The sequence below is a fragment of the Furipterus horrens genome, unplaced genomic scaffold, assembly GCF_987537825.1.
Source record: "Furipterus horrens unplaced genomic scaffold, mFurHor1.1.pri manual_scaffold_2, whole genome shotgun sequence".
In the NCBI taxonomy this organism is placed as follows: domain Eukaryota; kingdom Metazoa; phylum Chordata; class Mammalia; order Chiroptera; family Furipteridae; genus Furipterus; species Furipterus horrens.
The window spans coordinates 139080940-139328824 of NW_028327172.1; the positions used below are offsets into that span (position 1 = coordinate 139080940).

The following is a 247885-nucleotide window of genomic DNA, read 5'->3' on the forward strand; positions in this document are numbered from 1 at the left end:
ATGTGCGTGCGCGGGGAACAGGTCCAGCGTTCCACAGCGTAGCGCGGCTGAGACCGGCCAGGTTTTGGAAAACATTCCCAGCCCGTCCAGCAAGTCGAGGAAAAGTAGGTGGCCTGGGCGCCAAAGGTTGTTGCCAATGCAATTCGCAACTTTTGAAATCAATCCTTTTTTGCATCAGGCAATGGATGCCACCGCTCCTCGGCTATGCAACCCCCCACCCTTCCCCCGAGACCAATCATTGCTGCGCTTGGGCCTGCACAGCGCCCCCGCCCCCTTCCCGGGCCGCACGCAGCCACCTAGCTGCTCCAGCCGCGGCCCACCACCTCTTAAAGGGAGGTAGACGACCCTTAAAGGACCCTTGGCGCGGCGCACGGAGGAGCGCGACGGCCCTTTCCCGGCAGGGGCCCGCGAAGCTGGGCCGAGCCCCCGCGGCGCCCAGCGTGGCCCGGGATCTCCCGCCTTCCGCGCCGCCGGGAGCGGCATTTTTATTCAGGCGACGCTTAAGGGAGCCCGGCGTGCCCGGTGCATTGTGGGAGCGGCGGCGGCCCGTTTTCGGGAGGAGGCGGAGGGCGCAAAGCGAACCGGTAAGCGCCCGGCTCGGGGAGGGGGGGTGCGACACCAGGCTTAAAGGGGAATATTCGTCCGCAGGCCCCGGGCGGCCGTGCGGATCCCCCTCCGGGTCGCCCGGCTGCCGGGAGTCGTGCACGGCCGGCGCGCGCTAGAGCTGCCTGCAGAGGGGCCGAGCCAGGGCTTGGTGGGGCCGCTTTAAAAAAGAAGCACCGCCCGCGCCGCCGCCGCCGCCGCCGCGCGGGGCCGGGGAAGGAGGGAGGGAGAGAGGGCGGGGGAGGAGTGGAGGGGGAGGGCGGCGGCGGCGACGCAGGGGTTAATTTTTTCGCCTGCCGACATTTTTGTGCTGCGGCGGCGGCGGCCAGCGCGCCCGTGCGGCGGGAGAATCCAGGCCGGTCCCCTTGGCCCGGCGCCTTCCCGGCCCCACCCCCTCCAGCCCCGTGCGTCCTCCGGCCCACGGCCGACGACTGAGTCTGGGCGCCACGGCCGGGCCGACCAGTGGGCCGGGGTCCTGCGGCGCTCGCCCCGCTGCGGCCTCTGGGCCGCGCGCGGTTTCCCCTGTCACCGCTGCTTGAGAGGACGAGCGGGCGGGCATGGCCCCGCCAGCGGCGCCGCGCTGCCTCTCCCGGCCGCGGCCAGCTCGCCTTGCTGCACAAAGAGCCCAGGCCCGATTAGCTTTTAAAGGAGGCAGCCAAAGCTTTAAGGTGTCCCGGAGTTCCGTGCCCCGTACTCTGGCGGCTTCGACGTGTGCTTCATGGCGAGCGCCTCGTCGCTGCGCCCACGTCGCGGTCTCCCCTCCATTGTTGATGTCCTGGGCTGAGGGACTTTGGGTAGGTGGTTATCGAGCCCGAGCTGTACCCTCTCTACCGCCACTTACCCCCTGTCGTTTAGCCTGCTTGCCATCTATTTGAAAGAAATTTAAACGTGGCTGTGAAGGAAAGGGTTACTTGTTATCTCTAAATATTCATGTCTTTGTTTTAAAGGTGTAAACTGGCGGCTTTTGGGTTGGAGTTGACCGCCTGTTATTATGCACATATGCACATTCCTCCCCCCTTCCCCCCATTAATTGCTCTTTTTCCCAAGCAGCCCCCCTTTCTCATCTCCAAAATGTAAGAATTTCACTCTTTAATATTAGAATGTGAATGTTTGATTCGTGTACCCCGTACCACTTGGAATTCTAAAACTGTTGAGTGCCTTCTGGGTTTGAGGTGTTTGAAACTTTTTTCCCTTAAAAATCTGTGACGATATAAATGATGTTTAAAAGGTTAGTCCCCAAAATTCCAAATCTTTCCCCCGCCTTTTTTATTTTTTTAAAAATAGGAATTGGAGTAGGAAGACAACTGGATGCCTAGTGAGGTTTCTTTGGGGGATGTTTTTTCCCCCCCGGTTGGGAGTGAGGCTGAGTTAAATGCGACGCATATTGAGAGGAAAGGACTTTGGTTTTTCTTCCAAACTCTTCCAAGTCGACGACGTGCTATAGGACTTTCCTAACTCTCAAATGGCTTCAAAAATTCCCATCTCGGTCGCTTGCTTTGCTTTCCTGCCGCCCTCCTTTTGGACAGGTGGTTTTCTTGGAATGCTGCACAGTTGTATCTTTCCAACCGAAAACATTGTCACCCCAAACATGTTTTTGTAAAGACGGTTTGTATTACTGCCCAGACTCGGGCTTTGTGAGGTTTATTTTAAATCAGTGATGTTCTTTACAGGGATTGAAAACTGTGATTGGGAATTGTGTTCTTGATCATACATTTTATAAGGAAACCGACCCTAAAGCTTGGGGTGTCTGAAGGTTTGTAAACCCTGGGAGCACATAGTTTTTTGGTTTAGCGCCAAAGGTTTCAAACTTGTGAGCGCTTTGTTCCATTGGTACCAAGTTCATAGTGCTAGTGATTTAGTACAGCTTAATTTATCATTTTACCTCTGTGGTGAAACAGTAATGAGCAGTAGCGTATTTTGCCAGTGATGTGTGCGTACTCGTTGTTGAGCAGATGTTTGCTTTCTAGGAATAGCACTGCATTAAAACAAAGAACTTTACACCGCTCTCGTGAAGAAAGCGGACCTTGCTGTGTTAAACAGCCATTCCAGTTTTTAAGTCGTGTAACTTCAGTGAGGCTACCTATTAGTCTTGGATTGTGTTGTGTACTTCTGGCTCAGTAAAAGCATTTTTCTGAAACTGAACTTAACATCATGAAGAATTTAATCATTTTCATCAACATCCTTTTCCTGCAGAGGATCTAGTAGGTGTTTTATTTTTCCTCTGAGATAGCAAAGATATCAGAAAAGTTTTCCAGAAAAGTCACTTTAGCAGAATGTCTAATTTCTAAACCTCAGTGCTCCTGAGTTGACAGATGAAGTGACTAGAAATTTTCTTATAATGCTTCCCACTAGAAGAACCTTTGTGACTTTTCAAGATGCCACTGTGTCATGTAAGCCAGCTGGCCCATAGTTCCTTCTTCAGAGGCTGTCTTGCTGCCCCTTGGAGCCACAGTTATAACAACACAAACATCAGATCTTATGTAGAGGATGCCTGTGATGGTATGGTCTCTTTAAAATGACTTATTTGGCTTACGCATCACTGTAACCGAGCTGTTAGGGCCCCGAATCATCATTTCCCATGATTTCAGTCCTCTTCACATTTACTTTTCACTTTCATGTATTCACTTGCTTCTTGGTAGGTACTAGTGAGAAATCTATTTTTTTTTTTTTTTTTTTAAGATTTTACAGAAGGAGAGAAATACTGATTGGTTGCCCCTCACATGTCCCCAACCAGAGACCTGGCCTGCAACCCAGGCCTATGCCCTGACCAGGAATCGAACTGGCGACCTTTCAGTTTGTGGGACAGTGCTCAACCCAGTAAGCCACACCAGTCAGGGCACTAGTGAGATATCTGTTGATGGTGTTTGTGTTTTGGTGGTACTCAGGTTGATCTGTAAAGAAACCAGCAGACTAGGAGAGGAAGGAGAGGAGCCCAGCTGTGAGGTGTGTACGCCCAAGAACCATGTCTACGCGGGAGTCCTTTAACCCGGAAAGTTATGAATTGGACAAGAGCTTCCGGCTAACCAGATTCACTGAACTGAAGGGTACTGGCTGCAAAGTACCCCAAGATGTCCTGCAGAAATTGCTTGAATCCTTACAAGAAAACCACTTCCAAGAAGATGAACAATTTCTGGGAGCAGTTATGCCAAGGCTTGGTATGTGAACCATTGTTTCTCTTCTATTTTCCTGAGTAAAGCATCTTGGCTGCAATGGAGTCCGAGAGTCAAAAATCAGGCTTCTCCTCTCCCGTGTTGCCTTAAAAATTTTTTTTTTTGTAAGGAAGATTCAAAGGACAAAGCATGCTAACTTATATTATTATAATTTGTTTGGCCGAGAAATAACTTGAGAAGCACCAAGAAGTGTGCTCTGTTTATAAACTGTTAAGTACACTATTGAGACAATTATATTATGGTAAAACCATATTTTATCAATTTTTCTGGTTAGCTGAAAAATAAGGAAAAACTCCTTTATGTTTTTCTCTTAAACTTTTCCTTAAAATGCTTGCATTCCTTTCATTGCCTTAGAAAAGGTAGTACTTAAGCATTATTGTGCAGTACATTGAGAGCAGTCACTAGACTGGGGGGAAGGGAGGTTCCTGGGTGTTTCTCCTCAACATGCATTGTTTGAAAAGTTCCTTTGGAGAGGAGGGAGAAGAGTAGCCCAGACACAGAAGGGGAGAAGACTGGACTGAATCTATAGTTGACCCCAGATGTCATCTGGAATTGAGAGACATGTTTTTCCTTTACTGAATTCTTGATGTCATCAGTGGTTTGCCTTTTTCCAAACATAGAGCTCAGAAAGAAATTCTAAGCTATTGGGATCTTGTTTGTTAGCTTTTATTGTGTGGTTTATCAGTACATGATGCAAGACTGTGATCACTTTGTGATTTGATTGTTCAGTAAATATTCTAGGAATTTGGATGTCGTGTCGTTACCGTGTGTGACTTGATCAGTTTTCTTTCATAAGGTTTTTATTTCATTTTTCGCTCATTATTTTATTGTGAATACAACCTTGGTTTTGAACCCAAGGTACAGTACTCTCCTTTCTTCCCTGATATACAAAGCAGAGTTGCTTTGATTGGGAGAGAGGAAAGCTCACAGCCCATACTCTAGGGGCCTCAGGACACCTGGGAGCTCAATTTGAAATATCCTCATCTAGCTGATATTTGAGGGTGCAGAAATACCACATGAATGAGTTAGATTGGATATCAGCTTGTCAAGAAATAAAAAGTATGGATGATTCCTGACTTATGGCCATTCAATTAATGATTTTTTGACTTTATGATGGTACAAAAGCCATACACATTCAGTAGAAACTGTACTTGGAATTTTGAATTCCATTTTTTCCCCAAGATAGCGATATGCAGTATAATGCTCTCTTGTGATGCTGGGCAGTAAAGCTGCAGTCCCAGTCAGCCAGGAGATCACACAGGGATACAACTGATACTTCATAGTGTATTCATTGTGTTAGATGATTTTCCCAATTATAGCTAATGTAAGTGTTCTGAACACATTTAAAGTAGGTTAGGCTAAGTATGATGTTCAGTAGGTTAGATGTATTAAATGCATTTTTAACTTAATAGGATATTTTCAACCTCCGACAGGTTTATTGGGGTATAGCCCCTTCATACATTGAGAAGCATCTTTATACTGAAAAAACTCTTTGACAGCTTTGTCAAGAAAAATAACCTACTGAATGGAGCAAAAACAATGCAATAAAAACCTTATGAATAAAGTAATAATTTCTCTTTAGAGCGTCCCCTGGTGACCTTTTTGAGCACTTGGGCATGCCGTGCACTATTAAGCACTTTGATAATGGGTAGGATCGTTTGCTCCTTCTAGCAGCACCATGATGCTTGGCCAGTCAAGACCTGGAATCCCTGTCTTCCAATTCCTCTGCCCTTTGTCATCTGGTTTCTAAATCCAAGCATATTCAAAGTGGGGAGAGGAGCTGCATCACCTATAATCCTTAGCAGTGGCAAAAGGGGACAGATGTCAACAGCAAGCAAGGAAAAGCAGCTATAAGAACACAAAGGCAATGGATTCTGGTCACAAGGGTTTTTGAGAAGTAAATGAAAGCTGTTGCCCTTTGCAGAAAAAGACACATCCACAAAATGTGCCTTCATGGCATTCACTAGGGGTAGCTGTGTTCCCCAGGTTATAAGCACATACATGCTGAAGGAAGCATGGTATTAATAATGTGTACAGAAGTAGCATGTCTTGATGATCTAAGTGCTTTGGAATCAGATCTGGAGTCATATCCTGACAGTCGCTTACTAGTCACTAATGTTATTTTGTGCATGTTCTTAACCCTCCTGAGCCTCAGTTTCCGATTTATACAGTGGGATAATACTGTTTGTAAATTGCTGTACCAGAAATTATCATGTATGTAAATGCACCGTGTATATGTATGCACATACATAATTTCTGGTACAGCGATACTTAATGTGTGTATGTATATTTGTAAATTTATACACACACATGTGCGTATCTTTTTTTTCTAAAAGAGTAACATATTTCCTGGATTCTAAGATACTGTTAAATAAAGGATGAACCTTAATAGTTGTTAAATATGCACATATTAGATGTATTTTAACCAAAAAGATGTTAAAGTAAGTTTATCTAAGAACCTGGTATATCTCTTCCTTGGTACTTAAGAACCATCAAGTGTTCATAGTTCCTGGGAGTGGTGCTAGTGTGATGATTTGGGTTTTCTTGATGGATGGTTTCAGTCTTGCTGACAACATTCTGGAATTCCCCATTGCCCACTGATTATTGAACATACGCTGCTCAGATTGGTATTTGAGGCTTCCTCCACTCTGGCATCTCTCTTCGTCCCCACTTGCCCTTTACGTAGATTATCCCCCTCTCTTTCACCTTGATAACCTAGTTTCTTCTGGCCCATGGTTCATCTCAGGCTCACACTCTCTTCGTTCCTTGGAATCTGATAGATGATTTGTAGACCAATCACTATGGACCACTGCAGTCCAAAAGAAATATGTAAGCCGCATGTGTAATTTTAAATTTTAGAGTAGTCACATTAAAAAAAAAAGAATTAGGTGAAGTTAATTCTAATATGTTTCATTTAACCATATAAAATATTATTTCAGCAATTCATATAAAACATGAGATTTGGATTTTTTGGTACTAAGTATGTAAAATCTGGTATTTTACACTTACTGTGCATCTCTATTGGGAATAAACACATTTTACATGCCGCACATGTAGCTAGTGGCTTGTGAAAGAGGAAATGGGAATAATGTGAGCTTCTTATTAGCCCTAGGAACATGCTCAAGAGTCATCAGTTAAAATGCTCTGATGGCAGGTATAAATAGAAATTAAATGCTTTGCAAATATATGTAATTCAAATTTAAGATTACTCAAATTAGAAACACTTAAAGCTAACATCCGGTGATTTTTTTTTTTTATGAATTAAGCAGAAATTTTATTTCCAAGCTCTTCAAAGTATCCTTTTAAAAGTGTCTCAAATTAAATCAAAGGCACATCATCAAAGTAAAACAACATTAAGAATTCATTTAGGTTGTAAGATTTTCACATTACTTTGTTTTTAATCACTTGCAATGTTTTGTAAGTCACATTTAAAATTTTTTTTAAAGATATGAAATAGTGTAGTATTTTCTTTTAAGTACAAGATCATATGTGTTTTATACACAGAATGGGGAACTCTAATACACGACACATTAATCTTCCTTAACAGGTTTGCTAAGAAACAGCTTCCATATTTAGTGTTAAAAATAAAACAATCTTCTCACTTATAAAAATCAAGACATCATCTGATTAATAAAGCCTATTCTTCTCACAATTTTACACTGGCTTACCTTCATTTAGAAATTGTAAATTCATGAGAAAAGGAAAAATTTTGTTATGGCATAAAAATCTTAGGATCAACAAATTACAAAGATTGAATTTTTTAATAAACAAAAATGATTTTCTTTCCAAAATGTAAACATCCAGTAAGTAAAACATACATCGTAGTCCAGGTATAGAAACACTAGTAATTCCCTTGTGAAAGAGGTTCATTTTTGTATATTTGGTGGTAAGGTTTTTGTTCTGCCTTAAGTATAAAACACTTCACCAAACAAACTGGGCCATTATTATTTAAAAGTCTACTCCTTCACCCAGTTTCCTTATTTGAGTTGAAACTCATCATGATATTTCTGTAGAATTTTGGCTATACAACCAGGCCACCAGAAAGGTCTGAAATACCTAAAAGTTATTTGGTTAGAGAAAAATTCTTTCTTGAGACTTGGAGGCAGTCATTCATCACTCTGTGCCTGAAGGCATTCCTTGGCCAACTTCTTTCCTACAGTGTTCAGAGTAAGGTGCAGGATCTGGGCTCCCAGAAGGGGTTGCTTCCGGCTGGAACACTGACCAGCAGGGCATCCTTGCAGGCATTCTGCATGCAGTACTGTTGAAGCTCCGCAGCCGCCTGGGAGACCTTGATCCTCTACACCACGGCCTCTAGCTTAAGCTGCTCCACCAGGCGCTGCAGGGCGTTCGCACTGGCCCTGGAAGACATGAGGGCGGCGCTGCGCTCCAAACCAGTGATTTTTATTTTTTAGTGTGTCTTTCTGTAGTCCTTTAGTTTATATGAAAACAAACAAACAAAAATAATTTTCACTCATTTCCAAAGCAAATAGTCATACACTCAGAATAACCAGTTAGAATGATCGATTTAGGGAGCATCAATATGAGTTAAATGTGGTTCTTGTTCTTTTTTCACTTAAATGGTAATGAACAATTGTTAAGTGAAATTTCTCAGTCTATACATATAGACAGTTTAAATGAATCATCATGCACATACTCAGCTAAGACGTGAAAAAAACTGATCGCTGGTGAAGTGGGTTCCATTGTCACAGATTTGTGAGACTTGCCATTCTGAAACTAAACTCCTTTCCTTAACTGGATCTTCCACCAAGAGTTGCCATCTGGTGTAGTAAAAAGAAATCAGCCTGTCCTCACAGAGTCCATGACTTTATTATTAAACTTGATCTTATTTTTGCATTAGTAATAATGGACCAAGACCTAGGAAAATAAGGTGCCCCTGTGCCCCGGCCTCTATTAGGTATGTCACTGTCATGAGGCTGAAATAGTTGTGCCTCAGCATTTTACTTAAGCACAATATGAGAAGTACACGAGTCCTTGTTTCATTGTTTCATGTGATTCAGTTGATTTATTCTTGTTTACTTTGAAATTCTAAATTGAGAGGGTGTCATCCCCTTGCTTCTTCTTGTACTTCATCCTGACTTTTTCTCTGCCTTTGGCTGATGGACTTGCCGAGCTGATGTCAGAGAGCAGGTGACATCCTTCTGAGACAGAGACAGGAAAGTACTCTATTCAGCTTACATTGTGGGGAGGCCAGTCTGAATTTGTAAAATGCCTGCATGGCAGCTGATTTTTAAAGAATAACTTACATGGGTTGGTCTTGATGGTTTCTAAACTAATTTCAGGAAAAGATAATTATGTCTAATTAGCCTATCAGTTTTCTATACAGTGGTACCTCGGTATTCATTAATTTGTCCTGGAACTGGTAACGAGTGTCGAAACCGATGCGTACTGAATGATGAAGCATTTTTCATTTTTCTCTTTTGGGGCGGCGTTGTGACTGGTACAAGTTCTAGCAAGTGCAATGCATCCTGAGCAAGCGACAAGTGCTCAAACATTTTTTTCTCATCAAAATGCAACAAGTACAGGGTTTGACAGGTTCTGAAGCCGGTGAATATTGAGGTACAACTATTTTTCTAAATGTTTAGCAACAATTTTTATAAATTGAAATCTTTCCAACAGGCTTATTTAGCACATTTTTGCCCTTCATATTATACATTAGTAAAAGTGACATGTTTTCGCAAGGGGAATAACATGGAATTTTCAAGTTTCCTCTTTAAAAAGTGCTTTTAGATACCACAGTGTTTATGTACTTGCTTGGCTAGAAATGATGAATTCCTGTTCTGGCTTTGTCCTCTTCTTTTTTCCTAATTTGTTATTTTCATTTTTGACTAAAATGTGGAAGTAATAATAACATTTTATGTGTGTAAATATTTTACAAATTTTCTATAGGGAAACAGAATAATGCCTAAAAATAAACTCAAATAAACTATAGATAAAACAACACAAGTTCTGTTTATGCTATTCTCATCTTTAAAGAAACTATATGGTGCCAGTGATATAACACAGTAATATGAAGGAAAGTGTCTATTCAAGGCATCATTAAGGGCTAAAATTATACCATACTGAGCTTTGGTCTTCGTGACGAACAAATTTTACTCTTATTTTCTATCTTCAGCTAGTTATGTTTCGCATTTGTTTCAGTTATGCTTCTTGATAGGAAACACATTGTTGTACTGGTAGCACGCAGTTTGTCATGCAAAACACTGCTATGCAGAACACCAATGGCATAAGATGAAATGGCATTTCCTGTTGATTCGTGGATGATGATGACTTCCATCTTTGCAGGTATTGGGATGGATACTTGTGTCATTCCTTTGAGGCATGGCGGTCTTTCCTTGGTGCAAACCACAGATTACATTTATCCTATCGTTGATGACCCTTACATGATGGTAAGTTAGACCTAATATGTTTTATATCTGAAACTGCCATTTTATTTGGTTTTGGGTTGTGGCTGCAGTTTTGTATACGTGTGTATTTTCTTGTTTTTGTTATATCCAAATCATCTCACCACTAACCTGACTCCTGCAGTTGTAGTCATTTGATCTATTTCCTGCTCACACTTGGTACTGCACATGAGCAATTAGGTGCAGGAACACCTGCTGTTTACTAACAATGCTGACTGGCATATTTGTAGTTATTTTCTTTCTTTGATATTTGTAAACTCCTCCTGTGTTTTTCAGGCCAGAGCTACTACCATATCATGTAAGAAGTCTGATCCTAGATGTTTCATCTCAGAATAGAGCTCATCACAATTTACTTCTTGACCTTTTATTCTGATTCTGGCCACTCTCCTCACCTCCACTGTGTTGTAGAGTCACTGTGTAGAAGATATATCCGAACTGCTGGATTAAAGTTCCTAGCTACTGGTCATGCCTGGCTTTGGGTCTAGTTCCCAAATGTGCATTACATGGTTGCAGCCAGCAACCCTTTGATCTGCTCAGCTTTAACCTTCCATCATACCCACTGACAGGAACCAATGAAGAGATTGGGAACATTCTCTTGTTAGGAAATACAAGAGGTCCTGCCTGTATGCCAAGGGCACTGGGATCAAGCTGCACACATAGGGCCTTGGGCCATGAGGCAGCTAAACGGAAATGAGGGTGGGGTGCTCACCTCTAGGTGCCAGTGACAGCACAAAGGTTAATAGAAACGTGTTTTCTCCTCTGGAGCAGTATTCCTGAGAGACTGAGGTATGCCACACCCCAGGTGTCCCACCTGACCAGGTGGCAAAGGTAGTGAGAGCCGGAATTCATCCTTTTTCTAGCATCTCTTAAAAGCATCTGAGAGAACCCAGAACAGAAGGGACAGTAAATGGCTGCAGCCTTAACCAGCACTTGGCACCCAAGTAGCAAACCACTTGTTGCCTCGTTACTGTTGAAACTCAGTCACAGAGGCTCGCTGCCAATCTGCCAGGAAATAATTTAAAAAACTAAATTAAAAAAGCCACTACTGAAAATTTTAATATTTGGGAGTTTTATTATATTTATGTCAAAAAAATTTTGTCATTTCCTCCTTTATTCAGATAATGGTAACTTAAATTTTAAAAATTTCTAGTGGCAGTAAAAAATGTTTGTTATAACATTTCTATTGAATCCTACTTTAAAGTTCCTTAACAAAATCTGATAGATTACTGGGAAATGCTTTTCTTTTCCTTTAGAAATCACTCTTGACTTCAAGCTTAGATGTGTTTAATTTCTTCAATTATTTTGTTTCTCAATCCAGGTTATTTTTTTTGTTTATCTTCTATAGCCTTGAAAAGAAGCTACGAATATTTCTCCATCCAAGTGTACAAAAACTATCTTCTATAACCAGTAAAGTCCACCTTATTTATAGACTCTGTTGAGGATAAGTGACTGTTTCCAAGTTTGCTTTAGGACACTTGTTTTCACTCCACAGCTTTTCCTCCAGACCATCACTCCAACCTTGCTCCCTCTTAACATCTACCCACTCCTTGTTCTCCACCTAAATAGACTACAGGCTTTTCCCAATATTTAGAATTAGAAAGTACATAGAAATTGTTTGGTCTGTCTGAGAAAGAAAAGCTAGGAACAGTAGTGACTTGGGAAGAGTGAATGGCCTAGTGTGATTCTATGATTAAGGAAAGGTAACCAGTCTGCAAATCACAGAAACAGTACCCCATCCCAGCAGCTGCCATCCCTGGAAAGTCCTGGGGCTCTCTTTGTTTCTACACATGGGAAGTGCCCCTCTTGTCCTTTCTCATGTCTCTGTTCTCTTCCAGGGCAGGATAGCATGTGCCAATGTCCTCAGTGACCTCTATGCAATGGGGGTCACAGAATGTGACAATATGCTGATGCTCCTTGGAATCAGTAATAAAATGACCGACAGGGTAAGTAGGAGATGGGCCAGCTGCTTACTCTGTGTTGTCTTGGCCACTTCACTGGACTGGTCAGCCTTCTGTTCCCATCTGTAAAATGAGATGCCCCGGCAATGTGACTTCCATATATCATCATATTCTCCACTTTTTGGCAGCTATCAGTGAATTTAAATAGTCTGGCCTATTCACATTTTCTTTACCGCTGCCTGCTTCCCTTTCTTCTGGGTAGACTGAAGCCAAGACATTTATGTTCGTTTTAAAGTCTAGGTCACAGTAATAGCACTTCTACAGCAGGCCTGTGGACTGGACCAGCCTTATAGATCCACAGCACGTAGCCCCCCCTAACCCGCCAGGGAACAGGCACCCTGCCCTTTGTTTCCTGGTTGGTCACTGATATGGACAGTAATGGGGCTGGGTGTCATGTATGTTCCTGTGCTTACCTGGCAATGTCTGTAACCTTGCTATCCGTGTTCCCCAACCCAAAGATGATCTCCCATTTAGATTATTTTTGAAAGGTACTGGTGTTTGTCCCCCAAAAGAAGTTTCCCCTGCCTCATAGAAATGAGCATTTTCAGTAGGCGGTTTTCTGCCTGCACAAGTGTGCACTTGGACCATCGCTTGTGCACAGCCATCTGGGGAGGGCGGTGGGTACATGTTAAACGAGTCTGGAGTTCTTAAGGACCACTTAAAGAGCTGGCTCAGATTTCGGGGAGCCCTGTGTGCCCAGACACATTGCGGTTTTTACTTCTCTGTGGTCTGGGCTTCATTCACATTGTAACCTAGATTTATCTTCCAGCTTTTGATAAAATGGCTACAATAAAAACTATTCCGTCTTTCTTTCTTACTACTCCCTGTGTAGTCTGTAAACTTTCAGGTCTTCTTTAGGACTTTATGATCCTCTTTATAACTACAAGTGTAGACTCTTTTCTTGGTTTTGAACTGAATTATGTGACTTTTAATTTGTGTCCTTTTAAACCCTAGGAAAGGGATAAAGTGATGCCCCTAATTATACAGGGTTTTAAAGATGCAGCAGAGGAGGCAGGAACATCTGTAACGGGCGGCCAAACAGTGTTAAACCCCTGGATTGTTTTGGGAGGAGTGGCTACAACTGTCTGCCAGCCCAATGAATTTATCATGTAAGTTGGTTTTGTTTCATGTCACCTGGCCTGGTTCTCTTTCTTTTCTTTTCTTCGGTAGATTCATTGAGGTAGAATTTGCACACTATAAAATTCATCCATTTAAAGTATATAGTTCAATGGCCTTTGATAATCAAAGAGTTTTGCAACCATCCCCAGAGTCAGTTTTAGAACATTTTCATCACCCCAACAAAGAACCCTGTCCCCCTTAACTGTCACTCCCCATCCTGGCTTCCTTTTATAATATTAGCTTAATAGTTTTAAGGTTTATCTATTTTGTAAGATCTATCAGTACTTTGTTCCTGTTTCTTTAATTTTTAATATCTTTTATTGAAGTATAATTCATATAACAAAATTTTACATAATATAAAATCCAACATTTTAAAGATTTTGTTTGTTTATTTTTAGAGAGGGGAGGAGAGAGAGAAAGAGAAGGAGAGAAACATCAATGTGTGGTTGCCTCTCGTGCACCCTTAACTGGGGACCTGGCCTGCAACCCAGCCAGGCATGTGCCCTGACTGGGAATAGAACCGGTAACCCTTTGGTTCACAGGCTGGCACTCAATCCACTGGGCCATACCAGCCAGGGCAAAATCCAACATTTTAAAGTATACAATTCATTTTTTTTTTTCTTCACAAGGTTGTGCAACCGTCTCCATTATCCAATTCCATAATATTCCGATCATCCCTCTCAAAAGAAGCCCTGTATCCATAAATAGTCATTCCCAATTCCCTCCTCCCTCTGTCCTCTGGAAAACACTGGTTTACTTTCTGTCTCTGGATTTGCCTGTTCTAGACACTTCATCCAGATGGAATCATACAGTATGTGATGTTTTGTGTCTGACTTCTTTTACTTAGTATAATGCTTTCAAGGTTCATCTATGTTGTAGCATGTATCAGTGCTTCATTCCTTTTTATGGTTGAATAATGTTCCATTGTATGGACATACCACAGTTTAGTCACTGGTGATAGATCTCTGTGTTATTTTTACCTATTATGAATGATGCTGCTGTGGACATACTTATACAAGTTTCTGTATGGACATAACATTTTGATTCTCTTGGGTATATATATCTGAGAACTGCTGGGTTATGTGGCAGCTGTGTAACTTGAGCAACCATCACACTGGTTCCCAGCAGCAATATAGGAGGACTCCAGTGTCTCCACATCCTCTCCATTAATTGTTACTGTTTTTATTTTACTTCATTTTATTTTTTTGATAATAGCCATTCTAGTGGGTTGAGGTGATATCTAACTGTGGTTTGATTTGCATTTCCCTGATAGCTAATGATATTGAGCATCATTTAATGTGTTGGGGTTTTTTTTTTTTTTTTAGCCCTTTCTAGATCTTTGGAGAAGTTTCTCAGTTGGCACAAGTTGTCACTTACCTTGTTTCACCTCTTATTAAGAAAAGCCACCCTGTTCTATTTTCTGAAGGAAGTACAAATTCCATTTGTTTCTCTGGTTTTGTGAATAGATACTGATAGACACTGTTCACATGCCTCAGAATTCAGAAGGAATAAAAGGCTCCACAGTGCAGCCTCTCACTCATCCTGCATCACCAGCTTCCCTTCCTGTAGGCAGCCACTTCTCCAGCCTTCAGTGACTGAGTGCCAAGTAGGAAACTTATTGGTCTCTTGGTCAGTCTGAGTTTGAATCTTGGACGCTAAAATTATCAAAACATTAGATCCACAACTTGAGCCAAATCCCACAGCCTGAGAATCAATTTTTGTTTCAGAAGTCTTGTTGCCTCAGATGCATGGTGGGACTTTATTGAAAATTACACACGAGCATGGCCAAATCAAGGCCTGATCAGACCTTCACCTTTGAAGGCTAAGTGATTTGCTGCTTTGTACATTTTATTGGGCCGGATTTAGTAGATAATCATTAGATTTTTGTATTCTCTTTCAGTGTTTTTGTTCCAGTAGTAGTAGCCTCAGTAGCAAGTTGCAAGGATCTAAGGCATGGTGATAGTGGCTTAAATGTAAATGTTTGCTAAGGCAATGTTTTTACCAGCCTTTACTTTCTCTTATTAAACTGATGATGAGTTTACCTTCTGGGTTAATTTTACCCATACCTTTGTTCTTTTTTTCAGGCCAGATAATGCGGTGCCTGGGGACGTGCTCGTTCTGACCAAGCCCCTGGGGACGCAAGTGGCAGTGGCAGTGCACCAGTGGCTGGATATTGTGAGTGACCCTTCCTGCAGTGGGGGAGCTGAACAAAAGTTTTCAGGATTGTGGGATTTGGAGAAAAGGGTACTCATTTACACTCAAGTAATCTCTTCAGTCTGCTAGCACAGGGAGTATGCTTTTACTAAAAGATATATCTGCTCCTGAAGTAAGTGCTAGTTCTTGTCCACCCAGGAAACGCTTCCCCCTTAGACATGTTTTAACATGTGTCAGGTCTAGATCTTCTAAATGTCATCAGGTTGTCTTCTAAAAATGAGCTCCTTTAGTTTCACTACCAGGGAGTTTAGTATCAGTCATGCCCTTATAGAAATACTAGGAATTGTCCATATTTTTTTATTAAATCAGAGTTTCATGTACTGAATGCTTAAAGGAGGTAAGCCCTAGCTTGGAGCTTCAAAGGAGCTCTATAAAGAGAATTTGCAAGGCAGTGAGTTTGGTTTATTTGGTATTGAGATAGCTTTATCTTTCATATCTTAAACATCACTAAAAAGTAACATAGATGGCAGATGATGTGTTGTAGAATTGTATACCTGAAAACTGTATAATTTCGTTAACCAGTGTCACCCCAATAAATTTAACAAAAAGGAGAAAAATAATATGGAAGAGACTGTGTGGAAAGTTTGGTGCTTGTGATATAAATGAGACTGTGGTATTGACAATTTAAATTACTTTAATCAAGAGGTTTTTGGTTGTTTTTGTTTAGCTCTTTTCTCTTTTCAAACTAATTAGTAACTCAGAACATTCTGATGAATAATTATCTTGTAGAGAGAGCATCTGGAATAGATAGATATTTATCCTGAGTCACTTCCACTGAGCTATAATCATGCTTCATTTAAGAACTTTCCTGTTGTCATTACAACTCAAAAATTAATATGCTTTGTGGTATATCTCACATATTTTGATGCTTTTAATTTCTACAACTGTCATCTGAAACTACCAGTCTTGATAAACAGTTGAAAAAGAAGAATAATTTTATGTTATTCATAACCAAGTATGTTCAGTTGATATAGCAGAGAAGAGAAAATCTCTAAGGCTGCCACAGTCTAGTTAATTCTTTCCTTCTCATCCAGTGATGATAGGGAGATTTCCCATCAAGTATGATCATGTGTAAATCTGACTGAAAGGTTATTACTGGGCGGCAAACCACAGAGTTGCTTTGTAATACAACTACTCATATCTGAATAATTTAGCAAGGAAGTTGCAAGCAGGTAAGACAAAGGAGCATTAAAGATGAGGGGTTTGGGGTCCTTCTCTCCTCCCACCTCACCCCCAATTTGCCGCTTCCTTTGCTTTTATAGCAGTTTTCTTTTTAATGCTCAGAATTGGAAAAAGAAAGTTTGAAAGACTATGTAAAGTACAATACCCTTTTCATAAAAGTCAAAAGCAACCAAAGGGCATGTTGTTTAGGCATCTATATGTATGAAAACACTGTTTTTTGAAAGGCAGGGGAATAATGACAAGCAATAAAATTCAGCATAGTTGTTACCTCTGGGGGAGAGATGGGAAACAATGGGATAAGGGAGGAACACACAGATAGACTTAAGTTATTGCACTGAGTAGTAGATTATTGGGTATCATTAAAAAAATAAATGCATGAATGTAATGGACCACGATGACAGTATGTCAAGAACCCATAATCATGATGCTAACTTCTTTGAAGATCTACTGAAGAAAAAGGGAAACACCTTTTTCTCCTTAACTTTTGTGATATTCTTTGTGGTCACCACAGCTATCCTCAGTGCACATACAATTGACATTGCTTTCACATTGATTTGTCCATAAGATGCCTTGATCCAGAATTCAGGGAAGGTCAGTAACAGTATAACTATATGAAAAATAAATCCATCAGCTTAATAGAGAAGATGGGGAGGTGAACCAAAGGATGTTTAAAACTATTCATATGTGATTCACACGCTTACCACAGAAGAGAAGCTTTCCCAGGGTTAGCATACCTTTTATTGCCTGGGCACTGCAGCCATGTGCCCTGCTGCCTTTATATCCAGTGAATTGCAGTATTTGACTATAGAAGTGTGGCTTGAGAACACAAAAAATACCACTATGGTATTTCTGACAGGCACCTAAAATAATAGTTACAGGGGGAAAAAAGAAAACTTAATTTTGCGTACAAAATTGGAAAAATAAAATTCCCTATAGGATGACTAAAGAAAAACAGGCTTTTTCTTTAGTGGTTAGATATAAGGATTAATCACATTTTTTCCTTTTCTCCCTCACCTTATGTTCCTATATTAGCCTGAAAAATGGAATAAAATTAAGCTAGTGGTCACCCAAGAAGATGTGGAATTGGCATACCAGGAGGCGATGATGAATATGGCAAGGCTCAACAGAACAGGTATTGGGGCAGGATGCTGTCTGTGGCAGGGTCAGCCAGTTTTCAGAACAGGGTCAAGATGGGAAATATTTTAGGCTTTTCCTGCCGTATACAGTCTCAATTGCGCTGATTTTTTTTTTCCTTCACACAACTCTAAACGTGTAAAAGAAAACCATTCTTAGCTGGAGGAATAGGCTGTGGGCCAGATTTGGCCAGTGACTGCAGACTCTTCTCTGTTGGTCCCTGGTTTTAGACAGATTTGGGGTTTGAGAAGAGAATATGCGTGTATTTCTTATGTATTTCTTTTCAGCCAAAGGGGGAAAACAGGATCCTAGTCACAGGATTATTAAAAAGAAAAAATGTCATTAAAGTATCAAAAAGAATGACTAGCATGTGGTATACAGAGTTGACTCATTTGGTTTGTTTAATTAGCACCTACAGCGTGTCCTTCACACTTCCAAGTGCTGGGGACACTGCAGTGAACAAAACAAAAAGTCCCTGCCCTCTTAGAGCTCACATTCCAAATGCTGGCTTGCTTCCAAATTATCTGCACAGAGCAATCCACACAGATGCTTCTGTAGGAATAAAATATGTGCAGGATTTAAGGAATGCAGTGCAACACCCATGTGCCCACCATCTCATAGGAGAAACACAGTGGCCTTGGAAGCCAGAGGTGCCCCCCCCACACCCTGGTCCTAGTTTCCTGCTTAGGGTTAACCTTTGTTCTGAATCTAATATTTATTCTTATGCTTTTAAATTTTTTATCACATAGACTTGTATTCTTAAGAAATAAATTAGTTTTGTGTTTCTTTAAATGAGTCATACCTGTATGTTTTTCTTGTTGTTTTATTCACTGTTTAATGTTTTTGAGCATCATCCATGGTGTATCTGTATTTGATTCATTTTCTCCACTGTATAATTTTCTACTCCGTGACTTACTTATCTGGCCTTCTACTGTTGGGCATTTGGGCTGTTGCTGAGCACGTCCTTGGTCAAGGCTTCTAGTACACATGTTTAAGAGGTCTCTACTGCCTCAGCACTTTCCTAATTTTTTATTTAAAAAAAAATTTTTTTTTTAATCCTTATATGAGGACATTCTTACTGATTTTTAAAGAGCGGGAATGGGAGGGAGAGAAACATCGATTGGTTGCCTTTTGTATGTTCCCGGACTGGGGACCAAACTCGCAGCCTAGGCATGTGCCCTGACTGGAAATCGAACCTGCAACTTTTTGGTTTACAGAACAATGTTCCAACCAACTGAGCCACACTGGCTGGGGTGCCTCATCTTTTCTAGATGGTGCTGATTGTTTTCCAGAGTGGTTGTACAAATTTATAATGGTACACTACATTTTAAAAATTATTTAATATCGTTTCTCTTCCTGTTTATTTTTTTTTCTACTGTAAAAAAATCATTCATTATGGACAAGCTTTTATTAATATTTTTATGTATTCTTCCAGGATTTTTTTCTGTTTGGTTGGTTAGTGATTTACTCTTGTTTTATTGTTGATGTTTCAACTTGTGTATACATTTTACATGTATTTGCAGTCTTCTTTTATTCACTTAACATTACTAAATTCTTTTTTCCATATTATATAATTCTAGTACACATAATTTTTAATGGTTAGATGTTCAGCCAGAGATATACTATAATTTACTTTTCACTTTTGAAGAGTTGATTTTGAGATAAAATTTTTCCATATTTTTTCCTACATTCTAGGAATAGTTTTTAGGCTATATTCCAAAATTGAATAGTAATTATTTCTGTGTCGTCCCAATGTCTCATCACTTAGAACCAATGCTTTTTATTTGTGTTTCTGTTCCTGTGCTACTTAAACTGTTTAAGGAGTCCTTTTTTTTTTTTTTTTTTTTTTTTTAATCCTTCAAATTAAGTAGTTAATGGGAAAGTGATTGGTAATGGATTTATTTTTATCTATGTGATAATTACTTTGCTTATATTGAACATTTATGATTCCCCATCCTTATTTTTTTATACATTGTTGGTAGGGATGCAGTATGACAGAATGCTTGTGGAGGAATATTGTCATATCTAACAAAGATTCTGCATACATTTATTTGACCTAGCAGTCCCACTTCTGTGAATCTGCCCCAAAGGTACAGTGGCTAGAGTGTGAAATGATGTGTACAAAAGCCATTCATTGAAGCAGTATTTATAATTGCAAAAGAAGGAAACAATTTAAATGTCCATCCACAGGTTACTGAATTATCTTGTCTGTATGCATACATACAGCTATAAAAAGGGATGAGAGATCTTTATTACTAGGGAGCTATCTCTAGGATATGATTAAATGAAAAAAGTATCAGAATCATGTATACATTATGCTACATTTTGTGTATTCATATGAATATGAAGTAATGTGTATTTTATATTTTCAAAAAGAAGCAATGGCAGATCATTAATAAAAATTGTTATGTATAAGAGGTACTAGGGAGAAAGCAGACTGTTTCTGAATGGGCATTGTTTTATAAATTTGACTTTGGAATGTTTTACGTCATTTGCTATAGTTTAAAAAAGTTAAATAAAGAGCACATCTTACAAATTCAGACCACATTTTTAAAATTATATTTTATTGTTTATGCTATTACAGTTGTCCCAATTTTTCCCCCTTTGCAACCCCCCCTTGTCCCCCAGCCACCCACATACTGTTCATGTCCATGGGTCATACATATATGTTCTTTGGCTACTCTGTACCCTGTGCTGTTTTTTACATCCCCATGACTACTCTGTAACTATTGCACCAATTTGTATTTCTTAATCCCTTTACCTTTTTCACTCAGCCCCTGGACCCTCCCCACCATCTGGCAACGATCAAAACATTCTCTGCATCTATGATTCTGTTTGTGCTTGTTTGTTTATTTTGTTTTTTAGATTCAGTTGTTGATAGATATGTATTTATTACTATTTTATTGTTTATATTGTCATCTTAAAGAAGACCTTTTACATAAAAACCACACTTTCTTAAAAAGATGCCTAATGTACATTAACTTAATAGCAAAACCACATGGGGAAGAATTACATGACAGAAGCTAAGTAAAAAATCTAATCTTGAATTTGAAATTATCAGTATAAACGTAGCAATGTTTTCCATCAAAAATGCTTATTTCTAAGCCTTTCAAAAAGGTCTAGAAGCAATGATAATCCATTACTAATGAATTCCTAGCGCCAAGATTCTGATATGAAAATTACCATTTTTCGCTAAACAAAATGCCAGTACACCTTGAGGAAATGGCTGAGTCCAACTCTAGGACAGAAAATGCAAAACATGAGCCTGGGCTGTTCTGTGCTTCGAAGGTAGTAGAGCTATCAAGCAACTGATGGGATAATGTCACTTCACTTAACTTGAAAAGGCTCCCACAAGACAAATGAAAGGGGACAAGATAGTATTAAAAAGAAGAGTGACCACAGTTAGTTAAAGTATATCAAGCATCTAAAAATCAATGACATCATAATAATTAAAACATTTTTGGTCACCTTTGGAAGTTGCTGGGGCACTAACTTGTTCTGAAAATAAGAGAATCAACCACATATTTTACTGTTCTTGTACAGATTGTATTTTGCAGGGAAACCAAATACATTTTTTAGAATATTCTTTATAGAAGAGTCACATTTAATAAGTGCAGGAAGAATGAATGACAGATTTGCTTATTTTTGCTACCCACTTGATTTAGTAAACCTCAGTAATAAACATGAGTGGCTGTTAAAATTGCAGTCATCAAGATAGTGTGATATAGTGAAAGAATAAAAAGTAAATTGATGGAACAGGCTAGAGAGTCCAGAAGGAAGACCCACATAAATACAGTCAACTGATGCTTGGCAAAAGAGCAAAGATAATTCAGTGGAGAAAGGCTCATCTTTTCAACAAATGGTGTTGAAACAACTGGACATCCAAAGGAAAAAAATGATTGATAGACACAGGCCTATAGGTTTCATAAAAAGTAACTAAAAATGGACTATAGACCTTAATGTAAAATGTAAAACTGCTGAACTCCTAGAAGATAATACTGAAGAAGATGTAGGTGTTCAGTGGTGTCTTAGATACAACACCATATGAGAAAAAAATTGAAAAGTTGGATTTCATTAATCCAAAAAACCTGCTCTATGAAAGACACCAAGAGGATGAGGGGACAAGCCACAGACTGAAAGAATATCTTTGTAAAACACAATTCTGATAAAGGACTGGTATTCTTAGTATACAAAGAACTCTTAAAAACTCAACATTAAGAAAATAACCCAATTTTAAAATGTGCAGAGTTCAGCCAAAATGGAGACGCAGGTAGACACCCTGCATCTTCCTCCACAACTAAGAAGGAACTTACAACTATCTCAAAACTAAAAAAATAAATAAAATAAAAACCCAACAATAACCAGCAGTACCAGAAAATCAAGCTGCATGGAAGTCCAACAGATGAAGAAATGAAGAAGAAATACTCATCCAGATAGGTGGGAGGGGTGGAGCTGGGGCAGGGCAGCGCAGTGCAGTGGCTGTGGTCAGTGGCAGAATGCCCAGTTATACATTTTTAAAGTAGGGAGGGACACCTGGGGAGTGCTCCTAGCTCCAGACCAGACCACACAGCTCATGATTTCAGTACTGGGGAAAATAGAGCCACATTGCTTCTGGCTGTCAAAACCAGTGAGGGTTGGGGTGGAGGAAGAAGCAGGTGATCTCTCAGCAGAGTCTGTTTATTGAGAGGGCCCCCAAGGTCCTAAAACATCTGCAGACCTGGGAAGTGGGAGAAGTGCCTAGAAAAGGGACAGGGACTGAGCAAGCAGCATTGTTTCCTCTCAGACCCCTCCCTCACATACAGTGCCACAACGTGGTGAAACAGGTGGCCTAGTATCGACGAATACCTAAGATTCTGCCCCTTACAATATAGCAGGTGTGACAGCTCTACCTAAGACACAAAGGCAAACACAGAATTCTGTCAAGATGAGGAGACAGAATTATAGCCCAAAAGAGCAAGCAGATCAAGGTTCCAGTGGGAGAAGTAAGCAACAAGGAGATAGGTGACCTAACAGACGAGATAGCCAACTAACAGATAGAGTTCAAAACACTAGTGATAACGATGCTCACAGACTTGATAGACAAGATTAAGTACGACAAATATACAAGGGAAGAAGTGAAGGCTATGCTAATTGAAATAAAGGAAAACCCACACGAAACCAGTGGTGAAGGGAAGGAAACCAGGGTTCAAGTCAATGATTTGGAACGTAAGGGAGAAATAAACAGTCAACCAGTAAAGAAATTAACCTTCATGTCTAGCAAGATTGCCTTAAATTTAGGTCAGTCTTTGAAAGTCCTATTTTTTTATTTTAAGATGGCTTAGGCAGGTTTAACTTTAATTGTGATTATAGTTCTTCTATACAGATTTTTTAGTTTATTGGGAAGCTATTGTTAATTGAAGCAGCTAATAGTTCTAAGGGGTTGAAATTGAAAGAAACCAACTTCCAAAATTTCATTGTGAGTGTTGATTTTTTTAAATTACATTTTCATTATTTCGATATACCATCTCTCACAATTAGGAATTTTGAAATCAAAGCATGTTAAGAGTTTGACTTAAGGAAAGGTAGTTTTCTTTTTTCCTCAAAGTTTCCAGTTATTACACCAGATAATAAATTCCTTTTCTGGTCTCTCTTAGCTGCAGGACTCATGCACACGTTCAATGCCCACGCTGCCACTGACATCACGGGCTTTGGGATTCTGGGCCATGCGCAAAACCTGGCCAAGCAACAGAGGAACGAGGTGTCCTTTGTGATTCACAATCTCCCTGTCCTGGCCAAGATGGCTGCTGTGAGCAAGGCCTGTGGAAACATGTTTGGCCTCATGCATGGGACCTGCCCGGAGACATCAGGTACAAGGATCCTGGGCCCAAATCAGAGGATTAAACTAGTGAGGCTAATGGAAAGTTCCATGAGAAGGAAGAAGCCAAATACATGAGCATGACCCCATTTGTGTGAGGTCAGTGCTTATAACCTTGGCCTTTTTAGCAATACATGTTCCCAGCCCTTTTGTGCTGTAGGTTACCTGTCTCCTGCCATCCTGTGTGTGGTGGAGCAGTGTTAGTTAAGTTCAGTATTTTCTGTTTGGTGGTAGAATGGGAGGAAGGAAGATAATGGGAAAAAAATAAGTTACTACTCAATTTTCATTGGAAACCTACCATTTTAAGTTATATTTTATTGATTATGCTTTTGCAGTTGTCCCAATTTTTCCTCTTTTGCCCCCCTCCAAACAGCCCCCTCCCCAGTCCCTCAGACAATCTCTACACCATTGTCCATGTCCATGGGGCATGCATATGTATTCTTTGGCTACTGTATTTCCTATGCTCTACTTTACATCCCCATGGTTGTCCTGTAACTACCTATTTGTACTTCTTAATCCCTTCACCTTTTTCATCCATACCCCAACCTCCCTCCCATCTGGCAGCCATCAAAATGCTCTCTGATCTATCGTTCTGTTTCTGTTCTGTTTGCTCATTTTTCAGTTGTTGATAGATATGTGTTTGTTGCCATTTTATTGTTCATAGTTTTGATCTTTCCTTAAATAAGTTCCTATAACGTTTCATATAATAATGATTAGGTGATGATGAACTCCTTTAGTTCTTTTCTTGTCTGGGAAGCTCTTTATCTGTCCTTCAATTCTAAATGATAGCTTTGCTGGATAGAGCAATCTTGGCTTTAGGTCCCCACTTTTCATGACTTTGAATATTTCTTGCCAATCCCTTCTAGCCTGCAAAATTTCTTTTGAGAAATCAGCTGACAGTCTTATGAGAATTCCCCCATAGGTAGCTAGCTGCTTTTCTCTTACTGTTTTTCTGATTCTTTGTCTTAACCTTTGGCATTTTCTTTTCCATATTTTTTAGGATTTTATTTATTTATTTTTAGGGAGTGGGGAAGGGAGAGAAAAAGAGGAGAGAAACACCAACATGTGAGAGATTGGTTGCCTCTTGTACGTCCCCAACTGGGGACCTGGCTCACAACCCAGGCATGTACCCTGACTGAGAATCAAACCAGCAACCCTTTGGTTTGCAAGCCGGTGGTCAATCCACTGAGCCACACCAGCCAGGGCCCTTTGGCATTTTAATTATGATGTGTCTTGGAGTGGTCCTCTTTGTGTCCATCTGTTTGGGACTCTGTGCTTCCTGGATTTGCCTATCTATTTCCTTCACCAAGTTAGGAAAGTTTTCTTTCATTATTTTTTCAAATAGATGTACAAATTCTTGCTCTCTTCTCCTTCCAGCACCCCTGTGATGCAAATATTGGTATGCTTGAAGTTGTCCCAGAGGCTCCTTGCACTATCCTCATTATTTTTCCTTCTTGCTGTTCTGATTGGGTGTTTTTTGCTTCCTTGTAATTCAAATTGCTGATTCGATTCTCAGCTTTATCTACTTTACTGTTGATTATTTAGTTCATTCTTTATTAAATTTTTCTTTATTTAGTGTATCTTTCATTTCTGGCTAGGTATTTTTTACTGTTTTCAAGCCTTTTTGTGCTCTCGAAGTTCTCCCTTATGTTCACTGAGCATCCTTATAACCAGTGTTTTGAACTCTATGTAGTAGTTTGCTTGTCTCAATTTTGTTTAGCTCCTTTTCTGGAGTTTTGTCTGTTCCTTTATTTGGGCCATGTTTCTTTGTCTCCTCATGTTGGCATCCTCCATGTGTTTGTTTCTATGCATTAGATAGAGCTGCTACGTCTCCCAGGCTTGGTAGAGCGACCTAATGTAGGAGGTGTCCTGTAGGGTCCAGTGACACAGCCTCCTCTATTACCCAAGCTGGGTACTTGAGGTGCACCTTTCATGTGGGCTGAATACACCCTTCTGTTGTCGTTGAATCTTATTCTCTCTCTTTTTTTTTTTCTTTTTTTTAAAGTATATTTTATTGATTATATTGTTACAATAGTTCCAATTTTTTCCCCTTTGCTCCCCTCCGCCCAGCACTCCCCTTCCCCAACAATCCCCTCCCCAAGTCCATGCCCATGGGTCGTACATACAAGCTCTCCTGCCTCACCCTTTCATATATCCTTCTTCTTTTTTGTTTAAATAATTAATTAGTTAAATGTTTTAACAATAAAAAATAACAATCCCTCCCTCTCAGACTTAAGACCCTTTACAATCTTATAAAGGACAATGGATGAAGGTCTCGAGCTCCTCTAGCTGCTTCAAGCTGGACATGGTCGTCGTCCTACCTACCCTTGGGTCAAGAAATCCCAAATAAGAGTGGGGGTGTGGAGGGGAGGGTGGCCTTCCCACAAGGGGAAGGATTGTGCAGACTCCAGGTTGGTTGGCTGTCTCTGGACAACGGCATGCTTGGTTTAACAGGCTGGCATCCTTGTTGTATTCTGGGGGCAACAGGGTTAAAGGACATCATTCAATCCGTAACCACTAGATGACAAAAGACAGGTATTAATTTTTCAATGTCCCACATTAGGGAAAAGAAGGACTTCTTTGGAGGAAGGTATGCCAGGTACATCTCACCTATCCAAAACCCTTTTGCCCATTATACTTAGTTTGGACTGAGGGAAATATTTTAGGTTTCCCCCCTCTCAGGCCTCTGGGCTCTTTCTGTCCAAGCCATTAGGATAGAAAAGAGAAACCAATTTTAAAGTGAAGCCCACAAACCACCCCGTTCTTCACCAACCCAGCCACTTAGTTCAGCCAAACCATTGAGTCTCAGGAGGCAGCAATGCAGACAGGATTAAGTGAGGCCTATACGTACAGACAATCACTCAGGTAATGAGATCGTAGGCTTATGCCCTTTGAAAACAGAAAACACATGTTAATTTATGTAACATAACCCACATACAAGTCTCTAAATCTGTAGGACTGTCTTATCGGAAAGACATCCAGTTGCAAGGCATTTGACATTCTTCTTGCCTGTAAATTAAACATCTTTGATAATGCCACAGACATAGTTTAACTTTCAAATGAAAAGAAACTTTAAAGACGGTTAGCTGCACTACTTTATAGTCTACCACTGGGCATTGTGATCTTCCTTGGATCTTGATTTTTCTCCCTAAGATTACCCTCCTTGTCATTAAAGGGACTGCATTAAGTTCATTTTTAATTTATCCTGTTCATTTGCATAAACACAACAAGAGCAGCAAACAATCACTTATGATCTTTAGTTCTGCTTTGCTGGAACTTACGCAAGGAACATTTAGTGTGACCTTCAGTCTGCCCTTCAGGGCACAGAAGCTGAGCCACATACCTGGCATTCAGCCTTGCTTGTAAACACCTGTCTTTTCCAGGTCCTCCTGGTTTTCCATTGTGCCTTAAGGTCCCTTCTAGCCATCTTTCAGGAAAACAACCTTCATTCCTTCCCTGGAAAGATTGCTATGGACCACTCATCCATCCAAGGTACCAGGCCTTTTATCTCGTGGACTTTTATTACCTTTGAAAGTCAGTCCCAGTTGCTCAGGGCTTTTTGGTAACAACCAAAGCCCAAGCATGTCTCCTTTAGGCATGACATTCCAGTCAAAGTCTTAGTTAAAAAAAAAAAAAAAAAACCTCTATTAACAACTGGTCTTATTAGTTTTATGCAAAGAAACTTAGGTCATTACTTACTTCTTTAGAATGCCAAATTCTGGAGGGATCAGATAGGGAGAAAAATATACAGTGTGAAGGAAAATCCTTCTCTTTCTAATATTCACTGAACTTGCATTTCTATTCTTTATATTTTTATTTTTTCCCCCCACTAAAAATTTTTGTTTGTTTTTCCATTACAGTTGTCTCACTTTTTTCCCCCTCTTGCTTCCCTGCCCCCTGCCCCCTGCCCCCCTTCTTCCACATTCAGTCTCCACCCAGTTGTCCATGTCCATGGGTCATTTATACATGTTCTTTGACTAGACCCTTCCCCTTCTTACCCCTTCTCTCCCTCCAATCTCCCCCTTTGTTACTGTTAGTTTATTCCTCGTTTACATACCTCTGGTTCAATTTTGCTCATTTGTTTGTGTTGTTCATTAGTTTCCTGTAACAGGTGATAGCATAAGGTAATTTTCTTTTGTTGCCTGGCTTATTTCGCTAAGCATAATTCTCTCTAGTTCCAATCATGTTGTTGCAAATGGTAGAAGTTCCTTCTTTCTTTCAGTACTTATTCATTGTCATTTTCCCCCTTTGTACTCGTGTTCCTCTCTGTCTCTCTCTGTTTCTTCATCTTCTTAAAGCAGACCCTTTAGCATCTCTTGCAATGCTGGTTTGGTGGAGATGTATTCTTTTAGCCTTCTTTTGTCTTGGAAACTCCTTATTTCACCTTCCATTTTGAATGAGAGCCTTGCTGGGTAGAGTATTCTTGGTTGTGGTCCTTTGTTTTTCATTACTTGGGATATATTTTGCCATTCCCTTCTGGCTTGTAGTGTTTCTGCTGAGAAATCTGATGATAGCCTTATTGGAGCTCCCTTGTATGTTATTAGTTGTTTCTCTCTTGCTGCTTTTAGGATTCTCTCTTTGTCTTTGAATGTTGGCATTTTCATTATGATGTGTCTTGAAGTGGGCCTGTTGGGGTTCATCTTCATTGGGACCCTCTGTGCTTCCTGGACTTGCATGATTCTTTCTCTCTTCATGTTAGGGAAGTTTTCTGTCATTAGTTTTTCAAAGAGGTTTTCTATTCCTTGCTCTTCTTCTTCTCCTTTGGAATTCCTATGATACGGATATTATTATGTTTCATGTTGTCCTGCAGCTGTCTTAGAACCTCTTCAGTCTTGTTCAGTCTTTTTTTGTTTCGTTGCACTGTCTGTGAGTTTTTGTCTACATTGTCCTCCAGCTTGCTGATCCGATCTTCTGCTTCCTCTAGCCTGTTTTTAATTCCTTCTACTGTGTTCTTCAATTCAGAGATCGTATTCTCCATTTCCTTCTGGCTCTTACTGATAGCTTCCATGTCCTTTTTGATGCTGGTATAATTCTCAGTAAGTACCTTATAGTTCTTCTGGAGTTCACTGTAGTTTTTCTGGAGTTCTTTGTAGTTTCCACTGAGCTCATTGAGCTTCTCCATAATCCATGCTTTCAATTCCATATCTGATAGTTTGCTCCCCTCTATTTCATTTAGCACTCTTTCTGGGGACTCTACCTTTCCTTTCTATGGGGGGTTGTTTCTCTGTCTCCCCATTTTTGTGACTCCTATTGTTTGTTGGTGCTTCTTAGAATGATCTGCACTTCCTGGATCTGCCCCTGGTGGGGTCAGATCCTGTACCAGTCTGGGCCTAGGCAGCCTGTTGGAGACTTCCAGGAATCTACTGCCTTTGTCTGGCTTCTTTAGTTGTTAATCTATTCAATCTGTGATTAGCTGTCAGGCTTAAGGACGTTGGATGTGGCAGCTTAATTCCTGTAGGCAGGGCTTTTGCTTCTGCTCAGACTGACACCACTTGGCCGGGAATGGTCTGCCTGCAGTGTGGGGATGAGTCAGCCCTGGGACCCGGCCGGCCGCTTCCCCAGCTCTCCCCTCAAAGCCACCACACCAAACTCTCCCCAAGCATTTCCTGCCCTCTCTGTCTTCCCTCTGCTTGTGCCCAGGGTAAGTGGGGGCAGAATATTTTCATATGTGATCCGCTTAAGAGCTCTTTTTCTCCAGCTGTTTCTCTCCGACTAGCAAGAAACCCTGTGGCTTTTCGCTTTTCTCAGCTGGATACTATTTTACTTTCCACTCTGTTGCTGTAGGCTGGGAAGCTCAGCTGGGGGTTTAGACCCTGCCATTCTCAGGGGGAATCCCTGGCTGCTGAACTGTTTCTCAGTCCCTTCAGCTGCCACCCGTGTGAGCCCAGCCAGCCCTTTCGGGTCTCCGCCCTGCCTACCGGTCACGTTGTGATGTAGCGGCCTTTTTTGTCTCTCCGTGGTTATAAGACTTCTCTCCAGCTGGTGTTCGGTTGGTTATTCCAGATGATTTCTCCAAAATTACATTGTAAATCCAGACTAGTTCTGGGAGGAAGTTAGTGTAGCTTCCACTTACTCCTCCGCCATCTTGTTTCTCTCTTGTTGTCGTTGAATCTTGATTGCTGTTGGCATATCTGAGGTCAACCACCACCTATGTTTTGTCCAGGGTCACACAGCCTGAGTTACAAAGCAATTTGCAGAGGGCTGCTACTTGTGCTGGGCTTGGAGGTGCCCAGGTGAGGCCAAGCTGTGAACCAAGGCCAGCTGCTGCTAGTGCCAAGTGTTGGTCCACTTAGCAAGAGGTACAGGGCTCACTGAAGCCAGATGCTGCTTGTTTGAGATAATGTAGGAAAATCTGAAACATGGGCCAAGACAAGCCATTCATATGGAAAAGTGACTGGAAATAGCTTAGGTGGGCTCACCATGGTGGAGCAAACAGTGTGAGCCAGCTTGATGGAGTCTCAGAAAAGGCACCCACCTGAGGGATTTGTTGGGGGAAGGACTCAGAAAAGGAACAGTGGCCTTTGCCAGCACTTCTGTCTGGGAGAAAGTTGTCCTCCAGCTCTCACCCTGATGCTGGACAATTCAGTTCCTCTCCATGTTTCTCTGATGCCTTTCAATCTGTTGCCCCCGCACTGGAGCTTACAGGAAATGAGTCTTGAGTAAGTCTGTGCACAGGCCCTTTTAAGACGAACTGCCAGGGAGTTCAGCAACTTGTCTTCCACAGTTTCGGTCCCCACTGGTTTTTACAGCCAGAAGTTATAGCGACTTCTCTTCTGGCACTGGAACCCTGGGCTGGGGTCCTTGAGCTCCTGAGATAACCCTCCCGATTGTATCCACCACACATGGATGTGGGACCAGCCTGTACCGCATTTCTACCCCTCCTACCAATCTGGAGTAGTATTTTCTTTAATTCCATAGTTGTAGGACTTCTTTTCAGCTTGATTTCTTGTGGTTCTGGTAGGTGGTGGTTCTATAGTTAGTTATAATTTTGATGTGGTTGTGCGAGGAGGTGAGCTGTGTTTACCTATGCTGCCATCTTGACTGGAATCTGGTAACCTAGCATTTAAAATGACTAATAACTATAGGTTACATTGATCAGGTTGGTTTTTTTTCCCTTAAAAAAAAAAAAGGGTCTAAAATTGCTGTTTTATGGATGAAATAGTATAGTATGTTTCCATAGTGCCATTGTTTCTTTTGACCTATTTTTTTCTTTCCCTTTGACCCTTGTATTTCATCCTTAAGTTCCCTCCTTTTTTTCAGTCTCTAATTTTCCTACCCTGGCAAAGGAGTTGAATCATCTAGGGATTTAAGAAATATGCATGCCTAGACCAAATCCCCAGGAAACCCAATTAAGTCAGGCTGGTGTGGGCCTAGTCATTAATAATTATACCAGCTCCCAGAAGGTTCTAGGGTGCAGCTAGAGCTATGACCACAAAGCAAGCCCTGCCCACATGTCAGCCCTGTAGAAGGGCTATGGTTCTCTAGTAAGTCTCTCAGGTTTAATAGAGGACCCTGTCTTTAAGAAAGAATGAAAACGTGTTTCCTATTCCTGTAAGCGGCCTAAGGTGACCTCTGAAAACAGTTCACTGTTCACTTGACCCATAAAACCCCACAAAATCATGCAAACCAAGAGGTTCAAATCTTTGTGTTCACTTTAAAAGCACTCATGAAACTGTCCATGGGTATGCATGTGCTCATCAAGGGTATGAAAAGCCAACAAGTATCTTTAGGATGTCACTTTTCAGAAGCAATGTGTGTCATTCCATCATTAACAGTGGTGGAGTTGGCATGTGTGCCCAGGCCAAACAGTGGGGCTGGATACAGGGCCCATGGCCCATAAAGAGGGCTGAATTTTGCTACACATGCTTAAAAATGCAGAGAGTAGCACTGGGCTTAAGGGTTTAGATGTAGATTCTTTGATCATTGAGCACATTTAGGTAAACAGAGCTCTCAAGATGTAGCTAGAATTTATAGAGCTCATGGGCATATTAACCCACACATGAGCCCTCCCTGCCACATTAACAAGACACTGAAAACGAGCAGATTGTTCCTAAATCAAAAGAGATGGTTGCATAGAAGAAAAATATATCCTAGGAAGAAAATGAAGAATCAAAAACTTCTGGATCAGGATTAAATTGAGCATAAGATAAATGCTAATAAAAATTAAAATGCTTTTAGTTGTATACTTGAAACCTGTATGGTTTTGTGAACCAATGTCATTCCAATAAAATTTTTTTTAGTAAAAAAAAAAACAGCGAAATCCATTTTGTAGAAATAAGCTCCAGGGGGACAACTGGACTGTTGGTTTGGTGTGTCTGGCCTCACAGTGCCTGCCACAAGGTGGGGCACTTGGGTAAATGTTGAATGAATGAATGAGTGTTGCTGACAAATTTAATTTGTTTCCTTTATTCAAAAATGAAAAGTTTTTACCTTTTTTGTAAAGTATAGTATACGTTTTTCCTGATTGTGTTACTTCTATTTGCAAATAAAATTTTCTGCCCTGGCTACTGAAATAGCAATGAAAATTTTACATGTTCTGTACTTTTTTGAAGATAATGATAAAGCAAATGAGAAAACCTAGATACTTTGAGTACAGTCTTTTCATGATCTTAATATTTTAATTGAAAAAGGAAACCTTTTTTGTAAAAGGAATCCATGTAGAGAATTAAATTAAAAAGGGAAACTTCTCTTTTGTTTCTAAACATTTATTTCACTGTAGCATGGAAAAACTATTTACCACATATATTTCCAGGAAACTGCTTACTTACAGTTTAATCTGTGGAATAAGTAAAGGCAAACGAAGCAGGCTTCCTAGTTGAATGGAAAGGGCAGCTTGAAGATAAAAGTTCTTGGTTGAGCATAGATCTGTGCAGGAGTGTTTTAGAAAAATAGCAATAAACTGCTCACACAGCATCACAACTAATGACAATCTTTTTTCTTTGCCAGGAGGCCTTCTAATCTGTTTACCACGTGAGCAAGCAGCTCGGTTCTGTGCAGAGATAAAGTCCCCCAAATACGGTGAAGGTCACCAAGCATGGATTATTGGGATCGTAGAGAAGGGCAACCGTACAGCCAGAATCATAGACAAACCCCGGATCATCGAAGTTGCGCCACAGGTGGCCACTCAAAATGTGAATCCCACACCTGGTGCCACCTCTTAATCTAGACCAAAATAGCTATTTGGTTTTGTTTTAAAATAGATCTATTTCCTTTACCATCATTTCAATTAAAGACTATAAACAACAAAAATCTCATTGTGTCTACACATTGGTGACCTGAGGTCGATTTGTGAATGGATGCAATTAATAAAATAAAGTCCATTGCCTTTTTTTTCCTGTTACATTAACTGAAGATGCACCTAATCTTGAGGCAGCTTCTGAGTTGAGAATTATATTGTTATCCAATACTGTTGATTCATTTTGAATCTTTAGACACTTATCTCTTGCCGCATAGGCTCTTTTTAAAGGTGCTTTCACACAGCACAGATATTACCAGTTGTAGTGTCAAATTGCAGTTTGTGTCTCTCACTTCATGTATATTTATCATCAGTCTGATATTTTCTAAGTGTCTCGAATGATATTCTGGACAGAGGGAATTGGTAAGTGGCAAATGGTATCGCATTAGGAAGAGGGTTGCATGATTCCTTTGAGTCTTTGATTTGTAAAGCCTAATTTTCTAATTCAGGAGCATCTCTGACCCAGGATGTTTTCCAATAGTGCATTCAGTTAAACAAGGCAAATGCTTAACTCTGCATGGAAAGCATTTGGAAGATAAAAAAGAAATTTTCTTTCTTTTTTTTTTTTTTGTAGCCGTCCTAATATTTACAGTAATATCATTAACTGTTTATCAATAGCAAAAACAGGATACTTTTTGCAATGTAATTAGATGTTCTATAGTGCAACAAGGAATTGCCTTCTAAAAGGGGGTTCATGTATAATACTCATTTACAGTTCAATATATAATTAAATAATTTTTAAATAGCATCAATAATAAAGACTGTTCTGTGGATGGTAGTGCTTAATACATTTTATATTTTGTATAGTGATTTCAGGCCTTTGTTTTCTTAAAATCAACAGTTATTTTACCTAATTCTGAGCATTATTTTGTCCTTTGTGCCAGAACATTTTTGTGCACGCTTTTTGTGATATGTTAAAAACCTGCATTGCCAACATTGCAGCTTGAACTCAAACTTGTTATTCAAATAAATATTTAATTTTTTTTTTATTGCTCTTGTATAATCAGATGCCCCTTTTAGTATTATTTTAGAAGCATTGGGAGGGTTTTGGCTAAAGTACAATTTATTGGGGAAAACTAGATTTTAGTTTTATAAAACTTGTAAGTCTTTCATGGGACCTATATTTTCTTGAATTAAATTTTGTAGTTCTAGAAAAAATAGGCAATCTAAAAAGGTGTTTATCTGTGTTTCTTAGAAGCAGAGGCCTCCTTATATTGTAACCTACTAAGTGATTTGGAGGGATTCCTGTCATTAAGCACAAGTGCACTGACACCTCAAGTGTCCGCATAAGAGAAAAAGCACATCACTGCAAGTTTCCAAATGCTTCCTGCTTACAGGCAACAAAGCCATGTGCACCAGTCAACTTCTTGCCAAAGGAAACCGTCACTGGGGAGAGAAAGCGCCTGGAAGAGGCTTTACCGTGGACACTCCCCTCCCCCCTTCAGGAGCCCAGGGGCAGCCTATCTGGCCTGTGTCACTGGCGCTCAAGCTGTAAGGATTGTGTGCTGCACCTGAGAGGCTGCAACAGAGCTGAAATTAATTGGACATTCTATAGGGATTTATACAGATGTTGGTCCTCAAAAGTTACAAACCATTGATCTGCAAAATAAAATTGTCGAAACCTCAGAGATGAACATACTGTTGAACTTTCTTTTTAATAATACACTAGTGATGACAATCTGAACAACTTTCAGTGTAGATCATGTCTTCAATTTCCTTGGTGGCAGGCCTACTGAGAGCAAGTGAGATAAATGGATTATGCTCTTGAGGAAATCATCTTTGTGAAGATTTATATTTATAAAGAGAAAATGCTGGGTACTTAAGAGGTCTGTGTCCTTTATCTGACCCCAGGAGGAAGAGCTGCTTTAAGGGGTGTTTCTTAGCTATCCAGGTTCAGCTCGCTGGCCTTAGAATATCCTGAGGATTCTTTCTTGTCAAAGGCAAAGCCTTAAGCCCCACTTCAATCCCACAGAATCAGAATAGTGTGGGGAGCAGTGTGTGTTGTAGGATTAGGGAATCTTGAACAAGCACCCTAAGTGGCTATGTGCACTAACGTTAGAGCCACCGAACTACAGGAATGGTGCGGAACAGGGCTGGGAGAGGCAGAGGGAAGGAAAGTGAACTTGCTCTTACAATGCACTTTTCCAGGAATTTTTAATTTTCATCTTGACCATTCTCTTTAATGACATCTAGGCACAGCAAAACAAAAAAGCCTTGAAAGTAACTTGAAGAACCAGGTGATTGTCATTGAGTATGTGTTTTTGGCAAAATCTAATGTAGATTATTTTAAAATTAAGTGAGCTGTTAATAGACAATTATTTGGCTTTGTGGAAGCAGTTTAAAACTACATTGAGGTATGCTTATCTTGGTATAGTGATTTATTTTCCTTAACTCTGATAGTTGCATCCAAAAGGACAGTTTGTTAGAATGCACAGAATTAGTTAATACAGCCTGAGGAGTCTGGGCCCTGGTGAGGTCAGTTCCTTCAGGCAACAGGAATTATTTGTCAAGGAACATCAAAGTTAAGCTTGTTATTTGCATAGGCTGTGTTGTAGCATATATTGTGATTCAGTCCAAAGAAGGAAACTGAAATATTGTGCAAGCAATATGTACTTTTTATTTTGGCTCAGTATTTTAAAATAACAGTATATTGCAGGCACCAAGTTCTGCATGCCTTAGGATGAATAAATGTATCTTAAATTGTTCTGATTTTAGATGTATGAGCCAGCAGTTTTCAGTCTGAATTTAGCACTGCTTTTAAAAGTTATATTTGAATTCAAAGTTTAAACTGTTAGTCATTAAAAAGAGACCAGAATAACTATTCTCTATTTTTAGAATAAAGCAAGCATAGATGTTGATGCTTCAGTTACTTAACTATCATATGTGTGTATATGTGTACATAGGTCTCCTTGAGTTCATTTCCACTCCCAGCCCACCCTTTTTTTCTAGATTAGGTAATGGCTGCATAGACAACATAATTTACTTTTCCTATTAAAAATGCACATATGAACCATGTCAGGCTCCACAAGGAAAACCAACAAGTTCAAAGTCTTTTTTTTTATGGCAGTTTTTTACTTTAATATAATTAATTAATTATGTATAGTTTGACCACACAAATGCATAATAAAATCACTTTATATTAATGATACTATTTTTATTAAAGGCAATGGGACAGTGTAAGTCTACCTCAATGTTTTTGAATTTTTTAACATTGTTATTGGTATACAGCCTAGTGCTTAGACAATAGTAAACATAGTGTTCCCCTTGAAGTCCAATTCTTAAAGAGCAGAGTATGCAATATCATCTTGCCTCTGGTCAAATCTGTGTGTCTTAAGTGCAAATAGGAGTAGGTGGATTGAATAGGCCTTCATCAACCAGAACAATCAGTAATACTGTTCATAGATGTCTAGATGTGTTCAAGAATTGTTCCACTCAAAGTTTGCTGCCAATGCCTATTTTGGGTTAGTCAGTAAACACTAGGTAAATAGGTCTTGGACCTGGTCTCTGTAGGGCTTCATATATTTTATAGTTCTATCCAACTCAATACACAGGTGATAGTTTTAGTGTTTTCTGATTGTTTGTCCTTGTCCTGTTGCCTTTGGAGGGAGTTTTATGCTTAGGACTGCATATAATGAAGCCCATCGGGGTTCATGAAGGGAAATAGAAAGCCAACTCTGCTAGTGATTAGACTGCAGAAAAGCCAATGTATTTTCTACTTTCTACATTTCAAGAACATAGCATACACACATAGAGGTTAATGGAGACATGCAGTGTTATGTTGCTGTTGTCAATTACCATGTCCTACATTTGCCTAGTTCTTAAAGCAGAGTTGTATAAAATTGGTGTCCAGAACATAATCCTGCTTTGGTTCATTTTGAAAAATTAAGAAAATTATAGTAGTTGGATGCTCATGTTTTTATTTTTTTAAATAAAAAGCTAGAATCTATTTCTAGTTCATTAAGAAATAATACAAAGGAAGTAGAAAGACATACCTATAAATAATTTCTCAAATATTAGAATGTAACAGTTAAACTGGACAATCTTAGAAGATAAAATTAAGCAGTCATCATCCATGTTACACTAGTCAAATTGGTCTAGGTTAGGTTTTGGGGTGCTTAGAGTCTGGATGCATTTATTTCTTTTCTCCAACTTTTTATTTTGAAGACAGACAAGTTGAAAAAAAGGTAGAATGGACATGCCCAGAAATATCAAGTTGTTATACCACACTTGCTTTCTCTCCATATTTATCTGTCTGTCTACCTACCTATCTATCCACACACCAACGTTCTTTTTTGTTTATGCAGAGCCACTCCTAAGTAAACTGCAGACGTGACACTATCAAGTGGCAGGTGGTGGACATCTACTCTGTACTTTTCTCAAAAAATCAGATTGCCTTGCATCTAGCCATAGTGTTTTCATGGCAATGTTTACAGTTTCAGGAAAAGGATAAAAGAGAATTTGCAGAGTATAAAATAATTGACGTGAGCAAAACTAAGAGAAATACCAAATGAAAAATGGGGCTTTTTTAAAAGTTGGCATTTATTCTATATACTGTTATGGAACTTGTTTCTTTTTGCTTAATATATCCTGGACATAATTTCCCATCACATTTTATGATAGAGATTCATTTTAACCCCAATGTAGTATTCTATTATATGGCTGTAGTCATTGAAATTTAGATAGATATTGAAGATATTTCCAATAGTCTCCAGTTCACTCCCTGTGGTTTGTTGAGCACTAATCCTTGAAATGTTGAAAACCTGAATGTTATACTTTCACACTCTAGCTATAAAATTTGAGGGTTTTTAAAAATAGCTACTTACAAAGCCCTCCAAGGCAGTCTGCTAGAGTCCATTTCTGTTCTAGGAAACCAGTGCAGTCTCAAACACAGTACTTTTTGAATCTATGAATTGCTTATGTGACCTTGGCAAGTGGGCCCAGCAGGGAAGAAGAGCGCTCCACCACTTGCTGCCAAGCCCTGTTCACACAGCAACCCTGGACCTGAAGGTGGATTGTGGTGTAATCTGCTTTTCCTGTAATGCAAGGATCCACTTGCTGATTGTGAGCAATATAGCAGAGAAACATCCAATCCCCAAATGCTTGAAGCATGAAACAGCTGGGGAATTCTGGTCATGACATATTAAAGATCTTTCCCTCTCCTGATGTATAGTATTTCTCTCTGACCTACCAGCTTCCAGAGTCTCATTCTTATACCCTTTAACTAGATTCCCAATTCTCACAGGCCAAGCACTTATACAAGTCTCCTGAATTCTGTCTGGGACCACCATTACTGTTGCATTGCTTTCACTGGTGTCCTCAAGGGTCACCGATTTAGGGTGGCAACATCAGAAAACTAACATGAGGACCCCCGAATCACTGCGTAAAGGAGTGTCATCCAACTAACATTAACTGCCATGATTGAGAAGTAAACTTTTATTTTGTTGCACTATTAAGAATTCAGAGTTTACTTGTTGCTGCAGTGTAGCTTAAACTATCCTTATACAGAAATCAATGGGCAATCCCCAGAAATACCAGTACCTATGTTTATAAAGACTTGTTCAACCTCACTAGATAGGCAAATTAAAACACCAATATGGAGTATTTTTCTTTTAACCTACTTAATTGTCAATGCTAATGATTACTGTCAAATGGTTGAAAAACAATAAAATTTTAAAAAATTGTAATTCTAGAGAGTAGAATGATAGTTGCCATGGGCTGGGAGAAATGGGAAGAGATGTTGGTCAAAGGTTATAAACTTTCATGTAAAAGATGAGTAAATTCTGAAGATCTAATGTAAAGCATGGTGACTATAGTTAATAATAACATACCAAAAATTTGCTAAGAGAGTAGATCTTAAGATTTCTCACCATACACACAGATAACCATGAGAGATGGTGATGTATTAGTTAACATGATTGTGATGATCATTTTACGATGTATACGTATATCAAATGATTCCCTTGTGCACTTTAAATATATATAATTCTGTCAATTCCACTTCAGTAAAGCTGGGGAGAAAAATAAACTAATCTGTAACTCTACATCCCAGGAAATGGTGTTTTTGGAGAATATTTATTAATGATAAATGGTTATGCTATAATACAAGGTGAAAAGGTACCAATTTTGTAAAATATGTGTGTGTGTATCTGTGTGTGTGTGTGTGTGTGTGTGTGTGTATTCCAAATATGTATGAATGAAGAAAAATAGATGAAAATTTAACAGTGGTGTTTTCCTGGGAAGCAGGAGCATGAGTGAATTTGTATTATATTCGGTCACAAAACACCAAATTATTTAAATTTATTTATTTGTTATATATTTAGATATATATTAATATGATCGATGGCAAAATAAAACATACATGAAGGGTGATAGAAGCACACACTTTTCCTGGGAGATGGATAGGTCCATATCTTCCTTCATTCTCAGGCAGTTTAGCTTTGGAACAGAAACCCCTCTTTCCCCAGAAGAGTCCCTAGTTCCACCTCTCTCCCTTATCCTCTGGCTACAGACACTGCCTGTGGAGAAATTCCTTGTACAGATTGTTAAGGCTCTGCCAGGTACTTACTGCCTTTCTCTCCAGCTAGATGTGAACCCTCTGCTACCACAATCGGTTGCCTGCACCCCCTTCTATTTTTCCTTGTACTTTATACACAGCCCTGCACAAATTAGATCCTCACAAAGCATCGAAGGCTTGTCGGTTAACTCTTCGTCGTGCTAGATAATTACTTGAGTCCTCTTGATGTTTCTCAATCCAGACAGTTCCATAAGTGATAATTTTATCCTTCTGTCCTCTCTCAGATTCATACATATCTATCTTTCAGTTTCTAGTTCAGGCTGAAAGATTAAAGATCTCTTTGTACCATACATCATCTCAATTCTTCACACTTGTTTTAATTATGGCTGACATCAGATATGGAGTTGGAGAAAATAAGCTTACATCTCTTTGTTTGGAAATGATTTATAGATAGTTTGTCTTATAGCTACAACATACAGCTTAATTATATCTATGTCCTTATATCCTGTTTTTCTTAAATTATTTTCATTCAAGACCATGATCTTTATGGGACAGATTCTGAAATTCTAATTCAGATCTAAACAAATGGCAGTGAGTGGGGCAGGCTGTGTGTGTGTGTGTGTGTGTGTGTGTGTGAGAGAGAGAGAGAGAGAGAGAGAGAGAGTCTGAGAGAGAGAGATTTTTCCTTGTTTCCTTTACCACGAAATACCAGAGATGGGTGGTTCTCAGCAGGAAGGGAGTGGGTTAGTGATATGCCAAAGTCACCTGGAGAGACTTTTCATTGGGGTTAGGTCTCACCCAGGTAATCCAGGATGAGTTTATCTAGAGATCCTTAAATTAAACATATCTACCAAGGCCCTTTTCCCAAACAAGGTCACATTCACCCTTTCCAGGGGTTAGGAAGTGGACGTATCTTGATCTTCAGGGGGGAAGATCAGGAATTCTGTTTTGAGATGTCTGTTAGAAATCCTAGTGATATTGTATAGTAGACAGCTGGATGCACACAGTCAGGAGTTTACTGGATAGAACAGAGCAGATATAGATTTGGGGATCATCAGTTTACAGAAGGAACTTACAGTCATGAGACTGGAGAAGATTACTGAGGAAAGTAGTGGTTACAGAAAGAGATGTCAATGGACTAAATTAGGAGCCCAGTGACTGAGGAAGGACTTGTTACAGAAACGGGGGTGTCCAAAACACAAACCCCAGAGTTTGCGGCTGGGGGATGGGAAAAAGGAAGCAGCTTTTGAGATGTCTTTGCATGCCTGGGGCTAGTTGCTAGTGTCTTTGTTATGCAAAATGGCTTTAATACTTCCAAGGCCCAAGAAGATAGGAGAAGCCTTGAACTGTGGGATGGTATGGAAGGAGTCTACAGGGCCAGCATAGGGTTCTGTGAATGGTCAGAACTGGTTGCAACACCCACTGTGTCACAGGACGCAGTCAGGGATATATAAGCAGCTGCGGACATTTTAGTGGGGTCTCTCGCTCTCTCGCTCGCTCTCGCGCTCTCCCTCGCTTGCTTGCGCCCCACTCCATGTGGCTTCGTGAAGGGGCCTTCTCCATGCGGATTAAAGAAGCTGAGTTCTCCATGCAGTTTTGAGAGGGCTCTCCAGGCCGCTTCAAGAGGCTCTCGCCATGCAGTTTTGAGAAGGAGAGGAGATCATGCGGTTTACAGGAAGAAGGCAGTTTGCAAGGAGGCTGAGAATCCAGGCGGTCCTGCATTGAGAGCTGGAGGGCACCACAGCACAGAAAGGACCTCCCCAATCAGATTTGAGGGATTGGCAGCTACTGGTAAAGCTGAACTGTGCCTAGGAAGTAGGGAAACGATGTTTCTGACTTTTCTAAGGCTGGCCAGGTCTGGGAGGGGGAGGCAGAACTATGTGTTTGTGGGTATTTTAAAGAACATATGACTCAACAGCAGAAATCTGCAAATAATCTAAATCTATTTAACTGTTAAATAAACAGTTCTTTTTCTTTTCACTAAACTCTAGTACTGAGAGTTGTAATTCTGGCGGCGGGCAATCGGGCCCCTAACTAAACGGCCTGTGGGTTCTGTTTCAATCGGAGCAGCCCAGAGGTTCTGTTACTGACTGTCCAATGAGGCTGAGAAGAAGTAGGGAGTGGTCGCTTCAGTGTTTCACTGGGTCCAGTAAGTTTTAAAATGAGAATCGGCCATTGAGTGCTCAACATGGTGATCATCAGTGAACTTGATGACAGCAATTTCAGTGAAATGATGGGGGTAAAATATTGACTCACAAAGAATACAAGAAGAAGAATGGGGATAGTAAATTTATACAATTTTATTGAAGTTTTGCTGCAAAAGGAAGGAGAAATGTGTGAGTGATAACTAGAAGACGTGGGATCAATAGGGGACTTTTATAAGATAGGAGAAATAACAGCATGCTTGTATGTTGATGGAGTGCGGAGAATAACCAACAAACAAGGAAGAAAATCCTCACTGGAACAAGTTTCTAGAACAGTCCAGGCAGGGGGATGGGAGTTAATACAGAAGGGGAGGGTTGGCTTTCCTAGCAGTACTGAACAGTCCTAGAGTTGAGAGAAAGCCGAGAGTGGGCAGAAAGATGGCAAGAGTACTTGCTTCCTTTTGGTGCATGAATGAATGAAGTGAACTCTAAAACCTGCTACCAAATTATCTGGCCTGCAGTCATATCTCTTCTCCTCAGGTGGGAATGAATGGCATTTGGGGAGAGGTGGGGAGGGGAGAGAGTGGGGAATGGCATTTTTAAATCTGGAATTGATTACAACTTCTCATTCATATGATGCCGTTTTCTTAAGTGTGAACAACATTTGAACAATTTCATCCTAGGTTTTCCTTAGGTCATAGTCCTTCTTAGCTGCTCAAATACGGCTATTATTTAAACAGTCTTTTTCTTTATCTTCTTATACATTTGGGAAAAACTATTTCTTAAATGACTTTGAAAATTGTGTTTGAACATTTGTCTTCAAGGTTGCTTTCAATATTTAAGTAAACTAAGCACAGTACTTGAAGGGAGGAGGTAAATTTAAAATAATACTCAAAATTACAACTTTAATAAGAAATGAATAAATACCAAACTCTGAGGAGAAAGAAATTATTCTTGTGATAATGTTCCATTAATGTTCAGTTTCAATAGCTTTAAAAATATTTTTATTTTAACACAATTACTAAATATGCTTATTGAGGAATTTCCAAATAATCCAAATTGCTATTTTAAAAACAGAACTAGCAAAATCCATCAAATTACCTCTTTACCTTAAGGAGAAATTACCATTTTAATTCCCCATGGAATCTTAAATGAAAAATCTTAGACCCAATATTTCTCTAATTTAAAAAAGGCAGATAACAGGTCCCTGGCTGGTATGGCTCAGTGGATTGAGCGTCAGCCTGCCAGCCGAATGTCGCTGGTTCGATTCTCAGTCAGGGCACATGACTAGGTTGCATGTCAGGTCCCCATTTCGGGGCATGAGTGAAGAGGCAACCACACAGTGATGTTTCCCTCTCTTTCTCCTTTCCCCTCTCTCTAAAAATAAATAAATAAACAAATAAATGAATAAATTATTTAAAAAAATAAAAAAGGCAAATAACAATTGGAAGTATTCAAGGATTTCCTTCATCTCTTTTAATAATCATAAACTTAAACACATCCTTTGTATAAATGCCTTATGGTAGGGCGGGCAGGGATTTTTCACACACTTTTAAAATGAAGGTGTTTTAAGGAAGCAGTAAAATTACAAGTGTGGATAGCTTCATCTCGCCTGTATTTCTCATTGGTCCAGAAGGCCAAAATTTTCAGGGCCTGTGAGAGTAAAATCCAGGTCTTTAAATAATTCAGGTAGGCGTGAACTGATTTTATGTTTTTAGCTTTATTTTTCTCCTCCTAGCAGTCCCCACTTTTCATCAGGTGAGGGCAGTAAGGAGACACCTATTTGTTCCCAGTACTTTCAGAGTTTTTCTCAGAAGCAGAAAGATACAGATTCTATTTCTTGTACCTGCCAAAGGCCAGATACTTCATTTTAAACTATGATAAACCTAAGTGTTTTTTCTTATCCAGTTGGCAAGTTAAGGGTCAAGCTGAGCCATAGGAAGATCAGTCTGGAGATATGAAGTTAAGAACTAATGAGAGAAGGCACAAGGTATTTCTGTTAGCCTAAAGGAATCTGGGAGTCTGGGTAACGAGGAATCATGGGAAAAAGAATAAAGAACCCAGAGGTGAAGGCCAAAGGGCAGGCCTTGCTCGATGCTCTCTCCTTCCTGCCTTGGAGAAAGTAGGCAGTAGTTAATAATCCAGAGTCCTGGACTGCTTCTCTCCTTGACTATAGCAGTTTCATCACATTGTTTAAGGTCATTATTTAAGAAATGATTACATGTTTATGGGGAGGGACATTCTGGATGTAACTCTTTAAGCTTAAAAAAAAAAAGATAAAAATGAGAGAAAAAAGAAATAATGAGAAACTGACTCCATCATCTGTAGATACTGGAAGAAAACAGATCTTACAGAAAGAATTTCTAGTTCTTACTGCTACTATGGAAAACAGTATGAAGTTTCCTCAAAAAATTAAAAATAGAACTGCCATATGAATCCCACTTTTGGGTATTTATCCAAAGAAATTGAAATCAAGATCTTAAAGAGATATCTGCACTCCAGTGTTCATTACAACATTACTACAGTAGCCAAGACATGGAAATAACCTAAATGTGTATGGGCAGATGGATGGGTAAAGAAAATGTGGTATACGTGCACAGTGGAATATTATTCAGCTTTAATAAAGAGGGAAATCCTGTCATTTTGACAACAGGGATGGACCTTGAGGGCGTTAATGCTAACTGAGAAAAGCTAGTCACAAAAGGATAAATACTACACAATAACACTTACATGTGGAATCTAAGAGTCAAACTCATTGAAGCAGATAGTGGCACGGTGTTTGCCAGGAGCTGTGGGGAGCGGGTAATGAAGGTGTTTGTTCAAGGGTACAAAGCTTCAGTTATGCGAGATAAATAGTTGGAGATGTACAATACAGCCTAGTGCTTATAGCTAACAGTACTATCGAAAACTTGCTAAGAAAGTAGATTTTGTGTTCTTACCATAAACACAAAAAAATAACGATAAAGTAGGGCACTGGTGTATGCGTACTTATCCCCAAATCATGGAATTAAAGAAAATATATATAGTTCTACAGGAAGTTTAAAATCATACTAGACTGTGTCGACCAGACATTTCACTGAGTCATTTATTTCATACGCTTTAAAAAAAAATTTATTCATTTATTTTTAGAGAGGGGAAGGAGGAGGAGGAAAAGAGAAACATCAATCAGCTGCCTTTCAAAAGACCTCAGACTGGGGACCTGGCCCACAACCCAGGCATGCGCCCCAACTCGAAATCGAACCAGCACACCTTGGTTTGCAGGCTAGAGCCCAATTCACGAAGCCACACCAGACGGGACCATACGCTTCTTTTTCAAGGACCAGCCAAACTGCCCCTAATATTTCGGACTGGACTCCTTAAGTTAAATGCCCCTTTTAATGAGCCTGTGTTACTTGTAGAGCTGAACACTTAACTTTTTATTCCTTCAGCAGTTTAGTGGAAGGAACGGTCATGTGTAATAAAATATCCGCAACTATGCAGTTAAGACTGTGGGTCACGTTCTAGTTCAATCTCTTATTGGTCGACCTTAACCCAGTCGCTGAGCCCTTCAAGGCTGGAAAGGAAGGCGCCACCGCAGGCGCGCAGGCGCGCAGACTCCGGGCGGAGGGGCATCTCCGCGCAGCGCTCTTGGCCACGCCCGCTCACCGCCCGAGGCGGGGCCCCCGGCCGAAGTCAAGTGCAGTGGACGCTCAGCTGCCCGGTCTCTCGGTGGTCACCATGGATGGGTCGCGCGCTTCCTCTCGCCTGCGCGTGGTGCTGGGCCACCTCGGCCGCCCCTCGGCCGGGGCCGTCGTATCCTTTGGGCTGCGCGGGGCTCGGGCTAGAAGGGTGGTGGCCTCCAGGGCGATAGCACAGCCGCCGCGCCGGTTCTTCCCCTTCCTCCGCCCCCAGGTCCCAGCTTTTTTGGCCGCCCGGCGCGAGGGGTCTGGGGAGGAGGGCGCATCCCCAGGCAGCGGTGCTGGCCGCCGGGGGCGATGTGGCGTCACTCCACCATCCGGCTCTCTTCGGCCCAGGTTTCCCTGCTGTCACCAAGGGGGCCTGTTCTGAGGCCTGGCTATTTCCTGAACTGGGCCGCGCGTGACCTCCGCGGCTGCCCAGAGACCTAGAAACGTCACCCGCTGCGAAGGAGCCAAGGCGGACGGGCGGGCAGCAGGGCCTCAGGGGGGATTGCTGCCCGTGCTCTGAGGATCCCCGGGTTGCGGCCCGTAGGAGTTTACACTGTCTCCCAAAAGGACTTGGTGTCCCGGGTCCACCTCCCCGATTCGGCATCAGAAGTTAATCCGGAGGGAATGGGTGCGTTGTGGTGTTGGGTCCAGAAAGTGTCACTAGAGCATATGACACGTCAATCAAATTGCGGTATAGAATTATTTTTGCTGCCCAGATTAAGTGTTCTCTTTCAGGGCGCACTTTTGAAAGCTCCCTACAAAATTGTGCTTGGAATTACAGCTTATACGACCTCATGAGCCTCTGTCTGCCTGTATATAGGATCTTAACATCTCCTAAGATGATTGATTATATAGCTGTTTCTTTTATTTTCACTGTCGCTCCCCCAGCTGAGTTCCAAGAAGCACTGTATCAGAACCACTGTACATTTAAAATCCAGCCCATAGACTGATGAAGGAAATCCAGGGGCTTACATAATTTCATTCTAGAGGGGAGAAAACAGGCTAGAAGAGGTTAAAACTCTGGACCAAGGTCATTTAATGAAAGCAGTGGTTGCCCAAGTGTGGTCCCTGGACCATAAACACCACGTGGAAGCTTGTTAGAAATGCAGATTTTTTAAGCTCATCTCAGACCTAGAGAATCAAAATACACAGGGATGGGTCCACTTGCTGTTTCTGACACACGCTCAATGGAGAGAACCACCACTATATTGGGACTATAGATATAACTGGAACTAGCACTAAGGTTCCTCATGCAGTCTGTTAACTGCTTTTAAAATTGCGTATTCTTTTTTTTTTTAAGATTTTATTTATTTATTTTTAGAGTTAGGAAAAGAGGGAGAAAGAGAGGGAGAGAAACATCAGCATGACGGCTTGCCTCTCACACACCCCCAGCTGGGGAGCTGGCCCACACCCCCAGCATGTGCCCTGACTGGAAATCGAACTGGCAACCTTTTGGTTTGCAAGCGGATGCCCAATCCACTGAGTCACACTAGCCAGGGGTAAAATTTGGTATTCTGATCCTGCCGGTTCTTGTTATAATAGTGTCAAGGTCAGAGTTTAGTGTTTTCACCTGTATTTCTTTTTCTTTTTTTGCACTGGAATGCTGATGTTTGAACTGTCCTGGCAACCACATTTTTTCTGAGAATAGTTGACAAAGGTCATTAACTTCTCTGCCAAGTGGAAAACAGACAGTAGTTAGTAATTCTGACTCCTGGCCTGCCTTTCTTTTGGACTATAACACTGTTCCCAGTTATATAAAGATACTGTTTAAAAATAACATGTTTATGAGTAGCGACATTCTGAAAATACTTCTAAACTAAAGATATGATGAAAAAATGAAAAGGAAGAAAAGAAAAATAGATCTGAAATCAATAATCTGTGGTTACTGGACAAAAAGAAAATCAGAAAGAACTAGTTCTTTAAGACATTTAAACTTATATTCAACTGTGTGGATCATACATTTCTTGGTGTCATTGTTTATTTTATAGGTTTTTTTTAAAATGACCAGCCAAACTGTTTATAATACTTTGGACTAGACTCCAACTAAATTAAATACCTCTTTTGAATAGCACATGTTTCTCCTTACTTCTAGAAGTGAACCTTTCAATTTTAATCTGTTCAGCAGTTTAGTGGAGGAATAGTCATGTGGAATAAAATAGGTGGAAGCTATGAAGTAAAAAGTGTGGGTCAAGTCTTGGTTCAGTCATCTTCTGTTGGGTGACTTTGGACCAGTTACTGAACCCTCCAAGCCTGGGTTTCCTGCTCTGAGTGGCAGGACCCATAAAACAAAGCCCTTGTACTTCCAGCCACCTTCTCAGGTCACTGTGGAAATGAAATGAAGTGATTTAAGCAACAATGTATAACTGTCATAGGTTATGTGTGTAACCAGCTGGCTTGATACCCATTTAGGACCAGTCTTCCCTTATAAGAGCCAATCAGACTGTTGTTTCCAGAAAAGGTTGATTTCTAAATTATTTGCCTTAATTTACACCCTAGATAGCTCACCCCACTTCAGGGGCTCTTTCTCCTGCCACTTTCCATCCTCAACAATTCCAGTAAGTAATTCTAATTTTAATTTTTAACCATACGATGTATATAAAGCGTTTTCTAGTGGTAACTAGGATATAAAACACAATATATCGTGTTGCTGGGTAAGAATTTATTAGGCAAAGCTTCCATTTCCAGGACTTGTTCTAATTAGAACAATTGTGGAAAATTTTGAAGATCCTGACTTTAATTTTCTGTTTGTATTTTAAAATTCAGAAAGGAGAAAAAGTATCAGAAAGGGTGCAATCTGGTTTTTAAAATTCAGGCACAGTATATCTCATTTAAATTCACCTGTCATATGGGATATATCAGTGAGCATCTTTGGTTTATCTTAAATTACCTTTGAAGAGGAAGGCATTTGATCTCCATGGAATATTCACACACAGCCATGATTCCAAGTAGAGGAATGCCCTGGATGATTGGAGTTTATGTGTCTGCTGTATACTTATTTGGAATTTGTTACTTTGATTTCTTTGGAGAATGCATAAACTAGACAATTAAAAATATAAAGTCTACTGAATTTGTTGCTGACCTGCAAAACCATATCGATTCATTGCAAAGCAAAATTTAAAATCAGAGAAATAGGAGGACTCCTTTAAAATCATACATAATTTCATTACATAAAAGCAATCACTGTTAAAAATGTTTTGCATTTCTTTGCATTTTTTTTTACAAATAGTGTTTTATAAATTATAATATTTTATTATAATAAGCACTGTCCTTGCTATTGTATGCTATTCATTTTTAATGTCTGAGTGGTATTCAATTGAGTGGAGATGATATAGTTAATTATTCTTCGAAATCTTGGTGACAGTAGTTAATGCTTTGGGTTTAAAGCTTTAACATTTTTTTTAGATTGTTTTCTTAAAGTTTTCAAAATAGAAATGCTGGGTAGAGGAGTATTACCATTTCATGAGTTCTTGATACATGTTGTTAGGATGTGATTTTTAAATTGGACTTATGTGAGATTTATTTTCTCCTTTAGGTATACCCTGGATAATAATGTTCTAAGCCTAGACCAGAGAAAATTTTACGAAGAAAATGGGTTTCTTGTCATTAAAAATTTGGTATCTGATGCTGATATTGAATGCTTCAGGTATAGTAAATATTTGTTATTTTACAGAAATGCACGTTTATGTATGTAATAGGAATATAGTAATATTAGCTTGTGCACATTCAGACATTGTTTAGTGATTTGGTTCCTTAGGAAGTAGTCAGGAACGTGGGTGCTGGAGCCAAACTGACTGGCTTTACTCTAGCCCCACCACTTAACGTTGTGTGTCCTGACACAATTTACTTAACTTTCCATGTTTCTGTTCCCACATCTGTAAAATGGGGTAATAATAGTACTTATGTCCTAGCGTGGTTGTTAGGGCTAAATAAGGTATACATATTGAGAGAAGAGTTTGAACAAGGCCTGGCTCATGGTAAGTGCCACAGAAGTGTTTGCTGTTATTCTTCGGATATAGCCAAATCACATATATTTCCCCAAATGATCTGCTAAGTTAAGGAATATTTGAATTCTGGGAGTGAATTCCAGCCTCATAGTTAGAAGGCAGGGACTGCTGAGTTGGCTCCTTTCTCCTTCTTTCCATCAGAATTATTCAACCTGGGGCTGGAGGCCAACTTAGTGCAGAGATCCCCCTCCCCCAAATATGTAAATCTTTCCCAGAACAGGGCCAGCCAGGTGCTTGGAGCCAAAAGTAATGACATCATTTGCCAATTTAATTTTCTAGGAATGAGTTTGAAAGAATCTGCAGACGGGAGGTAAAACCACTTGGATTAACGGTAATGAGAGATGTGACCCTTGCAAAATCAGAATATGCTCTAAGTGAAGAAGTGGTTACCAAAGTCCAAGATTTCCAAGAGGATAAGGAACTCTTCAGATACTGCGCTCTCCCCGAGGTTCAAGACCTTCTTGCATTTTTTTCTCCTTTAAGCTAATAGCCCATTTGCATCCTTACCTCTAAAATCTGTTCCTTTTATTTTACCTGGCATGTTTCTGCTGTGGAGCTAGAGCCGTGGTTCTCAATGGGAGATGGTTTTTGCAGGGTCTCAAGATATGCTTGGTTGTCATTCGTGGACAAGGAGGGACACTGTACTACTGGCTTCTAAGGTGTAGAAGCCAGGGATGTTGCTAATGGGTCCTGGGGATCCTGTAATGCACAGAATAGCCCCCTCCCCAAAACAGTTTATTCAGCCCCAAATGTCAGTGGGGCCCAGGTTGAGAAACCCCACTCTAGAGTTTGCTGATTTTCTTTGGTTGAGAAGGGCAGGAATTCTGTATTAGAGAGAGAGTCTTATACATAGTACAGGTATATCAAAGGGGTGAAATTGCTGAGGCTCTTCATGGTAAATCCATTTATATTTTCTTTTTGTTTTATGAATCTGGTCAGCAGAGTTGTGAGTTTTTAAATTTAAACTAGTTTTTAAAAAATTATTATTCTTTAAGAGCAATTCATACTTTTGAAAATATTCAAGTAGTCCAGAGGGGAATAAAATGAAAAATAAGGCCTGCCACGAATAGCCCTTCTCACTGCTCAGCTTTCCTATGTATTCACCTAGAATTACTCTGTATATATGCAAGCATATTTGTATACTGCCACCTTGTAACATGGGAACATACTGGTTGTCACCTTGTTTTTTCCATTTCTGGTAGATCTTAAACATCTTTTCATTAGTATCTATGGAACTACTCATACTTTTAAAATCACTGCACAGGATTCCATTGCACACATGTATTGTACCACAGTTCATGCACCATTCACTTAGAATGGTTTTAAAGGGGACATTACATATAGTACTTAGTGGAAATTATAACCCCAAGTACTGTTAGAGAATTTGACTCATGAAGAAAGACTGTACAGGTGTGTGATGCCCAGTCCCTTGCCTTGGTGACCTGAGGGGAAGTGGCCCTTCTGGACCATCTGTTCACCCCAACCTCAAGTTGTGTTATAGACATGGAAGCTGTGCAGGTGGGTCAAGAATGAAAAGCTCAAGATTAGAGACAACTTGTGGTAAATGAAGCATTATCAGGATTTTCAGATTTTCTTTATCTCTAAAGTATAAACCTTGTATCTGGTAGTTCATGCAATTATTTTTAGGAGGTATGCAATATTTTAATAGCTATCTATTTTAATGTGTATTGAAAAATGACCAGCATATCTAACCCATGATTTCAAGAATATTATTGATCAGAATAAGACTAAGTAAAAGGAGTTAAAGAAATTATTAGCTAACTATACTGGGAAATTCTACGAAGTCTGGCAGAAATAGTGAAGATGGCTCTTAAATGACTGAGGTTTAGAAAATACTGACCTAAGTAAAAAACAAACAAACAAAATGTCAGCCTTTATAAAAAACATGTATCAGGACTGACTCCTAGGATTTTTGTAACATTTCAAGTGTTTCATACACGTATTACCAAAACTGCTAATACACAAGAGATCAAATAGAAAGCATTAAAAGGCGCTTCATTTTTTTGGAGTCAAGCAGAATTGGAGTTTGAATATCAACTTTCTCATGTAACTGGCTCCACTAACTTGGGCAACTTATTAGCCTCAGTCTTATTTGTGTGGGCTGTTCATTTTAAACGATTATTAATTAATGGGGACATTAATTTTCAGGGTAGTGAGGCTTAACTGGGCCGATATATGAAGCCCCTGGGAGGTAGTAGGCATTCAGTGTTGAGTCTTTTCTGCCTTTCATCCACCCAAGGAGGGACAGGTGCTGGGGGCAGCCCCCTGGCTGCCGGAGCCCATGATTCATTCAGCCCTCCCTGTCTTGTGCTCTTCATCGCAGCCCACTCTTCATAGCACACATCAAAATCATGATTGCCCACATCATTATTTGTTTTAACATCTTTCTTCCCACCAGACTATAATATAAACTACATGGGCTGCTGTTCTTCTTTCCTCTGGGATCCTCATGACAGCCATAGCTGTGCTGGGTCCTTTCATAGTCCCTTCCTATTAACAGTTTCCATGAAGGAAGAGGAAATTGGTTTCTCGTTGGGCAACTATCATCAGCTTTGATCGAAGGAAGGGTATACCTATCCTGCCCAGCTGATATCTCATAGAAACTTCTATCTCTCTTGTATAGGAAGTGGTTAGGTTCCCAACAGCTTCCAAAAAGCCTGTCAAATGAGAGTGCTATAAATTTCCAATGATTTCCAAGTGCTTTTTCATGCTTTGTTTGCAATGTTGTGAAATACCAATTGGTTTTTTTAAACCATTGTCACCTTGGTTCTCAAACCATTGTCACCTTGATTCTCATAAAGACAGTCATACTTTGTGCCGCTTGCCTGTGCATCTGATTTCTCACAAGCTTTTTCTCTCCTTTCCCTCAGATTCTGAAATATGTGGAGTGCTTCACTGGACCCAATATTATGGCCATGCATACAATGCTGATAAACAAACCTCCAGATTCTGGTAAAGGGCTCTTATTTGTTAAGGAGAAGGAAAAACAATATTTAATTAAAATATATAAGGTTGATGTTCTAACTATAGCCATGTATATAAGTGCTAAACTTTGCATAAATGAGTATGTGTATCATTAAAAAAGAGACAACAGGCCCAAAATGGAGTTACCTGTGCGAAGCCCGTATCAGCAAACTGAGCTTTAATGCCTGACCTGGTTGCAGTTTTCATTTCCCCTGAAATAAAATCTTAACCAGTCAGTCTGGAATTTCCTGGTCAGGACTAGTGAGGTAATCTGCCTGAGAGACCCCTGCCAGCCCCCAGAGGAAGGTGACCTTGCCTGAAACAGCCTACGATTTGCTGGTAGCTTCCTTGTCCCTCCACCTTCTGCCTACCAAACCCTTCCATTCTATACAGCTCCTCAAAACACCTTTCTGTCTGCTAGATGTGATGCTGCCTGATTCATAAATCATACAATAAAGCCAATTAGATCTTTAAATTTACTCATTTGAATTTTGTTTTTTATAATACTTTAATTCAAAATAGCTTATTACATCATAACAACATTGAAGTATAATAGTGATTTCAGATATATATTTTTAATTATTTATTTATTTGTTTGTTTATTTATTTTATTTTTAGAGAAAGGGGAAAGGAGAAAGAGAGGGAGAGAAACATCACTGTGTGGTTGCCTCTCACTCACACCCCCATCTGGGGACCTGACGTGCAACCTAGTCATGTGCCCTGACTGGGAATCTGGGAATCGAACTGATTTCAGATATTAACTGTAAGGTTATTGCTGGATTTTCAGATGACTAGATTTTTTAAAATGCAGGTTAATAAACAACTGTTTATATAACAAAAGCTCCTGTTATTCAACACCTCTGTGCATTGTTGACCAGTCTCACCAGTGATAGCGTGGATTCTGCCTTCCTGATCTGAAGGCATTATTATTACAAAGAAAATTAACACTACTTTTATAAATCATATACTACAGTTGTCTGTAAAATTTATTGTGTTTGCTGAAATATAAAACCTCACTTCCCGAGAAACTGATTTGAAAGCTAGAACCCAGTAATCTGCATTTTCTTAACCATCCCTAGAGATTTTCATGCAGGTGGCTGTTGGGTCACACTGAAAAATTCTGCTATACCAACAGTAGTAAATTGGCCATTAGAGATCCTTTCACCTTTTCTACTTTTTCATCCTTCCAATGGTCAGGAAAGGTTTAGGTGATAGGCCTGTAGCTTAACATCACCAAGTCTCTCCCTCTCTGGATGTCTTGCTTGGAGAGATCAGGTGGCCTGGGGAATCTAATTCAGAGAATAAAACGAGAGAAAAATGTAAATGTGGGTCATGGTATCTCTGATTCTACACAGTGATTCTACATTAAATGCTTCTATTTAGTTTGGTGGGGAAACCTCTTAGAGGCCTTTTTATTAAGTAGTTAAATTCTTTACACTAGTAACTTAGCAGACTATCAGGGGACCTCAAAGTTGACCATTCTCTTCAGTGTAATTAATCAAACTTTTTTGGGGGGTGGGGGGAATGTTAGACTCTATGCCTGTAACAGAGTTAGAAAGGAATAAAGTACAATAGAGATAATGGCATATGTATGACTTGCTAGAAAATAGTGTGTGTAAGTATTTCGCTACCAGAAACCCAGAAAAAAGCATAGAATCTGGAATCCCCATGTTGATTTGATATTCTAGTTTGGTGCTAATCTCTCGAAGCTGATTTTCTAGAATATTGTTTCATTTGTTTGTTTTTTTGTAGGGATAAGACATTTTTCTGTTTTTTCAGGCAAAAGAGAAGAATTCTTACACTTGAGTGTCTTCTAACAGTAGGTTCCATTTCAGGCAAGAAGACATCCCGCCATCCCCTGCACCAGGATCTGCACTACTTCCCCTTCAGGCCCAGCAGTAAGATTGTGTGTGCTTGGACAGCCATGGAGCACATTGACCGGAACAATGGCTGCCTGGTGGTGCTTCCAGGCACGCACAAAAGCACCCTGAAGCCGCACGATTATCCCCAGTGGGAGGTAGGTCTGCATAGCAGCTGAGTCTTGATCGGAATCTTTTATTGCTTTGATTTCCCATCAGTATGCATAAGGAGCTTTACTGACAATATGGCATTCCCTTTTGTATCAAAACATTGGTCTAGGATTTGGAATTAGGATCAGGTAAAATTCAAGGATGTCAGATAAAATACTCATTTTTACACTTTCAACAAGGGCTCGAAAGCCAGTCAACATGGGGAACTTTGGTAGGTGCTGTAAGATCCAAGATTATAGAACCTCATACAAAGGTAAGACATAAACACTGCAAAACTAGATGCATATGACAAGTACCAAATAAGCTTTACACATGATTGATGGCTCTCAGGGTAAAAAAGTGGGAGAGATCATCTCCTTCCAACCAGAGAGACCAGCAGAGCCTTTGGGGAGGACGGAGCAGTATCCCATTGCGTAGCTATTCTATAGTTTATTGACTCAACTGTTGATGTTGGAGGACTGTTAAATGCTTTTGCACTCCTGAGTGATGAGATTAAACTAGTTCTTCAAGAATGATAATCTTGGGGTGTGTCACAGGAGGCATTGGAAGTGTGGGAATCCAGGGGCAGGGACACTAGTGTTTTAGGTATAAGGCAATAACGTTTTGAAACCCTACAATGATGGTTAGAATGGAAAAGGCACCTGTTTTTAAGGCAGAAAGAATGAATGTGGTTCTGTAGGAAGTAAAGAGAATATGGCTTTAAGGACTTCTATCTCAGAATTCATGTGCTGATTAGTGCTAAGTAAAAAATTTGAGTCTTGACTCTGATATAAATCTGAAATTGTGAGATTTGTCAATTAATATGAGGTTTAGGAAAGGTTTGGTGGAAGCAAACAGGAGTGTTTTGGAGAGCCACAGGGTCGTGCTGAGGCTGTGGAAGGCAGGCTAGGTCTGGATGTTTTTGCTCAGTGGGAAGAGTTGGGGTGGGGCACCTGGCGTGGGCAGTTGAACCCTGACTGTGTCTGGTCTCTTCCATCCTCTGCTCAGATTTAAATCTGAGTGGCTGCAATGGGAAGTCAGATTGGCTTAGCTTGGGTTACATATCCACCCTGGCCAGGAGAGACATGCACTGGATCGAAGTCCTAACACAGTCCCATAGGGAAGCAGTCATTCCTCAAAACGAATTTGGGATAGTCTTAGAAAGGGGAATGGGATGCTGCCCTGCCTCTGCCCTAGAACAAACCCCTCCCCCAAATAAAAGTTTGTAAACTTTAAATCACTTCTCACTGTAGCTTTTAATAAAAACATAACCATTACCTAAAGCAATAACTAACTTTGGAAAGTTATAAACAAACACAATGTTTTAATTTACTGTTCTTTTTTTACTCTGGACGTGACATGAGTAGTTTCTGAGCTCAGAAAAATTAAGCATTTTCTCTCCCCTAGTTTGGGAGAATAGCTTCTCAGAGATATTCCTGAGTAATAGAAGACATATGCAAAGTTCCAGGTGAGGAGAGTATCATGCTGGGAAAGAATGACACGGATTTGGGCTGGAAAGGAGTTTGTATTAACCAAAAAATGCAAATCTGATCTAGATCTTCATTTATTATTCAGTTTTCATTTGGTCCAAAAAAACCTATGATTTTAATATCAACATGTGGCTTTTTAAAATCAGACATCTGAGAAGCTTTTGCATATTTACATTTTTTAAAGAATCAAATTTATTTCTCTCCTCTTGCAAGAACTTGGAGGACCTTTGCTTTTCCAGATAAGCCATAAAGTTTGTAATTACAGGTTTCCTCAAATACAGACATGGCTTCTCTTTTGTGTCCTAGGGGGGAGTTAACATAATGTTCCATGGGATCCAGGACTATGACAAAAACAGCGCCCGGGTTCACCTTGTGATGGAGAAGGGAGACACCGTTTTCTTTCATCCTTTGCTCATCCATGGCTCTGGTCAGAACAGAACTCAAGGATTCCGGAAGGTATGCATTAATAGCCCACACTTTCCAAAGGTGAATGGTTAAACACAAAAAAATGACAAGATACACTGAAATTTAAAAATTTGTGACTTTAGCCTTTAGTCCAGTTTATTTAATGGGAAACATATTTGCCTACCTCATGGGTTTTCTTTTGCTCATATCAGTAAGAAGCCAGGTGACATCGGGATCCCAACCCTATTGATATCGAATCATGATCATTCTTGACGTGCTTCAGAGCATTTTACGTAGTAGCAGACAACCTGTGCTTCAGAGGCAAAAACCATGGTTAACATACTAAAACAATAAAATTTTGAATGCATATAGCTCATAGGAACCATATAAGAGGACAGTTTATAATATCACTATTAAGAAATATAATATTGATCTGAAAGAAATGTTCTGATTTGGCTGCCCAGAAATCAGATATAGCAGACAGCCATCTTTTTCATCCCTCAGTCTTCGAGTATTTTAAACATAACAATTTCATTGCTTACATTAAAAGTTGACAAATTTCTGATAAATTCCCAGATTTCTTGTTTCTTTAAAATTCAGCATGTCTTGGCAGAACTGTGGACTTAAATTTTCCTCGTGATAACATGACTGTCTATACTAAATATTGGGGACTTCTTCAGGGCTGAGTGAGGCTGTTCATTTGGTACAGCCACCCCTCCTGTCTCCCTGTGAGGCAAGGTTTCGTTGCCAGATTGTATCTTTCACTCACTCATATTTCCACCAGGCTCAGCAGGGCCAGGATGAGGGTGAGGTGAGAAGGCACTCTCTTCAGGGGCAAAATTTAAGGGATGAGGGGGTTGACTGAAAAACTCAAAATCCACTTAAATAATCTTTTTATTTTTTTTTTTAAGATTTTATTTATTTTCAGAGAGAGGGGGGAAGCAGGGGAAGAAAGAGAGGGAGAGAAATATCAATGTGTGAGAGAAACATCAGTTGGTTGTCTCTCACATGCTCCCCAGCCAGGGCCTGGCCTGCAACCCAGGCATGTGCCCTGACTGGGAATCAAACTGGAGACCTTTCAGTTCACAGGCTGGTGCTTAATCCACCAAGCCACATCAGCCAGGGCTTAAATAATATTCTTTACAATATTTTAAAAAATCAAAATTACTGCAAAAAAAATAATCCATGATGAGCACAATAACATTTTAAATAAAGACAAGATCAAGCTCTTCACTAGCACAATCCTCAGCATTGTGCAAAGGGGAGCATAGGCATCACTATAAAAATAAGGAGAAGTTACCCCTGGCAATGGGCAAGGACACACCTGATTGGTGGTGGTGCTCTTATATCAGTCAGGGGCAAAGCAGTTGTATAGTCCTTAGTTCATCCTAGCTTGTTGCCTGTGTTGGTGGCCAGAGCTGTTTCATGCCAGGGGCACATAAAAAACAAAACAAAACAAAAAAACAGAGAAGTTTAATATACTGACTTCCCAGTTTTTCAATATTTTTGAACCACTATGATGTTTGGAAAAACATTAATCATTAAAAAATATAAATGCATATACAAAGGATTCACATTTCCCCTTTTGCCTCTGGCTCCACGTGGCTCAGCCTGGCACTGGGGCTCACATGGAAAAGGGAGTTTGTGACTCCACCACCTAGAAACGAGGTGGTTTGGGCAAAATGAGCAGTCTTTCTGATAGGTGTGATCATCTTAAGATAACTAACTTGTGACTGGGAAGGTGGTTTTAAATACTGCCTTGCGGCAGATTTGTTTATAACTTTTTCAAGAGTGGGAAGAGTCAGGTAACTTCTGCCTTGCCTTCATAAGGAAACAAGATGGGTATCTTATGGGAACGCTATCAGACTTTAAATGTCCTTTTGATTCAAGAGGGGCTTGTGTGTGTGTGTGTGTGTGTATGTGTATTATTTTCTTTTGAAAGTTTTTTTTTCTTCCCCATAATCTCTTGCCATTGAAATAACAAACTTGATTGAGTAACTTCTGTGACTAAGGAGATGATGAAAAACCCTGGAATACATTCCTTTTTAGCACTTGGGGATCTCCACTCCTTAGAAAAATCAAATGTTAAAAAGTATTAAAGACCTCTTACTTATGTAATTATGTTCTCTGCCCCATATATGCCTTTTTAAAATAAATATCACAGCTAGTTAAAAACCTTGTGTAATTTCACAAATAGCCTTTAGCTGGGAGTGGGGGTAGGGGTAGGGGAAGCCACTGAGCTGCAAAGAGACCGATTTAAGACTCAGTGGAACAGCTTTCAATCTAGATATCAAATGCTGAGTGACATAACTGACTTTCTAAATGAAATCTTGCTTGGTTGGTAGCATTAATGAGATTTCCCCCCTAATATTAATCGGTTCACTTTGTCCAGGCAATTTCTTGCCACTTTGCTGGTGCTGACTGCCACTACATTGATGTGAAGGGCACCAGTCAAGAAAACATTGAGAAGGAAGTTACGTTGCTCGCAAAAAAATTGTATGGACTTGAAGATATCTCCATGAAGGTACGTGCATGAAATGCCAAGGTACAGATCATGGTCTTTTTCTTTTCTTCAGATGCTTAATAATTCTCATATATGATTTAATTTGAAAGTCTAAAGTTGCTTGTGTTGAGAGCTCAGTGCAGAAACGTGGCTAACCCACTAGGAGTGACCATGGATTTCAATTTCTACTTGCTTCACTAGTGTGGGGGAGCTGAGACTGTGCTGGCTTCCTTACGTCTTTGGACTGTCCTGGGGGGTACAGGCTACCCTGTTCTAGGATGGACAGGTAGGAAAGTACGTAGAAAACAGATTTAGAGGACAGGATATGAAGGACAAAAGACTACCTTCTGAACACACATGCAGAAAATTAAAGGTTTGGACTATCAATCATACTCCTCCTTTATTTGTACAGTATAGAATATTTATACATTAGAAATCCAATAAGACTCCCAAGAAGCACTTCTCAGGCAAGTTTTGGTCATTTTGCACTGGAAGTTTAATGAAAGGCACAGCGTGCATATAGGGGAGGTTAAAGATCACTGATGTTCATCCCTAAGAGGTGTGAAACAATATGCTTTTCTAATTCATACACATCACTTGTAAACTTTTTGTTTTTAGTTAGTGGGCATTCAATGCTGGTGAGGATCAATAAAAAAAATTATCAGTCAAATAAATAAATAAAAATAAATAAACATATTTGCTTTGTAGACTATGCACATTTTAGCCCCAGAACAAGGAGCTGATCTATTTTTAAAATTTATATTAGATAATCATAGATGCATGCCTTTCCTATGGGGGTGCACAAACCCCACACAGACTGAATGCAGTGCTAACTGTGGACCTTTTGGTGCTGAGAAGAGCGTTGTACACCAATGACAGGCTACTGGTGCTGGGAATCCATTTCCGAATACCTTCCCAGCTCAAGAATCTTACTTCACCCTTTACCCCCTTCTGCACTTAGAAGCTGTGAATGTTCCCCGTATCTGAAAATGCTCTGATTTCACATTTGCAGATCCTAGGAAGTATTGTCCTCTCCCTTTGTCCAGTACTTAAATGCCTTATAAAGGCAATATAGATTGGCAATTGGGGCTTCCATCCAACACCCTGACAGAAAAAATATATACATTAAGTTTGAGGTTTGTCAGTATTGTACTAAGTGAATTACCTCCTGTATTTATTTTCATTATTCTTTAAGTTATAGTTTATCAGCTTTACTTAGAATAACAATACAAACTTCTGTTCTATAGTTCTTTGTAAAGTACACACAAAAGCACTTTCACATCCCTGTTCTTTTCTTCACCAGAATCCAATGGAGCAATCATTATAGCTACATGCTTCTTTTTTTCAGTCTTCACCTGAGGATATGTTTATTGATTTTAGAGAGAGAAGGGAGGGAGAGAAACATCAATGTGAGAGAGAAACATCGATTGATTGCCTCCTGTCCACTCCCTGACTGGTGTACAGGATGACGCTCCAACCAATTGAGCCACTCGGCCAGGGTAGTAGCTCCATGCTGTCAATGAGGAAATAGAATCCAAACGGTTGGCCTGTTACGTGACAGAGCTAGACTTGAGTCAGGTCGAATTCCAAAATTGTTCTTCCCACCGTATCTTGCTGGTTGCTCAAAAATAAATAAGAAACAAGAAATAAATTAGAAAGGCTGAATTATTTTATTAAGAACAAAGGAAAAAAACAAATAAACTCTTAGTCCATAGCATCATTTTCAAGATTATGATCTGATCTGGAGCAGATCACTCAAAATAGTTCAGGTAAAGAACCGAAAGGAAGGCAGGAAGATGGATAGTAAACGGTGCTGTGACCAAGCATGACTCGCAGCCAGGAGGGCACCTGGAGTCAACAGAAGCACCAAATAAAGCAGGCTGACAGCTTGGGGACTCCCTGTCTTAAATTGTTTAACATGGTATTAGATGTTGGTGAGTAAATTAATCAGGGTCTCAGAATATGGTTTATATTCTAACTGATATAACTACTGTGGAGGCTTTCCCCCTCTATTAAACCACTTGTAGATGCTAGAAATTTACTTTCTTTTGTGGTGAAGAGACAAATTGAAGTGTTCCATAAGCTCATTTCGTTTGGCTTTATTTCCAGGATGTTTGGAGATTTCGAGCACGGCTTGTGAAAGGAGAAAGACTCAACCTTTGAAATGGCTCTTTGCTATAACTCTTAAAGAATACCAAAATCAAACAAGGTGTCTAAGGACAATATTTTCATAATGAGGTGACATAATCTTTTGTATCGCTTGTTAACAAAATCAGAATGCGTGTATCAGGTACTCAATCGCATGAGGGTAATTGTGCAGTGGAGTGGTGTTGGTTTGATGAATGTGAAAACAATAAAAGTGAAATATTACTGTCCTAAGGAAAATAAAGTTAGGGCTACAACCAAATAAAGGTGATTGCTGTATAATTTAACTGTGTTAGATCCATTTCTTTAATTCAGTTAGCTCTTTATCCAAGCAGAAATGAATGCTTTGAAACTCAGGGTGTGTTGAGTTTTGTATCCCTCACACTGAAAACACACCACCTACTTATTTCATGTCATGAGAGACTTCTTTTCAAATACAGAATAAGGTATCACAGAGGCACATTTGCTGGAGGGCATAAGAAACACATCATGGAGTAAAAACAAGGGTGAATACTCATGTCCTGACACAGGATTTTTTCTTTGACTTCTCACGACAGCCCTCACTATAGAAATAGACTGAACTGTCCAAGTCTTCCTAAGGAATCAAGACAGGGTAATATCAGTTATTTCTTATTGGGAAGGGCAGCTGAAAACCTTCAGTATTTATGAATGAAACCTAACTTCTTTCAAGGTACAGGGACATTTTTGATACTTCATATTTGGATTTTGAGTGAGCAAGAACTGGAGGAATTTATTGTAACAGAGCATCGTTTTTCTATACCAGCTGAGGGCAGCAAGGAGACACAGTCTTTGTTTTGTTCTGTTTTTTCATTCTAGTTTATTAAGAAAGACATAGAGTCCCTTTCTTGTCATGCTGCTAAGCACAGGTATTTCTAAGTCTAGTCTCACTGACTTTTTGTTGGTTTCCCCTACAAGGAAGCTCAGTTCCAGCTGGAAACCAGGGAGGACAAGATTATCACTGACAGGGTCTGAGGAAATTGAATTATAAGATAATGGAAAATAAAATGTATACAAGGAATGCCAGTGTGAACAGTATGTATAGAGCACCTTTCAGCATTCCATGGGCTTCTTGACCACGATCCAGAAAGAATTGATCTTTTAAGAACGCTGCGAATCATCTGACCTTGGACTTGAAACCCTAGACTGTCTCCTGGGGCTCATCTGTCGCCAGAGAAACAAAATGAAGGGAGGGACTTTTACTCTACTACTTGGGGCAGCAACAAGAGCAAAACACTCGGTCCCCACCATCCGGCCTCCTCCTGTGGGGTGTGCGGGCCAGCATGGCGGCCTGGGCCCCTCTGCAGGAGCCTGAGTTCTGACCAACACCCACTAGCTTCCTCTGCAGCCTCCTGCCTTTTGACCCAGGAGACCAAACCGCTGCCCATTTCCTGAGCTGCCCCAGGCCTTGGGAGGGGCACCTTGGCGCCCAGGGTTGCTGGTGCACCATAGTCTTGACCTCCCTGTCAGGGACCTGAAGAACGAGCATCCTGGTCAGGGCGGCCCAGAACCCCTCTCCCGAGGATGACACTTTGAGGGTGAGAGTCACTGCTCTAGGAATGATGGCAGCCACTTTAGGAACTAAAGTCTTGACCCAGGTGCTGACTTGGACACAAGTCACGGAACCCAGGTTCCAGGGCAAACCCCAGTCTCACCAGACCCTGGTCTGAAGACGAATCTCCAAGATGCAGCTTGTACTGCTCTCAGAGCCTGGCATACAGCCGGACAGAGAGAGACTGGACTTCTGAACTCTGCTATTGCCATCAGATGGGGGGACTTGAATGTTCTCCCTCTAGGGATGGATGGAGGTGCTTTAGGTTTACATTAGAGGGTCCAGAGATGTGGGTCTCAGATCAGACTACACATTCCAATCCCCTGGTGCTTTAAAAAGACCAATGCCTGGGCCTCAACCCCTAAAGTTCTGTGTGTGTGTGTAATTTGAAAACTTCATGTCTTTTTATCATCAAGTGCTGATTAAAAAGTCCCTGGATCATTTAATTATTTTCCTGCTTTAATGAGGCATAACAGACAAATAGAAATTGCATATATTTAAGGTGTATAACATGGCCCTTCCATTTCTGTACTCAGGGGTGTCGTGATGTCCCCCCAGACCGGCTGGGATTGCCCCAGAGTCACATCAGGTTGCTTATCCTTGTAGCATGCCTTACTATGTCCCAAGCACTGTTGTAAGCACTTAACTTGTACTGATGCTTTCAATCTCAAAACACCTTTACAGGGTAAATACAGTCATTATCCCAATTTTATAAATGAGACAACTCAGGCACAAAGAGGTTCAATAACTTGCCTAAGGTCACACAGATATCAAGTGATGAAGCCAGGATTTGAACCCCAGCAGTAGGGCTCCTTACCACTTTGTCATTGGAATAAGCATTACAAGATCACATATAACATCGTTTATATCTTTTTTTAGATAATGACTTTTTTGTATAATGTGTAGCAACTTTAAATTTTTTCAAAAATTTAGCTCTACTAAAATTCAACTTATATTTTCTGAAATGTAACAGTGGCAGACAGTAAGAGTAATCTCTAATAGAGACATTGATAGTGTTTATGGAAGCCAGTGCTATAAAGGCATTTTACTACATGTACAGAAACTGTCTAGCAATCTGTCGATAAACAGTTGTCAGCAAATGGACAGGTTACAGAATCATAGAATTCACAGAACATAGCAATTGAAGAGGGTCCTATGGATCATGTAGTCCAATCCTCTGATTTCATTCATTCATTCATTCATTCATTGCATTATCAACACTCTTTGAGCACTTTGCACATGCCAGGCATATGCTGGATGTGAAGCACATAAAGATGCCTAGAGCATTGTTTCTGACTGCAGGGAGCCCAGCCCAGGGCTCTGAGAGCCCTGAGCTCAAAGAAACCTCTGGGCTGAAACATGCACCAGCTACTCACTGATTTCTAATCAGGAAATGAGAAAAAAAACCCACGCCAACAATACTTTACCTTAAAGATGTCTATGATCTTTTCATTCCTATTAAGAGAATGTATTATATGTATTACTATATTTAAAAATAAATTTTGAAAAGTTCTCGCAAATTACCCGTTAGTAAGAACACAATGTAGTTCATTGGGCTAAGCAAAGGGTTTTAAAAAGTTTTTTGTTTTCTTTTGTGTGGGGGGGGGAGTCCTAATGAAAATGGTAGATAGTATGACAGAAACAAGTCATTAAGTGAACAGTTGGTGTAAGTTGGGCATGCCTGTTTGAGTTGAGCGCACCTAGGCACTGGCTAGGACTTTGAGTGTAGGAACCCGCTTGAGCATAATGGGGCCTTTATGACAAGGATACTGGCCAGTCCATGAGACCTAAGAGAGCTGGACTGCGGGCGGGCTGGCCCAGGACACAGGGCTTCAGGGGAGCCAGGACGTCTCTGCTCCAGCTCTGAATCCTGCTCCTATCTTTGCAGCCACTTCATTCTCTTGCCCCACAGAGGAGCTTCTCCTGGCTCCCAAATAACAATTGAAATTGCCTTCTGCCAACAGTTCTGAATGTATATCTCCCTTTCCCACAGAGAAGTCAGAGTGTTGAAACCCCTTAGTTTAAATTCTAGATCCCTAGGGAAGGTTTCACTGGCTCATTTTATTTTTTTTGCATGTGCTTTTGGTGTATTTTATTTTATTTTATTGCTGTCCTATTACGGTTATCGCAATTTTTCCCCCATTGCTCTCCCCAGCCCTGCCCACCACCACTTCCACAGTCAATTCCTACCCTGTTGTCCATGTCCATGGGTCATTTATACTTGTTCCTTGACTAGACCCTTCCCCTTCTTTCCCCCCCTCATCACCCTCCCCTCTAGTAACTGTCAGTCTGTTCCTGTTTCCATGCCTATGGTTCTATTTTGCTTATTTGTTTTGTTCATTAGGTTCCTCTGACAGGTGAGATCATATGGTATTTGTCTTTCACAGACTGGCCTATTTCACTTAGCATAATGCTCTCCAGTTCCATCCATGCTGTTGCGAAAGGTAGGAGTTCCTTCTTTCTTTCTGTGCATAGTGTTCCACTGTGTAAATGTGCTACAGTTTTTTGATCCACTCATTTACTGATGGGCACTTAGGCTGTTTTCAGCACTTGGCTATTGCAAGTGCATAGGTTCTTTTGAATTGGTGCTTCAGCATTCTTTGGGTATAATCCCAACAGTGGAATTGCCAGATCAAAAGGCAATTCCACTTTTAGTTTTTTGAGGAGATTCCATACTGTTTTCCACAGTGGCTGCACCAGTCTGCATTCCCATCAACAGTGCATTAGGGTTCCCTTTTCTCCTCATCCTCGCCAGCACTTGTTTGTTGGTTTGTTATGATGGCCATTGTGACAAGTATGAGGTGGTATCTCATTGTGGTTTTAATTTGCATCTCCTTGATTGCTAGTAATATTGAGCATCCTTTCATATGCCTATGGGCCCTCTGTATGTCCTCCTTGGAGAAGTGTTTGTTCAGGTCCTTTGCCCATTTTTTAATTGGATTGTTTGTCTTCCTGGTGTTGATTCATATGAGTTCTTTATATATTTTGGAGATCAAATACTTGTCCTAGGTATCACTGGCAGATATGTTTTCCCACGCAGTCGATTCACTTTTTATACCCTAGAGGATATATTGGCAAAAATATTACTGCGTAGGATATCTGAAATTTTATTGCCTATGTTTTCCACTAGGACTTTTATGGTGTAACAGCTTATATTTAAGTCTTTTATCCATCTTGATTTTATTCTGGTGTGTGGTGTAAGTTGGTGATCTACTTTCATTTTTTTTTGCATGTCCCTGTCCAGTTCTTCTGATGCCATTTGTTGAAGAGGCTATTTTTACTCCATTTTATGCTTCTGCCCCCTTTGTCAAATATTAATTGACCATAGAGACCTGGGTTTATTTCTGGGCTCTCTATTCTGTTTAATTGATCTATGTGTCTGGTTTTATGCCAGTACCAGACTTTTTTTTTTATTACAGTGGCCTTGTAATATAGTTTGATAATAGGTATTGTGATCCTTTCTGATTTGTTCTTATCTCTCAAGATTGATGAGGCTATTTGGGGTCGTTTTTGGTTCCATATAAAATTTTGAAATATTTATTCTAAATCTGTGAAATATGTCATTGGTGTTTTAATAGGAATTGCATTGAATCTATAGATTGCTTTGAGTAGTGTGGACATCTTAATGATGTTAATTCTTCCAATCCATGAGTACAGTATATACTTCCATTTATTTGAACCTTCCTTAATTTCTTTCTTAAGTGTTCTGTAGTTTTCCAAGTACAGGTCTTTATGTCCTTAGTTACATTTATTCCTAGGTACTTTGTTTTTCCTGTCACGATAGTAAATGGGATTTTCCCCTAGTTTCTGTTTCTGATATTTCATCATTGGTGTACAAAAATGCCTTTGATTTCTGAATATTGACTTTGTATCCCACTATTTTGCCACATTCACTTATTAGGTTGAGTAGTTTTTTGATGGAACCTATAGGGCTTTCTATGTACACTCTCATATCATCTGCAAATAATGACAGTTTTACTTCCTCGTTTCCAATTTGGATGCCTTTTATTTCTTTTTCTTCTCTGATCACTGTGGCTATAACTTCCAATACTACGTTGAATAAAAGTGGTGAAAGCAGACACCCTTGCCTTGTTCCTAATCTTAGAGGAAAAGATTTTAGTTTCGGCCCATTGAATATGATGTTGGCTATAAGTTTGTTATATATGACCTTGATTATGTTGAGGTATGTTCCCTCTACTCCCACTTTGCTGAGCGTTTTTATCATAAATTGGTGTTGTACTTTATCAAATGCTTTTTCAGTACCTATTGATATGATCATGTGGTTTTTGTCTTTCATTTTGTTCATATGGCATATTACAGTTATTGATTTGTGAATATTATACCATCCTTGCATCCCTGGGATGAATCCCACTTGATCATGATATATGATCTATTTAATGTATTGCTGGATTTGGTTTGCCAATATTTGGTTGAGGATTTTAGCATCTATGTTCATCAGCGATATTGGCCTGTAGTTTTCTCTCTTTGTTGTGTCTTTACCTGGTTTTGGAGTTAGGATAACATTGGCCTCATAAAAAGAGTTTGGGAGTCTTCCCTCTTCTTGAATTTTGTGGGACAGTTTGAGAAGGATAGGAGTAACTCTCCCCTAAATGTTTGGTAAAATTTGCCTGTGAAGCCATCCCGTCCTGGGCTTTTGTGTGCCAGGAGTATTTGATTAGTGCTTCAAATTCACTAGTTGTTACCCGTCTATTCGGGCTTTCTGCTTCTTCTTAAAAAACTCTGGGACATCTCCAAAAGTGCCAGCATCTGAATCATGGGGATGCCAGAAGGAGAAGAGGAAGAGCAAGAAATTGAAAATGTATTTGAAAAAATAATGAAAGAAACTTCCCTAATTTGGCAAAGGAAATAGACGTTCATGTCCAGGAAGCACAGAGAGTCCAAAAGAAGTTGGACCCAAAGAGGACCACATCAAAACATATCATAATTAAAATGCCAAAGGTTAAAGATAAAGAGAGAATCTTAAACACGGCAAGAGAAAAGCCATTAGTTACATACACAGGAGTTCTCATAAGACCATCAGCTGATTTCTCAAAAGAAAATTTGCAGACAAGAAGAGACTGGCAAGAACTATTCAATATGATGAAAAGCAAGGACCTACAACCTAGATTACTCTATCTAACAAAGCTAGCACTTAGAATGGAAGGGCAGATGAAGTGCTTCCCAGACAAGATAAAGCTAAAGGAGTTCATCATCACCAAGCCCTTATTACATGAAATGTTAAAGGGACTCATTTAAGAAAAAGAAGATCAAAACTATGAACACTGAAATGACAACAAAACTCACAACTATCAACAACTGAATCTAAAAAACAAAAACAAACTAAGCAAAGAACTAGAACAGGAACAGAATAATGGATATGGAGCTCATTTGGAAGGTTATCAGATGAAGGGGGAAGAGGGAGAATGGGAGAAATGGTAGAGGGATTAAGAAGCATAATAGGAAGGTATGAAATAGACAGGGGGATGTTAAGCCTAGTATAGGAAATGGAGAAGCCCAAGAATTTATATGCACAACCCATGGACATGAACTAAGAGGGGGTTTGCTGGAGGCAAGAGGGTTCCAGGTGGAGGGGGGCAATGAGGGTAAAATTGGAATAATTATAATATCATAGCATAATCAAATAATAAAATATGCTTTTAAAAGAGATTTTATTTATTTATTTTTAGAGAGGGGGGAAGGGAGGGAGAAAGAGAGGGAAAGGAACATCAATGTGCAGTTCCCTCTTGCATGCCCCCAACTAAAGACCTGACCGGCAACCCAGGCATGTGTTCTGACTGGGAATTGATCTGGTGACCCTTTGATTCACAGGCTGATGCTCAATCCACTGAGACACACCATCCATGGCTAAAATATACTTTTAGAAAAAGCTATGCTAGAGATAAAATAATGCAAAGCATGAAGAAGACTGTGGTGAAATTCATGTCAGCAAAATCTAGTATTTGGTTTTTTTTATAATATGTGGTTTTTTAATTATTTATTTTTTTGTTTTATATATTTTTTTATTTTTAGAGAGAGGGGCAGGGAGAAAGAGAGGGAGAGAAACATCACTGTGTGGTTGCCTCTCACTCGTGCCCCCCACTGGGGACCTGACGTGCAACCTAATCATGTGCCCTGACTGGGAATCGAACCAGCGACACTTTGCTCGCAGGCTGACGCTCAATCCACTGAGCCACCGCAGCCAGGGCTAGCAGAATCTAGTGTTTACCACTGTTTCCTCTTACTAGATCTGTCCCTTGTGATGTCAGATGGTATCCCATTCTGGCTGTAGGCAGCCTGCTGGAGACTGACTACAAGTGATTCATAGTCTGTGGCTGTCTCCTTCATTTGTTAATCTAATCATTCAGTCACATTGTGGTGAAGGGGTTTCTTCTGTCTGTTCATGGTTATAAGGCTTCTGTCCAGTTATTGTTCAGTTGGTTATTCTGAATGATTTCTTTACCATTTAGTTGCAATTTCAGATTGGTCCTGGGAGGAGGTTAGTGTAGCCTACACTTACTCCTCCACCATCTTGGATTCTGGTCTCACTGGCCCATTTTAGATTAGTCACCCTGCCCTGATCTGATGATGATGATGATGATGATGATGATGATTAAAGCTCAAAGTATTTACACATTTTCTCTTTATTTTTTTATATTTTACTTTATTAACATATTAAAACAGAAAAAAATAATATCTCAATGGATAAAAAAAGAAATTCATCTCATAAAACTGAATATTCATTCTAAAAAAAAAATCTTAACAATGTAAGCCAAAATGAAATTTATTTGATTTTTTAAAATTTTCTTTTTTTATATTACCATTTAGTGCCCCCACAATCATGACACTATCGTCCATGTCCATGAGTTCTTTTTCCTTTTTACTCAATTCCTCAACCCCTCCCATTCCCACTTTTTAAATTTATTGACATTTTTTTGAGAGAGAGAGAGAAAGGGGGAGGGGAAGAGAGAGAGAGAGAGAGGGAGAGAGAGAGAGAGAGAGAGATAGATATTTTTAAATTACACTTATTTATGCATTCATTGGTTGACTCCTGTATGTGCCCTGACCAGGGATTGAACCTGCAACCTTGGTGTATTGAGATGACACTCTAACCAATCAGGACTGATCTGATTTTTTTTTTTTAACATTAGAAATTTTTTTCTTTAAATAATGTTAGCAGTAGCAACTAGTCCCAATCAAGTGTGCATGTCAGGGTGTAGAGGATAAAGGTCAGGGGACAAAAAGTGTGTGTTAGGTCAGGCAAGGCAGGAAAGAGAGCTGATCAAATAAAGTACAGGACAGACTTCACATTAGGCAACACAACTCTATTAAAAATATACTGATCCAATCAGCAATTCCACTTCTGGGTAGTTACCTAAAAGAATTGAAAACAGAATCTCAAAGAGATTTCTGTACACTATGTTCATAGCAGCCTTACTTATAGTAGCTGAAAGGTGAAAGCAACTCTGAGTTCATCAAGGAATAAATAGGTAAACAAAATGTGGTCTAAACATACAATGGAATATTATTTAGCCTCAAAAAGGAAGATAATGGCAACTCCTGCAATAGCATGGATAAACTGTGAGGATATTATGCTAATACGACAGCCATAAAATACAAATATTGTATGATTCCACCTATATGAGGTCCCCAAAGTAGTCATATTTATAGGGACAGAAAGCAGAATGGTGGTTGCTAAGGGCTGCAGGGAGCAGAGGATGGGGAATCAATGTTTCATGGGTACAGCATTTGGAAAGATGAAGGGTTCTGGAGATGGATTATGGATAATGGTTGCACAATGTGAAAGTATTAATGCCACCGCACTATACTTAAAAGTGGTTAAGATGGTAACTTTTATGTTATGTGTTTTTTACCAAAATTAGAAGAAACAAAACTTTTTAATATCTTTGATAAAGGAAACATCCATATTTTATAAGATGTTAAGAAATACAACTCAACTTTGGCAATCTGATGGAAAAGGCTACTTTTCACTTCGAAAGAACTAGGAAGGAACACCCAGGAGAAGTATACCCCACCTTTGGCGGGGCCCCTGCATTAACTCCACAGCTGGTCAAGTCAGTCCCAAACAGAGACTTAGGTCAGTCCTTCCCGTACACAGTTCAGCACTGACTCCAGAGGCTTTGTGACTCGGCCCTGGGGAAACAGTCTTCTCCTCATCAGATATCTTGAACATCTCCTCTTGGTCCTAAACCTGCCTTTCCTGGTTGGTGGGCATTTCCAAGACCAATGACAGAGCCAGCTCTTCTCAGGGACTCCCTTAAGAACACCCCTCAGGTTGGCAGGAGGTGAAACCCCAGCTCCATTAGTTGCTCATTGTGCAAGTCACTTAACATCTATAGACCTCAGTTTCTTCATTTATAAGATGGAGTTTCATGGGGTGGCCTTAAAGATTAAATAAGAGTTTTGGATTTATTCCTTTTCTGTTCTTATCATTCATTGAGGAACCTATTCAGACTTCACTTGGTAAAGAAGATCTTAAAAATGAGGCCTATGTTACCAATAAAAACAAGGAAAACCACTGCCAGACCACTAAAAACTATGTCTAGGATATTGCTAGAACCTTGCAAGGCAGAGGGATGCCTCAGACCAGCTTCAGTTAGGATGCCCCATGGGCCTATAATTTCATGTTGGTACCTCATTGCTCTGATGGAATCAGGCATCTTCCTCCAAAGCAAAAATGACAAAAGCAAAAACACACATGTTTCTTCCATTATCCAGGGATCTGAAGGCCCTCAGATGTTCTCATTTGCTTCTCATAATTAAAATAATAATAAACCAACAACAGGGATATATATTAGGTGATGTCTGCTCCTTATTAAGACACTTGTCTCATTAACTTAAGGTTACTTGAAAGGGATGCAGAAAAACTTGGGCACAGTAAATGGGAATAAAAATAACTAGAGGGTTGGAAACCAGGACTTAATAGATGGCAAAGACAGATTTAGGAAAAAATCTTAGGATGACCAAAATTTTGAGTAATCTGAAAAAATTTATGTGTTCCTTTCATACTTTTCATCCAGGCCTCAGAATTTCACTCGTCTCTCAGGCTCCCCCACTCACACAAACTCTCCTACATCCCTACACAGAAGATTTCACCCACACAAGCCCGCAGTCACCACTGGGTAACACCTGTCCTGTTCACACAGACGCTCTTTCATAAATTCCCTCAATAGAGAACCCCAGACACCAGTCAATGCCTGTGCATGTACACATGCACTCACAACATACGCCAGCTTTCTAGGTTTCATTCCCTCAGACTCTCCTGCTCACTGTTCCTGCATCTCTGCCTTTCATTCAAGTTCTCCACATAAATTTCCTTCAACAAGTACAATATTCACTGAGTGACCACGGTCAGGCAAGGTCATGATCCCTGGGAACAACAGAACTGAATAAGAAGTGGTCTTTGCTCTCAAGGAGCTAGCTCAGAGTCTATTTGAGAAAGGGGTGTGGAAGGAGGGAAATCATGTAGAAATTTAAATGCATAGGGTGAGGAAAGTCCTAATATTGAAGTAAAGCACAAGGAAAATGAAAGTAAAGGAGAGAGAAGGGGAAGGAGGGAACACAGGGAAGAGAAGGTCTCTCTTACCAGGAGAGATAGGAAACAGGTGTTGAAGAGAAGGAAGTGCCTGAGAATAATCTTGACGAATTAGAAAGACATTGCCAGGTGGGCAAGAAGGACAAGGTTATTCACCAGAGAGAGAATGTGAAGAAAGTGAGAATCTGCTTGGCATGACTGGGTGTGACATGCCAGAACACAGGGGGGAAGACAGAGGGACATGGGGTTGGAGAGGCAAAGAGGGACAGATAATGAAAGCCTTTTTATACCATACAAAGTAATTTGGAGTTTATTCAATATTCAGGGGTAAGTCACTCAGGATGCTTTTGGTGGCAAGTAACAAAAAAAAATTGATTCTGGAGATTTAACTAATAAACAAAATGGATTAACTCATATAACTGGAAACCCACAAGAGAGGCACACTGAGCTCAATGTCATCAAAGACCTAGTTTATTTTCATGTGTTTCCTATTCCATCCTCATCATGTTGCTTTCTCTCCTCCTGATCACAAAATGGATGCAGTGGCCTCAGGCATTGTATCCTCACACAGCAACAACCAGGAGCAGAGAATAATTACAGTAGTCCCTCTCGATATCACGGTTCACTTATTGCGGCCTCACTGTACTGCAGGATTTTAAAAAATATTATATTTAATTATTTACCGCAGATTTTTCTCTATATCGTGGGATTTTGTGGTACTGTATACGTATGTTGTTAAAGTTACGTAGGTTTAAGAGTGTAGAATAAATGTAAGGTTCCTATTTCATGGGGTGGGGGGGTCTAGATGTACTTCTTTTTATGTATCTCTTTTTGAGACTCAGAATCCTTTCCTTGTGTCTCTTTTTAAAAACTAAGGTTCTTTTCTCAAAATTTCCGTCACTCCAGCAGGCTTCTTCTCACCCCTAAAGTTGATAAAACAGCTTTCAGCAAGGGGATTTACAGTGATGCCTTGTTACTTATCCTTAATTTGTTCTGTAACTCATGATGAGTGCCATACCAACGAGTACCGAACAAGTGACAAGTGATGAAGCAAGCATTTTCTCTTGTGGGGAGGCATTGTGACTCATACAAGTTCTAGCAAGTGCCATGAATCCTGAGCAAGTGCTGAGTGCTGAAACTTTTTTTCTCGTCAAAATGCGATGAGTTAGGGTTTGGGGAGTTCTGAAGTCGACGAGTACTGAGGTATGACTGTACTTGATTGGTTGACTAAGTAAGACCATGCACATGGAATCCAGGGCTCTCTGAAGCCCACAGCTGACAGAGAACTGCAAAAATCTTGTCTCTGTTGGCAAAAAAGAGGTGGCAGCTGCCGTCACTGTGCTGTGTATCCCTGGAGGGTATTAGCTGCTGGTGTGGTATGATCAGATCTGCATTGTAGAAAGATGAATCAGTTTGCAGGATAGATTAGAGAGAGAAGAATGAGACTAGTGGCTGGAAAACCAGAGTCAGAATGTTTGAAATATTGGCCTATATAAGAGTAAATGCATTCGGGGGAAAGGGAGAAAAGCGGATGGCATTTAAGATATGAAAGTGATTGCCCTCACTGGTGTAGCTCACTGGGTTGGGTATGTCCTGTAAACCAAATGGTCACCGGTTCAATTCTCCGTCGGGGCACATGCCTGGGCTGTGGCCCCAGGTCCTTGGTTGGGGGCATATGAGAGGCAATCAGATGATGTTTCTCTGGCACATCGATGTTTCTCTCTTCTCTTTCTCCCTCCCTTTCCCTCTCTCTAAAAATAAATAAATAAATAAAAATTTTTTAAGTGATGGAAATTAGATACAATGATGAAGGAGGAGGAGGAGCCCAGGTGACTGCCAGTCTCTCATTTCCCTCTGCCAAATTTGCCTGAGAGACCTCAGCAGAGCCACTTTTGGATTCTAAAAAGAAGGACTTGCCAAACCCTTAGATATTCCACTGTGAATGAGGGCCCATGTGTATGTGCTTCCCCAATTTACCTCCTCCTTTTTAAAAAAGATTTTATTTATTTATTTTTAGAGAATGGGGAAGGGAAGGAGAAAGAGAGGGAGGGAAACATCTCTCTGTGTGAGAGAAACATCCATTGGTTACTTTCAATAGGAGCTCCGACCAGGGACCAAATCCACAACCAGGCATATCCCTTGACCGGGAATTGAACTTATGACTCTTCACTTGGTGGTACGACACCCAACAAGTGAGCCATATCGGTCAGGGCTCATCTTCTTTCGAATGTTCTAACCCACCAACAGCTCCTTCTCAATCTTTTTTGCTGGTTCCTCTTCATGACCCTTATCTCTAAATCTGTCTGCCTCAGATCTTCTCTCTTCTCTTTCTACCTTGAGATCAGAGAACTCCAGCAGGGGTTGCCTGAGGTCCTTCTCAGTGTGTGGGCTGCAGAAAGTTTTAAAGGGATCAAGACCTAGCTCCTCAACTCCCACATGTCATCTTTCCAAGCTGTTTTGCTCAAGAATGTGCCTGGATGGAGGTGTGGGTTCTCCTCTCCTCTTTCCACTTTTTCCAAAAGGCCAGCACTTCCTTTTCACAACCTTTTTGAACCTTTTTGTGATTCATTGATCCAGGGAGAAAAAAACTCCAGGCCTGTGTGCTTCCAAGGAAAGTCTCATGAGAATAAAGAAAAGAGAATACTAGAGAGAAAAGCTGTAGGCAAGGAGGTTGATTTCATAACATAGACAAATTCATTTTTTTTAAAAAGTAAATACATAAAAATTTATTCTGGGCAAGAATTTCCACCAAAGGCAAAAGTAAAAATGTAGAAAGATATTCTCTGAACAGCATTTTTAATAGCATAATATTGGGATTAATAAACATCATTTAAGAAATCAGTGTTTAGACAAGTCAATCAGCTATAGAAACTAATTTTCATTATGATGACTGTGGTAAATGATAAAATATTATTATATTTTTATTCTGAGACAAACTCATTTTATTTTAGAATCAGAATCATATTTATTTTACAATTGGAATCTGAAAAATAAAGTCAGACTTTCGATGACAAAGCCTGGTGGACTGGTTTGACAGTAGGATGGGACAATACGATTTGCCTGGCAATCTGGTTAGATGGCAGGCTTTCTCCTAAAGCAATGAGCAAACTAGGCAGCTCCAGTGTTTGATGCAAACACATGGAAGGCATGTTTATGATGAATTTTTTTATTAAAATATTTTATTAACAAATGTTCACTAACAAATAATTCTAGAAGTCTTGATAAAATTCTTCTTACTCTACTTTCCAGAGCTGGGGAAGCAAATAACTTTAATGACAGGTAACAAATCCTTTTCCAATTCTGGTGGTTTTCAATTCTTAGCTTTCATCAAAATTCAAAGATCTAACTGACTGTTTGCTGATAGGTCCTTACAAACAATATCTGATGATAAATTATTATAGGATTTTTGTCATATAACTCAAAAAACTTTCAAAGAATTGTTTAACACTGCTATAATAAATCTTTTTGCTTCATTTATTTATGAGAAAAAGCTTCATCAGCTCTTCTATTAATAAAAATAAAAAATAAGAAGAATATTGTTGCAATAATATTGTAGCAATAATAATAGTTATTCACATATATAAACTAATTTCCAAAAAAATGCTCATATTATGAAGAGATGTTTAATGACTATTTAACATCTATAATGATTTGTTGTTTATAATTTTATAAATAATTATATTGTTTTCCCAGTTATGCACTGATATTAATTGTAGTGACAACTCAATGCAGAAGAAAAAAATTTAACACTGAAGATTACAGTTTCAGAAAAAAATATAAACTGTCAGAAAGAGTATGACAGGGTGATAAATGAGAGACTTACAAACTTAAAGATATATTGCATTAGAAAAGTATCTTGTAAGGAAGTGGAATGGAAAGGCCCTAGAACTTTGAACTTGCTATTTCATTCCAGTTGACTAGAAATAAAATTAAATGAGAGAGAAAAAGAAGAGTCTGTTTGTATATTTTTCAAAAAATGAATAAAGGTAGCTATAAAATCACTACTATCTTTGGATTCCATGAAGACACTTAAAAGAGCAATGTAACAACTTAAAAATGTTAGTACCTAAAACATGCCTAAAATTATTTGCAATTATTTAAACTTATAACAAACCGAGATTATCAACTTAAACTATGTGAAGACAATCATAGTTTTTTAAATTCTTTTACAAGCTAATTTACATTTATGGAACATTGCACTCAGCAACTGAAGAATCTTTTTTTTTTTTACAAGTAAACCAAAACTTTTATCAAGATAAAGCACATGCTTGCTGATCATAAAACAAGTCTCAATAAATTTCAAAGGACTGAGATCATAGTAGGTATATTCTCTTTCTAAAAAATTTTTATTATGTTTTATTGATTATGCTATTATGGTTGTACCAATTTTTCCCTCTTTCCCCCTCCACCCAGGACCCCCACTCCCTCAGGCAATCCCCACACCATTTTTCATGTCCATGGGTCATGCCTATAAGTTCTTTGGCTACTCCATTTCCTATACTATACTTTACATTCCCATGGCTATTCTGTAACTACCTATTTGTACTTTTAATCACCTCACTTCTTCACCCATTTCTCTACACCCCCTTCCCATCTGTCAGCCATCAAAATGCTCTCCGTATCCATGATTCTGTCTCTGTTCTTCTTGTTTGCTTAGTTTGTTTCTTAGATTTAACTGTTGGTAGATTTGTATTTATTACCATTTTATTGTTCATAGTTTTGATCTTCTTTTCTTAAATAAGTCCCTTTAACCTTTGGTATTTTAATTATGATGGGTCTTGGAGTGGGCCTCTTTGCATCCATCTTGTTTGGGACTTTCTGTGCTTCCTGGACTTGGATGTCTAGTTCCTTCACCAAATTAGGGAAGTTTTCTTTCGTTATTTTTTAAAATAGATCTCTAATTTCTTGTTATTTTGCTTCTCCTTCTGGCACCCCTATGATTCTCGAAGTTGTCCCAGACGCTGCTTATACCATCCTCATATTTTTGGATTCTTTTTTCTTTTTGTTGTTCTGATGATGATGATAATGATGATGATGGTGATGATTTGATTCCTTATGTTCCAAATCATTGCTCTGATTCTCAACTTCATCTACTCTACTGTTGTTTCCCTGTAAATTGTTCTTTATTTCAGTGAGTGTATCCTTCATTTCTGACTGGATCTTCTTTATGCTGTTGAGGTCCTAAGTTCCTTGAGCATCCTTATAACCAGTGTTTTGAACTCTGCATATGATAGATTGCTTATCTCCATTTGGTTTAGTTCTTTTTCTGAAGTTTTGATGTGTTCTTTAATTTCGGCCACATTTCTTTGTCTCCTCATTTTAGCAGCCCCCCTGTGTTTGTTTCTATGTATTAGGTAAAGCTGCTTTGACTCTGTGTCTTGATAGTGTGGACTAATGTAGTAGTGTCTGTAGGGTCCAGTGGCACAGCCTCCCCTATCACCCAAGCTGGGTACTCGAGGTATGCCCTTCGTGTGGGCTGAGTACAACTTCCTCTTGTAGTTGAGACTTGGTTAATGGGAGGGATTTACCCAGGCCAGTAAGCTTCAACAACTGGCTGTGACCACTGACCACCAACCTCCGCCCTCCATGGAGGATCACCTGTTCAGGGGCAGGGTGGTGATGCTCCAATGTGTTCTGTAGCTGTCTGTTGGATGTCCAGGCCCTGGGGGTTCTTGGGTTGCATAGGCCAAGGTGAGCCCCCACTTGTGTTTTGCCTGGGAAACCCTGCCTGAGCTATAGAGTAACCTGAGATGGCTTCTACTTGTGCTGGGCTTGGAGATTCCCAGGTAAAGCCAAGCTGTGTCTAGGCTGGTTGTTGTTACTGCCCAGCTCTGCCTTGATGCCAGACACTTCCATTCCCCCCCTGAATGCCACTGGTGCCTTTTAAGCCACTATCCCTGTGCTCAAGCTCAGAGGGAGCGAGTCTGAGTAAGTTTGTGTGTGGGTTCTTTAAGAGGAACTGGTTGGACCACCAGCAGTTTTTTCCACCAACTCAATTCCTGCTGGTTTTTGCAGCCAGAAGTTGTGGGAACTTATCTTCTTGGCACTGGAACTCTGGGCTGTAGTGCCTATTGTGGTGCTGGGACTCCTCGCTCCTGAGATATCCCTCCTAAATTTTTATCTACCACATGTGGATCTGGGACCAACTCATTCCATGTCTCCATGTCTCCTACCAGTGTGGATGGATGTGGTTTCTTTAATTCCATAGTTGTCAGACATCTATTCAACTTGATTTTTGATGGTTATGAGTGATGGTTTTTTTTTTAGTTGTAATTTTAATGTGGTTGTACAAGGAGGCCAGCTGTGTTTACCTTTGCTGCCATCTTGACCAGAAGTTGAAATATAAAATAATTCAATTCCATTTAAAAACCTCAAAATACTTAGGGATAAACTTAATGAAAGCTGTGTAGAGTTTCTACACTAAACATTATAAACAACTGCAGAGAGAAATCAAAGACAAAATAAACAAAAATCCCATCTCATTGTTTGGAAGACCTCATGCTGTTAAGATTAAAATTCTCCCCAAACTGTTTCTAAAATATGCATGAAAATGTACAATAACTTAGTATAACAGAGGAAGAACAAAGTTGGAGGTCTTATACTACACGATTTTAAGACATTATAAAAAGGAACATTAATCAAGGCATGTGGTACTGACATAAGGGGAAGAGAAACAAATCAATGGAACAGAATAATCTCACAGATATATGGTCAACTGACAAAGGCACCAAAGCAATCCTATGGGGAAAGAAAAATTTTATCATCAAATGGTGCTGGAACAATTGGATATGTAAGGGAAAAAAATGAATGTTGACACCTATCTCATACTGTACAAAAACGTTAATTCAAGATGGATTATAGATTTAAACATAAAGCTTGTGTAAGAAAATAGAGAAGATCTTTGCAACCTTGGAGTAGGTAGAGTTCTTAGAACATAGCATAAACCATTAAAAAGAAATACTAATTGTACTTTAAAATAAAAAACTGCTGCTCATCAAACAACAGTTGTGAAAGTGAGCAGGTATGCCACAGGTCTTGAGAAATATTTATTGACAAAGTATTTTAAAAATATGCTTAAACTTTTTATATCTGAAAAAATACAAAAACATTGAAAATCTATAATAGGAAGACAAACCAATAAAAATGGGCAAAGGGGGGAAATTGGGACAACTCTAATAGATTAACAATAAAATATATTTATAAGGATTTTATTTATTTTCAGAGAGAGGGGAAGGAAAGGAGAAAGAGAGGAAGCAAAACATGTGCCCTGACTGGGAATCAAACTGGCAATCCTTTGGCTTGTGGGCCAGTGCTCATTGCACTGAGCCACATCAGCCAGAGTGATAAATATCCTTTCTGATATAGATTTTCTTGCTACTAAATGACTAATTCAGATATTCCCAAAACAGTCTATGGGATGTTAGTAGGTGTGCCATGAATAAAGATGGTATAGTCAATTACATTAGGGCAATGCTAAACAAAAACAGATTTTCCAGCTGTAGAACTTGTCAAACCCTTTAAAATGTTCCTGTGCATTGTGAACTTGGTGAAGAGGAGGAGAATATTCTGTAGTATTTTTTAAATATATTTGGCCCTGGAACTATTTAATCTTGGAGCATCTATTGTGTCCAAACTTTGGGGAATCTACACCCCCATATATTCCTCAGTGCTGGGGGGTAACTGGGATGTCATGTAGGATGATGCTCTAGCAAGGTGCATTTCAGCATCTAGTGGGAGGAAGAGGGTCAAGGGCCATTCCTGCCACTTTCCAGTCCCATTGGTTCCCCAGGTCTGTTGTGTAGGGCTAAGTCTAGCAGAATCCCCCCCGACAGGCTTGCCTTCAAATGTATCTCCATGAGGATGGCAAGATGGGGCCTGTGTAACTTTTTTAATTTAAATTTTTTGGCATGACTCAGCTCCTGCCCCGGCTTCCTGAGGTGACTCAGTTCCTTTCCTCCTTGGGCCTGCCTCAAGCAGTGCCTAGACACAGCCCTCTGACTGGCTCAGTACTGTCTCAGCTGCCTAGAACTATGGTGGACTCAGAATACAAGCCACACATTCACCGGATTTCTGGATGGCCAGGGACTTCAGCCTGCAGGACCCACACTTCTTACCCCACAGACCTCATTTATGTGTCCTTCCATGGGCCCTTTCCTTTTTGTTTGCTTTGATAGCCCATCCTGAAACCAGAAAGCAGCTCTGTTTCATCGAGAGAGAGAGAGAGAGAGAGAGAGAGAGAGAGAGAGAGAGAGAGAGAGAGAGAGAGAGAGAGAGAGAGAGAGAGAGAAGGAAAGAGGGAGCGAGAGAGAGAGAGAGCCCTTTGTTCAGAGAAATGGTCAACTCTCCAGGCACCAGCAGCTCAGGCCCAGGTTATCAATAATACCTGTCCCTGCGAAGATGTGCCAGACCCTGCTCTCCAGGCACTCCCCAGCTAGGAAAGGGGCCTGATACGAACGTGGAACACAGAGCAAGCATCTGTTAGTCTCTGAAAAGGGCACCAAATGCACTGGAATGATCACAGGTCAGGAAGAATGCAGAGCAGAGAATGACAGCTGGTGTTGTCATGGCTATGGAGAAATAAGCTGGATCTAGGAGGACTGGTAAAGTTTTTGTTTATTTAGATGGCACTTTCTGCTTTTTCCCTCTGGATTATAAAATAATTGCATGATCACTGCACAAAACTGAAAAAATACAAAAACCCTCAAGAAAACTAAAGGTAGAAAATAAAGATTACTACTATTTTAATATTTTCTTAATGCATATATATGTATTTTTAATAAAAATTGGCTGAGTCTGTGAATATGTATGTGCATATATGTACATTTGTATATATTTACTTGCATATGTACTTGTACATAATCAGTATATACATACTCTTAGTAGTGATTCCCAACCTTAGTTGTTTATCCCAATCACCTCAAATGTTTGTAATAAAAAAATACTGATGCCCGGACTGAGACAAATTGAATAAGAACATTAGAGGTTGGGGTGATGGATACAAGGGGAGGGGGACAAAAAAACCCCTGGAATTATCTTCTGGAGGGCATGCCCCTTGTAGTATAGGATTCCCCCAATAGGTGAGCGTTCTAGGAGCCCATCTGTATTAGTGTATCAGCTGGTGTTGTTGTGAGAGGCTGAGCTTGGCTTTAGTGAATCTTTTTGAAGACTCTTTCAGCGCACCTGTCCACTTCATGGTGGGTGATTTCCAAGTGCATCTGCCCACACCACACTAAGTATGCAGCAAAATTTGACCAAAAAAGCAGAATGACCTCTGTGCCCCACCCTCCCTATTCACCTGATCTCACCCTGAGTGACTTTTTCTTGTTTCCCCAGATGAAAAGAGTTCTCAAAGGGAGATGTTTTACCAATGTGGAAGAAGTGAAACAAAAAATGGGAGAGGCACTAAAAAGCATCAAAATCGATGAGTTCAAAACTGTTTTGAGCAGTGAAAAAGTCTTGATAGGTATGTTGTATCAAATGGAGAGTGCTTGAAAGTTTAAACATGTAAGAATAAATACAAAAAAATTTAATAAATAAATTTTGTTTTGGGGGGGTACCCCCTCATATGTCAACTAGCTTGATTGTGTTGATTATTTCACAGTGTGTATGTATATCAAAGCATCAAATTTTACACCTTAGATATATACAATTTCTATTTGTCCATTTTCCTCAATAAAGCTGAAAAAATTAAGTGACTCAGGGACTTTTTTTTCTCTGAATAATGAACATCCATTTATTTGCTGACACCATTACAAAAACCGATTACATTAGCAACAAAAAGCATTTTCTTGAGTTGAAGTCAGAGGCACTTACTCCCCAAAATGTTTAAAACAGTGTATAATATTAGTATTAAAATGTTAAATTTTACATTGTCTTTATGACCTTTGATCTTCTGAACAATTTCATTGAGCAAAATAAGATAGAAGATTATATGTTTATTTTATCTTCAGGAATCTAAAACTCTAATTATTCAAAGAGTTTTTATTATAAAACTAAACTCTGAAGGTGTCTACAGAGTTGGCGTTTTTAATCTTTAAATCAGTAGTCTAACAAGGATTAGAAAAGACAAAACTCTGTTCACTGTTTCTGACAAAGTAGAAAGAGTGAAAACATAAATAAGGCTTTAATTTGGCAAAATATAATACCTCAATAAAAATGAAAAAATTAAGTGACTTGGGGGCTTTTTAATCAGCACTTGATGATAAAGACATGAAGTTTTTAAATTACACACACACACACACAGAACTTTAGGGGTTGAGGCCCAGGCATTGGTCTTTTTAAAGCACCAGGGAGATTGGAATGTGTAGTTGGGTCTGAGACCCACATCTCTAGACCCTCTAGGGTAAAGCTCAAGCACTTCCATCCATCCCTAGAGGGAGAACATTCAAGTCCCGCCATCTGATGGCAATAGCAGAGTTCAGAAGTCCAGTCTCTCTCTGTCCGGCTGTATGCCAGGCTCTGAGAGCAGTACAAGCTGCATCTTGGAGGTTGGTCTTCAGACCAGGGTCTGGTGAGACTGAGGTTTGCCCTGGAACCTGGGTCCCATGACTTGTGTCCAAGTCAGCACCTGGGTCAAGTCTTTAGTTCCTAAAGTGGCTGCCATCATTTCTAGAGCAGTGACTCTCACCCTCAAAGTGTCATCCTCGGGAGAGGGGTTCTGGACCGCCCTGACCAGGATGCTCGTTCTTCAGGTCCCTGACAGGGAGGTCAAGACTATGGTGCACCAGCAAGCCTGGGTGCCAAGGTGCCCCTCCCAAGGCCTGGGGCAGCTCAGGAAATGGGCAGCGGTTTGGTCTCCTGGGTCAAAAGGCAGGAGGCTGCAGAGGAAGCTAGTGGGTGTTGGTCAGAACTCAGGCTCCTGCAGAGGGGCCCAGGCCGCCATGCTGGCCCGCACACCCCACAGGAGGAGGCCGGATGGTGGGGACCGAGTGTTTTGCTCTTGTTGCTGCCCCAAGTAGTAGAGTAAAAGTCCCTCCCTTCATTTTGTTTCTCTGGCGACAGATGAGCCCCAGGAGACTCAGTCTAGGGTCTTAGGCTCAAGGTCTGAGGAATCACAGCATTCTTAAAGATCAGATCTTCTGGTTCTGTGGACACGAAGCCCATGGAATGCTGGGTCAAGAAAGACATGCCCAAGGCCCCCCTCAGTGACCTGAACCACATTTCCACCTTTCCTTCTTCTTCCCTACCTGTCCTCCCCTTCTTTTAAGACCTGCCAAAGTCATTCATTTTGAGAAGAATGAAGATCTAGCCGTTCAAGGTGATATTCTTCCCCCAAAATGGGACCGACTTACCCTTCCTTATATCCCTTTACTTACCTTACTACAAAGTGATTCTTCAGCAAACCAGAAGAACTTGTTCCAGTGCGATACTTTTCTGGTAGAGCATTCGGCTACCTACATATTTTTAGAGCTTTTTGTCGACAACTGTCATGATATCATCATATTCCCAGTTCTTTCAAAATATTTCCAATGTGTGCCCTGCTGCTTAATTTAAATTGTTTCCAATTTTTCACTTTTATTGCAAATCTACTTCAAACCTCCTTGTACGAGTCTTTGTACATGAAGCTAATAAGGATGAGATTTTTGGTGGCGGTTGGAGGCAGTACTTCTGTATGGGAAACAGAACAGAGGTGGCAAAAAGAGGTGAGAAAATATAAGGCAAATTCAGGATTCCAGTAAATAATAAGACACCTTTGTGTGATATTGGAAACATTTCATTGGCACAGGACAAATACTGACTAATCAGAATAAAGACTATCTGTGGAAGCAGAGCAGGGTTCTGGAGGTGCCTGCTGGGCCCAGAACCACCGCTTTCGGTAATGGATTATGGAAAGTGGGAGTTCTAGGGGAAAGCGTGGGGCACCTGGGGCGATAGAGAGCATTAGGAAGATGGCTCTGGAAAACAGCTCTTTACCAACTGGTGAGGATGTATTTTGATATTTTAGTAGCTTGCACAACCATAACAGTGCTTGCATGCTGAATATCAGCCCGGATGTTGGTGACCTCATGGCAGCGCTCCCATGGAGCTATAGTCTGTCCTGTGCCTTTTTCAAAGCTTTTCTCACCTAACACATCATACATCCTAGCAGTGATGGCAGAGGACAAATGTTTCTTGACTTCCTTGTATGAGATATGGGAAAAGCGAGACACAGAGAAGGGTTTATAACTTTCTCAATAGACTCAAGGAAGTTGTTGGTCATGCTGGGAGTAGAATATGAGGCTAGCAATGCTGATTCACTCTGAATGGAGACATCTCCTGTCAGATTTAAATTCATCGGGAGACTTCTAGCCAATTTTCATAGGGACTGATAATATTTTCATGGTACACAAGGAAAAGCTATAAAGAAGCTCCATGACGCTCTGGCTAGGTCTTAGAGAAAGGACTGTTTTTCATAGGAAAATAAGAAACCAGAAAGGTTTTAGAAATGTTGTCATGACTCACCAAGCCCTCATGTTCCACACCCACCTGTGTCAACATAGTCAGCACTAGAGGGATTTCCGATGAGTTAAAACCTTTTTTGCAGACTGTCACCCTCGTGTCCAACAAATAAGCATTCATATTCACATCTAAGGTATTTCCTTCACATCGCTGCTGAGGCTTGAGGAGGGGGCAAGAAAGGTGTTCGTTTATATTCTTCACATGGGCTCCTGAGGAAGCTGAGTTCTGGAGACTCCCTGGTTACAAGTGTCATGAGTCTCATTTTTGCTACAGTCCTTAACTCACTCTGTCGAATGGGCGGGGGTGGGAGGAGAGACTCAGGAACATAATCAGTCCATTGAAAATGAAGTGAAATAAAAGAACATGATATATTCTTAATATTAGGTACAGTCAATGGGCTTTTATGTATTTATTTTGAGATAAAGCTTATGAGATAAGGCTATGGCATCTAGTGATCTCATTTGCATGGAGACACTCTTACCACTTACCTGCATTCCCACTTACCTGAGTTGCACCCACAGTCCCTGATGGATCAGGTGATATGTTGAGTCAATGTCTTTGTAATAGTTAAAATTGCACTGTTAATTGCACTGACAAAGTAAAACTGACAAGGAGGACTTCATTCTACACTATTTTAATAAAGCAGAGAGACTAAACTCGACTCCACAAAGGACGGGAGAGGTTTTAGGAGCTGAGTGTGGGAACTAGTAGGCCACCTGTGTTTGCTAATTGGCCTTCACAGTTGCAGTAAGAAGCCCACCAAGGTCTGGCATGTACCCTCCTACAGTGACTGAAAGGTGGGGGTGTTATCACCTTCAATGTTTTCATTTCAAAAAGATGGTTCTCAGGTCCTCAAGAAAGAAATGTTCTGGGTTGTAAAACTAGCAAGACACTAAGAGAAGCTTTGGATACATTGCAAAGGGGCAGAGTAAGAATTTATAATTGCAAGTTTTCTAAAGTCAATGCTCTAAGAAAAGAAGGGTAAAGGGCTTATAGTTAGGAAGAAACCTGTCTAAAGTTTAGCCGAGGTGAAGGGAATGTTAAGGCTGTCTTGCTCACTCTTTAAGGCAATTCACAAATGAACTACAAAATTCATTCCAGCTGCTTGAGTAGAACCCTTAACCCAGTGATATATAAACTTGGACATCTCAGGTCCCCGTACAGGTACCTTCTTATGAATAGTCTCTTGACTATTATATAAATGCTTCCTTTTAATGCACTCAACCAAGAGTAGTTCCATTGATTAAATCAATAAACATTTATGAAGCATCTGTTCTGTGCCAGATACCATTTTAAGTATGAACAAGGTGGAAACTCCTCCTAAAAGAGACCTCACAGCCCTGAAGGATATAGATGAGTAAATGAACATTTAAAATGTAATGTGAGAGTTCCTCAAAAAAGTCAAACCACAAGACCCAACAGTTCTACTCTTAGATATCTACTCTACAGAAATGAGAATATATGTCTACACAAAAGCTTATACAAGAATATTCATAACAGCATTATTTGTAATAACCAAAAGGAAAAACAGCCCACATGTTCATTAATGGATGAATGGATAAATATGGTCTATTTTTATAATAGAATATTATCCAGCAATAAGAAAGCATGAAGTACTGATACATGATACAACCGGGACGAACCCTGAACATAATGTTTGAAGTGAAAGAAGCCAGCCTCAACAGTTCTCATATTGTACGATTTAATTTAGATGGAGTGTCTAGAATAGGCAAATTCATAGAGACAGAAAGCAGACCACTAGTTGTCTAGGGTTTTTGAGTTTGAGGAACATGGGAAGTGACTGCTGATGGGTATGAGTTTCTTTTGGTGGTGATGGTTTAGTACATTCACAAAATGATGGTTACGAGAAAATGGAAAGAGCACTAGGTTTGACCTCAGAAGACCTGGTTTGAATCCTACAAGCATGTGTGCTTGATTGTTTCAATGACATGCTCTTTGAGCTTCCTCTTCTTCCTGTTTTCTCCACCTCACCAAATGATCTCACCCAGTTACCGAACTAGAAACTCAGGAGCCAACTGAAATGCACGCCTCCCACCCCTCACCGACCCTAACTAATCAGCCAGCAAGTCCAATTGATTCCGTTTCTTCAATATTTTTAAATGCTGTGTCCTCTCTATTCCTGCTCCTCTGCCTTTTGCCAACATCATCTCTCATCTGAACTATTGCAACAGCCTTCCCTCAGTCTCACCGCTTGAGTCTAACCTCTCTCACCCTCATATGACTGGGAGGGTGATGTTTGTAAAAAAAGAAATCTCACATCACTTTCTGGCTCAAAAGTATTCAATAGTTCATTACTGTGTCATGACAGCAAACACACATACAATGCTCTGTGCCTAACAAGCACCGTTTGAGGGACTTTGGATGCATTAACTTTAATCCTCGTATCAATCCAAGTGCTAGAGGAAGGAATTGGGCACAGAGGTAAAAATTACTCACCCAAGGCCAAGCAGCTGCTTAAATCTAGAGCTGGGATTGAACATGAGGAGCCTGGCCCAGAGTCTGTGTTTATAGTCATCATACTACATACACTGCCTCACAAAGCTGGAAGCCAAACTTTTCTGTGACCAAGGCCCTGTCTGCCTCCAGCTTCTCCACCTCTCTTGTGCTCTGGTATTATAGAGCTGTGTGCACTTCCTCAAAAGGGCCTCCCTCCTCTGGGCCTTTGGATAATGCCTTCCATTCTAACTGGGCTCTGGAAACCCTTGTCCTTCAAGACTTGTCTTTGGTGATGTTGGATAGGTTTACCCCAAGCTGGTTGGCCACTGATAAGCACAGGTGCCTGGCTTAAAACAGGTGTTCAGTTAATACATGTGATTGAAATAAGTGGAATTGAAAAAGACAGCAAGAGGAATTAGGGTAGCAAGATGTCACAGGTGTTTCACATACCCACTTTCTCACCCAGGAATTCCATTAAAATCACCCTGTCCCGTGGCCCTCCCCTCTCCCAGGTGACATTAGTTAAGCTGATAGATAAATCCTTGTTGTGTCCTCATGTATGTTGCTCCTCCTGGATCGATCATGCAGAGCCCACCCCTGTTAAGCGGGGTCAGCCAGTATGGAAGGGGTGCCCTGCGTGTGTGCCCAGCCACCAGGAGCCTGGACAGGTGTCAGTGGCTCTTTCTTCCACTGGAAACCAACTTATTTATTTTGTTGACTGTGCCTCAGTTATGTTCCTGCCATTAACATCCCTTTCCTGGCAGTGGTCTAAGTACACGGGGCTGTTACTATGCAAGCCTCACGAAAGGGGAGCTCTGGGTGGGGGTTCAGGCTGTGCTCTAGGTTTGGTGATGATCACCATGAGGGAAATTTGGAACAATGCCTGAAGTCAACTCTCCAGCTGGTAACAAAGAATTGAAGATGATTCACAATAGATGATGGTATCAAGACCTCTGCAAAGACACTGCACTCTGATGACCCCATAGAGCTCTGATGCCATTGGCATCCCCATTTGGGGCACACATGGGGTGTGCCTCTGTCTCTGTTTAGAGAAGTGTGCCCACCTGGGAGCTCTGCCCACACTGCACACTCTCCCCTCCACAGATAAATGCCTCTCTTCCTCAGCGTCTTGAAGGGGCTCTGGGACTACAGGCTGAGGGGTGCATGCTTTTCTTGACAGTGAGTGTCAGCTGGGGACAAAGTGTCAAGACAAGGGGTACTCTGGCTACCATCGGAATGTCTCACGTGCCTGTGCAAGCATCATCCTGACAGGGGTCTTCCCTCCTTCTGGTCCCTCCTTGCTTGACTTCTGAGTCGAAGTCCCCCTTGAGCCCCTCTTCCTCCCTTTTGCAGGCTGCAGCCACCAGGATGAGAGTCCCCACCTCCTTTGCAGCAGATGCCAGGAGCTCTTTGAAACTTGCCCTTGGTCTCTGGAATCCTGACTCTGAGGCTGGGCATTCCAACAGCAACTCCTTGGGTGCGGATCTTGGAAAGGTCACTTCAAAACAGTCTCAGTCCAGGCCCCAAGGACAGACTGCTTCTATGAGGTTTGCAAGGTGCCAAAAACATCTCCGGGCGCTCCGGCAGGAGCAGCCAATGGAAGCCACGGCCGGGACCCCTCCCATTCCCCCCTCAGTGACATCCCAGCCTCCTGAATCTCTCCTCCCTCTCTCCTGGCCTGTATGACACAAAAGTGAAGACCCAGAGGCCTCAGCATCTGCAGATCTCTCTCTGTCTGCCCCGTGGTTCCCAGACGGACCCTCATCCTCTCTAAAGATGGCCTGGAAACAGCTGCTGCTGATCTCCTGTTTCTCGGCTGCTGTGCTCCTATGCAGTGAGTATGGGGAGGCTCCAGGATGGACAGGTGTTAGATGAGGCTGCTCAGGTAGCTGGCCCAGAGACAAAGAGGGGTGCTTATTTATAAGGCAGCTGTGCGTGTGCGTGTGTGTGTGTGTGTGTGTGTGTGTGTGTGTAACATAATACAACACAGAGAAAACAGCTTGCCTGCTTGTTTCCTGGGGAGACCAGTTCTGGGCTGATATGTATAGGACCCAGGACGCCACCCTGAGGCCTGGCAAGTCACAGAACCTGGGGAGGACGGTCCTGGCCTGGCTGGGGTGAGGGTCCCTTGGGTGTGTTGCAGTCCTCACTCTGTGCTCTGGTCCACAGTGCTGCAGGAGGGGACAGGTGCGTCAGTGGGCACCAGGCAGGTGGCCAGACAAGAGGCCCTGGAAGGTCAGTGCAGGGGCCACCCAGTGGTGCAGGGCGGGCCGGCCAGCTCCTGTGGGAGCCCTGGTGGGCCGGTGTTGGTGATGACTGGCCTCTTTTGGGCTTTAGGTGTGGAACAGAAGATTTTCATACAGGAATCAGATGCCTCGAATTTCCTCAAGAAGCGTGGCAAGCGGTCCTCCAAATCCCGAGATGAGGTCAATGGTAAGGACACTGGCAACCTGCCTTCTGCCGGTCCCTCTGGTTCCTTCTCTCTCCCAGTCATCTGGACTGTGGGGACCACCACAAGGGATTGAAGGCTCAACCTAGGTCCTCGGACATCAAAGTGACTGTAGTTTTTTTTTTTTAAGTGTTATTTATTTACTTTTAGAGAAAGAAGAAGGGAGAGAGAAAAACAGGGAGAGAAACATTGGTATGCAAAAGAAACATGGTTAGGTTGCCTCTCACGTGCCCCCAACTGGGGACCTGGCCTGCAATCCAGTCCAACTGGCGACTTTTCGGTTCATGAGGTGGCGCTCAATCCACTGAGCCACAACAGCCAGGGCTGACTGTAGCTCTTAATTAGAAATTCACACCTTTTTTTTTGACTGATTATGCTGTCAGGGTAAGGAACAAAAAGGGACAGTGCCATATGCACTTCACAGTGATGAGATACATCCTGGTTTCAGGAAGTTAAAAACATAAAAGGGAAAATCTATATTCTAGTAACACAGTATCTCAGTGTGTGATTTTTGGAGTGTTGCAAAGTGAGCCCTTATATGCAAGAGTGATAGCATCGCGAGCAGGGAGAGGGCACAATGGGACTCGGAGCCGGGATTGTGGGCTTGGTGTCAGCTTTGCTGCTAAGTGGCCTTTGGCCACTTCCTCTCCCTGGGCCCAAGTGTCCTTATTTGCAAATGCCTGGAAGTGCAATGTTCAGCCAGCAGTGTTTTGTTCTGTTCTTTCTTTAAGTTTTTTGTTTTTTCAATGCATTTGGGAGGCCTTTGAGCTGGGAGGCCTGTCTCCTCTTCAACCTGAAGGATTCCTGGTGTCACCTGCCTAGAAGTGACCCTCATTTCCATGACCTGCCGACCCTCGAAGGCATTTGAGTTTTCTGCCCTTGAACTAGATTCTTCCAAGGTCCCCGAGCAGTGGCTGTCTCCGAGTGTATGGCTTGATTCATTACTTGTGTGTGTGTCTGAATAAACTCTTTGTGTCACTCAGCACACTCAGCAAGGTAACTTGCTCCGTAAAAATAACAAGATTATTTTTAAATGATGGGGAAGAAGAGAGTGGAAAAGACTGGGAGATAAAATTCCTTTAAAAAATGGATAAATATTAACTACACTGGGAAAATTTCCAGACCTCACACTATTTGGCGTTTAAAAGTTAGCAAATGTCAAGAAACACCAAAAACTGATGGGAGTTGGGTAGTTCCTGATAGAAATCTGAGAAGCAACTTTTTGGCAGACTTCCAGTGGGGAACAGTCATAAATTTTAGAGGCAAATAGTTTCCATCCTCAGAAGCTGGGCAGAACGACGAGACTCATGACTAAGCCAGAGGTTCCTCACCTTACATAGAACCTCAGTTAGTCAGTCATGGGGGGCCCTGGACAGCCTGGAGAATGCCTAGGATGCACCAGAGAAAATCTTTGGTCACCTGGTCAATTTCTATGGATAAGCTGGGGATCAATGCCTAATTATGTCTCAGGTTGACTAAAAGGCAAGTGATAAAGTTGAATTTGAAATCAGGATACAGGCATCTGATGTCTCTCAGCTTATGGGGAAAGATGCGGGTCAGTTTAGGGTGAAAGGAGGAATTAACCCAATGAAGTGCATGTTTTTGAGAAGAAATTTACATAATGCATATTGTAAGAAGAGCATCTGGTCCCAAGGATTAAATCGTTTTTATTCATTACTAAGTCAAAGGTTCAATATGTGTCATCTCCAAAAAGGTAATTTGGAAAGATTGTTGCTTTTCTGCAGTAATTCTTTAGAAATCGGCAGTGACTTAGAGTCTAAACCCACTGTCCCACCCTCTGTCCCCCCTGCAGCTTTCTGGTACTTGGGGCATCCTCGGGGCTTGTGGTGGGTTTTAAGGGGGATTCTGCCATGCACAGCATGTTCTATCCAGCAGCGGAGTGTGAGTGCCTGGAGTGCTGTTCCCAGGCCCAGCTCTGCCTTGACCAGCTGCGTGACCTTGATTAAATCACTGATCTCTCTGAGTCTGAATCCTCTCCTAAGGAATGTGTGGATGTGGGACAAGAGGTGAGGCAGTGGAAAGGGCTGGGGTACCAATCCCTTCTGCTACAATAAAGGTTACTGCAACTATGCAAGTAAAGGCACAAGTTTGGGAAACACACGTCATTTACATAAGGAACCTGCCCTGAGACCAATTCAAATAATCTGATTTTTCATCTGAGTTAAGTGTTTAACTTAAATATAAAGCTAATGCAAATAACTAGTAATTAATCAATTTACTTATTCTTGTAAGCTCCTTACTTTCCAGAAAAATTTGAGATGGTTAACAGTATGATTGTTTCGCAAAGAAATACTACTTGTTTCTCCCAGCACCCTTATTCTGTGGCATGGGGCAGAAAAACCAATGGCTTTCCTCAGTTTTCAGCTTCCATCATGAGCCTCCCACTTCCTCTTGCATATCCAAGCTGGTGGTGGCAACAGCACCTCAGTCTCCCCCTTTGGATGGGATGGGCATCATATCATGGGAGGGTTGAGGCATACTGAGGGGCCGGTTCCTCCAGCACCAGACGTGGCCTTCCTGCTGCCATGGATTTTTCCAGCGGAAGCCTAGGCAAAAGAAAATAATCTTGAAATATCTGAGTGTGCTTTAAGTGATTTCCACTGAACAACTGCAGACCTCACACCAAACAAGTCAAGGTGAAGATTTGAGGGCAGAAATGTATGAACTTGGAAACAAATTTATTTTACATCTAAAAATCTAAAATGTAGAGAGCTTTTTATCCAGGCTAAATCAGAGCAGGTGAAAAACAGGTGGGACGTGGTCGTTCAGGTGGGATTCCCTTTGGGGCTCACGGTAGTGTTGGCGAACTTTATTGTTCAACCACCAAGGAACGGTCACTGTATTTATGTATTCTCAGGGGCCATTTCAGTTTTCACTGGGGGCACTTCTTTCAACCATAGAGGTGTACCTCCAGTTTTATAATGTGGAACTTAGATTCTTCATAAAAAGGTTTACAGGCAACTTTACTGGAATAATTGCTTTACAAAATAAGGGAGCCCTGTGGTTAGTATTTTGATCAGGAAGTTTGCCTGACCACCCCATATCCTGTACTAGTTACCGATTGTTGGGTGACAACTGATCCCAGATTTAGCAGCTTAAACAAATTACCCCCTGAATTTAGCAGCTTAAAACAACAAACATTTATTGTTTCACATTTGCCTGGGTCCAGTGAACTAACTGGTAGCCTCTGGCTCAGGGTTTCTCAACAGGCTGCAGTCATCTCAAAGCCTGATTGCGAGAAGATTTGTTTTCAAGCTCATTCATATGGCTGTTGGCAAGCCTTGGGCCCTTGCTGTTGGTCAAGGACACCCATTTCTTGTCATGAGTGAGCGTCTTCATAAGATAGGTTACAACATAGCAGTTGGCTTCTCTGAGAGCAAAATTGAGAGAGGCTGCCCAACCCAAGATGGAAGCCACCGTCTTGTTTGTAACCTATCTGGGAAGCCACATTCCATCACTTTTGCCATATTCTGTTCATTAGCAGCAAGTCCCTAGGCCAGCACCACACAAGGAGTATGAGTATTGGGCATCATCTTAGAACCCCTTCCACAGGCTATTGCTATATAGATTACTATCATAGCAGCCATGATGTCTCTTAGTAGAGAGACAGAATCTCTCTTCCTTGCTTCTTTAATCCCAGTGGGTATCATACATTCTGGCCATGATAGGTGCTCAAAGATGTTGAATGGACTTGAAGGTATTAATTAATGTGAAATGAACTTTAAGTTAGATGACTCCCTCTTATAATTCATTTCTGATCATTGGACTTTTAGTTTCTAAGTGGCCTAGTGTACCTGGATACACCACTAATCTTATGAGTGAAGCTAAATTGCTTCACTTTTGGGGGTCTCAGTCCTCTCATTTGAACAAAGAGGTGTTGGCTGGGAAGACCTCCTAGGTTCTTCCAATTTGAAAGCCTATGTCAGGAGCAAACCATTTTGGTGAAGCCCCCATCCTTAGCCCTCACAACCCCTTCCCAACCAGATTGTTTCTTAGGCAAAACGACTGGTGTTCCCCTAAATAGGTGCAACTCTCACCTCTTACCCTTTCACAGTGGAGGACAGGCAGAAGCTGAGGGCTGATGAGCTACGAAAAGAATATCATGAGGAACAACGGAATGAGTTTGAGAACTTTGTGGAGGAGCAAAATGATGGTAAGAGCCCTTCAGCCAGCATCTCTGGGGAGGGGGCTTTGCGGGAAAATCACGAGTTGCCTCTATTTCTGCCTAAATTTTAGAGTAGAAAGAGAAACTCTATCCTCCTGTCTATAGGAGTCTTGAAAATAAGGGAGAAAGTTGTATAATGGCCGTAGAACTTGAGAAAGGATAAAAAGAATATTACCCCTTGGTTTTTATGAGCTCAGGGACTGTGGGACTGGGGGAATGGGGGTTGACTGCTTTTCCCCCTAACTGGCTACTACGGTGATGGCCTGTGTTCTCTGTCTTAGTGCCTACACTAGTGGCTTAGCACTGGTAGAGTGGGGTTGAGAGGATTTCAAACTCAGTTTCAAGTGTCTTGGATTCACATCGATGTAATGGCTCTGGGAACTACCCATCCTGGAAAACCAAGCCTCTTATCTGACTGGTGGAAGCAAACCAGGTCACTGGTGCTCTGCCTTGAGCCCTTCCCCACCTCCAACACCAATATCTCCAGGCGACACGAAGGCTCCAACACACCCACAGCTTCGGGCATCTGCATGTTTCTACATGGTTTGTCTGTGCCCTTACCCAGCTGCTGTTAGTGTCTTTCCTGCCAAGCTGTCTTCTTTGCCTCAGTGTGTCTCACCAGGCAGTCAGCACGTCTCCTGCCTGCCCTCATCTCTAGGGCAGACGGGGCTCCTGACTCCCCCAGGTAGTTAAGGGCCTCCTTGGAGGCAGCTGAGTGTGGGCGTGGGTGGGGGTAAAGGGAGGCACTGTCTTTGAAACACACAGCCTTCACCAGGTTGAATTTGACTCTGATCTACCAGGTACCCTCAAATGTCACCCACAGCAAAAATCCACAGGAACGTTTAACAGGGATCAGGCCAGCAAGCCTCTGGGTGTTTATGCATGTGTGTGTGTGTTCCTTTTCTTGGTCGTTCAAGACCGAAGTGCTCCTGAGCAAGCTCCCTGATGCATATGAGCTTAGACATAGGCCCCAGTTCAGGTAACCTTTGTTAGAGAAGGTCAGTGATTTCACTTCTGAAAGTTGTCACCTCTGGGCTTGTTTGCTCTGGTGGATTTGGGAGGTAACACCCTTTCAGGGCATCTCGTCATGAAAGGATGTGATAATCAGATACCTGAAGCCTTGCCCATTGCCCTGCAGGTGGCACCTGGCTGAGCCCTGCAGCAGGTGTTGGGCCTGGATCCTGGCAAACCAAACTTTCCTGGGAATGACTCAGGCTGTTGTAGCTCAGAGGCAAACCCTTCTGTTGGAGATTTATTTGTTTACCTTGGTGGACAGCTTGGGGTGAGGCATTTTAAAAATGAGAATGCTGCCTCCAAAATTCCATCAGTGTTTTTTTTTTTTTTTACTCATAGTATTAATAATAGCATTTTATTTTGTGCTTTTAAAAAATGTTTCAAGTCCAAATTCCTAGTATGTGGGTGGAAAAACATTCATTGTTTTTTGTTTCTGGATGAAATTAAGATGAGCGGTTGGGTGCCTCAGGGATGACAGGTCCTCCAACAAAGCCAGAGGAGGCTAGGATCAGGGACCTTAGGCCTCACCCATAAAGGTGAAGACACTGCAGGGCAGGGTACAGGCCTTCGGGGACTGTAGTGACGGCAGCTGTTGTCATTGGTGAGCACTTGCTCCGTCAGGCAGGGGAATGATCCACCCAATCCTTACAACCAGCCCCTGAAGTCTTACAATTTCCATTTTACAGTTTCAAAACTCATCCTTAGAGAGGAAACATGAATATCCAAGGTATCATAGTTAGTAAGGGATCTGAACTAAGCCAGCAAAGCTCATGTTCCTGTAAACGAAGAATGATCAAATGCGTAGAGGTCCTAGAGATCTTTGATGCAGAAACTGGCCCGTGAGGATGAAGTAAGGAGGGTAAAGCTGAGGGTCCCAGAGCGGGTCTTCCCAGAGCTTCATGGAGGCAGAAAGGTGGAGCAGGCCTGGCAACCTGACGGTAAGTGTTGACAAGGGGGAAACTCAATCTGATTTTCCTCCTCTTTCCTGGCCTCTGCCCCAGAACATGGGTGCCCAGTGGCCAGGTAGCTGGAAACCTGCAACCAGGGGCAGTGCTCAGAGCTCTTCCGGAGGCCCCCACTCCCCAGCCATCAGGACTCTGGTTTCAGGGACCTATCTTCATCTGACAATGTAACCAATTCTCAGAATAATTAAGAGCACTGGACGTTCATCCTCTCCCCGAGGTTCTTGTTTCATAAAAGCAACTGGTAGGGGATTAGCATGGGTAACCAGAAGCACTTAGAGTTCCAATGGAGGAATTTTAGGCAGGTGGTCTAAAAGGAAATTTCTGGACAAGAGTGGCTTTCCTGAAGACCTGAAAACCCACCCCAAAGGCCTCTCTATCAACCTACTGGTCCTGGTTTGAGGAAGGAGGACTGAAAAGGTTAGAGCCTCACTTGGCTCTGCCATGACTCCTCATAACAACTCTACTCAAAACCACTGGCTTCACAGGGCAAAAATAACTTCGAGCTCTGCCTCTGAAAACTCCAGGATAAACAGTGTGCTGAGCTCCCACTTCTAAGGCCTAAGTGGTAGCATATGTCTGCTTCCACCTGCAAAGCCAAAAGCCCAAGTCAGGCCATCCAAGGTTGGCTGCACAACAGAGGATGCCAGGCCACAAGTGGTCCCCTATGTGAAAGCCACACGATCAGGGTCCCTGCTCTTCTTTATCAGGAAGGCCATTCCTTTGTCTAAGTAAAATGATCAAAGACGAGTCTGGCATGGCCCGGGGGGACAATTATGCTCTTATGATTGGCAAGGAGTAGCTGGTCTTCCCAGCCTGAGGAAGGTCTGAACAGCTGACAGCTAATACCCAAAGCTCCGATCTGGGCCGGACTCCATGAGCTTGAGTCTGTCTCTGGGGTACCAAGTCCCTAAGACGATTTTCAGCACCAAGGGTAGCGCCAGTTCAAAGCTACCAGAGGAAGGAAACATTCCCAGCAGCCACATCCTAAACACCCAGTGGTAACAAGGGGCCCTTTCTGTTGAGGTCATCTGGCTTTCACATGAGCTATGGTGAATATTCTGACGTCTCCAGGACATGCTGTTAAGCTCAGTGCACAGAAGATGCATTTCACTAGCACTAAAGTCAGCTGCACAGGCTTTTTGATCCTTGATCTTATCTTCCTTTGTTAGGACATCCCATCGTCACAACATTTTTCAAAACTACTTTGAAAAATTGTGACAAGATATATATAACATAAAATTTGCAACTTTAATTTTATGTGTATAATTCAGTGGCATTTAGTACATTCACAATGTTGCACAACCATCACCATTCCCAAAACCCTTTCATCACCTCAAATAGACACTCTGCACTCAATTATGCAATAGCTCTCCATTCTACACAGCCCCACGTAACCTCTAATATATTTTATGTCTCTATGAATTTGCCTCTTCTAGATATTTCATAGAAGTAGACTCACACAATATATCTATGTCTGGCATATTTCACTTAGCATGTTTCAAGGTTCATTCATGTTGTAGTATGTATCAGAAGGTAATCCCTTTTGATCTCTGAATAACATGTGCATACATATATGTATACATATAGCTCACATTTTGTTCATCCACTCATTGGGTTATGTTTTCAGTTCCTTGGATATATTCCTAGGAGTGGAACTGTTGGCTCACAGGTAATTCTGTTAAACTTTTGAGGAGCTGCATGGATGCTTTTTAAACATTGAAGACCTTGTGCCATCGAGTTTTAATGGTACCTAACAATAACAGGCAATCTTGAATCAGCCTCAGGAGCCCATTCCTACCATTGGACATAGGTGTTCCTCAGAAATATACCTTATACAGTAAAATAAGGACTTCCTTACTCCTTAAAAACTCCCTTCTGATCTTTTTAACCTTTTACTATGAAAAATTTAAAATATATGTAAAAGAATATATAGTATAATGAACCTTCCTATAACAATACCCAGAATCAAAAATTGTCAAGATTTCTCTTCACTTGCTTCATCCATCCCTTTTTCCAATTAGTTTCAAAATCATCATTTTTAAAGTTAGAAAATATAGAACAAAATAGGGAGAACAATTACTCATTACCCCATCATTTGAAGTTGACAATTATTTTCTCCATGATTTTTTTAATGGTATGGCTTATAGACTATTTCTATTACTATTTTGTTACTTTGGCATTTTAAATCTTTGGTTTTATAACTCTGGGCCAGTTTCTGTATGACGCTCTTCTCTCTTTGCTGGTTGTGTAGGGAAGGAGCACTGAATCGGGATGTCAGAGCCTGCACCCTGCTCTCTTGGCAGCCAGCTCTGTGACTTTCACCTCTCTGGGCCTGATTCTTACAATAACACCTTTGGATTCTGTGTTCTCTCAGGTTCCGCCAGCTCTAACATTAGATGGCTGTCACTGATGCATGCAGGTGCAGCTGGTTCATGGCACCCCTGGGTAGACAGTTGGTTGACAGCTGCCATGACAGCTTGGTAGCTCTCTTCAGGTCAGAGTCCTCTCCACCCTAACATGATTTTGTCTCTCCTCCCCAGAACAGGAAGAGAGAAACCGGGAGGCTATTGAGCAATGGCGCCAGTGGCATTATGATGGCCTGTACCCCCCATATCTCTATAACCGCCACCACATCTAACCTCCTCGTCACAAACCCAGAAGACAGAGCTTGAAATGCATGTGCTCACCCCAGGTGTTCTATCCCAGGTGTTTGAACAACTGTCTCCCACACAAACAGGTCCCTTCAAAGGGTCTCCACTTGAGGTGTGCTGTGATAAACACATAAGGCCTTTCCTTCTGATGGATTAAAAGGCCTTGGCTTTTGCTTCTTTGCAAATGAATTCTGAGGTGAGCAAATACCCGTGGGGCTGCCTAGCACCAAACCTACAGTGGTTTCCCCTTGCTTAGCCATTGTTTCCAAAGTAAGAGTCCCATTTGATAAAACAATTAAAAGAATCACAGTAGAGGGAGAAGATTCCATGTTTGCTTATAGCTTACAAATAAAAATGCTGAGTCAACAATGCATTATCTTCTCAAATCCCAAACTGAAGGGTGTCAACCTCCCTACCCTGAGGTACAATGTTACTCACACTGACTTGGGTGTTTGAAAGCCTGAATTCACGAGTACTGTTCACTGTTTCTTTGGTATGTCTCAGTAGTCATATGAAAGAACAACGCTAAAACAATTGTTTTGGTAAAAACATTCTCTGAGGTGGTCACAGAGCTCAGTTGCTTCTCTGAAGAGTTTAAGGTTCAACTGTGTTTTCTTAATTACATCAATCAGAAGCGAGGGTTACAGCAAGGCCATTTGTAACCCAAACTAGAAAAGAGATAAAATTGAGTTTCGGTATCATTTCCTTTCCTTTCATAGGCCTGTATAAGTCTGTTAGGGCTGCCATAACAAAGTACCACAAACTGGGTGGCTTAAAACAATAAAAATTTATTCTCTCACAGTTCTAAAGGTGAGAAGTCTGAAATCAAGGTGTTGTTGGAGCCACACTCCATTCAAAGGCTCTAGGAGGGGATCTTTCCTTGCCTCTTCCAGCTTCTGGTTGCCCAGGCTTCCTTGGCTTGGAGAGCACTGGCAGAAAGCTGGGGAGAGGGAACCCTTGCAATACACAGTTTTCACGGTGTCTCCTCAGAGAGCAAATCTCACGTTCAGCCCAGTCCTCCAAACCAGTTCTCACCAGGTGATTGGCGCACACCCCACCCACACAACTCATTATTTCCACAGGCCACCCCCCTGACTCCGGGCCTGTTTTCCACAGAAAGGCCCTTCAGAAATCTGCTCTCCACTGCCTTTACTGAAAGTACCGGGAGCTTTCCATCAGAATGCAATAGCAGTGGAAGAAACTGGCACAAAATCAAAACTTTTCAGATGCCGTGACATTTCATTACTACTTTTACTTATTACCTGATGAGACTGAAATGATTTTGGAGGAATGGGTATTTCAAAGTGTTGAAGCACAAAATCTCAACAGAAAGGCATGGAGTTCTGCTGTCTGCCTTCTGGCTCTCCAGGCTCTGATCTAGATAGGAGAAATCAGTCGGCTTGAGAAGAACAAATGTCAGGCATGTTCCTTCTGGAATTACTGGGCAGGAGATGCATGTGCGCATCCCATCTGCTTCCTACCATGCCCGCAAGAATGGCAGAACAGGGAGCCTGAGCAAACTGGCTGGATATACATCCTGGCTCAAGATCTGTGTTCTTGGGGATATATGGGGTTCCTCATAGAATTTAACCCCAGACGTAGAAATTCTTGCTAACAGGTAGTAGGAAAAACACGTGCCTAACCTTAGCTCAGTTACCAAGTAGAGCGAGAAGGGGACCCTACACAGGGGCAGCTGTGGAAGTTCAGCCCACTGTTAGCTCAGACCTGAGGCAGGACTCTGGGCTGTTGAACCAGTGATACAAGTGAGCTTGCACTCTACCCACCTGAGGCTGCCCTCTTGGGTGGCCAGAGGCCTGGTACCAAGCCAGGCCCCGAGGGCCAGATCCAGTCCCTGACCCTTGAGGCCGGTAACCCCAGTTTACAAGGGGTGTCTGTGTTTTCACATACCCTGTTAGCTGATAAGAGAAAAGACAAAGCATTGCTCTCTGCCCTCAGCCAGGAAACAGGAGCTGCAATTTGGTCTGTTACAGGTAATGAGAACACATCCAAATGCCTTCTGGCAAGAAGGCCAGCAACCAGGTGGATGGTGGCTTAAGCATTCTGCCTCCGTCCATTCCCCACAGCCACCATCTCAAAGCCCTGCCCTGCCCACTGAAGCCATAGAGATGTCAGGAACCAAGAATGGTCTGGGTGTGTGGCCAGCTTAAAAGAACAAAACAGCCTGTCTTTGCCTCTTCAATGACCAGGCTTGGAGTTTCTGCTCTAGATAAACAACTCTGGCAGAAATAAGAATTCTATTACCTCGTTTTACCCCTGTCCTTAACAAGGACCCCATTATACTTCAGGGTTTTCAAATTCCACCCAGAATTCCTTCACTAAAAGCCAATCACAGTTATTTCCTGGGCAGGGGGAAGCATGCCAAAGGTAACAGGACCGGGAATCTGGGCAGCTACACTTCATAGGAAATTAGTAATGGAGCAATTTGTATTTTTAGAGACAGGCCTTGTCAGAAGTGTCGTCTCTGGGACATTCCTGTAACTAACTCTTCTCTGTTCTTTCATTACTGTCCCTTAGTCTTCTAGGGGTTTCAGGTAACTGGCTGAAAACAAAGTTGTCAAAGGATGGATTGGAGAAAACTTATTATGTTTTACTCACTACTCTTTTTGGAGTGTGTGTACTCCAGGGAAGATATTGCCAACTGATTATCATGTGTCTTTGTTTATTTAGATTTTTTGGGAGGTGTTAATTTTCAAGAGCCTGAGGATGATTTTTAAAAATTTAAAAAACTTGTTATATACAATACTTTTTATCAGTTTCATTTGGTTGGGATATTTCACTTCTAATTCATTTTCAACCAATTATGTTCTAATTTTTTGGCAAGTTTTTCACAATTTGAAAGTCCTTACGGAATTTATCCAAAAACAAGTTGGTTAAATATGGAATATCTAGTTCACAACTGATAACTCTGGTAAACTCTGTGATCTTAAAAAGGTTTGTCTACTTTCCACATTGTTCTGATTTTTAAAATTAAAAATATTTTGAATGTATACACAAAGTTAACAAATTTTAAAGGACAAAAAGGAAGTGTCCCTCCCCTGTCTCCCAAAGGAAACAATCATTCCTGAGTTTTGAGTATACTTCAAATGATCTGTTCATATCTAAGTAGCTAGCCATAATTTTTCCATTTATTTATTTATAACACTCACCTGAGCATATATTTATGGATTTTAGAGAGGGACAGAGAAAAACACTGATCAGCTGCCTCCTCCATGCACCCCCACCAGGGATCAAACCATCAACCTGGGATTGAACCCACAACCTTTGGCATAAGGGACGATGCTCCAACCGAGCCAGGACCATTTTTTATTTTTTAAACTTAAAAATTCACTTTTGACCAATGGTGCCTACTCTCCTATTAAACACATTTTCTACCATTAAAAAAAAAAAAAAAAAAAGAAACCTGTATATTTAATTTATATTTAAGCAGTTTTCATAAAGCTTTCTCAAATAAAAAGCTTCCTATGGGAATGGCCATGTTTGAGGGGACGTATCTGAAAATAACACTAATTTAATAAGTAAAACAAAGGTGAAAATATTTATGTAGATAATTTCTCAGTAATTTAGACAATCTGATAATGAGTATCTGAATCACTTAGGGTGTAGCCCCCCAGATTTAAAACTTTCCCCAATAAAAATGGCAACCTCATTACGAAGCAATGAGGTCAGGGAGCATTACCTTGTGATTTTGTTAGCTCATGTTTGGTTGGTTATCTTGCACCCAGTGCAGAATTGTGGTGCTGAGGGGCAATATATTTTATATTTCATAAGTGGATTTTGATGATAAGCAATTCAAATATGTTATTAGATTGGGATCCTGATATCACGATTGAAAAGAGAACAGTACATTCCTTTAGTAAATCACTGAAGACAATTTGTACCTCTAAGTATATGAATGACACACAATTGGACACTATTGCTTTGCCATGATTAATAATTATGTAAAAATAAAGTCAGCACAACACCCTGGAAATGTTCTCAACCCAGGATGTGAATTGGCTGCCTCCTGTCAAGGTCAAGCCCACCAACGCTCAATTGATAACATCACTCCAGGGAATGTATGAGAAGACAGACAAAACCCACACTATTATTTATAGATCTTGTCCAATCTTACTCAAAATACTTCCTTGATATTAATGGTGAAAGAAAATGCTTTCCTCTTCAGATCTGGAACAAGAATAAAACAGTCATATATATAGAATCAATAGGCAACATCCAAAGGAGTCTCTAAAAAAGCTGTTAAATTAATATGTAAGAGTAGCATGAACCCGGGATACAGGGTCAATAGACAAAAATGCACTGCATTTCTACAAATGAATAGGTAAAATTTGAAATTAAAATGGAAAAAATACCATTGATAATATCATCAAAACTGTGAAATATTTAAAAACAAATATGACAAAATATGTATACAATCTGCACACTGAAATCACTACACATTATGGAGAAAAATTAAACAAGACCTAAATAAACGTAGATGTGATATATTCATAGATAAAGTCTTAAAATTAAAATGTTAATTTCCCCTAAATTGAGCCATAGATTAAACACTCTTAATAAAAATTTCAGGAGGGTTTTTGATATAGAAATCATGAAGCTGATTCTGAAACTTACTTTGAAATGCAAAGGACTGAGAATTGCCAAAACAAAATGTCAGAAGAACAAAGCTGGAGGACAAAACACTACCTGATTCCAAGACTTATTCTATAGCTACAGTAATAAGACAGTGTGGTACTAGCATGAGGACTGACATACACTTTAAGTTAATAGTACTGAGTGTAGAAGGAGATTCCAAAATGTATGGTCAACTGACTTCTGATAAAGAAACCAAAATAATCCAATGGGGGAAATTACCATCTTTTCACTGAGTGGTGCTTTAACAACTGAACATTCATTTAGAAAACAATAAGTCTCAACCCTTATATCTTATAGCTTATACAAAACAACTTGAAATGGATCACAGACCATAAAGTGAAAGCTAAAACTATATTAAAAATTCTATATGAAAATCTTTGTGATCCTCAGGCAGATAAAATTTTTTTTTAAATTATCTTTTATTGATTATGTTGTTACAGTAGTCCCATTTTTTCCCTTTGCTCACCTCTGCCCAGTACCCTCCTTCCCTCCAGCAATCTCACCCTCCTTAGTTCATAACCATGGGTCGTGCATATAAGTTCTTTGGGTTCACCCTTTCCTATATTATTCTTAACATCCCCATCTATTTTGTACCCACCTATTATGCTACTTAGTCCCTGTACCATTTCCCCATTTCTCCCCCTTCCCCCTCCCAGCTGATAACCCTCCAAATTATCCCCATACCTATGATTCTGTTCCTATTCTGGTTTGCTTAGTTGGATTTTTTATTTTTTAGATTCACTTGTTGATAGTTGTGAGTTTGTTGTCATTTTAGTGTTCATAGTTTTGATCTTTTTCTTAAGTAAGTCCCTTTGACATTTCATATAATGACTTGGTGATGATGAGCTCCTTGAGCTTTACCTTGTCTGGGAAGCGCTTCATCGGCCCTTCCATTCCAAATGATAGCTTTGCTGGATAGAGTAATCCTGGTTGCAGGTTGCCTTTCATCGCATTGAATACTGCTTGCCAGTTCCTTCCTGCCTGCAAAGTGTCCTCTGAGAAATCAGTTGATAGTCTTATAGGCACCCCCCCTGTAGGCAACTCTCCGCCGCTCTCTTGCTGCCCCCAGGACTCTCTCTTTATCTTTCACCTTTGGCATCTCGGTCATGATTTGTCCTGGTGTGGTCCCCTCTGGGTTCAACTCGCCCGGCGCCCTCCGTGCTTCCTGGACCTGTATGTCCATCTCCTTCGTAAAATTTTGGAAGTTTTCCTCATTTTTTCAATTCTTGCTTCCTCATTCTGTACTGGTCAACTGTTCTTTCCTTCCTTATGTTCCTAAATCATTGATTTGAACCCTGGTTTCCTTCCCTTCACCATTGGTTTTGTGTTGATTTTCCTTCATTTCACTTAGCATAGCCTTCACTTCTTCTCTTATGTATTTGCCGTACTCAAGCATATCTGTCAAGCCTGTGAGCATCTTTATCATCAGTGTTTTGAATTCCGTGTCTGTTAGGTTGGCTATCTCCTCCTCGTTTAGTTCTCCCACTGGAACCTTGACCCATTCCCCCTTTTGGGTCATACTTCTCTGTCTCCTCATTCTGACAGATTCCTGTGTTTGTTTGCCTCTATGTCCCAGGGAGAGCTGTCGCTCCTGTTATGTTGTAAGGGGCAGAGCCTTAGGGATTTGCCAGTACAGGGCGACCTATTTCACCACGTTGTGGCGCTGTATGTGGGGGAGGGGTCCAAGAGGGAACAATGTCGCCAACCCAGCACTTGCCCCTTTTCCAGGCACCTCTCCCACTTCTGCACTGGACTGACACCCCTTTAGCTGCTGCCCTGGCCGTCGTTCCCTGAGTGGGTGGGTCTGCAGATGTTCTTGGACCGTGGGGGCCCTTTAAACAAGCGGACTCTGCTGACAAACTGGCAGTTTCTGCCTCCACTTCATCCCCCACTGGTCTGCACAGTCAGAAGCAATGAGGCTAGATTTTCCCCAGTGCTGGCACCGTGAGCTGCGAGGTCTGGTGAGCTGGGAGTGCTCCCTGGAGTCCCTCCTGACTTTTTAAAACGTGTGACTGCGCTTTCTGCCGGCCGCCCGCTGCCACCGCCACCACACCGCATCCTCTCCGCCTTGGCTCTGCCCCTCCTACCTGTCTGGATGAGTATTTCTTTATATCTTTGTTTGCTGGACTTCCATGCAGCTTGATTTTCTGAAACTTCTGGTTGTCTCCAGTTTTGAGGTAGTTGTATTCCTTCTTAGTTGTGGAAGGAGATGCAGCATGTCTGTATGCACCTCATCTTGGCTGGAAGTCTAGATAGATTTCTTTTACTACAAGATTTCTTTTAATACAAAACACATGAACGAAAAGAGAAGAAACCGATAAAATGGACTTCAACAAAATGAAAGCTGCTCTTTGAAAGACACTGTTAAAAAAAACAAAAACAAAAACAAAAAAGGCAAGCCACAAACTGGGAGCAAATACTCGTCATTCACATAATTGCAAAACACTTGTATTCCAGATACAGGAAGAATTCTTACACAAACAGGTATTTTACCAAGGAAGATCATATAGCTATGGCCAAAAGCACATGAAAAGATGTCCAATATTAAGTCATGAGAGAAAAGCAAATTAAAATACAATTTCATATCACCACATACCTATCAGAATGGTTAAAATGAAAATGACTGATAATATCACTGGTGAGGATATGGAGAAATGGAACTCTCATATATCACCAGTGGGTGTGTAAAATGAGACAACCACTTTGGAAAATAGTTTAGCAGTTTCTTACAAATCTAAGCATACACTTACCATCTGACTCAGAAATCCCAATCCTATTTACCTGAGAAACGAAAACATATATCCACAGAAAGACTTATACCTGCATACTGGTAGCAGCTTTGGCTCAGTGGATTGAGCGTCGGCCTGCGAGCTAAGTGTCGCTGGTTCGATCTTCCAGTCAGGGCACATCAGAGAAGGAAAACTCTGACTCCAAAAAACCTCCGCTGCCTTGCGGCATACCTCTTCAGGGGAAAGGCTAAGGGAGTAAACCCCGACAGAAAATCCGGAGCCGGAGTCCCTAAGGCGGTTTGACGTTGTAGTCAACACCGGCAACTCCTGCGGCGCACCTGAAGCCAAGCTGTATTGACTCCGTCTTTCCCTTGGACCCTTCAGCTGCGAAGAGAGGGGGGGTCTGCTGCATGGGCAACAGCAGACCCTCAACAGCAGACCCTCCATATCACCCTGCCCAGGCTCTGTAGCTTCAGCTCCACTGGAGAGGACACTCCAGCGTCATCGCAAGATGTCGATTCAACACGGGAGGAGACAGATACCGTGTCACTCCCGAGTCAGACTGCACAGCCATTCTCGGCGGTGCAGATAGACTCTTAAGAAGCTACACCATCGTCTCTCGAGACGGACGGCTGCCGACTTGACTTCGACTTGGTAGCAGCTTTACTCATACCAGACCTGTGTTGGAAACAACCCAACCCAAATACATTCATTGTGAGATATATCCACAGTGCAATGCTCAACAATAAAAAGGAATGAACTGTTGATACATTCAACAACATAGATGTACTTCAAAAATATTATGCTAAGTGAAAGAGTGTATATGATTCTGTTTATACGAAATCAGAAAAGACAGATCCAAATCATAGTGACAGAAAACAGACCAGTGATGGCCAGGGCTGTGGAATGTGCGCTGACTGGGAAGTGGCACGAGGCAACATTTTGGGGTGATGGAAATATCCTCTGTTTTGCTTATGGTGGTTGTTACATGGATATACACATTTGTCAAGATTTATTGAACTGTACACTTAAGTTGTATGCTAATTTTTACTATGTGAAATTTAGACCTTCATAAAGCTGATTTTTAAAAGTATACTTAGAGAAGTCTTTGCTTGAGCAACTTTACTATAGACTTGATTCCAATCTTAGTTTCAATCAATAATTTTCAAATCACTTAACCAATTTCCTAATCTGCAAAATGGGGATACTCCCAATCTGGCCGTGTTGGGAAATACTGTACAGTTGCTTCTATTTATTTGTGGATTTACCTAATTGCTAACATTTATTTGTAACTCCAAAATCAATACTTGTGGTGCTTTTGTGGTCACCGATGGGCATGTGCCTAACACAAGTTCTGGCTGAAGTCAACGCCTGCTTCTTGTTCAGCTCTAATTTCTGCCACGTTTCTCACATTTCTGTGCTTCTCGTTGGTGACTTTGCTGTTTAAAGTGGCCATCAAGCATAGTGCTTAAGTGCTTTGTAGTTCCCAAGCACAGGACAGCAGTGATGAAATACTGCTGAAAATACATGTTAAGACACGCTTCATTCAGTCATGAGTTCCATGTTAATGAATAAACAGAAAAACACAAAACCACGGTTATGTATTGATCTGTTGACAAAAATACCTGGCCCTGTATTTCTCTTGGGAATAGTGATTGTGAAAGTGCTGATTTAGTGATTTTATAAAAAATAATTGCCGTAACAAAAGTAAACTGTATACATATTTCTAGTTCCTTCTGTCCTTTCTTGGGTGAAATGGCTTTGAGTTTTCACCATCTTGATTACTGTTGTCTAGCTTTTCTCTGAAATGTCAGTCTATATTGCAGGCATGACTGGACCTATGCAGGACCCTGGGGGGCTCTTGCCTACTTTGATCTAGATAGTTCAAGCAATGTGGCTCTACTCTTGGCTCCACAGCTTTTACACAAACTGCTGTCACAACTCGAGCCAAATGATTTCTTCCATCTTTTGTTCCTCTGTATTATTTTCTTCCCTCATTATTGGCCAATTAGAGAACTTCGTTCTTTGAACCACCCATCCTTCCTGAGAGCTGTATTGTTTCCAAATCTCCACTCATGTGATCAGATGCCTGTATTACTTGTAGCGCTCTCTCAGGTGGGCTATCTGTAACATAGTTAGACTTATTCTCACTTCAAAAAATCGTTACCAGACACATTTAATGTTTTAAACATCAAGCTTTATGTACTTTAATCACTATTTCTACACAAAAGCTTAATTTATGCAAGAACTCTGTTGTACACATCATTCAACTTGAAGTGATTTTAAAAGTTGAAACTTTTAATGTTTTAAGTTCCCTTTGGGGCAGACTGTGCAACAATAATTCAGAAGTTTCTTATTTACTATTCTGGATCATTATTACCTAAATTACTAGTTTTCCTTTTGTGGTTTGGAAAATATATTTCATTTATTTCAACAAAATTCAAGAGAAAGTTGATTTTCTTTAAAAAGTCACTTATTTTCTCCAAACAGAGGGAGAGAGAGAGAGAGAGAGAGAGAGAGAGAGAGAGAGAGAGAGAGAGAGAGAGAGAGAGAGAAACAGAGAGGAGGAAGGGAGGGAAGGCTCCTGTGATGAAGATTGGAACAGGACGTTCTCGTGGAGGACACAGCCAGTGTTTGTTCAGTGCTTAACCTGTTCTGAAAGTCTGTGATTACACAATAAGCCCTACATTGCCAATGACAAAGTAAGAAAAATTAAACACACATTTTGGTTTTATTTGAAAGCATTTAATACACATTGATAGATGATAGGATTAAAAGGCCAATCTCACCGATGAATCCTACTTTCAATGCAAACAAGTCACCTTTCCACACCCCCACCTTCTCATCCCTGAATACTTTTAAGAAAGTGTGCGTGCGCACATACACACACAGCACCTCAAATGATAACACCTCAAGATCTAGAGTAACTGAGTAGTTGTTCAATTATGTTTTAAAATTTAAAGTCAAATTTTATTTTTTTAAAAGATTTTATTTATTTGAGAGAGGGGAAGGGGAAAAAGAGAGGGAGAGAAACATTAATGTGTGAGAGATACATGGATTGGTTGCCTCTCACATGCCCCCAATTGGGGACCTGGCTGGCAACCCAGGCATGTGCCCTGACTGGGAATCAAAGTGGCAACCCTTTGGTTAACAGGCTGGTGCTCAATCCACTGAGCCACACCAGCCAGGGCTAAAGTCAAATTTTACAAAAGGAAGGCATCTAGATTCAGCTCACCATCAACCTTTACAAGAATATTACACTACTTACATACAATTATACAAGTGAATATGGACTCAGAGGCTCTTGGTTCAAACAAGAACACCTTCTTACATAGGAAGGTAATTACTCAGAGCAACCTGGAGTTCAAGTTCTAGGCACCTGTTCAGTTGTGACCTATACCAAATACACAGTTGTTTTAAGTTTATGAGACAAATAATCTATTCTAAGTGAATCATTAATGTCATAGTTTCAAGTGCTTTGGTTCTTATTATTAAATACTTCATTATTTGTTAGTTAAAAAAAATTGAAAACCCAACATATCCTGGAAAGTAAAATACTTCTAAAAATAGTTATTAGGATACAACCTTGGGGGAAACACAAGGGTCAGGCCAGCACCTTTTCCAATACAGAGCAGAATTTGATAAAATCTAAGGCACATGGATTTTATTTCTGGCTCTCAACCACCTCCCATAATTATGATGTTCTTACCATAACACCATCTTGGGAAAATCTAATCTACTTCTAGCTAGAGTTTAAACCCCAATATAATAATCCTTCCAATTTACCTAATCTTTAGGTGATATCCACATTCACTTGGGTCAAACGGTAATTGGAAGTCAGGTTGCACAGGAAGAGGAATCTCTTAAATGGGATTATTGAGGATAATTTGCCTGGGGCTTGAGTTATAATTTTTGATGTGTATAATAAAATATACGTGCAAATCCCAAACTCCATTCTTTATGGGATATTTGTTTTTTCAGTCACGCTTCATAGCTTCTCAAATGTTGCATTCATTTTAGTTAGAGGTTTCAGTTTCAAGCCATATTTAAAAATGATGAGATTTTTAGGTATTTCCATTCAAAGCTCCACCATATTTTATGGGCACAGAGAGCCACAGAGACATGAATTAAAATGCTAGTGGCTCAGTGACTTTATCAATTAAAAAAACAACAACAAAAAACCCCTCAAAACAAACACATAATGGAACAGAAAAAAGAAACCTGCCTTATAATATCAACATATCAAAACTATATTAAGGGCAATGATCATAGTTATCTAGATTTTTAAAAGTTATATATTTATAAAATTTGAGTGTTAAAAGACACATTTCAAGATTGTTGGTCAACTCTTCCTCATTTTACAGATAAGGAAACTGAAACCCAGAAGTTAAGTGGCCTATCTGGGGTGAGCTAAGTTAATTCTTTTGCCTCTGTGTCCACATAAACACTAGAACCTTAGAGTGGTGAAGAAGCGACACTGCACACCCTATGAGCCAAGAGATACAGAAACACAGCTCTCAATTCACCTTCCAGTTTTGGGGCAAAAACTCTGTGAATGCAACCATTGTAAAGACAATGGCATGTTGATTTTCCACTAATAGGTCAATGTTAAATTTGGTGTCAAATCAACATAATGGAGGGAAGTATGCAGGCAAAGCTTGTAGGCTTAACAAGTGTTTGTTTTGACTGTGTCAATCAGGAACCCTGGGCCACAGGGAACCAATCCCAGCTTTCCCAGAACCATAAGAAGTGTATCTTAGTAAATCAGGGCTAGTTAAGGCTATTCAGAAATTTGGCATGTTCTTCTCCTCTTGGTAACAGGGTTTCTCCTCCTATTTTTGGACCTGTCTTTTCCTAGAAAAATGAAAACAGTTTAATAAGAAATGGGTCAACATATTTGCATGGGTCACTAAAATTAGTCACTTTGCAAATGCCATACCTTTAGCATTCCATCCCGTTCCCATTTGAAGAGGCCACAGTTACTGAAACACAAAGGATGAGATTCACTCAGCAGTGAGATAGATACGGGCCCATACACATACAGAGACACCAGGAGAGTGTCCCCCATTTAAGCAGAAGCTGATCAAGGTGACACTTATATTCCAGGCTATACTCAAATGCTACTGAAAATACGCACTCTGGTGATTTGAGAAATGGTCTTTAACTCTGCAGTAAGCCAGGTACATCAGGGGTGGAATTTCTAATGATAGTGTGACAGAGCTGTGCACATGGCAGGTCATGAAAGTCACTGGCATGACACTCAGATTTAGAAAGCTAGCCCTCCGACCCCGTGTAGCCTTAATCTTGTGCTCTTTCTCTTTTTCTGGAACTAAAAGGTTGAGATAAAGAAGGGTTAATTTTTTTTTCTGGTCTGAGTAATCTTTCCTCCTATTTCAGGCACATTCACTCTCTTATTATTCAAAGGGCCTGGAGGTGCTTGTTCTCCTTTTTTAACTTGGTGGGTAAGTCCCAGCCCTGAGAAGGGATGTGCCTACTATGGGGAAAGCTTATCTTCTACAACATTTACTCTGGGGAAGAAAGAGAAACAGAAAGAAACAGAGGGAAGACACTGAAATATGTGTTACCCTTGGATCTGAGAGGGTCTGGGGCGCAGGGGTCTACCCTATCTGCCTCATCCTTTTTCCCTACCCAGTTTTACAGCATGAATCCTGATGTTTGTCTTTCTCTTTTTGTAATGCAAGTGCTGGGCTTCTGCTTTGACTGCTGAGATATCCTCTTCAACACACTGCCAGCCACAGGGCTAGATAAAGAGGCAGGCCCAGGCAGCCCCCCACCTCCCCAATTGAGATTTCTTTGTTTTAGAGATCTCTGTTAATTTAAAAAACTGACCATTTGTTTTCTTTTCATGTGCTTTAAATTCCCCCTCTTATGTTTTAAATTCACCAATAAAGAGTGTGACTTGGAAACCCTAGGCTCCACTCTCAACCCCAATAAAAGCAGAAGCCCAGGCCAGTATGCTCTGGCACTCAGGCGCTCCACAGGGACCTTGCCGTGTGGCCCCAGGTGTGCTGTTTAACCTCCAGGCCTCGTAAGTAATAATCCCATATCTTTTCAGAGTTCCCTGATGGTTGCTGCTGAAGGGTGTCTTGCAATCACAGTAAGATCTACTAGGGCTGGTCCAGCCAAAACACGGGTTATTCACAGGCTAAGACCAATACAGAACAAAGTGAGACTCTCCTCCTGCCCTGAGGATCAGCATGCCAGTGGCCTTAGCCTTGAGCCTCTCTAACACCTTCCCCATCTGGAGGCCTGTTCAGTATCTATTTAGAGAACTTTTGTAGACTACCAGTAGATAAATGACGATATTATAAAAAAAAAATCAGTGTGCTAGTCAGGGGTCAGCAAAAAACGCCACCTGTGGGCCAAATCCAGCCTGCACTGGTTTCTGTAAAGTTTTATTTGAACACAGCTACATCTATTTGTTGTGTATTACCTGTATGTGCTTTCAAGGCACAACGGCAAAGCTGAGTATGGAGAAACAGACCATGTGGCTTGCAAAGCCTAACATATTCACTATCTGGCCTTTCACAGAAAAAGTTTGCTTCTGCTCTAGATCAAGAATTGACAAGACAAGAGAAAGCAGCTGTTCTTACAAAAGTAAGAGTGCCACCTGGAGGCCAGAAGGCATCTTGTGCTTCCACTTGGGAGCTGTACTTAACTGCTTATCCTTAATGAACAGGTTTTTCCGATAATCAAATGTTTTACATTAGTTGTTGTCACAATATTTTGGAGAAAAGTATCAATATACACACAGCCACTTAAGAACAATGACCTAGACTGTGAACAATTCACAGATCAGCTCCTGACAAGGTGAGGAGCATGGGAGAAACGCCTTGCTCAACGCGATGGTGATGGCATTGCAAGAGACGCCACATCCCGACTGCTGTGTCATCACTAGATGACAGGAATTTCTCGGCTTCATTATAATCTTATGTGTGGTCTGTCATTACCTGACATGTCGTTACACAGCACGTGACTGACTGTACATAAATAAGGAGAGCGCTGATGGACCCGTGACAGTGTACAAGCTGTGTGTGATCAGCCACCCTGAGCGCCAGGGGTGGCATTTGCATTGTGCTCTATGTGAACAACGCTCAGCACAGCAGCTCTGCCTCTGTACCTGAAGCCCCCTCAGAAGTAGAGAGAAAACTCCTTAAGGGTAGAGGAAAAAATCCCATTCCTAGCGTGTAGCAAATACACATATTCCCCAGTCCACCTTATCCATATTTCATCTATTTGCTCAACAAACATTTCTGAGGACGTACCAGGGGCCAGGCACTATATGAAGTACTGGGGATAAAGCAGAGAAGAAAGCAGGGTCCCTTCTCTCCAGGAGCTGGAAGAAGGCTTGACTCTCACAAAGGGCTGTCCAGTATTTCAGTGGAACAGCACCATGTGGGAATTGAAAAAGGGTTCAAGAACTCTAGATGGGACAAGGAAGTCCAGGCAGTTCTCATACCTGCAATGCTTTTTGGGTAGCCTGTCAAGGGAGATGCATCTGTTTCCACACAAACACCTAAAAAACCTTTTCATGCCATCATGCCAGTAGTAGTCATGTTGCTCACTGACGCAGGTCTCCAAAGGCTTGAAGTGGGTGTAGGCACACTGCAGAAGGCCAACAGAAGGACACACAGCCAGTGAAGGGCTTCGAAGGAGAAAGTGGTGAGCTACTGAATGGCAATCTGCCCTCTCGTCATGACCTAGGTGCTTGCCAGCTGAGTGACCGCCTTACCTTCTAGCTGTGGTGAGCCCTGTGATTTCTTGGGTCCCTCACATCGATACTACTTTTTTTCACATTTGCCCCAAATTCTGGTCAGGCATGAAGTACACAGTACTCTATGACATCAAGACAACAGAAAGGGCAGAGGAAGAAGAATACTGGAAACCTTTAAACAGCCAGTAGGGCTGTCCTATGTTCACTGCAGTCCCCTGGTTACAGGACACTGAGGCATGGGGTCCATTTAGGAGGCTGATCAGCACCTTGCTCACTTTCTCTTGTAAGGCCTCTGAAAAGGATATGCTTATTACTACTCCTACTTTTTTAAGTACCAAAACCAAGACAAAGGTATTAAGTAATTCATTTAATTTTGATTCTCAAAAAGATTGAAGAGAATAAATAGGAAGTGGTGGGTGAAGCTTGAAAAAGGTACAGAGACAGTGCGATGTTAATTTCTGCTAATAACACTGAGTCTGGATAAATAGTCCCTGACATTGCCAACCTCAAAAAGTGCAGAGCAGAGTGACATGCCAGCGGTGGTAGGCAGACTAACGCCTTCCTCCCCGCAAAGATGCACACATCCTATTCCTGGAACCTATGAGTATGTTAGGGGCAAAGGGGATTAAGACAGCTAATTAATTGATTTTAAGATAGGGAGATTATCCTGGATCATGTGGATGGGCGTTATAGAATCACAAAATGTCCTTAAAAGTGGACATGGGCCAAAGGGGAGGAGGTCAGAATGATGTCGTAAGAGGGCTCAACCTGCCACTGCTGGCTCTGAAGAGGGAGGAAGGGTCACACACCAAGGCATATGGGTGGGATCTAGAAGCCAGACAAGGCATGGAAATCGTTTCTCCCTCAGATGTGGCTAGTTCAGGGCTGCTCCCTCAATGAAGAGGAGAATCTAAGGTTTTAGAAACAATCAAGATAGAGAAAATTATACTTGGTAAGCTAAGCCTCTTTCCCCTCTTCCATGCAAATATAAAGCTGACCAGCCAGGCAGGTATAAAGTGAGTGGTAATGGGAAGAATAGTGCTCAGCAAGAACTTTTTGGGGAGCCATTTAAAAATTAATGTTGAGGAGTAGGAAATTTATTATTTTCTAACAGACTTAGGATAAAAATTCTGCAAACACAGACAATACTACAATTCACACTCTGCCTTAGGATTCAATTTAGCAGGTTAAGCTCTGAGTAGAAAGAGACAATAGAAGCTGGTCATGTCATGAGACCCCAGATCAAGTTGTCCAACCAAGGTCCCAGGAGCTGTGAAATGAGGGGGTGCTAGAAACTTGAGAAAGATGCAAGAATAACTTGGGTCCAATGGGCAAAGGGGAAGAGATGTTAGAGGCTTGTCTGCAGAACTGGGAGCAGAGGTTAAATAAGAGGAAAACCTCACTAAAAATGCTCCCACATCAGAGCCCACTGAACAGGTTGGCAAGGAGCCAGATCCTGGGCTATCGTAAGCAGTTCCGCTTCCAGTATAAATAAATGACCTAAGCGGGACTCCAGGTTCTGCTGAGTCGCAACAACACAAGACAGGGTCCAGGGTCAGAACCATTCCTGCGCTCACCGTCTTGCACGTCACCACTCGACATTTCACTTCTTTGATGTTTCTCATCTTTTCTTCCATTTGTTCTTTTTTCACTAGTGGCTCAAAATAGAGTTCCTGCAGCTCAGCCTCCGCCTGGAATGACAAGAGATACGGGAGACTTGTACCAATCCAACATATACCCAGACAACGTTTCAATAATAGAACTGAAGAGACAAGCTTCCTGTCAACGAGGACACTTGATACAAGCTTGGTAAATGCAAACCAAAAGATGATAAGTAGACCCAAGTTCTTAACATGAAAAAAAGGGTATGAAACCATGTGATTTTTAAAACACTAAATACAAACTTAAAATGCTACTGTGACTAACAGGGTCACCATGTCAATTGTGCACTGAAAGGGAATTAGTCCTACTATCCCAATACAGACTCTGGCTATGGACGGCATTCAATGCCGCACCAGCAATGACAGCCCAGTCTACTCTATACTCTTCTCCAGACCTTGGGAGGAGCAACCCTGGTTGTGTGGAACCACAGGGAGGAGAGGAGGGCAGTGAGATATTTACAGCAGAATGTGGTCACAGGTCTGGAGTTAGTGCAGCTACACAAGACACAAGAACCCAAGGCCTTTGGTGGCCACAAAAGGAAAGCAGTTCAGCACTACCGTCTTTTGAGCATCTCTCCTGATTTCAAGTCTAGTAAAAAGAAGACATGTAACGTTCTCACTAGGCACTTGTTAATCAAAAGAAGAGCAGATCAGTCAGAGTATTGGCACTACATAGGGCGATACTGCCCCCAAGAGGACATTTTGAAAATCCGTGGGAGCATTGCCCTGACCTGTGTGGCTCAGTGGGTTGGGTGTCAGTCTGCAAAGTGAAAGATCGCTGGCTTGATTCCAGGTCAGGGTATATGCTGGGGTTGCCAGTTCAGTCCCCAGTTGGGGTATAGGAGGCAACTGATCGATTTTCTCTCTCACATGATATTTCTCTCCCTGTCTTCCTTCCTTCTCCTCTTTCTTAAAAAAAAAGTGTCGGAGTTCGTTATCTTAATGATTTGCTACCCTTGCTGTTGCCAGGGGCCAAGGATGCCACACCATTTGCCATGCACAGGACAGCCCCATATGACCAAGGGTTTTTCTGAATGTTCTTTGGGACATGTGGATAAAAAACCTGAACATAACCTTTGAACCTCACCACTTTATACACAACCCTACAATATCTGTGCATGGTTTTAATATATACTAAATATTCTAAGACTGCAACTAGGCAAATCCTGTGTATATGGAGGAACAACTGCACTGTGCTGTCTTCAAAAGTTTCCCAAGATTATTTACTGCTTAAATAAAAATCACATTTTGAAAGAAATAGGTCAGTGTTGTTTCCAAAAAAACATACCTCTGTGAGTCTTCCTTTCTATATGTCTCAAATATTTACAACACTTATAAAATCAACACTCTGACTACTTCATTATATCTTCTAGGGTAACTGTACCCATGTATTTACATAATAAAATAATAATAATAATTTTTTTAAAAAAATATTTTATTTATTTATTTTTAGAGAGAGGGGAAGGGAAGGAGAAAGAGGGAGAGAAACATCAATGTGTGGTTGCCTCTTGTGTGTCCCCAGCTGGGGACCCGGCCCGCAACCCGGGCATGTGCCCCGATTGGGAACCGAACCAGTGACCCTCTGGTTAACAGGCCGCATTCAATCCACTGAGCCACACCAGCCAGGGCTAAAATAACTATTTTTAATATAAATATTTGCCTTTCTCTTCTTTGGATTACAGTTACGATATTAATATTATCAATATAATTCAACTAGTTAGGGATTATATATATAATCATGAATTTTATTTCAGGATAATAAAGGAATAATACAAAATATTTGTTATTAAAAAGGGGCATTTGGGAGTGTTGGGTTGATAATCATTGATTTACAGCATTTGAAATGCCAATATAAAAATATTTAAGTGGAAAAATCCCTTCTCACATTGCAAGGCAGAATATAGTAGATAGTAGTGAGCCATTTAAACGTTAGGTTCACAGCTGTCACTACATGTAAACATTTTTATAATACTGAAGTCTATTTAAATAATGTTAAATGATAGTCTTCAATGCAAAGGCAAAGGCAAAACTAAAATCTATTGGGAATATCCCTGTGTTACAAAGCAAATGCAAACAAACTGACATACAGCTATATCCCAGTTAGGCTAAAAGAAACAAATTCTTAGTCCCACAACAAAGCACTGAGTCTGAGGGGCAGCTCTACCATCTTCGATCTCTTGAGCTCTTACCTCTTTCAGGATCCCTGTGTGCTTTGATTTTGCTTTCAGAATTTTCTGAAATTCCTCAGATTCTAGGTAGGCAAGTTGTTCTTTCCTTCTTTTCCTAGCAGGCTCCAATTCCTCCTCAGCTAGAGCAGAAAGAAAAGGCATCAGCCGGTACCGCCCAACTACTAGTGCCTCATCGACTCAGTTTCCCCCATTCTCTCTGTCTCTGCCCACCAGGCCCTTCAAACTGAATTCACCTACTGGTAACAGCAAAGTAAGACTCTTAAGAAATGAGCTGAGAAATAGAAACTAGAATATAGAAGATAGCAGATTTGACCACTGAATTAGAATCTCTTTTTCACTTTAAAACAGGAGCTAACTGTGATAACAGATAATAGATATTCTATTTACAAACTGATATTAAAATGACATTGCCTACTTCAGTTTTAAAAATAAAAGTAGGGCAATTCTAAACAATGGAACTCTGCTTCTTTCAAAGTACAGGTATCCCCCATATAACATGGTACTTCTATAACACAGTTTCACTCTAACATGGTTAGAGAATTGGGGAACCCCCCTATATAACACGGTACTTCTATAACATGGTTTCACTCTAACACAGTTAGAGAATTGGAGAAAACTCCATGTAACACAAAACTAGGGAAATCCCCGTATAATACTGAACAAGATAAAAGCTTTTCAGAGCAAAAGATAACTCATTTAAAAATTTTCATTCGAGTGCATACATCGTATCAGATTTGCCTATAGAATTTTAAAATTAAGCAGAATTTTAAACCCATTTTATTCATGGAGTATTAATTAGACTTTAAAACTTTAATTGTGTTTTTCTCTTTGTTACATTACACATACATATATTAACACTGAAGAAAATGAAGAAGTTAAACACTTTACTATAAAAAGTGTAAAGAGAGGCCTAGACTTAGCCGAACAGTTAGTCATTTTTCTTAAATGAAGATCCTTGCACTGAAAGGAGCACAAAGTTTAAGAACTTCAAAAGTGCTTAGCACCATATAACGAAATTTATAAAGATCTCTCAGCTAAAAGCAAGAAATCTAATAACAGATTTTTTGCAAAAAGTAGAGCACAGAAATCAAGATAATGCTGAAGGAAGTTCAGAGGATGAGGATATCTTGTCAAAAAGAAAACGCATTCAGTTAATGGAGCTTAGTAGTGATGACGAAGAAAACATTCCTTAATTCATATTAGTATGTAATACTTTTGATGAAAATTGCTTTAATAAAGATATTTCTCTTAATTATAGAGATATAATAGTATTTTTTTTAATTTTTGGAACCTCACCCCCTTTTTGTACTAGTTCTTTGTTTTGTATAACATGGATTCACATAACACGGCATTTGTTAGGAACCTAAGAACCAAGTTATACGGGGTTTACCTGTACACCTTTATACCAACATATAAGTACAAAGATCTAATGAGTAACCCTTTTCTCAAGTTTTCAAATTGTGCATAATTTCAATTTAATGCGATTGTAAAAAACAAACAGTTCCAGTTGTGGAAATTTTATTTGGGTATTCTACTTAGAGGTAAACCGAAGTAAAATGACTTGGTGTCAGGGACACTGGCTATGGCTTATACATTTCCTTTATAAACAGTTTCTCTTTCCTACTGTAAACTTTGAAATCTGCAGTACCTTGAGGAGAAAATGTGGTGTTCTTCTCTACACGTTTCTTCACTTTCAGGACACCCTGGGGGTCGTTTTGTTTCTTTTTAATGCTGTTTGGGTCTGTCTTTGAAAGAATTTGACCTTTTGCCCGTAATTTGGTTACAGCAGCTAACTAAAAAAAGAGAAGAGAGGGAGAGAAAAATCTAAAAATGAGATAAGGCATCTGTAGCTCTGCACCCCTTCCAGCTATTAACCAATGAATTCTGGCTGCTCACAAATATAAACTGGCAAAATGCATCTTCATTTTACTTAGCATTCTTACAATTATTAAAATTTAAAAGCATGAGAAGATAGGTCTATAATTTAGTAAATAAAGTCTCAACTTCTTTAAATATCATAAAATTAACATCAGCTAGTCTGTAGGCTTTAAGATCCATAGAGGAACCACATAACACTTGAAAGTTTGTTTTAGAATCAGACAGATGTAGGATAGAATTCCAGCTCTGTCACTTACTGGTTTGTAACCTCAGTTACTTAACTGGTCAGCCTCAGTTGCTACATTTATAAAATGGGATGATAGCATTTCTCTATCTTTTAGGGTTGTGTGAATGAAATGAGATAATGCATGCAAAGCATGCACCTGGACACAGAAAACAGCATGTACACACCTACCACAGCTACAGAGTAAGTGACAAACACATGCAATTATTATCAGTACTGTAGGTACAGCTTTGGCTTGTAGCTCACCTTTGCCTTCCATGTGGTTATAGCTGCTACCAGAACAAAGTGAAGACAGCTCAAGATAGGGAGATGCAGGAAGGGGAGTGGTAAAATGTGCTGAGTAGTGGGGTTCTGAGCTGCCCAACTTCCACTTCAAACACAGCAACTCAGCTTTTATGTCTATAGGATGGGCTTCTGTGTAAGATTTCTTTCAAAGGAGTCCTTAAACCACTATTTTACAGTGTTGCCTCAACAATTACAAGAATTTTTCCCCTAATGACAGTGTTTCCAGCTGTGAAACAGTATCTTCTTCTAGACTATCTCCTTCAGACTAACAAAAAGTGTTGAGGTAATGCCTATTTTTTTGGACTAAACTAATGGCATTATTTTGACACCACTATCATTTAAAATTTCATTGACTCTAATTACCACAATCAATAAATAGCTATTAGGTGTCTGTCATTCCTGATCATAGGTAAATAAAGTGTGAAACTCCAGCTATGTCTTACAGAAAGCAAATTCAAACACTGAAGAAAACAAATACTACCCCTGGCTGGTGTGTCTCAGCGGACGGAGCGCCAGCTTGCGAACCAAAAGGTGGCCGGTTTGATTCCCAGTCAGGGCACATGCCTGGGTTCGGGCCAGGTCCCAGATTAGGGCATGCGAGAGGCAATTGATTGATGTATCTCTCGTACAACAATGTTTCTCTCCCTCTGTTTCTCCCTCCCTTCCCCTCTCTCTAAAAATAAATAAAATCTTAAAAAAAAAAACAAACAGAAAAACAAATACCAATTACCTTTTTGGCTTCTGCTAAAGCACCCAGTTTGGGTTTTGGAGGTGGTGACTCATCAAAAAAGAGAACATCATCTCCTTCGGAGAAGCCTCGCCCCAGCCTGGGCGCCTGGATGGCTGGGGTTCCTTCCAGCCTGGGGAACTCAGCCCCTGTGGGCGGAGACCGAGAGGCGGGCTGCCCAGACGACGACGGCACAGCTGGGCTTTTGATGTCACTTGAGCTTTGCAAGAATCTTTAGAGAAATATGCAGTCACAGACTACGCAAGTACAAAATAACAGACTGGGAGACTGCAGGAAGGTCACCAGTTGATAAGTAATTTTTAGTAAAATAATTTCCCCTCCTTGGTTAATAATTCAGATTAGCAGGCTATAAGAAGAATGCTAGTTTCAGTAACTTTTCAAGTTGACTGATTATTTCATTGAAAATGCTCTAATTGTTTTGCCAATTTAGAACTAATTATTATTTTTATCAATTGGCTTTCCAGTGGGTGCTGTCTACAGAACACAGCCCCGAAGGTGAGCGACAGACTACAATTCCTAGCCCTCTGGCTAGACTAGGACCTTTAAGAATGCACCCAATCTCTGTATTTTACTCTCCTAGGAAGGGATAACTCATGTGATCAATTTGGAAGCCTTAACAGAAGAGTGCTATAATTCACATAGTGACTATTTTACATACAGTTTTAAGGGCCATTTAAAAACAACAAACATCAGAATTTATCTAGTTCAAACCTCTCACCTTACGGTTGAAGAAACTGAGGCCCAAGACCCAAATGCTCCTCTTGAGGCTTGGGACTGGAACCAGACAATCCCAGGCCAGTCTTCTTTTCTCTACCACATATACCCACTCTTGCCAGCTCCAGGCCAAATTAGCAAACTGTGTATCACTTCCTACCCAAAGATATGTTTAACTTGTTCAGCAAAATTCTGAAAAACTATAAATTATGCCTTTAAACTGACAGGTGCTCTCTTATTTCACACAAGGTCCACAACCCCAAATATGTTTTTATATCTATATGTATGTATATATATATATACTTAAGATGTGCTGTTGGCACATGATGACTACCCCTACAGATATCCCTTCAGAACCTCACAGACATTTGTAAGGACCGAATGAGATAATGAATTAATACAGGGCATAACACGGTACTTGAGAGCAGCTTTTATTACAATACTATTCAGATAACTTGAACTCAAGACCTTTTGGGATAATGACTTAGTAAGTTATAAAAGGTCTAATCACTGGGCTGCACATCTAAAATTATTATAGTATTTTATGTCAAGTGTAATTTAAAAAGTATTATATTAATGTCAAAAAAAGAATCTTTGATTTGTTTAACTTCCATATTCATTTCCACTTGATTTTGCCTCTAAAATGACCATTTTCAGTGACTCATTTTTATTATTTACTTGAACAAATGCAAAATCTACTCATTGGCTCAGCCTGTAATTAAAACCGTAATTGTGGCAAACGAAGAAACAGGAGCCAAACAGGTCAATATGTGCTTTCCTTTCCCCAAATCCTTTCTAGATGTCATTCCTTTCTCTTCCATGGTGATATTAATTCCTGTAACCTGTACCACTTGGTCTCAGGATTCACTAACCATAAGGCAGAAATTTAAAACTTAAAATGCTATCTATTTAGGTTATGTTAAAATTATTTTAACACTTTCCTAGTTAAAAAGCTAGCCAACCACCCAAAATCTAAAGCTGCATTTTTGAAATCTATGAGACATTCTGAGGATTCCTGAGATGAGTTAACCAAGCAGGGATTATTAAATGTTACTCTTACTGTTTTGTGATTTCTTCTGATTTCTTTTTCCTCATCTCCAACATATGCTGTTTCTGTTGCTTCAGGAGAGCCGATGCTGAGATAGACTGGAAAGCAGGTTTCGGGCTTCCCATGGTCCCTAAAACACAAGCCACAACCTGAGGGATTTCTGGGAGGCAGCGGGAACTCAGGAATGCACGCTAAGCAGGTGCAACCGTACTCTACCTGATGATTTGACTTTGGCTAAATGTTGTTTCAAGTTTCTGGCTCCAAATGTAGGCAAGTCCATCAATTCCCTGAATTCCTCAGAGCAAGACAAGCTCTTCCGGGCTATTCCTGGAATATATAAATATAAAAATCAGCTTCAGAGGATTCAAAATTTAGACTTCTTGATGTCATGTGACTTATCACTTAAAGTCTGCCTTCATAACTTAGTCATCAGTAAATCAAGTGCATGGAACATCAAGAGAAAAAAATGATTCTTAACCTCTCATATCAGACTAATAGGACTGCAAGGGTATGGCAAATACAACTTATTTTGAGTAATGATTAGAATACTCGTATCTGTAGGATCACTTCATACACTATTTCTTAAATATGCACTATGGATAAAGGTCCATTCTAGACCCTGACCACTGTTATGAATAAAGTCCCAAGTACAGGGTGAATGCAGCATTCTCTGACTTAGATCTGTTTTAACGAAAGATAATGGATGGTTTGATCAGGAATGTGATAGTACTAATTCTAATATATTAAGTGTTAGATCCAGGTACATCAAGAAATTTTAAAAAGCATACTGAACTAGGACACAGACAAGATTAATATGTTGTTTTTTCTTAAGATGCTGCCAACTAAGCTTGATTCCTTCGGCACAGGGCATATTACCAAGATCGTGATGAGTGGATATTTATAATTTAGAGTATAGACTGGGACCATTTTCAATGCTAAAGACTACACATTTAAGCCAGAGAAAGAAATGTAGTCTTGAGAAATAAAGTTACCGAGTTTTTGTTGAGTCTCCTGAATGACCACATCTGTGCCCTTCACGACCAGATTAGTCAGAGTAGTTTGAATCTTCTTTTTAGGAGCGCCAGCTGCTGCACTGTAATGACAAAAGTCACCCCCAGAAGGAAAGTCATTAAACTTGAGTGCTCTGATGAAGTAAAAATGAAGTACTTGTTTATCACAAACTGTCCAATTTTCTCAAAACAGCATTTAACTAGACTTTCTTAATGCCATGGCCCGGCAGCAACTGCGGAAAGCAGTCATCACAGATGCGAAGCAGCAGCAACCTGCAAATCTGCGTGAGGCCGTCGGGAAGGATAATTTGGCAAAAGAATAAAAAAATACACCAACACTTTAATCAAGTAGTCCAGGAATTTATCTTAAAATAACTGAGGACTAGGGAAAAAGCTGGATATTAACAAAAGTTTTGTTTATGTTAAAAATTAGAAACAGCATTAAGGTTTATCCAGAGGGAATTGTTTAAATTATCGCAGAGCCATGTAAAAGAATACTATGGAGACACTTAAAATAATGCCACCAGTAAATATTTGATAAAGACATTATTTTATGTTTAAAAAAAAGGACCTAAAGTATAGGCACAGTATAATTTCATTTTAAGTTACTAAAATTTTATACATATGGAAAAGTAAAAACCATCTAGAAGCATATATAACAAAGAACTAACATATACATACATATGTATTTTAAAATAATGTATGTGTATTGCTTTTTGCAGTTTGGAAAAATACAGAAATGATTTTAAATTTAACAAGCTTGATATTACAAAACAGGCAGGGAGTGAGAGTCCTCCTCTTGCCCAATTTCTGTTGGACATGGAACAAAATCTACGCTTTGTCCTTGGACCAGCTGTAGCTCCCTTTAGCCAGCTCCCTACCTGCCACGTCCTCAGATGTGCTTCTAACAATGAGGGATAAGGTCATCAATTACTTACGTCAGGGACTCTATGGGGATGCTGAGATCACAAAAAAAGAGGCCACAAACAGCTGTCTCCCACACCCCTTTCTGAAGCTGCACTGCCTATTTGTTCACTGAATTAAACATGGATTTCAAGAGGTCTGCAACCTCACTCTAACCACAGTGAGGAAGATGTCAATACAATGATCAAAACACTTTTAATGGCCAAACAAAGTTCCAATATTCACATTAGAGCCCAAACAGAAAGCATGAACTGGCTGTTAAAGACCATCATGGCATGACTCAATTTCTCCCCATTCTGTGGGTTTTCCTCCCTACTTGGGAATAAAAGAGGCCCTCATCTACCTTGTTATAAGCAGTGAGTTATTAAAGATAAAACCTGTGCAAGTCTTCTAGGATCATTAACAGAAATCTACGGTCATTAGCTTTATTCTTATAAGACAAACAAGATCCTGGTCCCAAAAGCAGCCCAAGAATGTCTTACACTGAGGCTGCATATGATGTTGAAGAAACCCCTCCATAGTAAAAACCATCCTGACACAGCCGTTCTTTCAGACCGATGCCTTTGCGGGCGAACTTCTTTGGAATTCGTCCTCCGGAGAAGGTGGACTGCAAGTCAGCTCGCCTGGCACTGAGCTTCTTATACTGGGCCTGGACGTGATATTGACAGTATTCGCAGTCCTTCTGAAAAAGGAAAAGGGGTGCCTAAGGTGAGGGTAACAGGCCAGGAAACAACATAAATACACACGGTCCTTTTCTCCCAGCTTGTGGAACACCATTCTGTATGCAGAGTTCCCCCACTGACCTCCAAGGCCATTCACAAGCTGCAGCCATGCAGTGACTAAGGGGCAAGAAGTCCTTTCCTTAAATTCCAATTAAAGCAGTAGTCAGGTGGAAGAAAAAGGGGTATAGTTCACTCCCTCTGCACTCTTTCTACACTTGAAATAAAATCAGGTTCTGGGTCAAACCTTGAAAACATTACACTAAGTGAAGAAGCCAGACACAAAATGGCACATATTGTATGATTCCATCATATCAGCGATTTTCAACTGGTGTGCTACAAGAATTTTTAAAACATGCAATACCCGACTATTTAGTCAGGGGCACTGGCCTCTTTTCTCTTAAGATTGTCAAATAAAGAAAAAATTACAACCGCCAACACAACAATAGCCTTCCAGTGGGAATGAATCAACATTTACCTAACTTTTCGTCAGGTCAGTAAAAAATGCATCTTTTTGGTGGGCTGTAGAATTTTAGTAATTAGTTTACGTGTGCCATGAGATGAAAAAGGTTGAAAATTGCTGCACTATATAAAATGTCCAGAATAGGCAAATCCAGAGATAGAAGAGATATTAGAACTTACCAGAGGTGAGGGGAAGAGGGGAATGGGGAGTGGCTGCTAATGGGTATGGGTTTTTTTGGGGTGGGGTGGAGTGGAGTGGAGGTGGATATTGAAAATGTTCTGTAATTACATAGCAATGAAGGCTGCGCAACTCTGTGACTATATTAAAAATTAGTAGGGGCAGGGGAGAGCAACAGGGGGGAAAATGGGACAACTGTAACAGAACAACAATAAAAAAGTTATTAAATTATACACTTTTAAAAAGTGAATTGTGTGGTATGTGAATTATATCTCAGTGAAGCAATGTGCTTTTAAGCTCTAAGAGAATGTATAATGAAGTTAAGGCATAGACAAAAGTAAGATTTTCCATGTATTTCATCATAGTGTTTGATCCCTGGTACTACAAAGAATGGATAAAAGAATGGTTGGTTTCAGTTTAGAATTGAGGGTAAACTAAAATTATTTCTTATAGCTCGTAGTCAGCTGGCAATTAAAGATCACTTTCCTAAGAGGTTAAATCCGTCCCCTGCTCTCAGCTTCTCAAACTGGCAATTATTAACTACACATTTAATTTTCTCACTCTGAAGCTTCCTGTCATGTAGGAAACTCAGTTCCAAAGCGGTCATTACCACTAAAGTACCTACAATGTATTCCTATTAATTCCTTTATTTAGCGGAAAACCATCCTAACAAAGCTGAAACCAACCAAATTAACAGTCTGTGTACACGGTTCTCCATTCTTCTTCTTGGCTTTACAGGTTCCCAGGTCAAGAGCTTCACCCATAATTAAGACCTTTTGAGGATGATCAATAGATAAGCACACCTGTAGAAAAGAAGTGGAATGGAGTTAAAAGCAGATGAAGGTATGATCTTTTATCAGCTAGAATGGATAAAAGAATGGTTGGTGTGAGGTAAGAGGCTCTATCAGTCTAAAGGAATTTGAAACCAGTGCCCCATAAAACACTATCGGAAGTGGGAGGTGAATAAGACTCATTTAGTTCTCTACCCAATACACACCCTCTCCTGTCTTTTCTATCAGAATCTTGATTTTACTTAGATTGACAAATGCTGAGCATAGGGCAATGAATGGATCCCATTCCGTTTTCCCAGCACTCCTTATAGTTAGCAATGGTCATGTGACTATATTCTGACCAATGAGACTGAAGCTGAGGAAGCCTTTGTTTTACTGATAAAAGCAGACAGAGGAGGCTGGCTCACTTCCTGCCTTGAAGGGCTTCAAAGTCATCTTGTGACCGAGAAGAAAAGGCTGAGGGACTCAGACACTGGCCCTGATATCATGACATTGCCTATGTCTGGACTTTTTTTTAATGTGAGAGAAACAAACCCCATTGTTTACTGTTAAGAAGAAACTATAGTGAAGTTTTTCTGTTACTTGTAGCCAGACACATTGGGACAAATAGGTGAAGATTTATTGCCATTCTCTGATGAAAACAGGAATGAAAAAACTGTCTCTCACTGCTCCTGATAATAATAATAATAATCTGTCTACAACAAAGTGTAGCTTCTTGCTGGGTGAGATAAAGAAATGGTATGTCCCATTCACACTGTATTTAAATTTACAATTTACTAGAGAAATCAGTGGGTAGTACAAAAACTCTAATGATGCTTAAGAAGATAAAAACTCACTTCAATTCTAAGTTGCAGCTATGGTTGTACTAATCAATGAAGCAAAGTCCCCTCAACTATAAAACTATAAAACCTTGCCTTCTTGACAGTCCATGGAAATTTATGAAGGAGCTAAGGAGACCTGAGCATAAGAGTTCGAAAACTCCAAGAACCCTGCAACTAATTTTAAAAGATATAATGAAAAAAGATGATACAGAACATGGGATGAACAAACAAGCAAAAAACCAGATTAATGGAGATATAATAATATAAAAGCACAATTTATTACCTGGATGTAGACCAACACAAATCTTTTTGACAGAACTTGACTAAGCTGCAAAGGCCCTCCCGCCAATAATCACGGAAACAGATTCTTACCTCCTCGGAACCATCCTTGGGCTTCATGGGGTTAGCATTGAGCAGCCCTATGACAGTGCCCTGCTCAGTCTTCCAGAGTTCTTTGTGAACTTCTCCAAACAAGAACAATGACACATACCGTGTCAGGTCACGAAGATCATTCAGTCGCCAGATGCTAAAGGTTTTCCCCTGGAACAAATATTTATTAATTGTAATGATTTTTGAATAATGGGTTACACCGTCTCCATTTACAGATGAAGTGTTCTACTGTGGAAAAATATGGAAGTACAATCCACCCTGAATATAGAATCATCAGAGTGTCTGTTAATTATAAATGAATCCTTTCTCTAGGCTTCAGTACCACCCTTCTCATTTAGAGATGGAGGTGAAGTAAAGGCAAGTCAGAGCAAACTTGTTACTGGTCTTTAATTCTCAGGTCTAAGCAGTCAATGGGATAGCAGAGTCCTTCTAACCTCTCTCACTCAGACACACACTCCTGTGCGCACAATGTTTAAAAGGACAAGAGGAAGTTGTAGCACTACCACTTAATAACTTACTGATATAAATTCATCACTTATTACCAATTAATTATATTATTAACATTAATAAGGCTTCAGGTCCATGCTTCTAAGTCTTTGCTAAGCTTAGAAGAAGAAAGTATCATTTAAAGAAAACTGGGTGCATTTAACTGCAAAATTTCATTACTATTATTAAATATCTGAAGAAATGCAACTCAAAACGCTGACCAATTATAATGTGAACAACTATGAACACCTCCACGTTTAGATTTAAAACAAAATAATTCAATAATACTGAATCAAGCTGTTTCACAGAGGAATCCCAGAGTGGGTATAATTACAGCTTATGGTGAACTATTGCCTGGACTCAAGTGTTATAATTATTCTTCCATGGATTTGTACAATGCCTTTCTTGGAAGAGTTCATATAAAATTTCACACCTATTATTTCAAATGTCATTATACCCAGTGATGCAATTAAAAACTTAAAAACCAGACTTAATCACATTTACCTAGACAGAACAGGGCTAGAATCTAAAACTCAGCTTCTGGTGTCGGAGCTCAAAAAAAAACCCATCTAAATTTGGCAAGATCTAAATTAGAGAATGAAATCAGTATTGATCATGATTATTCATAGTATTTGAACAATGGGAGGGACTTTCCACATAATTAGAAGCCAGTTCCTTCATTTTACAGATAAGGAAATGGAGGCACTTAAAGATTAAGGGTCACCCTAAGGCTACATAGCTAGAAAGGAAGAACCATGGTTAGAACTCAGGTTTTCTGACTTGACAGGCCACAAAATAATTTTGTTATGCCTCAGTCAACTGCAATTTTAAAACTTGTTAGATCTTTTGTAATATCCATAAAATTAAATACACCACACTGTGCTGGCACAGGTCAGCAATTTCAGAACTTCTGCAATTGACGTCTTACATCTAATAAAGCTCTCAAAGGATCTGTAAACGCAGCCTCTTTGACCACCTGCTCCTGTCCTCCACAAAAGGGCCTACAGTATCACAGGGGCAACCATGTGTCACCAAAACAATGACAAATGAAAGGCAGTTAAGATTTATGTGGGCAACAAGAAGCCCAAGAAATATACACACCCAAGCCTTCTTCGAGTAGAGCATTCTTTACGCATAACCCTTGGATACCAACTCAATGATGGTGTGGCAGCTTGAGAACCTACTAACAATTATTCCAAAATGAAATACTGATGGGTTCTGGGTAACAAATCAAGAGCATGAGTCCCCACTGCCAGCTTGTGATGAAGAGCTAAGAAATCAATAAAATGGCTCACACTGTTACAGCTCTGCGGAGTGACTTTCTTCATTATAACCCCAAATGTCACCCAGTCTATTTCTTCCAGCTTCTCACTTGCCATCTTTTCCTTGAGCTGAGACAGTCTGATCAGTTTTCGCCCGGTCATTTTCTTGTTCATTTCTGTGGAGGACACTCGAGGACGTCTGGGTCAAGAAACCAGCAATTGCAATTAGTAGACTATTAAGTCTAATAGAAGATTATCTGGCACTATAGTAGGTTGGTTAAAAGAGGTGCTGTAGGCAGAAATCTGTGAAGAACCTTTTTTCAGGGAGGTTTAGTTATATAGTATGGGCTAGGAGGACATTTTTATGGCAGATAAATAAAAATAATATAATTTTTAAAGCTAAGTTTGTGCTTCCTCAGATATAGAACTGGGGCTTATATAGAAAATAAAAAAAGATTACAAATTCTTTAAGTTATTATCAATTATAAGTTATAATAGCCTTTAAAAATAATGTCTTTTGACTTTTAATACAATATCATGAATTGACTTAAGTAAATAAGATATTTAAATTTCATCAGTTCTGCAAGAATTCTACTGGTTCTATTTCTAATCAGATTTTTTTTTAAGCCAGCATTTTCACATAATAAATAAAGGCTTTAACTCTATCTTCAATTAATATAGTCTTGTTCCTAATGACTGGCCCAAATCTGGTGAATTTGCAAATTGTTTTTCTCTAGTAGAATATTAGTATCTGTTCCATGTTTGATATTATATATTCAAGGACAAGAGAAAACACAAACAAACATGCCTTTGACTCTTTCAGAAGTCTTCTGGAATAAAAAGTCCTAGAGCTAACTCTGGACAATGAAGAATATTCAGGAGAAATCCTTTCCTTTGCCTGATTTCTGTGAGTTAAAAGGTTATCATCAGATTACTAGCCTTCAGAATATTTTTAGGGTCTGAGGTTCAGATACACAATTAGACACTCAAACAATTCTGCAATCCTCTAAACTTGTACTCCACTAAGAAGCTTTGGCTGAGCAGTTTCAACTTTGTCCACCTCCATTCAATTCACACGTGTGGTACACTCGCATCAGCAACATCTTTCATCATCAATGGGCTGGTTGGGGCAGGCAGCATCACCTCAGGAAGGACATGTTTACCTTGAAAAAGAAATGCTGAAGCTCCTCAGCGAGCTTTTATTGCATCCCATCCCTCAGATTCTGTCTCAAACATAATTAAGATGCTGAATTTTTTTATTTTGGAGTACTGAGTCTTCGCAACGCATGTCTACTGTTATTACTTTATGTACAGTACCACACTGTAGAATGGCAGCTACTTGTTCTCCCTCTGCTCAGTAATACACAATTCAAGAGCTTGGCAGTTGTAGTGCAGACTGACATGGTTAAGTGTTCTAGAGGGTGAGTACTTGGCTACTCAGATGGACTGTACTAAAAGCAATCTGGTCTCAGAGTAAAGATCACAGTTCTGCCCTGGGCTTCAAGAGGTACCGATGGAGACACAGCAGAGTAGTGGTACAGAGCACAGAGAATTTTTAAGTCTAGGCTTTGCACTGAACTGCTCCTGCAATTTGTTCCTATTTTAATGAATACCTTAGTTTTTCCACATAACAGATGCAAAGAATATAAATTTGCCTTATTAGGAAAAAAAGAATACAGCTATTTTTCTTAACATCAATTACAAGATACTATTATCCTGGTGTGTATATCTTTATGTATTTAAAAAGTCTCTATCTCTGTTTCTATCTGTCATTTTCTGATTAAATATACTGTCAATTTCATATATATAAATAAGCAGGTCTTCCTTAAACATTTCATATGCAAATGTACTTAGTCACACCCAGTGCTCAATGCCAAGTTTCCTCAAGTTCCACAACTATTGGTGTTCTGTGGATCTGCTTACTATTTCTAAAAGGGTCAGCCCTCAGGAAGGAGGACAAGACTCCTGGAGGGGCCGTCAGTTACTGACCTGAGCCTCAGGCCGGAGAAAGCTTCCACGGAGACTGGCTCAGGCGTGTCCCCAGAACTCTTGGGGGCCCCTGCACTCTGGTCTCTAGTCATTCCACTAGGTTTGTTCCCAGGAGTCATTCGGAGTGGTTGGGAGGGTGCACTTGTCATCCTTGAAGGTGAACTTCTGGGTTCTAGAAAATTAAAATTAAAATCAAGTGGAAAAAAACCCCACACTGCTAACATTTTTAATAGAATTGTTCCTTTAAAAAAAAAATTTTTTTATCAACACATGCAATACACAGATCCTGAGAGAACAAAGGAAGCTCACAAGATCATTCTGTACTGCCCTCAAAACCTCTGCAGTATAGTCCCAAAGAACTTCCAGTAATGATGGAAATGTTTTATACCAGTGCTGACAACGTGGTGGCCACTGTCACTTATAATTGACTATTGCTTCTAATGAAATGAATGTCTAATTTAATTTAATCTAATTTAAATAGCCACATGTGTTAGTGGCTGCTATATTAGACAGTGCCACTTTCTAAAACACTGTTTCTCTGTGCAATGACATTTATGGAGTGTTTTAGCATATATGGAGTACTGTGGTAGACTCCATAAGGGCGTAAGAGCTCTCCTTCAGGATTCCATAATTAGTGGATATTTGTGCACATATCAAATTCTACCCAGAGAAAATCCCAAGTTAGCTCCCTCCCTTTCTTTTGTTTCATTTCATTTCAATCCATTCCATTTAATTTGCAGGGCGGGGACATTAGAAGGACAAGGGTATTACACTGACATGGTCACTTTTTGTATTTTAAGCATTTGCTGTTGCTCCTAAGTCAGACAGTTTGGATATTTTCCTTCATTAAGTATCACTCTCTCTTAAACCAGATTTTTGTTTAATCCAAGAGAGACTGGATCACTCTCCCAAGCAAGGGGCCAGGGCAACCCTAGAATTTCTAGAAACCATGGTCATGTCCCACCCTCAAAACAAAACTTTGGAAGTTACCTAATAAAATACCTTAAAAATGCCAAAGGTCCTAAGGGGATGGACCCTATTCATAAGTGGATACATAAAATATAAATTTGTTGTCAAATAAATATAAAAACTTGGAGGCTGAAAATATTCTTTTATTGTGCCATATGCCAATGCTACTCAAAAAGTCCTTTTGAACATATATGGTAAAAAAAAATGCTGTTATCTCTAGATGATTTTGTCTTCCATCTTTCAAAGAATAATCACTTTGGGCAAACTGGTGCAATATGACAAAAACAATAGACCTTTTATTTTCATTCTATTGTGTGTGTGTATATATGCATGCTGAAGCAGGCTTTTATTTGAGTACTATTCTAGACTCCTGACAGAGAAACCTTTTCTAAAGAACAGACCTTCTGGTTTAATACAACCTAATTTCAAATAAAACCTGACCACTTTTTAAGGGACCCTGTGCCTCAGTCTCACAGCTCAATGATTAAATCTCTAAATTCCTAGCATGAGAACGCAATCCAGCATTTATATTTTCTATAGTTCAAATCAACTGCAGGATGACAGAGTTAAAGAAATTTCAACCCATTAAGTATTTACTAAATATCTACTAAATAGTAAATTTTCTAAGTACTTTGAAATATAGAGAAATTTTCAGTACACAATGTAGCATATGGTTTCCATTTCCAAGAAATGTACTTTTCTCAGTGGTCAGAAGAAACAGACCAGTGCTCGCATGCGCGCTCCCCCTCTCTCAATCCCTCAATCTCACACACACAACACACAGACACACACACATGCGCGCGTGCGCGCCAAAACATATCTTCAACAGCACCAGAGCAGTGAGAAACCAGGAGGCTTTGGGTACTACACCTGCAGGTGAAACTCTAGGCGTCCGAGCCACCCGCTTGGTTTTCGGTAGAGTAGGAACATCAAGTTCTGCAGAAAAGCACGGCGACTCCTGAATTCTCTGAACTTTCTTCTCCTTAAGAGGGGGGCGTGGAGACCTATCTACTTGATTAAAAGTAAAAGAAGTTAGTAAAGAAAATTTAGAAAGGGGCTCAAAAGCTGTTTTACCAGGAATTAGAGGCAGAAATAATGCTACAATTTCTTAATAGTAGGAAAGCATACTATTCCTAGATTTACAATCTGATTACCAGGAGGTTTATGTGGACGGGCTGGACTTGCAGGCTGTTTAATTGTCGCCATTTTTAGCTGTTCTTGTAAGGACTTCATTTGCTCTTGCAACTTCCTTAATTCATCTATGGAGAAGAAAGTATTGATTTAAGAACAAAACCAGAAGAAAAATTATACATGATTAAAGTGCTGGAATTATTTTTGGTGTTCACCCAACTTCCCTCAAAACCTTGAGACCTGCAATATAGTCACATACCGTGAACTCAAAATTAACTTTTGCACTTCAAAGAGGTCCCTTCAGAGAAATAAACTTATTTCTAGTAACCAATCCGCTAATACCAAAGCTAATTATGAATCTATACTATTGACAGATATCATACATATCTACAGTAAGTTTTTAGGAATCAAGACATAATTACATTTAATTCACAAACTGAATATCATAATTAATACAACAAATGCTTGGTCCTGTACCAGAAAAAATTGCCAACCACTGAATTTTATTATAATTTAAAAATATAAGAGAAGATGCCAAGATTAAGAAAAGGGCACTCCTCAAAGCTTCTGTTCAGGAATGGTCTCCAGCTCAAACAGAACGTGTAGTAGCTTTTATAGTCTTGTCTCTGGCACCATATGCATATAAATTCCAGTCATATATACATATTTTTGTAAGAAGCATGAAAGTGTTATAGAGTCACCGTGTGAAGTATCAATTATAGCTGGCTGTCCCTGATACATACATATATATAACTGGCTGTCACTTTGTATGCCGAAATGCTGACCTTAAATGTCTGATGGACTAACTCAGACCATTTTTTACATAAAGTCATTTATCTCCGCCCTTGACTCAACAGCTATCTTGATGAAAACATCAGACTGGTGGTCTTCATCTAGTCTAGAGAAATCAAGTAGTAGGGGCACCTTGCAACTCTTGATTCGTTTTCCCTTGACTGGGCACAGGAGCAGGAGGGGCTCTGTTTTCATCTGATTTCAATGTAGGAGCTTCTTCTTCATCTGATAAGTCTCCCATATCTCCAAAGAGAGTAGCCAAATTTTCCTTTTGGTCTTGTGTCTCTTCCGCTTTGCCATCGTCAGCCTCCTCTGTGTAGGATTCACCATCACCATCAGCATCGAAGAGCTCATCGAATGCATCAGGTTTACCGTGGTCCTGGGTCGAGGAGTGGTTCTCTTGTGAATTACAATCCAAAGCTGACTCATTCTCCTCCAGCAGTGCAGTCAGCAGAGACAATTCATCTTCCTCTGCTAGGGGAAAAAGAAGAGAGAAAATAAGTGTACCTGAGAAAAACTGCTAATGACAAGCATAATGAAAACATTCAACATTAATATGGCAATTTAAAGTAACTACACAATGGAATACTATGTAGCAGAAAGAAAGAAGGAACTCCTGCCATTTGCAACAACATGGATGGAACTAGAGAGAATTATGCTTAGTGAAATAAGCCAGGCAAAGAAAGAAAAATACCATATGATATCACCTAATACAGGAAACTAAAGAACAACACAAACAAAGGAACTAAATAGAACAAAGAGCAGAATAGCAGTCAATAGGGGAGAGGGGAGAGGGAGAGAAGGGGGATAAGTAAGGGAAGGGTTTAGTCAAAGAACGTGCATAAATGACTCATGGACATGGACAACGGGGAGGGATATGATTGCGGGAGAGGGGGTGGGTTGGGTCGGGGAGAGAAATTAGGGGAAAAGGGGACAACTGTAATTGAAAAACCAAAATTAAAAAAAAAATAAAAATAAAGTAACTACAAATTCACCATTTTGCTTGGTATAATTATTGGTCTTATCTCCACCTTCTCTCTTTCCAGGTGCTTCTGGAAGGGCTCTGGGCTAAGAAGGGGCCAATATCTGCTTAGCAACTGCACTGGGCCAGTCACCAGGCTAGATTTTTCCCCTATGCTACATCAGCTAATGAGACAACTTCCTGCATACCAACTTAAACCCACAAGGGAATAACTGAAAAACACACTAAATATATATTTAGGCCCGAGATGTAGATATTTCCCCAGTTTTTAACTGTCTGAGAAAATTTTTTTAAATATAGAAAGGTACATACTATTACATAAAAAGTACTCCTATCCCATCACCCAGAATTAGCCACTGATAATGTTTTGTCAGGTTTGCTTTTGGCCTTTACCTTAGTTTTTTTTAGAAAACTTAAAAAAGAAAACAAAAAAACAAAAAAACACCTTACCATGCCAAGTGGTTTTTTACAAAATTTTTTATTTTTAGAGAGAGGGAAAGGTGGGGAGAAAAGACAGGGAGAGAAATTGATGTGCAAAAGAAACATCAATCAGTCGCCTCTCTCATGCCCCCAACTGAGGACCTGGCCTGAAACCCAGGCATGTGCCCTGACTGGGAATCAAACCAGTGACTTTTCGGCACTGAGCCACACCAACCAGGGCTATCATGTCAAATCTTATCCCAAAATCCTAACCACTACCTCCAGGCCCCATTGCAATCACTATCATAATTCTGGGATATCATTCTAGTCCATTTTTCATACTGTTAACATAAACATATAGGTACTCAGAACTAATACATAGTATTTGGTTGTTTTAAAAATATTTACATAAATTATTTCACAGTATATGTGTTACTCTGCATCCTGTTTTCATTTAACATTGCATATACGTATTGATCCAAATCAAAACACAGACCAGCTTATTTCTTTCAATTGCTATTCAGTAGTTCATGGTAAGATCGTATCACACTTTATTAAGTCATTTTCCAATACAGACTATTTCCAATTTCTTCACACTATAAACTATTTACATGTATACACCTTCTTGCACATGTGTGAGAGTTTCTCGGAAACACGTCTAAAGTGAAATTCCTGGACTGTCAGGTATACACCTTTTTCAACTTTACTAGATACTGCCATATTGTTCCCAAAGTGGTTGTACTCTTATTAGCATTGTACTCAAGTACCATTTCTCCCTACCACCTCACCAATATCTGATAGGTCACCTAAGAATTTTTGCCAAACTGCTGAGTGACGCCCATGGTTTTGATTTGCATTTCCAGGATTACTAGTGAGATAAAGAATTGCTTATGTTAATTAGCCAGTGGACTTCTTTTTTGATTTGTCGGTTTTCTTCGCTCAATTTTTTTTCCTATTTGGGCATTATTCCTTCATGAAACCAGAGGCATTTAAAGCAAAAATATTAAAGATATTTGATTCACTTGGTCACTGGAAAGCCAGGAGCTGAAGTCTAGACAGGGTAGCGGTCTGTCCAGGATCACATGGCAAAACAGGTCAGCACAGGAGCCTGGGTTAGGGTGGAGAGCTCTGGATCAGGAAACCAGTATCCTTTCTACTACTTTACACTACCATACTAGATGGGAAAGAGCCAACAGCCAACTTAAGGCCTAGAATCTAATGAAGGGTCTAAGGCTTAAAGTCAGAGGTTGACTAACAATTAGTTTTGAATGCTTTGTCCACAAAGACTCTGAAGACTGCAGGGTACAGCAGGAGAGAAGAGGCAATCTGGCTCTGCTGCTCCATGTGAGATGGCCATATGCTGGCAAGGGAGGCAAGAGGCCCTCCTCTCTCTCATTCCTAGCTGCCATGGAGACCACCCCACAAGAAGAGGCTTTGGCCCACACCACTGAGTCATGGTTGAAAGATGTTATCTCCTGGCACCATACCCTTGGCCTTGAGCACCTCTTCTTTCATGAAAGCAGCACGGCTAATCCATGATGCCTAGCATTCCAGTTTTTCTTGGTCACCACCAAAAATCATCTGTTTCCCCATGTGTATCCTTACTTGCAGACCCATGGGATCTGCTCTCTGGAACTCAGAATCTACTACCAGCAAATTTTCCTATATCCTTGGTGGCTGTTACAACAGAAATCTGGCTGCTCCTCAGTTTGTTTAATTGTTTATATCTCATATTGCAAGTGCTAGAAGAGTGAGGCCAGCACGCACCAGGCATGCAATAAATATTTGGCAATCAACTCGAAGGCCCTGATATCTTCTTGCTTACCACTGTCACTTTGGAGCTATTAACCTTTCTTCAAGACCACAGAATGTGATATTAGATTTTTTTCATCAAGAAGCCCTCCTGTTTGCTGTCAGCTATTGAATTCCCTTGGGATGTCTCCCTCTTCCCCATCATCTTTATTAAGAATTCCAATCCATCCACTGTCCTATGACATTTTTACCTTCCTGTATTCCCTATTCCTGCAGTCTTTACTTTGGATCCACGTTCAATCATTATAATCATTGCCTTCCAACAACTCTTCAGTCCCTTGCTTCTCTCTCATGCCCTCAGGTTGACAAAATCTTTTCTTTTTTATAGTGGCATGTGTTGTTATTAAGTAAATAAAAAATAAAATTTAAAATATATACAAAGTGATACATCCCGTCTAATTCAGTTCTAAAGGTCTGTGGTTACCTAATAAGTGTCTTATTCTACTCCAAAAATAATTATTTTTTTCTATATTCATTTTATAGTCATTATATCACACTCAAAATTCACTGTGAATATTTTCTATTAACTTCTGTCCTTATAAAATTTCTAAAGTTTTATGAATGTTGACTGTGACCAAAAATCTTAACCCTGATTAAATCCAACATGCTGCCACCTCCATGCCTGCACTCCAAACAGTGAACTTTCGCTGGGGAAAGGCAACCATATTGATGGGTTTACCTTTCAATATATACCAGCCAAGAACAAACAGGCATTCAACAGTGTTTAAAAAATCCCACTTCCCTAATACATTTGCTTTCCTATTCTCTAACCACTCCATTCTCTTCTCAAACCTGATGCCTCTCCTCCCTCTTTACTCTTAGCTGACAATCTTCTCTCACACTTAGAAAACAAACAAACAAAAAACCGGAAACAATCAAATTTCATCATCTTCCACTATTAAACCTGCACATATATTCTCTGCTTTTCCTCCTATGACAATGGGTGAAGTGTCTAGTCCTATTGATGGCTTCCACTTAGTAACTGGAGCCCATTCCTCTCAGCTCCCCAAAGACTTCGACCTCCAATCACCAGCTCTCTTCCCCACATCACCAATTTTTGACACTGGAGCATTTCTCTCAGCACACAAGCTCATTCTAGTGTATCCCATCCTACCAACTACCAGATATTTCCTACTTATTTATTTATCTTGCTCTCTTTACTGTAACATAAGCAGGAATGTTGTTCAACACTGTAACTAGCACCAGGAAACATTTTGATTTCATCTGTACTGGATCAAACTGTGAGGCCATGCCAACCAAGTGAGATTTATTAGATAAATGATTTTTTAGAGAACACATACTCATTCACCACATATTTTCATGACCTTCTCATAGCAAAAATTTAAACTTTGTCTTAAATAAAGTGCCCTGTAAGTAATTTGATAATTTTAGGAAACTGGAAACTCATTATACTAAAAGTGCAATCCATTTCACAAAATACCAGTGTGACAAATTTCAACATTTCATTCCATTTTTTAAAAGAAAATGTATAATAATCTTAGATTAAAAAAAAAAAGTTTCAGACAAAGAACTTGATTATACAACCAGAAAAATAATGCATTTTATTTGTTAGCATCTCTTCACAGCCAGCACATTAGCTTTGTGCTAAGCTCTACTAATGAGAGCAACATTTTTATACTAAATACTTTGCCCAAATTCCTGCAAAATGAACAAAACTATAAAAATTTAAGACAGAGCTAGACTAAAACCACTTCAAAAGATTTCAATATTAAACGTGAATTCTGAAGTCAGACTGCCTGGTTTCAAACCCCTGCTCTGAGTTTCACCTGTGACAAGCTACTAAACATTGGTTTTTCTGTCTATAAAATACAGTTGATATAGGATTAATTTAGTTTATATAATTAAGGATCTTAGAGCAGTGCTGGGCACATTGTGAGTACACACCAGCTATCATTATTATGAAAGACGATTAGCACTGCCAGGAGGAGAAATTCCACCTGATTAAAGCAAGTAACATTCAGTGACTGAACTGAACCACTCATACAATCCTCGAGGATGGGGCAGCTATTTTCACTATTTTGCAAGTAGGGTAAACAACAAATACATACACAAAAGGGTGATTTTCTAAAAACAAAGGAAAATTGAGAATGCTGCCAGAACTTACCATCCATGCTGTCCAGGGAACAGTGGTGACAGTGAACTTCAAAGAAGGATCAGGTGCCCAGGAGGCAGCAGTACTGCAGAATCCTGGCTGTGCGAAATCATTAGAGAAGGTCACTCTAGATTCTCTCTTGCTCACACTGCATATCCAAAAATCCAGAATCCTACAAATCCTAGGGACTCTAACAGTAGACTTCATTCAGATTCTGACCATTTCTCAGGCCCACTACCACAACCATCTTCCTCTCAGTACGGAAGCAGTCTATTTTTTATTTTTTGCATACTATGGTTATAGAAACTCAGGTAAGGTAGAGTGGAGTTCACATGATACTAGATTACATGGATGAGACAAATCATAAACAGTACTCCTGTGGCATCTATTGGGGAAATCTGCTGGATTATAGGCTCCTTGGGGGTTTAGGAGAAAACTGTCTTGTTCCTTTCTATAACCAACCTCCCTTTCTGCCCAAACCCATGCCCTTTCTGCACCCTCATACCTAGGGCCATCTGACAAATGCTATTGGTTCTACTCCCACACTATTGCTCAAAACATCCACTTCTCCCCAACTTTACCGCCAAAAGCCTAGTCCAAGCCACCGTCAATCTTTTGCTCTGACTACTGACTGCATTAGCTTCCTGTATTGGTTTCCTTGGCCCTCTGTAACCTATTCTCTGTACAACAGCCACAGTAATCTTTCCTTTCCTTAGTAATCTTTTAGGAACACGTATCTGATAGCAGTAGTCCTTTAATAAAGAGTTATTTAATGACCTTCCATTGCCCTTCGAACAAAATTTACAAAGCCTATGAAGCAATGGATACTTTGTCTCTTTCGTGCTGCTACTTCCTTATCTTTTCTGTGCCTCCACTCCACCCAACTCTACCCACCTCCCAAACATGGTCCACCAAGACTAGACTGCATTCTGCCCTGGAGAGTGTCGCTCAGTTGGTTGGGAACCGTCCTGCAAACTGAAAGGTCCCTGATTCGATTTCCATCAGAAATCGGGTTGTGGGTTTGGTCCCCAGCTGGGGTGAGTATGGGAAGCGGCCAATCGATGTTTCTCTCCCTCTCTTTCCCCCTCCCTCACCCTCTCTAAAATCAAGTTTAAAAAAAGGAAAAAAAAAAAAATTAGACTGCATTCAACTTCGTGAACACACGGAGTGCTTTCAGGCCTCAGGCTATTTGGAAAGTTCTCCCCTAGCTCCTTCTCACCCTTCCGTCTTCGCTTAACTATCATTTTTTCTAAGCCTTTGCAGACCACCCTCTCAATCACCCTTCTCATTACTATACTGCACTATCGTGTACTTGTTAGTCATTCTCTTTAGACTGTAAGCGTCACAGGTGGTAAGTAACGAGTGTTTGGGGCCCCGTACATGGTACGTAGTATTACCAAATCATGACTTTCAAAAAATGAATAAATAAGGAAAGTCCAAACGGCACGCACCTGACAAGCGATTTAAAGGTTGCTATTGAAAAAGAAAAAACTGGTCCCTTAAATAAAGTAAACAGCACTTCACGATAAATTTCATGAGTGCCCCGCAACTGCTCAGCCACCAAATCTCCCGGTCGCGCCCGCCCGGCGCTCTCCAGAGGCCGCCCTGCTTCCTATCTCGCCCACCCGAGTGCCCGCGGGCTCCACGCCTCTCGCTCCCAGAGCTCTCGAACCTCTCCCGCAGATGCGTGTGGCGGATCCTCTCTCCCACCGCCCGAAGACCACACACACAGCCAGCGACACCAGCCCTCTCACCGGCTCGGAACCCCTTCTCTTCCTAAACCCAGACCCGCCAAAATTCCAACTTGACTCCACCCCGTCTCTGACGTTTGACGCACGCCGGCTTGGGATCGCGCTGATTGGCTGCATCAGAGCACTAGGAGGAGAAGACCTGGGGGAGGAGGTGCAAAAGGAACCTCACGTAGAGCAAGCTGATTGGTTCACGTGACCGGGCGCCCTCTGCTGGGGGCAAGGGAACTTCCGGTCGGCGAAGCCCTGGACTCCTTTAGGTAAAATAAAGTGTTCTGGTGCCCTCTAGCGCCGCGAAACGTAAGTATTACTAATACATTGTATTTTTACATGAGGTGGAAACTCAATTCCTAACACTCACCGGGACTGGGTCATGCAATCCTGAGCCTAATTTTCTCCTTCTATTGCCTCAGGTATAGAAGTTGTTGGACAAAGACGTGGTCCATATTCTAGGAATCTACTGTCGAATTTGGTAGATGTGATATATGCGTAATTAATATAAGACTACTAATAAGCACCAATCTTGCTGCAGAGGAGGCAAAAAAGGAGACGAGCGAGAAACATTAAAGTAGGTAAAACGAATGGTGGACTATGGTGAACTCCGGGTCAGGAGCTTTCCTCTGTAACCAATAAAAAGATCGCGTTTGAGCAGGTGGGGGAGGAAGGTAGATGTATAGAGAAAATGTGTGGCTACGGGCTTAAGACTCTGGAGTTAGAATTGTCTTTGCAGCAAGGTTTTGAACTGCCACATACTAGCTGCAACATTGGGTAAATTCTTAAGGGCGTCAACTTATCTGTAAAATGGATAGTAATGGTTATTTCATAGGGCATTGTGAGGATTGAGAAAACCTTGAAAAAACTCATACTGTGTCCAGCACATGTAAACCTTAAATGTGTATTAACTTATATTCTTACTATTTTATAAGGCATTGCTTAGGGAGATTAAGCTAACATAGATAGGTTCTCAGGAACTGAATGTACCAGAAATTGGAGGCAGAGCAGCACATTAGAAAATTGCAGTAGTCCCAGAATATAAGAGTTGAAGGGAAGGGATGAACAGGAAACAGGAAGGAAAACCTGTCTGCTTTGGTAATTGACCAAAAGAAAGTTACTTTTGGCAGGAAAAGGAGAGGACAGTGGTCATGTTGACAATATGGGAGAAACAGGGAGAATTCTAGAAATGGGCTAGAAATCTCAAGACGCGTGTTTTGGACAGGGGACGAGATGAGAATTCAGGCTAAGAGGATGCTGTAGAGATTTCAGCAGGTACTTTTAGATTTGTGATTAAAGCCAGGGGGTTGTATCAGGGCTTCAAGTGTAGGGTTTAGGATGTGGTTTAGTGAATACAGTTGAGTTCTCTAGACTGTAGAAGCAGAATATGAGAGTATGTTTACGTGGTTAACGTACCAGATGCATTTTTAAATCAATTCTTCCATCTTAGGCCCAGCAGGAGACAGTGCTATTCAAAATCGGAACAGACCGTCTACTGAGAGAAATAGCCAGTTTCCACAGCCCCAGCCCTTCCTGTAGAAATCTACTCGTGTCTTCCTTCACATTTCCCAAGCTGTATGGTGCAGAACTCTCTAGAATCTCTTTCCAAACTTGAATTCGTCCAACAAACTGGACAAAGACCCTGTACTCAGAAAAATGTTATCCTTGTTCAGAGACAACCCTCTACTTAGAGATGAATGGCCCTGCTAAGAAAGAGGAAAACCCAAGCTACTTGGTTTTCCTAACAGAATATTGTCTTTGCTGCCCAAATAAATGTCTATTGCTTTTCGACCAATCTAGAGGGTACTTTAAACAGCAGCAGAGTATGTTCCTCCATCTAGTTACCTCAAATGATGTTTTCCAAAGGGAAGCCAATAAAACCTGCGAGCATTGGCGGTTTCAATGAACTCATTAAAACGTTCAACACATTTCTTCTTGGTTGTGCTCAGTTAATAACTACAACATATATTTTATATATGTGAAATACTTACCCATGATTATGACTACAGCTCACTGAGAGTTCTTGAATCAATACTTTTTATATTATACTTCACATCTTTGCAATTAGTTAGCTAGAAAAAAATAAATTACTCAGCAACGAGCAAAATTTCATAACAAAAGTATGGAACGTTAATAATTTTTTAAATGAAATACTATGTAAATCAAAGGATGACAAAGAAGATTGTGAAATTATTTCCACTTTTTATTTGCCTTTCATAGCAAAGCAGTTTGGGTACCTTTTGTTGTTCCACTAAAATATTTGAATATTGTTCATATACTTGATTTCTGATGATGGCATAATAAATTCGACATTTCATTTTAAAAATATTTTACTGATTATGCTATTACAGTTGTCTCAATTTTTCCCCCTTTGTCTCCCTCTGCCCGGTACCCCCCCTTCCCTCTGATAATCCCCCCACCATAGTTCATGTTCATGGGTCATGCATTTAAGTTCTTTGGCTACTTAATTTCCTATACCATCCTTAACATCCCAGTCTATTTTGTACCTACCAATTTGTACTTCTTAATCCCTGAACCTTTTCCTCCATTCTCCCCCTTCACCTCCCAACTGATAACCCTTCAGATGATCTCCACATCTATGATTCTGTCCATTCTGCTCATTTGCTTAGTTTTTTAGATTTAATTGTTGATAGTTGTGAATTTATTGCCTTTTTTTGTTGTTGTTGATAATGTCAGAAATGCATTTTATACTCTGTCATATAACTGAGAATATAAAATTTCTTCATATAACAATGTGTGGGACACAGACAGAGCAAACCCTCACGTCTCCCCCCATCCACTTCTTTAATGCCATGGCATTGCATTTTATTCTTTATAGATTCCCCTATGGTTTAGTGCCAGAGGTAATTTACCATCTCTCTAGTTAAAGTATAAATTTCCCTCGCTGCTTTTCTTTTTTTTTAAAGTATATTTTATTTATTATATTGTTACAATAGTTCCAATTTTTTCCCCTTTGCTCCCCTCCGTCCAGCACCCCTCTCCCCCAACAATCCCCCGCCAAGTTCATGCCCATGGGTCGTACATACAAGCTCTCCTGCCTCACCCTTTCATATATTCTTCTTTTTAAAAAATTAATTAATTATATTGCCATTTTAATGTTAATAGTTTTGATCTTTTCTTTTTCTTAAAAAGTCCCTTTAACATTTCATATAATGAGGGCTTGGTGATGATGAACTCCCTTAGCTTTACCTTGTCTGGGAAGCACTTTATCTGCCCTTCCATTCTAAATGATAGCTTTGCTGGATAGAGTAATCTAGGTTGGAGGTCCTTTTTTTCATCACTTTGAATACTTCTTGCCAATCCCTTCTAACCTGCAAAGTTTCTTTTGAGAAATCAGCTGACAGTCTTATGGCAGCTCCTTTGTAAGGTATCTACCTGCTTTTCTCTTGCTGCTTTTAAGATTCTTTATCTTTAACCTTTGGCATTTTAATTATGTTGTGTCTTGGTGTGGTTCTTTGTATTCATCTTGTTTGGGACTCTGTGCTTCCTGGACTTGTATGTCTACTTTCCTCACCAAATTAGGAAAGTTTTCTTTCATTATTTTTTCAAATGTTTTAAATTTCTTGCTCTTTCTCTTCTCCTTCCAGCACCCCTATGATTCAAGTGTTGGTACATTTGAAGTTGTCCCAGAGACTCCTTAGCCTATCCTTGCTTTTTTGGATTATTTTTTCTTCTTTTCTGATTTTTTTTTCTTCCTTATGTTCCAAATCATTGATTTCCCAGCTTCATCCACTCCACTGTTGGTTCACTGTAAAATTTTATTTATTTCACTTAGTGTAACCTTCATTTCTGCCCGGGTCTTTTTTATGTTGTTAAAGTACTCAATGAGTTCCTTGAGCATCCTAATAACCAATGTTTTGAACTCTGCATCTGATAAGTTGGTTGTCTCCATTTTGTTTAGTTCTTTTTCTGGAGTTTTGTTCTGTTCCTTCACTTGAGCCATGTTTGTCTCCTTAATTTGGCAGCCTCCCTGTGTTTGTTTCTGTGTATTAGGTAGAGCTGCTTTGACTCCTTGTCTTAGTAGCATGGCCTATAGTAGAAAAGTGCACCTGTAAGTTGGGTGGGGTGGAACCTTAGGTAATTGCCTGGGCAGGGCAACCCGTGTGAACCAGGTTGATGGAGTCTCAGATATGGTGTCACCACTCTGGCTCTGTGTGGAGGAGGGCTCAGAAAGGGCTGCTGCCTGGCCTTGGAGTTTTTCCGGGAGGAAGCTGTCCCCCTGCACTCACCCTGATACAAGACACTTCAATTTCTCCCCTATGCCACTGGTGCCTTTCCAGCTGTTGCCCCAGTGCTGGAGCCCAGAGGCAAGTGAATCTGTATAAGTCCTCTAAGTCCGTTGTGGGCCTTTTAAGAGGAGTCTCCTGAGAATCCTGAAGTTTCTTCCATTACCCCAACCCCCACTGGTTTCTACAGCCAGAAGCTATAGGGACTTATCTTCCTGGCACTGGAACCCTGGGCTGAGCGGTCTGGTGTGTGGCTGGGGTCCCTCGCTCTGAGGTGTCCCTCTCAATTTTCATCCACCACACATGGGATGAGCTATCTGTCCCTCTACCTGTCTGGATAAATGTGACTTCTTTAATTTCTTGGTTGTCAGACTCCCATACAGCTCGATTTTCTGATGATTCTGGGTGATAGTTTCATAGTCTAGTTGTAATTTTTGCTGTGGTTGTGTGAGTACATGAGCTGTGTTTACCTATGCCTCCATCTTTCCTTAACAGCAATTCCAAATTAGCCCTTTAATTATGGATCAAATGGAAATGTTATTCAATCTTCACTAGAATCTCGATTTTATGATGCATTTAATGTGTTCATATTAAATTATCTTACAGTTCAAAGTTATTTCACTTTTTAAGAAAGAATTTTATTTTTTAAAGCAATTAGAAGATTACAGAAAAACCGAATGGAAAGAACTGAGTTCCCATATAGACCCTTCGACACATAATTTTCCCTATTAACATCTTGCATTAATATGGGACATTTATTATAATTGATGAACCAATATTGATAATTATTAACTGAAGTTCCTAGTTGACACTAGGGTTCATTCTTTATGTAATACATTCATGCAGAATAGTTTCACTGCCCTAAAAATCTTTTGTGCTCCTACTATTCATCCCTCCTTCCCCTCCATCCCTACTTCTGGCAACCCCTACTCCTTTTACTGTCTCCATAGCTTTGCCTTTTCCAGAATGTCATATAATTGGAATCATACAGTATGTAGCCTTTTCAGATTGGCTTCTTTCTTTAGCACTATGCATTTAAGGTTCTTTCTTAAACTATGTATTTTCATCATTTGATAGCTTATTCCTTTTTAGTACTGAATAATATTCCACTGCCTGGATGTACTGCAGTTTGTTTATCCATTTTCCTATTGAAAGGCATCCTGGCTGCTTTCAAGTTTTGGCAATTATTAATATTATAAACACTTGTGCAGGTTTTGTGTGGACCTAAGTTTTCAATTCATTTAGGTAAATGCCAAGGATTGCATTTGGTTTTACAAGAAATTGCCAAACTGTCTTCCAAAGTACTATTTTGCATTTGCACCAGCAATAAATAAGAGTTCCTGTTGTTCTATATCCTTGCCAGCATTTGGTGTTATTGTTTTAGAGTTTAGCCATTTAATAAGTGTGTGGTGGCATCTCATTTTAATTTGCAATGCCCTAATAACATATGATGTTGAGCATCTTTTTACATGCTGATTTGCCATCTGTATATTTGCTGTGGTGAGGTACCTGTTATCATTTGCCCATTTTAAATTGGATTGTTTTCTTACTGTTGTCTCGAGAGTTCTTTTTATATTTTGGATACTAATCTTTGATCAGATATGTTTTGTATATATCTAATCCTGGTTTGTGGTTAAGGTTTTGTGGAAGGTGTTAAGGTTTGTGTACCAATTCAGTTTTTTGGTTTGTTTTTGCACGTGAATATCCAGTTGTGCCAGCGCAATTTGTTAAAAATACTATCCTTTCTCCATCAAATTACTTTTTCTCTTTTGTCAAAGACCACTGGACTCTCTGAGTCTATTTCTGAGCTCTCTATCCTGTTCCGTTGATACATTTGTCTATTTTTTCACCAATACCATGCTGTCTTGATTACTGTAGCTTTATTGTAATTCTTGAAGTTGGGTAGTGTTCTCTATTTTTATTCTCCTGCAGTGTTGTGTTGGCCATTATGAGACTTTTGTCTAATTTTAGAATCAGTTTGTTGATATCCACAGAATAATTCATTGGAATCTTGATTGGGACCATGTGGAATCTATAGATCAGAGTGGTAAGAACTGACATCTTGACAATACTGAGTCCCCCTATACATGAATGTGGAATATTTCTCCACTTATTTAGTTCTTTCATCAGATCTTGTTCATATTTTATTAGATTTATATCTATTTCATTTTTTGTGTGCTCATAAATGTTATTGTGATAATTTCAAATTCCATTTTCACTGTTGGTGATATTAGTGTCTTCTGTTTTCAGTTAAACTGGCTAGAAGTTTACCAATTTTACTGATCATTTCAAAGAACTGGATTTGATCTTATCTATTGATTGGTTTCAATTTAATTGATTTCTTCTCTAGTTTTTATTTATTTTCTTCTGCTTATTTTGTGTTTAATTTGCCACTCTTTTTTCTAATTTCTTAAAGTAGAAGCTTAGATTGTTGATTTTAATTCTTTCCTCTTTTCTATATATGCATCCAATGTTATAGATTTCCTGTTAAACACTTCTTTTGCTTCATCCCCCTAATTTTGGCAAGTTATATTTTCATTTTATTTAAAATATTCTTAAATTTCTCTTGAGACTTACAGTTTAACCCATGTACTATATTTATAAGTGTGTTGTTTAATTTCCAGGTGTTTAAAAGGTTTCTAGAGTTGTGAACAGCTTAATATTTTTACTTGAACAAAGTAAAATAATATCTCCAAAAACTTAAATGTAAAATCATTTGGTTTGCTTTTCTATTTAGGATAATACAGAAATCTATTTTCTTCAGTATAAAAAAGTAAGGAAAAAAACTAAAGTAGAAGCCTTAAACAAGAAATTAAAAGTAAAATTTTCATAGTTGTTTAGAAATGCCTTTAACAAACATTCTCCCAGGGCTGAAGCAGGAAAATCTTTTTATTAATATTTATTTATTTATTTATTTATTTATTTATTTATTTTCAGAGAGAAGGGAAGGGAGGAGAAAGGGAGGGAAACATCTATGTGCGAGAGAAACGCAGATGACCAGTTGCCTCTCTCATGCACCCAACTGGGACCTGGCCCACAACCTGGGCATGTGCCCTGACAGGGAATCGAACTGGTGACCTTTTGGTTCACAGGCTGGTGCTCTTTCCACTGAGCAACACCACCCAAGGCAGGAAAATCTTTTAATCTAAGTTACGGTTGAATTTTCACAGTGTGAAGATATAATTAACTATTTTGATTCCTGTTTGATTCCATATGTGTGTGTATATGTGTATAAAATCAAGTTTGTCTAGGAGAGATTTCTAATGACAAAGCCAAACAGGAGATTATTTTAATTTTCTCTGAAATGTTTTAGGTTCTAGATGCATAAAGTCATTGTTTACTTTTAGGGCTGGCCCAATATAACTAATAACTGTAGGTTTACAAAATATGCACATCCCTATCTTTTTACCTCCTTAGCAAGAACAATTTCTAATTCAAACAACACATATTGGTCTCTAGTAAAGGGCTTTGTTCATATTCATAGAATTAACAAGTAATAACCTTATATGAAGCTGAATCCAAAAAAACGCATCCTGTGAAATTAGCCAGTCACGTATGAACAGTGTGAAAGATTTATAAGCAAAATTTTATTTTGCAGTAACTATTTTTGTGATTATGACTGTATAGCCTGATCTAAGAAGAAAATGAATAAACGGTGGTTCTTTTTAGAAATGAATAAACTTTCTACTGTACAGGCCCACATACCTGCAGCACAATGAAAGAACAAAGGTTACTTCTTTGCACTGTGGTTATATCAAATCCAGTGAACATAGTGTATCTACTTCATCTATGCCAAATTTTTTTCCTTTGTCTTGATGATCAAGTAAAGACTCACAGTGTTCATATGAAAACAGCCATACTAAAACTTTGGTACAATTACTGTGGCTGCAATAAAACTACAATGTATACATATACACACAACCCCAAATAGGTTTGTTTTAAATGGATGAAGAAAAATAACAACATAATTTATTTCAAAAATACTTCAGAGACATTTTTCTTGATGAAATCTGTGACCACTTCATTTTTCCTGCCTCCTTAAAAGGTTCTTAAAAGTTTATCAGCAATACTTCTTCCATCTAAGTACACTTACTGTGTCCCATGATGTCACATGCTCATTAACTACACGAACAGTTCAGTGTTCACAGAAACTGAACATTAAAAAAAAAAAAAAATTCATCTATTATCAGAAGACTGGTATGTTAAGAATTCTATTTTGTGGATTTGTGGAAATACACAAAAAGTGTCCTACATGGATCATATTGATTTTCTTTCTTCTAAAACAAACATAATGAGCCAAGATATTTGTGTGAAAACAAATAACACAAAAATAAAACTTGCAGAAAAGAAACCTGACATTTAACAACAGTTCGGGGGAGGCAAAATGTCGACACTTAAATGATGCAGTCCATGACATGAATTTGTAATGTATCTATGTCGGGCAGAACTTCTCCACATTTGGGGCAAGAATGAATTGGTATATTCTGCTGTTGCTGTTGCTGTTGCCGCCAGTTACTGTCCTCAGCTCCTGGGAATAAGCATTAAATGAAATGTTGTTCCATTTCTTCCATGTTACAAGCAGTCTAATTTGATGGATTTTAATAACAGATGGTTAATTTTAATGTCAGATAAACATTGTAATCATTACCTACTGAGAAGTGAATCCAGGTCATTTTGTCTTTTACTGAAGTAATCTACACACACACACAATATCTCCAAAAGTAGTACCCACTTCCCAATTATTTTAGGATTTACGTTCTATTCCAGGTTCTAGGTACATGAAAATACATGGTTTTAATTCTAGACACAGAATTATATTATATTATACATGTTCTCGTAAAAACTGGGATATTTGAAAGAAGAAAAGAGACAGATGAGAGTATAAGCTAAGGAGGAGAGAATGTGGAGAGAATGATGAGCAGAGCATGGGGAGGTAGTACCTAGAACAGTATGTATGTTCTCAGAAGCAAAGACAAAAATTACACTCATTCAGCAGATACTTTTCAGTGCCCTGTGAGAAGGAAGAGAGGGATACAGATATGATGGAGTGTCAGACAAGAAAAATGATAGTGTGGCACATGAGGGAAGTGCCATGGCTGTGTCATGTACAAGGTGGTTTAGTGGGAGGACAGAGAAAGGCACTGGCTCAGACTGCTCTGTGAAGACAAGCCCCCTGATTGAGGCTGATTCCACTTAAGAGGAGGCTAAGAATGAATAAGGACTATCCAGGCAAAGTAAGTGAGGAGAAAGAATTGAAGAATGAGTCCTGTCATTTTACCCAATTTTGGAGTTGGATTGAGGTTCAAGTCTAAATCAAAGCATGCTTGAAATAAGATTTGACTCTAGGTAGGTCCCACATATGCAAATTGTGATCAGTATTAGAAATGACTTCTGGCTAGTGGACATCACCTTGATCTGACCTTTCTGGACAAATGCAAACCATTTTGGCTTTGTAGAGTGTCCACCCAGGTCTCCAGACTTTCATTCAACAACCCGCCCCCTCCCCTTTTTTTTGAGAATGACACTGGAGGCAACCTTTAACATGGTTATTTGCTTCTGAGCATGTTACTTGAATTGAATAACATGTAAAACTATTATAGTAGTTTGTGTTCAGCAAACTTTAGAAGCACCCTAGAATAGAAATATCTATCACAAGGCATGATTTCTGAAACAGGGAGCTTCCTAAAGATCTCATTGTTCTACATCAGGTGTCAGTAAACTTCTACTGTAAAGGACCAGAGAGTAAATGCAGGATCGGGCAAAAGTAGGTTTACAGTTGTGAATATGAGAAACACAGAATTTATTCTTGTATTATTATTTATTAATTATATTATTTTCCATATGAACAACTGTAAACCTACTTTTGCCCCACCCTGTATTTTAGGCTTTGTAAAGCCTACTCATAACTACTCAACTCTGCCTCTATAGCATGAAAGTAGCACAGACGATATGTCAACAAAAGGCATGACTATGTTCCAATAAAACTTCAGGGCAGATTTGACCTGTGAGCTGCAGTTTGCCAAACCCTGCTCTAGATGACAGCCAGCCAACTATCAGGGACTACTGACTTTTCATTTTAAACTCCATTGAAGCAATTTGTGCCTTCTTGTCCTGGTCTAGGTTAAAACTCAGACTTGTGATGATGGGTTCCCTCTACCCTCTGGCTCTTCACAATAAGCTTAGTCAGTTACCATTATTAACACATTACACTCATTTCTGCCTTTGCTCTTTCATCCTCATACTGTACTTATCTAAATCCTAGCTTCAATGTAAAGCTTACAGTCACGTGTTTTCAGAGCGTATCTCAACTACTCTGGCCCTTAATGATCATCCTTTCTTATCTTTAGCAGTATCACTTCTATTACTTAAGTATTATCTTGTATTGTCAATTCATCTTTGTATGTGCACATCCTCTCTCTCCAGCTGCAACAGAAGCCTTCACAGATCTTACTGTGACTTATGCCCATTTGTTTCCTTGTGCTCAGCCGGGCGGCCTAGACCAGATTAGACACTTAGGTGGCTGCTGCTGCTGAGAAGGTATACTCAGAGGGGCTTTTGTTTAAGGCAGCTTTGTTAGGAAACTAAAAAAAAATTTTCTTAAGACAATCACTGGAATAGTTCTTTTATAAGACAAAAAAAAAAAAGCTTAGGAATAAATTTGCACTTTGTGATGATTTTTAGGTTATAAGTCAAAGAATAAGTAATTCTTTTTAAATGTAAATAAGCATTTGCCTCATATATTTATGATGAATGAAAATCTTCCTTAAAGAAATCAGTGCAAGAGATTGTCCTTTTTGACTTAAGACAACTGTGTCGGTACTTCTAGATATGAGGTATATTGGTGTTCCTATGATATTTAAAATTAGGTTAGAGAAAATGCATAGTAGTGCTCAAGTGGGTAGATGCAGCTTTCAGAGAAGAACATAGGTTTAACCACTGATGCTAAAAAATGCATGAGGCTATTATTTATGTCAGTTCACATGCTGCCACCTCTGCATGTGTCCCACAAAAACCATGTTTACTTGTACCCTGAGTTACTACCTCTGATACTGACTTTAGAGCCTATTTTTCCCCGTAAAAGAACTTTGTTGGTGGTGGTGGTGGGGAGGAAGTGAGAGGTAGAAGGGATAATCAAAGGAATTTTCCCAAGATTTAATAATTAACTATACATACTAATATAACTTCCTTGATGTTGATAACATTGTGATGTAGTTCCATTTCAGTAGTCAGTTGGTATGTGGAAGGGACTTGGACTGGTCCAACATTTAAAAAAACATGTTAAAGAACTAGTTTTATGTGCAATTTACAATGGCATCCTAAACCCAGAATCATCTCACTGGCATTACTATTAACTTTTCTTCTTGCCATGTTAGTCTTTGGTCCTTTGAGGTTGTTTTTTTTTTTTCCCCCATATCTATAATAGAATTAAGGAAAACACTTCCCTTTCAGTACTATTACCACAGTGATTTATTATAAATTACAGAACATTATTACTAGAGTATTAAAGTCATGTAATAAACATAGCATTATGCTTTTGGTATGTGTCATGATCAACTTCACTTAGGAAATTAAAATCTGGGTGTGATACAGAATTAAATGACAGTCTATTCCATGCAATACTGTGTGTTGTGTGGTAGTTAAGGGTCAAATAGCCTTGGGTTCCATGTGCAGTTCTGCCCCTAATTTGCATTGTGATCCTGAGTAATTTGATCTTGTCTTCTGTAAGATAGTGATAATACATATCTGGTACAATTCTGTGAGACTGCATGAAATGATGTGTATGAATGAAGGGACCAGCAGAGTGGTGTTACATGCATAGTAAACTCTCAATAAATGGTAACATTTTTTATGTGCATAACAAAGGTAGTGGGTGAAAAAATAAGCTCTGAGGGAGCTCATTGAAAAGAGACTTAAATATATATTTAGAACATATAAATAATTATAATAAATAGTAGGTAAGTACTAAAACAGGAATAAACTACTTTGGAAATTCAGAAGGGAGAAGTCACATTTTGTTGGTATTATAGAGATTGGTATTTGAAATGGGTTCTAAAGATGGGATGAGGGTTCACTGGAAAGAGACTGGAGGAAGACAGGCTATGCATGAAGGACACCCTATAAACAAGTATATGTATGTAAACGAGCTTAGGGCAAGCAAGTTCACAGAACAAGGAGTGATTTAGTTGGCTAACTGCTGAGGAAATAGAATGAGAGAAGGTTTAAAAGTTTAGCTATGCCAGGCCTTACCTGTCAGCATGAAGAGTCTGGTCTGGGTTCAGTAGGTAATAGATGAAGATTGGGGTACTGTGTAACTAAGACTGCCAAGTACTACATTTTTGGTAGCTTGATTTGAAATCCATTATGTAGGATGTAGTGGAATTTTTTTTCAAGCATCTTCTTTAAGGATACTTATTCCCAGGAATTCTGAAAGCCTAGATCACATGCGACTCACCTCTTTGAACAAGGTAATCCTGCTGGTCGGGGTCACTGGTTCTGGCCCCATGACGGCTCTGCATTTCCATCAAGGACTGCCTACTAGAATTAAAAGCAACACTCTATGTGATGTTCTAAAACCTCTGAAATATGACAACATTAAGCACACATTCAGCAGAATGAGAAAAAAAGAGCTGAACTACAATGACAAGGTGCAGAAACCAGAACTTAAGACTAACTTGAGTTGTAAATATTGTTACTAGGATACGATGTAGTAAAAGTAAATAACAATTAAGACTTTTTAAAAAATTGTCGTCGTCGGCAGCCGTCCGTCTCGAGAGATGATGGTGTAGCTTCTTAAGAGTCTATCTGCACCGCCGAGAATGGCTGTGCAGTCCGACTCGGGAGTGACACGGTATCTGTCTCCTCCCGTGTTGAATCGACATCTTGCGATGTCGCTGGAGTGTCCTCTCCAGTGAAGCTGAAGCTACAGAGCCTGGGCAGGGTGATATGGAGGGTCTGCTGTTGCCCATGCAGCAGACCCCCCCTCTCTTCGCAGCTGAAGGGTCCAAGGGAAAGACGGAGTCAATACAGCTTGGCTTCAGGTGCGCCGCAGGAGTTGCCGGTGTTGACTGCAACGTCAAACCGCCTTAGGGACTCCGGCTCCGGATTTTCTGTCGGGGTTTACTCCCTTAGCCTTTCCCCTGAAGAGGTATGCTGCAAGGCAGCGGAGGTTTTTTGGAGTCAGAGTTTTCCTTCTCTGATGTGCCCTGACTGGAAGATCAAACCAGCGACACTTAGCTCGCAGGCCGACGCTCAATCCACTGAGCCAAACCAGCCAGGGCTTTTAAAAAATCAGTTAAGAAGTAATCAAACTGTCAATTAATAGGGGAATGAATGGATTAGGAAAAATGGTAGCGTATTTCTAAAGAGACACTACTGAGCAATTAAACAGAATGAGTTAAATCTGCACATATATACAAACAGTTCAAAAATCACATTGTTATGTAAAACAAGTTACAATATTTATAATGATCATTTTATAGCTTAAGCCCAGAGAAATTAATATTATCTCACTATAACATATTATATAAAAATATAAAACAGATGGGGATGCCACCCACCAAGTTCCAGGCAGTATGGGGAAGGAAAGAGAGAAATATATTGAAGGATGGGGAACAAAGACTTCAACTTCATTTACAACTCCCTTTTTCTTTTAATAAAAATATACTTGCTGCAAATATCAATAAAATAAATATTAGTAACTGTCAATTCTGAATGGGGTACATATTGATGTATATTTTAATCTCTGTATTTTTCTATTTCTGTATCTTTCAAATTTTTCTCAAAATGAAAATTTAAAGGACAGAAGTGATTTTAGCAGTATTTTCTTTTAAGGTATACAATATTATAGAATTATTTAAAATGTTAGGACTGTGCCCTGGCTGGTGTGGCTAAGTGGATTGAGTGTCAGCCTGCAAGCCAAAAGGAAGCCAGTTCGATTCCCAGTCAGGGCACATGCCTGGGTTGCAGGCTAGGTCCCCAGTTGGAGGCATGTGAGAAGCAACATTGATGTATCTCTCACACATCGATGTTTCTCTCCCTCTCTTCCTCTCTCTAAAAATAAAAAAATAAAATCTTTAAAAAATATGTTAGGACTGTTTCATTCATGACAATGGCAAGATATGACTTTGAAATGCAATGCCATGTTTTTAAAACATAATCTAAAGTCAGAGAACTTGATCAGGTTTCCACAAAACACAGCTAATCCTTGTAAGTCAAAATAAGCATATGTGCCCCATCAAGTGAAGTGTACCCAGCAATTCTTATAGCTCAAATTAGGAACCATCTTTGACAGGTCCCAGCTGAAATGTGTTCTAAGTCTTCCCCTCACCCTACCTGCCTCCATCTTCAAAAACATTATTGTCTTTCAGCAAAATTGCCAGCTGCAATGCAAGTTGTTCCTTTTCTTCATGAATCTTCTCTCTTGCTGCTCTTTCAGCATGAAAGTCGGAACAGTAAACCTCCATCTGTTAGAGGAAGAAGGAGACAGCAGTTATTATCTAGATGTGGATTCTCTATGGCTCACTCGTTGAGCTGAAGGGGCAGTGCTACATTTTGTGATAAATGGCAGGTACATGTTACTCCTAGAAACCAGTATAGTGACCATGACTTTCCAACTATTTTCAAGTAGACGACACAAATTGTATATGTGTGAGCTTTAAATAATTAGAACCCAGCAATTAAATTGACACAAGTGCCCTGATTGGTGTGACTCAGTGGGCTGGGTGCTGCCTGTGAACCGAAAGGTCATTGGTTCAAATCCCCGTCAGGGCACATGTGTGGGTTGCAGACCAGGTCCCCAGTTGGGGGCATGTGAGAGGCAACTGATCGCTGTATCTCTCACACATTGATGTTTCTCTCCCTTTCTTTCTCCCTCCCTTCTCCTCTCTCTAAAAGGAAATAAATAAAATCTTAAAAAAAAAAAAAGTATAACAAAAGAATAGAAGATAGGGTAAAAACTCATGAAGGAATACCATTAGACAGAAAAGAAGGTCAAAAGGAACTTTTGAAAAAAAATAAATTAAAAAATAAACTGACAGGAATGGTTTAAATACTGTATGTATCATCAATTCAGTAATATTCTCTGGTCTCTTTTTTAAAAATAATATTCAGGATTAGATTAACATAGTAAATGGTTTATTTACTTTGTCAGGTATATTTATGAAGGCTGGCCTTAAGTTAAATTTAAAGTATTAATAAGTAGATGCTATTTATTGAATTTGAAACATGCAAAGCCCTATGTTGTGAGTATCTTATTTCACCTTACCAAAAATCCTGGGAATGTAGAATTGCTGTGCTCCTTTCACATTACAAGTTTAATAGCTCTTAATCTTGGGGAAATCAGTTAAGAGGTCAAACCAGCAGTTGAACTCAGATTGAAGCCCATATATCATGGACTCTTCCGTATACCACATCACTTCTCATGGTGGTAGCCAGCCTCCAAGATGGCGACAGTGATCCTCACCTCTTGGTATTTAGAACCTTGTGTGTTCCCCTCCCACAATGAATAGGACCAACCTGTGTAACCACTAGGATACTGCAGTAGTTACAGTGTGCCGCTTCTGAAAGTAGGTCATAATAGACACTCTGGCTTCTGCCTATTCTCTCCTGGATCACTTGCTCTGGGAGGACCTAGCTTCCATGTTGTGAAGTACAGAAGCAGCCACAATGGAGAAGCCCATAAGGTGAGGAACTGAGGACTCCTACCCACAGCCATGTGAGTGAATCATCTTGGAAATGGATCTTTCTTCTTGAGTGCAGCCTCATAAACCCTGAGCCAGAATCACCCTGCTGAGCTGCTCCTGGATTCCTGGCCCGTAGAAAGTGTGTGAGATAACAAGTGCTTATTGTTTTAGCTGATAAGTTTGGAGAGTAATTTATTACCTAGAAATAGATAAATATTATGCCATGATAGCAGTTTCTTCAGTTATAAAATTATAAACATGAACTAAATAATGAAATGAGCATTATTCTAATACCATTTTTCAACTGGCTATATTAAAATTAGGTTTTTTTTTTTCAAAGTTAGGGGTTCTAAGATATTTTAATCCATTACTTTTAAAGTAAAATTAATAAAAATTTAAATACTCTCAGAATTATAGCTACAAAAAGAAAGCATATAATAAAGAGATCTTTGTAAGGGAGCTTCTGCTGTTTGCAAGTATACCAAAATTGTATGGTATCATGGACAGATCATGGGCTTTTCGAGTCAGACCTAAATTCAAGTTAGAACCTTGAATTTAGGTTTGAGCCAGTAAGAACTGGATCTTTGTTTCTTCCATTCTTATATCCCCAACTGTGAGAACAGTGCCTGATATATCATAGATGCTCAAAAGCAGACTTATTGAATGAACAAGAATATTTATCAAAACAAAATACCTGTGTACAGAATATGGCAGAAGTACATGACGACAGTATCGTGAGGTGCCCAAACAAAGGAAACATTATAAAGAACTCAGGTTGAGATTCTATTCCTGTAGCAATAACATTAAAGCCCTAAATCCATTCAATCACTTTCATATTTCACTGGGTCAGCCACTCTGGGCAGCTGGTTATGAGTATATAGGGAATAATAAACTATTAACGTTGTTATATTAAAAATAAAGTTTTATCAGGTTGGGAAACATTTAAAGAATGATTCAATGATTCAAGCATGTGGGGAAATAGGATCGCTCATCTACTTCTGGTGAAAGAATAATTTTGATTGTGCATTTTTGGAAAGTAGCTTGGTAATACTTATTTAACTTAAAAACAGGCATACCCAATGGACCCAACCATTCCACTTATATATCTTAATACAGATTCCACAAGTGCACAAAGACATACAAGAATGTTCAGTTCAGCATTGTTGATAATAGCAAAAATATTGGTACAACCTACATGTCAACAGAAGACTGGTTAAATGTATCATGGTAATACACACTTTGTAACACTATGTAGCCATTAAAAATAATATATGACTTTGAGTAGTAACAAGGAGATATATCCAAGATATATCATGAGTAAAAGTGTTGTAGTAAAAAAGGTATAGTGTGATCCCATTTTTAGTTAAGCAAATAAATAAGCAAAATAAAGACAGAAAAAACTTATTATATACTTACCAAAATGAAATTGGGGGAGGGGGTTGGATTTCCACTCTCTATACATTTCTCTGCAGTCTAAAAATTCTATTTTATAATGAGTAATAGTATTTATGTAATTAAAAAATAAGAATATTTTGGTACCTAATCATCCTAAAACCACCTCTGATATCTCCAGTTAATTAGAAAGAAAAAGGGTTTTCCCCCTTTCTTGTGACATTTAAATCTCAGGCAGGATGTATTCTCACCTATAAACTTTTCCAAGTACTCCACCCACCAGTAACCAGAGCAGGCCAAAACAGTCACAACAAGCCAACTGTATACAAATTTTTCCAGAGAAAAATAAAAGAAATGTGTCTTAACCTGATTTTAGAAGCCAGCATAACCCTGATATCAAAACCTGACAAGTACATTAGCAAAAAAAAAACTAGGTCAACTTTACTTAAGAATATAGATACAAAAATCCTAAATAAAATATGGGCAAACCAAATTTGGCAATATATAGAGAGGATAATTTTAATTTCTTAATATTTAAGAAATCAATGTAACTTGCTACAGAGTAGATTAAAGGGAAAAAAGATATAATTACCTAATTATATCATTATATAAAGGAAATAATTCTTCTTAAATAAAATTCAACATTTACTCAAAATAAAATTTTTTGACAAACAAGGATAGAAGGAAATTTTTAAGTCTGATAAGTGACACCTACAAAAAGCCTATAGCAAACATCACACACTTATTAGTGAAATGTTGAAGGCACAGTCTCTGAGACTGGGAGCAAGGCAAGACTGTCTGCCATCTCCATAGTTATATACCATTGTTCTGGGGTCCCAGCCAGTGCAATAAGGCAAGGAAAAGAAAAAGAAAATAAAAATACTTAAAAGGGGAAAAGAAAAAAACCTGTCATTATTTAAATGATATCATTAATGTACAAAGTCCAAAAAAATCAGAAAAATTAGAATTAAAATGTGAGTCGAACAAGTTTACTGCATACAAAGTCAATATACAAAAATAAATTGTATTGAATATGTCTATGTAACAGCAACCCTTATAAAATGAAGTATTTAAAAATATAATAGTATCAAAATATAAAATGTCTAGGAATAATCAAATAAAAGAACAAAATCTCTACTAAGAAGATTAAAAATATTACTAAGTATAATTAAAGAAGATATGCTATATTCATGGATTGGAAGAGTCAGTGTCATAAAGATGTCAATTATCTCCAAATCTATTGATACATATTTAATATAATTCCAATCAAAATCCCAGTAAGCTTTACTGTATGTGGAAAATACCAAGTGGTATTTAAAATTTATATAAAAAGAGGAAGGAAAACCTAAAGTTCTCTTGAAGAATATCAGTGAGGTAGGAAAACTTATTCTACCAGAATTCAAAACTTTTGATGCTTTATAATAAGTCAAGACAGTATGGTACCAGAGCAAGGATATATAAACAGCCCAGTGGAACAGTATATAGAGTCCAGAAATAGACCCATGGGTACATGAACACAATATATGGCAAAGAGTACTTAAGAAAAGATGCCTTTTTTTATAAATAGTGCCAAGTCAACAGAATATTCATATAGGAAAAAATATTAATCTTTACCTTTATCTACCTATGGAAAAGCTAATTCCAGGTGGTTTCTAGATCTTAATGTAAAAGGCAAAATAATAAAACTTTCAGAAGACTATATAGGGGAGTATCTTCATGGCCTCGATGTAGTGAAAGTTTTTTAAACAGGCCACAAAAAGTACTAATCATAAATGGAAAAACTGATAAATTGGACTATAATAACAAATTAACTTTTGTTCCTCAAAAGACACCATTATAAGAGTGAAAAAGCAAATCACAGAGTGAAAAAATCTGCAACGAATAAAAAGAACTCCTATAAAAATTAAGGAAAAGCCAGCAAACCAGAAGAAAAATGGGCAAAGACCTGATTGGGCACATCACAAAAGGGGATACCTAGATGGCCAGTAAACATTTGAAAAAGTACTCAATCTTATTAGCCATCAAGGAAATGAAAATTAAATGAGACATCGTTATATACCCACCAGAATGCTTAAAAGCAAAAATAAAACTACTAATAATACAAGTATGAGTACTGATAATACAGTGGGAATGCTCTGTTGATGGGAGCAAAACTTGGTACACCACTGTGGAAAACTGTTTGACATTATCTATTAAAACTTAGTAGGTGAAATTCTACTTGTAGGTGTACCCAACAGAAATGAATGCACAGGTGAACAAAGAGACACCCACAAAAATGTCACAGTAACTAATTATAATGCTGCAAACTGGAAATAATCCAACTATCTATCAAATGTAGAACAGTAACTTCACTGAGTTATAAACATTAAAAAGTTTGGTGCACTTTCCATATATGATATACTTCCATTAAAACATTTCAAAAAACATATTGATGGAAATAATATAAAATAAAAAAACATATTTTAAACACCAGCTCTTTCCCATTTGAGAATATAAGTAGCTCATGTTTCAAAAGGTACCTGTGCCCTAAGAATGGTCATGGTTTCCAGGTCCTCCTCCTGCTTGGCGATGGTCTGCTTCATCTCATCCATTTGGAGCTGCTTGGAAGCCAGGGCCTTCTCTGCCAGTTCCAGTTTTTCATTTAGTTCCTGCACCACCACCTTATCCAATTTTTCTGACTGAAAAAGACAAGTTTATTTCAGAAATGGTTTTCAAATAATTCAATATATTTTAGTAACACATTTTAAAAAAATGATTGGCTCTAAGCTGTTTTGTTAATTAACAATGATACTTGGAAAGCTGTATTTCATTTAACTTATGGCTTGCAGATAATACTTTTCTAATTTAAAACAAAAATTAAAAAAGATAATACTAAAATAAGGTAATTATAACTAACCCTGATCTCAGTGAGATTTTAACTTGCTAATATTGCTACTTTTTCATTCATGTTACTCTTACTTTGTGAAGTCAGTGGAAAAGAATAAAAATGTTTAAATTAAAAATAATTTATTAAAAAAATAAATGAAAAACAAAAAATATATTTATAAGTTTATAAATTCAAAGACCCCTTCTAATTCAAAGCTTCCATCATCTTTATTTATTCCAGCTTTATTGAGGTAAAATTGACAAATAAAATAGTAAGATATTTAAAATATACAATGTGATGTTTTGATACATGTATAATAAGATTGTGAAAGGATCCTTCCTATCAGGTTAATTAACACATTTATCACTTCACATATCTATCCAAGATGTTAAAAATTATCATACCGTGCTGGGCATTATTACTGACTTAGGTTGCAGCCTGGTAAGTCCAGGCTCTCAAGTTCACTGACAGCAGGCAAACTTGTAAGAGTTCCATGCAGTAGATGGCCTCTCCAGCCCCAGTCCTCAGTCTCACTTTGCGCTACTCAGAGAGGAGCCCGCGCTCTTAGCTCTCTTACAAACTCATCCACTGTGAGAAATGCTAAAACTTTACTCCCTGCCTGCAGAACATTAGCACCACGTTTGTACACGAAGCACAGTATACAGACATACCTCATTTTATTGCACTTTGCTTTATTGTGCTTTGCAGACCCTCCACCAGCAAAGAGATTACAACTTGCTAAAGGCTCAGATGATGGTTAGCATTTTTTAGCAATAAACTATTTTTTAAATTAAGGTATGTACATTTTTTAGACATAATGCTATTGCACACTTAATAAACTACTGTATAGTGCAAACATAACTTATATACCCTTGGAAACCAAAAAAATCCAGTGACTTGCTTTATTGCAGTGATCTGGATGAACCCGTAATATCTCTGAGGTATGCCTGGACATACATGGAACATCAGAAGTTATAAGCACTTAGACATAAGAAATCAATTATAAACTGAAAAACCGCCTTTGAAACCAGACTTAGTTAAAGATTAATACAACTACTTTCCATTTAAATGTTCAACAGTTTCTGTCCCTTACTAGGCTATCCAAGTAATTTTTTCTGAGTACCTCTTTCCGTTTTAGTTCTTCAACTGTTTTCAATGCATTACTGTATTCTTGAAGAAGCTTGTTGTGTGTCAGCTGTAGAATGGCTGATCTGGACCTGTTTAAAAAGAAATTAAGAGTGGAATCATGGGGAAAATATAGAAACTTACAGTCTTGCCAACATTCTTCTGAACACACAAGTAACAAAATCTTTTCTCCTGCCTTTACCATCCCACCACTTACAACTATTTTCTTATTCTCAAACAAAACAATTATTTTCCAAAAAGTCAAAATAAGATTACCAGTAATTTTCATAATTTTGTTATTATAAAACTTAAATTTTATCTCCTCAGAAAAGTCTCCTACTATTTCTTCAAATAAATGAGAAAAGTTTCAAGTGTATTCTCAAATCCTAATTCTAATCTATATAAAAGAGCTATTCTGTCTTCTTTCAGCAAGTGGCCATTTAGTCACAGCATACTCACTTTTCTTCTTCTGTTTTTGCTTGCTCCATCTTGATTTCTGATCGCATGCTTTCTACCTGTAGCTCTAACTTTTTGTTATTATAAACAAGCTCTTGCTTTTCATTCAGCTCTGATGGGGTTGCAGAATTTTTCCTTTCAAGGGCCTGACATCTAAGAAAGATCAAAATATGAGGATACACAATGCTCCTTCATTTTTCAGTAGTTTTTAAACAAATCCCAAGATTATGTACGAAACACAAAGAATTTTAGGATAGCATTTCTCAAGGATTTAGCAGTACAAATAAAATATTTTATCCTCCTTGCTTCTTTACTAGAAACGAGTAGTATTTCAGAGCCACTTTGAGAATATTATGCTAAGTACAATAAGTCAGTCAGAAAAAGCTAAGAACCATGATTTCTCTCACATGTGGGATACTATAAAACTGAAACTCATGGACACAGACAGGGAGGTGGTTGCCAGAGGGAAGGCAGTGGGAGGGGGTGGGGTAGGGGTGAAAGGGACCTAATTTATGGTGACAGAGATGGTTTGACTTTAGGTGGTGGGCACCCAGTGCAATATACAGATTTAGTATCATAGAAATGTACACTTAGAACCTATATGATCTTATTAACCAATGTCATCTCAATAAATTTAATAAAAATTAATTTTAAGGGTACAGATTCTTTTCTGTAAAAAAAAAAATTATGTATTTCTGAACCCTTATGCCTAACATAAAAAAGCACAGATGTAAATCACACAAGCTACTGCCCACTTGAAATAATTGTTTTAAGTAGTCATGCAAATATATTTTTGTTATTTAGTCACAGATCAAAGTAGTAATTGGCTAAAGATACCTCTTGTATAGTGATTTATGTATATCTTTTGTCTTTTAGAAAGTCATGGATTCTGTTGAGCACAAAGACTATGACTCTTGACAAAGATTCAAAAGGGGAAAAGGAAGTGTCTAAAGCCCATTAAAGATCAGAAAAAGAACTTTAATATAATAATAGCAAATATGAACCAATGATAGTTGTGCGCAAGGCATCAATGCCAAGCATGTTAAACATTATCTCACTTAAAACCTTATGATGTACGAATTACAACACACATTTTACAAATAATAAAACTGAGGCTAGAGAAGTGAACTAAAAACTTTCTTAAGGTTAATACCACATATAAGTTGTAGATCCATATTTCAACCTAGGTCTGTTTGTCCAAAATCCTTAGCTGTAATTGCCATGCCATACCAGGCTTGGAAAGTATAACTCAAGGGAACATACACTTGTATGTTATACTGGAAATGTCTGCCAACTAAGCCAAAAGAACAACGTCAACTTAGTTTTCCTAAATTTCAGGGTAATTTCTTACATCAAGAGAAACCAGCAAATGCGAAATTCTCAATTTATATATTAGCCTTTATAAATGATTGAAAATGAATTTTTTTCCCCTAAATTAATCTCACTCAAGTTCTTGTTGCTCTTTTCAGCTTTCTTTTATATTTGTTCACATTAATGCTGTCAGCTCACGTAAGTCACAGGAAATCCAGCTCACTGCTTTTTACAGGTCCTCATATAGGCTAGTATGCTTAACAAATGCCCCCAAACAGCAGAATCAGAGTCCCCCACCCCATGACCCCACATTACCATAAGTACTTCATGCTTATGTATTAACCTGTACATTAACCTGAACATTAGTATTTTCTGAATTCATATTTTAATTAGGTGCCTATGTTTCTTTTAGTCAGTAACACAACAAAACTTTTTATAGTTATATATTTTGTAAAAATGTACACTTTTTGATGGAAGATAAAATTCATCTCTCATTCTTACTTTTCTTGAAGTCTCTTCTTCATTAGCTCAGCTTCACTTAGTTTCATATGAGCTTCTTGAAGTTCCTTAAACAAGGTTGTCACCTGAAGGTTTAAGGCTTCCACTTCACTTCCAAACTGTCATACAGGAAATCCCAAACACACATATGTGATTCGCATCAGAGATTAAATGCACCTCTTTGTGAGGAAATAGTGTGAATCATTCCCATTAAGACTGACTGGTGAATTGATTAAACCTTTGACAATGAATGCCCCAAGTATCTTGTATGAAAAAATTGTTTTGGTTACAACTCTGTTTCCTTGTAGAACATTGATAGATCAATTGGGATGCACTTGTGATAATAACTTTATCATAACTGAAATTAATCCTGATCATGGTTCAAGGTATCACAGATCACAGCAGTGTCAAAATACAATCTAATTTATCCAGTAAAGCAACTCAAACCCATATTCCTGGCTGATTTAGGTTTCTAGTTTATTCAACTATTTTTGCTGTACTGTTTTTTTCCTGGCAGCTCTAGAATTTTTGTCATTGAGTTTTATGGTGCCTTGGAAGTCTCAGTACTTCTTTCTCTATTATTGGTTGTCGAATTAGTTTTAGTCAACTAGGTACTATTACTCACAGGTTGTCTCTTCATCTCAGTTTTTTAAATGTTCTCTGTTCTCTAGAAAGTTGGGATTTTAGTCCAGAACGTGACATATATACAGTAGGCATTCAATATATATTTATATAAATGGATTAGCTAAAGTAAGTATTTTATGTAAATGCCTTTTGCATGGGCTACTGTTTCTCTTATAATTTCCTGGCTTCAACTTTCCCCAGGTTTAAGACTGTTTGCAGACTCCAAGACAGTCAATGAGCTGCCATGAAACAGTGACTATATAAGCATGACCCTTTCTCATTTAAACTATCTTATTCAGATCAGTACTGGGAGAGAACCAAAATTTTTCACTTCTACTCAAGTTTCCAAGCCACATCCTCAAATGATCTCATAATAAAGTAGTAGACAACATTCCTTTCTCATTTTGCAGGCCTGTTCACTTAAGAATTTAGGAGAAGAAATCAGTCAAGAAGAGGTAGAAGAGTGATTTCCTAAAATCACTGGGATAGGAATACATCTCACTGCAATTTACAATTAATGAAATTCAAATCAGGGCAAGGAAATATGAGAGAAAAAGAAAATATTCAATATTAAAATTATTTCTATATTTCTAAAGCTGATAACACATCACAATATTCAACTCCAGGGGTTCTGTACTACTCTTATGTCCATCCTGGGTGTGAGAGCAGTCTTACAATCTTAGTACCCACTGTTTCTGTGTCTTTCTCCTCTTCTTCCTCCTTTTTCGTGCTCCCTTCTGTCTGGGTCTCAATCTCAGAACAATCATTGGCTTTCTTTTCAAAATCTGAAACTCTTAAAAAATTATAGAATATAGAAAAATTAATTTCTCTTTGGCTTCAAGAGGAATAACAATTGCAGAAGCACCAAAAGGAACAATGTTCAAAATTTGGATAAAGGATCAAGGGTTTGCAAAATCTCTTTGCATTCAATGTATTAGCTTTAGTTTAGCTTTCACCCTAAAATTGGCTTTTCTTTTCTGGACCCATCTAAGTTTACAAGTCCCCAGAACAAAGAAATGCAGCAACATTTTTCCACTGAAGCATAATCACACGAAAGCTATCCCAATGCAAAGGAAACAGAGACTTGTTTTTCTCCCACTCAAACCCCATTAAAATGACTTTTAAAGAGCTATATACCTATAAGAACAAAGAGAAAGGGAGAAAAAAATAATACAGTATTCTCTCACTTATCATGGGTATTACGTTCTAGACCCCCCTGCAATAGGTGAAAATCTGTGAAGTTGGAACCTTACATTTATTTTAGTATTTATATATATTTTAAGGCTTTATAAACCCTTCCCACACACTTATAAACCATTCCCAGTCCCTTATTAACCTTTTCCACACTTTTATAAACATTACTTATGTTCTTAAACATATTCTACACTCTTAAACCTACGTATCTTTAACAACATATGCATACAGTACCGCAAAATCCTGTGATACAGCGAAAAATACGCAATAAATAATTAAATATAATATTTTTAAAAATCCCACGATACAGTGAGGCCGCAATAAGTGAACTGCGATATAGAGAGGGACTACTGTATAAGATTTGACAAGCATAGATAAGAGTTGGAATGACTTGGCAGACCAGAAAGTCGGGGTCTGAAGTTAATAGAGCCAGGATGTAACTCGCACTGTGGGACCTAAAAGGCTCAGGAGTTTGTGTCAACAGGTATCTCTGGGTATGGGGAAGAAGGTGGAGTGTCTTTAAGAAGGAATAGGGAGCCCTGGCCAGGTGGCACAGTTAGTTGTAGCATCATCCCACACACCAAGGTTACTGGTTCGAACTCAGATAGGTGTTTGTATGGGAGGCAACCAGTGATGTTCTCCCTGTCTCTCTGTTCCTTCCTCTTTAAAATCAATAAACATATCTTTGAGTGAGGTTTTAAAAAAAGGAACTAGAAAACAGTAAAATAAGGGGACTGACTCTTCATTAGTCAGAGTTGAGGGCTTGGGTTTCCTACTGAAAGAGGGGAGCTCACATACACAATGCTAAGACCCTTAGTCTTCCACTTACCTCAAAAAAAATTTTTTCCCCCATAGAACACAAATGCAGTTGGGTTTTGGGATACGTGAACTGTGAGTTCAAAGCAAGGTTTTGCAGAGAACCATTATTTACATAGGAGATTCTGGTAGCAGGGGAGTCATTTGGAATTGAAGACAGTGATGACACGTTGGGATCAACTCATAATGTCGTTGCTGATTTATGGCAAAGTAGACATACCTTAGGTAAAATATAAAGCCAATGATAGCATCACACATGCAAAAAATTTTAAAATAAACTGGATTGTTTTATTGTTGCTAAACTCAATTATTAAAATACTTTTTAATAAATAAAAAAATATACATAGAATCCTTGCATCTAGAAAAGTACTCTCTACCCAGGATACTGGATGAGTCTCCTCTGGAGTATGTAACCAGGAGGAGGGAAAAGATTAGTCTCTGACACAGGGTTCCCCAAGGAAACCTCCCAGCCAGATCCCCCTACACATGCACACAGCTTCTAATTTCCCCCTCTTACATCTGATCAGGTAGCCAAAATTACCAGACATTTGAGGAAAATCTTAAACTGAAACAGACAAAAAGTAGGCAAATAAACAAAGACAAAAGCAATGTACTGAAATTAGAGTATGCTGGGGTGTAGGTTGGAACTTTGGAGAAACTATCATTAATATCCTTAGAGACATAGGAAACATTAGAATGGTAACAAAATGCAACATTATTACAACAGAACATTCAAAAGACCCCACTCTCCCTCCAAAAAAGGACATGTAAGTTGATCAAATATATCAGGAGAAGAGGGACGGAAAGAGGAGCACAGTTAAGAAAATTAGAGGATTTGTCCAGGAGGTTCAATTCATGAGTGGTGTTAAAAACAGAAAACAGAACATTGAGGATAAGAGATTATACCTAAATTAATTCTAGATCATTTTTCAATAACTGAAGGACACGAGTTTGCAAAATGGAGAGACCAAGTGCCAGCATGAAAAACAGGCTGGCAACTAAACACAAGAGACATTTCACTCCAGAAGATTAAAAATCAGATCATAAAGAATCAGCAATAATATCAAAAGTTAGAATACAATAAAGTAATGCATTAAAAATTCAGAGGGAAAATTATGTCCAGTATAGATTTTTATATATAGCCAAATTACCCATAAAGTATGAAGATAGAGATTTTCAGATATGCAGATCTTAGAAATTATCCTCCCCATATATTCTTTCTCAGTAAATTAGTAGCGCTATGGTGAACCCTATTAGAAAAAAAAATTTTTCTTAATCCTCACCTGAGGATATGTTTATTGATTTTAGAGAAAGGAAGAGTGAGAGAGAGAAACATCGATCAGTTGCCTCATGTATGCACACCAAGCAGGGATCAAACCCATAACCTAGGTATGTGCCCTGATCGAGAATTGAACCCACAAACTTTTGGTGCATGGGACGATGCTCTAACCAACTGAGCCACCTGGCCAGAGTGAAATTTTTTTAAAGAGTAAGAAAAACATTGGACTCAGGGAACAGGTGATCCAACACAGGAAAGCTGCAGGAGTTCCCCAGGATGATGGCGAAGGGGGTTTCCAAGATAACTGAAATATAGCAGCAATCCCAGAAAGCAACCAGGCCAGGCTCCAGGAGAAAAGTCTACAAGAAGAGACTACTACTGGACAGTACTAACATATTGAGAGACTTACTCATTGGGAAAGAGTAGGGGGGTAAATAAGCAAAACTTAAAATGGCAATTTTGTATAGAGGTAAAAAAAAAAAAAGTATAAAAAAGGAAAAGTGGTCAAGGTACAGAGCACAGCTTAACTGAGAATGGTGTGTGTGACATAGTAATGTACACGCTGATTCGTGACCTAACCGAACTTCAATATACTGTAATCAGTTTAAGAACTGGGCCCAGAGGGGAAGAAGGGTCCAGAAACGTATGTGTGTGATGACAATAATTGGGGGTAAAAGACTTAAAAGTTAAATCTCCATCCTTCATAGTGGGAGGTCAATGTTTAAAATAGGAGGGGAATTTTAGGTGGCCATTTAAGCCTGATATAAGAAGGTAAATATCAAAAGAACAAGCTAAGTATGTTGCAAGTGGTTGTCTGGGAAACAGGAAAAGGAGGTGGGAGGTTTGGTCAAGGAGATACTTTTTTTCCATAAAAAGCTTATACAACCACCAATTCTTTAAACTATATGAATGCAAAACTGATTTTTAAAAAGGAACTTAGCGGAGATAAAAATAAAGTAATATTGGTATCTGTTACAAATTGTGAAACCTAAGTGGTGCACACTGTTCCCAACTAAGCAAGTAAGTGGGTTAAGAGCCAGTGGTGCAGGGTCAGGGAGAGCCCCCACACCCCACTCACGCTTCAGCAGGGTGCTGACTGACACACATCTGAATTACAGCTTAGGTTAGATTTCTAGGGCAAATTTTCCATCTTGGGCTGACTATTCCCTGCTACTTCTCGACTTTCCTGGACCACACTTCCTACACACTTACCCTCTACTTACTGGCTGTCAGTTTAAGTTTGTTTAGAAAACACAAAAATGTGACATATTAATCTTGGTAAACAATGAGTAAGACAAATTTATTGTCTTCACCACTGCAAATCACCTAAGATTTTTTAGAATGAATTTTAAACTGTGTATACCTGTTTCTAGTTATTAATGAAAATGATTGAAGACTAACTTATTTATTTGAGAAAAAAGGCAGTACTTGCATCCTCCCACAACCGCATCAAAATTACAACTGAACTACAGCTCAATCATCATTCAGAACCGCTTGAAATTTAGCTGATCAGAAGTCCTATAACTAAGGATATAAAGAAGCCACATTAAGACTGAAAGGAGGGGTGGTGACACAGAAATGGCTGGTCCCACACCCTCATGTGGTGGATAAAATCAGGAGGGCTATCTTGGCTGCGGAGGTCCCCCCTGAGAAGTGAGGGGTCTCAGCCCCACACTAGGGTCCCCTGCCCAGGGTTCCAGTGCCAGGAAGAGAAGTCCTCATAACTTCTGGCTGCAAAAACCAGCAGACTCGCTCTGAGCTCCAGCGCTGCAGCAGCAGCTCGAAAGGCACCAAGGACACACAGGGAGGAACTGAATTATCTGGCATTAGGTTGAGAGCTGGAGGGGCAGCTCACTCCCAGGCAAAAGTGCTGGCAAAGGCCACTGCTCCTTTTCTGAGCCCTTTCACCACAGAGCCTGCAGGCGGGCACCATATCCGAGTCTATCAACCTGGCTCACACTGTTTGCCCTGCCCTGGTAATTCCCTGAGAGCCCGCCCCACTCAATTTGTGGGCCCATCCAAGCTATTTTTAGTGGCTTTTCCATATGAATGGCCTGTCCTGCCTTATGCTTCAGACTTTCCTAAAATCTCTCGAACAAGCAGCATTTGGCCTTGGCATCATCTATACCTCATGCTAAGTGGCCCCAAGTCCAGCACTAGCAGCCTCCAGTCTTGGTTCATGACTCGGCCTCTCCTGGACACCTTCACGTCCAGTACAAGTAGCAGCAGTCATCTGCAGATTCCTCTGTACTTCATGCTGGGTGGCCCTGGGGAGGACATAGGCAGTGGCTGACCTTGGCCTGCACTTCCCAGAAGCCTCAGAGCCAGCACACCTGCTGGAAAGCTTCAGACTACATCAAAGCACCACCGACCACCTCCACAAGCAACACACTCAAGGGTTAGACTCTGCTGAAGTAAGTCAGTCCTGCTCTGCAGAGCTGGCCCCTGAACAGCTGATCCTCCAGGGTGGTTGCAGCCAGTCCTTGTGGTCAATTGGCCTGGGAGTATGTCCTTCCCATTGATGTGCCAACAGTAATTGACAATGAAGGCTCAGTTACAACAGGAGGGTGTACCAGCTCACATGGGTGGGGGGAACCTGGAGTGCCCAGCTCAGGTAAATGAGGAAGCTATGCCACTGGATCCTGTGGGACACCTACCAAGCCCAGGAAATGTAGCAGTTCTACCTAGAAAGAAACAAAGGGAGGCTGCCATAATGAGGAGACAAAGAAATATATCTGAAATGGAAGAACAGAACAAAACAGCAGAAAAAAGAACCAAACAATATGGAGACAAGCCATCTACCAGATGCAGAGTTCAAAACACTGGTTATAAGGATGGTCAATGAACTCAGGGGAAGAGTAATTACACTTAATGAGAACTTCAACAAAGAGCTAAGAAACATAAAAACAGAACTAGAAAACATAATTAAGAACCAGTCAGAAATGAGGACACATTAACTGAAATAAAGAATACATTATAGGGAATCAATAGTGAACTAGATGAAGAAGAGGATCCATTCAGAGATTGGGAAGATAAGGAAGCAGAAAACACCCAATCAGAGCAACAAAAAGGTAAAGAATCACTCCCCAAAAATGAGGATAGTTTAAGGAGCCTCTGGGACAACTTCAAGCATACCAACATTCCTATGATGGAGGTGCCAGAAGGAGAGGAGAGAGAGCAAGAGATTGAAAACCTATGTAAAAAAATAATGACCAAAAAATTCCCTAACCTGGTGAAGTAAATAGTCATACAAGTCCAGGAAGTTCAGAGAATCCCAAACAAGATGAACCTAAAGGGGCCCACACCAAGACACAACATAATTAAAATGCAACATTATTAGTCATTAGGGAAATAAAATCAAAATCACGATGAGGTTCCATTTCACATCCATGAGAATGGCCATAATCAAGAAGACAGGCAATAACAAGTGTTGAGGATGCAGAGAAATTAGGACCCTCCTACATTGCTGGTGGGAATGTAAAATGGTGCAGCTATTGTGAAAAACAGTTTGATAATTCCTGAAAATATTAAACATACAGTTACCATATGACCCAGCAATTCCGCTCTTAAGGATACACCCAAGAGAATTTAAAACATACGTCCACACAAAAAATTGTGCATGAACATTTAGAGCAAACATTATTCACAATAGGCAAAGAGTGGGAACAACCCAAATGTTCACCAACTGATGAATAAACAAAATGTTGTGTAGCTATACAATGAAATATTATTCAGCAACAAAAAGAAATGAAAAACCAATATATGCTATATCATGGATAAACTTTGAAAACATTACACTAAGTAAGCCAATCATAAAAGATCACATATATGATTCTAATTATAGGAACTGTCCATTATAAGTAAATCTACAAAGAGAAAGCAGATTACTGGGAGGAATGGGAATGAGTGCTAATGGATACTAGGTTTCTTATCTAGGGGGAAAAACACCCTCTAAAATTATAAAGTGATAATGGCTATATAACTCTGAATATTCTAAAAACCATTGAAAAGTACACTTTATTTATTTTTATTCTCACCAGAGGACATTTTTTCATTGCTTTTAGAGAGAGAGGCAGGGAGAGAAAGAAACACAGATGTGAGGGAGAAGCATCGACTGGCTGCCTCCCATATATGCCCAGACTGGGGATCGAACTCACAACCTAAGTATGTGCCCTGACTGGGAATCAAACCTGCAACCTTTCTGTTACGGGGCGATTCTCCAACCAACTAAGCCCACCGGCCAAGGCAAAATGCACACTTTAAATGGATGAATTGTATGGTATCTTAATGCTATCTCAAAAAAGCTGTTAAAAAAGCAACATATGCATATTTCAAGTTACCTATTTCATACCTTTTTTTTGCTTCCTTGAGTGCATTTTCAAGTCTCTCCACCTTCTGGTTTCCTTCCCTTAGACAGAGCAGGAGCTGACTCACAGTTAGTTCCTCAGATTCCAAATAATTCCTGGTACCTTCTGCAGATCTGTTCCTACATAAAGATGGTATGAAGATTAAAAGGTTTTAATCGGAAAACAAAAATGTCAAAAGTTTAAGAATATAGCTGGAACCAACTTGAAGGACCTGCTTTCCAGAACATTCTCCAATTAATTCTCATTCACTGACCAAGCACAACTGTCCCTGTGACCCCCTAGTGCCACAGGCCCCCATGCTTTCCTGGGAGAGAGTGGGGACTAATGAGTAGGCTTGTCTTACAATGCACAGGCTCACTTCCTCCACGCAGTCACTGTGCTCACACCACCAGACCACTGGACCCACAGAAGCAGCAGAGCAGAGGTAGTCCTGTTTTCTGGTGCCCACTTTCCTAGAGAACTAGTCTCAAAGAGGACCACAGTCAAAGTACACAAGCACCCATGCTGCCGGAGGTGACACGCAGACCACCCGCCTTTCTCCAACTTGACAGAAGCCATCTCACTCTCAAGTGGAGAAGAAATTCAAATAATTAGAGCAGAGGAATGTAGGCACTGTTGGTATGTCAAATATTTCTCTTGATTTCAAAATGTGATTAAATAGAGAGGCAGTTCAATGACAAGCAAAAAAACCCACAACCATCGCTACAACTAAACATTCCAGGTGACTATGCTGATGCTAATGGCAGCTACCCTCTCAGTAACCTATCAAATTCACCCATCTAATAAACAACCAGGAGTAAATTCTGGTTCCTGACTCCTAAACTCAAACGCCAAACCTAGAAATCAATCTCTTATTCCTTGATATACTTTCAAACAGGACAAAGAAGCTGCAATTAAAAAAAAAAAAAGCTGTATGGCTCGAAAGAGGAAGTGGTCTGTGCCGGTAGACCTAATGAGGAGGAAATGGCTTGAAAATGTCAAACAGGGCTTTCTTCCTTCCCACCACTTCCAGTAAAGTCTTTGATATTAAAAAGCAATAGGGGGAAAAACAGGGATTTCTAACTAAAAAAAGGAATATTCATTTATGCCAACTGCCCTGCTTGAGGAAAGAGTATTATCTGATACTTATTTACATACCTGTTATCAGAACATGGAGGCAGCTAGAATGCACACCTGGATTTCTGATATATTCTAATCAACCTGGTGCTGGCTGGAGTTCCCAGAGGAAATGCTGATGGACCTAGCCCGATGTTAACTGACGTGGTGTGTGGGGGGGGGGGGGGCGGGGGGAGCAATGAGGTGCAAATGACCTACTGAATATGTTGATAAGCAAACTTGCCCTCACCAAAATGTGTGGTTGACAAGTATAAAAAAGGCACCTGCAGAAGTGCAGGTGGGCCTCCTACAGGCCCACAAGGACTACCTGAGTCCCCATTCCCCGTTCCCCCTTCCCTTGCTCCCCATTCCCCTTGCTCCTACAGGCCCCTGAGTCAAGTCAGGGAGCTGCCTCTCCCATCCACCCCCTTCCCCTTTTTCCCTCAATAAACCCATTGCCTGATCCCACAGTGGTCCCTGGGTGATTTCTCAGAGCAAGACTGCTCTGACCCCTGGGACAGGTGAACTGGAGACTCCACAGGTAAGATATCTGAGTAGTTTCAAGAAACACCCAGAAACTCACAGCAGTAACAGTCCTTGTGATAGAAGATTACCCAGTAGTGTTAGTCACCTTGGCTTGTACTCAGGAATGAACTGGGCAGAGAAAATGGAAATAGCTCACAAGGGGGGCAGCCTGGTCCAGCTCAAACTGCACTGGTATGCAAGTTAGGAAACATAGATCTTTTGACTGAGAACAAATTTGTTATCACTTTTTATCTGATGGAGATAAAACACCTTGAATGGTGAGGGTTCGTTAGCCTAAGAAGGCACGAAACCTTGTTTTCACTCTCTGCCAGTTTTGTTTGTAACACTAAATAGCATTCAAATTGAACATTCTTAAAAGGTCCTGGTATAATTTAATAAGGAATGACTTTTTCAGCCCATGATGTCTGACCTCCCAGTGGGGACCTGGGAGTGACAAGGCTGCCCAATCTGCCTGTCCAACAGTCGTAGTCTTTCTGCACATACGTGTCAACGGAATCAACTCTTGTGGGCCTGGGACTCCTCTTGACTTCTCTCATTGCCACATCTTCTCCTTCCTGTAGAAGCAGAAATGAAAGGGATTTAACACAATATGTCTAGAAGACATATTCTCTATCGAAAGAGAAAAAGGCAAAAGATTAAAAATTTTGATGACAGACAATCCAAGGAGCCTACCAAACATTTAAATGTGAGATGTTTAAATTTGGTCACTGCACCCTGGCTGGTGTGGCTCAGTGGATTGAGTGTCAGCCTGCAAACCACAGGGTCACGGGTTCAATTCCTGGTTGGGGCACGTGCCTGGGTTACCAGCTGGGTCCCTGGTTGGGGGTGTTCAAGAGGGAACTGACTGACTGATCAATGTTTCTCTCCCTCTCTTCCCCTTGCTCTGAAAATAAATAAAACCTTTTTTAAAAATTAAAAAAATAAATTCAGTCACTGGAATGGAAATGTACCCTTCCTTCACCCGACATGTCCTGTCAGGATTATAAATATCTAGATGAAGCTCGTTCTCCTCATTCAGCACAGTCAACCTGACCCCATAACATGAAAGCTTATCTCCTGTTCTCCTTGGCAGTCCTCTTCTTTCCTAGGTTAAGGTCACACAGAGCTAGTGACAGCTCTACATACCTTCCCTGTACAGTCCTCTGAAATGCAAAATGCTACAACTTGCTGAAGCAAAGTTGAAAAAGAGGCAGTTTTCTGTGACAAGGCTCACAAAGTCAGCTTATTAGAAATCCTATGTATTTTGGGTTATTTAGGAAACAAGAAGATAAGACCATTTAAATGACTTAAAGGACATTTCTATTCTAATGTGGTAGCAGAATAATCTTTCAAAAATGTACAAAGATATTCTGGATAATTTTGATTGTGTGCGCTCTTCCTAAATCTTGGGTAGTGCTTTCCAGTTCACAGAAGCAAGTCAAGAAAAACAGGTTTACACTAAAAATAACTGTCACTCATTAGTGAGGGAACATATGCACCCTGAAGAAAGAAGCCTCTTCCAGTCAAGGGAGTGGCATAGGTAAACATGGTTTACCTCCTTACACAGTCACATCAAAATTACAACTAAACTACAGAACAACCATCACTCAGAACCATCAGAAATCGAGTTGAATGGAAGTCTGACAACCATGGAATTAAAGAAACCACATCCATCCAGACTGAGAGAGGGGAAGGGAGAGAGACAAACATTGATGATGTGAGAGAGAAGCATTGACTGGTTGCCTCCCATATGTGCCTTGTCCAGGGATCAAACCTGCAACCTGGAGGAGAGGGAGAGAGGAGAGAGGAGAGAGAAGAGGGGAGAGGGGGGAGGGAGATGGATTTGCTATTCCACCCATCCATGCATTCAGTGGCTGATTCCTCTGTGGGCCATGACCAGGGATTGAACCTGCTACCTTAGTGTATCAGGAACAATGCTCCAACCGACTGAGCTACACAGTCAAGGCAATGATAAAGACTCTTTTTAAGTCTTACTAAATCCATAAGCTGGTATGAAACTTTCTTCTATTATTAATCTCTTCTTAAGTTTCAGGCTGAGACTAGAATTCTGAACCCCCAGCTTCTTTGCTCAGCTTCTCTCCCTGTCTTATCCCCCTGACCTCTCTCCTTTACAGGCTCTGAGATCACTCCCTCAATCACTTGCACAAATACCCCCACTTCAGGCTCTGCGTCTAGAGAACGTGTCCTAAGATGCCCCCAACAGAAATGACATTCTCCATTATTGTCTCACATACGTTATTTCTTCATTGCACTTTTCAAAAACAGCAACTTTATATTTGTTTGTGGGTTTTTTCATTTTATCTCTTTCCTCATTAGCTTTGAACTCTGTAGTTTGGGAGGGGCATGCCTGTTTAGCCACCTCTGTATCTCCAACAGAGGCACTATGCCCAGTACTGTGGGGGAGGGCCTAATTTGTTAGATGAATGAATGTGTAGCTTGAGTCTTCCTTCAAGGTAATGCTCATATTGTCTCTTGGATCATGCAATGGAAATTATGTAGGGCTCCTTTATGTGTATCTAAGGGGAATTGCTTAGAAAACCAGGCTTCATTAATTTACCTTCTGGTCCCATGAGAAAAATGAGGAGGAGAAAAAGCAAAAGGAAAAGAAAATAGTATGGCAAAGTGGTGGTATTTCTTTATTCACCTTGTAGTGATATGAAAACAGGTTCTGGGCCATTAGGCCACTCACCCAAGGCACAAAAGAAGTGAAAGGCTAAACTGTGAACTTAATCTAGGGCTTTCTGAATCAAAACCTTTTCTTTAATCCCATTATGTTTTCTTTCACTCTGAAGCTCCCAATTTATTTAAGTAAATTATCTTGGACTAAATATAAGTAAGTAAAAGTTTTAATATATAGATTTCTTTGCTTGAGTTAACATCAAAACTAGATATAAATCTTAAAATCCTATTTAGTCTTATGAGCCACCATTTGTCAGTCTATGGTATTTTAGTGATTACCTAATAATGTAGGTCGATTCCCAGGCCCGGAACCCATCTCTGCCTCGGTCCCGGCCCCTCATTTCTGAGACGGAGATGCTGAGGCTTTGTTCGAAGCGCCGGCTTGATAAGAGCTGTGGATTCTTAACACGCCAAGTTGTACGCGATTTCTGGAAAGCGCTGCTCTAGGGACTCCTAGAGCTGTTGGTGGTTTTCTAGCTTTATTACCTGGTTGAATTCTTCCAGATGGAGGCTGGACTTCAATACTCTGTCCTTGGATGTCACAGAGTATCAGCCTGCAAATTGACCCACCTTTCTTAACTGCCTCACCTGTGAGTCACTTTGCAGACGTAAAAATAGCTAATGTCTATTAAGCTCTTTCACCCTGGCTGGTTTGGCTCAGTGGATTGAGCGTCGGCCTGCGAGCTAAGTGTCGCTGGTTCGATCTTCCAGTCAGGGCACATCAGAGAAGGAAAACTCTGACTCCAAAAAACCTCCGCTGCCTTGCGGCATACCTCTTCAGGGGAAAGGCTAAGGGAGTAAACCCCGACAGAAAATCCGGAGCCGGAGTCCCTAAGGCAGTTTGACGTTGTAGTCAACACCGGCAACTCCTGCGGCGCACCTGAAGCCAAGCTGTATTGACTCCGTCTTTCCCTTGGACCCTTCAGCTGCGAAGAGAGGGGGGGTCTGCTGCATGGGCAACAGCAGACCCTCCATATCACCCTGCCCAGGCTCTGTAGCTTCAGCTTCACTGGAGAGGACACTCCAGCGTCATCGCAAGATGTCGATTCAACACGGGAGGAGACAGATACCGTGTCACTCCCGAGTCGGACTGCACAGCCATTCTCGGCGGTGCAGATAGACTCTTAAGAAGCTACACCATCGTCTCTCGAGACGGACGGCTGCCAACGACGACCTAATAATGTGCTGAACATTAATCAAAGCCAGGACTAAAAGGGAAATTAATTGGAGATAATGTTTTGTTGTATTGTTTTGGGTTGTTCACTGAATATCTATTAAAAGTCAGGATTTAAGACTTCGGGCCAAGATGGAGGCCTAGACTGATACGCTTCGTCTCCCTCCACAACTAAGAAGGACTACAACTACCGCAAAACCAGAAATAACCAGAAGTTCCAGAAAATAAAGTTACATGGAAGTCCAACATATGAAGTTATAAACAAGTGGTGCTCGTCTGGACGAGTAGGAGGGCAAAGCCGGGGCGCAGAGATCAAGCTGTGCTGGCAGCGGCAGTTGCAGTGACAAGCAGCGAGACTGTGATAAGCACAGACACCCGTATTTAAGGGGAGGCAAGAAGTGCCAGGGAGCACCCCTGGCTGCAGTCCAGACCTGTCAGCTCACGATTCCAACGCCGGGGAAGGCAGACCGCATTGCCTTGGACTGTGAGGCCCAGAGGGCATGGGAGGCTCCCGGTCTCTCAGTGGAGAGAGAATGTCAGGAACCCATCTTGGACCCCCGCCCCAACACAAAGCACCACAGTGTGGTGAGAAGGGTGGTCCGGTAGTGAGGAGTGCACGGAGCTCCACCCCCCATAGCATAGGAGGTGTGACAGCCCCACCCAGGAAGGAAAGGTAAACAAACCTGACAGGATAACAGGGATAATGATAGATACCAATCATACGGCTGACCAGAAAGCAAATTCATGAATTAACGAACGAACAGATAGATAAGCTTTCTGAGGCTCGATTCAGAGCTATAGTTACAAGACAGCTTACAGAAATAACAGCGGGACTTAAGACAGGGAAGGAATGAAGGCTAGTCCTGCTGAAATGAACAAAAACACATATGGAACAAGTGGTGAGGGAAGGAAAACCATGGATCAAATCAACAACTCGGAACATAGGGAAGGAACTAATTATCAACCAGTGTAGAAAGAAGAAACAAAAAGAGAGGAAAATGAGGAGAAACTCAGAAACCTCTGGGACAACTATAAGAGAGCGAATATCTGAATTATAGGGTTGCCAGAAGGTGAAGAAGAACAACTAGAAATTTAAAAATTATGTGAAAAAATAATGAAGCAGAACTTCCCAAACTTGGGGAAGGAAATAGACTTACAGGTCCAGGATACACAGAGAGTTCCAAGTAAACTGGATCCAGGGAGAACCACGCCAATACACATTATGATCAAAATGTCAAAAATTAAAGATAAAGAGAGAATCCTAAAAGCAGCAAGAGCGAAGAAGAGAATTATGTACAAAGGGGTCCCAATTAGACTATCAGCTGATTTCTCAAAGGAGACTCTGCAGGCAAGAAGGGACTGGCAAGAAATATTCAAAGTAATGAAAAGCAAAAACCTACCACCACGATTACTGTATCCAGTGAAGCTGTCATTCAGAATAGAGGGGCAGAGAAAGTGCTTCCAGGATAAAGTAAAACTGAAGGAGTTCATTAGATCCAAACCACTGTTATATGAGATGTTAAAGGGACTTGTTTAGAGGAAGGAGAATCAAAACTATGAACATTAAAATGAAAGCTGTATCACAACAATCAACAACAGAAGCTAGGGAATCGAAACAAAGGCAAACTAAGTAGGCAACAAGAGTAGAAAAAGAATTATAGGTATGGGGAACATATTGGGGGGAGGTCAGTGGGGAGGGGAAGGGGGGAAAGGGAGGGAGATGGTACAGGAATTAAGAAGCACAGTAGGAGAGAATGGAGTAGACAGGAAGATGTTGAAAAGAACTATATGTACATCCAATGGACATGGACTAAGTGGGGAGGACAACTGGAGGGAGATCACTGGGTGGAGGGGAGAAGAGGGAAAAGAAATTGGGACAACTGTAACAGCATAATCAATAAAACATTAAAAAAAAATCAGGATTTATGAACTTTAAAGAAAGAAAGAAGAAAGAAGCCTTCTGGAAGCCTCTGATATGCTTTTGGGGCTTCCTGAGTTTTATCAGTTATTTGCAGAAGGTTAACGCTCTTTGATCAAATTTGTGTTTCATAATCTTTAGTCATTTGCAGAAAGGGTATTCTGTCGAAGTGTACTTTCAAAGTGTATTTTAATTCTCTTGATTTCAGCCACTATGAATGCATCTAAAATTTACTAAGGGGCACAGATCGGCAAGATTATTAAGAGCCATTTTCCAACTATCAATCTTTAGTCCAGCAAATGAATCAGAAAGTAAAGAAAGTCACACTACTATTTCAGACACATCCAGTAGTTTAGCTTTTTGCAAATTGCCCCCCACACCCCCCACCCAGCCCCCTTTATCTATGAGGTACATTTTTCTCCTTCAGAGATACGATTACTCTCTTTGACAAAGCTAAAATGACAGTGTGTATGACAGAGGATTTGACCCTTGTGTGTTTTCCCCTCCTCTTCTCAATCTTTTTTAGTAGCAAGGAAAGAGAGGCCCCTCTTTGGTTCATCCACTTTTTTGGTAGGGCAGCCACACACCCAGATACAGCCATGACAGATGCTGCACACGTGCTCAGGAATGTGCCAGGACGTGCCATCTCACTTAGCTCACTTTATTTTTGGTGGCACATAGTGTGAGTTTGATAGCACTGGCTTCAAACCGTTCTCAGAGGTTTACAAGTAGCCGCTGTTAAAAAGGCTGAGATAGTCCCTCCACTAAAACCAGAGCAGCTCCGCTCCTTCTTTTCTCCGCTTGTTATTTTTAATAAACCATGGTTCCTCATAAGCCCTGGTTTGAAAAAAAAGGGTTCTAATATTAAAAAGTCTTTTAAAGCCACTAGTTTACTGCATCTGATCACAATTCTGCTCACCAAAGTGAAATGCTGAACACAGCTTTGAGAGCTCGTCTAAAAAAGTTTATGCTTTTCTTTTTCTTTTAGGTCAGTCCCATAATTGCCGATTTATGATGAAATATTGGGGAAAAAAGGGACTAGCTGTTTCATCATAAAAGGTAACTGATGTTTTTCCATTTCAGCTATCATAACCCTTACAAGCACTGTGTTATACTTAAAAAACACAAGCCATTTTACCTCTGCTACACTGAAATTTCCCCACTAAGTGGCTTCCTTGTGTTGAAAAAGAAATGGCGGTATTTGTATTAGCTGCCCAGACGAGGTTTTAGAATTTGCTTCACACAAGACCAAAACACTTACAGCCATTCTAATTTCAACAAAGGAGTCTTCGGTGGTGCCGCCTGAGTTCAGCTTGAGTTGTAATTCAGACACGATGCCCAGCAGATCTGCCTTTTCAGCTTGAAGGCGGACCACTTGGGTCTTCAGCTGTTCCATTTCCTGTTCTGCTTCTGCCTTGGGGACCTTTGGATCCCCAGTGGGGTCCTGGAAATGATGAGAAGCAAAGCAAATTAACAAATCAAACTGAGGCTCCGGCATCAAACTCACCACACCCACCAGCAAGGCAGTTTCTCAGCATCTTCATCCCCTGTGCTTTACACTAGAAAAACCTCGCTTCTCCTTGGCAACTTGTTTTGATGTAACACTTTAAAAAAATTTATTTAGTTTTATTCTATTACAGTTGTTCCACTTTTTCCCCCATTGCTCCCCGCCATCACTTCTCCCACAGTTCAACCCCACCCTGTCACCCTACTGTCCATGTTCATGGGTCATTTATACTGATATAACATTTAAAATAAACATTTTTCATTATTTTATTCAAATAACAGAAAATTAAAATAACCTCATGACAAGAAATACATGCTTCCTCATCATGCTGGTATAATCTGATGTCATGAAAATAACTAACCATGCTTTGGCAATTGCAGAATTATAAATTATAGTTCAAAAATACCTTATTTTTCTCCCCACAAATATGTACCCTCCCCATACCTGTCATGTCTACTCAAAAGGCAAAGCACCAAGGACATCACTTGGTACCGTAATGGCAAAAACACAATGAAAGGTTCAAAATTCTCCCAGGAATGTGGTCTGGGTACTATAATACTCTGTGTTGGTGGTTTAAGGTTGTTAATGTAAGTCCGGTGAGAAATAAGCAAACTGGAAATTCAGAGGCTGGTATAAAAGATAAATTATATTTCAATCTCTACAAACATTAATTAGAAACATAAATATTTCACTAATTCAAGTTCATATTGTGTTCATCCTTGTCCAATTATAGCACACGACAAAATCAGAAGAGCAAGACCATTTGGCTGCAGTGTTTTACTTGGGAGCAGGGAGAACATACTCGAGTCCACACTGTTAATTAGTGCGTGTGCTGTCTTGAGTAGATTCACTTAATGTCTTGGTCTCAGTTTTCTTGAGTTAGAAAGGACATGGTATCACATGGTCTCTTCCAGCTGTGACCTTCTTGGCCTCCCTGATTTCCTCTTCAGGAAACCTTCACTACTCCTGTGGGCATGGTACCACCAGAAATACATACACTTGAGATTATTGGAGGATGTAACATACCAGAAAATTGACAGGCACACACACACATATACCCTCGGTGGTAGATTTCCTAGGGAATGGTAAACAGGCCCAAAGGCTCACTGTGGAACCTAAAAGAGTCAGAAGGGTATGTGCCTGGACCATAAAGCAGCTCATCCATGAAATATTAAAAAGTGCAGCAGGGAAGTGCCGCTCCCACTATTGAGACCATGCTCCTCTTCATTTGGAGCAGGCCCCTGCTAGAATCTACCACAGGCCTTAGGGAAAAGCAGCTCATTGTGAAATGGAAGCCAGGTGTGTAAGGAAAGGTGAAAAGCTTGTGCAATCTCTCTCAGTAATGACTCGCATCAAGGAAACATACATGTAAAGGAAAGAAAACATACAAGGAAAGTACTGCTCAGCCTGGAAGCAGGTGAGGGCAAGACTATGCCCCATTAGGAATCTTCACATTTACCCACCTGACCTCTCGGGGGGCATTTCATAGCATGGATTTTAAAAAACTACCTTGGCATAAAGGTAGGAAATAGAGTTTTATTTATTTATTTTCAAAAGAGGCTTTTAAGAGTTTTATTTGAATTTTCTGTCTCCTTACAAAAGTATGTTCCTGGAAGGAGAATTTTAAACAAGTAACTGAGGACCAGGGCTATAAGGCTTTGACACTAGAATCTTAGACTGTCACATTGTCTTTTTACACAGTTGTGAGCATCTCTTAATTATCCTTGGGAAATTTTGAATCTACTTATTTGCCCATAAACACTTTGTAAGATAACACTTTAAATTTCTCTCCATTTTAACACTGAGAGTCTTTTCACTGCCTTCCTGGACTAGAAATCCCTGGGTTTATTCTTCTAAATCCCAACCCCCACTCCACTATTTGTTGTGCTGTCATCACTTCAGAGCACTTACCACTGACCTTTGTGCAACACAGCAACTGCTCAGTCTCTCTGTGTATTTGCATGTCTCTTATCCTACCGTCCTGGCAACGTGTGCAGGTTGATATGCCACTTTATAATCCAAGAAGAAAAGCCTGTCTAGTGACCTTTGCCTAGCAACTCTTTAGAGACATTATTGGACAGAATAATGGACAGTGCGATTGGACAGAACCATTAATGCCTCAGCCTCACCCTGAGGAGGGGAAGGCAGCTCTCTGAGGGAGATTCCCAACCCCTTGTCTTGTGCGGCACAGAAGGCATGAGAAGCCCTCACGGCCTGGGGAGCACTCCCTGTAGAAACAGCAGCAAAGATGGGCCAGCAGGAGTAAGAGAAGCCCAAGGCCTTAAGAGCCTCACTAAGCATGAAGATGAGGATCTAAATTTTATTTTATTTTTTTATAATTTATTTATTTGTTTATTTATTTTAGTTTTAGAGAGGGGGAAAGGAGAAAGAGATGGAGAGAAACATCACTGTGTGGTTGCCTCTCACTCGCGTCCCCATTTGGGGACCTGACGTGCAACCTAGTCATGTGCCCTGACTGGGAATCGAACGAGTGACACTTGGCTCACAGGCCGACGCTCAATCCACTGAGCCACAGCAGCCAGGGCTTTATTTTATTTTTTAAAATTTATTTTTATTGTTTTTCTATTACAGTTCTCCCATTTTTTTTCCCCATTGCTCCCCCCAAATCCAGCCTACCCATTCTCCTACAGTCAGTCCCCACCCCGTTGTCCATGTCCATGGGTTATTTATACTAGCTCCTTTACTAAACCCTTCCCCTATTTACTCCTCTTCTCTCCCTCCCCCCTACCCCCTGATAACTGTTACTCTGTTCCTTGTTTACATGTCTGGTTCAATTCTGTTCATTTGTTTGTGTTGTTCATTATTCTCCTATATTAGGTGATATCATATGGTATTTTTCTCTCAGTGCCTGGCTTATTTCGCTAAGCATAATTCTCTCTAGTTCCATCCATGTTGTCGCAAATGGCAGGAGTTCTTTCTTTCTGCTGCATAATGTTCCATTGTGTGAGGACCTAAATTTTAAAAATCACCTCAAATGGTCCATGAAACAAAAGTTAAGAAAGAGGCAGACAGACAGGGGTGGGCCTGGAAGGCACAGTTTGGGGGAGAAAGCCGATGACCCAGGTTTTACAGAGCCATAAATGTCTCTTTGTTCCAAACACCCAAGTCCTTTGTCCCAAGGACTCATTTCTAGTCCGGTTTATAGCTCGCTTCAACTTATCATCTGCATTAAAAGGAGCTGTCTAGAGCTTTAGCTTCTGATCTCAACTTCTTCCAATACTGGGAAATGTAAGAAAACGTACAGGCAGACTACCTCATACAGACAATCTGCTTCAGGAAGCTTCCTTTTTGGCTTCAATGTGATAGGCCCTAACTGGCAAGGCCAACTGTCAGCTCACATCCAAAGAGCCAAGGAAAATATCTGTAATACGATTTCTTCTAGAGAATAGAAAATTACTCATATATCCAGGTGATCATTTCTTCAGAGTACTGTACCTCAAAAATATTTAGACAATGAGAGATTTCCCCCAGGAAAGTGACTTAAAGCTCTTGGAACTGTAAGATACTTTGAAGCAACAGAGGTGATAAACCTTAGCAACAGTGAAACATTTCTAGTACACATATAAACATATTAAAGTGGAATGTTTTCACTTCTCATGAGCATGAGATGATGAGATTATTAATATAAACTATGATATTTTTCTAAACAACTTTCATTCTTTAATTATTCTATATCATTCCCTTTTCATTATTTTCTTTCTATTTTATTTGTTTGCATTCTTTACCCATTTAAGAAGTTAGAGATCAACAAAATTCAAGGTTAAGAAAAACCACTGATATCCAGATTATATCCTCCCTGAATCAACCCAGTGCTCCATCTTCCACAGGATTGTTAAGTTGCAGGGTTGGGCAGCAGATGTCCATCTAAACAAATAATACTCAGTGAGCTTTAGAGTATGAGCAGATGCTTCACATGTGTTCTGATTTGTTTTTTCACAAACATCTTTGACACTCACTTTTGGTTGTGAGCATATTTCCCAGGTTCTTTGGGTCAATGAAAATGTGGCAACCCCATACAATCTCCTATCACAACATGACATTTGTCATACCATTTTTCAGAAGTAAATATAAAACATAAAGTGAAGAATCTGTTTTAGACAGAGAAATGACAAGGTCAATAAGTAAAAATTCTGAGTAATAGTAAATTTTAAAAATGTAATTTTATATCAAAGACATATACCAAAACTAAAGCTTGGGTGGTTCTAGGCAGTGGTCTTTCTCCTCTGTTTATAACAAATACAGAATATTGATTTATAACCTCAACATTTTTTTGACTGAAATCAGTATGGTCAAAAGCTTTACAAATTTTTTTCTCCCAACAGATTATTCATGATCCTTATATTTGCAACCAATTGCCTGGCTGGGTGGCTCAGCTGGTTGGTGTGTCATCCCGTATACCAAAAAACGGCAACCAATCTTCTCAGCAAGAACACTTTTTTCAAGATGATGCAAAACACCCATTTAACCTGCACCATGAAAGGGTTTGATCTAGAAATGTAGACAAACAAGATTCCACTACAAATGTTAATAAAATAAGATCCCAACTAATCAGTTTGCTCACCTTGAATGAACTTTTTGTTTTCCCTTTTAGGTTCTCAAGTTCTTCTTTCAATTTTTCATTTTCATGACTCAAAGCCATTAGGCGCTCTTTGGCTTCTTTGCTCTGGGTCTCAAAAAAAAGGCGTTCTTCCTTCTGTTTCTCTGTCCAGGCTGAAAGCTCCTGAAATCGTCCTTTCATAGCTTGGTTATTTAGCTTCATGGCTTCTGTATGGGGTTCAGAGTAAGGTATCACACAAGGGACTGGACTTGATCTAATGAATCAAATCGCCTCTTAGAACACTTCACCATGAGGCTCTGAATCTAAAAATGCCATGTTGGGCTTGGGCCCAAGGGTCAGCCAGAAAAAGAATGCAGCAAGATGAGTGTTTTTTGCTTCCAGACAGAACTAGCTGTTCTAATGTTATTTCTAGTTCTCAAAATTCTAAAGAAAATAAAATTGATTTTGGTATCTCCATATAACACAAAAACCCATGAATAACTGGACAGACTAACATCTATGACTCCTTGATTCAGACACTGGTCCTGCCAAAGCTGTGACTTGACATATTTGAATGCTTCCTCTTAACAAGGTAATATTGAGGACTAACTCTGAAACAATAGCAGTCTTTCTTTCTTTTTCCTTTTACATGAGCTAAAATCATTATGCCATTTCCCTGAGATACAAAAAATTCTTTTTATACTGACCTGTACCCAAGAGTAAATAATGGAAACAGTTTTAGCCTTACCAAAAGCTAAAGTCTGAGAGCTTCATTACAAAGGGGTTAGAAGATGGTCAGGGGTGAATGGAGAAACGCAGGGACCAAGTGCTGCTCACCTTTCAGCTGATGGTTTTCAATCAGAAGCTCTTTCATTTGCTGCAGCAGCTCCTCTGGGGTGAATGTGCCCAGGTTTGGGTGAGCCAGATTGGGGGGTCCATTTCCGGTGGTTTCATTGGGGCTGTCCCCCTTTTCAGTTAGGCAGCTAAGAGGTTGGTGGAACATGGCAGCAGTTCCTATGGGAAAGTTACAAACTGAAAAATAGCTATTCCCCTCTCTGCAAGGGGTCCCCATAAGTCCCCCAAATCCATTAGCAATTGTTAAAAAGTATTCTAAGAGTTGCCTACATTCTCTCCAATTATATTTGAACATTTATGATTCTTCCTCTTAAAAAGAAAAGGTATATTCTAGTTCAGTGTGTATGTGTGTGCATGAGTATGTCTGTGTGTAGTGCGGTGCAGTGAGGAGCCGGGATACGGAGGAGAAAGAGAAGGCATGACAGCATGATGACCAGGAACCCTAACACGTCATTCAAGAGAGTTGCCATATATGTATTTGTAGACATGGGCAAAGTATCATTAAATTGATTTCCCTATACAAATCTTTAAACTCAGATCTCCATATTTTAAGTGAGTTGTATAGTATATGGATTATGTCTCAATAAAGCTGTTCATAATCTCTATTTTATTTCTTATATTTTTGGCTAAGAAGAAAGGGGGAACTAACATATTTTGGATGCTTATTATGTCCAGAATCACTGTACCACCATGTCTAATCCTCACTGAAACTCCACTATATTTTTCTTTCACACAGGAGAAAAAAGCTGGATTCACTGAGGTTTCATAGCTTGTGCAAGGTCATTCTTAACAACGGACACAACCAAGTATCAAGGGTGATTCCAAACACAGACCTGTAATATGATAAAGGTACAAATGAATATTCAGGCTTCAGTATTCAATAATTTTGCAAAGCACACTGAAAAAGACTATGAAATCTTGCTTAATTATTGCATATTCTGAGACTATTTTAGGCATACCACTTTACTTTGTTAGGCATACACTTTATTTTGTAGGCATACCACTTTATTTTGTTAGGCATACACTTTATTTTGGAGAGGGGTCAAAGCGGACATAAATAAGAAAACATGTGCCAACTCTACTTCTGTACGGCCCTCCACCTGGGCAACACAGAAATCTCTTCTAATGACTGGCTACATACTATAGGCAAATATTTTCTTTTTCACACTTCGTGAAGATGATGATAAGCCTTTTCATGAAGAACTGTAGAGTCAGTGAATCGGTCACTGGAAGGTGGGGAGAGAGAAGCGCAATCATACCATCTATAAGCACTCCCTCAGTGTCCATATAGTAAAATACAACCACATACTTGCAGTGCAGGACAGTGCTTCTTCCTGACCAGGTGAGACCTGGGCTCTCTGGAGGTCCCCGGGAACCCTGCCTTTGGTCTAAGGAACCTGTAGGTAATCAGAGATGGTGCTACTATTGACGGGACAGCAGACCCTGTGACACTGTCACCTTCATGACTTCTCCTTGAGGCAGCTAGCATGAGGAAAGGCATTCTCCTGAAATTCTTTAAAGAGGATGGAAATTTCAGGAAGTAAAAAAGCACTGATAAAGCATAATATTCAACTGTGAGCTTTTTGAAGTCATCTGTATTTTACACACCTTAAATCATTTAGAAAAGAAGAATAATACTGAAGTGTGCTCTCTCTTAGCATCAGGTGACTAGATGGACTGTTTTTGCTTTCCCTGATAAAATAATCTGCATTATTTTGCATAAAATAATTTGGATAATGACAGTTTTTCTATAAAATTCATCTTTGCACAAAATGATGATGTTGGTGCTAACATGCCATAAAAATGGGGTTTAGTAAGTGTTCTATCTCTTTTGCAGAGGAATACTAAAATTCTAGGTAGTAGATCTGAAGATAAAATTCATGTAATGTGTATCACTTGTTTACATTAAATGTTCTCAAGTATTCAATGATTATACTGCAAAAAGTATAATTACAAAATAAATGGAAACATTGAACAGATGTTTCTTTAAAAAACTGTCTAAGCAGATAGCTGTAGACGGGTTTAGTTTTATTTTATTATATGCGCACATTTCTCTTTAATGTTTTCTCCAAGAGAGGGGAAAGAGAAGGGAAGGAGAGGAGGGGCAAAGGGAGAAAAGACAGGAGATGGGAGGAGAGGGGAGGAGGAAGGGAGAGAGAGATTTTTCCTTTGCAAATTGGGCAGATCTTTCCTCCCTGGCTTTCCTTTATGCTTCCACCAAGCTTTTAGACACAACCATAAAAAAGTTAAAGTGGCTCTAGTTGTTAGATCAATGCTTCTCACTTCTTCAGGTTGCCCAGATTTTATAAGGATCAGGAAAAAAAAAGCAGGGTATACTAAGGGAGAGTAGGAAAAATATTGGGTGCCACTAACCAGATGTGTGACCTTCAGAAGTCACCTGGCCTCTTGTTGTGGTTTTTAACTTGTCTAGCAAATGATGATTATTACAGTTGGTTTCAGCTGAGAAAGTATTCTTAAGCTTCTGGGAAGACCAAGTTCAATCCACAAATTTCAACACATACACCCTAACACCCTCATGGCCATGCCGCCCCCATTTCACTAATAATAGTTACAGTAAACTCTTTGTTATCCAGCATTGTTAGAAAAACTTCTTTGGTAATGCAAATGCCATAGTAAATAAAAAGTTAGCATATATGCTGAACATAAGCATGTAAAATTCTAAGCATGTAAATTATTACCAAAATTTTACTGAAAGCAATTGAATCAATCTTTGGTGACTTAGGGTACTTTATGGTTTTAGAATATTTGTGGGGGGCCTCATTAGGAGTTTATCACAGTACAGTGCATATGTGAAATGTCTGTTGGCAGAATGTCAGTTAGAGGAAGCTGAATTCTCCATTTTTAACATTACCTTGAGGTACATTCAGTTAGGCAGACACAGATATGCATTAGAGATCCTTGCATACATCTTCAGAGGTTAGGGAAATAGGAACTAAGCCATTTATTCCAAGGTTCTATCTAATAACAGAATTTCTCATAAAAGTCCAGCTAATCTGGATCTGTATGTGTCATTTCTAAGCAACTACAGAAGAATTAATTTAGCACAGGATTTGTCAAGATTTTGCCAATAAGAATAATAACTAGCTGGAAAGTAAAAGGTCCAAAGCAAAATCTACTAGTAATGCCCAGATCTGCTATTTGAATTCCTAACTATATATTTTTATCATTCTTAATTCCAGAGGTCAAGTAATTATAGCAATGACTTGACTTTGTAGGCATGAGCTTAAATCTCATTCCTAAGGTGGCCTTAAAAATGATCCAGTCCAACTCCTTTATTCAATGCGAGAATGTCTTGTCCAGTTTCCATGGCAGATGGTCTTAACAGACCATGTTTGAATGATTTCAATGATAGAAAATATGAGCATGAGCAATGACCTTAGCAGGCAACTGCTCATTCTATTACAGGATGACTCTGATGGTCATAAAGTCATTTTGTATCAAACATGTCGTAATCTACCTTATACTGACTTCCACCCACTGGACATTGGACCAGCAGGCATAACACAGAATAAGCCCAGGCCCTAACCCTGGTGTGACTGATTCTCCAGATTTGCTGATTAAGTATTCATAGGTTCAATCCTCAAGTGGATAAGTTAGTTTTAAAGGGTGAAAACATATTTGTTGATTGGAGACAACAGCTTCTGTTATGGGTACCCAAGGAGGTTGAGTAAGAGTCCAAGATCACATCAACTAAGCCCATCACCATCCTGGAAAAAAAACTCAAAGCAGGTAACCTACTAAGAGGGTAAGAAAAGCCTCACTTTTTATGACAGAAATGGTATTCTGGTTTTGTAATTTGCTAACATACAGAAAATGGAAATAGATTTCACCTCATTGCCCCCAGGCAGGAACCTAGGAGTTATGATTGATTCTTCCCATTCCCTCTTCCCCCAAGTCTAATGGGTCACCAAGTACTGTAACTTCCATCTTCTCTCCATCCCACCAACTTAGGTCAGGCCCTTCTTGTCTTGTCTAGACTCCAACATTGTGCTCCACTGCTGTATCCACAGCATCTAAAACATAACTTGACATATTTGGGGGTTCAACAAATACTTGCTGAATGAATTTTCAAGGCCTCCTACAAGGTCAGACTCCCATCTCTTTCCATCTCAGCCTCACTTCCTCCATGGTTTCTTTCCCAGTACCAGCTCATCCCACACTTAAAACCCTTCCCATACAAGACAGAGTTCCATTCCCTGAGTGAGACGAATATGGCCTTTCAGGGCCAGTGTCCTACCCTCTTTTGCTTCTGTGCCCTTGGCTCTGTTCTGCTCTCTTACTGAAATATCTACTCTCCCCCACCTTTTGCCCCGGCAAATACCCACTGGACAGTTCAATATTCAGCTCAAATAGATGTCCTATGTGAAAGGAACTGTTTTTTCCTCTGAGCACCCAATAGCGCGTTGTGTGTTCCATCTCCTTGGCCCTTTTCTGCAAAGTACTGGAATCATCCAGTGTCAGCCTATCTCTCCATCAAACTGAAGCCAAGATCACTGTTTTATTCTTCCTAGAGACTGGCACACAGAAGGCTCTCAGTAAATGTTTGTTCAAATGAAATGAAAACACAGTTTAACAAGGTATTTAAAGTCTAAGACTAGTAAAACACTTCCTGCTGTGTAGGTGCCAACCCCAGCATGCTAGTATTGCGATTTTTTCTACATTTCTATGGAGCTCATTTTCAGATTCTTAAACTCAACTTTTAAAACTTATTTTGAAAATTAGGATGTCATTTCATACCACATATTCTGTTATTCAGTCCTCATACACACATCAAAGTGAAAACTTTTAATATAACTTTTTTCTCTCTGAAAGATTTTATTTTGAAAAAACAAAGCTGAATTTTTTTCTCTTTTCCTTTGGATTTACTGTTCCATAGATTCCAAAGAATATATCAAACAGCCCAAGTCTCTATAAAATTCACAAAAAGCGGGGCTTGGAGAAAAGAGTACCCATGTGCTTCTACTTAGGGAAGGGGGTTCCATGGGAAGGTAACATAGTGTGACCAATTCCTTTCAAGAATAAAGTTTGTTTTTGTTTTTTGGAGGGTTCAGTTGGATTCCATAGCATAAGATGCAACCTGGGGTCAATTACACACACACACAAAAATAAATAAATAAAAGAACTACTATAACTGGCCCAGTAGAAAAACAGATCAATCAGCCCCAAAGACTGGAATGACTATCCTCTTTGTACAGGCTACATGTAAGCCTTACTTGCCTAGTCCGTTCCAGGGCAGTCTCTGGCGGTGGCCTGCGCTCCAAGGTCTCTCCAGCGCACTACAAACCGGACACATCCTGGGGGTTAGCCAAGGCCCCCTGGGCAGAGAGCAGAGGGTGGGGTGGGGTGGGGTGGGGGCTCCTGGAAATAGTGCCACCTGCTCAGATCTGAGGTTTTTGATCTCCTCACACCCTAACACCACCTTACTGTCCTAAGGCTTTGGTTTTCTATTTCATCTTTACACAGCTCTGTGGCATACATTTCCATTCCACAGTTTTCCTGGTTGAGGAGGAAAACCAGAACCTGGGTTTCATTTTCTCTTGTTGATGTTTACTGCCTCCAGCTTACAAATTTACGACAGTAATAATAGTTCCTCAGCCTCATCAAATACTCATAGTTTTCATATATAAACATGTATGTACACACACACACAATGTTCTCCTATTCAGACGGTTTATGAGGACTCCTTCCCACTGTTCAGTATCCCACCACGTTAGGGAGAGGTCACTTGTTCTTTCGCGTTCCTGGGCCATCTCGTAAAGCTAGGGTACCCTTAACCACTTCCCTTATAAGGAGGAATTGGCTGTGTAATCATTCCCAATCTGAGGGGAGGGTGTCACCCTTAAACCACCTCCGTGACCTACAGAGGAAATCACCTGCAGCCCGCCAGGCCGGCTAAGAGGGGGGAAGGGCGCTTCGGACGGCCGCCCCCGCTGCTCTCTCCCATCAGGTCAGGATCCCCCAGGACCTGGAAACCCTCCCACCGGTGGGGACACCTGACCCCTCGCCACCCACACCCCTACTGGCTCAGGGTCATAGGGAAGGGGGCTGAGGGAACAGCTCCCAGGGCAGAGAAGGAGCCACCGCCTCGCCCAGCACCCCCTTCCCCGGCTCACCGGCGCCCGCACTCCCGCCTCACTCCGGGCCACAGCTTCTCGGCATCGTGCCCGCAGGGGGAGGGCTCCGGACCCGGATGCAGCCGCCTCCCAGGGGACGGGCGCCGGGGTGGCGGCTGGACTCCCGGAGCCTCCGGCAGACTTGCAGACTCGCGACCCCGCCCAGCGGCGCCCAGCTGACTGCCGCGCGGACCGCCTCCAGCCTGCTGCCGGGGAAGGGGGGGGGGGCTCCCGGCCACGCCCCCCGCAGGGCCCGCCCCCAAGGTCCCGCCGTTCCTTCCCCCTGCGCCGGCCGGGGGCGACTCGACCCCGAGGCTCACGCAGGGTCTAGGTGAGGATCGAGGGCAACGGGGGTTGCGCCACGGTGCCAGTGTGGCGGCGTGACAGATGGCGCTAATTAAAATAAATTATTAACTAAGCCAAGTTTGCACAGTCGGTCTTCCCCGCAGGGGTTCCCTTACAAGGCCAGACCCACAGGACGGGGGAGGCCCTAGGCATCCTTGATCTCTGTTAAAAGTCTTACATATGGATATAGTTAACTGAGCATGCGTGGCTTTCCACCCGATTTGCCCTTAAAATAGACCTTTAATTAAAAACAAAAAGATAGCAGGATGCTTCTTGAGCTCTTATTCCGAGGGAACAGACCAGCCTTTGACACCTGTATGTTTCAACTGCCCCAGGCAGCGGGGGTTACTGGACTGACCTGGACTGTACCTGGGAAGCTGGAGTATTGATCTGCTGGACCAGAGGAGAGAAGATGCCTCCGGATTAGACAGAACTAAAAGGGAGGAAACAAGAGGAGGAAGGAGAAGAACCGCCCCAGTTTGCATACTAAGCACCTGGAGCAGGGATGAGCAAGGACAGGGACACCGGACTCAGAAGGCATCCGATCACGGGATCAAGGTCTCACGGTAGGCGGTGCGGCCAGTGCACCTGGCAGGCAACAGAATCTGAAACCGGAGAAGCCGGCGTTTCTGCTGCCTGTCACCTACCACACACAATACGCAGAGACAGGGGTTGAGTCTTGTGGGGCGCTTTATTAAGAGGGTCGGGGTCTGAAAAGAGGGCGGGTTTGTACCCTAACAGACCGTCTTAAATTCCATTATAAACAGAACTTTTTTTATAAGGAGAAGAAAAGTGTAGGTAAGGGGGTTGGGATTCAGGGTAAAAGTTAATCAGATAAAAGCTGTAGCATTCTTTCATCTGTGTCCTGGACAGTGGTGTATAATGGGTTAGACACAAATTGCTGGCCCTCCACCTCAGGCACAAAAGTGGAACTGCTTATGGTCTCCTGGAGTCAAGGTGGGTCGTACCTCCAGTTCTTGAAAAAATAGCTTTTTACATACATTGATTACTGAGCTTATTAGCTGTTACGTGAAATGAAAAAATTTCCTTTATTTGACTTTCCATCAAACAAGACAAGACAATAGAAATCAGGACAGGGTCGCAGAGTCTGGGAGCCGGTTTGTGATGAAGACTAAGAAGTACATCATACTAGGAAGAACTTGATTTATGAATGAAGGAGCTGAAGCTACTGAAATCGGGGAATAATTAGCAGCATAAGGTTGCGCATCCGCGCTGCTCATTGGTTTGAAGTAAACGCAAGACGAGGGCGTTTATTTTAGGGAAGGGGGAGTGGATACTCCTTTTCCTGGCAATCCCCAAGGAACTCACCTTTCGCTGTCTAGGCTGCCTCCTCCAGGCTGGCTATCTCTGCTTGGCCCTTCACCCGACCCTAAGGTTAACCCCCTCAGAGCAGGGCAGGGGCAGCTAGCAACTCTGAAATGTCCCGAGATCCAGTTTTCAAGGGTCCCCCCTGGGCCTGTTAGGAGTATCTGGGGTGAGTCACATTCCACTGGGCTTTCTTTTATTTTAAACCATATTAAGGTGAGCTAAAATGAGTATCAGAGAACCTGTGGGATGGGGTATAGTGGGGGCGGGGGAAGGGCATACACAAAGCTGCCATTGCTGTGGAGTGGAAGGCTGGAATGGAGTTTCTTGTAGAGAAAGTGGTTAAGGTAGTTTTCCTTTGACTGACTTGCTCCCAGCAGGGGGACTCCAAAGCTTTGAGCTCCCCTAGCACTTCTTAGCTATGTGACCTTGGACCTACCCTTGCCTTGCTCATTCTCTCTCTGTTAAATGGAGGCTGTAATACAGGTCCAAAATCCAAAAAGTTTTGAGAACCAAAACCTTTCTTAATTCATTTGGAGGCAAAACCTGACCTAAACTGACATAAACTCTTTTACAGTCTTTATTTAGACTTCCTGTGACTATTTGTTTCACTGAAGGCACATTACTTAGTTTGTATGAGAGCTGCTTCAGACCCTCTCCGGGAGTTATGTTATATAAACTGCATGCACGTATTGCCTTATTCAAATCCAAACAATTCTGAATTCTAAATTAGAGCTTCACCAAAGGCTTTAAATAAGGAATTTGGATCTACAGCACTTATTACCTAAGATCATTGTGAATATTAAAGGAATAATATGTATAAAACACTCAGAATAATGCCTGGTACACAGTGTTAGTTGCTAGTGTTACACGAGGCAGCTCTGTTTCTAGCCTGAGTATTCCAGGGTAGTACCACCTTATCTCACAGTTCTGTGAGTATATGGATTCTAAGTACAGCTAAGAAACTTCAATTATAACATGCTTTATAGCTGTTTACCCATGTGGTTTGTGGTAAAGCTTTGTGGTAGGGTATTTAGTGAGATGTTTTAGATCTCTGTGCTCCTCCCCACCCCCTTAACTCCCTCTGGAGAAAGCTGATAATCCCTTTGTGTTTTCTACTTCAGGGGCATTTGCAGGATTCTTGGAGGACCAACCTTTCTAGTCTTTAAAGAGAGCCCTTTCTTACAAAATAAATTAGCTATCCCAGGTGCCCTGAGTGGAGAGAGGAAAGAGGCAGGATGAGGTGAGGGCTTTCACAACAGTCAAAGGGAAGAGTGACTCCCCCAGAGTGGAGAGGGTGGGGATTGGTGGTCCCCAGAGCATCAAGGACTCAACCCTCAGCCCCTGTAGCATCAGGACAAATGGTAAGCACTTGGCATCACATCGCTCTGTGATGCATCTATTGGACCTAGGGAACCCGGTCCCACAGCTTCGGCAGATTCAAGCTTGCCATTGGAAATAATGGGGCAACCTGCCTTCTCCTTACAAGAACTCATATGTTGGATAATGAGGATATCAGCATCAAAGTCAATGAGCTGAAGAATAAATAGCCTTAATTCCAATGGTACCAAAAGCCCCCCTGGATTTTTGCATGGCCCTAGTAAAGGAGAGCCTCCACTCCAGACCTCAGTGATGCCTGACAGTGGACTTCTCTACACTCCAACATGGGTTAGGAGGAAAGGAAAAAAAAAAAAATATATATATATATATATATATATAATATTTTATGTATATTTGAGCTAGTAAACTAATATTCATACTTGGGACACCAGATCCAAAAGATCTACCTATACTGTAGATCTGCCTAAACTGTGATTCCATAGAGATGAAATATCTTGTAAAATGGAAACGGAAAGGAACAGAAAGCAGACCTGTGGTTTCCTAGGGCTGGGAGTGGCTTTGACTGCCAATGAGCTCAAGGGAATTTTGGGGGTGATGAAAATATTCTAAAACTAGATTGTAATGATGATTCCACAACTCTATGAGTATAATTAAAATCACTGGATTATTCACTTACAATGGGTTAATTTTGTGGCATGTAAAGCATACTTCAGTAGAGTTGCAAAAACACCAAAAAGAATACTAGGATATAGCCCTGGCCAGTGTGGCTCAGTTGGTAGGAGCATCATTCTGTAACTGAAGGGTTGGGGTTTCGATTCTCAGACAGGGCACATACCTAGGTTGTGGGTCCAAACCCAGGTCTGGGTGTGTATGATCCCTGGTCCAGGCATGTACATGAAACATCCAATTGATGTTTCTCTTCACATCAATGTTTCTCTCTCTCCCTTCCTCTCTAAAAAATCAATGAAAAAACTCCTCGGATGAGGGTTTGGAAAAAAAGAAGAAGAATACTAGACGCCCTGGCTGGTGTGGTTCAGTGGGTTGAGCAGCAGCCTGCAAACTGAAAGATTGCTGGTTCGATTCCCAGTCTGGGCACATGCCTGGGTTGTGACCAGGTCCCGTTTGGGGGCATGTTAGAGGCAACTGATGGATGTTTCTCTCGTACATCAATGTTTCTCTCCCTCTCTTTCTCCCTCCCTCCCCCCATTCTCTAAAGAATAAATAAATAAAATATTTTTTAAATGTTTAAAAGAATAATGGAATACTAGAGCCCACAATAAATAATCATATTTTCTTGTTAAGGGTATGCCCCTTCCTCTATTGGGCCAGCATCTACTCTGTAGCTGAGCTGGGTATGGGCTTCCTTTGAGCTTTTAGTTAGATTCAGTTTACTGTTGACTCCAAATATTCTGAGGATGGGTTCCTCAAAAAGTTAAAGTTACCACATGACCCAGCAATTTCAGTCCTAGGTATATATCATCCCCAAACTGGAAACAGGGACTCAGACTGGTGCATGTATAATCTCCAACAGGTCACTTTCCTCTTACAGATATCTGGCACCTACTTGTGTGAGGAGTGAGGCTTGTAGTCAGGCTTCCATCAGAAAGAGGCTCTGAAGTAGGGTCTAAACTGCCACCAATTTGCAGTCAGGTATCCTGTGACCCAGGAGCAATGGCTCTGCTTTATGAAAAGCCAGAGCACAGGGTGTGCGGATTGGGGGCGGGGTGGAGTGGGGGTCTTCCTTCTTCTCATTCATTTCATACCTCTAAATTGTGAAACAGTAAACTCACCGGGAAGGTGCCGGGCTGGGTGTTAATCTTTCAGGTGATCATTGGTCCACTGTGAAGATCAAGTAAAGATACCATAGTAATAATAGTACTTATTAATTACTTCCCACTCCCTTCCCCATATGTATATACGGAAGCTTAGTCCCTGCCACCTTTTCTACCAAGTCAACGCAGAGCATGGATTAAACATTAAATCTTTGTTTCCTTGTTTTGCTGTAAAACTGTTAAAAGTTCCTGGAGCAAAATTTTCTGGTAGAGCATTATTAGCCAGAGCCAGTGACTTGGGAGAATAATTACCGTAAGACACTACAATTCTTTGTCATGGTCTGAAAAGCATTATCATTATCTTCTCTGTGTGCTTGAGGAGTGAGAAATGGCCTGCTTCTGATTAAATAATTCATCTGTCAGTGTTGACACACACGCGTTTTGTCTTTTTTTCCATCTCTTTTTTTTCAGAATGAGATGCCTTCTCAGAAGCGAATGGTGGAGTGGAGGACACAGGCCTGGGTGTCTGGTTACCTGGGCTCGGCTTGAGCACTCAGGAAGGGACAGAGTATCCTTGGCTTGACTTCTTTATCAGTGAGGTAAAGAGACCCCGGCAAGTGGCCTCTTAGCTTTCCTCCAGCTAGAAAAAATAGGAATTCCTTTTGGTTATTATATTTGGGATCTTATTTTAGTAGATTCCAAATTAACTGAATTTCAGGCATCTTTCTTTTTGTATTAATCAGGATTCTTCAAAGAAACAGAACCAATAGGAGACTGTATATTGAGGAATTGACTCATGTGATTATGGAGGCTGAGAGGTTCCAAGATTTTTAACTGAGCTGATGGTGTAGTTCTAGTCCAGAAGCTAAAAGGCAGGAGAAAACCCATGTCCCAGCTCAAGGCAGTCAGGCAGGAGGAATTTCCTTTACTGAGTGAGGGTCAGCTTCCATCAAGCCTTCAATTGATTGGATGAAACCCACCCACATAAGGGAGAGCCATCTGCTTTATTCAGTCTTATCAATTTAAATGTTAAACTCATCTGAAACACCCAGAGTAATGTCTGATCAAATGTCTGGGCACCCTGTGGTCCAGTCAGGTTGACACATAAAATTAACCATAGAGGCTAACTTCATTCATGCTTGGCTAGTTGTCATAAATGATTTTGCAATTTGAAAAATACCCTGTTTTCATGAAAAAAAAAAAAAAAGTACTCATATGCTTTCAAATAGGCTACAAGAAACCTGGATACAAAATCTTAGCTGGATTGCCTGTGGCCTTTGCACCACAAAAACTCAGGGTTCCTCTCACCAGACTACATTAACCCTTTTTGGCTTTGTGCACAGAGCTCCTGTTCCTGTTGTCATAAGGCAATAGACAGTTATTAAATGTACAGACATGATGCCCTGATTAGCAGTAATACAGCTTTCTCTGAGGTTGGTCTTCTCAGCTCTTCTTCACAACTGGATGCCAGGAGCATACTCCTTTCTTTTGTTAAGGTCTGTGGTTCAGTTCTCCAGCAGATACAGCTTTAAATCTTGCAGCTACTACCCCATTGTTATTTGCAACCTCATCCATTTCTCTTCCTGGTTCCATTGGGAACTAAGGGAGAAAATGACTTAGATTATACCAGGAGTTATTCCAATGTGGAATTCATATAAAGCAATTCTTATCAAGTTAATTTGATCTGATCCCAGGAAGGCAGAAAAATATTCCAGCCCAAATATACTTCTTGCAGAGACAATTGGATATTCATGGAATGTTGTGGTGATGGTAGCCAAGTTTTGAAGAGTTGGCTGTGAAAACTCTAAGATGAAGATCTATTTTGTGAACTTGGAAGTGCAGAAGCAGTATTTCCCACTGCAATAATTTCAGAAATTTTACATAAATTTAGAACTTTACCATTCTTTGGGTCTTATTGTAATTCTGGGAAACTACTCAATTCTGTTTATTACAGAAACAAAGGAAGAGTCTATATGAATCTTTTTATAAAACGATTTTCTGTCTACCTTGGCTGCCATCTCATGAATTTTTCTATTCACTTTCAGTACAAAGGTATATTTTAGTTGATTCTGGCTTGGTTGGCTCAGCACACTTTCTTTGTCTGCATGCTCATGAAATGTCACGAACTGCTCTCTGCCCCCTCCCTTGACATCCTTTCTTTTCTCCTCTTATTCTCCACCTTCCAATTTTGCATGCTCACTCTCTCTTTCTGTTCCATCAACCTTTCCCACTGGAAGTCTATATGACACAGCAGGGACACTTCGGTGTGTTTTTAATGTGGGGTGTTTTTACCTTTCCAGAACTTTTTCCATTTAATTTTGTAACGAAACCTTGTCTATTAAAGGAATATTTTTGAAGGGTTGGGCCCTTCCCAGAATGGTTGATATCAGAGATAAAGGGGGCTGCCACCTCAGCAGCAAAAAATTTATATACAGTAGTAGGCAAAAGTAGCTTTACAGTTGTTTATATGGAAAAAGACATGCAGGTTATGATTATTACAATAGCTTTATTAACTCAAAAGAATGTCACAATGGCACACTAAACCTACTTTTGCTCACCCTTGTATTTGGCAACCTTGCAAAGGGGGATACATTTGGGAGCTTTTATATAGGTGGGGTGGACAGAGTTTCAGGTGATTAGATGTGACAGGTGAGAAGAGACCTGTTGGAGACAAGATTTTCTGCCCTAGGTGACTAGATGGACATAGGACCATTAGTTGAGATGGGATGCACAGCAGCGTTCTGGGGAAAACAGTAAGTTCTGTCTGAGGAGTTTGAAGTACCAGCAGGACAGGCATGCGAAGTACCAGTGGGACAGGTGTGCGAAATACCAGCGGGGCTAGGCATGCAAAGTACCTATAGGATAGCTGTGTGATGTCTACTACCACTTGGGAAAATGGGCCTGAAGCTCAGGAGAGAGATTAAGCTTGGAAATATGACCTTAGGAGTGATCTTCAGAGATCTCACCTGTGAGGGCTGAATGTTCTAGAGAGTTCCTTCAATGTGAGAAGTGCTCAAAGAAAACAGAAAGTTGAAGAGGAAAGCACAGGGAACAGCCAGAGAGGGAAAAAGTGCTGGGTCCCAGAGACAAAGGAGAAAACCTGTAGAGAAGAAGAGGGCCATTGAAAGTGTCAAAAGCCACAGAGCTGTCAGAAGTAGGCTTGACATTTGAAGACTAGTTAATCAATTCCCATTGACTTCAATTGTTCACTTGTATTCTTTATGTGACTAAATATGTTCACAATGTTAAGTAATAAGCTCATTATGTAAAAATGATTTTCTAAAGAGTTGGCCATTACATGTAAGCTGTAAGACATAGTTTATATGGTTAGCTATGCATGAGTATTGCTTGGGCCTGAATCAGACCCTGGAGAATTTGAGGAGAGAAAATTTGTTCTAAACCTAATTTGATAGATATCTCAGTATTCAGTTAATAAAAAAAAAATGTTTTCCTCCTTCCCAGCTGGTCTTCTTGATACTCCTTAAGGCCTCATTGGCTTTTTTTGCCTAATTTTTTGGAGACAGAGGCAAGCAGGTAAGAGACAACCTGTCTCATGATATTCACTCATGTTATCTCTGGGAGATCTTCAGCCTCGTTTTTATCCCTGGTTCTCATGTGACTTTTCAAGATCAAAAACCCATTTCTCAATACGATCCATCCTACTTATATGCTTGTGCTAATTACAGTTGATATTGACTCTGCTGGATTTTAAGAAATATCATCTTATGATGTCCCCCTCTTTCTTATATTTATAAACACTGGTTTGCTCAATTTGGTTTTAGAAGATCATATGTTTCTAAGAATTTATCCATTTTTTCCAGATTGTCCAATTTATTTACATATAGTTATTCATAATATTTTTTTTACAATCCTTTGTATTTCTTTGGTGTCAGTTGTTACTTCTCTTTCTTTTCTGTCTTTATTTAGGTCCTTTCTCTTTTTTTTCTTTGAGTCTGGTGAAAGGTTTGTCAATCTTGCTTATCTTTTCAAAGAATCAGCTCTTAGTTTCATTAATCTTTATATATATTTTTTAGTCTTTATGTTATTTATATTCATTATGATCTTTTTTATTTTCTCTCTTCTACTTACTCTGGGCTTTGGTTTTCTTTTTCTAATTCTTTTAGGTGTAAGGTTAGATTTTTTTATTTGAGTTTTTTCTTCCTTCTTGAGGTAGGCCTGTAATGCTATGAATTTCCCACTTAGGACTGCTTTGGCTGTGTCCCATAGGTTTTGGGTTGTTGTGCATTTGTTTTCACTTTCTCAAGGTAATTTTTGATTTTTTCCTTGATCTTATTGTTAACCCATTAATTATTTAGTAATATGTTATTTAGCCTCCATGTGCTTGAGTATTTTTCAGTTTTTTTAATTGTAATTGATTTCTAGTTTCATACCCTGTGGTCAGAGAAGATGCTTGATATGATTCCAGTCTTTCTGAATTTATTAAGACCTGTTTTGTCTCCTAACATGTGGTCTACCCTAGATAATGTTCCATGTGCACTTGAAAAGTGTGTATATTCTGCTGCTTTGTGATGGAATGTTCTGTAAATATCAATAAAATTCATCTGGTCCAGTGTATTGTTTAAAGTCACTGTTGCCTTACTGAATTTTTGTCTGGAAGATCTATCCATTGATGTCAATGGGGTGTTAAAATCCCCTACTATGACTTAATTACTGTTGCTTTCTCCCTTTACGTCCACCAAGATTTTCTTTATACAACATATTTAGGTGCTTTTATGTTGGGTGTATATATATTTACAAGGGTTATATCCTTTTATTGGATCTATCCCTTTAGTATTATGTAATGTCCTTCTTTGTCTCTTGTTATGGTCTTTGTCTTGAAGTCTATTTTGTCTGATACAAGTATTGCTACCTCAGCTCTTTTTTTTTCATTTCTATTTGCATGGAATATCTTTTTCCATTTCTTCACTTTCAGTCTGTATGTATCTTTTGTTCTGAGGTGGGTCTCTTGTTGATAGCATATATACGGGTCATGTTTTCTTACTCATTCAGCTACCCTATGCCTTTTGATTGGAGCATTTAAAATCTGTTCACATTTAAAGTTATTATTGATAGGTACTTATTTATTGCCATTTTTATTCCTTATATCTATGTCTATTTCTTTCTTTATTTCTTCTTCTTAAAGAAGGCCCTTTTAACATTTCTTGCAATACTGATTATGTGGTAATGAACTCTTTTAGCTTTTTGCTGTTGTTGCTGGGAAGTTCCTTACTTCAGCTTCAATTTTAAGTGATAGCCCTGCTGGATAGAGTAATGTTGGTTGTAGATCCTTGCTTTATTTATTTTTTTAAATAATTTATTTTTTTTAATTTTATTTTTAGAGAGAGGGGAAAGGAGAAAGAGAGAGAGAGAAACATCACTGTATGGTTGCCTCTAACTCGCACCCCAACTGGGGACCTGACGTGCAACCTAGTCATGTGCCCTGACTGGGAATCGAACAAGTGACATTTGGCTCTCAGGCCGATGCTCAATCCACTGAACCACAGCAGCCAGGGCTTGATCCTTGCTTTTTATCATTTTGAATATTTCATGCCAGTCCTTCCTGGCCTGAAGTGTTTCTGTTGTGAAATCAGCTGACAGTCTTATGGTAGTTTCCTTATAGGTAACTATCTTTCCCTTGCTGCCCTTTAGATTCTCCTATTATCTTTAACTTTTGCCATTTTAATTATGATATGTCTTGGTGTGGACCTTTTGGGGTCCATCTTATTTGAGACTCTGTGGTTCCTGGACTTTTGTGTCTTTTTTCCTTCACCAGATTAGGAAAGTTTTCAGACACTATTTCTTCAAACAATTTCTCAATCCCTTGCTCACTCTCTTCTCCTTCTGGTACCTCTATGATGTGGATGTTGTTATATTTGATGTTATCTCAGAAGTCCCTTAGACTTTCCTGAGTTTTTAAAATTATTTTTTATTCTTGTTGCTCTGCTTGGGCATCTTCTGTTATCTTGTTCTCTAAATTGCTCATTCAATATTCTGCTTCATCTAGCCTGTTTTTGATTCCTTCTAGTTTATTTTTCATTTCAGATATTGTATTCTACATTTCTGACTGGTTCTTTTTTATGGTTTTCATGTCCTTTTTAATGCTTACTATCTCTTTGTTTATGTTCTCACTGAGATCACCCATTCTTCCCCTAAGGTCCTTGAGCATCCTTATAACCACTGTTTTAAACTCTGCATTTGGTATTTTGGTTGATTCCATTTCATTTAATCCTTTTCTTGAGATTTCTCTTATTCTTTCATTTGGGGCTTATTTCTTTGCATCCTTATTTTGTCTGCATTTTTGTGTTTTTCTCTGTGTATTAGATAGATCTGCTATTACTCCCAAACTTGTTATGATGGCTTTATGATGTTGGTGTCTTGTGGGGCTCAGTGGTGCAGTCTTCCAGATCACCTAAGCTAGGTGCTCCAGGAATGTTTCCTGTGTGAGTTATGTGCACCCTCCTGTTGTAGTTGACACAGTTCAGTGACTGTCTGAGTGTCTGCCTAGAGCATCTCCAGAAAATGATCACACCAAAGGTATGTTGGGTACAGCAACAGAGCTTTCTGCAGAACTTGAGCTTGGCAGGGTGATGAAGCCAGTAGCTGGAGGTACAGTTTAGTGCACTCCCCAGGCTGGTGCTGTAAGGATTGAAGTGCTAGACCCTGGTAAGATGGCACCTGAGGGTAGTGTAGGATAGCAACTCAAGACTTCAGTGGCTGAGCTTCCAGATCTCTCCTTGGGGCCATGCCACCCAGATCCTTTCTTTATGACTCCCATAATCCCTGAGTTGCTTTCCCTTTACTGGAGCTCCAGGTAAGTGTCCAAGAGCAAGATCCTGTGTGTTGGCCTTTAAGTGAGCACCTGGGAATTCTTCCTCTTCCAGGTAGACAGAGTCCCTGCTGATTTTCACTGCCAGAGGCAATGCAGGATCTTTTTCCTGGCCCCAATTCTCTGGGTGGGGGATCCTGGAGAGGGGTTGAGACCCTACACCCCTCAGAGGGGATTTTTGCAGCTGAGATATCCCTCTTGCCCCTCAGCTACTGCACAGGGGTTCAGGGGCCAGCCCTCTCTGAATCTCCACCCTTCTTACCAGCTTCGTGTGGCTTCTTATGTAAATCCTTGTTTATAATACTACTGTTCAGCTGTGCTCCAGTTGGTTATTCAGGTTGATTGCTATATAATTTAGCTATAAATCCAGTTTGGCTCTGGGAGGTGAGTGTAGCTTCCATCTACCCCACAGCCATCTTGGAATGTCCTAGATGCTTTTTTTTTTTTTTTTTTTTTTAAAAAAAAGCTTTTTGATGATAATAAAGTCATATAATGGAAAAATATAAAAAATGAACTATTAAAAAAAGAAGTCATAAAAATGACCTTTAAGAGTTTGGCAGTTAAGGGAGAAAGATACCCAGCCAGCAGTCTGAAGACTTGGGCTCAGATCCTGGCTCCATCCATCTTTTAATAGTTACTTCACTTCTCTGAGCATGTGTTCTCATCTGAGAAACAGATAATACCTGCCTGCTCACTATCTAAAATCATGAGAATCAGCTGAGCTACCCTATGCCAAGTGCAATGCATCACTGTTTCAGCCTCTAGATGCACCAGAGGAATGCAGCAAGTAAAGTAGACACAGACACCAGATCTGGATTCTTGACTGTGGTGCTGGCTGGGCTTTTGCAATCATCTCTCATGGTTCTCCTCCTGCCCTCCTCAGCTGTCCCTCCCATTCGGCTTCTTTGCAGGCACTCCTCCTATTGCTCTCCAATGGCTGGAGTCCTCAGGTCTCAGTCCTGGACTCTACCCTCTGTCTGTGCATCTCTTTTCAGGTGACCTCATCATTCCTTTGTCTTTAAATCCCATTTATCTGTTGACAACTCACAACATTATATCCCTACGTCAGACCTTTTCTTTGAGTTCATACTGGAATATCCACCCATCTCTTTGACGTGCCACTGCTAGAATGCTGCACAGGCAGCTCCAATGTAATTATACAAAATCAGTTCTGATGGCGTCCCTGGCCAGCAACGCCTGGGATGCCATCTGAGCCCACTCACCTTCATTCTGCATTTGGCTTCCTTCAGGTCTTAGTGAGCTTACATTTCACCTTCTATGATTTACTTAACTTAGGGGTGGATCCATCCCCCAATTATTCTGTCACTTCACCTTGCTCATTTTCTTCACTGCACTTTTCACATGCTCTACAGTGTTATTCATTTCTTGTTCACTTGACTATTATTGGTTATCCTTTCTAGAACTTTAGCTCCATGAGGGAATCATGTCTCTCATTTTCTCTTCTAGGCCCAGGGCCAAGAAGAGTGCTTGACCCATAGCAGCTGCTCAGAAAATATGTGATGAAGGAATGAAAGGGTGTCCTGAGCAGGCCACCTAACTTTGGTGAGGTAATCCAGTCTCTTATAGTATTTATAGAATTCGATGGGATGTAAGATGACATAGTTGGAAGACGTTGTCTGCTACCTGGCACATAGTAATTGTTTATTAACTGTTAGTAAATTTAAATTAAATATTAGTGTATCCAAAAGCTTGTCATCAAATCTGGTGTGATGCACATCACATATTCAATAGTTCTAAACTGAGTGTACCAACTATAGAATTTACTATATATACAGATGTCCTGGATTGTACTTCCAGGGACAATGATTCCAACAGTGTTTATCTTGATGTATATTAAAGTTTGAGATCCAGTTATGTAGAATATACATTAAAGTGCAGTATTGGATGTATTAGTAAGGGTTATCCAAGATGAAAAAGACAATAGAAGATTATCTATCTATCTATTTATCATCTGAAATCTACATGGTAGACTGGCAGGTTGGAAATTCAGTTAAGACTTGATGTTGCATTCTTGAGTCTGAATGCAGCAGCAGGCTGGGAATACATACAGGTGTTTTTTTAAAAAAATCCTCAGTCAGGCATATGTTTATTGACTATAAAGAGAGAGGAAGGCAGGGAAGAGAGGAGGGGGAGCGAGGGAGGGAGAGAGAGAGAGAGAGAGAGAGAAAGAGAAACATCGATGTGAGAGAAAAGCATCGATCTGGTGCCTCCCATATGTGCCCCTACAGGGGAGCAAACCAACAATCTACGGATGTGCCCTGTCCAGGGGTTGAACCTGCAACATTTTGATGTACGGGATGATGCTCCAACCAACTGAGCTACTTAGCCAGGGACAGACAAAGTTTTTATGCTTCAGTTTTGAAGAGAATTCCTTCCACTTTGGGGAACTTCGGTCTTTGCTCTTAAGGCCTTCAACTGATTGGGTGAGGCCCACCACATTATGGAGGAGAATCAGCTTTACTCAAAGTTACTGATTTGAATATTAACCACACCCAAAATATATCTTCACAGAAACATCTAGACTGGTGTTTGACCAAATCACTGGGCATTCTGTCCCAGCCAACTTGACACATAAAATTAACCATCATATTGGGTCAATATTTTAATGATGAATTTTCAGAAGGTTGAAATATTCTAATCTTTCTTCAATTCTAGGCTAGGTTTCATGGAAAACCTATGATACAAAATCTTTATTCCCTCCTGCTGCCTGCAGGAGTTTGCTATAGATTTGTTTTCTTTTTAGTGTCCCCTTCCCTTATTCTAAACAGATTTAATACTTGAGAGGTGGGGAGGGGTTCCTAGTTAGGGTTATATTAATAACTACCCACCCAGACTGGGAAGTCTAGAAAAATCTCTCTCCTTAAAGGAAAGACATCTCAGATATTAATTGCTTATTATTTCATTCAAAAAGCCACAAAAAACAAGCAAACAAAAGCAAACCAATTCAGAGCTCTTATCACTATGTCAGAGGCTAGTTAACAACGACAAAGAAAATGTGACTTCTGCTTTCTAATTACTTTTTTCTGGTTGTCACAAGGCCCATTAATTCTCAAGATATGCTTAACTAAATAAAACAAAAACATGGAAAGGAAGTAGCAGGAAAGACCATTTACCTTCTGACATATTTATTACAGCTTGGAGAAATTTTTTATAAAAGGATATAAAGCATTGTTTCAGCAGGAAAGGTTTGTTCAAAACAATTCCAGGTGTGCAGTGATGCGCATTGTCAAATCTGATTTTCCCAGCCTGTTACTGTTTGTGTCCACTAGATGGCGCCAAAGGATTGCGGTAGCGAAGATGCATTGGCTCCTACTGGGAAAACATAAAATGCTGTTCTGTAAAGTCAGCGTCTTAAGCAAAGCACTCATATTGTCTGAGACCCCTTCTTTTTCCCCATTTTAGTGTGACATGTAGATTAAAATAGGAGGACAAGGAAATGATTACCTCTCCTGGAATGTGGTATATTGTGGAATAATGGAAATGTAGGGCGAACACATATTCCAGAAAAAGGGCACTCAGACACAGTGCTGGTGTGTGTGTGTGTGTGTGTGTGTGTGTGTGTGTGTGTGTGTGTGTGTGTGTGTGTGTGTGTGTGTGTGTGTGTGTGTGTGTATACGTACATGCATGCTTCAGAGACTGAACAGTAAAGAATAGGAGTGATGGAAAATACTTTAAAAAGGTAAAAATATTGTAGAAAAACATAAAAAGAATAAAAAAGTTGGAGAAGATGAAAGATACTCAATTGAGTATGAAACTAGGAACTTGGTTTAAAAGTATTAATAGGGGAAATCCAGAAGAAAGGATCCTTTCCTCTATTTCTTGTCGTAATAACAGGTGAGTTGAATTTCAATGAATATCATGTAAGTGGAGACTTAGGAAAAAAAGACATCAAATCATGTAGAACCAATTCAATGGAATTTCTTCATGTTAAGGGACTCTAATTTAGCTTTCACAGACTAGGAATAATCTAAACTACGTACACGCAGTACCTGCTGAGGAAGGTGAAGAAGTTAAAGCTTCAGGTACTGAAAGAGGAAGAGCCCTACTGGGGAAAAAGAGAAAAGAAAAAGGCAAAGTTGAGTGGGAATGGTAGGCCTATTGGGTTCACTTTCTCTTTGTGAAGCTTTTTAAATCTCCCATTAAAAGAACAAGTCTGAAAAAGAAAAAAGAACAAGTCTGCCTTGATAAGATGGAGGATGGGAAGAGGGGGGGTCATTCCTGCTGCAGTTGAAGGGTTTATTGCTCAGTTTAGAAGCTGCTTCCAGAGCAGGACCATGGACTAGTTTGGAAAATGATTCTGTCTGTGTCCTAGGTCACCTACCTAGTGAGATTTCAAAAAGGAAGCCAAGGAGAGCATCCATGAGATATTCCCACGCATGCACACAGGTGACCACTGAGGAAAAGATGGAGAAGCTACCGGAGCTTGTTCCCAGGAATGCTGCTTCTCTCAGGGTTTCCTGCAAGTTAAAAAAACTCCCAAGTGAAATGATGCTACAGGAATAATATATAATGCATAATAGTATACAAATATTATGGGTTTTGCAACTTACCACAATTCCAATTAATTTAGAACATTAGGTGCCTAAAAACTAAGAGTCCTCTCTTCCAGGAGAATTGATTTCTTACAAAAAGAGTATGATACCGAGGCTGTTACCAGTTTGAGCTGAGTTATAAAATCTGTGGAAGGGAGTGGTGTTTAGTACAGATTATTCCAATTAATTATTCAAAAATACCTTTTAAACATATTTGGATAAATCAGTGGCTCTTAAATTTGTGTGCTAAAGAATCACCTGAGGTTCTTGTTAAGATGCAAATTCCTGGGCCCAACTTCTGGCATTTAGGTTAAAGGATTGCTGTTGGAGTCTAGGAATTTGCATGTTAAACAATTATTTCAGGTGATTCCGATGTATTAGATTGAAAGAGCTCTCAGAGAAACTCTGTTCTAAGCAAAGGCAGAATCGATCAGTCAGAAAGGCCTTCAAAATCACATCATTCACTCATTTTCACTCCCTCCCTCTCTCCTGAACACATTAATTCAACAAACATTTCTGGTTCCCTAACGCTGTACTTGCTGATGTAGGGACAGTAGTAAATATAAAGAGGCTCAGTTCCTGCCTAAAGGAACTTATATCTAATGCCTGAGATATATATATCTATCAGGCATTAGATTTATTGTATATATAGGCATTAGATATATATGCACATATATATTAGGCATTAGATATATTACATATGTATATATAAGGCATTAGCATAATTTATCTAATGCCTGATATAGATACATACACACATATGAATGACAATGTCAGGTGGTATTGAATTTGTAAAAGTAATGTCAAAGAGTGACAGAGGAATTTAGAAGAAAGTCATATCAATGTTAGCCAGTGTGATTGGGAAAGGAGGAGTGGCTAGAGTAGAGGTGGTGGGACATTGCTGAGGCCCTGAATGATGACTGAGCAGGATATTTGAGGGGAAAGAAGAGTATTAGCTTCCTATTACGCTTACTAAGCAAGAATGTTATTAATATTCCTAAGCCTATACTAAAGATAGGGCAGCAAAGTATGACCAGAGATTAAAACTATAATCTTTTTAACTACCCTCAGAGGAGAAATAAAGGATGAGAAGCCAAAAGTCCTTGAATCAGCAATGCCATCTTCTTTTTTTCAATATTCTGATGCCAAGTGGACTTATTTTACTTTAATAAGTTGATAACTAATAGGAATGCTTGACATGACATGTTTATTATATATATGCTGTTTTCCCATAGATCCACATTTACTTCATCCAGCTGCTTTCAAAAAGTTAAAATTATTATTATAAAACATGTGAAGTATATAGACAATTAGCACCCAAAGACAGGATTAGGACTGTTTGAGACCAAGGGAGGAAGATTTATATAATTAAAAATCACTTTTTGTTTAACAAAGAGATCTGTATTTCTTAAAGTTATGTTTAGATATATTCTTTTAAGCTATATTTTGCCCATCTCATTACATGAAAGAAAATTTAATCTAGCTACCTTGCTCTCTGTCTCCAGCTCTTCTTGCCAACATCCTACAAAGCATCAAAACCAAAATATCTAAGCAATTTTGTCTGAGTTTTCTCTGAGCTTTTAGAGAGGTAGGATTACTATACCACCATGCTAGATGGGAAAGGGCCAGACTCTGGCGCCAGACAGACAACTGGGTGTTTAATCTTAGATACATCACTTACTATCTGTGTGGTTTTGGTGAAGTTATTTAACCTTTATCTGTAAAGTGGACATAAATGGAACTTGTTATGATGATTAAATGAATCCATACATATAAATCGCTTGAAATAGCCAAACCCATAGTAAGGGCTCAATCCTTGTTAGCTATTGTCATGAGCTCTGGTGTTGAGAAAGGTACACAAAAGCAAGTTCCATGGGATATAAGTGGGCTGGAGAAGTACTATGTTAACATATAATTATAATTCATTTATAAATCACAGCATGTGAATTATTAATTTATTAATATTTCACATTAATTTATACCAGTATGGCATTAATTAATACACACTATTAATTCGTATTAATAAGTTTCATATTAACAACTTATATGTTATGCTTTATAAATGAATTATAATTATATCAATATAAAAATTATTCGTCCTGACTGGTGTGGCTCAGTTGGTTAGGCGGCATCCTGCAAAGCGCAAGGTTGCCGATCGGTCAGAGCACATGCCTTGGTTGCATGTTTGGTCCCAGTCCTAGCACATATGAGAGGCAACTGTTCAATGTTTTTCCCTTCTCTTTCTCCCTCCCTTCCCCTTTCTCTAAAAATAAATGAACAAAATCTTAAAAAAAGAAATATATAAAAAATTATTTATTGAGAGAGTGTTGAACAATTTTTAAAAAGATTTTCTTTATTTTTAGAGAGAGGGGAAGGGAGGGAGAAAGGGAAGGGAAAAAGAAAGAAAGAAACATTGATCGGTTGCCCCTCACATGCACCCTGGCTGGGGACCCTTGTAACATTTAAGACTATAAGAATGCATAATATAAAATTATATGACACAGAAACTAAATATGAGACTAGCAAGTGTAGGCACATAAAAGCAAACTGGAGAAGAATCTAGTACAAAAATGCATCCATGGCTTCTTATGTACATGCAATGTGTGAGTCACACATTTGCCTTTCAGCTTTCTTCCAACCATTGCAAAAAGGGAAACCTGATTACTGATTACCCATTTACAAGATAAAAAGAGGCCAATTGTTCAGGAGAAACACAATTACGTCTACAATTAATTACACAATTAAGACAAGAGAGGATACTCCCAACAGTCATCTATATGACGAGGCTGTGTAATATAATAAAAAACCTTTTTAGCCCTGGCTGGTGTGGTTCAGTGGATTGAGTGCAGGCCTGTGAACCAAAGGGTCACTGGTTGATTCCCTATCAGGGCACATGCCTGGGTTGTAGGCCAGGTCCCCGATTGGGGGCGTGCTAGAGGCAACCACACATTGATGTTTCTCTCCTTCTCTTTCTCCCTCCCTTCCCCTCTCTCTAAAAATAAATAAATAAAATCTTTATAAAAATAAAGAAAAAACATTTTAAATATCTTTCAACAAATGAGCCAAAGAGTTTCACAGGGCTGCTCCCATAACATTCTTCAAATCACCACCCAAGAGCATGCCAGTAAAAGCAGTTCTATGAAGAACGAAATTGTGTGGCCCACACAATTCCTTTATGGAGAGGAGGATTTTGATATGCCTGGAACATCCATAACTTAAACTCATTCGTAGTTGTTTGGTTTCTTAAAACACAACTATGACTGTCCTCTCATTTCCTCTTCAGAAACCACTCAGAGACAGGGACTATTAAACCCATTTTATAGATTTAAAAATAGAACCCAAGAATGGTTGGACAGCTAGGAAATTTGAGGGGAGGATTTGACCTACTGATCCCCAATCGTCGGCCATGCCTTCATCCCCAGACTTCTTAGAGCCCTGTTCCCTCTGCATTACCTTTCATTTGTTTTTCTAATCCATTAAAATCCGACTTTTATGTCTGCAGGTCCATTGAAATTGCTCTGGCAAAAGTTGTAAATGATGTTTTTATTGTCAGAGCTGGTGATCCTTCCCTCAGCCTTTTGCTTGTTTGTTTGCCTTACTTTGAAACAATTAGTTCAATCTTTGGCATTCTGTTCTCCTTTGGCTTTGGGGCATTCATGACTCTTGGTCCTCCTCCTCCTTCCCCTAGTACTTCTGCTCATGGTCTCATGAGCAACTTCTTGTCTCCACTCACCTCCCAAAGGTTGGAGTTCCCAGGGTGCCACCTTTGGTCCTCTCCTCATTGCACGCTATGTGTTTTCCCCAGTAGACCCAAATGTCTTTCACAAAATCAGCTGCCATCTTGAGAACATTAACTCCCATATATACACCGTAGGATGACATCGTGTATGGGATTGAGTTCTAAGATCAGGGTCTGAGGTAAGAATAGCATTTTATCAATGTAAGACTTGGTCATTGTTTCTTCAGTTGAATAAGAGATAAGCCAGCAGGCTCAAATTGGGAGCCATTATACAGGAAGAAAACTTTCTTTAAAGACCAGAATTATGTTGAGTGGTGACATGTTCACACTGTGAGGATATACACAGAGAAATGAGATCATCTGGAGGAAGAGCAGGTTCACATGGCCCATTTCATAGTTGGACTAGTGCTTATAGTCATGGGGTGAATTGGCAGAAAGAGAAAATTTAAATAATTCATCCCCTCTCTTTATTTATTTGCTTGTTTATTTATTTAAGACCAAATAGGCCTATGAATTTGCATATGTTAACGATGATTCATGTGTTCCTACAAACTCACTGTGTACCTATTAGGTATTTTCATTTGGTTGTACCACAAGATTTCACAATTAACATGTATAATATTTAATTTATTGTGCTTATGTTCCACTGTTTTAATTAGCTGTAGTGAGATATCCACTCTCTGTTATTCCTGTAACAAAGTTATACCCAAATTTTAGTGGCTTAAACCATAAAAATTCGTTTCTCATCTGTGTAACAGCCCAAGGTAGGTGTTCTGGGTCAGGAGGTGGGGCGTGAAATGGGGCGCAAGGGGTCCTCTCCACAAGGTCATTCACACCCTCCATCCTCCCCATTTCTAATTTGTTCTCCCACCAGGGTTTTGTGTCTCAGATTCTTCTTTTGTAAAATGGGCCAACACTAGTACCCTTTGCAGTGGTTGTTGTGAAAATTGAGATAATCTATGCAAAGCGATTAGAAAGTGCCTGACTTAGAGCTGATACTCAAAAGTTGGTAACTATTATTGTTATTAATTAATTGCAGGAGTTCATCAGCCACCAAGCTGCACTAAGCTAGAAACTCTCTTTTCTCATCACTTGCTTCCAATCAGTCAGGAAGTCCTACTTACCTAACTAAAAATACATACATATTTATGTTTCTTTAAATGCAAGAAATAGGCGTATCTGATATGAAACTCAAAACAGATGGATTTGGGCCCTGACTGGTGTGGCTCTGCTGGTTGTGCGTTGTCCCACAAAGCGCAAGGTCGCCAGTTGGATTCCCGGTCAGGGCACATGCCGGGGTCTCGGGTTCTGTCCCGTCGGGGTGTGTACAACTGATTGATGTTTCTGTCTCACATCGATGTTTCTCCCTGCCACTTTTCTCTGTCCCTTCCCCGCTCTAAAAATAAATAAAAACAGAACAAAGCAAAACAAACTAGATGGATTTGGATTTTTTAAAAGAGAAAGCAAAGGCCATTCTCCCTGGGAATCCAATGCATTCATATGGCTTCATCTGCTTTCTTTAAAATGGGTCATATAAGAGATTGGATTAGAACTCTCAGCTGAAAGGATCTAGAGCAGTCTTCTTGTTCCCTCATTTTAAAACAGAGGAAACTATAGCCCAGGTAACGACAAAGCTGAGACTCAGTTCTAGGTTTTTTGACTCCAATCAAGTGTTCCGTTGTACTCAGTTGCCTTCCTGTGGAAGACCCTTCACATAGTCCTCTTGAATCTCAGTCTTGTGTTTTCCTCCTAGTTTAATTATACAGAAAAATAAACCAAGTCAAAACCAACCAAACAACTCCTCTCCCTCATCCTCACCATTTTTGGTTAGTGTCTATGAGATGAAGACAACTGCTGTATGAATTTCTCCTAGTCTCCTGGTTTCTAAACCACTTATGGTTCCAGAGCATGTACTCAATGCTATTTCAGCCTGGTTACTGGGATCCCCAACTCAGTACTATCTGCTTCCCCTCTTTTTATTCTGAGCAGCAGATGGCGCTGTGCACAAGTCTGGAAAGATGCTTTCCATATCTACCACAGTTGGGGAAGGTTGAGGGAAAATGTGCTCACCTCTTCCTTAATTTCATCTTTTTTTGTTTTATTTTTTAAAAAAGGTCTTATGTACTTATTTTTAGAGAGAGGGGATGGGAAGGAGAAAGAGAGGGAGAGAAACATCAGTGTGTGGTTGCCTCTCATGTGCCCCCAACTCGGGACCTGGCCCACAACCCAGGCTTGTGCCCTGACAGGGAATTGAACCAGTTACCCTTTGGTTCATAGACTGGTGCTCAATCCACTGAGCCACACCAACCAGGGCCCCTTCCTTAATGTTACAGGCATGCTTGCCCTCCTCTTTCTGTGTCTGAGTGCTCACATGAGTGTGAACTGTGTAGTAACAGGAATAAGTAGTACTGTGTGTGTAAGTTATCTGGTCCTGGACACTGTGACTGCTGAACTTGCTTCCTCTCCTTCCTGGACACACAGCTAGACTACATTTCTTGGTTTCTGTTGTAGTTGGATTTGGCCATGTGACTGAGATGAGGCCAATGGAACTGATGGGGAGGAAGTGATCTGTGCCATTTCCAGGTCTGGTTTATGAAAATCTCCCTTGTGTTTCTTCTTTACCAGCTGTATGGCAGTGCCCAGGATGACCTTGGAAATCATGGGCAATTGTAGCAGAGTTGCCAGTACCTCAGGTTCTTGAATGATGGCATGGAGCCCAGCACCCCATTGACTTGGACCCAAGTCAGGGTGTTACATGAGTAAAAATAAACCTTGATCTGTTAAGTCACTGAAATTGTGGGGTTTGTTGTTGCAGAGATTAGCCTACCTTAACTTATACAAAAATTAACTAATGAAACCCTACTGCTTCATGTGGTATTCCTGGGGGAAATGTTTAATGCTATTTTGTAGGATGCGTCCAAGTTTCTGCATAATAGGGTGTCTTTTTTCCACATTAGACTCCAAAGAGGAAGTGATTGCTCCCTGTCAAAGAGGGTTTTAAGGGCCTCCCATCCCCAATAGTTTCAGCAAAATAAAGGACTTGATGTGGAGACCAGTAGGCAGGCATCTTGCAGGGAGAATGCAGATTAGCTCAGGATAAAGACAGAGAGAGCCTATATCAAGGGGTAAGTTTGTGTGTGAGTAAATCAGGTAGCTAGCAAGTTGCGGAGCACATTGGAGTGAAGTAAATCCCTCAGCATAACTGAAGGCACAGTAATAAGTACTACTCAGGGTGGGGAGATTGGCTTTAAAACTGGCCACCAACAATTTCTCCCCTGCCTGTATACACAAGCTCCCCTACATCAAGAGGTGGATCCTGTCTTCCCTCATGCTGAAGCTTGCTCTGGCTGACGGAATGCAGGGGAAGCGTTGGGGTGCAAGGCTGCTTCCGCTCTTTCCAAACTTGGCTGTCACACTAGGAAAGCCCACCCAGACTGTGGAGGAAGAGGGGCCATGTTGGGGAGAACTCAGAGGCCCCTGCCAGTGGCCAGCCAGTTAAGCCCTAAGCTGAATGCAGCTCCACATGTGACCACAATCTATACCATGGAGAACAGGAGAATTGTGGGTGCAAGTTCAGTCGACCCGTGGCATCATGAGAAATACTGAATCATGATGTCAGGCACTAAGTTTTGGGGTGGTTTATTATATAGCAATGGATTACCAAAGTACAGGATGAGAGATAAATGCTCTTAAGCAAGAGGTGGACACTCCAGGCATGGCAGGAGATAAGACGGTGGGGCAGAGAAGATGGTCATTCAACAATCAATTCTGGAGTCTCTGAAGATAGAGTATGTTAGACCAGGGGACCCAAAGACCACTGAGACGCTATCATCGCCCTTACACAGCTCAGAGCGCAGCTGAGGGAGACAGAGATGCAACAGCTAGTTATTGGAACTATATTGAGTGGAGAACCAAAAACAATGGAAGCAATCCATTTTTAAAATCTTAAGTTGAGTTTATGAGGTGAGTAGGATTTGATGAGTAGCTGAAGGGGATTACAGGAGAGGAAGAAAAACATTTCAGGTACAGGGATATCCTGTGCAGAGTTAGGGACTGGTGAATCTCAGAAAAGAGAGGGAACGGAAGCCATCTGCAAGAGCTGGGCAGAGAGCAGGCAAAACAGGCGAGGCCCACTTTTGCAGAGTTTCCATGCTCTTAACATGTTGCCTGGCTGTGCTTGGTGCCACATGGTGCCAGAAGACATCACGAGTTGTGTGACCTTCACGCCTGCCCTCAGGGCTTCTAGGGGCAAATGAGGCAGCTCTTATTTTGGTCTGAGTGGTGCACAAATAAAGTGTCAGGTTCAGGTTTGTAAGTGACAAATGTATCAGGAATCAACATTCCTACATGGAAAGTGGTAATCCTTCTGTTTCTGTTACCTCCAGTTTTTCTCAAAATCATAAAGTTGGGCTCTGTGTTCTTTTATTAATAAATCAATTGTCATCAGATGTTTTTATCTCTCTGATTTTAACCGTCTCACCTATAAAACAAAGCAAAAAAATAATTCTACCTGCACTCTTTTCAGACTGCTGATACTAGAGAAAGAAAAATGAGTTATCTTTCTGAAAATGGAGGGGAAAAGCTCTGTCCTCTGACCCACATCCTATTTTGGGGGCCAGGAGTGTCAAAATTGGGTGCACAAGTAGATCCATTGAGGGCTAGGAAAAAAAATTGAAACTTATATTCTTTTTTATTGTGGTAAGAACAGTTAACATAGACCTCCCCTCTTGACCAATTTTTAAGTGCACAATGCAGTATTGTTAACTATAGGCACAATGTTGTACAGCAGACCTCTGAGTTTTTAAAAATCTAAGCCATACTTTATACATTATCAATACAGATGAATAACTTATAAATAAAAATATGTACATGGAAGGTACCCGATCAAACCAAATCAAATAGCAGTCAACAAAGTTTGAAGGGTATACCATCCCAGTAGTCTGCACCTTCCAGGCTGTCCATGAAGTCCCATAATTTGGGCCCTCCTAGCCTTAGCCTTAGGTGAGCAGCTCTCTGCCTTCCTCCGGGGGAACCTGGGAAATGGGCGCTCTCCTGTCCCAGCCCTGGGAGCACATTCCTTGGTTCCATCTATTTCTGCTTTGTCTTGTCTAGGCAGAACTTTTCAGTCCTAAAGTCTGCCCCTCCCCAGTGGAGAACTTTCTGTCCAGTCTGATGTTGTCATTATTACCCTTCCACCATCCTTCCCACTCCTTCCTTACCCTCTGGGTTTGAGACACTGATGCTCCCCTGTCCCAGGTACACCTCTGCCTCTAGCAGTCAGCCTCCCCCTTTGACTGCAAATATCTACAATTTATCCTTAATAGACTGGTATCACCCTTAGTGACAGTGTTTCCATGATTTTGGAGGAGCAGTGATAATGTAACAGGGTGAGGGGCCCTCTCCAAAGTCCCCAAAGCCCATGGTTTTGGGGATGGGGAAAGAGATAATACAGCTTTTAATGTACTTTGCATATCTACAGCAGGCTGGTAGCTAGATAATAGCTGTGCTACTGCCCAGGTAAAAGCCCAGTAAAAGGGCAGATGATACAGCTTAAGATACTTTTTATAACAATGAGGTATGGTGCCCCAGGTCAGCATTGAAATTGGAGGGGAGCCATAAGGAAGGGGGCCTCGTGTCCACCATGAAGTCTGATGTGAAAGAAAGGCCATGCTGTTTGAAAGAATGAAGAAGGCCCCTGCCTGCCATGAGAAGAAGCATGATGGAGCAGCAGGCTGTATCAGCCATGTGTGAGGCAGCTCTGCAGTTTGAAGTCAGGATCTGGCCACATGACCTGGGCTAGTAGGGAAGCAGGCATGTTGCTGCCTTGATCGTACCTGCTCTAGCTGACTCCGAAGCCACCAAGGACTCTGCCTTGCAGACCCAGGCTCTATCTGGACTCTTGGTACTTGGGACATGAGGAAAGGACCCTCTCTTAGGACGTGTGCCTTTCCTGGACTTCACCATGATCCAGTGTAACACGGCACATGCTTTCCTGGACTATTACATGGAGGCTGATGACAATGTACCCCGGATCCTGAAGGAGAGAGTTGACAGATAAGGGATGGGGAACTATTGGATTTGGTTTTGGCTTATAGCCTTTGGGGGAGCAAGGGAAGTGCTGGGTCTCATGGGAGAACAGGACTCTGAGCAGGAGTGCTTGCATCCTCCCTACCACCAAGGTTGAAATATTGTAAATAAAGACCTGTTTTTCTCAACACTAATTATTGGGTTTTATACCAAGGTGCCAGCCATGTGAATGGGCCCCCCTTTGCTCGCTAACAATAATGCAATAAAACCAGTGTGACCGCTGACACTTGCATGGCTGCTAGATGCCTGTGTTTGCACGGTGACCTCCAAAGCTCACAACAAATGTGTAAGGTGATGCCCTCATCCCCACTTCAGGGTGTCATGATTGACACTGAGAGTTGAAGGTGAATATCTGAGCTGAAATTTGCACAAAGATGGACTGCCTGACACCAAGGCCCAAATCTTTCTGCCACATCAGCATTGGAATGGCCTTGCTATTAGTAAAGCATCCCCCTTCTTCCCAAGGCAAACAATCAAATTTGCAGTCTATGTGTAGACAGATAGAAAAATAGAAAAAAATAAGTCAACAATAAATACTTGATGTTCATCTGGGGAAGACTCAGAATAATAACTTAAAGGAACTCCAATGTCTAGAGCTTTGTCTAACCCCATATTATTAAATCTCTCTCCTCAAAGCCCAGGGTCCAGAAATGACCCACGAATTCTGCCCTCCTACAGATACCACTTATTCAAGCATTTAAATACCAACCCCAGCCTCCACAGTTGGGTTTCCTACGTTTTGATAGCTTCACAAACCGACCAGAGAGACTACATGGATGTGGGCCTGCCGGCTGCCGTTTGTCCTGTATAAATAAGACTTCCATCACACAGCTACAGTCACAGGCTGGACACGGGAACCCCCTCCAGGAACGCCCCATACCTCTCGCTAAGGCTCATTGCAGCCACAACCATGACCGAGAATGTTTCCCTCCACCCTGCCTCACAGCCAGGGTCACACCTGGACCCATTTTGCTTTTCCACCCTTCAGGTGTGCGGTTGCTTCTGCCACAGAATCAAAATGACAGATTTATGCAAGGCTGCGGGTTTGGATCAGAGAATGCCCTTGAGCTGCATGTCTGTTCTCTGCTTCTCCTTCACCCTTAGCTGCTGCTTGAAGAGCTGATGGAGAGGAAAACATCCTTTCTTTTTCAAACCCGCTGCAGCTGTTCTCCACACCTGATACATTTAATCCGAAGGTAATGCATCAACTTCCAAAAGGGCTGGGAGCCCTTGACAGTACATTTCTACCGGACGGGGACAGACTGGTGATTGTGAGTGTAGAAAACTCTTTTTTTCCCTAGAGATAAGCACGCAGCTGATGGTCTGGCTTCATGCCATTTATTCCCGGGCTCCTCAGGGAGGGCTTTCTCTGAGCCTTAGCCCTGAGCTCCAGAGCCCCACGGTGCTGAGAGCTCTTGCCTGTATCACATCTTGGCTGCGTACCCCTCTTACACTGCAGGCAAACTACTTGATTTCTGCTGCCCTTGTCTTCCCATAAAAGAGATTTTGGGGGATAATTCTCCAAGAAATCTCAAGTGATTTTAAGATCAAAAGCTCATTTTGGTTCTTTATCTCATTTCTTCCAGCTATTCAGAGTTTTGTTCTCCTGCATTTGTGGAAACTCATAAAAATGCATTTTCCAGCTTCACAGGTGAGAGCAGAGGTTTTCAAGGGACAAAGCGGATTCTGGCTGAGATGGGACCAGTAATCCGTGTCCTTGGTTCCATTTGACTTGCTTGTTCTGAGCAGGTGTGTAGAGTGAATGACAAGCAGAAATGTTCCATAGTTCCTCTATTCCAAGAAAAAAGGTGCTCGGGGGCTCACTGTTCAAACTTTTTTTTCAAACTTATTTGTTTGAATTTTGAGCTCCAGTCAAGAATGGAGAGTGTAATTGTATCTTCGCTCTAACCAAAACATTCAAGACTTGTGCATAAAATATTTACTCGTTTCTAACTTGTAGTCTTCTTAGTGAATGAAGGGAAAAGGTAGCAGGGGCTTAACTGTGTGTATCTTCAGTGGATTAGAGAGATAAGATGTCCCAAACCATAACCCAAGTCAGGTCACCTGACTCTCCTTAGTATGCAATAAACATCTCAGGAGGCTTCTGCCCCCAACTGCAACACAGAGCATTTGTATGCTCATCCTATCATTGTCATATAGCTTACTTTGCATTTTTTTGCTATGAAAAGATGCAAAATTCAAACCAGGTGGTTAAAATCCACGTGACTGTGCATGTAATGAAAGACAGTATATAGTCACACAATCTTTCTCTTACATACATACACACACCACTCGGCTGTTTGGAGTTTTACTTTACTATGCAGCTGATCATAATTCTCTCTTGGCTTGGTCCATATTATCAATGACCAGGGGACCCAGGAAGACAGCGGGAGAAGCACCAAGCTGACCATCCACTTGGGGTTATTTGAGAGTTGATCATAATACTTAGGAGGTACCTCCAAGTTCACGACTGCAGTGGGTGCTGCCAAAACTCAATTGCACAGGACCCTCCCTGTTATACAAAAAAAAAAACACCCCACCTAAAAATGGCATCAACAGGAAACCAGAGCAGAAGATAATATTGCCTGAGTAGGTAACAGGGTCCACGGAAACAGACCAATCTCAGGTTTTGGTCCCACTGGAGAGTTTTAGAGAGGTCCTTGCAGGTCAGGCCATGCAGGCAAGACACAGGGGACTACGGCTGGAGTTTGGGACCACAGCAGATTTCTAATGTCCCTTTACATGTAACTACGTATTCTTTGGAGGAGGGGAACATTAGGGGGGAGAATAAAGTTTAGGAAATTCTGCATTTAACAAAGTTAAACAGGTTTCTTTAGCTTTTAATATTCAGGTTTTGTTGCAAATCTCTAAGAGGTGGAAATATAATAGGGAACTTTTCCCAAACTTTTTTTTTGTGATGTTGTTAATTATCCTAACCCTTACGATCACATAGTTTACAATTTTGTGTTGATGATATATTCTCCTCTACTTAAATCTTTCTAGTGAGTTGACAAAAGCACCATTACCAATCCCACAGTTACATAGTAATTCTACAGTCGCTTTGGAATAGCTATTGAAGACGATCCTGAATTATAACTTAGTCTGACTTAAAGAATTCACGCTTTGCTACGATATCTTGTCATGCTGAATTTAAAAAGCATCTGACCTTATAGATCATCTATAAAATGTGAGAAGTGTTAAATGTTCTTTATTTGATACTGTACACAAATACCTTTCATTAAGTAAAAGGCAACAGTTTAGATACAGGAAATTTTAATTAAATTGGCATAGTTAGGAACAAAAAGGTAAAATGGACACTGCCAGCTCATCCTCAGCCCTTGCCTTTTAACAGGCAAATGAAAACAATTTGAAACACAAGCTTTTCTAATAACCAGTGAAGGGGTTTCCTCAGTATTTAGACAGGTTAATATAACCAGTTACCAAAATCAAAATATAAAACCGATCTCCTACAGGTTTTGATGCAGCATCCACCATCTCTGTGAAAAGTTGAATATTACAAATCAAGTCCAATCGTATTTTTAGAAGGGGGAAATAGTGAAAGCAGTTGCTGAACCGAAATTACCATCAAAGTTCAAAAAGCTGATCGTGTTCATTTAATCACAAGCCAATATTATTTAAATCAGACTTGCCCAAAAGAAATGTTCCATCAGCCATTCATGATCTGAATTCTGGGGGATGAGATAAACTTAAATATGATACATATAAAAAAGCCATGAGACATTTGTAATAAGTAAAGCACTGGCCAACTGTTACTCATTAGTAGCTTTTCTGAGATAAGCTATCAAATCTGCCCTTTCTGAACTCTTCTTAAGGCCAGCAAAGACTATTTTTGTACCACTTCTTGAGATTCTACAAATACTCCATCAGTGTAGCCTCTCCCAAGCAATGCCTTTGTTCTTGTTGGCATCCATGTAAGAAAATCCGGGAGCCTGGTCTGTCTTCCACTCAAATTGACCGTGGAGATTTGGCCCAGTCTTGTGTTTGCCTTTTTTCCCACAGTATGGCACTGGGTACACTTCTGAACAAAAATCTTCTTGCCCTTCTCAACATCACTCATTTTAAAATCGCTCTTTCATTGCACAAAACACAGAGGTTCCCACTCACAAGCTGGACATCCTGCTCTCTAATAATCTACCAAACTTTTTTTGACCTGGGAGTCTTCTTCAGGAATCTCTAACATGTTAGAGGGCACTAATGTTCCACAAAATCTAGTTTGGCAAAGCCGGGGAAGCCCCAGCTTCCCCGGGTCACTGGCTCCGCTGAGACTCAGCTCCCAACCCAGGGGGACATTCCAAGGTAATGGACTTAACATTGGGGACCCACATCCTTGGCGGGGGGCACATGAAGGCTTGCTAAGGGTAGATAGTACATGAATTTCAAAAAAATTCCAGGCCTACCACTTATACATGCACACTTTCCTCAAACAGCTCTGCCAAGAGCTGAATGGTGGTGAGCTCTGCCAGTGAATGGAGGGGCTCCTCCTCGTCCCGCTTTCACAACATGCATTTCATAAAAGCAAGAGTTTCCTCTCACTCCCTCTCTTCATAATATGGTGCTCTGCCCCAGGGGAGGCAAATCTCTGGGATGCCAGACAAAATGCTGTGCTTTTGAGAATGTGCGTGAATGAGTCTATTGACTGAGTAATAAATCTTTTTTATAACTCAGATGATTTCTAATTTTCTGCTTTCAGGAAAATTGAGGGAAGATTTACCTGAATTGTCAGGTAACTGGATCATTAAAAATAATTTTGGTGACAGAGTACCGAATCAGAAGGAGCTCTGTAATTGACATTGCCATGATAAAATTCCTTTCATTCTCATCTAGTTATTTTTGTGAAAAATGTTTCATAGTGCATACAATAACTGTAACAACAATAATTGTAAAATGGGAATAATATTGAAGAGCTACAACATCTATAGTAGTTTTTTTTTCAATAAAATTTTATTTTTAACCCCTGGCAGGTGTGGCCCAGTGGACTGAGTGCTAGCCTGTGAATCAAAACGTCGCTGGTTCGATTCCCAGTCAGGGCACATGCCTGGGTTGCAGGGCAGGTCCTTAGCTGGGGGCGTGTGAGAGGCAGCTGATCAATGTTTCTCTCTCATGTCAATGTTTCCCTCTCTCCCTTCTCCTCTCTCTAAAAATAAATAAAAATAAAATCTTAAAAATTTTACTTTTTATATTTAATAATAATTTATAAGAATTATAACATATTTGTTTTGATAAATTGCAAATGAATAGTGGCTACAATGGTAATTCAATCCAAAAATATTTCTTTGATACCTAGAGCTGTATGACCACAGGAAATTTTAAAAATTAATTTCAGATTAATTGAAGTGCAAGATTAATTTCACATTATATAGATATTTTCACTGGGTGATCAATAAAAGGATTTCAGACATAAAATATATCACATTAACATAAAATTACTTGGGGAGAATGAAATGGAAATACAACTTTTTAAGGAGTAAATGAAATAATTACTTGCCTATTAAAGACAAGCTTGTTGTCTTTATTGAACTATGGTGGATACCAAATTGCTATGGTATTAAATTATACTGGAGACATTTAAAAAAGTCATATGAGTTTAATATTTAAATGTTCAATATTTCCAATGCACCAGAAGTTATTTCTTCTGCAACTATTTAAAAATTTAAATACATGTTTTAGATGTTGACTTAAAAGTATGTGAGAAGATATGCAGTTTTTAAAAATTATTTTAAAGAGTAATCAAGAAAGAAGTTGAAGCTCTCACATCTGACAGCATGTCAGGAAAATGAAAAGGCAGGGATCCAGAGATGGCGACATTTGGCTCTGAGCTGCTCTGCCTTGTGCTCTGTCACACTTCCTCCCTCTGCTGTCCCTATAGTCTGGCATCCTTGTCTATCCAGATCTAGGTCCCCTCAACTTTCAACTTAATGTCCCACAGTACAGCTAATCTCCTCGTCCCAGACATGGTACTCATTTCTTTCATGCTTGATAATCAACCAGGTGGACTTGGCCCTGAGACCACCTGATGGGACCTGTCCCAGGGGGTGTGGCCCCTGCCCCACACTGCGCACCTGCTTCTTGCCCCAAATTCCACAAACCCTCAGAAAGCCAAAGTTGGTCCTGGTCCCTGAGGCCTCGTCCACTCCTCACCATCTCATGAATTAGCATTAATTTGTAAGTTTGCAGTTTTTCAAAGTGCTTCCTTCTGTATGTTATCTAATTTAAGTCTTGCCACCACATGCTGTGATAGATGAAGGAATTGGGGCTCTGAGAATGTAAGTGATTTGCCAGTGATTACCCAGCGAGAAATGGCAGAGTTAATATATGGATCTAGATCACCTGTCCTCAAACTCTATACTATATCCATGACATTTCACTGTCCTTGGGGAGTCTGTTTTGATCAAAGGCCAAAGCACACCAGTTGGGATTTCCTGAGTCTGGGGTGGCTTACTTCTCAGCTCCTTGAGGGAGCCCCACTCCTCGTGATGGTGATGGGTGTTAGCACTGCCTCCTTGTCTGATTGGGGTCTCCTCTGGGTTCTCCTTCAAGACTCTCCACCAGACACTTAGAATGAATTAACAGACAGTAAGATGGAAATCAACACATTTGCTTACTTAACTCGGAACAAGATATTGTGGTGTGGAGCCAAGATGAGATGAGTATAAACAAATGTTCACATAAAAATGTGTAAGGTTTGCCGTGAATTGTGTTTTAGTCTGTATAATAGTTGTACCAGAAACAAGACTTGGTCAGATGTCAAAATACCAGTTATCTAACTTTAGTTTTGATTTTTAATTAAAGACAAAGGCATTCTGAAACCAGAAGTACTAAATCTGTTTCAACTTACCTTAAAGGGTCCAAATTAATAGGTATTTCTGGCTGAATAAGTCAACTTGATGCTTTGTGTGTTATTTTTGAAAACATCTGGAGTGGTGTGTGTGTGTTTTAGTGCATTCATGTTTCTAGACGTGAATATTGGAAAAAAATTACTCCATTTTGGGGGCATGATTTATTTATTTTATTTCTCAGAGCAAGGTATTTCATCGAGGCTGAGCCCTCAAGTGCATTATAAATTTAATAGGAGTTTCTAAAAGTGATTGATTCTTTAGGTCTTAAAGGAGAAAATCTATAGATAAGATACACAGTAAAAAACTTTAGGCCACTTAGTGCACACGGGACATCATTTACTAAAAGAAAAACAACAGTACTCTAAACAGCCCAAAATCACCTTCAAAGACCACAAAGACCACCTGGAAGTTCAAGTGTGCAGGTGGCCAGGACTTCAGCAACCTGAACTTATTATACCTGTCCTTGTTGGTTGGCCTCAATTCTTTACTTCTGAGTACAATCAGGCTCCATTGATAGCTGCGGCCCAGCTGCCTTTGTCAGAGTCATTCTTGGGCTGTTGAATATGTTAATACAAGTTGATAGGGTTACAAATATTAAATTCTTGCATGAAACTTAAAAACAAATCTGGACAGAACAGTGGGGCCTTTCCCAAGCAAAATCTGGGCATCTTGAAAAACTTTCATATGGTAGTCTCCACACCAGTTCTCTATCAATTCCTAGTTTTAAAATGTCTAATCATGCTTGTAAGCAGGGGACAGACCTCCTGAACAAAGAACCTCATCACTCTGTGACCAAACTTCCAGAGTCCGATATGCATAGACTGTCACACTGGGAGGAAAGTTAGAGGTCACTTACCAATGTAAATGATCACCCAGTGTGCTTCTGACATTTGGGGCAGGAACATCTTTTCCTGTGAAAATTTCCTGTACAGCAATACAGCATCCTGGCCCCTACTTCTCAATAATACACCCACCAGTTATTATGACAACTGAAAATCACCTCTCCCACAGTTCTACGTACTGGAGAAGAGAAGAAAAACAATCACACTACTTTCAGCTGACACTGCTCTTTATAGGGAGGGCACCTGGATCCCTGAAAGGGGAGTGGCTTGCCTGAGGTCATAATGCAAATTAGTAATGAAGTCAGAATTTTACTCTGAAGCTGCAGACTGTTGGTTGCCAGAGGGAAGTGGGGGTGGTGGTGGTGTTACAGGGGGTTGGGTAAAAAAGGTGAAAGAATTGAGAAGTACAAATTGGTAGTTATAAAACAGTCATGGGGATGTAAAGTGCAGCGTTGGGAATGTAGTCAATGATATTGTAATAACTAAGTATGGTGCCCATTGGGCACTAGAAATATTAGGGGAAACACTTTGTAAAGTATATAGTTATCTAACCACTATGCTGTACATCTGAAACTAACACAAAATAATATTGAATGTAAATTATAAAAATTTTTAAATCCACACTCTAGGATATGCTTATTGATTTTAGAGAGAGAGAAATGAAAAGAGAGAGAGATATTGATGTGACAGAAACATAAATTTGTTGCCTCCCCTATGTGCCTCGACTGGGGATTGAACCTACAACCTAGGTAGGTGCCCTGATTGGGGATCGAATCCACAACCCTTTAGTGTATGGGACTGTGCTTCAAACAACTGAGTCATGCAGCCAGGGCTGTAATTGAAAAATATTTTTTTAATTAAAAAAAAAAAGAATTTTACTCTGAAGTTTCTTGACTCATCCTCCTGCTGCTGTCCCCTTATGAAGGAGGAATTACTTTATTAATTATTAAATTAGTAATTTAGAAATTACTAATTGTACTTTTGGTCATGATGGTGGCATAGGTAAACACAGCTTACCTCCTCACACAACCACATCAAAATTACAACTAAATCATAGAACAACCATCACTTGGAACTGGCAGAAATTGAGTTGAATGGAAGTCTGACAACTATGGAATTAAAGAAACCACACCCACCCAGACTGGTAAGAGGGGCACAGATGCTGAACAGGCTGGTCCCACATACATGTGTGCTGGATAAAAATTCAGGAGGGATATCCAAGCAGTGAGGAGTCCCAGCCTCACAGCAGGCCCTCCAGCCACGGTTCTAGTGCCAGGAAGATAAGTATTCATAAGTTCTAGCTGCAAAACTCAGCAGGGATTGAGTTGGTCAAAGAAACTTCTGGAATCCCAAGCAGTTCCTCTTAAAGAAACCACACATGAACTTACTCAGACTCACCCCCTCTGAGCTCCAGCATGGGGGTAGCTGCTTGAAAGGCACCAGTGGCATACAGGGAGAAACTGAAGTGTCTGGCATCAAGGTGAGAGCTGGGGGACAGCTTTCTCCAATATAGAAAGGCAGGCAAAGGCCATTGGCCCTTTTCCAAACCCTCTCCCAACAGAGTCCCAGAGCTGACAGGTGGGTGCCATAAATGAGACTCCACTGACCTGGCTAACACTGTTTGCCCCACCCTGGAGACCCCTGAGGCTCAATCGCACCCAATTTACAGCTTTTAACTGGCCCTAGCAGCAGCCAGTCAGGATTCAGAGCTTGGCTTCACCTGGAAATCTCCAAGCCCAGCACAAGTAGCAGCCATCTTAGGTTGCTCTACAGCTCAGGCAGGGTGCCCCAGGGCAGAACACAGATGGGGGCTGACCTTGGTCTGAACAACCTGGGAAACCCCAGGACCTGCACACCCAGTGAACAGCTAGAGACCACATCAAAGCACGACCACCCTGCCCCTGCACAGCTGATCCTCCATGGAGGGCAGAGGTTGGTGGTCAGAGGTCACAGCCAATTCTTGCAACTGATTGGATTAAGTAAATCCCTCTCATTGATCTGCCTAATGCAGTGAAGGCTCAACTATAAGAGGAAGGTATACTCAACCCACATGGAGGGCATACCTTGTGTACCACTGGATCCTACAAGATGCCTGCTATATTAGGCCATGATACCAAGATATGGAGTCAAAGGATCTACATAGAAACAAACACAGGAAGGCTGCCAAAACGAAGAGATGAAGAAACATGGCTCAAATAAAGAACAGATCAAAACTCCAGAAAAAAGAACTAAACAAAATGGAGATAAACAGTCTATCAGATGCAGAGTTCAAAACACTGGTTATAAGGATGCTTGAGGAACTTAGCAAAGAACTCAACAGAATAACAAAGATCCAGTAAGAAATGAAAGATACACTCATTGAAATAAAGAATGATTTACAGGGAAACAACAGTAGAGTGAATAAAGCTGAGAATCAAACCAATGATTTGGAACCTAAGGAAGCAAAAAACAACCAATCAAAACAACAAGAAAAAAGAATCCAAAACAACAAGGATAATATGAACAGACTCTGAGACAACTTTAAGCATTCCAACATTTGCATCATAGGGATGCCAGAAGGAGAAGCAAAAGAACAAGAAATTGGAAATATATTTGAAAAAAATAACAGAAGAAAACTTCCCTAATTTGGTGAAGGAAATAAACATGCAAGTCCAGGAATCATGGAGTCCCAAACAAGATGAATGCAGAGAGGCCCACATCAAGACACATTATAATTAATATGCCAAAGTTAAAGATAAAGATAATCTTAAAAGCAGTAAAAGTAAAGCAGATAATTACCTACAAAGGAGTTGTCATAAGACTGTTAGCCGATTTCTCAAAAGAAACTTTGCGGGCTAGTAGGGATTGGCAAGAAATATTCAAAGTCATGAAAAGCAGGGACCTACAGCCAAGATTGCTCTACCCAACAAAGCTATTATTTAGAATGGAAGGGCAGATAAAGAGCTTCCCAGACAAGAAAAAAACTAAAAGAATTCTTCATCACCAAACCATTATTATATGAAATGTTAAAGGGACTTATTTAAGAAAAGAATATCAAAACTATGAACAATAAAATGAAAGTAAATACATACCTGTCAACAACTGAATCTAAAAACAAGCTAAGCAAACAAGAAGAACAGAGACAGAATCATGGATAGGAGAGCATTTTGTTGATTGCCAGATGGAAGAGGACTGTGGGGAAATGGGTGAAGAGGTGATGGGGGAATGGGTGAAGAGGTGAGGGGTTAAGAAGTACAAATAGTAGTTACAGAATAGTCATGGGGATGTAAAGAACGGTATAGGAAATGGAGTAGCCAAGGAACTTATACGCATAACCCATGGACATGAACAAAGGTGTGGGGATTACCTGATGGCATGGGGGTGCTGGGTGACGAGGGGACAAAGGAGGAAAATCAGTACAATTGTAATAGCATAATCAATAAATATAATAAAAATAAAGAAACTGCTAATTAATTTACTATTCATGGTCAGTATTTGTGAACTTTTTAAAGTCCTAGGCAAAAGATACTAAATAACTACCCCAAATTATATATCTATTTATAGTTCAAGGCACTATCAGCAGTAGTATAAATCACGAAATAATAATTTAAATTGTAATCCAGTCTGGAGGTAGTTTTTGACAAAGATATATCAGGGATGGATGCAAGAATGCAGCTGTGCCCAGACTGACAGTCCCAGTGGGCAGGTCTGGAATAGCCTCCTGACATGCCAGTGCTGAGCACCAAGCCTGGCACAAAGTTGACAGCCTGTGTTTGTCCATCTGAACTGGAGTACTTTTCTGTTTGCATTTAAGCTCCTCTTCCAGATAGTTTCTCAAAAGGTGTGTCTTGGAGTTTCATTTCTAATTCCTGCAGGGGCTTCTGTTCAGGATCCCCTGGGTTGTGGTGAGGAAAATGGACCCTCAAAAGTAGCCCAGACTGAATGGGAACATGTGCGGGATGTGGCCCAAACATGCCGTTGGTGCTGCTGGGTGGGGCGCATAGAACAGGTCCCCTTACCAGCTCATAAATCCCTTCCTCCCAGAAGCTTCAGCCGCATGAGCAAGATGCTGCCTGCCAAGTGCTCTGAGCTGCCTGGAACAAGGTGCGGAACAAATAGCCTTATTATTGTTTCTAATCTGCAGAACCTGGGCTCTGTGTCTGGAAATACAAAGAAAGGAATGGGGCTGGGTAGACAGAAGCACATGTATTTGAGCCCTTCAGACTGCTGTTTGCTATGTGCCTTTCCAACAAGAGAGACACTAAGCCTCTGCTTCTAAGTGTCAAAGCCTCAGCAAGTCCTATATATTTGTCTGTGAGAGGAGCTTCCTCTTCTGGAATATATATGCTAATTTTTTTCTTATTAAACAATCAGCTTTTGTTTCTCACTGGCAGAACTCCTACAAGTCCCCAGATTGCTTTTCCTAACTGAATTGTGTTAAAACTATTCTCTCCAGCTTTCGTCTCAAATCTATTAGAGGCCTTCCCTGGGTAAAAACTGTTTCTTAGGGTTTAGGTTGTTAGTTTCATTCTTCCAACTGGATCCAGGGGATAAACAGGGTAGTAGAGACACTCAGATTATACGCCGGCCAGTGTCACCACATTGGGTGATGTAGAGAGCCCCTGAGATACAAGGAGGCTCCTTTGGAAGTATTAGCTTCCAGGGTGTTCAGAGCTTAAGAAACAGCTTCTCAACCTCTTTGTAAAAGCTCATCCCTGATAACTGGCCCTACCTTTCAGCTTGCTGACAGAACAACTCACTGGCCTTGGCAGTTTTCTTTTTTCAAGTTTGACACAAGAACTAACCTTTTTAAAAAAATTAACTAATTAATTTTTATAACAATAAAAAATAACAGTTCCTCCCTCTCAGACTTAAGACCCTTAATAATCTTATAAAGGACAAGGGGTGAAGGTCTCGTGCTCCTCTAGCTGCTTTAAGCTGGACATGGTCGTCGTACCTACCCTTCGATCCTGAAATCCCTAATAAGAGTGGGGGTGTGGAGGGGAGGGTGGCCTTCCCACATGGGGAAGGATTGTGCAGACTCCAGGTCAGTTGGCTGTCCCCGGACAACGGTGTGCTTGGTTTAACAGGCTGGCGTCCTTGTATTCTGGGGGCAACAGATTTGACAACAGGGTTAAAAGACATCATTCAATCCATAACCACTAGATGACAAAAGGCAGGGATTGATTTTTCAATGTTCCACATTAGGGAAAAAAAGGGCTTCTTTGGAGGAAGGTGTGCAAGGACGTTACACTTGTCCAAAACCCTTTTGCCCATTATACTTAGTTTGGGCTGAGGGAAATATTTTAGGTTTCCCCCTCTCAGACCTCTGGGCCCTTTCTGTCCAAGCCATTAGGATAGAAAAGAGAAACCAGTTTTAAAGTGAAGCCCACAGACCACCCCATGCTTGACCAACCCAGCCACTTAGTTCAGCCAAACCATTGAGTCTCAGGAGGCAGCAATGCAGACAGGATTAAGTGAGGCCTATACGTATAGACAATCACTCAGGTAATGAGATCATAGGCTTATGCCCTATGAAAACAGAAAACACATGTTAATTTATGCAATATAACCCACAAACTAGTCTCTAAATCTGCAAGACTGTCTTATTGAAAAGACATCCAGTTGCAAGGCATTTGACATTAAGCATCTTTGATGATGTCACAGACCTAGTTTAACTTTCAAATGAAAACAAACTTTAATGAAAATAAACTTTAAAGACAGTTACCTGCACTACTTTATAGTCTAACACTGAGCATTGTGATTTTCCTTGAATCGTGATTTTTCTCCCTAAGATTACTCTCCTTGTCATTAAAGGGACTGCATTAAGTCCATTTTTAATTTATTCTGTTCATTTGCATGAACACAAGAAGAGCAGCAAATGATCACATAAGATCTTTACATCTGCTTTGCTGGAACTTACACAAGGAACATTTAGGGTAACCTTCACTCTGCCCTTCAGGGCACAGGAGCTGAGCCACATACCTACCATTCAGCCTTGCCTGCAAACACCTGTCTTTTCCAAGTCCTTCTGGTTTTCCATTGTGCCTTAAGGTCCCTTCTAGCCATGTTTCAGGAAAACAACCTTCGTTTCTTCCCTGGAGAGATTGTCATGGACCACAAAACCAACCAAGGTACCATGCCTTTTTTCTTGTGGGCTTTTATTACCTTTAAGAGTCAATCCCAGTTCCTCAGTGCTTTTTGGTAACAACTAGAGCCCAAGCATGTCTCCTTTAGGCGTGACATTCCAGTCAAAGTCATGGTCAACAAAACCTCTATTAATAACTGGTCTTATTAATGTTTTATGCAAAGAACCTTACGTTATTACTTACTTCTTCAGAATGCCAAATTCTGGAGGGATCAGGTAGGGAGAAAAATATACAGTGTGACAGAAAATCCTTGTCCTTAAATATTCACTAAAGAACTAATCCTGAAGCAGCATTTATAGGTCTTTAAAAATGACCAAGATTGCCACAGAAACTAAAGACAAAATGATAAAACTCCAAGAAGGGGCATCCTTTGCTTCATTGCTTATGAAGATATGTGAAAGGAATAGAAAGCTGAGGCCTGAAAAAATGATAAGATCTATTCAAGAGGAGAAAATGAAAGAATAGGTAACGACACCCTTGCGGAGGCCCAAACCAGCACTGTTGAAATTATTGGCTTTGTGGACGTGTTTTGAATACAGCGTTTTAGTTACACTGCCTCTCAGGTTTATGTAACAGCAACAACAAGAAAAAAGGTTATGTTACATTGACCATTGTGTGATTAAAGAGAATCTCTGAGGAGAAAAAACGATTTGCATATATGCTTCTTGGCTAGATTTTAAGTACTGTTTTAAAAGTTACCTGTAGTTTCATCAAGGATTAAATAAGAATGTAGACTCTTTCCTAAGTTTCAGTGAATTCGGTCATTTCAGATTTTTTTCTGTCACTATGTAAGGAAGACATATCCCAGATGTTCAAAGGGTAGACTACAGTGTTTTAAAACATGAAGTCCTCTTATTCTTTAGAGTTTCTTTTATAATTTACACATGTAGCAGAGAACAAAATTAAACCTCTATTTAAAAAGTGCACCTTTGTTCCAAATGTTCTTTTTAAAGACTGCAGGCCTTTCAATACTAATTTATGTAGAACTCTTGTACAGAAGCAGTTTGAAAAAACTGTAGGTTATTAAGGCTTAACGAGGAAAGTACTATTGAATATAATTTCAAGCCACAACTAGTTATCAGTGTCTAGTTAGAATGCTGGTGGAAGAGTGGCCACTTAATTCTTTTTTATGACTACAGTAATAAAAGATATATTGAAATGAGGAATGATGTTTTGCTTCTATTGAAGTAGTGTTATTTCTGGGGACCAGCAATGCCCAAATTCTGTTTTGTGTTCATTCCTCCTCTACAAAGAGTTCTTAACCTGAGAGTGACATTTCAGGTGCAAAAGCTCAGTGGGAAATAAAACACAGGACCTGATTATATCTGAGGATAATTAATACTAGAAAAAGGCCATTCCAATGGAATCCACTTACCAAAATGTCATAGTAGACAATGTAAACCAGGTTTGATTGGCATATTTTTTTAAGGAAAAAAAAAAGAAAATTTGTAAAAATGAGTTAATTTTGTCTTATAATAACAAAATAATTTTATAATGACAATTGTACATTAAATTGCTTGCTCAACCAAAAATCAGGTGTTGATTTGAAAGCTGTGATAGATGGTTACTTTAGTGGCCCTCAATGAACTATGCTTCTTTCTATTTGTACCTGTAAATCTCGCACCTTGATTCTGGGCTTTGCCATGTGACAAGCTTTGGCTAATGAAACATTAGCAAAAGTGATGCAAGTGAAGGCCTGATAATTTCTTGCAAATCAGGCCTTGTCTTCTTAGAAGGTGTATCTTTGTGATGCACCCATCTGCTATGCTATGGGAAAACATAAGCAACAATGTGGAGAAGCCTATGTGGAGGAGAACTTATTTGAGCTAAAGGAGAAACTATTTAAATTTAAAGCAGAATTCAGAAGAACTAAAAATGATCTAGAATTTGTGGGTTGGTAATAAAATTGTTTTTCACCTCCAGTCTCTTCAAGAAAATAATTCTAAAAGTAAAAAATTTCTCAAAGCCCTGGTTTGAAGATAAAAGCCACAGAGCTGGCAATAAAACATGGCCTCAGGCTCAAGGTCTCTGTTAAGGCATCAGAATATATTTTTTGAAAGATTTTATTTATTTATTTTTAGATAGAGAGAAAGAGAGGGAGAAAAACATTGATGTATGAGAGAAACATTGATTGGTTGCCCCTTGCCTGCCCCCAACCAAGGACTGGCCAGCAACCCAGACATGTACCCTGACAGGGAATCGAATCAACCACTTTCCACTTTGCAGGATAATGCCCTGCCCACTGAACCATGCTGGTAAGGGCAAGGCATCAGAAATATTTAAGGGGTATCTCAAAGATCCTCTCAGCTAAACAAGAAGACCTCTGAATATTAAGGGTACTTTTCTCATAGTACTCTGATTTGCAGCCCCAAACACAGAGAGGACTGTCTTAAAGAGATTTGTGAATGTTATTTTTGTCTAGTAGAGAGGATATTAATGTGGTACATAGAGAACTACAAAATTTGTAATGAAATTGTACTAACCTAGCTTTAAAATATAGAGACAATTAAAAATGAAGAGATGCCTCAAGACACCTAAACTTTTATGGAGAGGAAGCAAGCTGAGAAATAAACTCAGCTACAAATGTAGGTCACTTCTTTTAGGAAAGGAAAGAGAATGTTACCAAGAACAGAGCCTGAAGCACAGAGGGTAGAGGTAAAAGCCACAGAGAATCTGTAGGCAACTGAACTGAACCATAGTGAAGAAAATGGTTTCACATGCCTGGCTGTATTTCAGAAAAGCTATGGACCAAGAACTGCTGTGTGCTGTCCATTTTTCAACATTTTAAAATGGGAATTTGTATTGCAGTTCTCCTGTTGTTGCCCCTAATAGTAAGTGATGTGTGGGAAAGCTAGAAAACTTATCTCTTTTGTTCACACTGCTTCAAATTAAGAGCAGCTACACCCAAGAGATGTTGGTTGCATTGGGATTTGATTTGGATGATGAGATTCTATACATGATGCCATAATAGGATAAGACCTTGGGAGCTTTTGAAGAGGGTAAGTACATTTTGCATGTGGGAAGGACATGATCCGTTAGGGTGCTCTGTAAAAGACGGCACTTTGATGGCTTTCAGGGAACCTCATCTCCTGGTATTCAGACTTTTGTGTGATTCCCTCTCTCATTGATTCTCTGCTTGACCATGTGATTAACTTTGGACAATGGACTTCAGTAAGTGCAATGTCACTGGAGGCTTGATAAGCGCATGCACACTGGGGCTTGTTCTTCTGGAACCTAGACCCTGAGCTGTGTGAAAGCCAAAGCAATCATGTGGAGAAAAACTGAGGCCCCAACCCCTCAGAAAACACCTCAAGCTAAGCTCCCAGCCAATGGCCAGCACCAGTTCTCAGTCATGTGCAAAATACCATGTTGGACTTTCTTGTCATTCCAGCATCCTAGCCAATAACACATGGAGCAGAAGAACTACCAGATCAATCAATAAAACTGTGCAAAATTATTGTTATTGTTTAAAATCATTAAAGGTGTGGGTGGTTTGTTATACAGTAATAGATAAGCCAGACAGGCAGATACTAATTTTTAGATAAAATGATATAATGACAGGATAAAATATCTTTTACTTCACATCTGTCTTTTGCCAAACAGTCACAAAAGGGCTGTTTTTACCAAAATATTCAAGTGTTTATTTAATTTTTCCCAAGTCCTTGTTAATCCTTTGATATTTGAATCTCTTTATTTTTAAGTATCTTTTATGTCATTCTTGTTTATTTTCTCTTCAATTGTTACCTGGTCAAATTGTGCTACATTTACATTTATTATTAGCTTGGCATTTCAAGCAATTCTGCAATATGTTTTAAACTTCGTGAAATCCTGCACCTTTTGCAATATTTATAATTTCTTTTCACAGCAGACTTCTGTATTTGAATTTATTATCTGCTATAATGTTGATGGGATAGATGCTAATGTCTTGAAAGGAAAAGTGTTTGAGGATTAATTTTATAAGTGGTTAGTTTATTCATAACTAGTTTTGCTTTATGATGACTTTGCTTTACTTAACTCAGATAATGGATACTCAGAGAGTAAGGGGGTCCCCTGTAAGATTCTCCTTACAGCTGAGTAATTCTCAGTAACAGACAATGCTGGGCTTTCTAGTAAAAGCTTAGTTGAAGCATGTGATTTAGACTTATGGTCTAAGAGAGCTTCCTACTCTTCACCCTGAGTCTAAATCTTGACACGGCACACTCAGGCATGACTTGGAGGGGAAGAACTACGGAGAAACATGGACATAAGGCCTGTTCTAGCACGCCATTATAAATGTGGAAGAGGAAGAAAACAGATGAGTGCTCTGAGAATACAGCTTTTGCATAGCCTGCAGGAGGAGGCTGAAGAGAGAGATCTGACCACCTGAGTTGTTTGCAAAGGCACCATGAGTCTGCTAACTGGTAGATGTGACCTAGTGACTGCCCCAGGCTCTCATCAATAAGATTAGTAAATTTTCATCTCTTATGGGAGGGAGGATGGAGAAAAGAGGAGGTAGAAAAATCAAGGTGTAGGAAAAGAGGACTGAAGAATCCTGTTTGTGTACAATATCCATCTTATTGGAGAGAACCTATCCATTAGGTGATGGGTAGTTGGGAAGTCACAAAGCAGAGAAAAGAGGTAGGTGTTATACTCTGAGGGTAACTCACTCTATATTTCTTTCTTCATTCTGCCCAGTGGAAAGGAGAAAAGAGAACTGAGCAAAGGAACCTTACCTCTGGGTGAAATTGCTTTAACAACAAACCAAGAGAAGCTGGTCACAGGATGAGCTCTTGTCCAAGTTGGTGTTCTGAAGACTTATTGCTGAAAATATCCTGCCAGATTTTTAAAAGCCAAGTTTTCCTAAAGTCTGAACTAGGAGGGAGCTGACTCCAAGAGAAGATTAAAGTGGGGTGGGAAGCTCTCGAAGCACAATCTGGAGCTCAGTACAAGATGGAGTTGTGATGGAGAAGAGCAGAAAGATGGAGAAGAATTGATTGTACCGTGAATTAGTTTATTTTAAAAAGTTATTTCAGAAGAGTTACCTACTTTTATTGGCAAATGTTATTCTTAGTTTTTCTCACAAATAGAACCTTTATAGCTGTATTATATTAGAGCTATAATCTACCTCTCAAAGTCCACACTTTTGATTTTGGACACATGAGGAGAATATTTATTTATTTAATTTTATTTTTATTGTTTTTATGTTACAATTGTCCCACTTTTCCCATCATTGTTACCTCTCACCCAGCCCACCCCTTTTCCCATGGTCCATCCCAACCCCGTTATGAGGAGAACATTTAAATTGAATAAACAGTTTTAGTGCAGCATAACTGAAAAAAAAAAAAAAAACCCTGAAAGCTGAAGTTGTACATTTTTAGGTATAAGATATATAAATTCATTTATTCACTCATTCAACAAATATCAAGTGCCTGCTCAATGCCAGTCATTATATCTAATGTTCATGTTATTAATGCCATTTTGGAAAACTTATGTTTAAAATGTATAAAGTGAGGTCACTGGCACTAAGTTATAATATTGTAAATGGAACAAGGTCAGTAACAGGAAATTTGGGAAAAACAGATATTCTCCTACAAAGTACTTTACCTTAGGGGTGGAAGTTGCTGAAATGCTGACCACATTAAGCCTTGTGATGACAGCACATATAGAAAGATTAATAAATGCAGAGAGCAAGTGAAAAAATCTCCTAAACAAAAAGTACTCTAATTGTGATGCCTTTGGGGTTTTGTTATAAATGAACCAGCTGGATTTTTTCTTATTGCCATAAACAAACAAACAAATAAATAAATAAATGTTGCAACCAGCACTGGTTATATTTACATTTCAGAGCCATCTTAATTAATGCCTGTAATGCAATGCTTTCATTATAAATATGACAATATCCAAACATCTTCCACACTTTTTGTCCATTTCTCAGCAGTCATCCTGGTGTTTTACCACGCTGATAATCCTGTGAGACCCTTGCTTAGAAATAGGAGGCCATTCCTCCTGTGCACTTTTCAACAGGATTTTAACTCTCCTATGCAGCTGGCAAGAACATTGAACCAGCAAATTGAAAACACACAGTGGTATGTATGTTTGGAGTGCTTATAAACTTTCCCATGCATGCTATTCTATCAGCTTCACACATTCTCTGAGCAGATTCTGATGAGCTGAGCTATCAGGCAAGTGCTCAGAGGTGAAAATTGGTTTGGTGTGCACAGTTGTGAATTTCCCAGCTGTGGGCCTCCCCTTCAGCTGGAGGGGTCTTGCCTTTTAAGCGCTGGGTTCCACTCCACTCACTATGGCTCCCATCACCTCCCCAGGAGACTTCATTTCCTATGAGAAAGAGCCACTTACTGACAATATGTCAGGGACACTCAGAGCAGCTTCATGATGATCACACATATTTCCTCTCTCCACTCCTCTCCAACTGTGGCTTATTTCTTTGCTCTTCCATTTCATTCCAAGGAAATTGATGTAAATAGAAGGTCAATGAAATCCACCTTCATCTCGGTCTGAGGGCTGGTTATGTTCTAACATGTAAAGTGAGGCGTGGCTTCTTATAGACCGGAGACCATGTGCTTAATCTTAACCTAGTTACACAGACATTTAAATGAAGGTGTTCAGAAGATACTGAACAAGATTTTCAAGCCACTCTTTCCCAGGCAAAGGCAAGTTTTCCTCTTCCCAACTTATTAATTGTCTCAACTTGAGTGTTGGTGGATGTGTACTCCAAGAAGGCAGTGTCTCTGTTTTAATCACTTTTGTATACCCAGGGCCTGGAACAGTGCCCAAGACATAGTAATTGAAGGGTAAATATTGGAAGTTATTTGTTGAATACTCCATTCATGCCTAGTATTTTCATTTAGTACCTAGAACATTATACAAGAAGATGTTGGGGAATTTGTTTGATGGACCTACAATTATGGCAGGAACTCTTAGAGCCTCATCTTGGTTACTTGAATAAATCAAGTAGTCTACCTGTTTCCATTTTGCCAGCTGTGCAAGGGGCCATTGGCAGTGTCTTCATGCCAGTAGAGTGAGGAAGCAAGCATAGTGCTTAACCGGAGCGCTCATAACACCTACCAAAGATTGATGCATTTTAGTGGGGTGCTTGTCAATCCCAAACTTAGCTCATTCTTTTTCTGAAATGCAGATGCTTAAAATAGCATAGATTAAGATGTGTATCAAGAGTTCAGGTCCCTGATTTCTGTCCTCTTCTGACAGGACAGAATTGTTTTGGACTCATGGAAGGGTCATTTAAGCTAAATATTAGTCCCCAAATTGGGTGAATTTGGAACTATTATAGCCACAGGCTACATGTCCTAAGCCTGACTTCTGAAAATGTAGCATGTATGGATGTGCAGGGGAAGAAAAGTGCAGTTGTCTCTCAGCGATCCCAGAGCATTCCTTTTATAGAACAAGACTCCAACAGAGTTTTAACATACAGTTATCTTGTAGGAAGGAGGCCCCATTTGAGAGCCAGAGGACCCCGGGCAGGGATTCCTAACCCCAAGCCCCATTCCCAGCACCCCCAACTGCCTTCAGTTATGTGACCCTGGACAAGGCATTTAACCTCTTGGGATTCTAGCTTCTTTATCTATGAAATAACATTGGCTTCCTGCCTCCCAAGGATACCAGAAGGAAGAATGAGTTAACGTTTATATAGTGCATTGGAAGCCTCCAGGAAAGATTCCACATGAGCAGGAAATATGATAGAATAGGGAAAATGTCTTTAATTTTTAATTTATTGGTTTCTGGTCAGCATTTCTAGGCCTAGTCCCTATGTCTATCCAATATTAAAATGGCAGAGAAGCATAAAAGAAAGTTCTAAACCTAGTTCAGGTAGAATAACTGAAGCATAACTGCTGGGCTTTTTTCATTTGTTTGCTTATTTGTTCATTATTTGGAGGAGATAACTTGATTGTTCCTGGGAGAACTGTCTGACCTTGGACTGTATTTACACAACAAAAGATAGGCACTCCTACTGGAGAACAGCTGTAGGCATAGATAGAGTGGCCAAAATTGTGAGTTCATCACGACGGCTAACTTCTGTAGGGTAGGAATTGTGTCTTATACCTCCATTACCTTTCCAGTGCCTGACATGTACCTACTACTTAGTTTGTGTTACTCTAATGCAGTGATTTTCAACAGGTCACCAGAGACACACTGTGTGCCAAAAGAATTTTTAAAACATGCAGTACCTGACTATTTAGTCAAGGGTCCTGACTTCTTTTCCCTTAGATGGTCAAATAAAAAGCTGACAACAGCCAATACGACAATAGCCACCAGAGTGAATGAATCAAAATTATACCCTTTTCTTTGTCATATTGGCATAAAATATATTTTTTGGTGTGCTGCAGAATTTTAGTAATTAACTTATGGTGCCATGAGAGAAAAAGGTTGAAGATCACTGATCTAATATGAGAATTGACTAGGATCTGAATGCAGCTTCATCCTTTACCAGCTATGTGCCCCTTTCCTTAAGTAAATTGGGAATAATAACATCATCTTTGCAGGGCTGTTGTGAGGGTTGTATGAGAGTAAAGTGCCCAGCACACTGACCCACTTTTGGGGTATCCAGTCACAGTAACTGTTGTGATGACTGTTAGCTCTCTCACCACACATGCTGGAACACAGGCCAGTGTAGCAGCCAAGGCATGAATAAGATCCACATCCTGGCCTTGGTAACTTACCAGCTGGAGAACAATGGTTTAACCATTTTGGAACTTGGTTCCTCATCTGGTGATAAAATCTAATCTACTTAGCAGCTCAATGTCTAGAATATAGTCCAGGATGGTAAAGGATCTGGGATGTCTTTTAAAGATCTTTTATTGTAACATACTTAAGGGAAAAACACAGAGTTATTAAACAAAGTGAATGACCATACAACTACAACGGAGGTCAGGACATGGACCAATTGCCAGCACCCCAGAGCCCATCATGTGCCCGCAGATCATTTGTACTCTTCTGTCACTTAACATTATACCATGAGCATGTTATTTAGAATGTTTAAAAATATTTTTAATTGTGTTCAATTTATTGAATATATGAATGTGCTACAATTTATTAGCCACTCTGCGATGGTTGACAGTTTGGGTTGTTCATACAATCTATTTTAAGTTCTCATAAACACAGATCTGTTTTGTTCTTCTGATATGCCTGTTGCTCTTTATACAATTACCATATCATTTTAAGCATGGTGGATATACAATATACTTTAATATATGAAAGGGAAAATTATTCCTGCCAATCCTCTTTTGAAAATTTCTTAGCTATTCCACTTACTTATTAATTTTTCCTCTTTCTTATTTTGAAATATTCTCAAACTTACAGAAAAGTTGCAGGTTCAGTTCCAATGAATTTTCTTCCAGAACCACTTGAGAAGAAGTTACTCCACAATGCCTTATCACCTGCAAACATGTTTGTGTGTATTTATTATAATCAAGGATGCAGAAATTGAAAATTAGCATTGATGCATTACATCACCAAAACTTCAGACCCCATTCAAATTTTGCCACTTGTTCCAATAAATATCCTTCACAGGAAAAGGATCCAGTTCAGAGTCATGTGTTAAATTTAGTTTTTTGCAGGTTGTTTTTCATCTCCTTCAATATGGAAAAGTTGCTGGGTCTTTTATAGATTTTTGTGAATTTCACACAAAGATTATAGGCCAGTGATAGAATATTCTTCAATTCGTGTTTGTCTTATATTTCTTCATGATTATATTTATGTTATACATATTCAGCAGGAATATCATAGAAGAGACACACTGTTCTCATTGCATTTTATCGAATGACACATGATTTCAATTTGTCCAATTATTCAGAATGTTTTCTTTGATTAAGGTAGTATCTTCCAGGCTTCTCAACTATCAAGTTGTTCTTTTCCCCTTTGTTATATATAACTATTTTGTTGTGAGCTGTTTTTAACTATGTAAATATCTCTAAAATCTTCTATCCATTTATGTATTCACTAGTGTGGCTTATAAGCAATTACTATCATTATTAATTTTAATTAATCACTGGGATTCCTTCAGGATTTTGCGCGTGTGTGTGTGTGTGTGTGTGTGTTGGCATGTCCCAGCTGTTTGTGGAGCACCCTCCAACTTTTCAGCACAGCAATATTGCTTGTTCATCTGAGAATTTTCATGTCCATCCCCTAAATAATCTCTGGTATTAGCTATTTCTCCGAAGAGCCCTGGTTTCTTTTAGAAAAGAATGATATTTAGAATGAGTGCTGGGTGCTCATTGCTACTGGACTGTTACTGCATAGACCCTGTCAGTGGACAGAGCAAGGGAACATACGTGTGTGTATGTCAGGGTGCCTCAAAGGTTTTAGCAGTTTTAGGCTTTAAGACTTTCAGAAGTACAAATGCTACAAATTCACAAAAGCATCATTGGGAAGTATAGTTACTTATACTTCTTTACACTTAGTTTTGTGAATTTCGAATACTGATTTTTTTCTTTTTTTTAGTTTTAAATGTATTTTTTTGGTGTGTGTGTGTGTGTGGCAGTTGCATGGAGAAGAATTTCTGAGAGCAGTGACTTGGTAGAGGAGGTTCTCCTGCTTGGCCACCTCTGTCACCTGACCTATCTCCTTTAGATGTTTTTGTGGTGGGTTCATATCAAAGCTGTCATGTATTCATCAAAACATTATTCTTTCGACAAATTAGATAACCTAGATGAAATGGGAAAATTCCTAGAGCATAAAATACCAAAATTGACTAAAAAAGAAATGGAAAATAGGAATGGATCTACAGCAAGTAAAGAGATTGAGTCAGTAATCCAAAAACTTCCCATAAAGACAATTTCTGGAACACATGTATTTCACTTATGTAGGCTATCAAATATTTAAAGAAGAATTAGCATCAATAAATCACAGATTCTTCCAAAAATAAGAGAGGATATTTCCTTATTCATTCTATGAGGTTAGTATGCCCTAATACCAAAACAAAATGAAACAAACAAACAAAAAACCCAGATATCACAAGAAATGAAATGGCAGATCAATATCTCTTATGGATACAGATACAAAAATCTAAAAAAGAACCCAAGACTCATCAACTGAATTCAGCAACATATGAAAGAATTATACACCATGACCAGGTAGGATTTATCCCACAATTACAAGGTTGGTTTACATGAAAATCCATAGACCATAGTAATAGAAATAAAGGATAAAGATCACACGATTGTATCGATAGAAAAAGAAAAACACTTGACAAAATCCAACACCTTTAATGAAAAAACAATCAATAAATTAGCAATTAGAAATAGGAGGGGACACCCTATTTGTGATGAAAGATATCTATGAAAAAAAACAACCAACCCACAGTTAACATCACAGGTAATGGTGAAAAACTGAAAGCTTTCTCCCTAAGAGCAGAAAAAAAGTCATGGATTTTGCTCTTGCCAGTTTTAGCCAACATTGAATTGGAAGTTATAGCCAGGGTACTTAGGCAAGGAAAAGAGATAAAAGGCATCAAGACTGGAAAAGAAGTAAAACTATCTTCATCTGATGAAGACATAAAATTTTATAGAGAAAATCCTAAGGAAAGAAGTGGCCATGGTGGTAGGGGATAGAGGCTACGCATTGACTTGGCAACATGGACTCACTCTCACCAAGGCTGGCTTGCTAACACCACTCCTGAGAGCCTCTTAAGTCAGCAACAGAGATGAATGTTGACCCCCTAATATGGTCCCATTCACTGGGGGAACCAGCCAGTCACCTGGCGGCAGGTTGATTATAACTGGACCTCTTCTATCTTGGAGGGGGAAGGTATTTGTCTTCACTGGAGTAGATACATTCTGGATTTGGATACGCCTTCCCTGCCCCACAATGCTTCTGCAAGTAGCACTATCTATGAACTCACAGATCACCTTAGCCATCATCATGGTCCTTCCCATGGTATTGCCTCTGATCAGAGCTTCCTATGGCATTGTTTCTTTTACAGCCAAGGTAATGCAGCAATAGGCTCTTGGCCATAGACTTAGCTGCATTTACCACATACTCCATCAACTTAGAATCAACAGGGCACATTTTGAAACCTTGCTAATGTAATATAATGGCTTACTGAAGACTCAGTTTTTATGTCAGTTGGGAGTCAACATTCTAAAAGGATGAGGTGCCATCTCAAAGGAGACTATATGTTTTGAAACAGAACAATCTATGGTGCTATCTCCCACAGAGCCCATCATATGGGTCTTGGAATCAAGGGGTGAAAGCAGCTTGTCTCACTATTAAACCCCAAAATTCACTCACAGGATTTTTGCTTCTCATCCTGGCTACTTTGAGCTCTGCCTGTTTGGCGTTCTTAGTCTCCAGAAAGGAGCTGCTCCACAGGGGACCCATCATGAGTCCAGGTAAAGAACCCCAGTCAGCGACGTACCCTGCCAGAACTTTCAGAGAGAAGAAAAGCATGACCGATGTATCTGTGAAGAATCCAGGCAAAGGACAATCTCTCAAAGGGCTCGCATCTGGAAAATACATTCCGGGTAGTTATTGGAAGAATTTTGATTCTAAGTTTATATAAAAAGAGAGAAAACAGGCATGCATACTGATTTTTATTTACTTGCTCATCGAAATGGAAAGAAAAGTCAGTTTTTTAAGGTCTGTAGAAGTGGACAAATCTTTTCCAGGCCTCTGAGGCACTTGAAGATACAATTAAAAAGAAAAACTTTCTTACTACATTGTCTGCATAAGTTATAGCAGAGGACTAAGGAGGGCTGCTGCTTAATGCAAAATTAATGTTAGTCCTATTACACACTCATTTAGCCATCAGTAGTGATTATGCTAAGGTTATTACCATTCATATACTCTACTTCCAGATAAATGGCCAACTTGTGCCTTTAAAATAGTGCCTATTTTGTCCATATTCTAGTGTTGTAGTGAGCTCATGGCTCTGCAGTCTGAGACTGAGGTTTGAATGCCCAGTCACTTTCTAGCTCTGTGATCTTGGGTAAGTCAATTAGCCTATGTCTGAATTTCCCTATCTCTAAAATGAGGATGATAGCAGTATCTATTTTGGAATGTTGTGCGGATAATTAATTAACATAACATTTACAAAGTTCTTCCAACAAGTGCTTGGCCCATAGTAAGCAATGAATAATTGTTAGCAATTGTTAATATTATAATTTGGCAATGCTTGTTCTAATTCTCTTTGCCAGGAATATAAACCATTTTATATCCCTCTCTCTTCCTCTGGCTAAATAACTGCTATAGACTGAATTGTGTCTCCTCTCACTCCCCCTCCCCAAATTCATATGTTGGAGCCTTAACACCCAATGAGACTGTATTTGGAGGTAGGGCCTTTAGGGAGGTAATTAGGGTTAAATGAGGTCACAAGGGTGGGCCCCTAATTCAATAGGGCTGGTGTACAGTTACTTAGGAGGAAGAGATACAAGAGAGCTCTCTTGCCCTGACTGGTGTGGCTCAGTGGATTGAGCGCCAGCCTGCGAATTGAAGGGTTGACGGTCTGATTCCCAGTCAGGACACATGCCTGGGTTGCAGGCCAGGTCCCCAATTGGGGGCATGCGAGAGGCAACCACACATTGATGTTTCTCTCCCTCTCTTTCTACCTCCTTTCCCCTCTCTCTAAAAATAAATAAAAATAAAATCCTTAAAAAAAAAGGAGGTCTTTCTCTACATAGAGGAAAGGTCATATGAAGACAGAGAGGGTAGGTGACCATCTATCTAAAAGTCTGGAAGAGTGACCACACCAGAAACCAACCCTAATAGTACTTTGATCTTGGACTTCCAGCCTCCAGAACTGTGAGAAAATAAACGTCTGTTGTTTAGATCTTGAGTCTGTGGTATTTTGTTACGGTGTTCTAGCAAACTAAGATAGTGACATTGAAATCTTGGAATTCACCTATTTAATGAGAGACGAATGAGCAGTGCTAACACAGTGTCTATGTCATGCTTGAATACATTTACCCCCTGTATTAAAGTCCAGTATCTACAGGGGCGAGGGGCGTGTCACAGCAGGGTGGCATGCCATCAGGACTGCTGTCCAGCTGATTCCCTCTAGTGGTTTTTTCAACAAAATTTATTGAGGCCTTAGACTGACTCACAGATGTGTAGGAATTAGTCAGCTCCTGTGAAGAGCTCTCACTCTTACTTCTTTCTTCCCACAGGCCCATCCCGGAGGATTTTGTAAGGATAATAATTTGATTGATTGAGTCACCAAATTCTAGACCAATGTGACCTCCCATTCCCTCAACTAGCTGGGCAGCACTGGCTGGAGCCCCAATCAGTCCATTTCAGGGGATGCCCAGGGCCCTCCCTCGGAAGTTTCTGAGTCCCTTTCCCATGTCCTCTCTGTTTCGAGTCCCTCTCTTGATGGGTTGGATTGTCCCCTAGAGTTACTGTTCAAAAACTTAGGTCACCACAAGCATGCATACATTTAGTCGGCTTAACTGAAGACTGAGAGATCTCAGGAAGGTGATTTGGGAGTCATGGGAGATAAGGCCCAGCCTGGAATCTACTCCCCCACTTTTGTAGCCTCTTTCCTGTTTATCTTTTCTTCCAGAATTTCCCAAGAATTCTTTTCCCTTTGGTGCGTAGATAATACAACTGGGTTACAAGGCTCAAACTTGCAGAAACCCTAGTTCATAAGGTACTTGCAGAACAAAGAGACTTCCATTTTAAGGAAATTTTCCTTATAAATTTATTATAAATAAATATGCATGATATATGTACAAGACATTGTATATGCATACTATGTGCATGATATACAAAAATATTATAAATATCTTTATAAATAACAAGCATCTTGTTCTTCTTTTTATTGCATTAGGAAAAATTAAGGCAATTTAGAGCTATAATAAAAGGGACAGTTAAGTTCAAAGATAA

At 40.2% G+C, this 247885-nt stretch overlaps 5 protein-coding genes, 3 long non-coding RNA genes and 3 pseudogenes across 23 annotated transcripts; 7 read left to right on the top strand and 4 right to left on the bottom strand.

Moving 5' to 3' along the window:
* Nucleotides 1–294: 294 nt before the first annotated feature.
* SEPHS1 (selenophosphate synthetase 1) lies at nucleotides 295–32986 on the top strand. 4 transcript variants are annotated; one of them, XM_090266518.1, is made up of 9 exons: nucleotides 296–584; nucleotides 3489–3758; nucleotides 10077–10180; nucleotides 12031–12138; nucleotides 13141–13262; nucleotides 15357–15447; nucleotides 17701–17800; nucleotides 23436–23648; nucleotides 32603–32986. In XM_090266518.1, exons 2-9 carry the CDS (start codon nucleotides 3566–3568, stop codon nucleotides 32815–32817), a joined length of 1146 nt encoding a protein of 381 aa, XP_090122644.1. In that variant the 5' UTR covers nucleotides 296–584; nucleotides 3489–3565; the 3' UTR covers nucleotides 32818–32986. The 4 variants fall into 4 exon arrangements, with proteins under 4 accessions (XP_090122645.1, XP_090122644.1, XP_090122642.1 ...); XM_090266516.1 differs by having other exon boundaries at nucleotides 298–584; nucleotides 13108–13262; XM_090266517.1 differs by lacking the exon at nucleotides 296–584 and adding an exon at nucleotides 919–1397 and having other exon boundaries at nucleotides 13108–13262.
* Nucleotides 7791–8142, bottom strand: LOC150019591 (guanine nucleotide-binding protein G(I)/G(S)/G(O) subunit gamma-10 pseudogene; annotated as a pseudogene).
* Nucleotides 32987–45184: 12198 nt separating the features above from the next.
* On the top strand, nucleotides 45185–61042 carry PHYH (phytanoyl-CoA 2-hydroxylase). The gene is made up of 9 exons (XM_090266520.1): nucleotides 45185–45341; nucleotides 47711–47769; nucleotides 48747–48857; nucleotides 49498–49666; nucleotides 52110–52191; nucleotides 54039–54220; nucleotides 56009–56158; nucleotides 58500–58631; nucleotides 60720–61042. Exons 1-9 carry the CDS (start codon nucleotides 45267–45269, stop codon nucleotides 60771–60773), a joined length of 1014 nt encoding a protein of 337 aa, XP_090122646.1. The 5' UTR covers nucleotides 45185–45266; the 3' UTR covers nucleotides 60774–61042.
* Nucleotides 57405–57549, top strand: LOC150019593 (small nucleolar RNA SNORA48; annotated as a pseudogene).
* Nucleotides 61043–88424: 27382 nt separating the features above from the next.
* On the top strand, nucleotides 88425–116053 carry UCMA (upper zone of growth plate and cartilage matrix associated). Of its 3 annotated transcripts, none has more exons than XM_090266527.1 (5): nucleotides 88425–88607; nucleotides 88943–89008; nucleotides 89111–89206; nucleotides 93298–93396; nucleotides 114811–116053. In XM_090266527.1, the coding sequence occupies exons 1-5, from the start codon at nucleotides 88550–88552 to the stop codon at nucleotides 114966–114968; spliced, it is 477 nt and encodes a 158-aa protein (XP_090122653.1). In that variant the 5' UTR covers nucleotides 88425–88549; the 3' UTR covers nucleotides 114969–116053. The 3 variants fall into 3 exon arrangements, with proteins under 3 accessions (XP_090122653.1, XP_090122652.1, XP_090122654.1); XM_090266528.1 differs by lacking the exon at nucleotides 114811–116053 and adding an exon at nucleotides 97928–98407 and having other exon boundaries at nucleotides 88428–88607; XM_090266526.1 differs by lacking the exon at nucleotides 114811–116053 and adding an exon at nucleotides 97928–98407 and having other exon boundaries at nucleotides 88426–88607; nucleotides 88943–89206.
* MCM10 (minichromosome maintenance 10 replication initiation factor) lies at nucleotides 108152–140970 on the bottom strand. 5 transcript variants are annotated; one of them, XM_090266523.1, is made up of 20 exons: nucleotides 140846–140970; nucleotides 139186–139268; nucleotides 133979–134320; nucleotides 133078–133182; nucleotides 132794–132934; nucleotides 130955–131126; nucleotides 128999–129164; nucleotides 127200–127367; nucleotides 125902–126018; nucleotides 124339–124538; nucleotides 122915–123015; nucleotides 122139–122249; nucleotides 121935–122052; nucleotides 120143–120371; nucleotides 118654–118798; nucleotides 117006–117124; nucleotides 114733–114846; nucleotides 112901–113046; nucleotides 110360–110402; nucleotides 108152–110274 (listed from the first exon to the last, which is right to left on the bottom strand). In XM_090266523.1, the coding sequence occupies exons 2-20, from the start codon at nucleotides 139190–139192 to the stop codon at nucleotides 110191–110193; spliced, it is 2628 nt and encodes an 875-aa protein (XP_090122649.1). In that variant the 5' UTR covers nucleotides 139193–139268; nucleotides 140846–140970; the 3' UTR covers nucleotides 108152–110190. The 5 variants fall into 5 exon arrangements, with proteins under 5 accessions (XP_090122649.1, XP_090122651.1, XP_090122650.1 ...); XM_090266525.1 differs by having other exon boundaries at nucleotides 133979–134317; nucleotides 139186–139272; XM_090266524.1 differs by having other exon boundaries at nucleotides 132794–132931; nucleotides 139186–139272.
* A 180-nt stretch (nucleotides 140971–141150) lies between these two features.
* LOC150019596 (uncharacterized) lies at nucleotides 141151–142937 on the top strand. Its single transcript, XR_016509272.1, has 3 exons — nucleotides 141151–141221; nucleotides 141335–141489; nucleotides 142363–142937. It is a non-coding gene; the product is annotated as an uncharacterized LOC150019596 (long non-coding RNA).
* Nucleotides 142938–148717: 5780 nt separating this feature from the next.
* OPTN (optineurin) lies at nucleotides 148718–193388 on the bottom strand. 6 transcript variants are annotated; one of them, XM_090266534.1, is made up of 15 exons: nucleotides 193235–193388; nucleotides 192339–192397; nucleotides 187083–187259; nucleotides 186270–186472; nucleotides 181442–181624; nucleotides 174893–174963; nucleotides 172753–172887; nucleotides 165803–165905; nucleotides 164492–164607; nucleotides 162683–162832; nucleotides 162222–162315; nucleotides 160752–160910; nucleotides 155492–155622; nucleotides 153612–153694; nucleotides 148718–149687 (listed from the first exon to the last, which is right to left on the bottom strand). In XM_090266534.1, the coding sequence occupies exons 3-15, from the start codon at nucleotides 187246–187248 to the stop codon at nucleotides 149554–149556; spliced, it is 1728 nt and encodes a 575-aa protein (XP_090122660.1). In that variant the 5' UTR covers nucleotides 187249–187259; nucleotides 192339–192397; nucleotides 193235–193388; the 3' UTR covers nucleotides 148718–149553. The 6 variants fall into 6 exon arrangements, with proteins under 6 accessions (XP_090122660.1, XP_090122655.1, XP_090122656.1 ...); XM_090266529.1 differs by lacking the exon at nucleotides 192339–192397 and having other exon boundaries at nucleotides 193235–193299; XM_090266530.1 differs by lacking the exon at nucleotides 193235–193388 and having other exon boundaries at nucleotides 192335–192398.
* On the top strand, nucleotides 178358–186254 carry LOC150019598 (uncharacterized). Its single transcript, XR_016509071.1, has 3 exons — nucleotides 178358–178935; nucleotides 181169–181239; nucleotides 186031–186254. It is a non-coding gene; the product is annotated as an uncharacterized LOC150019598 (long non-coding RNA).
* LOC150019599 (uncharacterized) lies at nucleotides 192973–215930 on the top strand. Of its 2 annotated transcripts, none has more exons than XR_016509070.1 (7): nucleotides 192973–193068; nucleotides 193915–194145; nucleotides 198490–198617; nucleotides 201481–201552; nucleotides 206312–206412; nucleotides 209178–209251; nucleotides 215762–215930. It is a non-coding gene; the product is annotated as an uncharacterized LOC150019599 (long non-coding RNA). The 2 variants fall into 2 exon arrangements; XR_016509068.1 differs by lacking the exon at nucleotides 192973–193068 and adding an exon at nucleotides 193495–193565.
* A 7063-nt stretch (nucleotides 215931–222993) lies between these two features.
* LOC150019600 (cytochrome c pseudogene) lies at nucleotides 222994–223301 on the bottom strand (annotated as a pseudogene).
* Nucleotides 223302–247885: the final 24584 nt, after the last annotated feature.

Excerpts from the sequence above, each read along its gene's own strand:
- SEPHS1 (XM_090266516.1), top strand. The coding sequence starts at position 3,566 with ATGTCTACGCGGGAGTCCTTTAACCCGGAAAGTTATGAATTGGACAAG. Across the intron at positions 13,263-15,356 it reads CAGCCCAATGAATTTATCAT|GCCAGATAATGCGGTGCCTG; the intron begins GTAAGTTGGTTT and ends TCTTTTTTTCAG. Across the intron at positions 15,448-17,700 it reads TGCACCAGTGGCTGGATATT|CCTGAAAAATGGAATAAAAT; the intron begins GTGAGTGACCCT and ends TTCCTATATTAG.
- PHYH (XM_090266520.1), top strand. The coding sequence starts at position 45,267 with ATGGATGGGTCGCGCGCTTCCTCTCGCCTGCGCGTGGTGCTGGGCCAC. Across the intron at positions 45,342-47,710 it reads GCCCCTCGGCCGGGGCCGTC|ATAGCTCACCCCACTTCAGG; the intron begins GTATCCTTTGGG and ends TTTACACCCTAG. Across the intron at positions 56,159-58,499 it reads GAACTCAAGGATTCCGGAAG|GCAATTTCTTGCCACTTTGC; the intron begins GTATGCATTAAT and ends CACTTTGTCCAG.
- UCMA (XM_090266526.1), top strand. The coding sequence starts at position 88,550 with ATGGCCTGGAAACAGCTGCTGCTGATCTCCTGTTTCTCGGCTGCTGTG. Across the intron at positions 88,608-88,942 it reads GGCTGCTGTGCTCCTATGCA|TGCTGCAGGAGGGGACAGGT; the intron begins GTGAGTATGGGG and ends TCTGGTCCACAG. Across the intron at positions 93,397-97,927 it reads TGTGGAGGAGCAAAATGATG|AACAGGAAGAGAGAAACCGG; the intron begins GTAAGAGCCCTT and ends TCTCCTCCCCAG.
- MCM10 (XM_090266523.1), bottom strand. Across the intron at positions 126,019-127,199 it reads CCAAGGATGGTTCCGAGGAG|GTGTGCTTATCTATTGATCA; the intron begins GTAAGAATCTGT and ends TCTTTTCTACAG. Across the intron at positions 113,047-114,732 it reads GAGTGGTGACGTGCAAGACG|TGTGCCTACACCCACTTCAA; the intron begins GTGAGCGCAGGA and ends GGCCTTCTGCAG.
- OPTN (XM_090266534.1), bottom strand. The coding sequence starts at position 187,248 with ATGTTCCACCAACCTCTTAGCTGCCTAACTGAAAAGGGGGACAGCCCC. Across the intron at positions 172,888-174,892 it reads AGAGTTGATTCCGTTGACAC|GAACAGATCTGCAGAAGGTA; the intron begins GTATGTGCAGAA and ends ATCTTTATGTAG. Across the intron at positions 155,623-160,751 it reads TGACCATTCTTAGGGCACAG|ATGGAGGTTTACTGTTCCGA; the intron begins GTACCTTTTGAA and ends TTCCTCTAACAG.